The sequence below is a fragment of the Mesocricetus auratus genome, unplaced genomic scaffold (assembly GCF_017639785.1).
Source record: "Mesocricetus auratus isolate SY011 unplaced genomic scaffold, BCM_Maur_2.0 Super-Scaffold_100011, whole genome shotgun sequence".
NCBI classification, from domain to species: domain Eukaryota; kingdom Metazoa; phylum Chordata; class Mammalia; order Rodentia; family Cricetidae; genus Mesocricetus; species Mesocricetus auratus.
The window spans coordinates 1,214,498-1,502,855 of NW_024429195.1; the positions used below are offsets into that span (position 1 = coordinate 1,214,498).

At 42.4% G+C, this 288,358-nt stretch overlaps 2 protein-coding genes and 2 long non-coding RNA genes across 5 annotated transcripts; 1 reads left to right on the forward strand and 3 right to left on the reverse strand.

Annotated features, from left to right (window-relative positions):
• The first annotated feature begins 22,938 nt into the window (after nt 1-22,938).
• On the forward strand, nt 22,939-221,888 carry Veph1 (ventricular zone expressed PH domain containing 1). 2 transcript variants are annotated; one of them, XM_040754329.1, is made up of 14 exons: nt 22,939-23,219; nt 32,828-33,117; nt 44,661-44,876; nt 53,234-53,408; nt 75,866-76,032; nt 85,695-85,904; nt 117,023-117,243; nt 133,421-133,630; nt 134,457-134,851; nt 145,123-145,262; nt 150,321-150,455; nt 183,850-183,967; nt 213,488-213,624; nt 216,487-221,888. In XM_040754329.1, exons 2-14 carry the CDS (start codon nt 32,980-32,982, stop codon nt 216,721-216,723), a joined length of 2,499 nt encoding a protein of 832 aa, XP_040610263.1. In that variant the 5' UTR covers nt 22,939-23,219; nt 32,828-32,979; the 3' UTR covers nt 216,724-221,888. The 2 variants fall into 2 exon arrangements, with proteins under 2 accessions (XP_040610263.1, XP_040610264.1); XM_040754330.1 differs by lacking the exons at nt 183,850-183,967; nt 213,488-213,624; nt 216,487-221,888 and adding an exon at nt 171,917-172,521.
• Nucleotides 64,026-70,126, reverse strand: Ptx3 (pentraxin 3). Its single transcript, XM_005077938.4, has 3 exons — nt 69,847-70,126; nt 68,990-69,391; nt 64,026-65,240 (listed from the first exon to the last, which is right to left on the reverse strand). Exons 1-3 carry the CDS (start codon nt 69,974-69,976, stop codon nt 64,627-64,629), a joined length of 1,146 nt encoding a protein of 381 aa, XP_005077995.1. The 5' UTR covers nt 69,977-70,126; the 3' UTR covers nt 64,026-64,626.
• Nucleotides 81,256-86,253, reverse strand: LOC121143142. Its single transcript, XR_005880242.1, has 2 exons — nt 86,148-86,253; nt 81,256-81,660 (listed from the first exon to the last, which is right to left on the reverse strand). It is a non-coding gene; the product is annotated as an uncharacterized LOC121143142 (long non-coding RNA).
• A 45,711-nt stretch (nt 221,889-267,599) lies between the features above and the next one.
• LOC110342398 lies at nt 267,600-280,021 on the reverse strand. Its single transcript, XR_005880243.1, has 3 exons — nt 279,906-280,021; nt 276,768-276,908; nt 267,600-267,850 (listed from the first exon to the last, which is right to left on the reverse strand). It is a non-coding gene; the product is annotated as an uncharacterized LOC110342398 (long non-coding RNA).
• Between the last annotated feature and the right edge of the window lie 8,337 nt (nt 280,022-288,358).

The window sequence follows — 288,358 nt, forward strand, 5'->3', positions numbered from 1 at the left end:
CTCAAAATACTGGGCAGCAAAAGAGAAAGACATACAGTGTTAACCTGTACACACACACACACACACACACACACACACACACACACACACACACACAATGGGGGTGGGGGAAACAGGGAGAGGAAAAAGGAAAGATATCAGAGGAGGGAGAGGGAGAGAGAATTTCACACTCAGTGGACTGGCAAAAACTAAAAGATCAAATAATATTAACTGCTGTTGATGAAGTAGGGTGATGAACTGCTAACCAATGCGAGAGAAAATATAAACCAGGCCAGTTACTTTGGAAGATAAGTACCTGTCACTAATGTGTGGCACCTACATCTATTGTGACCTTAACAATCCCAGTACCAAGTATAGATCCATGTCAAACTTATGAACATGTGGCCCGCAAAGCGGTGAATGAGGATGCCCAAAGCAACCTCTCTGTAATAGAAAAACGGCAGCGTGTCAGGTTGCTGTTGACGGACTAGTAACTAAAGCAGAGTGGAAACGCAGCAGACACTGAACAGCTGTAGCAAGAAAATCAGCTAAGGGTCCTTGAATGAACCCAAAAAATAAAATGTTGAGAACAAGTCAGGGAGCCACAGAATAAATTATCTTATTACATTAACACTGGGAACACCTGAACTAATCAGATGAATACAGAGATTATAAAACCATAAAGGAAATAAAGAGAATAAACATATGCAATCCAAATAGTGCACTCTATCCACGCAAGAGAGACACACATCCCAACTGTGGCTAATGTCTGTTTCCTGGACGGAGTGGTAACCATTATGACGGTTATTTTACATGTACTCAGTATGAATAAATGCATGTAATATAGGACTCACAGCTTTAAAGAAAAAAGGAAATTCTACAAGGCAAAGTGGAAAATGTTTAAAAAGGTCATTTGATTGACCAAACTAAGGGTCGCTGTGGACCATAACTAAAGGGAAACTTCAGGTGCAGTGCTGAAAGTCCTGTTCATTGTTTTGGAACACCAGTGTGTATGTGAATAGCTGTCACCTGGGACATAATACTTAATAAATCTGGTGAAAAAGAGGAAGGGAGAAAGTCTTCTAAAGGGCTGGTTGGGGCTAGCTGCTTCACACTTGTGAATAATTGAATCTGGGCAATAAACAGACTCCTTGTTGTTTGGAAGGAGTTCATGGCTGTCTTGACTAAGGAAGAGAGCCATTCTCCTGTAGAAGACTATAGCCCATCCTGTCTTCACATTACTAATGCCTGCACTGACAACTATAGCACAACACTGAGAACTACTAGTCAAATACCAACTAAGTTGTGTTAGTATAGAGTTTTTTCCCCCGATAGAGCAATCACTGCTACTTATGGGCAACGACAGGGTCTGCCTGATAGTGTTTAACCTAATCCAAAAGTATGAAAACTTGCCCAGCTACATGAGACTTAGGGAGACCTCAAAGGGATGGGAAGGCAGGTTCTAAGCACATGGCTGAGCTCTCATGGGTGATGGCAAGTTGGCTTTGCACTGGAATTGATATTGTAGGTGAATAATCCTGTATGCTGACTGCATGCCTCAGTCTGTCTTTCTCATTAATTGTAAGTTGAATAAATACGAAATTATAACATTTCATCTTTATGACTTCTTTTACTTTTTGAGATCATGGCATAATTACATCATTTCCCCCTTCTTTTCTAACCTCCAGACCCTCCCATAAACCCCTCTTTGCTCTCTTTCAAACTGTTGCAACTTTTTTCATGAATTATTGATACTTGCTTATTAAAGTACAAAATGATGATTTAAAACCTTGTACATATCACACAGCTTAAAAACAACAAAGTCTAGTGCAATCCTAGAAGCTCCTTCTGAAAATTCCCTTTCCGTGTGTGTGTGTGTGTGTGTGTGTGTGTGTGTGTGTGTGTGTGTGTGTGTGTGTGTGCCTCTGTGGGTGATTGTGTACACATGTGGAGGCCAAAATACAACTTTGGGTGTTTTTGCTCAAGTACTATCTCCCCATTTTGAGACAAAATTTCTCTCTTATCTGGAACTCGCTAAGTAGTCTGGGCTGTCTGGCTAGTCCCAGAGATCCATCTGTCTCCACCTCCCCAGTATTATGATTAAAAATGCCACTGTGCCTGGCAGCTTTTCTTTTCCAGTATGGGGTCTGAGGACTGACCACAGGTCATGGTGTTTGCAAAGCAAGTGCTTAACCGACTGAGCTCTGTCGCAGGCCTCCATCTTCCCTTTCTCTGCTCAGGGAAAGGTAATTTAATCTATATCATCCCACTGTCTTTGTTTTGTTCGGTTACCTATTTGTACACAAATTTAAACACTAAATACTTTGGGAAACGCTCTTTGTTCATGTAAATACAACCAAGCTGCCTTATTCTGTTACCATATGGTTTTTCCTTTTTATTCAACTATCTTTTGAGATGAGATAGAACCACATTGTAGATAAAGTGGCCTTTATTTATTCGTGTTCGTTGGTCACTTGTACAATGTGTGAATAGCACATTACATGAGTCCCTTACTGACAAATGGGTACTTAGATTCTTTCTAGCTGATTCTCATTACAACATTGAATTCTCTCTCTCTCTCTCTCTCTCTCTCTCTGTTTCTCTCTCTCTCTCTCTCTCTCTCTCTCTCTCTCTGTGTGTGTGTGTGTGTGTGTGTGTGTGTGTGTGTGTGTGTGTGCTCCTCCAGGACTTCAATCAGGCATGGGGCTGTTGGCTTACCTGACAGCTGCAACTTCCCTGGCCACTCTGAAGTAGTTGCTGAATCACTCCATTCCTTCCCACCCCCACCAGTATTTAACTGGAAGTTCCTGTGCTCCATACCTTCACCCTTCTTTTTAACCCTCTCATGGGTTAGCAGGCATCACACACACCCTTTGATGTGTCTGATATAAATCACACTTTCAAGTAACTGTAACTACGATTTTGTCCTTCTACAATCCAGGTACTTAGAACTACACCCAGAATTAGAGGTTAGTGGCCATGTTGAGTCAGGGCATGCATGGTCTTACTTATCAAAGAACAGAGCTTACAAAGGCAGATGTCTGCTCCCCAATAAGCTGATGATGGATGACTATGAAGGGAAAATCATGATGTTAGTATAGTAGTAGAGGTGAAATATTACATTTGGCACTATTGGGAAATCACCCAAGTTTTGTGGGTTTCTGACTTTATAACTACAAGATATTTGGATAAAAGCACACTCACTTAAGGTGATATACGAATTCTCAATCCAAGGGGAAAGCCTCATAAAAGTAGTATGACATTAAATACATCTTACAAGCAAAGCATTTAACTTGGCAAGATTAACAAAATAAAACACATGGGTTAGATTTCCCTTAAAATACACAGTGGAATAAAATGTGCTCAGCAAAATATTCTTCAGTGCTTGCCAAACGAGAAACATCTGAAAATAACCTAAGAGCTTTCCTTAAACCACAGTCTGTTTCTGGCTCTGTCTGCCACTTAATTAAGTGTTGTTTTAATAATGAAGTGCATCAGGGTTGGGGGCTGCATCCAGCTTACAAACCACTCATTTTGAGTTAGTTAGAATAAAGATAATAGTATTCACATGAAAAAAATATGCTTGATTTCATGGTCTTACCATCATAGCATTCATTTCATATCAGCCTTAATAGCTGATATTGAATAATTAGCTGCAGTGCTTTGAATAGGAATGCCCCCATAGGCTCTTATATTTCAATACTTGATCACTAAGGAGTAGCACTATTAGGAGGTGTGGCCTTGTTGGAATAGTTATGGCATTGTTGGCGGAAGTGTGTCACTGGAGGTGGGCTTTGGGGTTTCAAAAGCTCAAGCCAGACCCAGTGTCTCTCTCTTTCCTGCTGCCTGTGGATCCAGATGTAGAACTCTCAACCTCTCCAGTGCCATGATGTTTACCTGTGTGCTCTTATGCTCCCCCACCACAATGACAATGAATTAAACCACTGAAACTGTAAACAAGCCCCAATTAAACGTTTTCCTTTCTAAGAGCTTCATGTTATGGTGTCTCTCCACAACAATAGAACACCGAGACACTAGCTGTTTTCTGAAATCTCAGTTGGTTAACAAAATTTATTCATTGTTTTCAGCTGAAATTTTATGTAGAAATTTTTGTGGTGGCTCACAGTTAAAACAACTAGTTCTAAGGTTCCCTGGCAACTACAACACCCCTGCTCAAATGTGGGAGCCTATAGAAATGGCTCTACGTCATGCACTTCAAAAAGTTTTGACTGCCCTTGCTCTTCCAAGGAAAATCAATAGGATTTTCTAGCCTAAGATATGAATGCAAAAGGATGCTTGGCATAGGACGTGGTCACTGCATGTCCTGCCTGAACAATACAATACTTAACTCAGGAGAGAGTTACTTGGTGTTTTGGGTATTAAGAAGGTAATTATGCTTGCTTGTTTTTTGTGTCTTCATAAGGAATTTTTTTGCTTTCTCCCCCTCTTTTGATGGGGATATAAAAAGACTGTGCTCAATAAACTGGGTAATTCAGTATTCACTTGATGTCCTCTCGACTCTACTCTGTGTCTCTATCTCCTCCTTAGTATCTTCACCCGCCTCTTCCTTTCCTCAGTTCGCACTCTCCCTCTGAGGTACAAACACAGGTCAAAACAGATACCCCTCAATGTGGGGCAATGACACATGGGGGAAAGTGTTTCTTTATTCAGTGTCTTCACAATGTGAGGTCTTGAACTTTTGTTGTGTGATGTGTATGTGTATGTGTATGTGTATGTGTATGTGTGTGTGCTCTCCCACACATGTGGATGCACACATGGAGGCATGCACCATGGGCACACGTGGAGATCAGAGGACAATGTTTAGGAATGAGCTCTCCCCTTCCACTGTAGGTTCCAGGGATAAACTCAGATAATAAGACTTGTACCACAAGTGCTCTCATCCACTGAGCTATGCCAATGACCTTTTAAAACCAACCTTTAAGAGCTGATACAAAAATACTTACAAACGCTAATTAAGTACATGCACGATAAAATTCAGTATATTCCTAGAACATATGTACTTTTCCAAGTATATGAAAATGCACTTTTGAAATAGAAACTTAAAATTCTATTTTTAATAGATGTCGTCTAAGTAAATCTGATTGTTTTGTGAAGGATAAACGAAATATGGAAAAATAAGTTCTAACTGCTTCAAGGCTTTGAAGATTTTATGGATAGAAAGTAAGTGTACAAATGGATATTCAACATGATAAGCAACTAGGCTCAAAACAAAACAACAACAAACCAAGAAAAAAATCCGAGAAGCAAAACTGAAATTAGCTGTGATTGTACATACACATTAAAGCATCTAAAGTTAATAATACATCAAGTAAGCAAAACTGGCCAGACAAACTATTGGTGAAGATGTAGGAACTAGAACTTTCAAGTGATGGTAGGGAAGTCTAATAAAACAAGTCCTTTGGACAAACCACTGGCAATTTGTTTTTGTTTTGTTTTTTGTTTGTTTGGTTGGTTTTTCAAGACAGGGCTTCTCTGTGGCTTTGGAGGCTGTCCTGGAACTAACTCTTGTAGACCAGGTTGGTCTCGAACTCACAAATATCCTCTTGCCTCTGCCTTAGGAGTGCTGGGATTAAAGGTGTGCCCCACCACCACCCAGCTGGTAATTTCTTAAAAGAGCCACATATATAGACCCAGCCTTTCTACACCTAAGTTTTTATACAAGAGAAATGAAAACACACATATACACTAACTTATGGGAATGTTGTAGCAGCTCTGTTTGTAATATTCTAAGTTAGGTAAGACCCAAATCCAAGTGGGTAAATTGCAATGTATCCACACAATGGTATAATTTTCAGTCAGGTAAAGATCCAACCACTTAGATGAATCTCAAAGTAATTATATACTATGAAAGAAGCCATTAAAATAGTTCTACTGCATAGCTCCATGTAAATAAATCCAAAAAAAATCAACCTATCTTCAGTGACAGACAAATCTGTAGGGGGTTAGCTGTGACGGGGAGGGTGTCAAACATGTGAAGGTATAAAAGTCAGGAGGAAACTTTGGCAAATGGTAACTAGTATCTTCATAGAGATGATTTCCCAAGTATAAACTATATTAAAACGTACCAAAGAGCACACTCAAAATACGCGTGTGTCAGTTATACACAAAGAAAGCAGTTTCAAAATTATACCTAGTACTTGAAAAATGGAGAAAAGACACACACGTGTCTACACTGTTGACATAAATGTAAACACTAGATCCTCTGAAGGGCACAGCTTCTTTGTCAGATCATTGGAGAGGCGTACTCTTTGATCCAGATATTCAATGGATAGGACTTCGTTGTAAGGATATTGATTATAGTGTTATGAGTCTCAGTACTGACTCAGAAAAAGGGGGGCGCTGAGTGTCCGGCCCTACTTACCATGACTTGAGGTGACATGGCCCTTAGCCTCTTCCACTAGCTCTGTTTTCCGCATGAGATTGGAGATGTGACCACTCAGTTTCCTGCTCTGGCTGCCTCCTGCCATGCCCCCACCACCATTATGGGCTCTTCCTCTGGAACCATATCCAAAAGGAACTCACTCTTCCGTACACTGCTTTTGGCCATGGTGTTTCATCACAGCAAATAAATAAATAAATAATAGCCTGAGCCGTAGTGTGGAGTTGGACAGGAAGAGCAGACTTTGGTTAGGCTGTCAGGGTTCGCGTCCTAATATTTACTAGCCATGTGACTTTGAACAGTGTTCTTAATTTCGTATTTTTTAAAAAATATTTGATATTTTTAGCAGGGTGAAGAATTTAATGGGTCCCGCTTCATGGGGATCCTATGTGGTTAATATTTATGTGTTTCTTGGAATTATGACTGGAATGCAGTAAGTGCTACATGATTATTTGTTTAACACACATCAAAAAGAAAATCTCTGTAAGTGGTTCCAGGTACACAGTAGCAGGAAATTGTGGTAGGAGGAAACATTCTGGGTAGTCAGATATGAAAAACTTTAATTTTATATTTTAAAAAACACTGGGAAATTTCACTTCAAAATAATAGTACCAATTGATAGAATCACAAGAAGGACATTTTTCCCTTTTGTCCCACATCTCACTACATTTTTTTTAAATACCCTGATTTCATTTATTAGTAGATGAGTGTGGTACCTTCTGTGTTAATGAGCCTCTAGTGGTAAGTGACAAGACTAAATGTGCTTTAGATTATTCTGAATATACTTATCAATTATCTTAAATGTCAACTCAAATTTGCAATCTTGGGGGCATTAATGAGATGGCTCAGCAGTTAAGCAACACTTGTTGCTCTCAAAGAGAATCAGGGTTTGAGTCCCAGCACTCACACAGGTGGCTCAAAAACTATCCTAATGACAGTTCTGGGGGAGTACAGGCATACATGCAGGCAAAGCACTCATACACATAACATAAAACAAATAAATCAATTTTTTAAAACTTGCGGTCTTTTCACACACACAAAATTCTTCATTTCTTCCTGATTTGAGATGGTGTTTTCACACATTTTAGATCCTAAGGATTTTGTCAGTAAGCTATGTTTTAATAATATTTAGATTGTATGTAAGTCTTAGCTATTTAAAGTTATCTTTTGATTTAAAAAAACTGGAATAATGCAATCACAGTTTAAAAAATGTAAATATGTATGTTAGCAGATACAAAAAGTACAAAGAGTTACCTAGTCGTGACCATACCCATCCCCCATCCACTTTGTTTCTGCTTGACCCTCTGGCCTTAAGAAGCAACACACACCACTTAAAAACTTCTTAACCCTCTTGAATCCCAGACTGATGCCTGGGAATCCAGCATGGGACTGATCAATACCCCCTTGAATGTGGGTGTCAGTGAGGAGGCCTAGGTAATCTATTGAGCCTTGGGTAGTAGATCAGTATTTATCCTGGGTGTACAAACGGACTTTGGGTGCCTATCCTACAATGAGAGTTGCACTCTCACCCTGAACTCTTGGGGGAGGGTCTAGGCCCATGCCTGGATGAAATGACAGACTATGGACACCTCCATGGAGGGCTTCACCCTCCCTGGGGAAATGAGGGGATATTGGGGGGGGGGTTGGTGAGAGGGCACGGGAGGAGGGTAGGGAAATGGAGAGGGACCTGGAATTGACATGTGAAGCAACCTTGTTTCTAATTTAAATTTAAATTTAAAAATTAAAAAATAAATAAAAACGTATTAACCCAAACATAAATAAAACACAAGCACACATATTTTATTCCTCCCGTTTATGTTTATAGACAGGCGGAAGAATGTTTATGTGCCACAAGAAGATATTTCAGCCATGGTATTGAGATGTCAGGAGGGGTGGCTTCTTTTTATGGATTCTGCTTAGCAATCGGTAGTATAGTCAGGTTTTCATTGCTGTAGCAAATACCTGAATGTAATGATTTAAAAGGAGGAAAGATCCGTTTCAGCTCATCATTTCAGAGCTTTCAGTCCGTGGTCACTTGTCCATACCTGTGTAAGCTGGAACAGCATGAGAAGGACACAAGAGAGGGGTGGAGACACACCCCCAGTAGCACAGCAGGGACACACCCCGGAAGCCTGCTTCCCACAGTGACTCACCTCCTAAATGTCCCTTGTCTACTCTCAGGCTCCCTTTGAGTCGTCGGCACTCACTACCAGCTTCACTTCCCTGAGCATCTGTTTTCTTCCACATCTTTACCTTAAAGTCGTCTTTGGTGAAATTCATTCATGTTGAGTTTTTATGAATCGTGCTTCCGGTACTAATTCTAAGAAAAATTCAGTTCACCCTGGGCTAAAAAATATCACTGTCTTAATGATTCTCTTAGAAATTTTAGTTAGTCTTCAGTATTGGTTCAAAACTATGTTGTTCCATCTTCACAGGTCTGTATAAATGGAATTTCTGAAGTTTTTTCCCCTGTTGGTTTTCAGTTTCAGTGCATTGAGATCATATGATAGATAGGATGTGGTTTCAAGTTCCTTTAACTTGCTTACTTGATTTGTGGCAATGTACGATCTATTTTAGAGGGAGATTCATGTGCTGATGAATGAGTATATGTCCCGTGGGTGTTGAATGGAGTATTATATACATTTCTAAGTCCATTTGATATGAATGTATACAAATGAATAAGTATCCATTTATGTAATACATATGCAGTTTAACTGTGTTTCTTTGCTGATTCCTTTTTAAACTAAATGATCTATTTATGAGAGTAGGAGGATTAAAATCCCTCACTATTTATTGGAGCCCATCTCTTCTTTTAGTACTGTTTGTTTTATAATATGAAATGCTCCACATTTTCTACAGATTAGAGATTGTTATGTCTTCTTCATTAATTAATCCCAAGATCATAATTCAGTTGCCTTCTTTAGTTCTTACTAGTTTTGTCTAAAAGTCCAATTTGTTTAATGTAAGTATGAAAATTTAGTTTGCTTGGAATATCATCTTTCCATCCTTTCACTTACAATGTAGGCGGGCTTTTTATGAGTTTCTTATAAACATCATAATGTTGATTCTTTTTTCTTTAAAACTGTTTTTTCTTTAAAACTGCTTTTAATTGAATAGCTAAGACTACTTACAGAGTTACTGTTGAAAGTTACAAACTTATTGCCCTTTTGTTGATTTTTTTGAGTGCCTTTTGTCCAGTTCTTTGTCTTTTATTCATCTTTGTAGTTTGATAATATTCTATCCATTTCTATTTATCATCTGTGTATCTACTCTTTCAGTGGCTTTTATACTTCTGCATGCAACCATGATGGGAGTCATCTTTCTTCCTCTTCTGGATAGAGAACTCTCTTAATTATCCTCTAAAAGGCTTATCTAGTGGTTTTGAATTCCCTTAGTTTTTGTTTGTGTGGGGGTGTTTATTTCCTTTTCCTTTATTAATTAAAACTTTCTGGTACAGTAATTTTCAAGACTTGAGATTTTATCATACAAGGTCTTCCTAGTCTACTAACAGAGACATCACTGCTAGTCTAATGTGCTTGCCCTGGACTGTGATTTGCTGATTTCCTCTTAGGAGTTTTAATTATTCCTTGGATGTGACTGTTGGGAATTGTTTGTAGAGTTGATTCTTGTCTATTGATCTCATGTCTTTGTCAAAATTATGCAAGTGTTCTGCTGTATGTTTTCAATGTCCTTAGCCTTCAATTCCCTCCGCTTTGGGTGTACTAATGATATAGAGACTTGTTGATTTAATGATATCCTAAAGATCTAAAGTCTGACTGAATGTGATATTTTTGAAAGTTCTGTCTTCAAGCTCTAATAGTGTTTTTTCTTTCTTTCTTTTTGCTTGATCTAGTCTATTCTTGAGCTTTCAACTGGATTTTTTATTTCACTTATTACCCCTTTTTAATTTCCAGGTTTCCTCTTTGGCCCTTTTTCAAAGTCTCTCTGTTGGACTTCTACTCATACCTGTAGTCAGACTTTCCTTAGGGCCTCCAGTTCACAAATAACAACACAGAGACTTGTTATTAATTTAAAAAGCTCAGCATTAGCTTAGGCTTGACTCACTAGCTCTTATAACTTAAATTAACCTGCTCTTATTAATCTACATTTTGCCATGCAGCTTTTTATCTTTCTTTCATTGTATATGTACAACTTTCTCCATATCTTCTTGGCATCTCCTCTGCTCTTCAATTATCTCCTCCTGCTTCCTCTCTCTTTTATGTGAAAGCTTTGACAGTGAGCGGCTTCCAGTTGAAAACGTACCTTAAGGTTATCACTCTATTATACAGCATTAAGTTGGTTTCTGTCGCACCTGCTGAGCAGCCTGCATCCAAGAATGTAGCGAGGTGGTCGGGATAGATGACACAGAGACCGGTCGGTTGTGTTAAGAAAACTTTATGCTCCCCAAGTCGGCTTAGGAAAACTCCCCAAGTCGGCTTAGGAGAGAGCTCCCCAAGAAAAAACGCTTCCCTTTTTAAGGACTTCTGCCATCCATCTACATACAATTCTCCAACCGAGCTCTCACACACCTCTCACAACTCAGACTTCTCACCCTCTTGGCTGGTGGTTTAATCTCTGGCCCCAGAATCGGGGAGAAACCCCAGGGAGCAGGAAGAAGCATCTAGCCTTAGGGGGGATCAAAGTCATGGTGTTTCAGTGAGCGAGCCCTTATCTGAGCCCTATCAAGAGCTTTATAGCACTGAATTGTTTTCAGTAAACATTATCTCACAGCTGCCTGCTCCCAGGCCAAAGGGGAAGTGGGTCTCTGCTCAAGGTCTGGTGTCCCTACAGTTTCCAGTTGGACTCAGTGATGTTTGCTTTCTTATTGTGATTTGTAAGTTTGAGCCCAGTTCATATTGGAATATCCATGTTTTGTTTCTAGAGGTCTCACAAGAGTGGAAACCCTACAGCAATAGAGGCAGGCATGGTTTAGACAGGCATGGTTGAGGTGCACCCTATGTGCTTACTTCTACAATGGAAATGATGGCTCCTAATGGTTGCTGGTTTCCTCAGTTACCGCTGATGCTGATGTGCTTGGAAGGCTTTCTAGTGCTGGCTCCACCAACAGTGGTGAAAGACCTGAAGCCTGTGTCTCCAACTAGACCCCGGAGAGATGAAGGAGAAGCACGTTATCCAGGGGAATCACAGCTCCTTCTCTGTAACTTCTGATTAGTCTGAGTTCATTTTGCCCCATTCTTATCCATCTATGCCGTTTGATGGTTTACTGCATATATTAATAAGAGCTTACTGTATTGATAGGCTATCTTCACATCCATTCTTGTCAACGGCCTGTGAACAAAAGGGTATGCAGGCAAAGTGTGCTGTAGATTTTCATGAGCGTGGTAGCTGAAGGAGTCATATGGTTCTCCCTGCTGTTATCTTGAGCATCTCTATGCACGCACAGGGTCTCAGGCCTCCTCAGCCATGTGCACTTGATGGACCTGTCTCTCACCAATTATTTCAGCCACAGTGTCCACCACAGCACGGAGCAGGAATGAATTGTAGTCAGAAAGAATAATCCTTCTCAGTTGCAGTGTTCCTGGGAGTGAGCCAGAGTGGAACATAGCAGGCACCAGACAAAGTTTCCTTCCAGATCTTCTTTAGATTTTGCACCCCAGGAACAGGGAAGACCTCAGAGCCGTATGTTACATGGGTGACAATGTTCAATACTAGCTCTCACATGAAACCACACATGATGGGTTTTGATCCTCGTCTCAAAGGCAGAGTATCTACCCCCTTCCCCCCAGTTCTCAAAGATTGTAGCCTCCATTCATCTTTGTGTTACAATGTCTGTCCTCCATAGTAATAAACCATTCCCTTTCTTGCCCGGGCAATGCTATCTTTGGGTTTAATTCTAAATATTATGTTGACCTCTTTAAAAGTAATTTTACTACCTGTGGGGGTTTCCTCAAGATAATGTTGTCTAATATATTCTAATGACCTCCGCATATATTAAAGGAGCTGATCTAAATGGATTTTTCGTGGCTTGCCCTTTTCACTCGATATTATGATTTTAATATTAACATAAGTTAATGTGCATTCTCAGCCAGTTTGTGTCAGAGTCACTGTACCCAGCTGCATCTGGTTCTTTAGATATCCAGCTGCTAATTTGGTGCCCCTGGAATGTGGTAGGAGTCTCCTAAAGATGGTATTATGTAGGGTTCCCTGAGCCCTAGAAGAAAGAGTCCAAATTCAGACAGTAGATCCGTCCTTTACTCAAGATGTCTCCTGGCTACAGCACCATGGGTGCTGGCTGGAAATTGTTGTAAATTCCATTTTAAAAACTAGGTTCCATGCAGATATTAGGCTCCTTATATAATAGGCTGTGAGGCTGGAAGAGCTACGAAAAACCTTTCCATCGCCTTGATTGGCAGGCAGTATCCATGCTGACACAGTGTACTCTTTTCCAACTTTACTCCTTTGGGTGTGGAGCCAGGGTGGCAGGTGCTAGGATATTTTGTTTCCCTTGCGACCCTATTGTTTCCATCTCCGGATCTTACAAGGCCTCCATTTTTCTCCTGTTGATTTCCTGCTTTCTCCAGGATCATGCATCCTAATACTCAGCTGTACAAGTGTTGCTGTGGGTCTTTTTGCAGCAACAGGTGAATGTGGCTGCCTCTATTTAGCCTCTTGAGGGGCTCTTTTATTGTAGCTTTCTTTTCATATTGACACAATGAGAGAGATGTCCACTCTCTTATCCCTGGTATTGGTAATTGGTGGCTTGTCTCTGTTTTTCCAGTTGTCTGGCTAGAAACGTTTTCCTCAAAAAAGTAAATTCTATTCTTTTGATTCTGCTGCTACCAAGATAACTAGAAATTTATTTACTTTTTTGTAACCAATTGAAAAGAAAAATCATTGCGTCTCGCTCCAGGGATTTCTTTGCTATATTCCTTTCTGCATAAGCATTGTTTTAAGCCACAGAAGTTAAATTTCATTTTTTTGAGCAAGCCAATCATAACCCAAACCTTTTATGGAAGGCCAAACCTTTTATGAAAAAAAGCACTAATAAGAATTTTAACTCATAATAATGTATGTAGTTAACACTTCGGTTTACAAGAGAATGGCTATATAAACAAAGCCATGTATTCCTCTCCATTCCAAATCACCAGTCTGCTCTCCCAAAGTAATCAGTTCAATTATGTATATAGCCTTTTCTGTGCTTTTAAAATACAAATATGTAAAAGCATAAAGCTCTAATTTCAAACCTTGCTTTAAATTTTGCCCTTCTAGTAACACTTTCTCTGGGTCGTATGGAAAAAAAAAAGAATTGTTTTTAGCATTATTTTTTCCTTTTATTTGGAAACAACCATTTTACATATCAATCCCCCATCCCCTCTCCCTCCCATCCTCCCATGCTTTCTACCAAACCCCCCAACCCACCCCCTGCCAGCCCCCCATGGATGGTAAGGCCTTCCATGGGGGATCATCAAAGTCTGTTCCATCATCTGGGGTAGGGCCTAGGCCCTCCTCCATGTATCTGGGCTGAAATAGTATCCTTCCATAGGGAATGGGCTTCCAAAGTCCATTTGTGCACTAGGGATAAACACTGGTTTCACTCTTAGAGGCCTCATAGACTGCGCAGGCCTCCTAACTGGCACCCACATTCAGAGGGTTTGGTTCAGTTCAGTGCTGGTTCCCCAGCTTTATGACTGAGGTTCCTGTGCTCTCACTAGGTCAGATCAGCTGGTTCTATAGGTTTTTCCAGCACGGTCTTGACTGCTTTGCTCATCACTCCTCCCTCTCTACAATTGAATTCCAGGAGTATGGCTCAGTGTTTAGCTGTGGGTGCCTGCTTCTGCTTCCATCAGCTACTGGATGAAGACTTGTTCAGGAGGCCTGGTTTGGTCCTATGTTGGTTCCCCAGCTATCAGACTGGGGTCCATGAGTTCCCATTTTCTCAGGTCAGCTATTTCTTCAGGTTTTTGCAGCATGGTCTCGACCCCTTTGTTGGTCACTCCTCCCTCTCTGAAACTGGATTCCAGGAGTTAGGCTCAGTGCTTAGCTGTGGATCTCTACTTCTGCTTCCATCAGCTACTTGATGAAGGCTCTAGAACGTCACTTAATGTAGTCACATTCTCATTATAAGGGAAAGGCATTTAAGGTAGCCTCTCCACTACTGCTTAGGTTCCTAGTTGTGGTCATCCTTGTGGATCTCATGGGTAGGTACATTTATATAGAAATCCCTTATGAATTTTTTAATTGGATTCTTCCTTTGTCCTAATAGTAAAGCAGAGCTAGAGACACACAGATGAACTAAATCCTGGCCCTTCTTGAGGACTGACCAGACAATGGGAGAGAATAAGATGGCTCAGATGAGCAGTGATCTTGTACAGACAAAGGAAAAAAAAATGACCAACCTTACCTGACATGGGTTTTTCTCCAGAAGGAAGAAAGCAGGGTTTCTGGTTATGGGGTAGTGGCATAGTTGGGGTATTTCTTGTTGAGGGGCCAGCAAGAGAAAGAAAACACGGGTGACGAAGAGAAGATGATGACTATATCACCAGCATGTGTCGCTTAGTTACAAGTGACAGAAGCAGCTCTTGTCTAACTAAACTTCAACGACTCTTATTAAAGGATAACAGGAGCTTGCATAATGGTTAGGAGGACTAGACATCAACATTTGATGAGGAAGCCGCTGCCCCTGGTTCTGAGGAACACCACCACTGCTGCCTTGGCCCAGTGAGTGCCAGTTCAGAGTCTGCGACTTGACTCAGCGACCGTGCTTGATCATAAACCTTGGAAGTTTCTCTCCCAGACTCAATGACAACCTAGTTTCTAAACAACTGCCCATTTTCAGGCTGTTCACTTCTAATCGCACAGTCTTTCCTGGAGAGCCCTCCTGAGCGTAAGTTGACTTCCACTTAGTCAAAGTTGATTCGACAGCTTAGATTCATTCCATGTGTGAGGCACCATCCCAAACTCCAGGAAGCAACCAAAGATAACAGTCTCTGCCTCCTAATGTTTGTGTTTGTGTGTGCACATGTGTGTGTGTAGGCAAGAGGCCAACCTCAGGTGTTGCCCACTTTTGTTTTTGAAATGAAAAAAAAAAATCCCATGGCAGGGGGAGTCAGTTACGACTTATAATTTAATAGGACCATTAGGAAGCACCCAGGCATGTCAACCCATTGACATTGCAACACAACTTTTCACCTAAAATTCATGCATGGGAATCATGTCATTGAGTTAGGAAAAATAAAAAATTGCGGGGATGGAGAAGTGGCTCAGCAGAACACTTACCGCTCCTGCAAAAGACCTAGGTTTGGTTCCCAGAACCTGCAATGGGCAGCTTATAATCACCTGGAACTCCAGCTCATAGGAGCCTAAAACCCTCTTATGACTTCCTCAGATGTGTGCACATACACTTACAGAAATATATACATATTCACAACTTTTGAATTCAAAATAAACCTTTTGGAGATCACAAAACAAAACACTTTGAGAAGGTTTACTCTTGTGCTACAATATGAATATTCAATATGATTATCGAATATGAATATAAATATCCTTGGCAGAATGCGGCTGCTAAGGGTCTTGCAAGAGACTAATCAAGTGTGTTGGCTGACCTGAGTTCACACCTAGAAGCATTGCTGGAGAATTCTTTCCAGGTTCTTCCTAGTTTGGGAAGAATTCTTTTCTGTGTGTCTATAAGAATGAGTCCCTGATTTCTTCTTAGCTTTTGATGAAACTACTCTTAGCTCCCAGAGACCATCCCTAGTTGCTTGTATTACATGCTTTTCCTCATGGACAATTACTTCACTGAACCAGAAAGGAGTCACTTAGACTGAGTCTGGCAGCACGAATGGTGTCTTAGCTAACAAGGGACCCACAGGGATAACATTCTAACCTCCCGATAATGCCCTGTGTGTTAGAAGCAAGTCACAAACCCTGCCATGGTCAAGGAGGGAAAACTACTACTCTAGAGCATACAGATTAGCCAACGCATCATAGAGGACCACTTTGGGAGCCATCAGTCCCAGATCATAAGAAATATTAAACATCTAAAATAGAGAGACCTTGTGAAAAACCTTGTCTCAAAATGCCAGTGGGGCAAGGACAGAGAAGAATGAAGGATGGCCCTCTGTTTTCCCATCTGATTGCCTGGTAAGTAGGACAGAATTTTAACATGGAGGAAAATTTCTCCAATTGGGTGGTAAATGGTATTGCATTCATCATCATTTTTATTAATTAATTTTTTTCATTTATTTTACATACTGACCACAGTTTCCCCTCTCTCCTCTCCTCCCACTCCCTTCTCCTCACCTCCTATCTAACCCCCTCATCCACACCTCCGTCTCCATTCAGAAAGGGGCCTGCCTCCAATTAGCATGGATTCAAAGCATTAGCTATCATATAATTATGAAAGTAGGCCTTACTATAGTGAAACAAGTTAAGTAAGCCTTAGCCACACGGCCTTATTCCCCAATTCTTAAACAGCTTGGCTGCCACATGCAATTTTGTTGAGCTAAAATGGATTATCTGAATATTTTTGCATTTCTGTGACTACACTGTACTCTGCCTGTGCTGAGAGACTGAACACGGAAATCGTACACTTGACAAAATGTAAAAACAAACAACAAAAACCAAGCGTATTCAGACCAGGCAAGGTGGCACATATCTGTAATCCTATTACTCGTCCTGCTGAGGCAAGAGGATCTTCATGAGCTCAAGGCCAAGCTGAACAATATAGGGTTCTAGGCCAATTTAGACTTCACAGTGAGACACTATTTCTCTCCCATGCAAAGAGTAAAGTTATTCATAGACAATATTCACTCAGGAATTTTGGATGCTTATGTGTACTTCACCAACCTTAGCATTTGCCTGGTTTTGGTTGTTTTTGTTTGGCTGGTTGAAGGGTTTTTTGGGGTTTTTTGTTTGTTTGTTTGTTTTGTTTTGAGGGTTTTGGGGGAATTTGTAAAGGAACCATCTTCTTGTGTTATGGTTCAGAGATAATGTTTTTGTTTGTTATACAAGAGTAGAGGAAAAAGCAGAGACATAGCAAACTCTGTAAAACCAAGCCAATTGATAAAAACTGAACATACCGAAGACTCACGATTAGACTTAATAGGGGTCACACCAGGCACTGTCAGCCAAGTCTGGGAGGTTCAGTGGGAGTATCAGATAAGTAAAACAAGTTGAGAAAAACTAATTTTACAAACCTGATGTAAGGTACACTTGAATGACTGCTTTCCTTTCCAAGCCTTTCCTCTCCAACAGATTGTCTGTGGATGGCCATGGTTGCCATTCCAGGGGCATATTTCTCACACGTGTGTCCTGGTGAATCTACTGATGCTCAAAGTGTGCTCTCTTGAGAGTCTACCTGCATTAAACCTAGTCAGGCTGACTCTGTCAGGTAGGTTATTTCCCCAATGGAAACAGCAGAAAAGCTAAGCCCAAATCACCATGTGACAAGAGCAATATGACTTAGTATCTTCTTGTCATCAAAACCAGCAACAAAGGTAATTCCCGCTGAGATCAAACATTTCCCTTTGTTCTCTGATTGGCTCAGAAGAGTCTATATGTCTTCCCTAAATTAGTCACTGTGATCAGGGCAATGCAGTTGCCAAGATCAAAGGGCCCATCTTAAGCATGGGCATCAACTCTACCCAAAGACTATGGCTCCCCAAGGGAGGGCTGAGTGCATTTTTGACAAGGCTAATGGGGTGTTGGGTGGCAAACAGGAAAGAGGAATCCACAGTGAGTGTGGCTTTGGCATACACCGCAGGGTAACTGCCAGTGACAAAGACATACAATAGTTTTGGTTGTATACCTTATACCTCACTTTCCCCCTTTGCTCTGGCCCAAGGCACTCACACCTCATAGAAAGACCTAGAAATACTCTACGTAGGCAAAAACCTCAGATCAATAAAGGAAGAAAGCCCTTTTCATACCTGTTAGGAGGCAGAAGAGCCTCCGCATGCATCAGTCCTCTGGGTACCACCAATTAATTTATGCATTAGGGGTTTATGAAGTGCATTCTCCTTAACAGACAGAGGTCTGTGGAGACAAGGGGCAGCTTGTAAGGAATCCCCCTATGCATGAAGCCTCAGAGACAGTTCCATATTCAGAAGGAACAGAAAAGGAGTTAGCAAATTCAGTGGACACAAGAAACTCCCGCTGGCTGGCTTAGAAAAATCTGTAGGGCGAGTAGGGATGCTCCAGCCAGTTGCTGGGTGTTTCAACAGCAATGCTCACAGTGTAGTGGAATGGCTTCTCCTTCGGACACATTTTGCTTGCTATGCAGTATTTTTCCTCTCCTAGCATATTTGGCTTAAATACCATCTCATTCCATGACCCCCGTTTCTCCCCCACCCCGCTTCCCTCAGGTCATTCATTATAAAGGCCCCCACTAACCTAAAACTTCCCTTGATTCTTTAAAGTGGGTTATTCATTAACAGAACCTAAACTACTGGTTGCTAGCAAATCCAGTTCTCTCACACTGCAAATGGGCCCAGGGAAGCTGCTGCAAATCGACCGGAGAAAGAAGGGAAGCTTTGTGCCAATTGTCAGACCTAAACAGAAGTTCGGAAAAAGGAGAAAAGTTGCTCATTCGCCTGATCCCACTCGCTGAGTCCACGGGCAGTGCAGAGCCAGCTTGGCAAGCACACGGGGAAGCGACAACAGCCACCACCGCGGACAGGACAGGCAGGGCTGCAGGGCTGCCTCAGAGCATGGTCCCGGGTCCCAGCTGAAGTGTGCTCTAAGGATCGCACTTGCTTTCTGCTGCCTGCACCTGCCAGTGTCCTGTGTTAGGAGGTATGCCCCTTTTCTTTCCTGTCCTTTTGTTCAGCAGAAACAAAAGCTAACCAAAGTCATGGTCAGAAACTGCGGGGAGGCAGGGACTGGGGGAGCAGCACAGTGAAACTCCCAAGGGCTGGCTGATTATGCAGGCAAAGTGCAGTGAGGAGCTGTGTGTGTGTGTGTGTGTGTGTGTGTGACCACCTATGTGTACACTTCAGCTTTTAGGGTATGAGTATCTGCTTTTCTGTGGGTGACTCAAGCATGTCTCTAAGCTCAGAGGGCCAGGTAACTGTGTGCTAGATTCTTAGTGTGTGCATTATTGTTCTACCCCCTAACTGTGGTCTCCCATCCCACACACCCGTTCAAGCCTTTTGCGATGAGCAGAGAACCTGCCCCTGCTATTACCTTTGCAGAAAGCTAAGCAGCATCTTGGAGTCAGCGGGTTGGGTGCTCATTGGCGCTGGTCACCATTGCTGCAAGTGTGTGTCATCCAAGTCAGGATCTACTATAACCACTTTGTTCTCTCAAAGGACCATTTAAATAGGCATAATGATCAACAGTTGGGTCCCATGGAATCCATTTTTTTTAAAGATTGTAAAGACAGGAAATTATTCAGCAGTAATATTTGGGAATTTAAATGAAACAATCGGATGTTCAACACTGAGTGTTTCTCACAGTTAGAGAATTTGGGCATGTTTCCTGGCCGAGGGGGGGATGATAGGGGAGCCAAACAATTTGAATTCAGGTTCTTAAAAACAAGATATATGCTGTTCTAGAGGAAATATGACCTGCCAAATCAAAAGTTTCATGTGAAAATAGATACACTATGAAGTCATCTTGAAAGACCACGAAATTCTGAGCTTTATGGAGTTTGTTAGTGATAAGCTACCTCTCATTGTCCACAAAGGGAAACACTTCTCCTCCATTTGTGTTCAAAACTTGCAATTTGCACTTAAAAGGACATGTTCTGGGCTTTTGACTTAAATAGATGACAAAAACTTATATTTGTATGCTCTAGTAATAAGCTCACTACAAATTTGGACTTACGGATTCTTACGAAAACCCTGAGGTCTGAGCCTCTTAGAATTGTTTGGGATAATCTAGCATTGGAGGCTTCTGGCCCAAGCGAAGTGTAGCAACATGCCACAGCAAGGGGACCCAGGGCTGCCCAGGCAACAACAGCCATCTGTGGGAAGGGCTGAAATATATTCTGGTGATTCCCATGGGAACGCCTGTAGTCTTTTCACACTGTGTGAAAAAGATGCTCCTTCAAAAGAATCTTTAATCCTTTCTTTCAAGAGAAAAATCTATCTGGGAAATTTATTCAAAGTTTCTTAGCATCCAAATAGCCCTAAGTTAGTCAGTAGGCATTTTAAATTCAGGTAAATTAGATGAAAAATGTTTTGAGGCAGAGCCATGTTGCTCAAAATATAAACCTTGCTACTCTAGAATTTTCTGAAATAGGAAATCAGGCCTATTCTAACCTGAGTTGTAAGGTAGAGGCTTGAGTTCCTCGGAACAAATTGGTTTTCTGAGTTATTTTCATCAACACTGTCCCCTGTAGAGGTTTCTGTGTTCGTTCTGCAGGCACTATCCCAACGTTAGAGAGACTGACTAAGTCCGTGGTTGCTTCCATACAGCAGAATCTACGGACCCGTGATAGAGCAAATTATTAATGTATTTATAAGTAAACAATGAGTATAGGTCACCTTGAAAAGCCACCAAGAATGTACCACGTTCTCTGGAACGGCATTCCCTTCTGCCTGGTAAACAGCAGAGTAAATGTTATACTAATATGGAAAGCACAGGTATTTGGGTTACCCAGCCATGAAACGTCTAAAATACATTGCAGCCTAGTCCGTCTCTGATCTGTAAACAAAGCCACTGTTATTATTAAGTTGTAGTAGAGGTGAGAAGGACCATAGCAAGAAATAAGAGTTGCCCCCCAAATTCACAGGAACCCTGTCAAGTTAGTGAAATTGGTATGACACAAATGATCTATATCCAGACTTAAGACTGAGGAAAAGCACAGCTAAGATATATACATGGCACAAATAGAAAACAATAAATAACAGCCAAAACCCTAAGTATTTTTATGCTAAGAACTGAATTTAGTCAATAGTACCATAGAGCTTTTACTTTTAAAAGGTATGACACAATGAGGCGCTAACAGGAAATTATGTGTAAGAATAAAAATGCCCAAGGTCTGGAGGCATGAAGCTTTAATCCACATACTCAGGAGCTGAGGCAGGAGGATTGCAAGTTCAAGACCAGCCCGGCTACAGAGTAAGTTCAAGGCCAAGCTGGGCAATTTAGTGAGATACTATCTAAAAATTAAAAAGAAAAAAAAGTAAAAAGAAGGCTGGGAATATGCTGGACCGACCTGCGTGAGGCTTTAGGTTTCATTTCCTGGACCAGAGAAGCCTAAGGATGCTCAAGAGGAAAGCATTGATACGGCTTTTGCTTTATACAGCCGCCTAGAGGCTGATCCATTGTCCAAGTCTCCACTGCAGCCTAGCACAGCTGAGACCGAAGACGGGGTGACTCCAGGCTCCCACACTCTTACTACCGCCCCTCTTGCTGGTGTCTGCGGAATGCCACATTCCAAATCCTACATTCTTAAAGCGTTTAAGAACACTGAACAAAACGGAAGGATTTCGAAACCACCAACCAGAAGAGTAAAGTCTAAAGGACTCTATTCTAGTCCATCAAAGTGGGAGACTTCTGTAGTCATCTGGAAATTTACTAGGAAAAAGCACACTTTTTGGGGGGGCAGGCGGTGACTGGAGTCTCCATTTTATCAAGGAACTCTTCATGTGGGCAGTTCTGCCCCTGAGGACCCTGGCATTATTCTCTCAGAATGTCGTTTGTAGCCATGACCTACCTTTGTCATCCTGAAGATGGACTTACCTGTAGGAGAGCTGCCTTCATAATCCGACTGGAAGTGGACTAAAAGAATACAGTTCTTTAAAAACAAAACAAACAAACAACAACAACAACAACAACAACAAAACCATACTTTTAAATGCTCACCCAGCTGTTAAAGAAATTCAGAGGCTGGGTGTAGTGGCACCCACATTTAATCCCAGCACTCAGGAGGCAGAGGCAGACTCTGAGGACAAGGCCAGGTCCTTAAGAAGTCTGGTCTAGACCAGTCAAGGCTACATAAGGGAGCCCCTATATTAAGTGAGACCCCAGATTAAGTAAGATAATTTTTTTCTGACTCTTGCAGCAACACCTAAAAATACAATCCATAATATTTGATTCATGTAGATCCGTGGGTCTCAACCTGTGGGTCAATCCACCCTTTCATAAGGGTTGCATATCAAATATCCTGCATATAGGATATTTACATTACAACTCATAACATTAGAGATTACAGTTATGAAATAGCAACTAGAATAATTTCATGGTTGGGGGTCATCACAACAGGAGGAACTGTATTAAAGGGTCTCAGCGTTAGGAAGGTTGAAAACCACTGATGTAGATGATCACGAAGAACCTCCCTGGAAAGAATGGAATATTTAGTGAGTGGTTTCATGGAGCAGTTTTCTACTGTCCATTAGCAACTCCCCACATCCTTAAACTTGCACTGACATTAATCTAGAGGCAGGGCGGGAAAGTCAGTTCTTCCAGGCAGTGGCTTTTCCTAAATGCTCCTTGTTTTGAACTCCTGTGTCGCACTCTGAGTTTCCTGCTCCCGCTGAGGCGTGGCCGTCCCATCACCTGCTCCAACCTGGCCTACCTACCAGACCGGCTTCCTGCGTGACTTCCCCACCCCCACCCAATCTCGGAAGGGAAAGTGTAGACTTCCACGAACACAGGGCGTTCTGTCTCCGAGGTCAGCAACGGGCTCGCCCTTACTGGAGCTGCCTTTGTGCTCCGAGGTAGCTCGCCCTGCGAGCCAGTCACCTGACCCTCCCCGGGAGCAGCCGAGGGCTACCGCCGCATTCCTGGAATTCTTGCTCTCGGCACCAGCGGGTGGACAGCTGCGGGTTCTGTGAGCTGCAGTTGAGACTGGCTGTCCGCCTCCCGCCCCGGCTAGAAGCTTTCGGCCAGGCCAGTGACAGCAAGTGAGCCTTGGAGGAGTAGCTCGTCGCAGGTAAACTGAGTTTGCAGGGACAGCTGCGGCTCCCTGAAATGGGCCGCTCCACGCAGAATCATTCCGCTTCTGTCGCGCCTGTTTTTTTTTTTTTTGTTTTTTGTTTTTTTTTTTAGGAAAGTTAACTTGTCAACTGGTACCTCCTTAAAAGCAAACAAACAAATTTAAAACTAATAAGAGAGAACAGACCGCAAAGTTAGGTTCGCTTACACATCAAGGGGAGCAAATTATGAGAGAAATGAAAACCGCAGAGTAAAAGGACAGTTTATAAAACGGATTTCTTCTTGGTTTTGTGTAGCCTCAGGCACGGCGCATTTAAAGTAATGAATGGGTACTGTTCTATACCCACCTGCAAGGTTAGTGGTCATACTGGTAAGTGTCTAACCAAGAGCTTAGTGTCCAGAAAGGATATGAATATACATACATATGTGCATGCATGTTTTCATACGGTGCCTACTATGCGTGCACATATAAGCATATTATCTGGTCCACGGTACTACAATATCTAGAGAGGTAAGTAATACTTCGATTAGAAAGATTTGACCAGACTCTGGCCATGTTTTCAGCTTCAGTTACAAAATAAACAAGCAGGAGAAACCAGACATCTAAGCAAAACGTTGACCAGAAAATAAATAACTGCTTTGCTAGTCCTAATTCAGGGGAAAAAAAGCTGCTTGGTACAGCCAGAGTGGAACACTCCTACAGTAAGGGGATAGTGAGGCAGCTCAGTCATAATTATGCTTCGTGGAGGTCTTCATACCTGGAGACCTCCAGCTTTCTGTCCTAACTCTGCAATGATTCATTGGGCATTTGGGCGACTCCTTTATCCTTTCTCTTAGCATCAGGTTCTCATCGCTGGAAACTTGGGAGGCTCTCAGAATAACGCTGGGCTATGGCAAACACCAACTCTTTGGCTTGTGCAGTGGGAAAGACCAGTTATATCTCTTGCCTATCGGGTCTGTGCGGACAACCTTTGCCAAAAGACAGGCAAAAGGGAAATGCTAGATCACAATTCCTGTGTGATTCAAGAGCTTTAAAACTGAAGACGCATAAACTCAGAGTGAACTGTTTTGTCTTTTTTTAAGCTTAGGTTCGTTGCTGTGTAAGCAGCCATATAGAAATCTGACTGGATAGAAAGGGTCTAATGTAGCCGGGCATTGGTGGCACACGCCTTTAATCCCAGCACTTAGGAGGCAGAGGCAGGCGTATCTCTGTGAGTTCCAGACCAACCTGGTCTACAAGAGCTAGTTCCAGGGCAGCCTCCAAAGCCACAAGAGAAACCCTGTCTCGAAAAACCGAAAATAAATAAATAAATACAAACAAATGGGTCTGATATGATGCTAATAGACTGAATGGGGGAACCCAGCAAGGCCTGTCTCTTCGGAGCTCTCTTGGCCTCTCTGTGTGGCATTCCTTCTTCTTGGTCATGGGGTGCAGAAAGTCTTACCATCGGGGAAGCTGTGGTAGAGGATGTCAGAGCAGAGATGACAGTGTTCCTTGCCTTTGTGATTTTCTCTGTGGAAAGGGGCGCTAGTTTCCGTGGCCTGCCTTAGAGACAAGAGATTCTTAGTTGCTGTGCCTTACTTTTTGAGGGGAGGGGAAGATAAAAGGAATCAGGGGACAGGAGGACCCAAGGCCACAGTGAAACTTTACTCCCGGGCAGCTTTTAGCACCTTCTCTTTGGGGTATTGTTTTCTTTGTCCCAATAGTCTCCTTTAACAAGGGGATCTTTTACACATCACCAACTTTGGTCTTTCGTGTAGCCTGGTAGAAGAGTCCCCATTTCGCCATTGAGACAAGGAAAAGTATGCAACAATGATCCCATAGCTGCCAAGCCTAGAATCCATCCTCACCTTAAAAAGCATCCTTGCTCTGAGGCTAGCAAGTGTGCGTTGAGTGAAATGTGTAATATCTTGGTGTCCAAAGTGATGCTGCTCAAATGACCTTTCCTCCACTGAGCATTCAGGATCATCTTCTGCTAACGGCAGCCTGCCTCTGACTCCCTCACTCTCTTTTGTAACACCCAGGAGACTTTTCTCTAGGTCATCTCCACATTGCAGACTATTTAGTTCAATCGCCATTTTGAGGAAGAAAGCCCCCTTTCAGGCTCACAATTCCAGAGGATACAGTCGGCCTCGGTTGAGAAAGTACACAGCAGTAGGCACAGGAGGCAGCTGCTCCCATAGCATCCAAAGTCAGGAAGCAGAGAGCAAAGAATGCTTACACTCAGGTTACTTTCTCCATTTTTGTTGTTGTTCAGTCTGGAGCTCCAGGTCAGGGACTGGGGCCGCCCCGACTTAAAATGGGCCATCTCACCTCGATTGACCTAATCTGGATCATTCCTCAAAGCCATGTCCAGAGATTGTTTTTCATGGTGAGTTTAACTCCCATCAAGTTGGCAGTTAATACAAACATCATGGTGCCCAAGGAAATGTTTTCACATGAAGGGAACTTAATGGTAGATCAAGTTGGAAGCACGCCTGTGGTGCGCCACAGCAGGCATCACATAGGGCATGAAGGAGCTCAGGGGCCAACTGCCTGTGGGTGGGTGCTCCTCTCCATGGCATTTACTTCTCCCCCTTTCAGATACCATCTCTGATGTGTCTGGGGCAACTCGATTTCTCCGTGAAGTGTAGACATTGTCCAATGACCAAAGCAAAACTCATTTCTATCCCTGTCTATGTTTCTGGCTACCGTTTTACGGAGGTCAAAAAGTTTCTGTACCCCAATAAGCTTCTCCGCCAATGCAACAATCCGAATCAGACCAAATCAAAATTAATTAGAAAAAGCCCACATTTAATGGATACAAAACTCCCAGATGGCCTTCCAGCTCTCCAGAGAGGAGACAGGAAAGAAAGACTAGAAAACCACGAGTCTGTTTGCTGGGGACAGCTTTAATACCCTGTGGGAGTGGTTTTGAGCATCTCTGGGGGAGGGGGACATTATTTGTCTGGTTTTCTGAGATGGCAGCAGGATCTGGAGAGATAGAGGAGGGAACTTGGGATGAAATTTACACCAGAACATTCCAGATTCTTTGGGTATAAGGATGCCAGGGACTGGGGTGAAGCTTCCACCGGAACAGAGATCATCTCTTGACATATATCTGCAACTGGAGAAAGGATGTGTTAAAGGAGAACTAGCCTAACATCTTTTTAAGATACCACAATTCACCATTCCTCATTTTTCTAGGGGGCATACTATTTTGGAATATGTTCCCTCTGCCCCCTGCAAAATCTCCCTACCACTCCTCCTTTTAAATTCCAGAGCTCCCCTTTCTTCTGATTGTCCTGCTCTCTAGCTCTTCTAAACTTCAGGGTATAAATGAGCAAGGATGCAGGGGAGATGGTACAGTCATATTCCCGTTTCCTGACTCTCCCCACACCTTCATTCTTTAATGTTAGTATTACTCTAGGGCAATGGCTCTCCACCTTCCTAATGCTATGACCCTTTAACATGGTTCCTCACATTGTAGCGACCCCTAACCACCACAAAATTATTTTTGTTGTTAACTCATAACTGCAATTTTGCTACTGTTATGAACCATAATGCAAATATCTGTGTTTTCTGATGGTCTTAGGTGACCCCTGTGAATGGGTCGTTCATCCCCCAAAGGGGTTGTGACCCACAGGTTAGAACCACTGCTTTATGAGATTTGTTCTTAACAGTGGCTGCGCATTTACTTGGCACCAGCTCAACTTTTCCGTGTTCAACCAGTTGTGCAGGTGTTGTCTTCGGCAATGGGACCTTGCTGCCCCTTGTGGAGAGCAATCTATTGTCTCAGCAACAGACTGGGTTGTTTGGGGATTCCCATGAGACCACTTCTGCAAACAGCTTCATTAGATGTAACCCCATCTTGATCCCTCCTAGATCCCTTCTCCTCTTCTCCCCTCAATCCTCCTTTCCAGTCCCTTATCCATCTATAATTATCTATTCTATTTCTCATTCCTAACAGGATTTATCTGTGCCCTATAGTCCCTTACTCTGTACCTAGCCACTATAGTACTATGGATTGTAGCTTTTTTATCATTGATTTTTAAAAAAGATTTATTTATCATATATACACTGTTCTGTCTATGTATGCCTGCAGGTCAGAAGAGAACACCAGATCTCACTATAGATGATTGTGAGCCACCATGTGGTTGCTGGACATTGAACTCAGGACCTCTGGAAGAGCAGTCAGTGCTCTTAACGTTCAAGCCCTTTTCCGGCCCGCTATTTTGTTTTATGTTAAGGTCTTTGATCCATTTGGAGTTGAGTTTTGTACAGAGTAAAAAGATTGGTTGTATTTGGATTATTCTACATGAAGCCATCTAGTTTGACCAGCACCATTTATTGAAGATGCTGTCTTTTTCCCAGTGTGTATTTCTGGATTCTTTATTTAAAAAAAAAATCAGGTGTCCATAGTTGTGTGAATTTATGTCTGAGTCTTCAATTCTATTCCCTTGATCAATATGTCAGTTTTATGCCCATACCATGCTGTTTTCATTAATATGGCTTAAAATTAGGAATAGTGATACGAGTAGTTCTTTTATTATTCAGGATTGTTTTAGCACACACACACACACACACGTGAAGCTGAAAATTACACTTACAAGATCAGTGAAGAATTGTGTTGGAACTTTTTTTTTTTTTTTGGTTTTTCGAGACAGGGTTTCTCTGTGGCTTTGGAGGCTGTCCTGGAACTCACTTGGTAGTCCAGGCTGGTCTCGAACTCACAGGGATCCGCCTGCCTCTGCCTCCCGAGTGCTGGGATTAAAGGCGTGCGCCACCACCGCCTGGCTCAATTTATTTTTTTAAAGACTTTAAATGTTTATACAAGTCTTTCACTTTCTTGGTTAGGGTTACCACCAAAATAGTTTATATTATTTGAGGCCATTGTGAAAGATACTGTTTTCCTTATTTCTTTCTCAGTCCATTTGTCATTTGTATGGGGGAGGGTGGGATACTGGTTTTCAAGATTTAATTTTGTGTTTAGTTACTGTGCTGAAAGTGCTTGTCAGCTGTAGGAGTTCCCCGATAGAATTTTTAGGGTCACTTATATATGTTATCATGTCATCTGCACATAAAGGTACTGTGATGTCTTCCTTTACAATTTATAGCCCTTTGATATCCTTGTGTTGTCTTATTTTCCCCAGCTAAGACTTCAAATGCTGTACTAAATAGATACAGAGAGAGTGGACAAACATGTCTTGTTCCTGATTTTAGTGGAATTGCTTTTTCTCTCCATTTAATTTGATGTTGACTATGAGCTTACTGTAAACTGCCTTATTATGTTGAGGCATATCCCTTGTATCCCTGATCTCTCTAGGGCTTCTTTCATGAAAGGGCATTGGATTTTTGCCAAAGATCTTTTCTGCTTTAATTGAGATGATCATGTGTTTTTGACTTCCAGTTTGTTTATGTAGTGGGTTACACTTATCAATTTACATATATTGAACTATCCCTGCATCTCTTGGATGAAACCTGTTGATCATGGTGGATGCTCTTTTTGATGTGTTGTTGGGCTTAGGTTTAAAAACATTTTATTGAGTATTTTTGTGTCTATGTTCATAAAGGAAATAGGTCTATAATCCTCTTTCTTTGTTAGGTCTTTATGCAGTTTGGGTATCAGGGTAACTGTGACCTCATAAAATGAATTGGGCAATGCTCACTCTTCTTTGAAACTCTGGTGGAATTCTGCACTAAAACCATCCAGTCCTGGACTTTTTTTTTGGTTTGGTTTGGTTGGGAGATTTTAATGATTGCTTTTATTTTACTAGGGGGTCATAGGTTTGTTTAAATTGCTTAACTGATCTTGATTTAACTTTCGTGAGTGACAGGCATAAGAAAATAATCTATTTCTTTTAGATTTTCTAATTTGGTAGAGTATAGGGTTTTTTAAAGTATGTCCTTATGATTCTCTGGATTTCCTCAGTGTCTGTTGTTATGTCTCCTTTTCCATTTCTGGTTTTGTTAATTTGGGTAGTCTTGTTCTGCCTTTTAGTTAATCCGAATAAGGGTTTGTCAATCTTACTGAGTTTTCTCAACAACCAATTTATTGATTTTTTAATATTGTTTTTCTTTGTTGTTGTTCTTGTTTCTGTTTTATTGATTTCATCCCTGAATGCAATTATTTCTTACTGTTTTGGAGGTGATTTCTTTCTTTCTTTTCCTTCCTTCCTTCCTTCCTTCCTTCCTTTCTTTCCTTCCTTCCTTCCTTTCTTTCTTTTACTCTTTCTTTCTTCCTCTCTTCCTTCCTTTCTTTCTCCCTTTCTTTTTAAGAGTTTTCAGGTGTGTTATTAAGTTGCTACTATGAAATCTCCCCAATTGTTTTTATGTAGGCGCTTAGTACTGTGATATTTACTCTTAGCACTGCTTGCATTCCTATAAGTTTGGGTATGATGTGTATCCATTTTCATTCAATTCTAGAGAGTCTTTGATTTCTGTCTTGACCAATTTTTCATCCAGTAGAAAGTTGTTCAGTTTCATCAGTTTGTAAATTTTCTGCTGTTGATATTCAGCTTCAGTCCTTGGTGATCTGACAGGATGCAGGGAGTTATTCCAATTTTCTTGTATCTGTTGAGACTTGGTTTGTGTTGAGTATATGGTCAATTTTGGAGAAAATTCTATGAGGTGTTGAGAAGAAGGTATATTCTCTTGTGTTTGAGAGAAATGTTCTGTAAATGTCTGTTGGGTACATTCTCTTTATAAGTCATTTAGTTCCAACATTTTTCTGTTTAGTTTTTGTCTGGATGACCTGTCTATTGGCAAGGGTGGGTACCGAAGTCTACCACTATCAGTGTGGGAGGGTCAATACATGATTTAAGCTGTAGTAGTGTTTATTTTACAACTTGGGTGCCCTTGTGTTTGGGACATTGGTGTTTTAATTAGTCAGGGTCCTCTAGGGTAATAGAACTTATAGAATGAATCTAAACAGAGAAAGAGGAAGGAGGAAAGAGTGAGAAAGTAAGAGAGAGAGGGGAATTTGATAAAATGACTTACAGGTTGTGGTCCAGCTAATAGAGCAATAGCTGCCTATGAACAGAAGGTCCAAGAATCCAGTAATTGTTCAATCCACTAAACTGGATGTTTTCAAAGCTGGTCTTCAGTATATGCTTGAATACTGAAAAAGTAGACTGTAATGCCAGTAACATAATGGACTTGCTAGTGAGAGCAAGAACAAGCAGACTAAGAACTAGGCTTCCTTTTTCCGTGTCTTTATATAGGCTTCCAGCAGAAGGTGAAGATAAGACGATTAGAGGTGAGTCTTCCCACCTCAAAATATCTGGATTAGAGATGTGCCTTCCCACTTCAAAGATCCAGATTAGAAGTGGGTCTTCCCACTTCAAATGACTGGGAAGATTGTAATTCTAGGTGTTGATATCTGGTCTTGTTTTTATAGGCGGGATGTTTTGTTTCTTGGCTTCTGTTTCCTCTCTGGTTCTTAGGAGAGTGTGGAGGTTGTGTTGTGTCTGGTAGAAATTCTTCTGGGGTTATAAGTGTGGGTACTGGGGATTTCTGGGTATGGGAGCTGACACTTCAAAATGGGGTGGGTTGGAGTGGTCTGAGGATATTCACAGGAGAGATAAAAGCAGAGTGTTCCACCAGGATCTGTTTAGTTAGTCCCCTGGGAACGGAGCCAGAGATTGAAGAAGGGAACCCCAGAAGGTCTACTATAGAGCTGGGGGTGAGACTGGGGGATTGGACTTGGAGAAATGGAGGGATAGATGAAGATCTGTAGTTAGTCTACTTGTTTGCCTAGTCAGATTGTCCGTGGGTTCCCAGGAGTGTCTACTGCAGTAGGGGCTGGAGCAGGGGAGGGCTGGAACAAAGCAAATAGTTTGGGGAGGGAGGCTGGGGGAAAGATCTGTGGGATCCACTGGAGATGGGTGCAAAGGGGGCAGGGAGATTGAAGCAGGTATTCTGTTGCAGGGTTGGGGACGGGACAAGGCTGAGGAACTGGATTTGAAGAAACAGAAGGACAGGTGAAGATCTATGTTAGCCTACCTGCTTTCCCAGCTAGAGGAGTTGGGTCAGGAGAAAGCAAAGAGTTGGGGGAGGAAAGTTAGGAAAGCAACATCTGTGTAGTCTACCGGAGGTGAAGGCTCCTGAGGGAGGGGTGCTTAACAGGTGGTTTGCTGTATGCTGTAGAGCTCTGGATGAGATGGGGGATTGGATTTGGTGTAGCTGATGGAGAGGTGAAGATCTGGTGTGTTAGCCTACTTGTTTCCTTGGCCAGAGTGAGCTTTATTTGTCTAAAGCTGGAAGATAGTATAAAAATTATACATCAACAGATAATAATGCCATTGAAATACCTAAAAGTGGCCCATGGGTAATTGACCTGAATATCACATGAAGGATTTGTCTAGATACCACAGTCAACAGAGACTAAGTATCTTGAATTTAAGGCTGCAAACAGCATAGAGAGGTACTCCCACAGCAGTAGCTTCCAGGGGAGATCTGAGAGTATCCAAGAGACCACAGAGTCCTCTTTCTTCTCACTCTCCTTCACACTGAAATGATAGCCACTCTGGGCTCTTACTCTCTAAGAAGGTAGCTGCGTTTATAAATTGCTTGCATGAGTGAAGAGATAGATTATGCTTCACTATAAAGTGAGCTGGAAAGTCTGCTCACTCAAAAGCAGGAGATTAGCCCCACAACAGCTACTAAGGAACCTTGGGGAAGTCATCAAACATCCCTGGCCACCAAATGGCAACTGCAGTATCTACTAAGCAAACAATTTTTATCTTCATTATCTCCAGAAGGAAACTAAGGACTAAAGAGAATAACTGGTACCCAGCTTATCAGCTTGCTCTATTTTCTGTGGACTATTGCACAGTGGAGAAGTGAAATGAAATTGTATTATTCCAACTGAGTAATGGGGGGGAGATACCTGATCCCAAAGACTTTCCTGCTTAGTCTGTGCTGCAATACTATCATGTTCAGTGTCAGCGCTCAACTTCAGTTTCAGTAGAGATCTCCCTAACCCACATACTGAGCTGAAGCCCTTTATCTCGTTGCTGTGTGATTAGAGAGTGCACAGGATTAAAGTGAGGAGATAACTTTGTGGACAGAAGGAAAGAGGAATTTCTGTTGTCACGGCTGGAACATGAAACCAAGAGGGTAAACTAGTTTCTATGCCAGGTTCTGGAGGAGTGGGGACCAAGCAGTGGGTCTAAGCGGGGTTTCCTATGCTCTCCTTTCTCCTTCGTCCCCTGGGCTCTGCTTACAGAGATCTAGCAGGGTGAGAGGGGATGGGGTTGTAGAAAGTGTATGAGTCTTATGCTGCTCTTTCAAAGCTTCAAATTAAATTCTGGAGGAATCTGATATTTCCTGAAAGAGAGAATTTTCCAGGACAAAAACAAACAAGAAAGAGCTCGTTCAAATACCACCAAACAAGAGTTAATTACTCCGTGTAGGGATTTCCAATTCTCCTCCCCCTGCTTCCCTCTCCCACTTCCTGCCCCCTCTTCCTTGCTGTCTCCCCTCTCTTTGTCCCTGCACACACACACACACACACACACACACACACACTCACACACACACACAGCGCTATCAAGGTCACATTCTGAGCTCATGCCATCTGCCATTCTGCCACTGTCCCATTATGTCATTTGTTTCCGTTACAGGGACTGCCAAAGGAGACCCCTGAAGTCTGAAGAATAATGGCCCTTCCTGGAATGTGAAGTATACCTACTGCCGCATGATTTCCTCTCTCTAACCGTGGATAGTTGATCATGGCTGTGTGTCCACCACAGAAAGCCAACTGATCCAACCCACAATGCATCAACTTTTCAGACTGGTTTTGGGGCAAAAAGATCTTTCAAGAGCTGGGGATCTCTTCTCTTTAGACGACGCCGAGATTGAAGACAGCCTCACAGAAGCGTTGGAGCAGATTAAAGTCATTAGCTCATCTTTGGTAAGTAAATTGGTTTGTCGAATAGACCTCTCAAGTGGCCAATCTCAGAGCCAAAGACTACATACCTCTCAGCCAACAGAAAGGGGCAAGGCCTGTGATTTGCGTAACGTGTGGTTTAATTGGTTTCTTGGAAAAATAGCATTGTACAAACCATTATCTTAAGCCAGCTTTTGCCCACTCACAGGGACCTGAATGCTAGAAATCGCAAACTACGGTGGGATTCTTTAGGGGCTATTTTTACATCCTTGAAATGTCATGGAAAAGAGGGGTGTAACAAATTTAAGAAAAGCAGACCTGCCAAGCTGCACAACTACATCAGCAAACAAGGCAGGGTGGGTGTGTGGTGGCAGCTGAATAATGAAAGAAGGCAGGTGACACCTCTGGCACACTGGTAATGTGAGACACGGGACTGCCAGAGCGCTGCTGCCAGAAATGACAGTTGCCCAGGGCTTGACGACGCTGATTCTGTTTACTTATGCATTGCCTCGCTCTCTGTAAAAAAAAAAAATCCCTTTCTTTGCTTCACTTTCTACCCTCCAGTCTCCATTTAATTCAGCCCCAATGATTAGTCCCTAATATGAGCACATACCTTTAAGATCCCAAATCAAGCCTCCCCTTCCTTTGTTTTGCCCCTGTGTCAAAACGATATATTCTGAAAACACACCCCCAAAGCGGAGATAATGTGCAGTACCCAGTGTGGTGTGATGTTGACCTTCTTGGTTGGACTCGGACCTTCCTTGAGATTAGCCCTACTTCAAAGGCCGCAGGCGCTAAGCACCTGTCACACTCACATCCTCACAACTCCATAGTTCTCGTCCACGCTTAGCACGGACACCCAGTGGGAGGGAGAAGTTGTGTGGGGCTCTGGACATTGACGTGTAACAGCAGCCTCTTCCACAGGACTTTTAAAAGGAGCACTGGCAAGCCACGAGGTTGTCTCCACATACCCGTCATCGAGTCCATTTGCCCTTCACTCTTTTTTTAAAAAAGATTTATTTATTCATGGATTTTGTGTGTATAAGTGCTCTGTGCTCATGCACACCAGAAGAAGAAGTCTGATCCCATTACAGATGGTTGTGAGCCACCACCGTGTGGTTGCTAGGAATTGAACTCAGGACCTCTGGAAGAGGAAGGCAAGTGCTCTTAACCACTGAGCGGTCTCTCCAGCCCCTGTTCTTCTCACTCAGCGTACTAGTTCCCATACTGACCAATGAGATCAATGCCTTAACATTCTTGGTTTTTTTTCCAGACCACTAATCAACTATTCTGACTGAAAACATAAAGCTTATTTTCACTCTCTGGGTAGCATTTCTGTGCTGTTTCCATCAGGTTCCCTTGTCCCCTCCTCTAGAAATAAGCCGGCTGGAATATGCCATCGCCGTCTATCCTCTCTGGAAAAACAAACCTACTCAGACTGAGGTCCCGAAAAGCCTGTGCTGTTTCCACCAGAGGTCACTAGTGCCCCGTGCTTTCTTTTGATTCCTTCAACCTGCCTCCCAGATGTCAGGTGAAGGACTTTAGGACTGGCGCTGTTGTATCCACCCCCACTGGTGCAGGGAGGGTGCTGCACAGGAGGGCTGTTGGAACTAAGCCCTCCAGCCAGCATGACAGTTCACGACTCTTCTCTATTAACTTCCTTCTCGTTGACTTCGTCTGCCTATCCCCAGGGAGCGGAAGAAACGTGGCGACTTAACCACTTATGAGTGTCCAGCTTTGGGGGACGGATGCCATACACTCCTTTTTCCCTTTTCTGATTGGCTGGCCCATTAGCTGTGTTAAATTTACCCCTCAGTGATGTGGCCCAGGCCTCCCTTGGCAGTTTGATGACCCTTTCCTGACCACCCTGGATCATAGTAATTAATTCTTATTCCCAATCCTTTTCCAAAAGCGGAACTGGGAGTTTCCTTTTGAACTGCCTTTTCCAACGTGTTTCCAGCACCCATATTTTCCTTGGGACTCCGGACCAACGGACTCTTCTGATTGTTAAATAGTGAGGTTGGGAATGTTGTTTTGACGTTTCGTCCCCTCCCCTCTTAAATTTCTCTTTGTTAACTGTCCTCTCTGTATCACGAGGCTCTTTGATGGGGCCTAAGCAAGGCTCCTACTGTGAATGTTTCCTACTCTGCTACCAACAGAAGGCTGGAAAAGAGTGAGATCCCCCCATCTGACCTCAGCAATTGGAATTTAGTTTCCCAGTAATTCTGAGAAAGGAATGAGTGAGGAGTAATTTACCATGGTGCCAGTAGCCAAAGCTCTGTAAAACTGCGTCTGTCTTGCCCGCTCTTTCTTCTGAGATCAGGTACTTCCGCTTTGCCTTCAAGTCTGGGCACGGTCTATTACCACTAGCAGCAGCGGCAGCATTGCCGCCATCATCATCATCATCATCATCTTAAGCTTATCCAGACTTACACTGTTGCTGAAGATTCGAGAATCTTGACAAAGACACGGCTCTTCCAACAACCGTTGGAGGTTAAAAGTTACCATGTGTGATTATCATCTTGACAGGATCTGAAATCAGCTAGTAGCAAACTTCCTAGCACACTTGTGAGTCACTTAGATTCGACTCGTCTTTGGCATGTCTGTGAGGAATCGCCTTGACTAGATTCACTGATGCGGGAAAGACCCACCCTAAGAGTGACGTCCGTGGACTTGGATTCTAGACTTCCATGAAAAGGAGAAAGCTGGCAAGGCATGAGCATTCACTGATTTCCACTTCCTAATGTTGGACACGACTAAGTTCCTTCCACCAGAACTTCTCAGCCATGATAAACAGCACCCTGGAATAGTAAACCCAAGTAAACCTTTTCTCCCTTAGTTTGCTCTTGTCAGAGAATTAATCACAGCCATAGGAGAAGGAGCTAAGACATACCATGTTCCTCCTTTCACCCAGAAGAAATCTTGCTATTCAAACATTTTACTCCTTCTTTGTTCTAGTCTCTCTACTCAGCCGCTAAGATCCAGCCTCCTTTCCTACGAGAAAAGCTTCAAACTGTTGAACAATTGTCAGGTCTCGCCTTCTCTTCCAGGCTAAATATTTTTAATATCCGTGGGTTTTCCCATGATACGGAAAGGTGTCTATGTCAGGGAAAGGTTGTACCTCCTGGCATCCTACATAAAACCCTTGGTCAGCAAAATGCATTTTGTCAGTATGTGGGGAAAACTACACAAATTGTGCTATCTAAGCACAACAGTGATATCAATGACAGCAATAATGTATCTATTTATGATGAAATGGTAACATACGTATCAGAACTTTTGTGTCTTGAGTTGTTCTACCCAAGTCTCTGTTCTGAGTTTTAGAGAGGGAATATTATTAATGTCTATATTCCATCTTCCCCGATGGAATATTAGTCAAGCTTCACTTCCTGAAACACATCCAACTCACCTGTGTAATCTTTTACAGACTGTGTCTCTGTTGAGGCCCCTGAGATGGCTAATCCCATCCATACAAGTACACTTCACTGATTTCATTCTCTGTAGTTTTTTTTTTAACTTTTGGGGGGGCGTCTGTCATCCAGCTCCCAAATAAATACAGGGAGACTTATCTTTCTTATGAATGCCCAACCTTAGTTTGGCTTGTTTCTAGCCAGCTTTTCTAACTTAAATTATCTTGCTTCTTTTTTTGCCTCTGGGCTTTTTACTTTCCTTTATTCTGTATGTCTTTCTTTCCTTCTTACTCCGTGGCTGACTGTGTGGCTGTGTGGCTGGTGTTCTCTTCTCCCCCTTTTCTCTCTCCTCAATCCTCTCATTCCTCTTCCCAGATTTTTCCTTCTATTTAATTCTCTCTGCCTGGCAGCCCCACCTATCCCTTTCTCCTGCCCAGCTATTGGCCATTCAGCTCTTTATTAGAGCAATTAGGTGTTTTAGGCAGGCAAAGTAACACAGCTTCACAGAGTTAAACAAATGCAACATGGAAGAATGCCACACATCTTTGCATCATGAAACAAATATTCCACAGCATAGATGAATTTAACACATCTTAAACTAATATTCCCCAATCTCAAAAAAGAAATCTTGTATCCAAGGTCTCAGAGAATGCCTCACTGTAGCTCCAAGTACTACCCACCTTCTCAACATTCTGGATCCCCTTGCCAGGGGTCATCTTAAGTTGATATTGTAGTTCATCCTTGTTTTATACTTGGACCATTTGCTCAGAGCCATTACTAATGCTAATCAGATAAAGAGCTCTGCTTCTAAAATACAATTTTAGTAGCAATAGTACACATTTTCCACATTTATCCTGAGAAATTCTAGAACTTATAAAGGTGAATCAAAACTTATAGCCAGGTCATTTTTATGTAGATTATATTACATTTAAACACCATTATAAACCATTATAAACACATGCTTGCCTTTAGACCCTTATGCTAATGAATACTGTCCCTGCTTTGCTTTGAGCTCCTCACTGGAATGTCTCTAAGTTCCCAAGCATACATTTAATTTTTTAAATTCTAAATCATTTCTAGACTACCTTTATTATTAGTTTTCTTTCTTGTTAATTGAGTTTTCTTTCCACAGAATTTCAGGTGAGATCATCTCTTGCTTCTTTAAGGGTGTATAACCCTAACCCTAACCCTAACCCTAACCCTAACCCTTGTGGCCCTTGGTAGGCTGACCATACTCCATTGGAGGGTCCCACACCCCTGAATATATTGTGTATTGACAACACAAATTTGTCTCAGTGGCTTTCTTTTTTAACATTTATTTATTTTTTACTATTTATGTGTGTGAGTGCTTTGTCTGCATGTATGTATGTGTAACACATGCTTGTCTGGTGCCTTTAGAAGTGAGAAGAAAGAATTGGATCCCTGGAACTCAATCATACAGGGCTGTGAGCCACCTTATGAGGACAAGGAATTGAACCTGGGTGCTCTGCAAGAGAAACAAATGCTCTTAACTGCTGATCCATAGTTCCACTCCTCAATATGAGGTTATTTTAAAAACAAAGTAAGGAAAAGAAATAATAGTAAAACCAGAGAGAGAGAGAGAGAGAGAGAGAGAGAGAGAGAGAGAGAGAGAGAGAGAGAGAGAATGAAAGAGGAAGGAGGGAAATTTGGCACAATTGAAATGCTTGCATATTTCTTTCCAATACACAGTCCTCCTTTAAACCCTTAAGTTAACCTGTAGCAGGACTGTGGTACTCAGTCATGTGTTGTTCAACTTCTACATTAGAAATGCATGACTTAAAATTATTAGTAGAAAATTTTAAACTTTTGTATAAATTTTAAAAACTAGAAAAAATTTAGTTATTTGTTGTACATCATAATATCTGAAACACATAGATTTTAAAAACCAGTTGTTTTTCTTTACACTGAGAATCTTAGAAGTATATAAAAACTAGGAAAAAATTTAAACTTCATATAAATACTTTCGTAGTTTTGGTACTTTCATTCATGTAGTGGATGCAATATTCTATTCTATTATATTATATTATATGCCACTATTTATTTGTCCATTCTTCTTTTTGACTGACCTTCATTACTTAAACAGTGCTACAGTAAGCATTCTTGTAGTTGGCCATTGTGGCAAATAATGCGCTTCTCGGGTTCTCAGTATAAAGTAAAACACCTGGATTTGGAGATCTTTGCGCTTGCAATCTTAGGATATGCGCCAAATTGTGTTCTAATATGGAGGGTATATGAAGGCTCTGGTTTCTGTCATCATCAGCTCCTGCATCTATCTAAATTTTTTTTATCCAAATAAGTTTAGTGAAGCAATACGCAAGTGCTAATCCAATCGGTAACCCCTCGTTACCAGTGAGGGCAACTGTTCTTCGTGTGTTCGTGTGCCGTTTTACCAATTGGGTTTGTTTAAAGTGCTGATTCTAGTCTTTCTTGTTTGTTGTAGGGAAGGGTATGGAGACTGCATGGCCCTTTGCAGAATAAGGCTGGCCTAGAACTGTCTGTGTAGTCCAAGTAGCCTTGAACTCGATCTTGTTGTCACAGTCTGTCTCAGGGTCTAGGATTACAGGTGTGGGGCACCACACTTGGCCTGCTTTCTCTTTTCTCTCAAAGGGCTTTGATGTTCTTTTTAGTTCTTATACTGGTTCTTTGTCACTTGTGCATGCCACTTATGCTTGCCCCTTACTATATACACCTGGTAAGACAAGTGTACCCAAAATCTGCTCTGGTTCATTCTATTCTCTAAGAGTATTGTTTTTAGATACTCAGAGTCTGTGAGTGATTCTGAGAATATGCTGATTGGAAATCCTTCTTATCTACAAACTAATTTGGAAAAAAAATAGCACCACATTGACAGTGCTTTCTTTTCTGGAGACATTACATTACGTTACCATTCACTTATTTCCGGCTTCTTTAATATCTTTTAAACAAAATTGTGTGGCTTTCTTTTCCCAGATTTTTCTCCTCCATGTGTGTCTGTGAAACACTTCCATGCCTTGTGCTCATGGAGGAGAGAGGAGAGCACTGAATTCTCTGTAACCGGAGCTATGGATGGTTGTGGACTATCACCATGAGGGTGATAGGAACCGAAACTCCTCAAGAACTATTTAAGTAATGTGCATCTTTCTGTAAATGTGTAAGCATCATATATTCTTAGGTAGGGCTAACGATGACATTTTTTTTATTTATTTATTTTTTTACTTTTTTCAGGTGACTGTAAAACAGTTTATTTGTTATTGCTGTATGTATGACAGGTATGGTAGGAGTGTGCATGTCATAGCATGTGTGTGACAGTCAGAGGACAGCTTTTTGTAATCTATTCTCTCCTTCCACTTTACACAGGTTCCAGGGATGAACTCGGGTCATTAGTTCAGAAGTGCTTCACCACTTAGCCTTCTCTAGAGTGCCAAATACATTTTTTAGTGATTTTATACCCAGCAAACTTAATCAGCTATCCTATAATTCTGACAATCTGTCTGTGTACATTTTGTCATTTGTGGGTGATGGGACTAAGAACACAGGCTGCTTTTCATGAAGACCCAGGTTCAATTCCCAGCCTTGTTTTCTGCATCATTTGTACCTTATCTTTCAACTTAGTAAAACTTTGGAGCTGGGTGGCTCAGTGGTTACAAGAGCACTGGTTGTTCTTCCAAAGGACTGAAGTCAGGATTCCAGCACCCACGTGGCAGATCATAACCATCTGTAACCCCAGTCCTAGGGTATCTGATACCCTCTCTGTCCTCTTCAGGCACTCAGGGGTTGCACGGATGAACATGCGTGGGAACCACCCATGCACATAAAATAGAAATAAAACTGTTCAAAGATTTACAAAAAAAAAACCACACACACAAATGATTTGAGTTTCTAATTTTAGAAGGAAAATGTAGGTGGACTTTTCTGTCCTACCGGCCAGCTCCCAAATCACACAGGGACTTATTATAAATTACGAAAGCTTGGCCAATTAGCTTAGGCTGCTTTCTAACTAGCTCTTGTAACTTAATTTAGCCCGTGCGTATTACAGATCCTGTCATGTGACTCGTGGCTGTTAGCTCTCCTCCTGTATGTCCTACTTTCTCTGTATCTGGCTGGTGACACAGCCGCCTTCCTCCCAGCATTCTCTCTGACCTGAGAATCCTGCCTAGCTATTGGCCATTCAGCCTTTTTATCAAACCAACCAGAGTGGCACATCTTCATAGTGTACAAAAAATATTTCACAACATTTCCTCCTTTTTTGTCTAATAAAAGGGAAAACTTTTAACCCTAACATAGTGAAATCATATACAATAAGAACAATTGTCAGAGCTGGGTGGTGGTGGCGCATGTGTTTAATCCCAGAAGAGGTAGGCAGATCTCTGTGAGTTCAAGACCAGCCTGGTCTACAAGAGCTAGTTCCAGGACAGCCTCCAAAGCCACAGAGAAACCCTGTCTCGAAAAACAAAAACAAAACAAAACAAAGAACAATTGTCAGGTAAGAATTACATTTCCAATGTCCAGTCCACTTATATTTGGCAAATTTGGAGAAAGTTCTGTATTATCTATCCTATCTTAGTCCAAAGTTTTATACCAAAACCATTTTTTGTCATAACTTGTATTACCATCATAAAAACTGGCCATTCAGGGTTTTTATTAAACCAACCACAGTGATTATTCCACAACAGGAAAAAAAAATACAAAACTCAAAGGCTGAATTGATTTAACTGTCCAAACATATTTTCTTTCTTTTTCTCCTCTCTTTATTTTTATTTAAATTAGAAACAATCTTGTTTTGCATGTCAATCCCAGTTCCCTCTCCCTCCCCTCCTGCTCTGCCCCCACTGACCCCTTATCCCATCCCCTTTCTGCTTCCCAGGGAGGATGAGGCCTTCCATGGGGCAATCTTCAAAATCTGTCACATCATTTGGGGCAGGGCCCAGGTCCTCCCCCATGTGTTTAGGCTGAGAAAGTATCCCTCTATGGGGAATGGTCTCCCAAAGTTCATTTGTATACTAGGGATAAATACTGATCCACTACCATTGGCCCCATAGACTACACAGTCCTCCTAACTGACACACACATTTAGGAGGTCCAGTTTGGTCCTGTGCTGGTTTCCCAGCTATCAGTGTGGGGTCCATGAATTTCCCCTTGTTCAGGTTAGCTGTTTCTCTTGGTTTCTCCAGCCTGGTCTTGACCCCTTTGCTCATCACTCTTCTCTCTACGACTGAATTCCAGGAGTTCAGCTCAGTGTTTACCTGTGGGTGTCTGCTTCTGCTTCCATCAGCTACTGGATGAAGGTTCTAGGATGGCATATAAGGTAGTCATCAATCTCATTATAGGGAAAGGGCCTTTCAGATAGCCTCTCCACTATTGCTTAGATTGTTAGTTGCTGTCATCCTTGTAGATCTCTGGACATTTCCCTAGTGCCAGATTTCTCTTTAAACCTATAATGGCTTCCTCTATTATGGTATCTCTTTTCTTGCTCTCCTCTGTTCTTCCCTGACTCAATCTTTCTGCTACCTCATGTCTTCCTCTCCCCTCCTCTTCTCTCCTACTCTTTCTCCTAATTCCCCCCTCCCTTCCCCCGTGCTCCCAATTTACTCAGGAGACCTTGTCCCTTTCCCCTTCTCCAGGGGACCATGTATGTCTCCCTTAGGGTCCTCCTTGCTTCCTAGTTCTCTGGAGGTGTGGATTGTAGGCTGGTAATCCTTTGCTCTATGTCTAATATACATATATGAGTGAGTACATACCATGTTTGTCTTTTTGTGACTGGGTTACCTCACTCAGGATGGTTTCTTCTAGTTCTATCCATTTGCCTGCAAATTTCAAGATTCCATTGTTTTTCTGCTGAGTAGTACTCCATTGTGTCAATATACCACGTTTTTTGTATCCACTCTTCAGTTGAGTGGCATCTAGGTTGTTTTCAGGTTCTGTCTATTACAAATAGTGCTGCTATGAACATAGATGAACAGATATCCTTGTTGTATGAATGTGCATCCTTTGGGTTTATGCCTAAGAGTGGAATTGCTGGATCTTGTGATAGACTAATTCCCATTTTCCTGAGGAACCGCTGTACTGATTTTCAAAGTGGCTGTATGAGTTTGCACTCCAACTAGTTGTGGAGGAGTGTTTCCCTTTCTCCATATCCTCTCCAGCATAAACTGTCCTTGGTGTTTTTGATTTTAGCTATTCTGACAGGAGCAAGATGGTATCTCAGAATTGTTTTTATTTGCCTTTCCCTGATGGCTAAGGATGTTGAGCACTTTCTTAAGTGTCTTTCAGCCATTTTTGATTCCTTTATTGAGAATTTTCTATGTAGTTCTGTACCCCACTTTGTAATTAGATTATTTGGTGTTTTTGTGACTAGCTTCTTGAGTTCTTTGTATATTTTGGAAATCAGCCCTCTGTCAATTGTGGGTTTGGTGAATATCATTTCCCATTCTGTGGGCTGACATTTTGTCTTGTTGACTGTGTCCTTTGCTTAACAGAAGATTCTTAGTTTCAGGAGGTTCCATTTATTAATCTCAGTGTCTGTACTATTGGTGTTACATTCAGGAAACAGTTTCCTGTACCAATTTGTTCAAGGGTACTTCCCACTTTCTCTTCTAAGAGGTTCAGTGTGGCTGGATTTATGTTGAAGTCTTTAACCCATTTGGACTTAAGTTTTGCACATGGCGATAGACATGGATCTATCTGCAGTCTTCTACATGCCAGCATCCAGTTATGCCAGCACCATTTGTTGAAGATGCTTTCTTTTTTCCATTGTATAATTTAACTTCTTTGTCAAAAATCAGGTGTTAATATCAGGGTTTTCAATTCAATTCCATTGGTCTACCTGTCTAGTTTTGTGCCAATACCAAGCTGTTTTCAGGAATGGTCCAAACTCTTAATCTGTTAGTAAATAGCCATTTTGAAAAGGAATGATGAAGCATGTGCAGACTTCTAACTCAAATGTTGCCTTAATATCCTTAGTAGGAAAAAACATCATTACAAAGGAGGATCAAAAATAAAATGAAGTCAGCTAAGGAAAAATAGACTTAACACTCATTGCCCAATTCCCAATGGAGGAAATAAAAATGGCCAATAAACACATGAAGATACGCATGCTCAGTTTGACTCAAGAAAGTGCCTACGCCAAACAGGAATGAGATGCTATTTTCCACTGATTAAATCAGCAAACACTGAAAATGCTTTGTTCCTGCAAAAGCACAAAGAAGATATTATATTTCTACCCAGACAACAGGAGTTTAAATTCATGAGATCTTCCTGTAAGTTAGCTTAGTAATACGTAGTAGGGACCTCCAAATTATCTCTGTCCTTTGCCTCAGAGAATTACTCTTCTGGAGAAAGAAATCTGGGGTACATGTAGTCACAGTGAGATGTCTATTGCCCCCATTTACAACAGTAAAAAATAATGTTGGGTGTGAGAACTCCCAGTTGGCCAACCGAGCGAGATGGCCCAGGCATCTGAATGCTTGCCTGCGTTTCCTATCCAGGAGCCCCCCATTGTGGTGTTCAGTCAGACCCATTTTCCAACTCAAAGCAATAAGCATTTTTGTTATATGTGTTTGTTTTTTTACATCTAAAACATTTTTAAGGGATCGTATTTTTTTTTTCTTAGTAAAGATGGTGACGTATTTGGGGGGGTAATTAAGACAGGGAGACAGAAGAGAATTTGGGTGGGGAAAGCTAACCTGGGTTTGTTAACTTATTTGAGTTGAAGAGGAAGAAATGAGACACTGAGTTCTTTTGGATTCTGAGAAAGGGGCTGATGAGGGAAACTTACAAAGTAATGTGAATTTTTTTTCAAATATATGACTAAAAAAAAGAAAATCAGTGTAAAAATGTAACTTCTATCTTGTAGGGACCTTGAAACTGAAATGACCTGGGGAGTCACCTGCTTGCACCCTAATGACCCAGCTCCTCTGGCCAGCTGTCACCCTCCCTTTTATTAGTGACAGCAGGTGCTTGGATCTATATTCTGCCTCTTCTGTAAGAGGAAGGCCAACGGTAAAGGGCTTAACAGCCTCACTCCTTAGCGCACAGTGACACACACACACACACACACACACACACACACAGCATTTTCAAAATGACTCATTACTGCGTCTCTTTTTAAGAACGACTTTGTAGAGTGCTTACTAACTTGAAGGTTTTCTTCCTAAATAGGATTACCAAACTAATAATAACGACCAGGCGGTGGTTGAGATCTGTATCACAAGGATCACAGCGGCCATCAGAGAGACGGAATCCATTGAAAAGCATGCCAGGGCCCTGGTGGGACTGTGGGATTCCTGCTTGGAACACAACCTGAGGCCTGCAGGGAAAGACGAAGATACTCCGCATGCAAAAATCGCATCTGATATCACGAGTTGCATCTTGCAGGTAATGTCGCTGCACAGCAGCAGGCAATTCGATACTGAGTTAGCAGCTAATGCGAACGCATGACATCTCTGTACTGAGAGGCAATTGTGTGTGTGTGTGTGTGTGTGTGTGTGTGCGCGCGCCTCTTAGATACTGTAAAAAAGACACCATAAGCCACTGATAGATTAAACCAGCAGGTTGCCAGCTAATAGACTGAGAAAACCTACCGAGTCCTTGCTGTGTCCCTGTGAGCTATACTGTAAAGAATTAAAAAATAATACCTCCTCAGTCATGAAAGCATGGGGAGGCTACAGGAGGGTGGCAGGTGCCCTGCTCCATCTCTCCCCACTTTCTCCTGAGACGGGCTCTCTCACTGAACCTGAAGACCAGCATTGCAGGCACATTCAGCCACGCTCAGCTTTGTATGTGGATGCTAGAGGTTTGAACGCTGGCCCTCACGCTTGTTTAGCAAATGCTTCTGTCTACCGAGATGTCTCCCCAGCCTGACTGACTCTTTTTTTTTTTTTTATGTGTAGCCCAGGCTGACCTTGAACTCGTGATCCTCCTGCCTCTGCCTCCTTCAGCAAATCCTACTGGCCTGTGCCTCCACAACCAGCTGACTGACTCCTTCTAAGTCTCTTTTTCTATGCACTGTGAATACCTACCTATTCATGCATGAGAAATGGGCAAATCCGTGTCTTCAGGTCTCTGCTTTGCCCTTTCTAAATTAGGGATAACAATGCCCACTGTCTGGAAGACATGGCGACCTCTAGCTAGCGCGTAGGTCCACAGAAACACGGAGATGTTAAAATCGTGTGCTGCAGACTTGTGATGGCAGACAAACATGGAGAAGGACTTTCATTGCAATAGTTTTCTCTATGTGGCGCCGACATGACAAGGGGCACCCGGTTCAAGCCGCAGCTTACCCGAGGCTAGGAGCTCCTCTGACCAAGTTACTCTATGGACTCAGCCATTGCCCATCTCCTGGAGAACCCCTGAAAAGAATGATTCACAAGACATTCTGTCTTCTAAAACAAATGCAAACTTGGAGAGGACGGATGAAGACAGACATGGGGAGCAGGGGTATTAAAAGTGTTGGCATAGCCGTGCATTGGTGGTGCACGCCTTTAATCCCAGCACTCAGGAGGCAGAGGCAGGTGGATCTCTGTGAGTTCGAGACCAGCCTGGTCTACCGATCGAGTTCCAGGACAGGCTCCAAAACAATACAGAGAAACTCTGTCTCGAAAAAAAAAAAAGAAGTGTTGGCATAGTTGGTGCACTAGAATGAAATTCCAGAGAACCAAGACTCCATACCTGATTTTAACCTTGTCGGATGAGTCGTGGCACTCTCTATTCTTCAACGACCTTACTTAGTAGACCATGTGTCATATGTTAGTCAGCACGGCATTATCTGTTGTCTCATCTCAGCTACCTACCGTGGGAGGGTCTACGAAGAGGGAAATCATCCAAATGGCTGACAAGGGATACAAAAGGAGCTAGAAGTAATCCACAAATCAGGAAGGATATAATTTTCTGCATTGTAAAAGGACCTAATGTCTAGCCTCCTTGATTGTGCACACACACTGCTCATGGCAGAACTCCCCAGTCAATACTGCGTGGATTCTTATGGGGAAAAATCGGTTGTATAAGGTTAAAAGCTTACTCAACAAGCAATCCCCTCTCTGTTTTTTACCTGTAGGTGATCTTGGATGAATTAACACTTAGTGCCTTCATTGCCCCATCTATAAAGTACAGAATACAAGGGTAATTGCCTTGTGGTTTTGTTGCAATGAAGAAATGATCAGACAGAAAATAAAGAAAAAAATATTCAGGATGTAGGAAATACCATATGATTATTTACTCCAGTTGACTCATCATCTGCAGGAGACTGTATGACACCACACAACATTCTCTTTTTATTGTTATTTTGCCTGTGTGTGTGTTTGGTGTTTATGCGAAGGCTAGTGGCTGACATTGGGTATCTTCCTCCATTGCTCTTCACTCTATTTACTGAGGCAGGAGCTCTGGATGAAACCAGAGCTAACCAGCTTGCCCCCATCTCTACTTCCAAGTGCTAGGATCATAGGCAGGCCACCACACCTACCCAGCTTTCATGTGTGATTGGGGAGCCCTAACTAAGGTCCTCACGCTTATGTGGCAAGTGCTATATCCACTAAGCCACTGCCCAACCCAGCATTCAAGTCTTTACAACAAGCTGTTCATTCAATAATTACAGCCACTGGTGGTTGTTTGTCTATCTCTATTCTCCCAAATTATGTTCTCCCCCCCACATTGAGGTATTCCAACCACCTAAAATAGCACTTGGCAAACAGTAATATCTACTGAATGAAGTAATGTATGGACTTGGGAGCAATAAAGACCCTGTGGTTTCCTTAGCAACTAGACTTCCCTCCAGTGGGCTTCTGGACATGGTCCTTGGACAGGAGGATGAAATGTGAAGGATGGGATCAATCAACAGACCTGCTCCCTTCCCACCTTTCAAGAACCCCACTGGGACAACCAGATGACTGTGTCTATTAGATTTCTAGATAGCTACACTGGCAGGAGTCAAGCATTCTGTCTGTCTGCTCATTGAGGCTGGGTGAATGCCCAAGGAGCCCTATTCTAATAGATGAACTTGAACATCTCTTGAGATTTTTGCTTTTCTACAGCTCCAGTTGAATTCAATACCTGGAGGCAGAGGGGCCTCTCTGTTGCTGCCACCCGAGATCTGTATCTCATCTCTTTTGCTTTATGCCTTCCAGTTTTAAAACACTCGATCAGAAAGGTTCCCAGAGTGCATTTTCAAAAGGAAAAATCTCTTACCAAGAGCTCAAATGGTGCAATCAAGTTGAGAAATGCAACCCCTGGCATCGTGGAACAAGGCCCCCTTGTTTCACATCTCCACCGAGGTGTGGCAGTCAGTTCTGAGGATTTCAAGTTTATTTCCATACCACAGTGCCCTCCGTTCATTCCCTGAGCTCTGAACTTGTAAGATAATATTCACACCAGCAGGCTCACATCTATGCTCCACCATAGGCTGTGACATTATCAGCTGCTGCTAAAGTGGTTTATTTGTTGTAGAATGGTGACCACAGGACTTTTCTCTGCCTGTATGCCATTAGCAACCCTGCGATCCAAATAACTCTAAAGATAAAACGACTTGTTGTGCCCAGATCTACCGCATTAGATGCCTTTGAAATGAAGCTCAGCCGATGACACTAAGCTGTTTGTTATCTGTTAGGTCCATGGGATTCTTCTTTGTCAATGTCACCCTGGCCTCTATCCCCTTACTCCCACCCTGTTTTCGTCAGCGGTGCTTGTGGCTTTTGATACGGTCGGGGCTGTCTAGACAACCGTTTTTGAGATGGAATGCTTTCGGTGGTGGCGCTTAGAATTTAGATCAGCTTGTTTGCTCTTTGCTTAATGTTTTACTTTTTGTTTCATTTTAGAGGTTTCCAAATTATAGGTGTGGGGGAGAAGATAGAAAAGTTGAGTGTGCTGAAGTTTATCGTGATGGCATTATGTATGCACTTGAGGGGGGGTTGCGGTCTTGCATCGGATCCACACTTCACAGGTGTCCAGAACTGTTCTAAACAGAGGTGGTTCTGGTTGGTGCAGGAGGCCTGGAGCCCTCACTCCAGAGGTTAAAACAGAAAATAGTGATTTCCATCCATCGGATCCCTTCCCTGTGTTTGTCTGTGCTCAGTTAGCAAGGGCCACTTTGTGTTGCCACCACTTTTGGTTTTTTTTTTAATTACACATAAATATGCTTGAGACCACAGTGCACACCCTTAATCCCAGTGCTAGGGAGGCAGAGGCAGGCACATCTATGTGAGCTCGAGGTCAACCTGGTCTATATAGTGAGTTCAAGGCCAGCCAGAGCTACATAGTAAAACTCCATCTTAAAAATAAATAATAAAAAATTTAAAAGTGCCTAAAGAGATTCCTCTAATAAAAAACGTGTACTCTTCTACTTTCAAGTTATTCTTGGCCAAAAGAACCACTCAGTGTGGAAAAAGTCCCTTTGACATGGAGTCCTTTTTGGAAAGTTCCCAAGGTTAGGGTTTTGACCAGTCAGTATAGGGACAGGTTTAACTGTTGAAAGTTTAGCGGTCAGAAGCCTCCATGTAATATACATGTATCTGAATGTAATTGGATGGCTATAAACAGAACTGATGACAAGACTTGGGGTTGGGGTAGCATCCAATGCTATGGAAGAAGTAACTTGAATGTGAATCCAAAGAAGCAGCAATATACCATAATTGAGAAAAGTGAAAAAAAATTAGTTAACCTTGCTGCACATCACAGTCTGAAGAGTGTATTAGCAAATAGAAGATGGATCACTGTGTACACGTACTCAAGTGTTACTCAGAGCAGGTATTAGAGACTGAATTTGGTGGATGGAATGTTCTGGTCATCACAGATGGCTGTAGAATAAGTGCATTATTTTAACTAGGTTCTACCATGATCTTGATGGAATACATCTCAGTATCTTTTTGAGCTCACCTGATCTTCTGCTGTTGACTGAAGACTCTGGTTTCTGGCATGGCTTCTTGGTAACTTGATAATGTGAGAGGGATGTTCTGATATGACCAAAGAAAAGTCTCTCACTATCAATAAGTCCCTTGGATTCACTATTTTGTGTCAGCCTTCTAGAAATCCCTTAGTGTGAGTTGGCCTCAGTAGATCCAAGCAATTCTATATGAGTGAGTGCCAGGCTTGGGAGAGAGGATACCTGTCTACCAGGGAGGCCTCATAACCTATCACACCAGCAATAGCCAGTCCAATCAGGCCCACATATATTTGCTAAAAGGTGAGGAAGGCAGGCCAAGATAACCAGATAAGCCATCAGAGATGTCTCAAGGCAGACCATGGTCCTGACTCTGTATCTGGAAAATTGATGGAATATAGGAATGAGTTAAAAATGTATCAGGCATTTTGTTTGCTTGTTTGTTCCTGGTGACTAGAATACTAGGAATGCTTAAGCAAAGGATATTTAATTGGCTTTTTAAGAAAGATCTAGGAATGGAGGTGGGCTAGGCACACTCTGTATCATGGAACTCAAATATTAAAAGGATCCAATTTCTCCCAGCTTGCCTCTCTGACCCCGTGTTTCCTCAAGTTTCATTCAGGTTCTCTCTTGCCTACTGAGGTTGCATGATAGTGACACCTATAAACTCTTAGTGCCTTGAATGCAGCAGGAAAATCTCAAACACGGAGCCCTTTGAAGAATCCTTAACTGAATCTGGTGAGATACTTATTCCTGAGCCATCATTTGCTCCAGGGAAATGTGATGGCTCTTTCTTAGACTGAGTCACTTAATCACTCTTCAGACCAAGGTTAGAAATGCCATAAGCAGAAGAACTGGAAAACTCCCCAAGAAGGAATTAATGTAGAATCTCCAAAGGAAGGAAAGGAGGATAGTAAGTAGGTTTTAGTGAGGCTGAAATCTGGAGGTGGAAGGTAAGCTGTAGCAGTAACATCTTCTGTCATTTTCGCGAGTATCATGGACTCAGTACCAAGTTACGAGTGTTCCAAAGTTATTGCTCCCAACTCACTTGAGTGTCTCAGCTACCCATGTTTCTTTTACTTGACCTGCATACTCAGCATGAACAGGCAACTCCTCCTTCTGGCACTGGCACTGCGGTTATTGTACTATTGACTGTATTAGACTCAAGTCATGGTCAGTCACAAAATCCTAACACAAGTGGTGCATAGAGTGTTTGGTAATGTGCTTAAACGAAGTTTTAGTCCACTTAAAAAGTAACTGAAAACCGAATGAGAGAGCCGTGCCTTTCTCAGAGAAGAGTTCATACCTTGGTGACACCTTGTAGATAGTCCCAGTCCAAAATTAATTTTAATGAAAGTGAGCAAATTTTCATGTGTTCAGTCATTTTCTGCATCCTTACTGATAAGGCATCTGTTCAAACCCTTTATCTGTTTTCTCCTTTGGCTGCATGCCTTATTCATGCTGATCCCAAGTTTGTTTGTATGCATATATTCTGGTAATGGCTAGATCTTCGTTGAATAAATGGATCGCACATACCTGTCCTTTGGATAATCTTTTCATTCTCTTATAATATCACTGGCTAGAACTCCTTATGCATTTTACATTCTCCCTTTTTATGGTGATATTTAATTAGATTTGAGAAACTGCTCATAGACCCAAAGCCACTGGGGATATTGAATATACTCCTTTTTCCACCTTTACTTTGTTTTTTATTACTAGATACACAATTTACCTGGAATTTATTTTTGTTTTGGTCGGCATAAGGGTCAAGACACATTTTTCTCCCATCAAGTATCCTTTTTGACCTAACCACCCCACATCTAAGATGGCGTGATGCTTCTCTGAGACCCTGTTTATCAGTGACAATCTTAGCCTCATGTTCCTTCTTTAGTCTTTATTGTAGAGTTTGTTATAGTCCACACCGTCCAAGGATATAACTTTCCCTTTAAGCTACCGAGGATGCTACAAAAAATTGAAAGGCTTAGCACTGTTCTAGTCAGGATGCAGGCTCAGCTGTCATAGCAGAGGCCTAAATAGAAAGTCAGTTAAACTACACAGATAATTTTTTTTAAATCTCTCGTTGGACAATTCAGAAGTGTCAGTCCAGAGCTGATACGGAGGCTCCTCTTTTCTCTGTACTACACACAGTTTCTAATTCATGATACTAGACAGCTGCTTCAGTCCTTGTTACCAAGTCCTTGTTCCAGATAGATTTAAAGGGAAAAATTAATTAAAAGAGTCAAGTCACATCATGCTAATAGTACCCTAAAGGTTGGACACAGTATGCCTTCTTTATCTCACTGTTTAAAGCTTTGCTCGTGGCCATATCTACTTGCAAAAAAAAAGTGGATAGTGTTGTCTGCAGTCATGTAGCTATCCCCAGCAGAAACCCAGAAACCAATTACTAAAGAAAAAGGAAACACACATTTACTGTTGGAGAGGTAGAAGTTTCTGTCCCATTACCCTTGACCACCAGTCCAGGCTTCCCTTCAATGACCACAATCTGATCAGACTGAGCCTAGACAGTTACTCAGTGTACATCCTATTTGAGGGATAGTCATTACTTGACCTTCTCGCCAAGGTCATTGGTCCTTTAGCAGCCTGGAAAGTCCTATTGTACCAGTCAGTTGATATTGTGTCTGCCCTGAGACATACTTATCAGAGACTGCTCAATGGGAAAGTATGATGACAGTCACTGTTACAAATGTGGATAATTGGATGACATAGCTCTGATCAGCCAGCAAGAGGGTGACAAAGCCCAGAGTGGAATCCAGAGTCTGTTTTCTGTCACATGCCCTTCCAAACACATTGTGTTTGCAGTGACATCCATCACCATGTGTCTACATTATCTTCTTTCTTCCTACCTACTCCCTGCTTGTGTGTATGTGCTACATGTGCATGTGTACATGTGTATGTGTGTGCGCACGCCTGTGTGTCTGTATGTCTCTGTGTGTGCCTGTACGTGGAGGCCAGAGGTTGATGCTGGGTGTCTTCCTCTTTTGCTATGTTCTTATTTTTTGAGACATGAAACTCATTGACCATGAACTCACCAACTATTTGACAAGACTAACAGGCAACAAGACCTGGGAATTCTCCTGTGTCTGCCTTGGAGACACAGGTGCATGCCACCATGTTCAGATTTTTATGTGGTTGATAGGCAGTGGTCACCTCTCAGCCTAATTACATCTTATTCACTTATTTTTCATTCTCTCATGTTTACTGAGGACCTGCCATAAGCCTAGAATTGTTGGGAGTAGTAGAAAGCAAAACCTATAGATGGCATGACAAGAGCCTTTCATACAAAGAAAAGAAGCCCCTTTTATTTATAGTATAATGATGTAGCAAAATGAAGACAGCTCCAGAACACACTGTATATGAAACAGCTCTGCCCATAGTCAATCTAAGTGGTAGGGTTGGTGGTAATGAACATATACAATCATATAATATCTATAATTATTTCCTAATTATCTAAGTACCGATGTCAGCGTTTATGAGACCCTTAAGGTGAGTCACAGATTAAATTATTTTAGAATCTAGAATGCCTTCAGGTTTTAGTCTTATACCTATTTTTTTCTTTTGAACATCATTGGCTAAAATTTTAGCATTCATTGACACATAGTAGCTGCCCATATACCTGAGTGCACTGTGTTTCAGTCAATACTTGTATTGACCTCACAGGTCATGCCTCCAGCGAATGCTATCAACCGTCCCTGAGTCTGCCTGTAAGACAAGGTGGGGGGGGCATGCTGTGTAGATAGGTCAGGACCCTGGTTTTCACAGGTGTGCTCTAGGTGCCCAGCAAGTAGTGAATGAATAACTAATGAACACTAAGTCACTTATCTGTTGCCTTCTTATGTTTCCTCAGAATTACAACCGGACCCCTGTGATGGTCTTAGCTGTCCCCATTGCAGTGAAGTTCCTCCACAGAGGTAACAAGGAGCTGTGTAGGAACATGTCCAACTACCTGTCCCTGGCTGCCATCACCAAGGCAGATCTCCTGGCTGATCACACCGAGGGGATAATAAAGAGCATACTCCAAGGTACAGTCCAAGAACTGAGCTGGGGGTGTGGTTAACAGAAACTCAATGAATTGCTCATGGCGCCTGTGAGTGAGGTCCAGCACACAAACTGGAGAGTTAGGGTTTCATTGCTTTTTTGTTGTTGTTGTTTTGTTTTTGGTTTTTTTCTCTGATGATGGTTTACTCACACACAAAATAATGTCTCCTGGGCTAGGTGGGTATGTTTCTTCACCTGCTGAATGAAGTACTTAGATTCACTGAAAAAGTTTGAACTTCTCAATCCAGAGAGCTATGTAACCCATGATTCCTATCAAGGTATCCAATTCCTGTCTGTGGAGAGCTCATTCTGTGACAGATCTCTCCGTGGTTGATGTAAATCCACTTTTTTTTTCATTTCCAAAAGTAAGAATTATCTTTGGTTATATAAAATACACAAGAGCCAGGAATGGTGGCATACACCTTCAATCCCAGCACTTGGGAGGCAGAGGCCTGCTTGGTCTACATATTGAGTTTCAGGACAACTGGAACTACATAGTGAGATCTTGTCTCAAAAAGTCAAAACAAAAGATAAAATACATGGGAAGATGTGTGATGACTTCTGTAACACAAATATGACTTGAAACTAATTTACAAGTACATTAAGTACCACCAAAATAAATGAATAAATAAGGATAATTTTGTTACTACATCATTTGAATCAAAGAGTTCAAACATAATATATCCTTTGAGGATGGGGGATTCTTATCTATCTGAAACCTTGGTTTTGGGGTTTTTGTTGTTGTTGTTTTTGGAAAGGTATTTCAAGTCAGAGGACAGTATATCAAACGACTTATATGCATCGAGATATTTCCAGTCCTCACTGATAAAAATTCTTGAGGTCCACAGGCATCGCTACCCATAAACTGTTTATTAAGACCCAACTTCTTGCAGAGTGCTCTTAGGCTCTTAGTCCCAGGATTTCTTGAAGTCTCCAAGGATGTCATGTATGTGCCCTATGCCCAGTGAACCCAGGCCAGGCCACAGTCTATGACCTTTTGACCAGGCCTCTCAGCTTAGTACACTGTGGTCGAGTTCTCATCATGACTCTGTTCCCAACAGGGTCCATATGGAGCCTCCATGTACCCTGCCAGAATGGTGGCCTCTGCCCTGAGTCCTCTGACCCAGAGTTCCACATCTCGGCCTCTGACAGTAGAACAACAATCTTTCTCCCTGGTGTTAGGCCTTGGTGGACAGATCCAAAGTAGGCTGCTTGCTTCAGGTACCACACTGCTTTGCTGTGTTCCCAATAAGATAGGGAGTATACTCTTTCCAGTGGTAGACCTCTCACCCAGATGAGCAAGGCAAGAGGTTTAATCCCCATCGCTGAAAAATAATCAAAAAACCAAAGCACTCTCTTTCCTTTCCTGAAATCTGAAATTAACTGTCCACCATATGCATAACCCCACCCCAAACCATCTTCTCACACACTCCACCTCACGCCACCTGCTTCTAGCACCCCATTCTTAGAATGCTTACTGCCTGCCAAGGATGAAGGTTTTGTCCCCACCTCAAGTGCAAGTATCAGACACTCCTAAGGAGGCCCCTCAGTGTCAGTCACTCCAGACTCCTGGCCAGTCTAGCCGACTGTCTGACAGACACCCAGATGTGTCTGACCACCCAGGATGGTGAGGTGTGTCGCTCAGCCTGTGCTTCTCTGTAAAGGTTTGCCATTTGTAATATTAATCAGTGGTTTGTTCCTAATTTCCTTTGGCCTCGGCCTCAAATTGCTAATTGTACTTCACATTTGAATTGGATGCAAGTCCAGAAAAGCAATTATGCTTTTATTTTTACCACCTTGAAAACATTTTCTGAAAAAAAATTCGTAGAAATTACAAACACACCAGGCAATTTAAAATGATTGGAAGTAGACTCTCAAGCAACAGATTTATATAAAAATGAATTCCCTCTCTCAGACTGCCAGGAGCTTAGCTCATACTTGGGAGGTTCTTTAAATGTTATTTCAATGACAAAGAGATCTTTGAAACACAAAATCAACTCTAAATTCACTGCAAGCATTTGAAATAAACAAGTGATTTGGTTTATTTGATCTGGCACTCTGAAAAACTTGTTGTAGAATCAATAGTAATTTGACCTATGAATGGCTGGGTCTGCATATTCCAGGGTTTTGATTGTGAGGACTGTCATGACTATAAAGCCCCATCCACAGCTCATGTGAGTTTCAGAACAGAAAGGATTTTGAGTAGTGAGTCCTTTGCTCTGCGTCTTCATTTGATGCTCCCTGTGAGCAGCTTTAGTGAGCTCCTTGGGGGTCTTTCTTCATTACTGTAGTTTCTTCTCACCGGTAGACTGTTGTCTTTGATCTGTGACTGTCCTCTTTGATCTGTAGTATCCTAATCTTTAGACTGTTGTCTTTGATCTGTGACTGTCCTCTTTGATCTGTAGTATCCTAGTCTTTAGACTGTTGTCTTTGATCTGTGACTGTCCTCTTTAATCTGTGGCATCCTAATCTTCATTCTCCTGTACTTCTACTCTTGAAAAAAAAAGGTTAGTGGTCATCTCTTCAATGACAATACTTACAATGCATTATAAGAATAATGTCAGGCAATTTTCATGTCCAACGTTTGAATTAATTTAATCCATTTGTAAGAACTAAATCAGAGTTACTCCCGAGAACTGAAAAACAGAAATCCTATTATCCATTTACTGGGCAGTAACACTTTAAGTAACAACAACAACAACAACAAAGAAAAATCCTTGGTATAAATGACTTCATGGAGAAGATAAAGAAAAAGAGGGAGAGAAAGAAGAAGAGAGGAAGAGGAGGAGAATGAGGAGGACAAGGAAGGAGAAGGAGGGAGAGAAAGGAAAAGGAGAAGAAGAGGGGAGGAGAAACACGGAGGGGGAGGAAGAGGAAGACAGGGGAGAAAGAGCAAGAGGGAGAAGAGCAGCTCCTCGTTGGAACATCAAAGGCCCATGGGTGACCAGACTTCACATTGACTTGACTTGGACATCAGTAGTGGCCCAGAAAAGCTGTGGCTAAGCATCCTTGAGCTGCATTGCTTTGCTTTTATGCCCCCACAGCATGTGCCTTCACACTGTCCTCTTCATATCACTATGAATAGCAACCACACAAAGTCCATATCCAATCTGATTTTCTGTTTTTAATCCAACCCCGGCCATCTCTTTCTGAACAGACATGCCGTCATTGCAGGTAGACACCATGTAACAGTTGTCTGCTTTAGACCATGAGAAAAGGGGATGGCAACGGGCTGCGGCAGAACCACATGAGTGGGGAGTTAGGAAGGACTGGGTCCCAGAGAATGTGCAGGCTGCTGCTGTGTGAATGAACGGGGATGGGGGGGGGACCTACGTGAAAGCCACAAACGCCCGCCGTGTAGTTCTGTACACGAGCTGCTGACTAGAATTAAGACCCCAGCCATTTCACCCCAAAGCCACCTCTGCTGTTGAATCTCAACTCCACTGAATATTGGTCGCACTTGTGTTTTCCTGATTGCTGGCTTCTTCTTGTGTAAATCGAGATGTCCAGGCCACAGTCTAGTGTGCTCTCGATAAGCATTAGCTAAGATGGTGGTGGTAATGATTATGACAGCCTGCCTATATTTGAGTACTTCAGTGCCAGGAGTGTCTTATGAAAACCCACATCTTGCTGGAGTAGTTGAATGAGTATTACGATGAATTAGATGTTCTTTCCCTGTGTCCTTTCCCTTTGGCTAAAGCCCTCCTCTTGTGCCTCTTGGTGTGAGGAGATCTCAAAGATCATTTCTGATGGCTCCTCATGACTGTTCCCTTGTTTACTTCTCCAGTCATAACAAACAGGCTCCCGTCTGGTTCACTGACTCAGCCAAAGATGACTTAATTCTGAGTCACTTTGCAAGATGCACTCTGGTCCCTTCCATGGGGCCTGCCCTCTTGAATTTTCCCTGGTTTTCTTGTCAGCACTACAAAGTATATGGCTCATGGCTGATCATAATGGCCTAAGCTGTCCCCGTAAGGACTAAATGGATGTCTCTCCCTGTTTAAAAGCTTAATGCCACCTTAAAATGAAGTTGTTTCTTTTAGTCAGCCAGCCTCACAGTCACATCTTTATTTCTACTGACCTCATCTTCTGCTACATCTCCAAAAGAGTTTTCTTTGTTAAACACACACACACACACACACACACACACACACACGTATAGTGCTTACATTCTTAACTATTTACTACCCCCCCACACACATGGGATTCAGCTCAATGCTTTTCCAGACCAAGACTTATAAAACATGTTTCTTGTATCCAAATGTGTTTGCAGTTTTTTCCAAGGTCTTTCTCAACTATAAATTTCTTGGACAGTGCCACTCTTTCTTCAAAACACCAATTCAAAAGTTGACCCTATGAGATCCAGGGCCTTGGTGTACCGGTACTGTCTACCCTTAGATTTGGCTCTTAACAGTCCATTGATTATATTTTTCAAAATTGTATTATATATTAAAATTCGGATTCCTCATTTATGTTTATAATTCAACTATGAGAAATTATATGAAATGGGGTTGTATATTTACTCCTAAAGGAAAATGTTTGAATAATTCTAAGCCAAGTTATCCAATTTTTCCTTATTACTGGGCAGATATGTAATGTTTAATTAAATTTAAGTACAAAATGCATTTTATTCAGGTTATTTACATCCCAGTTACCTGTTTTGTATCCTATGGATTTTCAAAATGAGAAGGAAATTGTAAAAAGGTCCTCTTTTGGGAAGAAGTAAAAGTACGCAGAGTTCGCTGATTGGGCATAGGACAAGCAAAGTTGAATACGGACAAACCAGTCAGTCACACTAGTGCCTTTAAGTAAGCCACCAGAAAAATCTGTGTCCCATTTAGCTCTGATGGAAAATTTTAACAAATAATACAGTGGATAGATTATTCGAATCTTATCTTCATTTTACAGAAAATTGAAAAAGAAGTGTATGTTCTATCTAATGCTACCAGTCTGGTATATCCACAAACCAACACCAGACAAAGGCATTATCAGAACGGAAAAAAACACATTCATTTTAGTCATGGACATAGATGCATACATCATGAATAAACGCATTAGGGAAACAATTCTAGCAATGGTCAAGGGAAATTACATAACATTTATTGAGTGTAGACTTGATCTCAAGTACTTACCTGTTCTCCTTGTATTTTAAGAGGGAGTTACTGTTACCATCCCATTTTATAAAATGCACAATGATTTGTTTCAGGTTGGATTTATTCCAGGAATACAAAATAGTTTCCCATTTGAATAACTCCATTGTAAAAACTGAGTGGGGAGAGTATCATGCTATCAGTATAAGCATCTCATAAGATTAAAAACAAATCAAACTGGAAAATTTTGAGAACTCCCTTAACTTGATGAGGAGGATACTTATATATTTGATGGTGAATGGGTAGAAGCATGCCCTTAAGCCCAGGGAAAGAGACAAAGATGCTTCTATATCATTTCTATTTACCATGGTACTGGAAAGCATAGCCTAGACTCCCTAATAAATTATAATATTCATTGTATTGTCATAAGTGAATGAAAAATATTTTGTATACCATGATTTATACACAACAGCTATGAAATTGTATTTATGACTTTTGAGAATAAAATTACAAATCACTTTGAAGGTAGTCAGATAAAGCATAGATATGTGGGGTAGTATACTGTCTTCATGGTTGGGAGACACTGGTGTAGCAAAGATGTACTCTTCAATAAATTCAATGAAATTTTAATAAAATACCAATGGAAAACTTGGTGAAAGATGATTTTAAATTTTGCAAATCAGATAAAGTGAGTCAGAAAGCCCCAGCAGTTCTTCAGAAGGAGAAAATGACTATGAAGTCATAATAATTACTACTACATGTAGTGCTGCAAAAAGATAAAAACAGTCCTGCAATGGAATAGAAAGAATAAAAAGAAACCCAGGCAACAAACCTAGGGAATCAAGGATGTGGTGGGAAGTCCCTGCCATAGAGAAGAGTGGACTATTTAGTGCATGTTGCTAAAATAATTGCCCATATCAAAACACATGTAAATTGATTTCAGTTGAAACAAAGGCCTAAATGTAGTGAAAGTCTCTCTCTCTCTCTTTCTCTGTCTCTCTCTCCCTTTCCCTCTCTCTCTCTCTCTCTCTCTCATCTAATTAATGAGTTATGCTCTTATGCTAATAATGGATATCTACAAAAGTGAACCTAGACTAAATTACAATAAAGAAAAATAATACAAGGCCCTTGGATTAAAAGCTACAACAAGTGTGCCACAGGATGATCATGATAAATTTATTTTCTGCCTCTGCTACAACATGTGTAATTGTTTACTATGCAAAGTCAGAATCTTGTCAGAGGAATAGTTCTCCAGACTCCGTCTGTGCCATGTGAAGACAGACCATGCTGCTTGCCCAGTATCAGAAAACGGAAGCACCCCCAGTACTCAGTGCAGTGTGAGCTACCGTATCTTTCACCCATGAAGATGACAATATGTTCTAGAAGACCTATAAAATGGGAGTGTCTTCAGCTTCATGTGGTTATTTGTAGGTCCCTAGGGAAAGCCCTATGCAAACATTGACTTGTCACTCTATGACACTGTGCCTGTCCTTGCCATTCAATCTGCATGTGATGCTGTCTTCCCTCCCTCTCTGAACCAGAGATAAGGACAGAAATACCCGTCTCTGTCCACAGACCTTTTAAACCGTCTTCTTGCAACTTAAGTTGCAAGACGACCTCAAGTGATTTGCAACTTAAGTAGAAAAATCTTTGAGAAAATAAAATGATGTCTCAGCAAGAGTTCAGATTCTTTTCTGACTTGCTGGCAGCAGCCTGGAAAAGACTGTCCAGTTAATTATGATAAATTTACCTCATGTCTTTCTCTATGGGAGACAAAAACCCAAACCGCTAAATGCTGAGCTGTCTCAGAAAAAAAAAAATGGAGAGAGAATTTTGACTCCCCACGAATTGTCGAGGTGATTTTATGTGCCACACATGGCCGATGAAGCTTGACTAGATAAAGTGCCTACACTCCACACAGCACTCAGCACACTGGTCACTGTGATTCTTCTTCCTGTCACCAGGGTCACATCATTCCCATCTTTAAATAAGTATCTGCAATGCACCAGGGTCATATTAAAATGTTGGAGGCAGAATCATATCCATTCACAGAGGTCCATGATCCCTAGGGAGATGCTCAGTCATCAAAAGTTCATGACAGGAGCTGGAGAGATGGCTCAGTGGTTAAGAGTGTTTGCTGTGGCTGGGCAGTGGTGGTACACACCTTTAATCCCAGCCCTTGGGAGGCAGAGGCAGGAGGATCTCTGTGAGTTTGAGGCCAGAGTGGTCTTCAGAGTGAGTTCCAGAACATCCAAGGCTACACAAAGAAACCTTGTCATGATGAGAGGAGAGAGAGACAGAGAGAGAGAGAGAGAGAGAGAGAGAGAGAGAGAGAGAGAGAGAGAGAGAGAGAGAGAGAGAGAGAGGGGGAGGGGAGGGGAGGGGAGGGGAGGGGAGAGGAGAGGAGAGGAGAGGAGAGGAGAGGAGAGGAGAGGAGAGGAGAGGAGAGGAGAGGAGAGGAGAGGAGAGGAGAGGAGAGAGAGAGTTTGCTGCTGTATAACCACAAGGACCTGATTTTGGATCCCAACATTCCGTATAACAAGTCAACCACAGTCTTTGCACACTTGTAACCTCAGAGATGGGAGAGCGAATCTCTGAGGCTCGATGGCTGCCAGCCCAGCAGGATAAATTATTAAATGTGAGTTTCAGGTTTACACAGAGATAACCCTTATCAAAGGAGAAAAGCAGAGGATGATAAAAGAGAATAGCCAATGCCTCTAGCCTATATGCATGCACATGGGTTCATGCATCAACGCACGCATACACATGCCACTCACACATGCAAAACCCATGACATAATTATTGCTAAATAAAAGTTCTTAGTTCACTATATCACACACTGTTAGGGGAAAATTGCTAGCTCTACTTCTCACAAATGGTAACATTAACCACACAGATAGTACTGTATGCTCATTGCATATACATTTTCATCCGAGTGACTCAAGTCATCTTGTACAGTTATTCTTGTCCTAGGTTTTTTTTTTTTTTTTTTTTTTTTTTACCTGAAGGAGGCTAGTCTGTCCTTCTTCATTATTATAATTTTTGTGGACTTCCTTTGTCTGAGTAAGGCATTGCTAATTTTACATTACCTTAAGCAGACTGGCTTTCACTATGGAAAGATCAAAGTTTGTCCTTTAAATTGATGTCCTATTACAAATACCCAACCTGAATGTTGACAGGAGTAGGAAAAGACCAAACACAGTAAAGAGCGGGAGAGGTGGCTGTCGGAGCTGGCTCCAGATCGCCTGCACTTTCATTGTTTGACCAGCAGGTGTTGCTGTGAGGTAAAGAAAACCTGCACAACCTGCCTGTCTGCGTGCTGATTCTTAAAATACAAACTACAATGTGGGAGAATCCTAAGACCTGTCTCTTTGTTATAGCTTTGTTCCATTGCTTATTTATGTTTTAGCACATGGGAATAGTGTGGGGGGAAATATTTTAAAAGACATATCTCATTTCAAAGGTGATTTGATGAGCCAGAAAACACTTTCATGTGTGACGTCTGCTTAGGGATTTTGTTTTGCTACGTGATTTAAGACGTGTGAAGATTAGTTTGAATGTGTCTGCTAATTAGTAGTAAGCTCGTACTTGGTGGTGCCAGGATTTAAACACTTGTTTTCCGGCCTGAAGACTTTCACCTGTATTTCAGATTGATCAAGTTGCAAGGATCAATAATCTGATACCTTCATATTCTTAGAACCCAAAGCATACCGTAAATCAATATGCACCTTGTTTAACTAAGGTGTTTAGGTTTAGGAATGCCGCTTCTTACCTTGGCTAGGAGACAGTTCTGGACATTTGTGGTCCTGGTGTATTTGTCAAATAGAGAGCTCCCTAATAAGCGAATAGAGAAGAGACTGAATGAAAATCAGTAATAAGATCTTATTATTTGTCAGTCTAGTTCCCATTAATGTGAAGTCAGTTAAGCGCCAAACTCTAAACCCAAGCTCTGACATCCTATGATACATACTTAAAAATTAAGTATTCTAAGCTGAAAGTAATTAATGCTTATTAAGGTCAACTGTTACTGTAATAGCCAAGGGAAATATCAACTGTGCTTCTCTCATGTACACAAAATGTCACTTGCTAATCATATATAGATGCATACTAGAATGAGCAATATAGCGTACAATTAATATTATCAGAATATAGGTCTAGCCGGGCGGTGGTGTTGCACGCCTTTAATCCCAGCACTCGGGAGGCAGAGGCAGGTGGATCTCTGAGTTCGAGGCCAGGCTGGACCGACAGCCTCCAAAACAATACAGAGAAACCCTGTCTCGTAAAACCAATATATATATATATATATATATATATCTGTACTTACCTTGGCCCGTATCTTCTGAGGTTGGGTCTAGTATTTCTTCAAGATGAGAATTCAGTCATATAGAGAATAGCTTAAGATAGGAACTTAGCATGGGGCCAATGCATCAGAAATGTTGAGTTGTATAATTCTCAAGGGTGGAAGACTGACCTATGTATCAGCTCATAACTGCAAGTAATTTTGTTACAGGCTCATAGACCCAACTTTATAGATTTCAAGACTGGAATGAAACACGATTCCATGAGCATCCTCCGAACCTTTTAGATTCACGGAGCTTTGTTTCTGAAAGACACAGGGTCCTAGTTCCTTTCTCTTAATGAGAAGATCTAAGGAAGCTCAGCTAGACAGCTACAGATTTATCACTGATGGTACTTGCCACAGCTCATGAGCAGGAATGTCCCATGGTTCTTCAACTGTGTCTTTACGATACATGCTTACTGTGGTTCCATGGTATTTCTGGAGCAGCTTTATGAGGTTCTAGCAGTACTTGTGTAGAATCCTCAAGACGAGATATCTTGGTAGGGGTCTTACCGGGATTCATGAATCTGAAGGGTTTTCTGGCCTTTCCCTTGCAAGGAAGAGAATGAACAGATCTCATTTTTTTTCCAGGTTCGTGGTTCACTCCTCTGATAGTCCTACCAAGTGTGTCCAACAGATAACCTATAGAACATATACACCCCAGATCTATGAATGCACAAAATCCCAACTTACTGAAAACATTATGAACGCTATCATTTCTGCATTTTTTCGATAACTTGATTGCTCAACTCTTCAGTGTGAATTTTGTAGATGACAGCTTCATGAGGCAATGTCAGGAGTTGATACATGCATGTAGCCATCGCTTATATGTGTCATGTCTACCTGGAGAAGCCAGGTATTACATGTTTGTATGCTTGTGTTACAACAGGATAGGAAATTGTACAAACCCATAGGTTCATCAAATCATTTCTTCCTCTGTTTCGTAGTTGAAAAAAACTAAAAGCCAGAGAGAAGAATGCATTTAGCATTTCTTACAATCTGTGGGACACCAAAGCTTGCAGCAGCAGCAGAGTTTGCTTCTAACAATATTAACTACTGCTGTTTTCATGGCAGCCTCTGAAAACAACTTCCCTACTCTAGATGAAGAACAGAAAAAAAATGTGGATTAGATTCAAAACAGCTCTTAAATTTCAATTAGAGAACACAAGCTATCTTTTATAAAACATTTTATTTACAGTAGACTTTTACAAAAATAAAATTAATACAAACCCATTTCACAATATAAGTTACACAACTGTCTCTCCCAAATGGAACATTGGATTATAACACATAAGCTACATTTATGTTTGTTAATAAGTCACTTTGTGGTATAAATATGTTTTTCTCATCATCCCTTTTGTCACAAGGTACACCATGAAAAATGAACAATGGGCAACAGAGCTTGTTTTGCTATTCTTCCAGTATAAAAATGTCTCTGGCCAAAACAAAATTAGCCAAAGAAAAGTAACACAATTGTCCTTCTGTTCTGAATCCAGTCCTGTTCAGTTATCTGAGGGTTTATCTGACAGAGGCAGACATTAATCTAAAAGCACCACAAGCAGAAGGCTTAGCAAAAATGTCCCCAAGCCTGGTCCTAGGCCTTTCCTTCAACTGTTTATTCAGTATTTTGCCAAGATAAATAAAGATGATCTCAAGCCTTTCCTTCATTAGTCTCGAGTGTTCTTATTACCCACCGAAGTTTTTTAGACTTTGCCAACAGGCATATATTTGAAGTGTGAGTCTCCTTTGACTTCAAGTAGAGTTTCACAACACTTAAGAAACATACTGCGCTCCTCCGTGTGGCTGAATTTCTGTAACTCCCCACCCGACGACGTTTCCCCTGATGTGGCAAGACTCAGCTCCTCCACTCTCCCTTATCTCCTCCTCGCTGAGAACGCGATCCCAGATATTGAAGCCCGTGATTCTTCCAGAAAATGCTAATGTTTCGTCAAAGCCCCCACCTACACAGCAACCATTCTTTTCTTGACCAATCTGTAGGAGTCCACCCTCAGGAACAGAGTGACGTGTGGCCATCTCCACAGTGGTAGCCACCAGCTCCCCGTTTACCCACAAGGACATGCTCCCCTGCTCTGAACTCCAAGTGCCACAGAGGTGGGTCCACCTCCCCAGGGGAACCACCGTGTCTGCAACCAGCTTATTCTCCTTTCCACCCACCACAAACACTAGGGACTGGGAGCTTAGGTACAACTGGATCTCATAGGGGTTCCACTTTGTGCCATAAGAAAACAGGATGGTTTTGTTTAAGACGTCTGTGGCTTTGACCCAAATGCAAGTACTGAAAGACTCAAGCTTCATTGGTCTCACAGGGTGCACGCTTCCAAAAATCTTCTTGGACCGCATCGGGAATAAAATCGCTGTTTCACAACCTAGAGTAGCAAAAAAGAATACGAGAAAAACGTTCTGATTCATTCTGAGTTATTTTGGTATTCGGTTATGTTAACATAAGCATGTTGACTATACTAGATAACTATATACAGTAGTGTGTTATGACTCACGGGGGCCTCCAGTTGGATCTCTACAGAACAAGGAGAATTAAAGTGAGGAAGAGTTACTTGGCTTATTCAGTGAAGCAACGGTGTATGCAAACAGAAGTAAAAGTGCCAACTCAACCCATGAACACCAAAAGCCATGTTGAATAACCGTCTCCCTTTCAATCCCCTTTTCAGATTTACTGTTTTGTTTTTTTATTTAAAATGTTGAATCACAATGAGTTAACTTCAGAGGACTCTATTGTTTCCAAGGATTTAAAATCCACCCCATTTCCTTCTTACCTTTGCCATGATCCTAAAACAATAAACCTGTGAGACTCGATGGACCTAGCTAAATTCTAGGTAGTCATGGTTTTTAGAGTGGTGATGTCACCAGGGAATGCATTTGCATGTACCACATGAATTTGGATATCGGTAACTTTGCAGAGTTTATAGGAAACTACTCTGTTCTTTTACTATAATTATTATTGGCTTTTTGAAGTAAGCCTTTATGTAGCCTAAGATGACCTCACATTGGGCATATAGCTAGCAGTAACTTTGAACTTCTAATTCCCCTGTCCCACCTCCAAGGGACTGAACTTATTGGCGCACACCACCAGGGCCAGCTTGCAAACCACCCTTTGGTAGGAAGCAAAGTATACGAATGATGACTAATGCTTATCAAGAACATATCATGTGTTGATTAGATGGTGTTATAATCAATCTGCACATCATCTTAACGCTTCCTCCTACTTGCTTTTTTTTTTAAGTCCCCCTATTCCCACTTTCTAGGTGAGAAAACTGAGTGAGAAACAACTTACCTATGTTTCTACAGTTGATAAATTTTAAACTCAGGTTTTAGTTTGGGGGTGATCTTTTTGCAGATGGCCCACACTTTATATTGTCCGCTAATAGAAGCCCTGGATTCAGAGTAATTTACTGCTATCCAGTACTATTCAGCTTTTGATGAAGCGTATAATCTCACCAGCTTTTTAGTGTTGTCTGTATTTAAAGTGTGTGTGTGTGTGTGTGTGTGTGTGTGTGTGTGTGTGTGTGTGTGTAGCTGGGGCTCTTCTTTAAGTCTGCAAGTCACAAGTATACAGCACTCAAATCTGGACCGGCCAAGGACATGCTTTAAAATTTAGTTACACCAAACCAAGCCGGGCCTTTAATCCCAGCACTCGGAAGGCAGAGGCAGAGGCAGGTGGATCTCTGTGAGTTTGAGTCCAGCCTGGTCTACAGAGTGAGTTCTAGGACAAACTCCAAAACAATACAGAGAAAACAAAACAAAACAAACAAAAAACTTAGTTACACCACTATAGAAAACCCTTTCAAAGGAGGGGATTCTTCTGAAGGATTTTCTGAGAGATTGTGTTTCTGTTGAGAACATTCAGAAGAAGGAGACTTTTGAGCAAGGGGATGAGGTCACATCTACTCCCACCTCTGCTGGTCTCAAGACTGCATCAGCAGCTAAGATGCCAAAGTGCAGACCTGTGAGATGCTAAAGCCTTGACCAGATGGACTCTGCCGTATCTGAAAACACTAACATAGGCTGGATTTTCACTTCATAATAACCCAAGTAGATGCTGTGAGATGCCTAGTCAACCCCCCCATCACTAAGCATTTAAAGGCTAACTGGTGAATCAATAGAACTTGTGGGCACCAAATGTCCTGTAAAGTGTAGGAAATTCCTGCGAGTGGCTCTGAGCTAGGCTCTGTCCAGAAAACATCAAACAAACATACACAGCATCTTTTTTTATAATAGTTAAAGAAAATATTGAAATATAAGAAAACTCCAAAGAGCAACCACAGTAGCAGTGTCCCCAAATAATAGCATCACTTGAAAATTCTTATCACCCATGAAAAAAATTAATGAGGCATTTTCAAGGTGGTGGAATTTATTTTCTAGACACAACAATTAAATCAAACAATGATTATGGGGGGGGGAAAGATTACTATTTGTGTGCATCCAAAATCTCCTGGCCTGTGTAAGTTTCAATAAAATACTGTTCAAGAGGGCATCCACTACAATCTAATTATCGGCCTTCCTGTTTAAATACAGCCAGGAAGTGAGGATTGCATTCTACAGCTACCCATGACTATGTCTGGGAGACTCACCATCCCTGTAGGATGCAGCAGCTACTTGAGTTCATGCTGTAAGGTAATATGTAGGCAGATTTTGTGGAATTCTTTTACAGAACAGTGATTGAGTCTCTTGGGACCTCTTTGAAATGTCAGAAACTCTCCCATGAAATGACTTTTCACTAATAAGTCTTCCTAATTACATTATCAAAGACCAGGCAAAATAAAAACCAGGTTCTTAGGAGGCAGACCACAGCATGATTAGGAATCCCCTGGGAGCCAAGTTGGCAGGACAGAAAGAGAGGACAAATCAAAGCCTTTAGGGGAAAGTGTTATTGGGTATATAGTAAGCATCAACGGTTTAGAATTGGGAAATGTATACATCCCTCTTCTATCATAGGCGAGGGTACAAATTAGAATAATTCTTCCTTGTGGGGGAGTACTTTTATGTACATGACCTTTACCCAGTTTGCAAAACAAAACATCCATGCATTTATAATTGTCACATTGAGGGTTTTCTTTAGATTTGACTTAGTGCTTTTCTCTGAAGGCTTGCTTGGGTTTGAGGCCACAGCCACCATACTGACAAACAGTCCTCAAATTTTTAGGAAGAGCTGATTGTTAGCATGGGTTCTGTAAAGGAATGGACCGTGCACTGGAGAGCCCTTCCTCCTACCTCATTCGTTGGAAATACAGGATAGGGTGGCATTGTTTGGCATTGTTTCTGAGACTCATGAGATGCAAGGGAGATGGATGTTTTTCTACATAGGACACTCATTTCCTGGAATAACCAACAACAATACGCCGCTGCTTTCTCAAAAATTTGACATAAGAGGCATATTCCTGGGCGGTAATGTCCTGTTTCTTTAACTCTAAAAGTGTACCATTGGGGGCCCTCATGAGTTGGAAATCCTATGGAGTGTGGGCTTTAACAAGTCGCATAGTTTCTACAGTCCAGTTCTTGTGTGACCCTGTGGTCTAGATGGAGTGGTCATCTACACCCCAGACTCCTGTTCCTGACTTCACAGAGTTTACTCCAAACCTCCCACCCCTTGACCTTCACTGTGCAATTAACTGGACTGAGGAAACCCTGGCAGAATTCTGCTGACTCTGCAGGAGATCCAATTAGCCTCAAGTCAGCTCAGAAGAAGCAGAGGGGGAGGAGTCGGAGAGACTGGCAAAGTTGGTGAAGTAAGCCCCGGCCCTGAAATAGTGTGGGAAACCAGAGCTCTCCTAAAGAGAGGATGGGATAAAATTAGAAGAACGGAGGGACTCGGGGCAGCAAAGAGAGTCACAGTTAAACACCTGCCAATGGAGCTTCCGTAATATCTGGTCGGATCCGGTATCAGGGACCTCTGAAGTCTACTTCCAGATTGATGGTTAAACTCCCGCTTTCCTAGGGCTAGGAAATACTTTTTTAAAGGCAGCGTGTCTGCGTTGTGTGGTGTGTCTGAGCTCTGTGGGCATGCATATGAAAAATTCCCGGGGCTAGTGTGCCTGGTGTGATTAAGTGCGGGTGGGCTCCAGGGACAAAGCCGACGGTGGACTCTGCACCCGGTGCTTACCTGCGGGCAGCCAGCGGCGGGCGACCCAGCTCTGCACGGTGCTCAGATCGGCACGCGTCCGCTGCAGTTCCTCCAGCACTGCGTCCAGCCCGGGGACTGTCGCCTCGGGCCGCAGCGCCTCCGCGTCCTCCAGGCGGGCCAGCCTGCGGCTCACGTCACGGCTCTCCTGCAGCAGGGGCTCCAGGATCCGCGCCAGCCTGGCGTCCGTAGGGCCCCCGGCAGCACATGGCCTTGCCATGCCGCCCGCCAGCCGGCCCAGCTCGGCCCGCAGCCGCTGCAACTCGCCGCGGAGAACGTCGTCGGTGGCCTGCAGCAGCATGCCCTCCCGCATTTGTGAGTTCTCCAGCATGATGAACAGCTTGTCCCACTCCGAGTGCTCCGGGCGGCAGTCGCATGGTGTGGCTAGAGAGCGGGACACACACACACACACAACGTTACCAGCCTGCCTGGCCGGTGGGTTGCATTCTCAGGGACCCCAAGTTTCAGCCTGTCCCCAGCAACCCTCCTCCTTTTAAGGATAGCGCTGAAAACAGCGTGCGTGCAAACTTCTCAAAAAAAAAAAAAACTGACACAGTAAACATTCGTTATGGGACAAGTTTAACCTAACTGGGGAATTGCCATCGATGTAGCTGAAAACAGTTCAAAAGCAGCGATTTCATATAGTCTAAACTCATTATGTACGTTGCAAAAATAACTCAGTATTTCTGGCTTTTCTCGGGTGGTCCTCACCTTTTACAAAACGAGATACGGTTTTAGCATGCTTCTTCGGCTAAGTATACGTATGCTATTTGCACCCCTCCCCCAAAAGAGTGGGTTATATGTAGTTGGGGTGACTGAGAGAGTTAAAATAAACTTACGGTCCTCGGTGGGATGGAGTCCGTTGTCTATTTCGTTGTCCAAATGCACATACATGAGCTCATAGTCGTCCGAGGTCTGAGCCAACACTGCACACCAGAACGCACAAAGCAGAATCGCAGGGAGCTGCATTGCTGGAGAGATGAAGCTTGCTCCTGTAGCTGCAGTAGAGGAGGAAGCAAGGATCTCCAGTGATTCGAATTTGAGCCCAGGAGAGATAGAGAGAGGCAGGAGCGCTTGCCCTTAATAAAGGCTCCGAAGCCTGAACTGGGATGAATGAGTAATGCCGGTGGTGGCACAGCGCGGGGGAGTTCCCCTGGATTTGGGGGAGGGGGTTGGGTGGGAGGGCAAGGGAGCCGAAGAGGTTGCACAATGTTAAACCTCAAAAGTCCACACTGTAGGCAGAATAATTGGAAGGCGCGGGGGGAGGGGGGGAGGGAGGGGGAGGGGGAGGGGAGCAGGACTTTGCTGGTCCCTATGAAGATCATTAGCTGCTGTTATCTGAATTGGTAGCACTTTTGCGGGGTGTAGGGAACAACAGAGGTGCGGGGCAAGTGATCATGCTGGCTCTTTGGGTGAGCTTTCACTAGTCCACAAACCCCTCAGTGAGAGAAAACTTTTTTTCCCCACTTTCCTTTGGGACACTTTCCCAAGTCCAAGCTATAGGAAGTGATTCTGTGACTTCAAGATAACCTGACACATTAAGAGCTTCTGTGCTTTTAGAAGTCAAACCCATTCTTCCTTCCTTGCCTTTACCCCTCTGGGGAGTTGCAGCTAACAAACAGGGTACAACCAAGTAAACCTCTAATGAGAGGGGAAACTGGGAGGGATTGGGGGATATATTGGCTTCAAGAGCTTGGGTATCCCATAAGACTCTGAGGCAAAGATCCTGTTTTAAATTTAAATTAGTGACTCCTGGTATGTGTGTGTGTGTGTGTGTGTGTGTGTGTGTGTGTGTGTGTGTGTGAGTGTGTGAGAGAGAGAGAGAGAGAGAGAGAGAGAGCTGAAGACCCCACCTGCTTGAAACACCTAGATAGGTGTTGATATCATCATAGTAGGGATTTAAAAAAACTTAAAATATTCAGATGAACTCTAAATAAAGCAACAAGAGTTCTGTGGGAACAAAGCCCAGAGGGTCAGCTTCCCAGAGGAGATGACTTTCCCTGAATGAATGCCACAGGACCCTCTAAGAGTTTGTAAGTAGGCGCTTGCCCTCACGCATCTGGAGTGCACATCCATATACCAACCACCTCAGTAAAAATGAATTCACAGTTAAACATATCTCGACAGCTGAGGGAATAGTACAACGTACCGTGAGAATCAACAGAAAGTCAAAAGGCATTAAGCCCCTGCTCAAGTGTCACTTATTAAAAACAAAAAACAAACAAAAAACACCTAAAAGCAAGTATGTTTGAACCATTTTTAAGGCCTACAAGAAAGACATGACACTATGATATGGTAAGATATATTTTAAAGGAAAGCTCAGTCAGTAAAGTGTTTCCCTCTGAAGAATGGGGACCCAAGTTTGGTTTCCAGAATCTACATTTAAGAGCCTGGTGTGGTGATGCAGCCTCTTAATGTCAGTGCTGGGGGGAGGGCTCCTGGAGCTCCCTGGTCAGACAGCTAAGCCTACTGGGCAAGTTCAGGCCAATGAGAGACCCTGTCTCAAAAATTAATGTGGACGAGCTAGATAAAAATGCTTATGGCTCTTTCAAAGGACCCGGATTAGTCCCCAGGACCCACATCAGTCACCTCTCACCGCCCTCCTACTCTAGTTCCAGGAGATCCAATGTCCTTTGACCTCCTCAAGTACATGTGGTACACATAAGCTTATGCTGGCACACACAGAGACATAAAAATAAGTACATCTTTAAAAAAATGTGTAAGATGACTGTTGACTTCAGAGGCTTCCCCATGTACATATGCCTACGTAAACATGCGTCTACAGGAACACACACACACCCTCCAAGGGCTGTTGAGGGGAAAGGCTGAATATTTTGAAGAACCGTTAGTGATTCCCATAATTCTTGCAAAGTGAGTTAAAGTTCATTAAAAAAAAGATCAGGAATGGATAGCATGGCAATTCCGGCAAAAGCAAAGAAAGTGCTAATGCATTCAGAAGACAGATAACCGTGTCAACAGAAAATGTGAACGTCTATGAATGGTCAAATCGCAATAGAGGAGATGATTTGCCACAAAAGTGTGTGTATGGGCGTCCCAATAAAAAAAAGAAAGAAAACAAAAACTGAGATACACTCTTACACTCCATCAAATTAGCAAAAGGCAAGGAGAGACAACGTGTGAAGGCCCAGCATAGCAAGGATATGAGCGGCAGACACCCCTCTCACTGATGGGAATGTAAGCTCCCACAAGCTTGATGCCAGGTACAATAACAGACCCCAAAAGACATCCGTGTGCCAGTCCCTTGTAACCTGTGAACATTATTCTATATTGCTGCATTTCAGATAGGATTAAGGTTAGTACACAAAATAAGGAAACAATCCTTGATTATTTAGGGCTTCCTAAAAGTCAAAGAGGGTACGCAAGTGAAGTGGGTCGTTGGATAAAAGCTCCTGCCACGAAAGCCTGGTGACTTGAGTTCAGTCCTTGGAGCGCATGCTGGAGGGAGAGAATCAACTCCTGAAAGGTGTCCTCTAGCATCTGCACACGTGTCACGGTCCACGCATTCATGTCACAGGTACACATACACAATGTTTTAAGAGAAAGCGAAAGAGGGAGGAAGAATTAGACAAAGAATGGTGGTGACAGAAAGAAGCAAGATAATAGAGTCACCGAGTTTCTAGTTTTGAAGACGATGGAAAGGTCCTCCAACCAGCAAATACACACCAGACTCTAGAGCAATGGTTCTCAACCTTCGGGTTGTGACTCCTTTGGGGGGCGGGGTCGAAGGACCCCTTCACACAAGTTGCCCAAGACCATTCGAAAACACATGCTTATGTTACAATTCATACCAGTAGCAAAATCACAGTAATGAAGTAGCAGTGAAATAATTTTATGGTTAGGGTGGGTCACCACCACATGAGGAACTATATTTAAAGGGCCACGGCCTTAGGAAGGTTGAGAACTACTGTTCTAGAAGCTAGAAGAGCCCAAGAAATGGTTCTGGAGGCTCTGAATGGACTGCCGTGGCCCTGCCTATACCTTTAGTATTGTGGCATTCATGTCAGACTTCTGAAAGCCTTAAGACGGCAATTCCGAGTGATCCTGGGCCTTTTCCTGATGTTTTCTTCTGGGATCTAGAGAAAAAAAGATGCCTTTCAGCCACAGAGGACATTAACAAATGGGTGTCCCCTGGGTAGAAGAGCGAGCAGAGAGAATAAAAAAGACATGAGGTCAGTTTGAATGAAAACCAGCATGAAGTTGAATGGGACAAAATAGTTTTGCCCTGGGTTCTGTATGTAACGAACCTATTCATGTAAAATTACAAGACGGGCAAACAACTGTAAGATGTCTATTGATGCACGCATGTCAGTAAAGTATAAAGACATTCACAACAACGAGAAATACTAACTTCAGGGTGATGATTGCCTCTGAGGAGAAAAAGCAATTTTTTTTTTCAGAAAGCACTTGTGGCACAAGGTGGGGCTTTGATGAAGCTGGGTGATGGGCACACCATTGCTCCTTTTAACCATTACTTATGCTTACCCGTGGGCTTGAAACATTTAGTATTAAAAGGAATATATAAATTCATGAATGGTTTTTTTTACAGGGTTTCTACACCCAGATTTCTTCATGTTTCTAACTTTGAAAAATAAGTTATCTTGCACTTATTTTTGTGTTTCTTTTATCGAAATTGAAGTCAGTTGAAGAATGACTCATCTAGGGATTTCCCTTCCAAAGCACGCAGGGCCTTTGTTGGAGATGACACTAGAAAGTCATACAGCAGTTTCTGCCCCAGATTCTAGCTACAGTCCCATTCAGTGTGACTCTTCCCATCAGCTGCCAGTGCGCATGCACAGCTAAGTGCTATGACCTAATGTGTTCTGCGTCAATTATGTATTGAATTAGAAATCCCTAGATTTAAGGAGAAACTCTTATAAATATTAATAAACAGAAACCAAACAACATTGTTTGGTATTAAATTATTGAATATAGTTATGGGAGCGATTTCTTTTTTAAAATGTATACACACACACATACACACACACACACCTTCATGGGACCATCCTATTCCCCCACCTCTGTGTGTGTGTGTGTGTGTGTGTGTGTGTGTGTGTGTGTGTGCGTGTTGTCTGAAAGCACATGCCAGGGGCCTGTGGAAGCCAGGACAGGATGTTGGGTCCACTGTTACTGGAGTTATGGATGGTTGTGAGCTACCATGTGGGAGCTGGGATTCAAACCTCAGTTCTCCGGAAGAGTAACCAATGCTCATAAATGCTGAGCCATCTCTCTATCCCAGGAAAAACTTCCTTATGTTTTAGTTTTTAGCTTCAGTTTGAGACAAGATCCTACTATGTAGCCCAAACTTGTCTTGAATTCATTATATAGGCCAAATGGGCTCAAACCTGTGGTCATCCTCCTGTCTCAATCTCCAAAGAACAAATTATTTTTTTAATTAAAATTATTTCCAAAATCTTTCATTTTGCTAAGATATGTTGGAAACTAATTCTACGAAAAAGCAATTCTCCATTTTTTTCTTACCCAAGTACACTGTTTGTCCATTTTAACTGAATATAAATACTAATATTCTAGAAACCCAAGCTTTCTCTTTTTTTTTAAACACTTTTAGATTTATTTACTTATTTAGTATACAGCATCTGTCTATATGCCAGAAAGCCAGAAGAGGGCACCAGATCTCATTACAGATGGTTGTGAGGCAACATGTGGTTGCTGGGAATTGAACCCAGGTCCTCTGGAAGAATAGCCAACGCCCTTAACCTCTGAGCCATCTCCCCAGCCGGAAACCCAAGCTTTCTTTCCTTAATGCTCATAACTAAATGTCTTCTGTGTTAGCATGTCCCCACCACTTAAATGAAGGCTTACATATGTGTAGTTTCTGCCTGCTTGATTCTTTCTGTGCGTGTTTTCTGTGAATAAAGCTAACTTTGCTGCATAAGTAAACCACGCCCAGGCTTGTGGTCAGTGTGGCCATTTGAAGAGCGCTTGCCTGCCTGGCATGTGTCAGGTTCAATCGCAGCACCACTGCCACGACAAAAATTATAAATAGGATCAAGAAAATGTTTTTCACGTGACCTCTAGAAACCAGATTCTCTGAGACACTTAAATAAGTGCGTGACAGGGTTTTGGGGGGGGGGGGGGCTCCATAACATAAAGTGATAAGCAGCTGTTTCCCACGTGTGGTTGCAGTTAAGTCCCTACGGCTTGTGAAATGGTTTTTCTTCAGCTTTTACCATTTTTTTTAAATCCAGTTGTCACATATGTCTTTGAGGCAAATCGCATGTGACAAACAAGCTGAGTGCAAATTCCCCCTTGAAATAGTGAAGAAATTGGGGATCTACATTTGCATTGCTACCTTCTAAGCTATTCACAGAAGTATGAAGCACAGTTTCCACATGTCCATTGTCCAAGCGGTGCCTCCCACCCCTCAGGAATGTGAGCACATTCCTCTGCACATTTTTTTTCCCTCTGGTTCAGTTTTCGTTTAGGTTCATGCTTATAACACTGCTCACTTTTCATTTCAATAGCATCCAAGTGTTGCTCCTCATCAGGAATTCTTTATCGGAACCATCTCCTTGAGGTGCGGTCTGGTTACTATCAAGTATGCCTCTAACCCCCATGGAGCATTACTCAGGAAAAAAAACCTGTTAGATAATAATGCTGGTTATATCAAACAAAAAAATGCCCTCCTTGTGAAACCAGTTGAAATTGTGCTTTAATGACTAATTTCTTTTTTTCAGAATGAGCTATTCTGTTTATTTTACCAGAACCATGTGGCTGTTTACTGTACTGCCTAAGTGCAAAGATTATTACCCTAACAGTGATGTTATTTCTATTGCTTTGAGGCTGATCAAGCTGTTGCCTTTATTGTTCCCCCAATAGGAAATGCCATGCTGTTGAGGGTGTTACCTGCTGTGTATGAAAAGCAGTCTCAGCCAATCAACAGACACCTGGCAGAACTCCTGGCCTTGATGTCTCAATTGGAACAGACAGAACAGTACCATCTCCTACGGCTTTTGCATGTAGCAGCAAAGAGAAGAGATGTGGAGGTAATACACTGTATAGTATGGTGCACTCACTGTGATGGCCCACACAGCCAGATCTATTTCTGGATAATTTGAGCAGGATTAATGTGCTTAGGGCTTCCTTGCGCACGCGCACGCACACACACACACACACACACACACACATATATATATATATACAATCAAAAGCATCTATCTGTTTATAATACACTTGTACAAGAGGTGTGTGTGTGTGTGTGTGTGAGAGAGAGAGAGAGAGAGAGAGAGAGAGAGAGAGAGAGAGAGATTAATGTGCTTAGGGCTTCCTTGCACACACACACATACACACACACATATATACAATCAAAAGCATCTATCTGTTTATGATACACTTGTACAAGATGTGTGTGTGTGTGAGAGAGAGACAGACAGAGAGAGAGAGAGAGAGTTGGTTCATGCCACTATGAAGATTGTCTGTCCTAGAGACTCAGGAAAGCCAGGGGCACAGTTCTAATTCATATTGTTAAAAAATACTGGAAACTGGAGGGTAGACAGTTTCTATACAAGCAAATACCAATACTCTAGCACAAGACATCACATACCCTGTGAATTCTCTCTTCCTTTCCCTTTTCCCTTTGTTTAAGTCCCCAACAGATTAGCTGGTGCCTGTCCATAGTGACATAGTCCTTTACCCAGTTTACCTATTTAAATGTTATTCTCACCCATTTTCACAGACACCCTGAAATGTTTAACAAGCGTCTGGGCACCCTGTGATCCAATCAAATGGACACAAAATTAACCATCACAGTCACACTGATAAAAAGCAACAAGCGTGACTCTGCATACATTGCAGGGTAGTGTCAGTGCAATTTAATGTGCACACGCAGTTCTAAGAATCTATATTCTTACAAGCAGAGCCAAGAGAAAGATTTACACATAAGCTGACTCATGAGTAAATGTGCCCAGAGTGGGAGCAAAAGTTCACTCTCTAGATAGAAAATAGTTGTCATCCTTTATATCCAAGTAGCGTACTGACAATAGGGATGCTTGTAATTAGCAAACCACAGTGGTTTCAACGGTCAAAGGAGCTTAAAGGTAACATGATAGTAAATAAACAAACGGCAAACTTATATGAGGCTTCATCTAAGAGATCACACAATGAGAATGAAATAATATCTCTCTCACTCTCTCCATTTCTCAGATAGAAATCAGATACTGTGAGGACTAGGTAGTTGATGTAGATTTCAGAGGGTTATTGATTCTGCCTTAGGAGAAGATGGCACAGCGAAGTTCTCTCATGGGAGCAGCATCCAGACTAGAGCTTTTAAATATACAGTCTGTGCAGGGTGGTGGGTATGGGGGCAGAGGGACAGTGGGCCTCCAGGAAAAGGAGCAGGAGTTACTAAACACTAAGTGTACCCTTCACATAATGCCCCAGGATGGAGACCAGGAAGTTGACCCTTACCTCAGCTGCACCCTCAGAGATCTGTGTTTAGTAGATCAGGCATGGGCCATAGGATGTTACTACAGGGATCACAAAGTAAAGAAGGATGTCAGAGGCTTGGCAGAGGACTGGGAGCTGTCTGCTGCCCGTGTGAATCTTCACTTTTGTCCTTGGGATAATACAATAGTATGTTATTATCAATAACTCATTGTTATAACTTATTCATTATCATCATCATCATCATCATTATTCCTTGTCTGCCTCTTCCAGTTTGCTATAAACTCCTTAACAACCATAGGATATGTCTACATATTCACAATGAGTCTCTTAACTTCATGCTGGGCAGATAGTAGGGGTTCAATAGGGACTAAAGAGATAGCTCAGCAGGTAAAGTGCTTGTTGAAGAAGCGTGAGGACCTGAGTTCGATCCCCAGAGTCCATATAAAAAGTCAGGTGTAGCTTGGCGTTGGTGGTGCATGCCTTTAATCCCAGCACTCGGGAGGCAGAGGCAGACGGATCTCTGTGAGTTCGAGGCCAGCCTGGTCTCCAGAGCGAGTTCCAGGACACCCTCCAAAACAATACAGAGAAACCCTGTCTCGAAACAAACAAGCAAACAAAAAAGTCAGGTGTATATGCTTGAAAACCAACACTGAGAAGGCAGAGACCAAAAAGCAGACACAAAATCCAGATCTCTCTTGCCTCTCCTTTTCTCCCCGTATCTTCTAAGACACTGGTCCACCCCCAGTGTCTTCTACAGACCTTTAAAATTCCATTGTGACTACCCACATAACCCAAGGGAATCTCTTCCCCTCTGGATCACATCTGCACAGTGAGTCCCATCTGGCTCTCTTTGCCATATAAGGTAGTATACTCACAGGCTACCGTAAGAAAGGGTTATGAGTCCTCTACAGGAAGCCGTTGTCATGAGTCCTCTGTAGGAAACCATTACAAAGATTACCAGGGAATCTTTGTTAGAATACAGGAAACCCCGTGAGACTGAAAGGCTAAACACAGTGTTCATTTTATCTGTGGGCTGGGAACTGAAACAAAACAAATGTGATTTTTTAGATGATGGCTCCAGAGACACTAACTTGATCTACATCAGCTCGTCCCCCACGGGGTGAGGACTGACCACGAAGAAGAACAAAGCCAGTGCAGGCTCAGTTATAGGATGAGGGAAGATAAAATGCCCTGAAGTCATCCACCCCCAACCAATGCAAAGAGTCCCAAGAGTGAGGATGGCTCCACGTGTGGCGTTCACAGAGGTTCTGTCTGCACAGTGCAGCCAAGAGGCTCAGGAAGGGGCTTGTGAACCCAGTTAGTTAGTTCTCATCACCTCTTATCCTCAAAACTTCAAAACGGTAGTCTGTGTGACCCACTGGCGGGTATCATCTTGTGGGCAGTGGGCATTTCACACATATGCTGTGTTTTCCTTCCGAAAGGTTCTTAACTGACAACTCTGACCCTTCTTGGCTAACTATTTCTGTCTTTTAGATAACCACTAAAAATGTCAACGCTTTCTCAGAATCCCTTTCCCCCAGTTCCTGGTCCCTCTCTCCTCTAAAGCACCCTGAGGTAGGAGAATTATCTGGCTCTGGTACCACCACGCTTACTGTTGGTCACAGCCAACAGAGGATCCTATGGCTGATTTAGCACCTGGTACACAGTAGTCCTCCCATGGATATTTCTCACATGGAGAAGCTAAAATTAATGCCTAAATCTGCAGACACCTTGACCATTTACAAATGCTCCTTTTCACATCTAGTACCTCACTCAGCCCTACAACTTACTCTATAATGTATTGATTTTTCCTCCATCTTACTTTGACCAAAACAGATGCTTGGAGGAGTTAACTTGCCTGATATCACACACCTAGTGAAGAATAAGAAAGGCCCAAGGTTTTGAAGCCAGGTTGTCTGAGTTGTACCTTCTTCCCTCTCTTGGCCTAGGCAGCTTCCGCTGTAGAAGGGTACAAAGGAGGATAATTTTCTCACTGCTAGTCACAGTGATAGAGGATGCTGAGGGTGGATGAACTCATTTAAACGAGTAACAGACAATGGGTGGGTGGTTTGCACACCTCCTCCACTTTGTCCCACACAGCAAGATTTTTATAGTTTATAGATGGAAAAACCAAGATGTAGATCACTCGCAGCGACGTGGAGGGGCGTGGTGAGGTGACGTTTTACACTGGCATCATCCCGATCAGCCCCTCAAGATCCTATTTCCCTCTCTAAATCACAGTGAAACTGCCCATCCTAAAGTCACCACACACAGGTAGTCAGCATCGACACGTGCCGTGGTTCCAAAGCCTCACTGATAAGGCCAAGCTGTAACTCAAGTCTGATGTGATTCTTTTGACACCGAAAAGAAGAAAAAAGAAAGATTGAGTCTGGAGGCCCGTGGCTACTGAAGCAGATGGAGTTCCAAGGGATGCAGCAGAATGTGTGGGAAAGATGACAAGAGATATAAAGGAAGCGACTAAGAAACAGGCTCTGCATGAGGTCACTGGCTCTGAGTGTGGTCTTCAGAATGAAGATTCCTAGGCCTTGGAGACACTTAGAGTGACTGGGTGGACTTCACTGTACCCACATAGTAAGTGGTAGAAGAGGTTGTGAGAAGGAACCCAAGCCAAGCCCAGCTGCTCCCGTCCCTTCTTGTCATGTGAAAGAGTCCCCTCTACTTGCCCCTTCGTTTCTTCCTGTGATTCCCGTAGAACTGTCACTGTCATAGGCAGGGACAAACAGAATGCCCACTTTACCTCCTCTCCTACATTCCCTCATTAGACAGTATTCATGGGCATGATCACGGAGGGTGATCTTACGGGGATGTCTAGGAAGCACCGGCAACTAGGAATGCAGGCTTCAATTCAACTTAATTCTGATCCATTTGCTTCCAGATGAAATAGACGGATGGATGTGGAGGGGTGTGATTTTGCATTTTGGGTTTGTCTTGTGTTACATGGAGGATGTGATGGTTTGGGTTAGAAATGTCCCCCGCATGCTCATAATGCTGCAGGTATGGATCACTAAGGACAGACCTGTGGGGGTTACATCTGCCTCATGGTCTTCCATGATGTAAGAAATCCCCAACATGGGACAGAGCTTTCCCAAATGATGTTTTCCACACCATGATGCTCTGAGATCCTTGAAACCATGAGCTGAAACACTCTTCCTGGCTTAAGTTGCTTCTTTTGGGGTTTCTTGTTGAAGAAAGGTAACTGAAACAGAGATTATTAGTGATATCTATAATCAGTGCAGTCGCCTGTAATATTTCTTGGGTTTCTGCTTGATTGGTTGGGTTGGTCTTGTTAGTTTGGTCATTGAATGCTACAATTTTCACCACCTACCCTCAGCCACAAGTGAGAATGTGAATCTCAGGACTGGTCAGTAGTGGGCCTTGAAAAACTGTTCCTCAGATCACGGTATATCTCAGGGCTTAAGTGTTTGCCTAGTTAACTCTTCCCACCCTGTTAAAGCAGATCCCCCCACCCCAGACTCCCATTCAAGGCTCTGTAGAGATAGACATTTTCTCTACACATGGGTAGTAGTCCATGAAGTCTTAGGACCCACACATCTGTAAGCTCTAAGAGGCAGACGTGTGGCCAGGCACATCTATTCTTCATCATTGACATTGGGCATCTTTCTTTATAGGGCACTATTCTTCCAAGATAGAGAGGCAATTCCTGGCCAGTGACTCATGGTCAGCATCCCCAAGGGAACCTCAGGATCCATTTATAGGAAAAGTCTGTGTGGTCAGTTTTTCCAAGTTGCCTTTATAAGAATAAAGTCAGTGTTTCCTTGGCTGCCGTGGGACATCCTGCAGTCTAGCTGGCAAACAGAACATAATTTATTAATGTGTATGCATACATGTTATTAGCCCCAGGCATGGGCTTCTGGCCCCAGGCATGCAAAGATGAGTGACAGAGAGTGGCAAGTGGAACTCCCCCTCCTCAGTGTTCAGACCCAGAGGAATTGCTTTCTCGGCCTCATCCTGGAAGCAGAGTCATTTCCTGGGTTTCACAGAACAGAGTAGAACATTCCTCTTCTCCTGCCAAATCTTACAACACCTAACACATCATCCACCAGGCCAGTCGCCAGGCCCACAATGCTCAGGGGCCACTCTGCATAAATACTTGAAGTCATTTACAAAACATGAGAAGATGGAGCGATGGGATATGTAGACCATTCAGAGAAGACAGTCTGCAAAACAGAGCCTGTTTTCCAGAACATCTGTGTGGAGGAAAAAAGAAGCAGTAAACAAAAAAGAGTGGCAATCAGTTTTGTAGATTCATAAAAAATTAATGAAGTATCGATTCTAGCTAAGTTAACTAAAATAGAAATTTTGCCTGAGGACAAATTTAAGTGGTAGAACACAGAGAACACCACACACACACACACACACACACACACACACACACACACACCACAATTTGCCTTCTATTCCATACACAGGTCTTGAGATGTCATTTACTACCAATCAAACATGGCATAATATTCCGATGACCTATTTTTTTATTAGAAGCAATTTTTTTATTGAGCTATACATTTTTCCCCTTCCAACCTCCTCTCTACCCCTCAACCTCTCAGTTGACTGATGAGATCTTGTCTTTTCCCCTTTCCTAAGTGGATCCATGTATGTCTCTCTTAGGGTCCTCTTTGTTACCTAGGTTTTCTGGGGTTGTGGCCTATAGGCTGGTTGTCCTTTGCTTTTTTTCTAATATCCACTTATGAGTGAGTACTTATTAGTGTTTTTGGGTCTGGGTTACCTCACTCAGGATGGCTTTTTCTAGTTCTGTCCATTTGTCTGCATATTTCAAGATGTAATTGCTTTTTACTGCTGAGTAGTACTCCATTGAGTAAATGTACCACATTTTCCTTATCCATTCATCAGTTGGGGGGCATCTATGTTATTTCCAGTTTCTGGCTATTATGAATAATACTGCTATTAACACAGTTGAACAAATGTCCTTGTGGTGTGAGTTTGCATCCTTTGGGTATGTTCCCAAAGGTGGTATTACCAAGTCTTGAGGTAGACTGATTCCCAGTTTTCTGAGAAACCACCAGACCGATTTCCAAAGTGGCTATTCAAGTTTGCACTCCCACCAGCATTGGAGGAGTGCTCCCTTTACTCCACATCCTCTTTAGCATAAGCAGTCATCAGAGTCTGACATGATCTTAGCCATTCTGATAGGTATAAGATCTTATCTCAGAGGTTTTTTTTTTTTGCAATTCTCTCGTGACTGGGGATGTTGAACATTTCCTTAAGTGCCTTTCATCCATTTGAGATTCCTCTGTTGAGGGTTCTCTGTTTAGATTTGTCTGATGACCCTATTCTTAAGGTGCCCTTGGCTTTGGGGAGAGTTACCCACAAAATTTCAACTCTGTGATGAGGCCAACATTATGAACTATGGGAGATATAAAGAGAAGAGCCTAGTGTCCAGGAAGAGACAGAGAACCCAAGACTGAGATTATCCCCCAGTCATTTACTTTAGAGAGTTCTGTTCAAGTCCCCTCTCCCATGCTGCCCTTGCAATGTGGTTTAAGCCCATTCTCCCACTAATCACAGCACAGGGCCCTAGGGCCTTGGAATTTTTCTAAACACCTTGAGCCTTCCTCTGTATTTCTGCAGGATAGGCTCATGTCATCTCAAACTATAGCCCTTCTGTGTCCCTTGCTTCCTTATCTTACAAAAAAAATCAGGATTCAGGAGTTGATAAAGATAAACGGGTTTGTTTACAGTTTTGGGACAGAATGAAATAGGAAAAATTCTTTGTTTTCTCCAGTGTTCCTATTTCAATGGTACAATTTATAGGGGGCAAAAGGAGAAAGAAAGCCAGAAAGCGCACGTAAGTAGATTTAGCTGTGAGCTAAGCTGTCAGAGCTGTGAGAAATTTTCCTGAGGGGAATCCCCTCCTGGAAACAGGGCTTCAAGCTACTCTTACCCTTAACATATTTTCTGGAGAAATTTTAATTTTTTAGCATCCATGTCACACTGTTAGGTGACCTCATATTCCTGAGAAGTGACTCAAATGACCCAGAGAGACAGCCACAGGCAGAACAAGGCAAAGGCAGAGAGAAAAGAGAGGGGTTGGGGGCCACATCTCTCCATACTTCCTCTACACAGGCCAGAGATTGCAAGTCGAGATGAATGAAGCATCACAGGTTGCTACAAGGCTTCTTTATCAGGTAGGAGGATGACAAAGCGCTGCTGAATATCTGGATATGTGATGTGCAGGACTCTCCTCTCTGTACTCTAACCCCAGGTCCTCTGACCATAGGGTGGGCACAGGGGAAAGTCAAATGTAAAAGCAGATGCTTCCTCTGTCAAGCCACTGAAGCAGTCGGTACCAAGACACTCAACCATGGGCAAGAGGCTGCAGAAACTCCCCTAAGTGAAGACCGTGTGGGGACACAGCTTCTAAGGGAAGCTTTGATGTCTTCAGACTGGGGTCTTAGGATAAGGTACACTGGAGGCAGCCAAGAGACTTAGCCAAAGGGACAAAGACGTGGAGGAGAGAGGATTCTTTCCCCAATGGGGACGAGAGGGTGACAGCCAAGCCAGCTTCCTCTCTGCCTGCCATCTGCCCTGTCTCTGACTGCCCTGCTCTCCGCAGAGATAGGACCTGCTCCCAGACATGAAGCCATCCCAACAAGGAGGCACTGGAGACACAGGCCCTGTGCATGGAAAATAAAATTCCTCCTGCAGGGGATCGCTTTGCTTTCAGTGTATGGGACGAACTCCGAAATATCGTTCTTTTCCATCACCGTCATAATAAACTTGGTACAATAGGAATTCACAACACAATATTCAGCTTTTATCTCATGTGTTTACAGTATTCAAAATGGCTCTACTTTCTGGGCTTTCTATGGAGTCATCTGCATCTGTCCCCCTCCGGGAATCAGGGAATTCATTTGCTTGGTGCCTGCCTACCTGCTTTCTTTCTTTCTTTCTTTCTTTCTTTCTTTCTCTTTCTTTTTGCTTTTGTTTTTGTTCTTTTTCTTCTTTTCTCCTTGTGTCCTTCCTCATTTCTTTCTTTCCCCCTCTTTCCTTTTGTTCATAGGAGAATGGACAGATACTGCACAGCCTTGTCAGACTTGGGCTATGTGGCTGGGATTTAAATTATAACTCTAAACTGGCATGTGAAGAACCACGTGTCAACAAAGACGTCTTGTTCCAGGAACAGGACCTGAAGGGCAAGGGCTTGGAAATGGAGTTTTCTGAAAGGTGCAGGAAATGTGTGAGCATTTTCCATTTCCAAATGCCTCAGGTCAGGTATGTTGCCCTGACCCGGTGCAGTTGGCTGACATTTTTGCCGTATGTGCCAGGGACTTCTCATGGTGTCTTCCTGAAGGATATGTAATCCCTCCCCCAATGCATAGGCAGCGTTTATAGAACCATAGATGTGTGAACTTGTCAGGGACTAGACATGCTCTCTCCTCCCACAGTTCTTAAAGGACTATGAAGTTTAAATCTGTATATGTAGGGTGATTCTAGTTATCTCAAGACGACACTTGGTTTGTCCCTGTTTGAATTCCATGTATGGCTCCCTTCCCACGTCTGTGAGTATTAGTGACTTTATTTCACAGAAAGCCACACTTTCTAATAAGATTTATTTAATTCTTGTAGCCACAAAGCAACGATAATACGGTGGAAGTCATTTTGCTTTAGTACTCACACCTTATCGCTACATGCTCTGGTAGAATTGGAGCTTAAGAACAAGTGAGAAAGTCTTCCTGCTTTCTTTTCTCCACTGTGAAGCATTGCTAACTGGAATTCTCCCAAACCAGAGGCTTAGTAAACAACAAGGGTCTCTTACGCATTGGCTGTCCTTCTGCTGCAACTCTGGTGGCTTGTGAAGAATGCAGTATTCCGGTAGCCCATCAAAGTTTGGTCTGGGCATCAGCAACATGAGAACTTTGTGGACTTCACTTTTCAATAGGAGAGGGTGACTTAAAGGAAAGCAGACTCAGCTGCAGATGGTTTTGTTGTAAATTTTAGATTCCGAAGTGTGGAGATTTTACCATGGGATTAGTAATCCCAGGATGTGTTGCCTGCTGGTCTAATATTTAATATGTTGCCATCCATAGGTCTGTAATCCCAGAATTTAGGAGGCTCAGGAAGGAGGGATGTTTTAAATTGAGCCCAGCCTATGCTACCTATGAGACTGTCACAACAAAGTTTTCTTTTGAAAGTGATTCCGATTTGACTAATGTTTCTCTTTGTCTTTTCTTTCTCCTTTCCTCCTCTCCCCTCCCCCTCGAAGGTGGTTCAGAAATGTGTTCCTTTCCTCGTCAGGCATCTGAAGGATTCAACCTATAATGACTTCATCCTAAACATCCTCATAGAAATAGCTGGCTATGAGCCACTGGCTTTGAGCGGTTTTCTACCAATGCTGAAGGAGACTGGGGAGAGATTCCCCTACCTCACTGGACAAATAGCTAGGATCTTTGGCGCCGTTGGACATGCAGATGAAGTAAGTCTGGCCTCTCTCTCCCTTTCCTTTTTTCTTTTCTCCTTCCTCCCTTCCTTTCTCTCTATTTCTTCCTCCTTCCCTCCCTTCCTCCTTCCTCTCTCCCTTCCCTCCTTCCTTCCCTTCCTCTCTCCCTCCCTCCTCCCTTCTTCCCTCCCTCCCTCTCTTCTTCCCTCCTCCCTTCCTTTCTTTTTTCCTTCCTTCCTTCCTTCCCATCTCCCTGAGTTATTTAGAAACTCCTCTCACCTCCAAAGTTGTCCAGGACTTCTGAGGGTTTCCCTTTCTCTTTTGAAACTCTTGTGTCACCATGGCTTCTGGATCAAGGTAGCAAGGGTCTGTGGAAAGTTCCAGAATTGATCATTTCATTACTAGCATGTCCCTTGAGGTAGAAGGAGGGTTAAAATGGAAGAATTTTTTTGACATATTCAAGACCACTGTGTAATGCCTACAGGCCCGGGGCGGGGGTGGGGGGGTGGGGGGGCTCACATTCTCTATTGCAGCTTTGCTAGCCCTGGAGCCTGTGAGCAGAGTTAGGTCTCGGAGACACCCGTCCCTAGAACCCATAGTTACCACGTCACCCACGTCACAGAGTGTCCTGAGCACTCTGCGTGATGCTGTTTGGGAAAGATAAATATTTGTAGATGTTTAAAAGTTCTGGCATAAATATTTGCATAAGGGAGTCTTGCAAGAGCAGTGGGACACCATCAGGGATGTGGGCATTAAACAGGGAAAAGTGCGTCTAGCAGTTCAGATTTTAAAGGCTGTGCGTGTGAAAGCACACACACACATTGTGTATCTTTCATGGGCTTTACATAGGGATTCAGAATTCTTATTTATCTATTAAAACAGAAGTAAATGTATAATGGAGAAAGTTTTCACCTAGCCAACTTATATACAACTATCAATTAAATGTAAAATGTCCCACTTTTTTTTTCTTTTGGTTTTTCGAGACAGGGTTTCTGTCTTGTTTTGGAGGCTTGTATTGTTTTGGAGGCTGTCCTGGAACTCACTCTGTAGACCAGGTTGGCCTTGAACTCACAGAGATCCACCTTCCTCTGCCTCTCAAGTGCTGGGATTAAAGGCGTGCGCCACCAACGCCCAGCCTAAATTGCCCCCCCCTTTTTTTTTTAAGAAATCCCATAGTTCATCTAAATTTAGTGCCTTGATTCTGTATAAGATAAACTTAGAAGTCAGAGTGGGCCAGAAGAGATGACTTAGTGACTGAGAACACGGGCTGTTCTTCCAGAAGTCCCAGGTCACATTCCCAGCACCCACAGGACAGCTCATTAGCCATCCATTACTCCAGATCCAGGGGATCTGACGCCTGCTTCTGTCTGAATCTGCAGAACTCGTAGTTCATTGCAAGGGCCGGAAAGCTATTAAAATTATTTAAAAATCTTGCAATTCAGAAGTCTTTCCTGAGCTTTAAAGTTGGGGTTTTAAAACTCCTTCTAAAGTTCATGTGCTCAGGAATAAGCAGCAGGTTAGTGCTGAGTCTGAGTGAATTTGCTCTTCCCCCATAAGGAAACACTGTCAAAGGCCAGAGCCAAGCAGCTGGATGGACCTGCCTGTGCATTTGTATCCAAATGCTTTCCAAAAAGAAGCGAGGCATTTCACGGAGGCACAAGGAAAGTTAGCTTGAGGGCTGACATCCGGTACAGCATGGGCACCTATGGGAGTGTAATTTATAGAGAGAAGCAAAGACTTCGCTCTGAGCAAAGCTCTGCTTACTGCCCTCTGTGTGGAGGCCATGGGAGATTAGTGGACTGTGGTAACAAATGAGACCTGAGATGACTGTTGGTGTTCATTATGGGGCAGCCGTGTGACCTCTGCAAGCCCTGGCCCTTTGAGCCTCTCCTTTATCCTATATTTGGTCTCATTTAAAAATTAACTTAATTAGAATTTTCCTCCTTGACACTCAAGTAAGCATTTCTGTTAGGTCCAGGGGTTTGGCATACCAGGGATTCAGAAGATTATTGGAACACAGAAATGTCAAACCAAATTCTGGGTCTTGTCCCAAATTTTGAGATGAGCAAACTGGAGCTGAGTGGAGGGAGCCTCCTGTTAACTGTCTGAATTCCGGCAACAGCTTCTTGGATGCAGTCATCAGCCAGAGAGAGCCGTGGGGTAGAGTGGAGCGCTATTAATTGGCTCGTGTCTCACCTTCTGTGTCTGCACGAAGCCAGGCATGGGATAGTAGATGGCTGCTGGGAACCAGGCCGGATGTGATTGTCTGTTAAATCAGGGCCCATCTGGGCAGGCAAACTATTTCAACAGCTTGGTAGCAGCATCACAATTTTGCCATCTGTATTGACCAGCATGGGAAAAGCTGTATGCATACATCAAAACACAAAATCCTACCATGCCTGTTTCCTCTATCCCCACAAATTTAACTTTAATTAAATTTTGTCCAAATTAAAAAGGAGCCACACTAAATTGCTGTGTCATGCTCTGGTCATTGTGGAATGCCGTGTAATGGCTGGTAGACCATTTTCACGCGTGTGCTTGCATCTGAAGCACAATTATTACACAGAGAGTTCAAACGGAGGGGGCCAAAGGACAGAGAAATATGCTTCTGGGCCAGCCCTGTTCCATCCAGTAAAGGTCACATCAGTTCTCCATCACTTGGGGATTTACCCTCCTCTGTAGGGATGCTCAGCTGAAGTAAATGCACACATAGGAAATAGAACTTTAATAGACTCATCCTAACCATAGCAAAAAAAAAAGATATAAGGATCCCCCTTTCCCCCTTTCTCAGTGAGGAGACTGACATGGAGTGCCCTTAACACTGGAGATAGTTTCTTAATGACTTTCCAGCGTCCATCCCCTGGTGAGTTTCATCAGCTACAACAAAGCCGCAGCACCGGGAGCATAGAAGCCCCGCCTACGTGGGGAAGGCCAGTGACGGGGTTTCCTCCCACTCTAAGGCATCTCTCGTGGGATTACCTGCTTTATTCCCAGAGATATTGCGGCCCCCTTCTCTTCTCTATGCTCACCCACTATTGTAGGAAACTATCGAAATATTTGTCTTGGCTCAGCCCACCTCAGCTTCCACTCCTGCTTGGCTCTCTTCTCCCGACTTTCCGTCTACTTGGAATTTTAATTCTTCCCTGAACACGCCTTACTCCAGCATACATCATGATCCTCGCAACCCATTCTGACCCAGAAGTCTTACTTTCCTTGCGTACCCTAGATTAAATGCTGTCCCTGTGTGAATTCTTGCAAGTTTCCCTTAGGAAAATGAGTCATGACGGTCTATGTCCCACAAGACCCGGGCTGTACCTCACACCCGCTACCCTGTGCCAGGTCAGTTTCTCCACTAGGGTCTGATGTTCCAGGGAATATGAGTCGCCTCCTATCTGTCTGTCACTGTGACAAAGCACTCTGACAAAAAAAAAAAAAAAAAGAGCAGCTTGGGGTAGTAAAGGTTTTAAGTCTTACTCTTCCAGGCCACAGTTCATCATTAAGGGAAGTCAGGGCAGGAATCCAGGCAGAAACAGGAGTAAAGTAATAGTGCTGTTTGATGACTCTCTTTCTGGATGGCTTTCTGGTTTGCAGGTTCATGCCCAGCTAGCTTCTTGTATAGCCAAGTCCAACTTTCATAAGTATGGTGCCACCCACAGTGGGCTGGGCTCTCCTGCATCAATTAATAATCAAAACAACCCCAACCTGACAGGGACAGTTACTCAGTAGAGCACTTTTTATAAAATATTTTAGGGTGTGTCAAGGTGACAGTGAAAACTGATTAGAACACCACCTGAATTCACGGTGTGGTCAAAAAAAAACACTCAGGAGCACTACTAATTAATAATTTGAATGATGGATTCTTATTTGACACTTTTGCTTGATCACATATTTCTCTGATTCTTCTAGGGAACATGGTTTATAACAAGGGAGAAGAATAATCAAATCACATTGTATCATACATATATATATACAAATATATCAATTAAAAATAAGGTGATGGATGGGGCTAATAGCACAATGTTTAGCATGCATGTCATGTACCTGACCCTAGGTTCAATCTCTGTACTATAGTGATTAAATGAATGAATCAATTAAATGAATGAATCAATTAAAAATGGAGGAGGATAAGATATTAATATGGAGATGTGGAAACTTTAGAACCTACACAATTTATCCCTGGTATCTAACAAGTGAAAAATGACAAAGAGAAGGCAGGGGACCCATATCCAAAAAGAATGTGATAGAGACATGAGCATCTATGATACCAAAGGACCCTGACTCCATGAGAGGTGGCCTAAATGAAAGATAATTCTCTGAGTGGATCATGAAAATGAGTGGTCAAGACCCCAGGCTGAAGATCCCCAGAAGTGCGGTTGCAAGAGGGTCCATTCTTCTCTGTAGACAACGGGATGATCCCAGCAAAGACGTCTCGTGACTGAGACTGCTTACTATGGAGCCATCTGCGTGGTATCACAAGGTGACCAAGAGCCTGGGATCTCATGCCACCCAGTCTCGGTTTCAATCCTAACTCAGTCACTTACCGGCCATGTGGCCTTGGGTAAGTTAATACGACATTTCTTGACTCCCTTTTCTCATCTGCAAGTTGGGAATTAGCGTTATCAGTCACCTCACACACTTGCTGTGAGTTTAATGAGTTAAACTGTAAATCAGTGTCCAGAAAATAATAAGTAACCAAGAGGTGCCAGCACTTTTTGACTTTCCTTGTTGTCGTTCAATCCTTTTTCATTGAAAACTTTGGGCCCAAGACTTGAAATGAGGGAAGACAGTAACCATATAAATGGCTGGCTTTGACATAGGGTCTGGAACTCTGAATGTATGGGACAAGTCAAATTATGGAAGAAGAGAATTAGAACAAATCACCAGAGACATCTGCTTTCTATCAATGGCAGGCAGTTCTAAACACACACACACACACACACACACACACACACACACACACGACACTATGCACATAGCGATTTCTGTCTTTAAACTCCCATTAATAAGATGTCAAGGGGGTTAAACTGAATCCAAAATTGGGTGGCATTCTTGTCCATGGAGGATAAAAACTGAATGTTGTTCCAATTTCAGAGGGTTTTTTATTCATTTCTTTCTTGATTGGAGTCTTGTCTGTGCAAAGGGTCTCAGCACATTTTTAGGGTGTCAAGGTCACCACAGCTCTCCTTCCTGACTAGTAACTGTTGTAATTTTTAAAAAGTGACTCGAAAGAGAAAGACACCATGCTACAGAGCTCAAGTGAAGGGTTTATTATTATTATTAGTAGTAGTAGTAGTATCATCATCATCATCATCATCATCAAGGGAAAAGGATTGCAAAAAGGGGAAAGAGGAGGAGGAGAGCCTGGGAGGAGGGGAGGTTGGGAGGAGGGGAGCCTGGGAGGAGGGGAGACTGGGAGCAGGGGAGACTGGCCTCCAGGGACAGGAGCAGTGGAGAGAAGGAAGAACGGTGGGTGGGAGGAGAAAGAAGGGGGATGGAAGGTGGGAAGGGCCCTTTTAAAAGAGAACATAGTGGACAGGCACAGGTGGTGCTCTTACTGGCAGCAGCTGAGGGTGTATCCTATCAGAACTCCAAAGGCAGGCCAGCAGAAATGATTAAATACCAACAGCAACCATGGAAAGGACTCCTTCAGGAAGCACTTTTTTTTGAGACTCCAGCTTCAATCTGTGGGTTCTTTCCACCTAAGTCTCAGATCAATGGACTAAAGCTGTTTTTCTTTACCAGACACACTGTCATTAAGGCCTGATCTCCCTTGAATGCTGATTCAACATGTGGCATGTGCCCTTGCCACCATATTTTGAGTCTATCCGAGACCTAGGAAGCAGCTGGCTTATGCATAAAAACAAAGGTGAAGTGAGCACGTAGTCAGAGGAAGGATGCTATGACCATTTGTATTTCCTTAGCTGCCTCCCACCAGGCTGCAGCTGTGAAGAGTCAAGTGGCATGCAGTCATTGCCATTATAGATGTTAAGTCCTGTGCCATCATCTTGTTTTTCTAACTGGCTTGATTATGCTGGCCAAGCACCAGGGTATGTTTGTTACATCCTCTCTGGGATTAGAGTCATGGACACTTTTCAAATAGAGAGATGATACACATTTTGCCCTGGTTGCATTTCTGTGACATCCGGCTGCCCTACATAAAGAGTTTCAGGAGGGAAGGAGAAGAATGACAGAGGCAACTGAGAGCCAGATGACTGTCCTCACCCTGGCTGGCATAAAACATACTGCAGAGCAGAGTGGCTGGTCAATGTACACCTCCAATATACAGATCAAGACTGAAGAATCCGAGGGGGATGATTGTTCAACCATAGGAAAGACCTGCAGCCAGGAACCTCGGTTTCCCCAGGGAAAATGAACTTAATTAAAAGAATTAGGCTTTTTAAATTTAGAAGTTAATTATTGATTGGTGCCAGCTACCTGCTATCCAAGTCTACAAAACTATCATCAGTTGAAGAAGATATTTGTTGTTCTAAAATGGAAATAGTTTTTTTCTTCCTTCCTTCCTTCCTTCCTTCCTTCCTTCCTTCATTTTATTTCTCCTGGGAATTTAACCTAACTCTCTGCATGCTAGGTGTTAAGTCAGGGTTCCCCTAGAGAAACAGGACTGATAGAATATGTGTATGTGTTCTACAAATCATATATATATATATACATATACATATATATATATATATATATATATATATATATATATATAACCAGGTTATGGTCCAACTGTTTCAATAATGGCTGTCTCCTGATAGAAAGTCCAAGAATCCAGTAGTTGTCCAGTCCTCAAGGCTGGACATCTCAGCTGGTCTTCAGCATATGCTAGAATTCCAAAGAAGTAGGCTGTAATGTTAGTGAAGGAATGGACTTGGCCAGTGGGAGTGAGGACAGGCAGGCCAAGAGCAATCACTCCCCTCTACCATGACTTTCATAGAGGCTGCCACAGAAGGTGTCAGAAGGTGTGGCTCAGATACATTCACTTCCCTCTACCATGACCTTCATAGAGGCTGCCACCAGAAGGTGTGACTCAGATTTGAGGTGCATTATTTTACCACAGAAGATTTTGATTTTGGGTGGGCCTTCCCACTTAAAACAATTCAGTCAAGCAATCCGTTGGAGGTGTGCCTAGCCACTTGGGTTTAGTTAATTCCTGATGTAGTCAAGTTGACAACCAAGGATAGCAACCACACTAGGCAAACATTCAACAGCATCCCTAGTCTCTGAACGTTAACTATTATACTTATATTATGAAAAGAACCATAATAATACTAAGAGTAAACCTCTAGCAGAATGCTAAAAAGCGATATATATATACATACATATATATATATATATATGTATATATTATACTTTCAAATAAAAGTGCTGATATTCATTACTCCCCATCCAGAGGGGTGGAGGCTAAGTTACTGGTGCAGGCGATGGAAACACAGAAAGAGGAGATATACAGTCCCTGCCCTAGGAGAGTTCATAGAGAAGAGGGCTAGAGAGGTGTAGACAGAAATCTGGAATTTAGCTTCGTACTTTCTGTCCTGAGATTTGAACTAGACAAGGAAAGGCAGAAGTAACCCCACATGGAGGTTTGGGGAATGTTACCAATTTGACTTGTCGGATGACAAGGTTATGGAGGAGGGGAAGAAAACATCCACTGGGAAGCATACAGTGTTCAACAGCACCGGCTGCTGAAAGCCCCTGCTTGTTCTGGAACCCTGAAGAGTTTCACTGGCCTGAGGGATGGGATGAATAATGGGCAGGAGGGAGACAGTGGGACTGGGCAGTGGATGGAAGCCAGCTTATGAAAACCCTCATTAATCAATCAGCAGACGGTTCCTGTGTTCTCTCCACTCTGCCCAGGTGGTTTGGAACCATATGCTGTATCTGTCCATACTATAAACAAATAAGCCTGCATTCTTCCCAGCTCTCAAGGAACTGGAGAGCAAGTAAAAGGGCAAACGGTCCCCAGAAATCGTTACAAATATGAATAGAAAGTAATGTTTCCAAAGTATCCACTCCCAGTTTGTTTTAGTGTAACTAATCAATACCTTTAAAAAAAAGTTATTGTGTTGGGACACATTAGAATGCATAGGAACCTTCGGGGAGAGGGGAACCAGGTGTTACTTACAAAGAACTTTTTGAACACTATATATCACTGGCCTGCTCTGAACAAAGCACTGGACAGTACCAAGTTAAAGAAGATGCTGTCCTGTGCTTTGAGAGGGTGTGGCTTTCTCAATTCACTTAAGTGTCACTCACATGGTGAAACGATGATGAGCTGACCACTCGTGGATAATGTTTTTACAGTTCTTTAGTCTGTCTGCCTTCCTGCCTTTATTAATTAATCCCCTCATGGAATATAAATGAGATTTCCCTAGTACTGGAGTTTTAATTTTGATTTTTAAAATTGCATTTGGTAAATTATATTTCAAACAAGATATGGAAACATTTGCAAACCTCCAAGCACCTTTTCTGTTTTTAATACAAATTGTGCTGTGTAGTAAAAAGTGTTATTAGATTTGTACTCTTAGAATATATGAGGGCACCTGAAAATAGATTCATTCTGCTGAAAATCTATGGCTACACTGTTCTGAACTGACATTTACATCTCATCCATCCTTATTTCTCAGAAAATTTGAGCCTGAATTCATTTTCTTGTGTGTCAAGGAATTGGTATTCGTTCACCAGGTCTGAACAAAAGCCCTGTATGGAAAGACATACCTGGCAGTTAGCTGTCACATGAAATGTTCATAAGCCGTATAACCCATTATATGGTCCAGGATGATCGAGTAGACATAGATAAGATGCAAGAAATCACAGAGAAGATACAAGAAATCCAGGGGGAAAGGCTCATATCTTCACATTAGTTTATTTCTTGTTAAAAAAATAGATAAATGGGGGCTGGAGAGATGGCTCAGAGGTTAAGAGCACTGACTGTTGTTCCAGAAGTCCTGAGTTCAATTCCCAGCACCCACATAATGACTCACAACCAATTGTAATGAGATCCAGTGCCCTATTTTGACCTGCAAGTATTCATGCAGGCAGAACACTGTGCAATAAATCAATAAATAGATAAATGATGCAATAAATCAATAAATAGATAAACGGTGAAGCAATTATCCTTAATTTTTTTTAGATGAATGAGAAGTCAGTATTTCCCAGTAATTGGAAGCAGACTAGGGAAATTTCCCCAAGTTTAGTGTTATGCAGATCTCACAGGTTAAATAGCAGTTTATTCACACAAGTGAAGGGAATAATTCTCTATCTCCCATCACTGCAAAGTTTGTTCACTGTGATCAACTTGAAGGATTCTGAACCATCATAGAAACAAATCCTGGGCCTGTCTGGTGTTATCCAGATTAGTTTAGGTAGGGGAGACCCATCTTAAATGTGGTGGGTGTATTTCCAGAGACTGGAGCCTCAGGCTGAGTAAGGGAGAAAGCAGGTTGAGTGCCAAGTGTTAGAGGCAAGCCCAACTCTGCTTCCTGACTCTAGACACAATGTGACAAGCTGCCTCCTGTTCTTGCCTCTAATAGCTTCCCTGCTCAGAGGGGACATATTCTCGGGAACTGCAAGCCCCAATAAGCTCTTCTTTAAATTGGCTTTGTTGGGTGTTTTGCAACAGCAAGAAGGCAAGTAACTAAAGACGCCCCATAGGACTGACATGGCAACTCTTCAGATTAGGCTGTACTCCTGTATCTCTCTATTCCCAGATTTCCTTCTACTATTTTTGTTTCAGAGTGCAAGCACTCTTCACGGGAAGGCAGTACTATGTGCTTCTTTCTCATTCAGCCCCCCCCCCCCCCTTCCTCATTCGAAACACTTCCCAGACCTTCTTTTGCTATGGCGACTACCTTTTCCTGTCAATTGCCCTATGACTCTATACAGCCCTGGTGCTGTAACAGAATGTCATAGAGGCCAGGAAGCCCAAGAGCAAGGGCACTGCATATAACAAGCAATTGCTTACTACAACATTCTAAAGAGGAAGGACAAACAGATGGACAAAGAGACAAATGGATGCCAAAATGTGTCCTTTTGAAAGGAACCTTTTCCCAAACAATAGCATCACCGTTCTCTTGATGGGAGCAGAACCTAACCTCACAGCCTCATCACCTTCTACAAATCTCATGCCTTCAAACTTTAAAAAAAAAAACAACAACTATTAAACTGTTAAATGGCAATTACATTTCAACACGCTTTTAGGAGATAGACGTTCAAAACTTAGGAGCCACCCACTCCTCTCCTTCATGACTGGGAAATACAGATTACGCTGAAGGGGTGGAGGGATGATGGAGGGAAGCAGTAACAGTGCAACAGATGTTTCCTGGAGGCAGTAGTTTACCTCCCTCATCCTAGGAGGTGAGAGTGAGCACAGAGATGAGACACGTGGATTTTAGTATCCCATACGGTAAACACAGTGGGAACCACGGGTGCAGAGAGGTGACTCTGCTCTTCCTCGGAGAAACGATGAGATTAAACATTGCATCCATTCAAGATCTCGGTGCAGCCCAGCACAGCTTTACTCCACGGCCAACACTTAACAAAGGTGACACATGGAAAGCAACCAGGAAAGTAGTTGTTGGCTTTGAAGAACAGCTCTTTGAACATTTTTTTCCCTCATAGAGATATTATAGCCCCCTTCACGGCTGTATCCTATTAGCTGCAGTTTTCTTTCATCTATCTATCCATCCATCTATTCATTCCTTGGCTAATTCAGTAAAGGCATCTCACAGGGTAAACACAGTTGATATGGGGAGGGGGGCAAGACAAAATTCATAAACTCAAGCAGACATAGCTGCATGGATGATGGGCAAGATACCAGGGTTACAATTTGAAAAACAAAGGTGGCTTTTCCATCTCATTTTTCTCTGTGAGTAATAAAATAGTATTCACCCAAATCTTTTTGGCTTGAACCTGGGACGCTACATCCCAACTACCACTGGAAAGATAGTCTGGCTGTTTGTTTTGGAGTAAGTACAAAGAAAAATAGGTACCTTGTATCTAATTATACAATGAGAACAACGGGTCCTGTGCTGAGTGAATTGTGGAAAGTTTTGTTGTAACTGGCAAGGTTTAACTAAGTTAAATTTTTACTATGTTGCTACTTTCCTTGATAAACAAACAAACAAAAAAACCCATATATTTATTTGGCTTAAGAAAACTTACAAGTGCAATTATTTTTTCTCTCCTTTCCTCTTCTTTTCTCCCTCCCCCTTACTCCTTTCTTTCCTCTGTTCTTTTCTTTTTCTTTTTGGACCTGCAACAACATCTTTCCCTCAAATGGTTTCCATGATTACTTAGTTTCTATCCGGCTTGTTTTGCACCTCATTGGCCCACCAGATCCTTGAGTGATTAAGGATGGTCTGCAGCTTTGATTTCACCAGACGTTTTTCAGTGCTGTGTCCCCAGTGGTCTTTCAAAAGGTGTTTAATTAAAGCAAAAGAAATAGTGGACCCATTGTCCAGGATAATCAATGAGAAGTCATTTACATGAGGGGACCCTGTGCTGTGGGAGAAGAAATGCTGGCCTGGTAGAATATATTCTGGGTTTGCACAAAGGGTCTGCCTTTCAGAGGCTACATTCCCAAGCCCCCAGTTTTTAGAGAGTAAATCTCAACTGTAGAATGCTTAAATCTTTTATCAATCAAAACACTATGTTTGAAGCTCAAATTAGATGTCCTTCTCTAAGGCTTAAGATCTGTAGGCATTTAGAGGGGTCAACAAAATGAAAAGATGCTTGCAAAGACTCCCACCCAGAACGAGTAGGAGGGGTTTTTAAAAACAGAAACATGGCCATATTGAGTTCTAGTTGAGGAAAAATAATCATAAATCAGAAAAAGTTACTAGATGGCAGACTATGTCCTTGTTTCTCCTTACAAATCAATCAAAATAAAGACTTAATTTGCACAATTACATTATTCTTTCAAATCCCACAGGCATGTAGTTAAGCTACCTTTCATTCTCTGGTTACTATTTTAAATCCTAAATCATTTTGTTCAAACAGTGTCTTCAAAAAGACTTAGTAAGTTCCAGGTTTAAATATGTCTAGCCATAATTGCTTCATAAATGAAAAACTTAGACTTGGTTGTTCTTTTTTTTCCTGCAAGGTTGGAATTCAGTTTAGTATTCTATGCCAAATGCATAGAGTTGAATATGGTCCAATTTATCCTTCATTTTAACCATGTGACAAAATTTGAGGTTCAAGCAAAACAAAGGATACATCTGTTTTCATCAGCTATTTCTTAGCTTTTGTTACTGAAATTTATTTTTAAAATCATTTTGTTCAGACAGCATTTTTGCTAGGCATGATTTATTACTCTCCATGTGCTCCAGAAATCCTGTACCTACAGTCATGCAAAAACTGACTCACAAATGGTAAATAGGAATGTCTTTCTTTTACATTACTGTGTAATTTTTGAAATCATTAAAATGCTTGTAATTTGTAATGTAATTTTATTTATCAATGAGTAGAAAGCCATTTTTAACTACCTCAAGAGGATATATAAGGAAATCAAGACATGAACAAGAGATAAAAGAGTAGAACATTTTAATCATAAAAAATAAAAGTTTATGATGATTCAGCTTAGAGTTAAGGGATCTGAATTAGATCCCCAAGACCCACGTGGTGGAAGGAGAGAGCCAACTCTCACGAGTTGGCCTCTCACCTCCACACATATGACGTGGCATGCACACAGCCATAAATAAAAAAATTTAATTTATTTGTCTCAAAATCAGAAGACTAGAGACCCAAAAGAGATAACTCAGATTTATGTTCGTTCTTTACATTATTTTACCGAGAAAAAAACTTGTGAGAGGTATATGGGACACTTGCCTTCTCGATATTCTGCTAAAATATTGTCTCCTAGTTTTTTAATATGATAACTGTTTGACATCTACTTTCTTTATCAGTATTGTACATGTATTCTACTTATTGTATGTGTGCATATGAATATGTGATGTGTATGTCTGTGTGGCATAGGTGCATGAGTGCGTGCAGATGTGTTTGCAAGTCAAAAAAGATCTCTTTTTTTAAAAGATTTATTTATTTATTATGAATACAACATCCTGCCTCCATGTATGTCTGCATGCCAGAAGAGGGCACCAGATCTCATTATGAGATGGTTGTGATGGTTGCTGGGAATTGAACTCAGGACCTCTGGAAGAGCAGTCAGTGCTCTTAACCTCTGAGCCACCAGCCCAAAAATGATCTCTTACTGGCTACCTGGTTATTTCTTATTCCAATCAAACTAATACATAAAATTGACCATGCCAGGCATGTATGAGGAAGGGAAGATGAGGAAAGATCCCTAGTAACCAAGGTTTGCCCTAAAGGAAAACATCTTTTTCTAATGGACATTGAGTTGTTCGTGGATCTAGGGAAAGAGGACAAAAAAAAACTTTAAATAAATGACCACAAGGGCCAGCAAGATGGCCTTGATGGACAAGCCTGGCAATCTGAGGTCAGTTCCCATGGTGGAAAGAGAGTTTCAACTTCTGAAATTTATCTTCTGACCTCCAAATGTACAGTGTAGCACACACATGCCCCACATATCTGTCTCACACACATAATTTAAAAAAAATAGTCATAAATAACCAAGACAAAGCCATCTCCAAAAGTAAAATCTCCAACTGATACTTCACAATTTATCTTATGGAGCAATGTCAAAACCTATAGAAAACAATTGGATAAAATTCCCCTTTGATGGGGTCAAGACCAGGCTGGAGAAACCCACAGAAACAGCTGACCTGAACAAGGGGGTCTCCAGACGGATAGCTGCGAAGCCAGCATAGGACTGAACCAGGTCCCCTTAACGTGGGTGTCAGTTAGGAGGACTGGGCAGTCTATGGGGCCTCTGGAAGCAGATCAGTATTTATCCATAGCGTACAAATGGACTTTGGGAGCCCATTCCCCATGGAGGGATGCTCTGTCAGCCTAGACACACAGAGGAGGACGTAGGCCCTGCCCCAAATGATGTGACAGACTTTGAAGATCCCCCATTGGAAGGCCTCACTCTCCATGGGGAGCAGAAAGGGGATAGGATAGGAGGTTGGTGGGAGGCAGGGGAGGAGGGACGGGAGAGAGAACTGGGATTGACATGTTAAACAAGCTTGTTTCTAGTTTAAATTTAAAAAATTAAATTAAAAAATCCCCCTTTGACTCACTCGTAATCAAACTTCTCATCCAGGCATGAGTTCTTCTGTAACCCCTTTTAGGTTGTTAGCAAAATAGCTGAGGCCAATGATCTTAGATTAAGCATCCACACATCTCCTGGGGCTCATGATGCATCACAGGGTGGAGGATACCATAACCGGCCAGGCGCAGGCACAAAGCAATGATGCTGATACGGAGCTGCGGAGGCTTTCTCTCTCATCTCAGATGAGCATAACTGGGGGTGTCAGGGTGCCAGACAATTCAACAGCTGCCAAAACAACCCTAGCCTAGTGGCTTCTTGCCGTTTGGGTCAACTTTTTAAAAAATGAAGTTCATGAACCATGGGAGGATGAGTTTAGAAAGGGCTTTTTATGACAGGAGCGAGGTCTTTGTTTCTTGTTCTGTCTTCCCCCAAACGAGTATGTCTGCCTGGAGACAATGTGTAAGGACATGACCAAATTGAGAGGCCCCTGGACACTTTGTGGATTGATCAGCTGGAATGCAGTCCATTTCCCCAAGTCCCATCTCTATTTCTGTTATATATCTTTTCAATATCTCTGGACTCCTAGTTTCCATATCCTACTAGGAACTCTACCTTCCTTCTTTCTCCTAAGCACCATTTATAACCCTATAATAAAACACACAGGATGACCTTGCCTTCAATCCACACTGTGCCTATGAGACCTACTTCACTCTCAAGATGGGTATTAGTCACTTCAGAGGGAGGTGCACCACACGACCAACCTGTTAAAGGTTCCATTACCTCTATGTACCGTGCCTTTGGGGACTGAGTCCCAGCTTGTGCACCTTTGTAGAAAAAAAAACATAGTTAAATTCAAGATGTTCTCAGACCTTCTGTCCTAATACAAATGACTGATTTCTTTTTTTAAAAAAATAACTTTATTCAGACCATGCAAGCATGGGCTCTGGAAACAGAGCATCTCTGTCTAGGGCAGACACTGGATGCTAAGTCTGAGCTCATCAGCCAGGTGAGTGGTGGCTCCCCGCCCAACACACACACACACACACACACACACACACACACACACGCACACACACACACACACACACACACGCAGCTGAGGAGCCATGGGAAGTGAGACCATTCTGTCCTCCTGCATCTACATCCCAGCCAGATGCTTCTGTCTGCCTTGGTTACTTTCCCCCTTCGTGCTTGAAGTAACAGCCTGCACAGAGAGTGCTGATCAAGTATTGTTCTGCCTTAATTAAGCAACATTCATTCAAAATCTGTACGTGTTCAGTAGAAACCGGGCATGCCTGTGAGCTCAGACAGCTGTAGGCCTCTTATGTATCCCTGTGTGACAGCGATGCTTAATTAAAAGTGGCTGTGCTTTGGCCAAGTAAAGACCCAATCCTCTGAAGTAACTCACAGTTTCAGGGTTTCTAGAGACAGTTCAAGAAAACTGCTGCTGTAAGTTTTTCGTTTACGTATGTGGTGGTTTGATCAGGAACGGCCCCCATAGACTCAATGTGTTTGAATGCTTGGCCCATAGTGAGTGGCCCTCATAGGAAGCGTGGCCTTGTTGGAGGAAATGTGTCACTGTGGAGGCGGGCTTTGAGGTCTCATATACGCTCCAGCCATGCCCAGTGGGACAGTTCATTTCCTACTGCCTGTTGATGAACAAGATGTAGAACTCTTGGCTCCTCCTGCAGCACCTCGCCTGCCTGCCTGCATGCCGCCAAGTCCCACCATGATGATGATGGACTAAACTTCTGAACTGTAAGCCAGCCCCAATTCAATATTTTCTTTTATAAGAGTTACCATGGTGGTGGTGTCTCTCCACAGCAATAGAAAAACCTAACTAAGACACTATGTGAAAAACCGATTATTCGGCTGGTGAATTGCTAGCATAATTCTAAAGTAATAGGTAATAGATACCACTCTCTGACAAAAAGAACTGCGCAAGGACCAAATGATATTTATTGGATGCGAACTGCACTCCCTTTTTTCCATTATTTAAAATAATTTTAAAAGTCGGATAGACAGGCATTAGTAAGTAAGGCATCAGCTTTGTCAATGAGCTAACATTGACTGTGGTGGACACTAACTACTGTACAGTACATGTGAAATTGATTTTTAAAAAATCAAAAATGAAAAATAGCATTACTTAAGCATCTTTTTAATTATCTTTTGTTTGTAGAATCTAGAGAGAAAACTAAAGACTTTCAGCATATGTCAGTGCTGCCCACTATTGCTCATTTTTCTGGAAGCAGCTTGAGCTATAACAGAAAAGCAAATGGCTGAAGAATGACATTTTGAGGAAAACATCTCCATCTCACATAAATTCTAATACGCAGTCATTTGCTAATGAGAGAAAAGTCCAGTTAGTGTGAAGGAAGTAGGAAAACCCGCCTATGATGGAAAGCACTAGGACAAATTGAAGATATATGCAAGAGACTCACACAAAATGCTCAGCTGCAGGGTGTGGCTCACCAGCTGTAGGGCATGGTTCATCAGCTGCAGGGCGTGGTTCACCAGCTGTAGGGCATGGTTCACCAGCTGTAGGGCATGGTTCACCAGCTGTAGGGCATGGTTCATCAGCTGTAGGGCATGGCTCACTAGAGTGCCTGTCTAGCATGTGGAGAGCCTGGGTTCAGTCTCCAGGACCATAAGAAAACCTACCAGACCCCCATAAGGCTGTATTTGCATTCCTCTGGCTATGATTGAGGTGGTTTCCTAGGACATCATGTCCTAGCATTCTGGAGTGTCTTTTTCTAGGAGAAGCACAAAGATATATACCCATAAATCAATTTGTCTTCTTATGTACCTTCCATATCATTTGACTATCAGCCTGTACATCTACCTACCTTCAATCTCTGTCTCCCTCAGTGATTTCATGTTAGTAAATCCACCCGTTCAGTAAAATGCTTTGTAAGCCTAAACAAATGCACATGCTGTTTCCCAGTCACTCATAGACATGCTCAGAGTAGCCAAAATATTTTCTCAGGTAAGGTCAAGAAACATGACACTCTGTCTTCATATTATAATTATCCCATTATTTGATATTTTAAATTATGCATATGCATGTGTATCTGTGTGTGGATATGTGCATATGAGTTCAGGTGCCCATAGAACTCCGCGGCTCCCAACTGTAACATGTCATGGTTATTGGGAACCTAAATCAGTGTTCTCCAAGAGCAGTCAGAACTTTTAACCACTGAGCCAGCTCTCTAGTCCTCAAAGATATTTTCTTTTTATGGCCTAGTGCCACATTTCTTTCATCTTTGTGTGTGTGTGTGTGTGTGTGTGTGTGTGTGTGTCTTTTCTGTATCACCCTAGTATATTTCTAAGTATTCTCCAGTGTTCCTAAATACAAAAGAGCTGTGATAGACCTTATAGAGGAAACCCAGATGTTAGATATAAATAAATCATTCTGTCCTAAGTTACACAGCTGTTGGCAATGAGTTCAATTTTAAGAAACAACATTATGTATAAGTAAGATGTTTTTGCAAAAACATACACCAGTAAAAAGACATTTTTGCCTTTAGGTAAAACACACACACACACACACACAATAAACTTATATATTGTTCAGTTGACAAAGATTCTGTTAATCAGAAGCTTGTAGGTTCCTAGACCTCTGCTTTATACAAGAAATACTTTGTTGTTCTCCAATTCATCGTTTATGACTTCATAGAACTTAGCTATCACGAGTGAGAAAGAATTCTGTGTGATACATACATACACTTCTGTGGCACACATACTATATAAATATATGATTTAGATATACCACGTATATCTGGAGAGAAAGGGGTATATACCATGATACATCATCATTGTACTTGTGATGACTTCTGTTAAGCAGGAACCCACTGAGCTCACAAACCCCCATTCCAAGTTGAGATGCTTTTAACAACTGATGCTTTGGGGAGAGAGAGGACCAGTTTCTCTAAGGATGAAACTGATAGGCTACCCTGCTCCAGTGGATGCCTGCCCTCCCAAAAGAGTATTTGCACTGCAAAATTATTCTCTGTATGTTATTTTTTAAATGAAGACATGAAATTGGCATGGAGAAATCGGGGTAGGAAGTAGACCTGGGTTAACTTAGAGGTAGAAATGGGGAATGGATATGGTCATAATACATCACATAGATGTATGAAATTCTCAATGAGTCAATAAAATATACCACTTTTAAAAAATCTAATGAAGTACTTTGATATTTCCCCAGACTTAAGAATTGGATAATAGTTATGGTTGGTGAATTTGAAATATCCTCCATGGGCTTGTTTCCAGTGCCTGATCCAGCTCGTGGCACTATTTTGGAACTAGTGGAGCCTTAGGAGGTAAGGGACTAGGCTTGCTGGGGAAGGAGAGTAGTGTAGGCCTTCAACATTTGTGCCTTATCCTGGATTTTGCCTGTGTTCATTGCTTCCTGCCTGCAACTGTGATTTTAGGGTCCCTAGCTGCTTGTCTCTCAAATAAACTCCATCATGTTTTCCCTTCTTGGATGAACTAAAACTTCTGAAACTGAGTCAAAATAAACCTTTCCTTGGCCCACATCTTTTATTATCCCAACACTTGGCAGGAGAGGTACATGGATCTCTGCAAGTTCAATGCCAGTCTGGTCTACATAGTGAGTTCCAGGTCAGCCAGGGATACATAGTGAGACTCTGCCAAAAAAAAAGACAATTGAATAAATAATAAATAGTTGTTTCTATTAGACAGTCATAAAGGTAACAAAATTATCAAGTGTCCTGATTTGCTCATAGCCAGAGCTAGCTTTCCATCACTAAGACAAACCACTTAAAACAGCTCACAAGGAGAAAGATTTAATTTTGCTCATAATGTGGAAGCTCTATCATTATCAATCATCTCTACTGCTTTTATGTAATAAGCCAAGGAGAACAGAGAAAGATATATGGACCAGAATCTCTTTTCCCCTTAGCAGGTAAGGTGTCTGGTAAGTCCCACTTCCTAAAGGTTCCACTCTTCACACTGGTGCCACTCTTGGAGGCTTGGGGCAATGTTCAGCATCTGAATTGAGAAACAAATCCCCCAGAGCAAGAACATTTTAGTGTTAAAGCCTGAAAATTTTGGTGGGGCTAACAGAATGAGTTGGACTCTTAGAGCCAAAGAATTGGGATAGAAAGAGGGGCCAACACAAACTCTTACAGCTCTAGGTCTGGAGTTCAATGTCTCAACTTCTTAAGGGTGTCATTATATGACATTGCTAAAGACACTGTCATGTAATGGCATGCTTAAGAAGCTAAGTACGGGGCTCACCCTTGAGACTCTTAAGCATTCCTAAGAAGCATTTGAGATCAGTGGGCAAAGTTCCATTGAGAAAGCACTGACTACACTCTCCTTTCACCGCAGTCCAGTGGACTTTGCTGGGGTTCCCTTAGTGTATGAGAAACCTCAAAGAATCTATGAAAACAGGTAGTGTTTAGATAAGTAATAGCAGACAGCAGGCATGTGGTGAATAAAATGCTTATTCAACCAAACAAGTTTTATTACTCCTTTAGAAATTGATAAAAGTTGTAGAAAAAAAGAAAAAGTGGATTTTCAAGCCAAATCCACAAATTTCTAAATCAACAAATTCTCAAAATTTCAGCGCTGCAGAACCCTACACAAACCCGTGGTTTTCAATCCTGGCCTCCCAGTAGAATCATGTGGAACATTTAAAAAGGGACCCCACCCATTCCAATGAAATTAGCTAGGAATTGGGAAATGGGAGCCTTTTGGACATTAGATTTGCCCTGATGGCATCTCAGAAGATTCCATTATACAAGAGGACAGTGTTGAGAAAGGGTCTCAGGAAGCTTGTAGGCTCAATGAGGAAGGACATTGTGATCCCTGGCAATGCTTGTTGCGAACACAGGAAAGAAATATAGTAGTGAGGAAGACTGCATTGATTTGGCCTTCATCAGCCAAACTGGAAGCATCCTAAGTCTAGAATCAGGCAGCTCTCAATTCAGTATCAGCTCTGCCCCATGTGTGCCTCTTACCCTGTAGACTGTCTTTATTGTCCTTTTGGCACTGGTACACTCATTTGACAACCCATTTTATAAACTTATGAAGATGGGGGGAGAGTAAACGTGTCCATTGACTGGCACATACTGAGTGGTCAGTCAAGGGAAACTATCCAAATAACAGCTACCCAGGCCACCACTTCTCTTTTTTGTTACTTTCCCATTTAAATTCCGTTATCTTGATAAAGAATAATAGAAAGGACTTATGAGATAAGAGTTGACACACACACACACACCATTTAAAACTAAATGGTAACACTGATTACAGATAAAACAATATTGCCAGTACAATTTTGCCACACAATCTAGTTCAGAGGTCAGCAAATTGCTGCCTATGGCCAAATCCAGTCCTACTCAGTCAGGTAGTACTGTCATCAACTGTTTTCAAAAACAAGAGTCCACATGACTCACTAGGTTAAAAATATTTCCTATCTGTTCCTTACAAGAAATATTGCCAAGTATGACTCTAGTTCGTCAATTCTCGGTGTGACCTATGACTCCTTAGGTCCTTTCAAGGGACCTGTGATGGCCGAGTTATTTTTCACAATAATGTATCATTTGTAGGACATTGTTTATTGTGTCTACTGGGTTGACATCTGCACTGATAGCACAAAGCAATAGTTTGAAAAAAAAAAAAACCTCTGGTGATTACCACAAATCAGGACAGTGGCACCAGATTGTACTGACAGTTATGGGACCAGGGGAAGAGTCAGTTTTCACTTAACTAGAAATTTCTCAGCCTGATGCCATTGATGCTTTGGGCTAGATGACCCTTAGCTAGGGGCTATCCTGTGTGTTACATGATGTTTGACAGCATCTCTGACCTTTTCCCACTGGATTCTGCCATTCTACCCTCCTATCTCCTCAATTACGACAACCAAAAAATATCTATGGACATCCTCCAAACATTCCTCTGCTGACTTTCTAGACCCCACCTCCCCACCCACACAAGGGCTCACTTAGCTTGATGAAATAGTAGAAATACTGGTTTTTATTGTACCTCAACCTTGAATATTTTTTTTTGGTTTTTCGAGACAGGGTTTCTCTGTGGCTTTGGAGCCTGTCCTGGAACTAGCTCTTGTAGACCAGGCTGGTCTTGAACTCACAAAGATCTGCCTGCCTCTGCCTCCTGAGTGCTGGGATTAAAGGCGTGCGCCACCAACAACTGGCTGACCTGGAATATTTTCATGATGCCCATTTCAATACGAAAATATAGACGTTGACTTAGGAAAGCGTCTTAGGCCTTTGTCTTTACCAGACCTCCTGAATAACTCTTTCAAAGAGTTTTTTTTGTTGTTGTTTTTTTTTTTTACTTAAGATAACAACTGACAAGGATCCCATGGTTATTGTGTTTGAATGAAATTGTTATCTGGAGAGAGGAATGAAGTGAGCTTTTCACTTTCAGCACAACTATGGATGTTGCCATAGTTCTCCTGGAGACCTGTGAGAGACTGGCTCTAAATGCCCCCATGCATTGTGCATCAGATGTGAAGTGACCCCCATAGCCTCTTGTGTCTGAACATTTGGTCCTTGCAATGGCTGTTCTTGATTGTCAGCTTGACTACGTCTGGAATTGACTAAAACTCAACATGACTGGGCATGCCTGTGAGGAGTTGTTTTTATTATTATTATTATTATTATTATTATTATTATTATTATTATATCATTTGAAATACACAGACCCACTTCTAATCCAGATATTTGAGGTGGGAAGATAAACCCTTCATCTGGACCACACCTTCTGCTGACAGCCTATATAAAGGACATAGAATACAGAGGCTCCTTCTCTCCCTGCCTGCTTGCTCTCAATCCCTCTAGCAAGTCCGTTCCTTCACTGGCAGCAGAGTCTGCTTCTTCGGAATTCTGTCATGTACTGAAAAGTGGCTGAGACATCCAACCTGAATGTCTGCATTGTGGATGAGTTTCTGTCCCACCAATCCCACAGCAGTTTAGTCCCAAATAAACACACAGAGGCTTATATTAATTAGAAACTGTTTGACCATTAGCTTAGGCTTCTTACTGCCTAGCTCTCTCTTAAATATTAACCCATTTGTATTAATCTATGTATCTACACGTGGTCTTGGCTTACCAGAGAATGCCTGGCATCCTATCTTCCTGGTAGGATGGTGTCTCCTGACGACTGTCTTTCTGCCATTCCTCTTCCCAAAATTCTTCTAGTCTGTAGCTCCACCTATGCTTCCTGCCAGGCTACTGGCCAATCAGCATTTATTCATCAACTGATAAGAGAAACATATATTCACAGCAAACAAAAAGACATCCCCCATCACTGAACAACTACTGGATTCTTGGACCTTCTGTTTATAGGCAGCCATGATTGAGATGATAGATTAGATTAGATTAGATTAGATAGGTATCCATTCTATAAGTTTGTTCCTCTAGACAACCCTGACTAGTACACATTTGATACAAAAAGTGTTTCCAGAGCAAGAGGTATAAGGACAAATAAAATTTTAAGTATTTGGAATAAACTTTCCATTTGCCAGCAGCTACAGTTACTGAAGCCTCTTCTGGGAGCTCAGAGTATACTAAAAGCCCATGGTGTGAACTACTTCACAAACTTAAGGAGTCAAATACATTTGATTATTGTGATTCACCAATTGTGAGAAGAAACTGAATTGATGACTCTGTATTTAAAATTTTGACAGTTTGTGGAAAAATAAGGAAAATGATGGTGCTATACTTGTCAGTTGTTTCTAGAATCTCTGGATAAACTGACAAAGGAAAAGAATGAACTCCATGATAAAATTAACCAACTCCTAGCATCTCAGTATATGGTTGAGGACAACGACTCAATGATAAAACTGACCAGCTCCAGAAGCTCACAAACGGTCTAAAGGTTTCTAAGCGTGTCCTGGAAGAGAATTGCTCTCCAGCAACCACAGAACTCTTAAGTTTTGGAAAATCAAACTGAAACCCTCATTATACAGTTGGCTGGATTGCAGTGAGAATTCAAGTCCCAGCCTTGGAGGGTGTCCGTAGTTGAGTAAGAGCATTAACTGGTAAAGAATGGGATCCTATATCTTGGGATGCATATATGTGGGAGGACCCTATTGAGACTGAGAACTTTCAACCCGCAGATTCTCAAGGATTTATCTCACCTGAAGAAGTTACTCCATCCCTAGCATAAGATGTACTCCCATCCCTACCCCAGTGAAATAGTGCCTTTTTTCTCATTTGTCTGAAGAAATCAATCCTTCAGTGCGTTAAACCAACAGTGACTGTCTCTGAAGGATATCCCAGGCAAGACAACACTGATGTCCCTCAGGGCCTACCAATACTTGCTTCTAGACCTATAACCATAATTAAGGCTAAGCAGACTCCTAAAGGGGAAGAAGAAAGTGCAGCTATGAGGAAATACACTACACTGCTAAAGAACTTAATGACTTGGCTAATTCATTTAAGCAGGAATCTGGGAACTATGTGTGGGAATGGATTTTAAAGGTGTGGGACAATGGTGGAAACAGCATAAAACTGGATCATGCTGATCTTATTGATATGGGCCTGTTGAGTGAAGATCCTAGGTTTAATATGGAAGCGTCCACAGTTAAAGAAGGTGTCAAAAGCTTGCTTGAATTCTTGTCTGAAGCACTTGTCAAGAGATGGCCTACTGAAAAGAGGTCAGGGATGCCTGATTTTCCTTGGCTTAATGTTGATGAAGGGATTTTAAGGCTCAGGAAAACTGAAATGCTAGAATGGGGATGCTGTGGAAATCCTCCGCAATGGGAAGACCAAGAAGACACACCCTTCACTGATTCTTTAAGATGAAAAATGTTGATAGAGGAGCCAGCACAGTTGAAGAGCTTTGTCACCCTTTTTCTTGTACCGGGACCTTAGGTTTGGTGGTGACACTGCAGCTCAGATGCATGAATTAAATGCAGTGGTTTAACTAGGCCCCAAAGTAGCAGGGGACAGCGGGCAGCACTGAATCAACAAAGGAAAGGTGATTGTAGTTATCGTAACGGGCAGAATAGACAAAGCAATATTCATAATGTCCTGACCCATAAAAGGTCAGCACAGGCAAAGTGAATTTTATGGGGGCACGATTCATATGGACCTTTGGTACTGGCTGATCAACCACAGTGTATCCAGACATGAAGCAGACAAGAAGCCTACTGAATGTTTGTTTGATCTCTATACATGGGGAAATTCTCAAACAAAGGGCTGCATTAGGTCTTGGCAAAAGAGAATCCTGGGCCACAAAGCAACTCTAGACTTGGAACAGTTCACAGATCCAGAACCCCTTGAACGAAGGGTCAGCCAGGTTCCCTTGAGGGAAGACCTTGATAAAATGCCTAAAAATTTTACTGTTGGCTTTTGCCCAGTCCTCCTCCAGAGGAACCTACAGCCTTTTACAAGAGTAATATACACTAAGGGAAATGAAAACTTAGTCCGTTGGATACTGATTTAAAAGACACTGATTCCAGGAGATACCAAGAAATATTGTGGCCCTCCAGTTAAAGTAGGGTCTTATGGAGGTCAGGTGAGCAATTGAGCTTTTGTTGACCTCCACCTCACAGCAGGTCCATTAGGTACCTGAACTCATCCCGTGGTTATTTCTCCAGTTCCAGACTATATAATTGGGATAGATATGCTCTGAAGTTATCAGAATTCTCACATTGGTTCCCTGACCCGTGACATGGGTTCCATTATGTTTGGAAAGGCTAAACAAGGACCTTTATAGTTGCCTCTGCCGGGGAAAACAATGAATCAAAAACAGCATCACAACCCTAGAGGAGCTGCAGAAATCAGTGCCACCCTCAAGGAATTAAGACAGTCAGGTGTGAATCTTTAACATTTTCTATCTGGCTAGTGCAGAAGCAGATGGATAGTATAGAATGACAGTTGACTATGGAAAACTCAGTCAAGTAGTGACTCCTATTGCAGCTGCTGTACCAGATGTGGCATGCTTAGTTGAACAGATTAACAGATTAACACATCCTGGTGCATGACATGCAGCTATTGGTTTAGCAAATGCCTGTTTCTCAGTACCTGTACATAAGGACAACCAGAAGCAATTTGCTTTCAGTTAGCAAGGCCAACAGTATACCTTTACATTTTTACCCCAAGGATATATTTACTCCCCTGCCCTGTGTCATAACTTAGAAGGAATCTTGATCAATGATTATACAAAATATCACATTGGTGCATTACCTTGATGGCATCATGCTGATTGGACCAACTGAGCAGGAGGCAGAAACAGCTTTGGACTTGCTGGTAAGTAACACATCTGTACATCAAAGGATAGAAAATAAATCCAACCAAAATGTAAGGGCCTTCTACCTCAGTAATATTCTTTTGAGTCCGGTGATATGGAGCACGCAGAGATAATCCTTCTAAGGCGAAGGATAAGTTATTGTACCCGGCTCCTCCCACTACTAAGAAAGAAGCATGGCATTTAGTGGGCCTATTTGGATTCCAGAGACGACACATCCTTCACTTGGGTATAACCTCTTACCCAAAGTAACCTATATTTTGAAGTCAAGGCATTTTTAAAATATATAGGTTAGTTTAATCCAGTTTTTAATAACCCAGTGCGTCTTAGCAGTGTCATTCCTTCATTAGCCATCAGAAAATATAAAGGCAACACAGTAACATATAGATTCCAGACTCTCTGTGTATTCCCATCTTTTATGTGGTTTATGGTTTTTTAAATTCTATTTCTTCTTAAGGACCTTTTATTATTTTTAAACTATTTTTTTAAATCTATGACCATTTCTACCCGTCCTCTCCTAAGCCTATGTATATTTTAAAACATATGCTAACCCATTTAAATGTTTTTTCCCTGCCTGGATCTGTCTTTATTGAACATCTGTATTGTTTTTTGATTGCATGAAGTGAATTGTCAACTGTTAGGTCAACTGCTGCTGGGGTAGCTTTAGCTTAGTGCATGGCGGCAGTGTGTGGTGGCTGGCAACTGACTCCTCCCACAGGCAGGTGCTGAGAGACACATCTCACTCAGTACTGTGAGTCAAGAGACCAGAAAGCTGCATTTGGCTCTGTTTTTGTGTGTTTAGAAACTTTTTAAAGCTTTTTAAGGCTTTATGTGGATGTAGGTGCCCAATGTTTGGGCAACAGGTACAGAGGAAGGTGGTTATCAATGCCAGCTAAGGCCGTGTGGCCAGTCGCAGAAACGAGGATTATAACTGACGTGTTTCTGTCACATTAGTTAACACTGTGTTTGCACAAGTATTTGTGTTTTCTTTCCTCTATTTCTCTACCTTGTAGTGTAAAATCAATTAAGAGAACATCAGTGGTTGTCACATTTTAGTTTGAGATACCGAATGAACGTCCCTCAGGGGACACTGCTGCCTGCATCTGCAGTTGTATGAGGGGGAGTTATATCATGTTAGCCATAATTACAACTCAGTTATTGTTTTCATTTGGAAATTAGCCACGACATAAAGAGATGCAGTTGTGTGTCAAACTGATAAGGAGCATACTGTGGTGAATATTCTTGCTTGTCAGCTTGACTCCATCTGGAATTAACTAAAGCTCAAACGACTGGGCACATCTGTGAGGGATGTTTCTCTTAGTTCAGTCATTTGAAGCCAGAAGACCCATTTCTAACCCAAATCTTTTGAGTGGGAAGACACACCTTAATCCAGATTTTTTTTGAGGTCGGAAAATCCCACCTTTAATCTGGACCACACCTTCTTTTGTCAGCCTATATAAAGGACATGGAAGAAGGAAGACCCCACCCCACCCCACACCCTGCCCCGCCCTGCCCCGCCCCGCCCCACCCCACCCCACCCCATTTGCTCTTGCTCTCACTAGGAAGTCCATTCCTTCTCTGACATTGCAGCCTACTTCTTTGGGATTTCAGAGTATACTGAACACCAGCTAAGACATGCAGCCTTGTGCACTAACCATCTACTGGATTCTTGGACATTCTGTTCATGGGCAGCTATTATTAGATTAGCTGGGCCCCCTTTATATATACACATATACATGCATATACACAGACACACACACACACATACAGATAGATCCATTCTTTAAGTTTTTTTTTTTTCCTCTAGAGAACCCTACCTAATAAAGTCCTCTACTCGGTATATGTAGAAGGGGGGTTTAAGTGGAGCTTAGCTGGAGGAGGTCGGTGCCTGCCCCCCCAATTCCTGTCATTTTCCTATGTCCAGACTAATAATACAATGTGTCAGACTATATTCATGTGTATGGACTATATCCCCTTAAGCTGTAAGTTCTAATGAACCCTTCCCTTAAGTTGCTTCTTGTCCAGCATTTTGTTACAACAACAAAAACAAATATATGTGTGGCAGGGATTAATAGACTGTGGATATCAAGATGCAAGAGTATTTAATTCCTTTACAGAAAACAGCACTTAATGTGCTCATCCTCTCACATGTGTTATATCATCTATAAATGACTTAGAAGGCCTAACACAGTGTAAGTCCTGTGCTGGCCATTTCATGCTCAATTGTTTAGAGAACAATGACAATAACGGTCTGCACATGTGCAGTACAGATGCCCATTGCCCCCTTGAGTATTGCAATATTTCAGTTAGTTGAATCCACAGATACTGAACTCGTGGACACAGACTGCCAACTCTATCAGTTGCCGGTAATAAAACCTGAGGTTGGAGTGGAAATTAGAATTTTGAAAATCTATACCCGCCACTCTAAACACGGTGGTTTCCCTAGTGCCAGGACTTTCCTGATTTAAAAAAAAATGATGGTTATATGAACAGTTGAGATTTGCATGGTTTGTTGCTGATATTGTTATTGATTTCTCCTTTTAAAACATAATATTTTTATTGATAATTCTTGCATGCCATTCAATGATTTTTTTCCCAATTTCCCCCTACTCCTCTCTGTTTGGAAGATATGCCTAATGTAGTGAACCAATGTTTTGCCAAATAATCAATACTTAACATTATAATATCATGCATGGGTAAATGACCCATTTAAACTACAAGACAGATTTTAATGTGACAGAGTACAAAATATTAATATTGCATATTGGTACATCACTTACTGTGTTTCATGTACTATCCATGAAGAAGGTGCATAATTATCAAGCTATTTTGAAAATAATCCCAATTTTTTCAACTATATTATCTATATGGGGTCAGATATAATGCATCAGGTGAAGAACAGATATGAGAATACTGGGGTTTTTTCCGTATGAGCAAACACTACACTACAGAGATTCACAAAAGTTCTGTTTTGAAAATTGAGATTTTTTTTCACAAACACATGTACCTAACATTGAAAATGAACACAAGTATGAAGTCTAAAGTCTATACCAAATTGTTTACATGAATAAGGAGGGGTTTCTCTTCCATGACTTCTTCCCCATTACCTGATACAAAGATGCTACAAAAAGGGTTTAAAACATGAACAGGGTTAGAGATATGGATGAGCAAAATAATGACAAGTTCATTGACAGGAGCTATGTCAGGTTTTTTGAGAACTTTATGTTGTTTCTGCTGCCGAAAAACTTAAGGGTCTAACCTTCTTGGAAACATGCATGAACAGTCACAAACCCATACGCTGACAACACATTATTAAAATTCAATAAAATCTCTAACCAAACAGATTTTCATACTTGAATTTTATCTTGTAAGCACTCATTACTGCAACCCAAGTGTTGAGGCACTAAAGTATTAGTAACAGTTTCCCTTAATCATGAATTGGTTCATGTAACAGAATGCAACAATTTAGGATTGAATTTAGATAACTCGAGTGATCTGAATGAGGTTTTTTATGCAATTAAAGAAAAGTGTGGCCAGGCGGTGGTGGCGCATGCCTTTAATCCCAGCACATGGGAGGCAGAGGCAGGGGGATCTCTGTGAGTTCGAGGCCAGGCTGGACCGACAGCCTCCAAAACAATACAGAGAAACCCTGTCTCATAAAAACCAAAAAAGAAAAGAAAAGAAAAGTGTGAAAACAAAAAGGGTTACCTTACCAATGAAATTGTAGGACTTTTGTACATATGCGTTTGCAAGTGCAAACATATAGAGACATCATAATGCTTGAACAGATTGTTGACACTTGTCAGATTGTTTTTTTCTCTCCAGAATCTTGTGTAACTTAATGTGTGTTGGAAAAGATCTTACCAAATCCTTTATAATAAGATTCCCTTCCGCATGAACTTTCTCAGGTCCTCAAAGATTATTGTGATGTGCAAAGTTCACAGTTTTACCACACCAATTACATCTTTAGGGTTTCTCTGCAGTATGATGTTTTTCACGTTTTTAAAGACGGATGGTAAATACACGGGCTTTACCATGTATTTGCACAGTATTTATGGCGCTTACCGGGTAAATCAAATGCAATTAAGCAAAAGGAACTGCATAATTGTGATGACAAATGAGAGACCACAAAGGGAAGGGTTGGTGCCAAGGCCAGTGAGGACACAATAATCAGAGACAGGGGGGCTGTGTGGCTTGGAGCATGTTAGTCTCTCCTTAGTTTCTTCCCCATAAAATGATAGCCATCACATCACTTACCTCACAGTATCGTTCAAAGGATCCCCTGAGTACTGAAGAGCATGTGGGATAGCCTTGGCACTTAGACTAATTGGCTTGTGTACTGAAGAGCAGGGGGGATAGCCTTGACACTTAGACTAACTGCTCTTGTGAACTGAAGAGCATGGGGGATAGCCTTGGCACTTAGACTAACTGCTCTTGTCAATTCATGCCTGAGTCGACAGCAACCAGCCCACATTACGACACACAAGTGCCGCTGACCTTGCCCCACTGAGGCAAGACTGAGACGGCCAGATGCAGTCACTAAGCCTCAGAGACAAAACGCTGTGGAGCTGAGAAAGACGTCAGAGTCCCGTAACCCCATTCTTGCCCTAACATCATACTTTCACGTCCAGGATCACATCTGTTACCCCTGTGAGGAACCTGGATGCGCTCCAAGGTTTCAGAACAAATGATGTGAAGCTGGCGTGGATTCACATGCCGGGTCCCAAGCAGCTAAGATTTTTCTTGTTCCTGGAATGTGATTAATTTTCACTTCAGCTCGGTTTAGCTGCCAGAGGATCATTCAGAAAGAGGCTCGCTTCAGCAAGCATCCACACGGGCATCTTCACCGTCAGGAAGACGAATGCTTCTAAGAAAAAGAATGTTCTAGTGGGGTTTTGTGTGTGTGTGTGTGTGTGTGTGTGTGTGTGTGTGTGTGTGTGTGTGTGTGTGTGTGATGAGAAAGCATTTGGAGTGGGGGGGGGAGGGTGGAGAGAGAATCCCTGGGTCAATCCAGGGCCTCACGTGTGCTATGAAGTTGCTATAGCAAGGGATCTACATCTGCAGCCCAGGACGCCCCCTCCACAGAGCCACAGGCATACTTAAATATTTGTGGAATGGCTTTTTAGAATCCTAAAGCAGAATCTGACCCTGAAGCTGAGGAGTGTACGTGGAGTTTGGAAGTTGCGCTTTCAGTGAGACAAACAATAGATACAATATCACATCCCATTTGGCCCGGCTCCGCCCACCCTGTATCAAGCAGGGTGAACTTAACTCTAATTGTTACTAAGGTTTATGAGCTTGCTGGGCTTCAATTATTTAAAAAAATATATAATGTTACCTTCTCTCTGGGATGTGCCTAGTGCACTGCTTAAAGTTAATTTCCCAGGGTCTCTTCTTCCTGCTTCGTGTTTTATTTTGCGGCACATTTCTCCACCCGGCACACACTGTGTGTGTGCTTTACGTGGGTGTTTTGTTCACTCTGCCTGCTAAGTCATGACAACAGGTTTCCGCCCTTTTCCTTTTGTGATGTGTTCCCAACTTCTACGATGTGCCTGACGCGTGATGAAGATCCCCCCCACTTCTGTGTTCTTATCTAACGGGAATAGACAATGCCTCTGTGACGCGTTGCGTATCATGAACCCACGCAAAACGCGATGTCTTCAAAAGTGCTCGCATTGCTAGCGCCACCCACATTTCTTTGAAGGGATCTGGTTCGTGAAATTTTGACCGTTACATTATCATGAAGACTTCTGTCGTTGTTCGTTGTTGTTGGCAGGAAAGAGCCAGGAGCTGCCTGAGATACCTGGTAAGCCAGCTGGCTAACATGGAGCATTCGTTTCACCATATTCTGCTGCTGGAAATTAAGAGCATCACTGATGCCTTCTCTTCCATCCTGGGCCCTCACAGCAGGGACATCTTCCGAATGAGCAACAGCTTCACCAACATTGCCAAGCTGCTTTCACGACAACTGGAAAACGGCAGGGCTGGGAATGGCAGGTATCTATAGAAACCAAATAGAGCAAATATCTAAAAGAAGTGAAAAAAATATGATAAAGAAATAGAGTGAAGTACAAATGACAATGCCAAGTAGCGTTCATTTGTTTATTCAATAAGCTCTTGATAGTTGTTTATTCTGTACTGGGAATCTAAGCAGGGGGATGGAGGTCACTGTCCGGTAGACTAAATATTTAAATAATTAGAGAACAAAATTAGACGCTAGAGGAAGAGTATACTGATAAAGATGGGTTCAAAGAACTTGGAGAACAGTGAGATGTTGGGTTCTACCTGTGTATGGAAGAAGGAGGGGGCGGTAAAATGGGTACCAAGAAGCATCTAGAATAAGAGGCATTTTGGAGCAAGTCCTGGGAAATAACTAGATAGCACCAGGCTGTATTTTTGGTGGCATGCATGCCTTTTTTTGAAATGGGCGTCCTATTGTTTAAATGAAGTGTATGTTACAAGAAAAGCAACATTTGAGATGATGATGGAGTAGAGGCCAGGATAAGACATGGTGGACTTGGCATACCTTCCTAAGAATTTTTCTATTTTGTCCTGCAGGAATCACTGTGGGATTTAGTTCATGGTGGGGTAAAGTCCAAACCCATTTCAAGGCCACTCTGGTCTCAGTACAGAGATTGTCCTGGCAAGAAGATGACAAGAGCCACATCAAGCAAGGGAAAGACATTACATGGCAATGGGTACTGGCCATGAGGAAATTATTGGTGCTGGTTGTGAATGAGCTGGCAAAAGTTGGCTTAGTTGGAAAGAGTGACTATAACTGAAGAATAAGAGTGAATTCAGTGCACACATCTAGTCCTTTCTATTCTTGTGGGGTTATCTTGTACATTACAGAGTATTTATCAGAAACCCAAGTCTTTACTTATTAGACGATAGCACCAGTATCTTCTCTCAGTTGTGACAATGAACTTAGCTGTGACATTTCTAAATGTACTCTAGGAGACAAAAAGTGCCCTAGTTGAGAACCACTGCTATATACATACAGTATTTAAAAATAGCACACCCCTGACTTACCTAGCAATATCTTTATCATAGTAGCATCCAATAATGTTTATGAATCCCCAAACAGATAAGTTTCAGAAACGTGGTTTAGTGTGGTGATATTTTGTTTGTGCTTTAACAAATAAAGCTTGCCTGAAGATCAGAGCGCAGAGCTAGCCACTAGTTAGCTATAGAGGCCAGGCAGTGGTGGTACACACCCTTAATTCCAGCACTAGGGAGGTGGAGACAGGAGTGATGGCTGGGCAGAGAGGGGAATATAAGGCTGGAAGAGACAGGAGCTCATTGCATTCAGTCTGAGGATTCATAAGGACAGGATTGCCTCTTTGGTTTGAGCAAAGTGGTGGCTGGCTTTCCTGCTTCTCTGACACTTCTGCATTAACCCTGATATCTGACTCTGGGTTTTTATTGTTAAGACCAACTAGAATTCAAGCCACAGTTTAGAGTCTCTGCTGCTGGCACTGAGGAAAATTTTATACTGTGTGCACAGCCAACCTGCTTGTGACCTCTTCCAGCCATGATGAACACACTTGCCAGAAGAAAAGCTCAAGGGCATGCCCTAGCTAGGGGACATGTTGCTGACAAACATCTTTGAGCTTGTGTGTGTGTGTGTGTGTGTGTGTGTGAGAGAGAGAGAGAGAGAGAGAGAGAGAGAGAGAGAGAGAGAGAGAGAGAGAGCTTTTTATAAAGTGGAAAAAAGTTACAAGGCTGTGGCACTCAATAATTTAACAGTGAAATTAATCTTTGACAGATGATCCCAGTCCTATTAGCAATAATATTCCCTTTACTGTTTTTCTGAGGTAAAAAGAAAGAGAAGGAATTAAAGGAAGAGAAGGGGGAGGGAGGGAAGGAAGGAAGAAAGGAAGGAAGAAGAGACAGTAGGAAGGGAGGGAGGCATGGGGATGATCTCCAGCACTGAAAAAATAAATAAATAAAAATAAATGAATGAATAGCATTCAGCCCACATATGTCCACCCCTCAGCCTTTTTAAATTCAAAACATTTCTCCCAGTTCAACCTCACTGTCAATCTCCTTCTCACAGATTGTAATTATTCAGTGGGAACCTCAGAAGTGTGGTGTGGACAGCTAGCCTTTTGTGTCCAGAGCTCATCTTCTCTGTCATGGTTGCTAAGGGCTTCTCTCCCAGCATCTTTTCCTTGAATAGTCTACCCTGGGACCATGTGATTCCACTCATTTGAGTCCATGCCCCCAAAGCAGAAAGGTCTATACTTTTTGTGTAAAGCCAAGACAAAAACAAAAAAACCTGATTCTTACAATTAAAGAGAAAATGAATAAGTGAAGCGATCCTGAAAGAAAATTAAAGATGATAAAACTCAAAGCAGATGTCAGCTAATTTACAAATGTGACACACAGCTCAGCAGGCCAGATTGTAGACTTCAGGCCAAAACAAGAAGACTATCAAAAGAAAAACAATTAGCATCCCAGAGAGAATGAAAACCCGGAGCAGATGAGCCTTCCTCTTGCCAAAAAGATTCTGAATAAATTGGGTGAGCTTTGTAAAGGGCAGCAGGTGAGCCTATTTGCATTTTCCCTGTTCCGCTGTCTCTAAAATGTGTTTGCATTTAAGTAAAAGTCAACAAAGTCTAAATGACAGGAGCAAGCAGAGCCTTTAAAATTGGAAATCAATTCTGGGGAAACACAAAGGCAGGCACAATGGCAACTCTCCATTGACTAGGTGGCTAAGGAGTTAGGAAAAGAGACCTATAACTTTCAACCCTTAACCACAGGGCTGCTTGCCTATCAGACGCAGTCAAAACAGGGGAAGGGGAGAGCATGCTCTTGGTGACTGGCTACGGAGCAGCTCCCCGGCAGTCTTGAGTTCAATGACCGATACAGCAGACCACAGCTTCTCAAACTTTTCTACTTGGAACTTCTTGATAGCCAAGCGGTTTTTGTGACCCTGTGTGTGTGTGTGTGTGTGTGTGTGTGTGTGTGTGTGTGTGTGTGTGTGTATGTGTATGTATGTATACATGCATGCATAAAATGAATATACAACCAACACTGATGATAAATCACAAAGAAATCTTTGTTATATATATATATTTATGTTTTGTTGGCAATTAAAACAGATTTGCATACTAATGAGAGAGGTGGTTTTGTTTAGTTTTACAGAAAGGATTAGGTTTTGGCTGGATGTTTAGTACTGCAGAAAGAGACTATCTCTAATGTTTTCTGGAGTTGATCATTATTTTCAGTTTATAATCATCACTGTTGAGATGTCGCTTCACTTGAACACATAGTACAGAAAAGAGAGAAGTGCATATAGGGCCGTTTCAGATACTGTTGGAAATTCTTTCCCAGTACCAAATCAGAATGTGTTTTTTTTTTTTTTTATGAAACATGTTGGGCTTTCAGATAGCAATTTCTAAAACTAAACATCCCAACATACTGCAATCCAAAGACAGTAATTTGGCAGTTGTATGCTGAGAGATGACGGCAGGAAGATACTGAAAGTCTCTGTTTCCAAAATTAAGCCATTGCTTGTATAAGAACAGAAAACTTTTTTTAAAAATTGTTAATTTATTTTTTACATTCTAATCCCAGTTCCCCTTCTCTCCTCTCCTCCCACTCCACCCACCCCCAACTCTACCTCTCATCTGCTCCTCAGGGAAGGTAAACCCTCCCCTAAAGAAGTCTACTGAGTCTGTCCCATCATCTCCTTGAGCCAGGACCAAGGCACCTCCCCTACCCCCACACCCCTGCGTCTAGGCTGGGCAAGGTACCTCTCCTAATAGAATGGGCTCCACTAAGTCAGTTTGTACATTAGTGTTAGATCTTGGACCCACTGCCAGGGACCTCATGTATTGTCCCAGTTACACCATTGTCACCTGTTTTAAGGGAGTCTAGTTCGGCCTTATGCAGGCTCCCCATTTGTCAGACCTGAGTCTGTTATCTCTCACTGGCTCGGATCAGCTGATTCTGTGGGGTTCCCCATCACAGTAAGAACAGAAAACTTTTGCACACAGGAGGAAAACATACCAGAGTCTTGAACCTGAGTTGAGGCATTTCAGCAGCATTTGCTGGTGGCGTGTGGTGTGTTGAATGCGCGGTGCAGGTGCGCCTGTTGTATGTTCAAAACCAAGGCTGCTGTGAAGCCGTGCGTGCGACCTCAGCAAGTGCTGCCAGAGAGTACCTCAGAGTTGTGACATGCTTGATTTTGAATTCATACTTTGCCGTTGCACCTTCACAAGCCTTTTGCTGCTGCCAATTTTTTTTCTCCCAACCCTCACATTCAATTTAAGACATCAGGCGCTAGCAGACACCTTCACCAAGCATGTGTGGCACCAGAAAGGCATCTCTGAGTCAGTGTCAGCAGAAAGGGACCGTTTGCTACAGGTGTCCTTAGCGGGAGATCAGACTCAGACCCCTGTTGGACACGGGAACCTTGGGAAATGAAAGTTGTGGAAAGAGGAACAGGTAGGGAAGTAGGGGAAGAGATGAAAGGGGGGTGAGGATGGCAGGAGCAGAAGGAGAAATGACGGGAACACAGTCTCCAGCCCAGGATTCTTGGTGGTGGACTATCTGCCCCCTTGGGCATGGCTTTTGGAACCTACGACTCCACTGGAGTCGTAGAGGGAGAAAAAAAATGTTTGTACGAAAAGTTCATGACAAAAAGATTCCCTACACCTCTTGCTTAATTAAACAGGTACTTGTTCTCCTGTTGCTGTAGTGGTGATGGTTGGCAGTTGTGTCTCTCTCTTGCCTTAAAGAAGCATGCCTTAAAGTTTAAACTGAGAATGAACAGAAAGCTATCATCAAATCCAGTTGGGTAGGTATAAAACTAATGTAGGGCAGATGGCATGATGGTTAATCTTTTGGGTCATCTTGACTGGGTTTTAAATAACCATGCAACCATGCTTCTGGGTAAGTCTATGAGGTTGTTTTTCAGAAAGAGAAAAAAGGGGGGTGGTTAACCAAGAGAAGACACTCCTTGAACAATGGACACACCATCCTCAGAGCTGGAGTTCTGGACTGAAAAGGAGAGACTGAGCTGAGACCCGGCATACAAGGCATTCATCTGTGTAACTACAGCTGTGCTCCTCTGCTGTGGCAATTCCACCACAAAGGACTGTTTCTGAGCCAAAGCAAACCCTTTCTGCCATCAGCTGTTCTTGTTACTTATTTTTGCCACATCAATGAGATAAGTAGCTAATACCAAAAGTTGGTACCCGTGAAGCTGTTGCTGTGGTTAACCTTACTGCAGTTCACAGGCTTTTGGAACTGGTTTGTAGAAGGGATGTAGAAGAGTTTAAAGCTATGGACCCAGAAAAACCCAGGAATTCTGAAGGCAGCGCTTAGTGGGGCATCCAGTGGGAGTTTGGAAGGTTAGGATACCCTGAGGAGTGCAGGTAATGGAGGCCGGGCTCATGAGGTTTCAGAGGTTACAGGGCTCTGCTGCGAACTGAGCTAGAGGCCATTTGTGTCATATCTCTGCCAATATTCTGTTTCTTCTGCTCACATCATGACAACATAACTGGAACTAAATGCAAAAGTAATGAATGATTCTTTTTTTTCTTTATTCATTTTCTTTTCTTTTTTTTTTTTTTTTGGTGAAGAAAATTTCAAGACAGGAAAGCATTCAGGCTTTTTTTTAAAATCCTGACTACTGCTCACTACTCTTGTCTACAGAGAGAGGAAACAGCAAGTGAGGGAGGAAAAAAACTGGGAAAATATACAGTTTGGCAAGAAGAGACGCATGAAAGAATTTTAATGTTGCAAATAAGGAGGGTACAAAGAATGTAGTTATACTTGCTAAAGAGTTTAGCATGGTGAGAGAAGCCCTGAGCTTTGTGCTGGAAAACAGAAAAGAAGCCCTCACTCACCGAAGGATTTTGAGTGTGAAGGATAAATACATTTGAAAGGGAGGAGCCTGAATTTGGATCTCCAGATGGTCACCTAAGGACATACTTTCCTAGGGTCAGCTTTATTAGACCAGGCTGGCCCCAAACTGAGAGATATGCCTGCCTCTGCCTCCCGAGTGCTGGGATTAAAGGTGTGTGCCACCGCCGCCCACAGCCACCCACCTTAGAGTCATCGTTGAGGACACACAAAGGCTACTGTAGCTCTTATCTAAGAGAGCCAGGCTATATCTCCAACTGGCAACATAACCTGGCAGCACTGGCCATGTGGTATTAGCTTTGCAGGCATGAAGATTACAAGAGAGAGAAAGTGGGTCATGATGGCATCTTTCAAATTTTCAGAAAGTGGCTGAAGCCAGGCAGCGTGTGCGCATCAGGGCTCTGTTCTCTGCAAGGAAACCCTGAGAATGAAACTGGGGAAAGTGAGATCTAAGTTGCCATGGAGACCACAGGATGCTGAGATGCCATAATGGTGAAACACCTATTAAGGAAAGCTGCAAATGGGAAATAGAGCTAGCCCCAGAGAGAGGTTGCATGGTCCACACGAAGGAACTGATGAGATGTGGCTACCCAGACAATTCCATCATAAGCCACAAGTGCTTGATGTTTGCCGTTCTGAGTTCTGGTCTTACTGTAGTCTGACAAATCATCGCTGCCCTCCTGGGGAATGGAAATATTGTCTCATTATACACTGGAAGTATGTCACTTTTTTATTTTGTTTTGCTTTTTGAGACAGGGTTTCTCTGTATTGTTTTGGAGGCTGTCCTGCAACTCGCTCTGTAGACCAGGCTGGCCTCGAACTCGCAGAGATCCACCTGCCTCTGCCTCCCGAGTGCTGGGATTAAAGGCATGCACCACCAACGCCTGGTTAACTTTTTTATTTTTTAAGAGATCAAGTTAAAACATTGCCTTGAACCTTAAAATAAACTTCAAACTTTGGGTTCTTGCCTATGTTAAAACTGTTAAAGTTCCAGAGAGTTTTAAAAATAGACTAAATACCTTTTGAACATGAGATTTTAAGAGGGATGTTATGATTTAAAGTGACAAGGGGTAGAGCTGGGATAGTTAATCTTCAAGGTCCTCTTGACTGGGTGTAGAATCTCTGTGGAAATATACTTATCAGTTTGTCTATTGGGGTATTTCCAGAAAGATTTAACAGAGGGGTGAAGATGTACGCTGAATGTAGGCATTAACATTCCATGACTAGACTGAGTTAGAAAAAGGAGAAAAATGAGCTGAGACCACCATTGATCTCTTGGCTTTCCGATTGTGAAGAGGATGTGACAAAGGTCTCATGTGCCTGCTTCTATGATTCTTCCACTATAGTAGACTATGGATGGGGGAAGTCCTTCTGTATATATGTTTGCCTTATTGGTTGGTAAGTAAAGCACATAATTAAAACTATGTGACATTCTGGACAGTATTGACCCTGCTAAGGAAAAAGTGTTGAAGGTGCTTCCACCCCACTAAGGTAAACACCTAAAAGATGGAACTGGAGTTTCAATGAGGAAAGGGTGTGTCGTTTCCATCTAGAGGTGCCCTGTATCCAAAGAAAATCCTAACAGCCTTTTGTGGGAGCTGTGTGGCTGCGCTGACCCCTCCATAACTATGAAGTAATCACTTTAGGTTTTGCCCTGCTTCTTCCCTAAGAGGTGGAAGCTAACATATGGTACCATTTATGTCCCATCTGTTGCTCATTTACTTCATTGGTCGTCCTTCCTTATCCAGTACTTAGGGCTAAAGGAAGGTCTGTAAAGGTATTTCAGGAATTCGTTTATTAGCAAGAAACATAGGCAGGAGACACCATTATCAGCTCCGGAGACAATGGAGCTAGGCCAACAGGGCTAGCTCTGCACGGTGTGCACAGGGTGGGGGGGGGAGGGAGGATGGGAATGGTGGTGGTCCTGCCTGAAATGTGAGTAACACAGCTGCAGCTTTGCCAGAAGACCCAGGACAACAACATTCAAGTCACAGGACACACAAAAGCGTAGGCTTTTGTTGAGTGCCTATGGCCTAGTATTCTGTTTCAAACAAGGCAGAGAACACCCAGGTTCTAGCCTGGAGAAGGGAAAGGGAGGGCACTTGTGGGAGATGTAATGGAGACTTGACCTTCTCCTACCCATCTGAGGTGCTGGCAGTTCTGCAGGGTCTCAGCAGACCCTCAATACCTAGCTGCTTGATATTTGGCTTCAGGAAATGGTCCTGGTTCCTCTGCTCCATCCATCATGTTTGAATTTTAAAGCTATCTCTTGTGTGGTGTTTTCTGACTCTTGAACGTCATTTCAGTTGGGGCTAAAAGGAAAGCAAATGCTTATCTTCCCAATCAGTGTGATGGTTTCTCAGGGACTACATAGCATTCTGTTCTGGTATCTGGCTCCTGGAGCGTATGGCTTGGAGATACTAGAATTTGATCATTCTTAGTTACCATGACATCGCCAGTCTCATAATGCATATCACTTATTCCTGAGATAGAGTAAAATGTGGCCTAAACCAAACATCTTCTGAAAGGCGGTGTGTTTGGAAGGCAGGGGAAAATTAAGTGAGTTAGTTTTGGAAGCACACACTTCTATCAGTTTTGAGTTGGCTAAGTAGCCTTCAGGAAGTATCTTCGTATCTCTGAACTGCTTCCTCCTGAATGGAACCACTGATAGACTCTCCCTCACTCACTTGTGTAAGAAGAAATTCCCATACAGAGGATTTCCCCTGCTATTGGTGCTGGGTGTGTTCTAAGACCCTCACCCCCAGCCTAAAATCCAAGATAGTACCAACTCCTATATGTACTATGAGTTTCCTAATGCGTGTATAGTTATAATGAAATTTATTTTAGTTATTAGCCACAGTCAGCAATTAATAATGCTAAATAACTATTAATAAAATAGAACAATTATGTCAATATAGTATTTTAGGGGTTTTTTTCACCCTCTCACAACATCTTATTGTACTTTCTTTGCCTTCTCAATAAAGTGACCACAAACCACTAACACATCTCTGGCTAATTCAAACCGATGAAATAATTATTCTTGTGCTTTAGAGCCACTATTAAGAAAAAAGAGAGTTACTCAAATACAAACATTTTAATAGCACACAAATTGATATGATAATTAATGGGGCAATATAGTGTATACTGTGTAGTCATGGATATTCTAGACAAAAGACGATGCTTGTTCTGGCTGAAACAGAACGAGGTGGTATAAAAATTCATCACAATACTCAGAATGATACCCACTTTAACATTCATTGATTTGTTTGTTTCTGGAATTTTCCATTTGATGTAACAGGTAGCTGAACCCTTGTAAAGCAAAACTGAAGATAAAAGGTCACAGATATCCTGCATTTAGAACATCAATTGCCTACGGATAAAAAGCCCATGTTAACTAGTAGTGCTCACATTCTGCGCCAGGTGAGGGTTAGCGTGGGTGATTTTAAAAATACTCAGAACCGCTGGGAGGATGGCTCGCAGGGAAGTGCTCACTTGCAAACTCTTTCTCGTCAGACCACAGCAAAGTTATTACGGAAACTGCCAGCAGAACTGGGAGCATTCGGATGACTGTAACAGCCAAGCTCATGGCCAATAGACACTGCATACTCTGCTTATCCGTTTATGCTTCTCTGGTACCTTATTGTACTGACTTACAGAAACGTCGGTCCTGGATTTGTGAAAATAAAAACAGTAAGCAGTTGTTTGCCACAAGAAGGAGTTTGGAAAGTGCTTCGATACAGTAGCAGTGAGGTTACCTACACCAATGTGAGGGTGCTCCTTAGTATCCAACAATTTACTCTCTAGACTTCCCTCTGGGACCCAGAGGAAAAAAATAACTTAGTGGTAGAAGGTCACACACACACACACACATACACACACACACACACACTTTCAGCCATGGGAGATAGGTTACAGCTGTGACAAAACTGTTAATAATACTCCTATTTATCATAAGGTGAAAGTAGACTTTTTTTTCTTTTAAGTTGGAAAACATGTATTAGCTAGATTTTTCCATAGGTAAGTGCTGAACTCTAACTGAGCTAAAACTTGAGCCTGAGATTGTGTGGGGTTCTCACCCCAGCCCAGTCAATGGCGTGTTTTCAACTAATGACACTCGGCCAGTGCTGGGTAAATACATTTATTGTGCTTTAAATCCCTACCACCTCGTCCAGCTGGTGGCGCTATTCTTCAGGAGGTGGAGCCTCCCTGGAGGAAGTGTTGCCCTGCAGGCATGTCCCAAGGCTCTCTCTCTAGCCAGACCCCAATCACTAGTCACTCTTGGCTTCCTGAGTATACAAGGTGTCCAGCTGCCCTCAGCTCCTGCCAACATACCTTCACAGCCTTGGTGGAGAACTCTGCTCATGAACTTCTAGCTGAAATAAACTTTCTTCCTTCGGTTGCCTCTTGTCCGACCACCCCAGTAGTAGTCAACATTGTGCTTCTCCCTGTTCAAAATGGGCCACGTGTGATGATTAGGGCATATCACGAAGGAAGCACTGAACATTTTTTTTTCTTGGACACTGATGATGTCTTCACAGTTGCAGCATCACTGCCAGCCCAGGCATAACAGTCTAGAAGATGGGTACCCTTCCTCCACAATTCCATCCTGACTCAGAGCACTGCCGTGACGTCGCTGCTCTGCATTCCTTTGCAGTTTCGCAACGTGTGCCAAATCCAGACAGCCACGCGACAGACTGGGGCCACCTTCTGCTCTGGCGGCCACGACTCACTCTCAACTCCCGAGTCTTGACTGCAGATTCAGGGTGCGTGTTCACCAGTGCCTGTTGCTAGTGAAAACTGAAAAGGTAGCTTCGCCCTGGAATTTACAGAGACCCCCAAATGGACTGCATAGTAAAGCCTATCGGCTCCAAATGATGTGCAGATTGTCTTTACATCAGGCCTGAACGAGAACTCACTGCTCCTGCCTGCCCGGGGCCACTTCCAATTCTGTTCTTTCTGTGACGGAGCCGTGCTGCTCCAATCTGAACGCGTGGCTGACAACATAGGGTTGGTTGGTGGAAATGTGTGATTGGATTGGGCCATGCTCCTTCTGAATTTGTGGGTCTCGGGGGGTTGCCCTGATTCCCATCGACGCCAAGGACTTGGAGTTGCTGGTTTGTGGCTCACTTGAAGAGCATGCGCAAGGGTCTTGCCCTTCCTTCTTCCGGATCCCTTACTTTCCTATTTCTCCCTGATTGACCAAAGGGCTTGAGAATGTATAAACGACCGAGCGTCTCTGTTAAGGAGAACATTTCTTTGTATGGGAGCTTAACATTTTTCTTCTGATTGCAAGGAATTTTCAATGGCTACAATTGTCCCGAATTAATACTCTCCCTCCACCCCCAAGCTCTAGGCCGGGTTGGCCTGGAACCTGCTAGTCTTGGAGACTGACGTCTAACTCCTGCCTCAGCCTCCTTAGTGCTGGGATTACAGGTGTGTGCTGCCGGCCAGGCCTTCGGAACTCCTTGAAGTTCAGGGATTTACAAATCCACTATTTCTTTATGCCAGTTCTTGCATTCTCACACCCCATGAGTCTTGCTCTCCTCCCATGTAGATGCTTTAGGATGCTGCAGCAAAAGAGGGATTCCACCGTCTTCCCTGCCTTTGAGAAGACATTGCCTTCAAAGTGTAGCACCACTGGCTCAGGCCACCTCTCAGCGTCAAAGTTCAAAATGCAGAGGAGCACCTAGGGTTTTAACCGCTAGAATTTTTCAGGCCAATACTATATGGGACTACACTGTTCAATCCACCATCTTATATAACGCTTTTAGCTGCCTAGTGACACAAAGTCATTAAACCCTTTTTTATCTAATAAAGTGTGCCTTGGAGTCAGAAAGAGACTTAGCAGATGATTAATTAGGAGGCGGGAAATTGGAGGCGCACCCCTAGGCCGTTCCCGCATGAGGCTGTGATCATTCTGTGTTTCTGTCTTCTCCTGAAATTCCTTTTAAAGATCTAATAATGGAGATTAGCTGTGGCGGCACTTCTTTTTGGCGTAACTATACAGTGGACTTGACCGCATTCTTATCCTCACATAAGTGGACCTTTGCATGGCTTTCCTTCTGCCCACGGAATAGCTCAAAAGCAGAGGCTCCCAGGACCCAGCTGTACCTCTGGGCTTTCATACTCTGGCGGCCTTAATCACTGAAGTCCCTAAACAGACAATGGGATGATGGACCAGGGGATCATTTCTGTCATCCTTTGATGACTGATGATGACCCAAGGAATTGCTGAAGAGTTAAAAATAATAATAATAATAACATCCCCAGAATTTAAGATTCTGGTGTGTGTAGAGAGATCTACGTGCCAATAGCACACAGAAATATTAAGCTACACAAAATAGGGATGTCTTATGATATTTTATTGAGAGAGAAATCACTTATGTGAGAAGCCAAGAAAGTCGAGAACCAAAGGTCTGAACATTGCTCTCCAGGAGAGAGAGTCTCCTCCCCCTAGCTCTTTTATCCACCCCAGAACATTCTATGTACCTGTGACCACACCCAAATAGGTGTGGTCAGCACTATGGGTATGTAGATCTTTCCCTACAGGTGTGGATTTAACACTTAGGGTTCTCCTTCCTCTCTTACAAGCTTAACTCTGCAGTAGGGTATATCCTGGCCATGGGATCAAAAGCCAAGATCATCAAACATGAACTAATATTATTTTTCTTTGATTTAAGGGGCCAGAAACAGAGCTCACCAATCTCTCTACCCCTATCAGCTTATGGTCTCATCACCCAGCAAGAGGGAGCCCAGCAAGCTGTCCAAGGACCAATTTGTTTCTTAGAAGAGTCCCAGTGCACACAAGAAGGAGGCAATTAGGCCTCCCCTGGGCATCCCTAGACAAACTTCTAAAGACTTTACTTTGGCAGCAGAGACCAGAAACCTTTCAAACAGAATCATCCGAGCCTCTGTAATGTGGCTTGTTGAGTTAAGGCCAAGTTAATATTTAAGGGACTACAGAACGCTGTCAGAGCAGCCTCTAAATTACATCTGGAGTTAAAAGTGACAAATGGAAACGAAATAGTGACCCTCCCCCTGCAAGAGACCAGCCCATTTGTCTCCCATCCCAGAAAAACACCCACAGGATGAGTGGCCTGCAAGCTCCTTGCTCATGTTCATGCTTATGTATTTCCTGCTTTTGAAGGAAGGTGGTGGTGTTGTGGGGGCTTTCTGTCTGGGAAGGGGCTTTCTTTTTGAAAACGAACATTTTTCTCTCCCTCTTTTTATATTTTAAAAGAAAGAGGAAGTTAAAGAGTGAGGAATGATATTTTAAGCTCAGTCCTTTCAGCTACTCTTTCCTGGCCTTCTAACTTGTTAGAATCAAAACCTGCCTAGCTCCCTGGTGAAATTGGGCATGTCCAGGAAGAATGGTGGCCAGTAACAAAAAAAAGTTTCCTTTAACCATCTTAAGGCATTGGTAGAGTCATGGCCAGTCATTACCCTCCGACCACTACCCCTTAACTCCTGTGCACTCCAAGCCTGAAAATCCCCAAACCAGGGAAATCGTGTGTAGTGAAAAGCCTGTGTGGCCCCAACTCAACCCGTTGACAGTATGCATCAGCCACATGTCTGGAGACCATTTCTTCAGTCAGAGATTTTATCATTGATTCCTGACTCTCACTCAGTCCCTTCTACAGTCTTTGCTGCACCCCCCCCCCAGCTAGGCGACAAGATATACAATTGCAGAAGTAGGGGGCTTTTGCTCCCACTATTACATTCTGTCACTCTTTGCACTTCACATTGAGCAGATAACACTATGCTTCTCTCCACTGGGATGAGTCAGTAGAAGCTGCCCGTGCCTCCGGGATATCTGGTCGACCTGAGGTGATGTGGGCAGCCTGACTTCAGACCCCAGGCATCTCCAGTTCTCTTACTCCACAAGCCTTCTAGGTTGCTATGTGTGCCCTCCCTGCATGCTAAGACATGAGGAAGCAAAGCAATGTTGCCAAGTGGCCAGGTAGCCAGGTATAATTTTTTAAATGTACAGAATATGGAGTTGAATTTCAGATTTAAAAAATAGGGGTTTTTACTATAATAATTTTAATATAATGAAACACATCTTAGTAATAATGGACTAAAACATAGATGAGTACTACTACTAATAAAATACATGCATGTATAGATAAATGTCATAAAACATTAAAAATAATACTTTCTTTTATAATAAATATGAATATTTAATGTGCTCAATATTTTAATAATAAATACACTTAAAATATTTGGTGTTTATTTGAAATTTTTATTTGAAATGATGTTTTGTGTTTTACTGGCAACCCTGCCCCAGAGGTATATGATATGTGCCTCTTGGGGTTAGCGGGCATCTAAGGATAATTTGTAGTTAGAAGTCTTAGCCTTTTAGACTCTCCAGCCTAAAGTCTCCTTTGGTGATTATTGAACCTTGGGAAGAGGTGTGTGTGTGTGTGTGTGTGTGTGTGTGTGTGTGTGTGTAAACCCTCTGACTTTGTTCTCAACTTATCCATTACTATTGTCCTGGGACTGTATGCTGGAAACCGACAATGAAGCATGGAGAGCTGTGCAGACTGATGCTGACTCCAGGCAGTTAGTACTGGAAGTGTATAGAACCGTAGGAAACCCAGTTGGTGATGGAGAATTAGTTTGTATGAGAAAAGGATACATAGTTTATATCAGAAGTGTGGAAACCAAAAACAGCTTGTTTTACCCTGGTGAGTGTATAAATTAATAGAAACGTATTTTAGCCGATAATTATTGTTAAGTAATGCAAACTAAAGTAATTCAAGATGGAGAGATGGCTCAGTAGTTAAAGGAATGGGCTGTTCTTGCAGAGGACCAAGACTCAAACCCCAGCACCTACATAGTGGCTCACAACTGCCTGTAACTCCAGTTCCAGGGGATCCAGTACCCTCTTCTGACTGTTCTGGGCTCCTGCACATGTGTGGTACAAATACATACACTGGGGCACAAACACACACACATGAAATAAGTAAATGTTTTAAAAGATTAAAGTAACCATATGTCATCTGAATAGTAGAGTGCAGATAAGAGATGGAAATGCATTCTGTCTTCCGGCTGTCATCACCTTCCAGCTTGGTGAGAGTCACAGAGAAGTTCTCTTCTATGGCTTGTCTGCCGCTCTCTGCCTCTCTAAATCCTATCTTGTAGGGAGATACCAGGCACCTGCAGCTGACCACGCCCCCTCGGGCGTGGTCACGGGTATGTGGGAAGATTGAGGGGATAAGAGATGGTAGAGGAGGGGCACTCTCTCTCTTGTATTCCGGTAGTGGTCGGAGACCATAGAGCACTGACCCGGCTTGTGATATAAGTGACTGCTCTCTCCAAATAAATATCATAGACTCCCCTTTCCCAACATTCGTTGTGCGGGTCTGTTCCATCTTCACCGTCTAGGGAACTGTTGGCTCTCAGAGGGCCTCAAATAATACCACATTTTGACTTCTGCCTCAAAAGAAAAAGTTTAATATCCACAAAGTATCTCATAAACTCCTATAAAAATATATTTAGAAAAATGGCTCAGCAATGAACATCCCTTGATGCTTTCCTAGAGGACCTAAGTTAGGTTCCCACAAACCTCCTATACTTCCTTCTGGCCTCCACAGGCACTCATACATACATACATGCACATATCCATATAAATAAAATGCAAATAAATCTTTCTCCCATATCTTAAAAGTGAGAAGACAGGACTGGGGAGATGGCTTGGTGTTTAAGAGCTTTTGTTGCTCTTCCAGGGGGGGGATCCTGAGCACATTTCCTAGCAACCCTCTATAATGGGCCCGATGCCCTATTCTGGCATGCAGACATACATGAAGACAGAATACACATGTGTGTAAAATACATAAATAAATTTGAGAAGACACACTTTACTCTGAAAGGGAAGGACTTACAGTGACTTCCCTAAAATGAGCAAAGCCATGAGTTTGCAGAAACTGATGACTTCTGTTAGCGAATATATCAGCAGCTGTAAATGTTCTACCAAGTGTGTGTGCTTTTTTGGTCACACTTTTAGAGTTTCTAAAGAAGAACATGATAAGTGCAAGCACAAACTGCTTTGTTCTCCAAGCTCCTGAAAAGCATTTCTTATACAGAGTTGGCATGACCACCAGTGTTCCTAATTTCTGGCAAAATGACCCGTAGAGAAGAAATATCAAAGCTCTGTGTCTAAATAGTCAAAAAAGGTTTTCTACACAACTAGTCAGAAAATTATACAGCAGAGTTTTCATTTCCACATGAAGGGTGGTGGAATAAAGTCTCTCCAAAGGTATGGGTGACAAGCAGCTCATGGTCTCTGTTCTTTTCAGGAGAAAAACTAGCACTGAAGTTGGTGTTCCTGAGAAAGTGGAAGGAGCCAAGACCAGGGAACCTGAAAGTGAAGACCATGAAAAACTCCAAGTTAAAATCCAAGCCTTTGAAGACAAAATAAATTCTGAGAGCAATACCCCTGCTTCTGTCCTGAGATACAGCTTAAACCATGTCTCTAAGGAAGAACAAAGAAACATTAGATTTAGCAGGTATAATTTTTTCAGAAATCATTTTGAAGTATGAATTTATATTTGCTATTGCTCCTCTTGTCATGGTGCTTTGGGGTGTTTTGTGTTTCACTGTCTCCTTTTTAACCCATGGCTTCCCAGAGTTCTATCCTATAATGATTTAAATTTTACCCATCATGCTCTCATTATTCAAGCAACCTTACTTAGGTTACTTAGGGCAGTGGTTCTCAGCCTTCCTAATGCTGTGACCCTTTAGTATAGCTCCTCATGTTGTGGTAACCCCCAATCACAAATCATTTTCGTTGTTACTTCATAACTAATTTTGCTACTGTTGTGAATTTTAATGTAAATATCTTATATGTGACCCCAAAGGGTTGAGAATATAAATAGAAGGCAAACATCTGATTCTATTTTTTAGAATACTTTTTGAAAATAAGCATGCTAATTTTGAGAATGGCTACCAGTTGCATCCCTTACTCTAGTGAATAATAAGAGGCAAAACCAAGAAAATAAAATTTCTATGTCCACCATTTTACAACCTCCTTTGTTATGAAACTGACTTAAATCTTCTTTTGGAGGTACTTAAGCATTCTCTTCTTTCTTCTTGGTGGGGCTGAGGATAAAACGCAGAGCCTTATGCATGTCAAGCATGTACTATGCCACTGAACAGCAACACCTGCCCTATATTTTCAAAGTGTTAATTCATCACACAGCTTGGTGATCCTCATGTTATCTGGTCTATTAACAGTGTCTCACCCTACAGGGAAGTAAAGTTTTGTTCCAGTGTGACTGTTTTTTCCTTGCCAGGGATCAAGAGCATCCTCAATTCTTCTAACTTTCATTATAGGTCAAGGAGTCTGGCTTTGAATGCTGTGCTCACATCTGGTGTGAGAGAAGATGGGGAGGCTGAAGAAAGGGCAGGAATGCATGCCAGCATCTCTCTTTCAGAAATAGACCCACTTATCCATGGAATTGGCAAGTTGCCTCTCAAGATAGATGCCCATGGACCACAGCTGAGAAATTCCTCAGCCTCACACCCAAGTGTTATACATATAGAACCAGAGAATATGCCTGAAACTGTTAAAGAAAGCATCCGGGAAGAAATTCCAGAGACAGCCGCAAGTCCTGTTGAATACCAAGATAAGCTCTACTTGCATTTAAAGGAAAACTTCAGTAAAGTGAAGGCTTATGCCATGGAAATCACAAAGAAGATCCCAGTCCCAGACCAGTGCACCATTGAAGGTAAGTTCTTTGAACTTCCTACACTCAAAATTTCAGATGTTAGTGACAAAGACAAAACTCAAAACACCTAAATATGCCTATCCTTTTATGGGCCTTTTGCAAAATAGATCATTTGAAAATAATCTTCTAGTATCCTTGTTTCTTCTCTTTCAGCAAAGTTGACCCATCTGTTGACTTCTATCTTTTTGAGTCTACTTAGATGCTTCTGAGTCTCCTGAGTTTTGCAAACCTTTGTATTGTTTTGTTTCTCCTTCCCAGTGTACCAAAAGGGAAATACAGTGGCCTTGAAGCAGGCTCCAGGGTCAGGGCATCCAGACAATGCTTCCAGCCATGTAATCAAACAGAGAAGCCATGCATCTCACTTGTTAGGGTTACAAAAACATCACTTTTGTGTGCTTCAACCTGACACTTCAATAATAGATCATGATAAAAGAATAGGAGGATCATTGAAACTGCAGAAATCAGTATGAGATGACTCAAGGTCGCAAGTAGCATTTTTAACCCTGACCTTGGTCACACTGGGGTCCAACTACAATGGGCAAGCGAATCTATATAAATCTAACATCGTCTCTGAAAAGAAACATGCCAAAGCCCAGGTTACTGTGACTGGATCATTTTTGAGTCACAACATTCTTGTTATTGGATGAACCAGTCTCTGATGATTCTTCATGGCCTTATTTCTGCTTACCGGTCACTGAAAGTTGTGCATCTGTAGGCAAAGGTAACCTAATGTCACTGGTTGATTATGTTTTCATAAAAGAACAGAAAAACTGGATTCGTTCAGCTAAGGATATTTTACAAGTTTGAATCATTGTTATTCATTAATGTGAGCAAAATAATTGGAGGCCAAAAGCGTATACAGAGATAATACTAACTAAATCTTCATTCTGAAGGTGACTGGTCTGCTGCTCACCATTGTTTGGGGTACCCTATGTAGTGTTCGGGGTATGTAGGGTGATTTCAGTCTCTTGCAGTAAAGATGTCTATTAATCTGACCTGTTACCTATGGTATCCAAGGAAGCTACAGGTGTGGATGCCATTGGGGGTCAAAAAATAAATAAATAAAGACACTGTAGACAGTGGCATTTGAGAAAATGAAGGTCATGGGTACAAAGGAAGGCAGAGATCAGAGGTATCTGGCTTTCATACTGCTTTTAGTTACTTTGTGGGCTCCAGTACCTAGTATAATAACCTTAATGAAGGTGATTGGGTGAGGAGACTGCTTACTGGTTTTGCAGTGTGTGTGTGTGTGTGTGTGTGTGTGTGTGTGTGTGTGCACACACATAAGTGCAGGTATCCATGGAAGACTGTAATGTGTATTCTTCCCACCAGCTGCCTGGGTCCTGCCGCTGTCTCAGCCCCCAAATAACACACGAGATGCTATATTAATTACGAAGCTGTTGGTCGTTTGCTATGTTTTCTTAACAGCTAGCTCTGACTTAATTATTAACCCATAATTACTAATATATATTTTTATAAGGTCTTACCGAGAACACCAGGTTTGCGCTCTCTCCTGTGGGGATCACATGGTGACTCTCCACTCTTGACTACATTTCCCAGAATCCTCCTGGATACCTAGTCCCACCTATCTTGCTTCCCTATTGGCCAACAGTGCTTTATTCATCAACCAGTAAGACAACATACACACAGAAGGACATTCCCCCATCAGAAGACAGAGACATCAGATTCCCCCCTGGAGCTAGAGTTACAGACAGTTGGTGCTGGGAATCAAATGTGGATCCACTGTAAGAGTGGTGCATGCCCTTATAACTATGGAGCCGTGTCTCAAGCCCTATGATTTCAGTTTTCACAGAACACCAAATCAGATCAAACTCAGCAATCCCTGTTCCCCCAAATAGACTAGAGAAGGCAGGAAATAAAAGAAGCCGTGACTCTCCTGAATGGAAAGCTTGTGGTGTCAAAATGTTCCTGTCGGTGATGGCAGCTCAGGCTCCAGCAGATCATGAAGGTACCAGAATACCCTGGACCCTCTTTTAAGGCAATCCACAGCCAGCCTTTGCTGTGGACCCTTGGATTTATACTACATGATCCTTAAGTTGGGGGAAACATCAACTCATCAAGCCAGAGAGGAATGAGGTAGTGGACATTCTCCATGTGAGAACTGCAGAGAGCTCTCACAGCCTCACTCACAATAAGGGCCCCTGGTTCATGTAGACAAATAAAAACCTTAAAACAGAAATAAAGTTAAAAATAGAACTGCCCATGTGACCCCCGTTATATCACTCCTGGGTTTCTACTCAAAGGACTTCATATCAAACCACAGAGATACCTACACATCCATATTCATTGCTGCTCTATTCACAGCAGTGAGGGAGAGCAGCCAGCCCAGATGTCCATCCACAGATGAATGGATAATGAAAATGTGGCACACCTGTGTGCATAATTCAATTTTATTTAGTCGTAAAGGAAAAACAGAAATCATAAAATATGCAGGGAAATGAGCAGAACTGGGAAGAATTATATTGTGAGGTAACTCTGACTTGAAAGTGTAGAATCATATATCCCTTGTCCTATGTGGACCCTAGTTTATGTTTTTATGTATGTGTACAAATGAAAATCAATGCAGTGTAGGATTATGATACCAGAAAGGAGACCACCATGGGGGTGACAGGACATGTAAGACGTGAAAGTGAGGAAAAGAACATTATGGGGTGTGGAGAGACACAGGGGACTCAGAGAGCAGGAGGGGGATAATAGAGAAAGAGAACAATGTCAATTTTTATTTGCAATGAAACCTAATGCTGTGTGTATGCTAATTAAAAATAAGATGTATTTTAGCTGGGCAGTGGTAGTGCACAACTTTAATCCAGCACTCAGGAAGCAGATCTCTGTGAGTTCGAGGCCAGCCTGGTCTACAGAGCAAGTTGTAGGACAGCCAGAGCTACAAAAGGAAACTCTGTCTTGGGTGGGTGGGGTTGCTTTATAAAAGAAATAAAACTAAGTCTATCAGCTTCTGCTCCCCTCCTTGCTGCCATTCTGTCCTTAGCCTGTAGCATAGACCTGTGATTACTGGATCTGTCTGGTTTCAGCTGCTTTCTGCCACTGTGGCATCTGAAAGCTGGGGAGTCTTTTGCATGAAGGCTAGAACACAGCCTATGCTGTCACCAGAGACAGTTTTCAGTGTTCTACTCTGCAAGATGCCAAAAGACATTAGCAGTCACCTGGCCTGACTTGACTTGGAGTCATCCAGCAGAGACATGGGTTACATGAATTTAAAAATAAAGGGTGGGGGGTGCTAAGGAAGAGGAGAGTGAATAAGAAAGAGATCCAGGCCAGCAGGTCTGAAGCACTCATTAAGGGCTGCATGACTAGGACCCAGACCCTCTTTCCCCTCACATGGTCCATTGTAAGTCATTTTCCAGGGTCCATCTCGGGGCCCTGATCCAGAGCCCCTTGTGCCCATGTGTTGTAGGCTTATTAGTAGCAAAACCATTATCGGTTGATGGTACATGGTGAATAGTAATTAAATAAAATAATAAATTAAATAACTTTTTTCCTATTTTTTTCTTCTTTCCTTGTGTAGCTCTGTCTGTCTTGGAACTCATTCTATAGGTCAGGCTGGTCTTGAACTCACAGAGATGTACCTGACTCTGCTTCCCAGGGTGCTGGGATTAAAGGTGTGTGCCACAACATCCTGGCTGGAACGACTTTTTGTTTACTACTGATGGCAAGTCTTTAGTGTTGCTGTTGCTGTCCTAGTTTTTACTTGACAAAAGAGACTCAGAAAGTCAATCTACCCACCCCCAAGATCATGTAACCTGTAGGTGGCACAGTTAGGACGTGATCCTGACTCATAGCTATGCCCCTGCCTCTTGCTCCCACACTTTTTCTCAGACATGTGTTCTCACCCCTGCCCTGATGTCTGTGTCCAGGCTGTTGATCCTTGAGAGTCCTTAGTTCTAACACCCCTGCCTTCAGTGATGCCCACATGTGTATTTTGATCCCTGTCCCAATGCCGGTGTCCAGGATGTGGCACCTTTAGGGCCCTCAGCTTCAATCATCAAGGCTAACTCCTCTGCTGTTGGTGATTCCTAGGACTCTTGATTTCATGTTTCATGTTAAAGTTTACATTGTTCATTTTTTATATCCCTATGCTTCAAATATACACATTTTTGCATTTTTATTTAAATTAGCAACAAGCTTGCTTCACATGTCAATCCCAGCTCCTTCTCCCTCTCCTCTTCCCCCACCACCCACCAAACCTCCAACCCCCACCCAATGCCCACTCAGCTCCCCAGGGAGGGAGGCCCTTCATGGGGGATCCCCAAAGTCTGTCATATCATCTAGGGCAGGGCTTAGGCCCTCCCCCATGTGTCCTGGCTGAGAGACAATCCTTCCATGTGGAATGTGCTCCCAAAATCCACCCACATGTCCAGGATAAATACTGATCTACTACCCAAGACCCCATAGATTTCCAAGGCCTCTTCACTGACACCCAAATTTAGGGATTCTGGATAAGTCCTATGCTTGCCTCTCAGCAATCAGTCTGAAGTCCATGAGCTCCCCCTTGTTCAGGTCAGCTGTTTCTGTGGGTTTCACCAGCCTGGTCTTGACTCCTTTATTTATCATCCCTCCTTCTCTGCAATTGGGTTCCAGGAGTTCAGTTCAGTGTTTAGCTGTGGGTATCTGCCTCTGCCTCCATCAGCCACTGGATGAAGGCTCATGTTTGTCTTTTTGTGACTGAGTTACCTCACTCTGAATGGTCTAGTGCCATCCATTTGCCTGCAAATTTCAAGATTCCTTTGCTTTTTTTCCCCGCTGAGTAGTACTCCATTGTATAAATGTACCACATTTTCTCTATCCACTCTTCAGTTGAGGGGCATCTAGGTTGCTTCCAGGTTCTGGATATTACAAATAATGCTGCTATGAACATAGTGGAACAAACATCCTTGTTGTATGAATGTGCATCTTTTGGGTATATGTCTAAGAGTGGAATTGCTGGATCTTGTGGTAGACTGAGTCCCATTTTCCTGAGGAATCTCCATACTGACTTCCAAAGTGACTTTATGAGTTGGCACTCCCACTAGCAGTAGAGAAGTGTTCCCCTTTCTCCACATCCCCTCCAGCATAAGCTGTCATTGGTGTTTTTTATTTTAGCCATTCTGATGGGAAGAAGTTGATATCTCAGAGTTGTTTTGATTTGCATTTCCCTGATGGCTAAGGATGTTGATCCCTTTCTTAATTATCTATCAGCCATTTTAGACTCCTCTATTGAGAATTCTCTATTTAGTTCTGTATCCCATTTTTTAATTGGACCCTTTGGTGTTTGGGAAACTTGCTTCTTGAGTTCTTTGTAAATTTTGGAGCTCAGCCCTCTGTCAGATGTGGGTTTTTATAGTATGAACTTTTGTTTTGAGACAGGGGTTCTAAATTTGGTATCCAAACTGACAATATGTCTCCTCAATTGGCTGCACAGATTAGTTTCTTTCAATCCAGTGAACCTTAGTTAGCAGCATTTTCTGAACAAGATGCCTCCTGACTTTCTCATGACAGCCACATAATTATTAAGTCAACACAGAAGTGGTGGATGTCTTAGGAAAGCCAGGCTCATTAGGACTCAACGGGCAAGCAATAACAAGAGTTTCAGAGCTTGATATGCACTTTGTGGAGGTGTGACAGACTTACCAACATTGTCAGTCCCTTGGCTAACACACCACTGTGCATCAGTCGGGACATGAGTTCTTAACTCTGAATGTCCAGCTGGAGACAGAGGAGGCAAATGAATTGCATCCAGTCTATCTTACGCTTGCCCTGTCCTCTTCAGCAAAGGGGGAAACAATGCCAAGAGGCTCATTTTGGTGGAATTTAATCATAAAATGTTCTAAATTGTTCTCTTCCTCAAATCTGGTTGCTGTTATGTATTATTCGGAGTTGTGAAGTAATTGGTAGCACGTGGGACGGTACCTGCAGGGGATCCCAACTTGCCAGCCTCATTTGCCTCTGCACAACTTTTGATACGTCTCTGCTTGATAGAGCCAAATCTTTATTTATAACATATGGCCTCCCACTGACTCAGCGTAGCAACAGAGTGACTCTGTATCATTGCCAGAAATCAACTATACTAGCATTATATGCGAAAAAGGCATGCATTTGATTTAAAGTTCATATAAATTCCAGAAGTACTTTCATGTCTACAAACTCTGAGAGCTCCTATGAAAATATCCTAAATTTATCTCTGATTTTTTGTTTGATGTTGACTTTTCTCTTGCATCTTTATGCTTGGAGATCTAACTCATATTTGGCAAACATTGGGAGGGTCTGGCAGAGCAATATTGCATTCTTTCAAATGCTCTGCCCTGAGGGGTTCTATGAATGGGCAGGAACTACTCCAGGTTCTCCACAGTGGTAGGTGGGGCTGAGGTTAGAAGATGCACGTGTGTTTTTCTCTAGTGCATATTAAAAGCAAGCGTAATGCAGTCATTTTTAACAGTTTCCATTGGAAATAAATGTTACTGCTTATAGTTTGATTAATCATATTTGGGAGATTATTAGCAATGTTCCTGAAATTGGTCTAAAAATGTAAATAATGTTGCCACAATAACCCTTTTCTGAGAGAGTTAGTGGTTAAATCATCTGGTTAGAAAGACCCTGATTTGAAAGCCATTTGCCTAAGACTGTTCACCATCTGTTCAATCTGGAAACCAGGAAAAGTACAGCAGGTTTTGCTCTTTAAACACATCTTCCTTCATACTAGGACAGCCTTACTTTCAAAGGTGGACATTATAAGAATAAGGAAATCACTATTTGATATTATGAGTGTCTCTCAGCATAAAATTACCATATGTTCCAGAAATTGCATAACCATGTATGTGTGTATATATACAAATGTAGATACATATACACACTGTAGAATAACTTATAGAGTGGTCTGGCTAGCCCTTCTACACTAAAAGTAGCTGTAGGTGGCATTTGCTAGACAGAATACATTTTTCGAAGATGTTATCAAAGTAAGATGAAGATTTTATTATTGGTACTATATATACATATGAATGTATATATGTTCAAAGAACTAAAAACAAACAAAAGTGCTGTGCATTTTCATAGAAGTACTACTGTTTATCATAACCAACAGGTAGAAACAACCAGATTCCCAACAATAGATAAATTGACATCACAATGTATTTATATACACAGTGTAGTACATCCACACAATGGTATGTTATTTACCCTTAAAAAGAAAGAAATGTTGACCTGTGCTAGCATATGACTGACTTTGAAGATATATGTTAAATGAAAAACAATACCTAAAAGGCCAGCTAGTACAGATTCCATTTATATGAGATATACAGAATAGCCAAATCTATAGAGAAAGAAAAAAATCAGACTTTTGGTTGCCAAGAACTAGAGGGAAGTTTGAGAACAAGTAATAATTATTTAATGGATATAAGGTTTCCATTTGGAATAATGAAAACTTCTGGAACTAGACATCAGTCATAGTTACACAAAATAAACACACCCAATACTACTCAATTTTATACTTTTAAATAGTTAAAATAGCAATTTTGTTATTATATTTTTACCATAATAAAATACCTAAATATATGACCATACATTCTGCAACAAAATCTGTATTTAGTAAGCAGAAAATGTTGCACAAATAAGCACTCTAAAATAATGTATAGAGTATCCTGGATAACCCTTCTACACTAAGAGTAGCAGTAGGTGCTATGTGCTAGGAGGCACAATTCCTTTTTTGAAGGTGTTATCCAAAGTAAGATATTCTATTATTAGAATATATTAACTATATAAAATGATGGGCTTTATTATGACAAACTTTTTTTACAAAAATATATCAAAAGTCTTATTGTGAAACCAGAAACTTTGAAACTCTTATTCTGGAGAAAAAAACACTTCAAGATATATACACATAGTGGTTCAGTAGATGGCACAATGGTTAAGAGCACTGGCTGCTCTTCCAGAGGACCAAGGTTTGATTCTCAGGCCCTCCATAGTGGCTCACAGCCACCCGTAACTCCAGTTCCAGGGAGATCCAACACCCTTTTTTAACATCTGTAGGTATCAGGCCTGCACACATATGCATGCATGCAGGCAAAACACTCATAGATATAAACATTTTAAAAATCAACCTAAAATGTTTTTCAAAGATGTATAGGCACAGACAAAAGTTTTCTGAAAAAGATTAATAGCCTAGGAAATAATAGCAATCACTGACAAATAGTGCTGCATTAATTAAAAGGCTTCTGTGCATGCAAAGGGAGCAATTAACAGAGGAAAACACAGCTTACAGAAAGGGAGAGAATCTCTGCCAGCCATACATCTGCCAAGAGATTCATTATGGTTTGAATGTGAAGTGCTTCCCATAGGTACAGACTTCTGCTTTGAAACCTTGTTCCTTACCTGGTAGCTCAGTTTCAGAGGGCTGTGGGGCCTTCTGGAGATGGATCTGAGACACCAAGGGGAGACTCGCAGGCTATTTTTCTTGTTGTGGTGACAAAATACTTGACAAAAGGAACTTAAGGAAGGAGGGATCTACCTGGGGTTATACTTGGCCGGTACAGTCCCTCATGGAATGGGGATGCGGCAGCAGGGCTCAGAGCATCCAGTCATGAAGCATGGAGATAAATGTTGGTGCGCGCACACACACACACACACACACACACACACACACACACACACTTACTGAAAACCTTTATAAGAAGTGACCCTGAGGAACACCTCCACTGAGTGTGGGATTGAAAACTTGTATAGCCACTTTAGAAATCATCATGGCAGTTTCTCAGAAAATTGGGAATTAATCTACCTGGAGACCTCACTATGCCAATCTTGGGCATATGCTCAATCATATCACAAGGACACTTGCTCAACTATGTTCATAGCAGCATTATTCCTAATATCCAGACCCTGAAAACAACCTAGATGCCCCTCAACAAAAGAATGGATAAAGAAAAAATGTGGTACATTTACACAGTGGAGTATTACTCAGCTTGTAAAAAAAAAAAAAAAAACAATGACATCATGAAATTTGCAGGCAAGTGGATGGAACTAGGAAAAAGTCATCCTGAGTGAGGTAACCCAGACCCAGAAATACAAATATTGTATGTACTCATTTATAAGTGGCTTTTAGGTGTAAAAGTGGCTTTTAGGCTACAATCCACAGCCCCAGAGAGGCTTGGTAACAAGGAGGATCCTAAGAGAGATACACGAATTTCCTGGGAAGGGAAAATAGAAGAACTCTCCTGGGTAAACTGGGGTCGGGGCAGGGAGAAGGGATTCGGGATGGGAAGTTGAGGGATTGTGTTGGGTGGGTTGGGGTTGGGACTGAGTGGGAAGAGTAATGAAAGAGAGGTCTTGATATAAGGAGCTATTTTGGGGTTAGGGAGAAACCTGGTCCCAGGGAAACTCCCAGGAATCCCAGCTAAAGATCACCCCAGCTAAGACTCCTAGCAACGGTGGAGACCATGCCTGAACTGGCCTTCCCCTGTAATCAGACAGGTGACTACCTTAATTGTCATCAGAGAGCCTTCATCCAGTAACTGATGGAAGCAGATGCAGAGATCCACAGCCAAGCACTAGGCAGAGCTCTGGAGTTTGTTGAAGAAAAGGAAGAGAGATTGTAAGAGCCAGGTGGACAAAGGTCATGATGGGGGAACCCACAGAGACAGCTGGCCTGAGCTCCTGAATTCTTGTCCTTAAGGAATGATCGCATTGAATCTACAGGTTATTGGTTTCCACATTGAGACTTCCTCTCGAACAAGACCAGGAAAGAGCACAAGAGCCTACATTTCTGGCAGGGGTCTATTGGACGTTATTGTTATAGCTCACACACAGCCAAAAGAGCAGCATCAACAGTTGGCGGCACAATACCCACTGCCATTAGATTCTGCATTTCCTCTGTGATTTTTCCCCTCTGATGCATTACAGAGCATTAAATAGCCACTACAGCATGTCCATTCAGATGACTATGGCATGGTGACATGCAGACCTTTGTGTTAGTTCAATGGCTTTCCTTTCTCTGGGAGTCGCTTGGTCTTTCCATCATTGTATGGTACTTAAAAGAAGATAAAAGTTGACGGAATGCTACCTGTCTAAACTGTATTCATTTAAACATATTTACATTTACATACATTTACAATGTGTACCTTCCATATGAAATGGATCCACTCTCACTCAAATACAGAGTTGTTTGGAGTCATTAGCACACTGCCTGAAAACTCAAGAACTGTTCCTAAAGGTGCTTTATGTGTTGGATCATAAGGCGTAACTAATGTTTAATGCTGTATTATTTCTAGAAACCATAGGAAGCTGTGAGGCAAAGCTGTTGTTTACCTGTTCCTTAAAGGGTCATTACTGCCTGTACAGCAAGTCCAGCTTCACCCTCATCAGCCAAGCACCCCAGCCATGGATCCAGATCATGTTTCTCTTCCAACAGGTGTGTGTAATTCATGCTCATTGGGCTCCTGAATAAGTCACTAGGATGTGTGATTATTGAGTTATTAATCCTTTGGCCAGAAATGGTGTGTACATGACAGCACATTTACATTCATTCTTAGAACATGTTTTCTCAAAAAAAAAAAGATATTGGTTCCTTAATCAGCAAGTCAAACCTGTTCTCATCTTGCTTTAAAGGAAAAGTGGGAGGGATGGGGGAAAGAGAAAAAGGGCTGGGCACCACATTTGCCTGCATCGAGTGAGCCCTAGGTTCAACCCTCAGAACTGAAGTTTTAAGAACTTTTGTGTTCCATTTGTTTAACTCTGTGGAGCTGTGTTACTTTGCCTGTCTAAAACACCTAATTGGTCTAATAAAGCGCTAAACGGCCAATATCGAGACAGGAGAAAGGATAGGTAAGGGTGGCAGGAAGAGAGAATAAATAGAGGAGAAATCTGGGGAGAGGGAATGATCTAGGAGCAAGAGTAGGAGGAGGACTCCAGAGACAAGAAACCCAACTACACAGCAATCCATGGAGTAAGAAGTAAGGAAAATAGAACAGAGAAGGATTAAAAAAAACCCAGAGGCAAAAGGTAGATAGGCTCATGTAAGTTTTTTTTAAAGTTGGTTAGAATTAAGACAAGCTAAGGTCAGGTGTTTATAAGTAAGAATAAGCCTCCGTGTATTTATTTGTGAGCTGGGTGGTAGGTCCCCCAAAAGAGTTAGAGTAAAAACAACAACAACAACAACAACACCTGTGTTTTGAAAACAAAATAGGAAGCATTTGCAGTTAAGAAAAATGTGGGCAGAAGTTGAAAATGCAGGATCTGAGTGTTGTAACGTGATTGAATATTAAGCCAAGTGATCCAACCATATTGTTACTTCAGTTAATAAAATACTTCTGTAATAACACCTACAAAAATCACCTGGGGTGGTGAGGTGGTAGTGATGACCTGAGTTTAATTCATTGGATCCACATGGAAAGAGACTTCTGCAAGTTGTCTTTTAACATGCACATCTGTATAACGTAGCATGCACATGCCCATAAACACACACACACACAATTAACTAATAAGTAAATAATAAATAAATAACATTTTTCAATTTAATAAAATACTTAAAAATTACAGTTGGACAATGCTTTTCCTAGCTATCATAGGTTATCAGCTAAAAAGCCCAGTGCCTTATACAGGTTGCCTTTTTATAAATTGTTGGCCAGTTAGGTCTCAAAGACTCCCAAACATTGCAAGCTATTGCTATTAGTAGTTTCCAACTTTCCTCATGCTGTGGTGACCTCCAAGCACAAAATTATTTTTGTTGCCATGTCACAGCCGTAATTCCGCTACCGTTATGCATCATCATGTAAATGCTTTTGAAGACAGAGGTTTGTCAAAGGGACTGCAACCCTCATGTTAAGAACAGCACGCTCTGAACCATCAATGACTGCATTGCTAAAGACATCATACAGTTGAAGCAAAGAATATAGAGAAATCAAGCTGGTTATCAACTTGGAAGCTTTGTCCCTACTGCCTAGTTTCTACAATGCTGAAAGACCGTATACACGGGACTGGGGAAGAAGAATAATTGTCAACCTTATCCAACTGTTAAGTCCTGCAAGCTACAGTAACTGGCCTGAAAAGATTACACATGGATGCAACACTGGCAAAAATATAGGAGCAACCAAACACCTTCTGATTGGTTTTAAGGCGTACTCCACAAGAAGGAACTCATGCCTGTCATCATTCACGGGATCAAGAACCCATGGTTAGGCAGAGCACAGGCTCTCAGGGAGAAAAGCACTGCCATTTTTTCCACTAAATGGCATAGCATCTTAAACTGTCTCTTAATGGCTTCTCGTTATACCAATGGAGTAGTGGGCCACCCATCCCTTTTCAAAGAAGCTTCTTTTTACAGTAGATGGCAACTAAATATCTAACACAGAGACCCACAATTGAACAACATGTAAAGCATAAAAGCTTGGAGTGCTCAGCCATAAATGGGATGTTTATATCTGTACTGGGGGCTTTGTGTGTCCACTTGACACAAGCTATAGAATCATCAGAGAGGAAGGAGCCTCAGCTGAGGAGATGCCTCCTGAGATCCAGCTGTCGGACATGTTCTCATTTAGTGATCAATGGGGGAGGCCCAGTCCGTGGTGGGTGGGGCCATCCCTGGGCTCTTGATCCTGGGTTCTATAAGAAGAAGGTTGAGCAAGGCATGGGAAGCAAGCCAATAAGCAGCACCCCACACCTCCCCCCGCATGTCCTCTGCACCAGCTCCTATCTCCAGGATCCTGCCCTGTCTGAGTTCCTGTCCCGACTTTCTTCAATGATGGACAACAATGCTGAAGTGTAAGCCAAATAAACCCTTTCCTCCCCAACTTGCATTTCGTCATGGTGTTTGGTCACAGCAATAGAAACCCTAATGAAGACAATATCACATTTTCTCCCAAGGCAGGGATCACCATAAAACAGAGGGTATAATAATGTTAACAGCCAGAGGTACTAGATGACCTAGAAAACAAAGTAGTGTTTTCCAGACACAGCATAGCAGCTGCACATCAACTCGTGGTGGTTGCAACAGTTTGAGCAAGATCAGGCCAGACAAAAACCACAGCCCAGAGGATGGAGATGTCACGAAGCCCCACTCCTAGCTGAGACACTGTTAGCAATTGATGATTGCTTCAAGAGGATTAGTTAAGATTTTTATTTTAGGATTCAGTCCCTGAGAGGCTATTGATGCCCCAGTGGATGATAAAATACCCATGCATATACTGGTATCTCTTAGTAGGGTTACTAGGTTTGAAAAGGAAAGTCAGGACATGTGAAACTGGGAAGGAATCATAGTGGGAGACTAGAGAAGGAATTGGAGAGGAGGGAATAGAGGAATGGACTTGGTCACAACACCTTATACACATATATGAAATTTTCAAACCAAAAAAAATTCCAAGAAAAGGAAAAAAATCAAAATTAAATAAAATTTAAGAGTCACAAGCCAAAGTAGCCTAACATTGCTTTATGAAGTCAGGCTTATTGAGGAAGCAATGAAATGCAGCGCTTACCACTTTGTCATCATAAAATGTAACTACAGTAAGAGAAGGTGTAGAATCTGCCAGTTTTTTTTTACTGTGTATGTCTTCTTAAGAATATTTAATAACGTCTTGCAAAGAACAGTGCAGACACTGATGTGAGCCAAGTTGCACATAAACTTAAAACATAGCATTTTTTCTTAGAATAATAATATTCATTTTCCTCCACTCATTTTTTCAAATAGTTTTCATCAGTGATTTTGTATCTGACTCCATGTTTGACTTTGTTCTTAACCACACCAAGAAAACTTTTTTTCATTCTTTCACTCTTGTTTTATTGATAATCTGATTCTTTCTCCTCCTTTTTTAAGGAAATTCACCAGAAAGTGTCTCTTTGTTATGTTGAGTTTATTTTATTGTAGTGCTTTCTCTCTTTGTTCATACCCATGACTTATGCAATCTGGGTAAATCCTGACTTGGGTCAAAGCCACAACAAGCTTTCGTTATCTAGTAACTACAACCCCATCACTGGTCTTGTATACTTGGCCACCTCTTACCATCATGTCAACTCCCCAGATTCATGGAGTTCCCAGACTTAGATCCTGTCCCTCTTTGGATAATGAGTCATTAAATCAAGCCTTGCTCTTCTTGAAACAAAACAACATGTACTGTATGACTCTGACAATAATCAAAAAAATTCCAGGGTATGTGCACAAAGTAAGTTTCAATCAGTGTCCTGCCTCGTAAACTTAAAATCTGTCATTTGGGCTGGAGACATGGCTCAGTGGTTAAGAGCACTGGCTTCTCTTCCAGAGAACCCAGGTTCAATTCCCAGTGCCCACATGACAGCTCACAACTATCTGTAGCTCCAGTTCTAGGGAATCCAAAACTCCCACACAGACATACATGTAGACAAAACACATATGCACATAAAATAAAAGTAAATAAATCATTCCCCCCAAAAGTTAATACATTTCAAAATAAAGCTAAAAAAATTTGTCAGTCACTAACTTGGGGTCCACAATTCTCTACTTTTCTCAGTCAGCACAAGAGGCCACTCACTCTTTTGATGACAATCAGGAGATTTTCCTATAGAAATATTTAGTATTTCTTGCTCAATAAGTAGAAAGTTGCACACATAGATAGTCTACAAAGTCTCAGTCATTGTCATGAGAATATGATTTATAAGCCAATCTCATTATTGTATCCTACCTAGGGTATCGTATGTGAATAAATGGTATTTATGTCACTTAATGGTGTTCTCTTACGTTTTTAAAAAATTCTTCTCTTAAATTAATTTGGTTTCTCACATCCATAAATGGAACATTCCAATGTGTCAAGGAATACTGGTCACATCCTAGTTTAGTAAATATGCAAACATATGCCTAACATGCCTATTGAAAAGCTGATTCTCACTGGCTGTACTGAATTCTACTTATTTGTGTGTGTATTTGTGTGTGTGTGTGTGTGTGTGTGTGTGTGTGTGTAATGTTTCATTGACAACACAAAGAAGCCAAAGCTTTAAGAATATTCACCCATGTCACATTTTAGGATGAAGAATATTTTATTTGTCCCAAACTCATTCAGAATATTCATGTTACATAATTATATAATGAACTTTAATAATTATTTGATCTCTATCATAATCCACTCTGTATATAAATAAACTCTTATGAATTCTGGTTTTAATTTTATGCCTTCATTTCTCAGATCTTTGGTAAATTCAATATGAATATTCCTAGTTACCACTTTCCAACTAAGTAATGTTATTGGGAAATCATTAAGATAGCATTATATTACAAGATTTAGGCACATATATAAACAAGAATATGCAACCTTATTAATTTAAAATTTCTTTTAGAAACTCAGAAATGTGAGTTTCTAAATCATAAATTTACTCTTCAGTACAGACTTCTGGTACATCATTTAAAGTTACATCATGTTAACATTGAATGTAGGCCTACATAATACCTTGGTGTCTATCAGATTGGGCCAAGAGGTAATGTGATTTCTCCATCCTTATGCCTATGTAGAGCCTGTTTCCTGAGCCCCTGTCCATTCAGAGTGGGTCTATACAGTTCCTCAAAGGCCTATGGGAGAAGACACAGGCCAGTGGAACCCACAGCTTTGAAGACGCTATGACAGAATCCACATTTCTACAGCAAAAGGTAAGTGCTTTTCTCCTCACACAAGTTATTTTAAACCAAGATTCAGCACTGTGTTTTGTAACATGTATTCTTCCTGCCAGCCTGGTCCCAGAGCCGTGTCAGTCCCAAATGAACACATAGGACGCTATATTAAGTTGTTGGCTGTTTGCTATGGTTTCTTAATAGCTATCTCTGACTTAATTATTAACCCATAATTGCTAATCTGAGTCCACGTGGTCTTCCCTTACTGGAGAGAGAGTCTGGACCTCTTACTTCTCTCACATCCTACATAGTGATTGACTGTCTTCATTTCCCAGAATCCTCCACCTCTCCTAGTCCCACCTATCTTGCTTCCCTATTAACCAGCAGTGTTTTATTTATCAACCAATCAGACAAACATATACACAGAAGGACTCCCCCATCAGTGTTTAAATGGTTTGCATTTTTCTTCAAAGTTCAATTTTCCCTTCTTTGTTTCTCTTCTCTTACTATTGGAAAATTCTTATGAAGAAATTACTTTTGGAATTTGATCTTATTGTGCATACCTGTAATCCTAGCACTCAGGAAGCCAAAGCAGAAGAATTACAAGTTCAAAGCCAAGCTGGGCCATATAGTGTTCCCTTGTGTCAATAACAATAATCACCCTTGTGGTGGCAATGGTATTATTGCCCCCATGGTAGCCTAAAACCTCCTTAGCAGGCAGCTGTACCAGAAAAAGATCGCAGGGCAGGATAGCCTGGATTTGGATAGAGGGAAAATGTGATACAGGGACTTTGGTGAGCTTAGTTCCCTGTGTGAAAATCCATGGGGCTGTGTAGAGCAATGACCTGACCCAAGACAGGAACTGTACTTGGAAGGCTGAAGACAGACTGACCAAAGACAGGCTGGGTTACTTTGGGGTTAATGAAGTTGCCATGGCTTGGGGTAGTATGGACACTTTCAAATCTCCAAATGTCATTAAGCCTATTTAATGTGATATGGTGGGGCATCGAGGAATTGATTAACTCATGGGGTAAGATTATTATAAAGGCCGTCAATGGCTTTCTAGAAGGGATAGGAAGAGACATCTAAACCCATCTCTTCTTCTGCCATCCACAGAGGTTTGGGAGCCGTGCCCAAGTTCTTACCACATATCACAGCTTCCAGGGCCTTGGTCTTAGATGTCCTGGCTCCTGGGACTGTAAGAAATAAATTATGCAAGTGTCTCATCCTCAGGCATTTTGTTAATGCAGCAGATTAAGATAGCGTGGGTGCCATGTTTGTGAATTTTTGTGGCTGAAATGCTAGTGTTGTCATCACAAAGGGAGGTATAATGGGAGCTATGGATTTTGTAGTCACAAGACATCACTTGATATCATTGCAGTAGATTGGCTCATTCAAGAGACATGCATGGGTAAATACAGATGGCTTCTGAGAACTTCTCTGACCATGGTCAGATTTCCACAATAATCCCTATGTAGGTCCAAGCACTCTTATTAATGTTTCTACTTTTAAGAATTCCCAGTGATAAGTATTGGATGCCAAGTGGGAAATCCAGACTTTCTGATTATATTTGATCAATGTCTCTGGCCTCGTTTTTCTGATTTTTCTTTTAAAAGTTGCACATTTTTGTGGAATATTATGGGGTATTTGGATCAGGATAAATCTCTCAGTTTCAAACATTTAGCATTTTGTGGAAAAAAGCAAACTCTCTTATTATATATAATGAAATATATACATCGTCATTATCTATAGTCACTTTACTACACAATCGAATACCATGTCTGCCTCTTGTCTCTTCTGTCGGGTACCAAATGGCCAACCTTTCCCCTCCTCTCCCTCCACTCGTTTTTTGTATTTGAGAAAGCAAATAAGCATGTCAATGTCAAACAAAGTCAAACAAAAGCTCAAAAGATACCTTGTTAGGTAAGGGCTCTTGCTCTGCAAGTAAGAAGGCCTGAGTTCAAGTCCCCAGCACCCACATTTTTTTAAAGGCATGGCTGCATGTGCAGCCAGACTAGCAGGAATTTCTGCTTCAGTGAGGGACCCTGTGTCAGGAATGAGACAGAAAGCAAGAGAGAAAGACACCAGTGTCCTCCTCTGTCCTCTGCATCTGTGTGCACTGGCATGTGCACACATGCAACACATGTACACAATAAGGAAGTGCAAACAAATGGCAAATTGATCCAAACCTGTTACATTGTGGAAATATCTCTTATATGAAGGATAGCAACAGGATGAGAATTGTAGCTAACAGAACTTTTGTTTATAAGGCTATAGAAAACAGAGGAATATTCAGCTTCTGTTTCCCCAGCTTTGGTTTAAGAATGTGACGATGGGTATTGAAAGGAAAGGGAAATCCCCAATCACACCGCAGAAAGCAAATGGAATTCTTTGCATATTTCTCTGAAATTTTCAACTGTTATATCACAATTAAAGACATTGCATCAAATTCTTGTAAGTTTCCTAAGCGTTAACTATTTTTAACTGGATACAACAAGAAAAGTAAAACTTGGCACCTACTTAAGGTTCTTAGAGATTAAAAAAAAATAACTTGGCAATCAGTTTTGTACTCGCTATTACTGTTATCCATGTTCCTACTTCAGGCCAATAAATATCCCTCAAGGGAAAAGGTAACTGTAAAGCCAATTTTTGGAAATGTTCTAAGTTTCATAATTTGGTTTATTCATGAGAATGGAAAAATGTTGGTATCTGGGATGTACATGGTGTGGCAAAATTTCTGTCCCCAGATTTCTCAATCATACTTCCTAGCTGCCATCTTTTATAAAGAGTTCTCCATATTAAGTTCAAAACAGCTGAGACTCCTTACAGGGGCTTCTTTATTTCCACGGTATGTTCCAGGGTACACAAACACACATGTGTATTCACACACATACATACACATGTGTACCCACGAATCATGTGCATGCATACACACCATATGCATACACATACACACATGTGTGTACACACATGCCTAGCACATGAATACACACACAACACATGCACACACACATGCACACACGTGTATACACACACACAGGCACAGTGTGGAAGTGATGGCATTTGCCTCTCTGCTTCTGAACTTTCACTTCAGTCTAGAGAATCCGGGCTCTTGAGAGCAGCAGATGCTCAAGAGAAGACACATCTGAGATAATCTAGAATGTGACTCTGTGGTATTTTTAAATAGAAACTCGGAATATTAGAACTGAAGTCTGTCACTAAGATTCATTAAACTAAGACCGTGTATGATGGAATGCACATGTTATCCTGTCACTTACCCAGAGCCTGAGACAATAGCAAACATCCGAGGGCAGAGATTTCCTCAGATCTACCATTTTATTTCCAATATCGTACAGTATTTGGCCCAGGCATTAGATGTCCATGGAGTAAACAAATACGGCCATGTCCAAATGTTAAAATTAAAAACAAGGGGACCTGTTGAAAGTCAGTGGCCGAACTAGAGCTGGACTGCATGCCATGGTGAGATCAGGGTTGTCGCCAATCCATCTGGTTCTTCTCTCATCTGAACACAGGGGAGCATCGAGTTCTTGAAGCAGCAGAGCTTTAGTCTTGAGACTTGCCTCAGGCCAGGAAGCAAGACGGGAGTTCTGTGTTGCTCCAGTCCTAGGCTTTTGAAAGTCAATGTGCAAATGTCTGTGTTTTCTCTCTTCTCCTACCGTGGTGACTAGAAGCAACTACTGATACTGGGTTGACAGAAGGTGGAAACAGCCTGGAATTCTGAGCCCCCACATGGGGGTCTGCAGCTCTGAGATGATAGCTGATCCCATCACTTGTGTTGCATGAGAAAGGACTAACATTTTGCTCTGTCAAAAACTGAAATTTCATATTGGATAGAGCAGCATTCCTTGTCCTTCTTCCTCTATACACATACTGGAATAGCATGACCTGGGATTAAATCCTGCCACTCACTGGGGACTTTGTCTCTGTGCCTCAGTTTCCTTGTGTCTCCCCCTCACCCTCCATCACTGCCTCTCTCTCCCTACCTTCCTCCTCCCTCCTCTGTCCTCCTGCATTCCTCATCCCTCTTATTCTATCCCTATCCCGGTCCCTATCACTCTCCCTATGTAACACAATTAAAATCTGCCTTAGATGCACTGAGAAAAATTCAGAGTTGAGAAACAAAGATGAATTTCAAGGATAATCTCTTATAGTTTTATAATTTAATCAGGCCAACATTATCATAGAGCATTCTCCAGATTTCCATGAATTTTCAACATAAAATTCAACGCATTTATCATTTGCAAATTCTTACCAACCTCACAGCAGAATTGAAGTGTGACACATTCATATAATACTATACTTCAAAATTACAAAATTGTGAGAGAAAGTTAGTGTTATATGTATAATGCATATGTTCACTGGTCCAAATGAAAAAAAATAATTTCTATATGTTCATGGCATTAAAAATTTGGATGAGATCCAAACTTTTATTAATCACAAATTTTGTATCAAATGATATTGTCTGTGTCTTAGTTATTCTAAACCGTAACCAAGGCAAGTTACAGAAGAGAGAATTTATGAGGGCTTACAGTTATGAAGGTTAGAGTCCCTGTCCGTCATGGCAGAGAGCACACCATCAGGCAGGAAGACAGGCATGGTGCTGGAGCAGTAGCTGAGAGTGTCCATCCTTATCCACAAGTAGGAGGTGAAGATAGAGACACTGGGAGTGGTGTGGGCTTTTGAAACCTCAAAGTCCATCCCTAGTGACACACCTCCTCCAGCAAAGCCACACCTCCTAATCCTTCCCAAACAGTTCCACCAACTGGGGATCCAAGCATTCAAGCATGCCCGTGGGGCCTATTGTCATTCAAACCACCACAGTCTGTCTCCCTAATGAGATTTGTCTGATACAAGAAGTACACTTTGCACTCAAAGAATCACAAGCTTAATGATACTCAATGATATTTTCTGACTCAATAAAATGAATGAGTAGTCTTATTAACTAGAAACAGAATTATTTTTAGAATTATGCATCTTTATCTAAGAAAAGAAAATTATGCTTAGTGATGAAATATTCAAGATGTTTTACTTAATTTTAAAAATAAAACCAGACTCTACACTGTCATTTATTATTTCATGTTGTTTGGAAGCCTGAGGCAGTATGAGAGTAGGGATTTTGTGTGTCGGTTTACATGATCTGAGTATCTCAGGTGCATGCCTGGCTCACGATAGCCATGGAAGTAACAAGGACCTATTGAGCAGGTAGAACACAGGATAGAAATAACAAGTAGACTCTTGCAAATCAGGAATTGCAATCAGCATTTCACGGATAGAATGCAGAAATAAAGAACCCTTTCGAAGCCAGCTGACAGCAGATGCTAGTGATCCCAGCACTCAGGAGGCTGAGGAACCACATTCAAGTTCAACATCAACCCATGCTCCTTCGTTCTGTCTTAAAAAACAAAAGGCAAAATAGTGAAAAGACTTAAAGGAAAGAATGAGCAAAAAGAATCCCATTGAAGTAAATGATAGTAGTAACAATAATAGCTCTACATACCTTTCTTTACTTCTCACTCAGTGGCTTGATGTGTAGTTGGGGGGGCTGGCTCCTGGAGTCCTCTTCCTTCTCTTGTGTCTAGATTTCTCCTCCTATTTATTCTTTCTGCCTGACAGCTCCAACTATCCTTTCTCCTGTCTTGCTATTGGCCCCTTAGCTCTTTATTAGCCAAATCAGGTGTTTCAACAGGCAAAGTAACACAGTTGTTGTTCTTACTGCTTCAGAAGTAAATCAGCAATAAAGAGCAGAGTCTGAAGCCTGGCGTGGTGGCACAGGCCTTTGGCTCCAGCACTTAGAAAGCAGAGGCAGGCAGATCTCTGTAAGTTCAAAGTCAGCCTGTTCTACAGAGTGAGTTCCAGGACAGCCAGGACTACATAGAGAAACCCTGTCTCAATCCCCTACCACCACCAAAATCAAGAATAGAGTATGAGCCAGACAGAGTAGTACACATTAAAATCCCTATCTCAAAGCAAAAAGAAATAAAAGAACAGAGTCCATAGCCAGTCTTGAATTCATATGGAATTTAATCAGTAACAGAAGGAAGATTTCAGGTCATCTAGGGCAAAGTTAAACATTTATAAAATGGTGTAAGGATATATGATTTTACAGACTTAAAAGGTAGAATTGAGTCTCCAACACCTTGGAGACAAATTAAATACTTAAATATAACTAGAAAAATGTTACACCAATTAGAAAAAATACCAAAAGTCATCTGATAACTTAAGGACAAGAAAAAGTTTACACCATGAATGAGCAAAAATAAAGAAAATATGAATCATTTTAACTACCTAAAAAGTTTAATTTCTCTCTGGTTAAATACAATGTAACACAGCTAAAGACACACACAAGTTGGGAGAAAGTATTTGAAATACTCACAATGAACCTCAAATGACCAAATCAGGTCGGACAAAATATTCAGACACAATGTCACTGAAGTGACTGATTTAAATGGCTTTAATGTTATGCATTTATAATGGCCAGACTGACAAAAATAAAATCTTGTGATAATACCAAGATGTCCAAACTGACAATAATACACTTAATAGTTTATGAAAAAAGAGATTTCATACACTATTAATATCAAAGTGGGTAGACCCAATTAATTAAAAATGCTTAAGAAAAAAATCTATATAATCATTAGTTGGACAGTCAGAGTGAATGAGGAACTCTCTTTCCAAGTCTTAATTATAGTTAGGTTTATCAGAAAAATAACACTGAGGCACACAGAGGTTTTGTATTATAATATGAAAATACTCTGTCTTAAACAGAGCTTAGGGCCATTTTCTCTGTTTCAGCCTTCTTTAAAAGGCAACTCGAGCCAGATCTGGTGGGTCTGGCCTATCACAGCTTCTGGGAGGCCAAAGCAGGAAGATCACCAGTTCAAGGCCAGCATGGACCACAGAATATCTTGACTAATTAAAACGCAAACCAAGGAGCTACATCTCAGTGGCAGGACACCTACCTGGCACACACAAGGCCCCCTGTCCAGCCCAGAACAGCTCAGGTACCCCACCTCCAACAGTGATCTGGCAACAGATGGTTATCTGTTATTGCTCTGTGTTATTATCATGCAACTCCACTTCTAGACAAACAGGGAACACACGCAGAGATATGAACTTGAGTGTTGTTTGCACAAACCTCCAGCAAAAAGCAAAGAAAAGCCTGGTTACAAAGCTAAGCTTAACAACCAAATGAGCTAATTAGACTCATATGAAGTAACAGGACCAATTTTTGAAATATAAGATCTCAATAAGCAAATTGCAAAACGTAATGTAAGCACTACGATAGGGTGCATACATCTTTTAAAATACACCAAGCAGTCTTGGCTTGCTATAAAAATACACTTCATTCAGAATCGGGCTACAGTTTTGACATGGCTGCTTTTGGATAATCAAGACTTGCAAAAGTGGAAAGAGTATTGCTGGTGGGAGAAACTGAGGAGATCTCGGTTTCACCTGTGATTATATCTTATTTTGCTTACATATTGTTATTTTTGAGGCGGGGTCTCTCTAATGTCACTATGTAGTCTACCCTGGCCCCAATCTCTGTACCTCTTTGCCTCTGCTAGGATCACAGGCATGGGACACAACAAAAACTCTACTTTTTTGTTTAAATAATTGGGAAAAATACCACTTTTACCATTTAGCTGACAAGCTCGTGGTCATTACCTACATTATTCTTTATACATGGTTTTCTGTCTTCTTTTAATTTAATTAAACCTGTAAGTTTAATCTGGGAGTAGAGAACTACACAAAAATTAAATTTTATCTTAAAAAAGATAAAAAATCTATCATAAGTGAACTCCGACAGATGAAAAACACCTTCAGCAAAGTGGCAGGATACAAGATTAACTCAAAAACAAAATCAGTAGCCCTACTATGTACAGATGATAAATGGGATGAGAAAGAAATCAGAGAAACATCACCCTTTACAATAGCCACAAACAACATAAAATACCTTGGGGTAACTCTAACCAAGCAAGTGAAAGACCTGTATAACAAGAACTTTGAGTCTTTAAAGAAAGAAATTAAAGAAGACACCACAAAATGGAAAGATCTCCCATGCTCTTGGATAGGTAGGATCAACATAGTAAAAATAGCAATCTTGCCAAAAACAATCTACAGATTCAATGCAATCCCCATCAATATAACAGCATAATTCTTCACAGACCTTGAAACAATAATACTCAACTTTATATGGAAAAACAAAAGACCCAGGATAGCCAAGACAACTCTGTACAATAAAGGACCTTCGGGAGGCATCACCATCCCTGACTTCAAGCTCTATTATACAACTATAGTCCAGGAAACAGCTTGGTATTGGCACAAAAATAGACAGGTAGACCAACAGAATCGAATTGAAAACACAGATATTAACCCATACACACTACGAACACCTGATTTTAGACAAAGAAGCTAAAATTATACAATGGAAAAAAGAAAGCAACTTCAACAAATTATGCTGGCATAACTGGATGCTGGCATGTAAAAGACTGCAGATAGATCCATGTCTATCACCATGCACAAAACTTAAGTCCAAATGGATCAAAGTCCTCAAATAAATCCAGCCACACTGAACCTCTTAAAAGAGAAAGTGGGAGGTACCCTTGAATGAATTGGTACAGGAGACTGCTTCCTGAACATAACACCAGTAGCACAGACAGTGAGGTCAATAATTAATACATGGGACCTCCTGAAACTGAGGACATAGTCAACAAGACAAAAGGCAGCCCCCAGAATGGGAAAAGATAATCACTAACCCCACATCTGACAGAGGGCTGATCTCCAAAATCTACAAAGAACTCAAGAAGCAAGTCTCCCAAACACCAAAGGATCCAATTAAAAAGTGGGCTACAGAACTAAATAGATAATTCTCAATAGAGGAGTCAAAAAATGGCTGAGAGGCACTTAAGAAGGTGCTCAATATCCCTACCCATCAGGGAAATACAAATCAAAACAACTCTGAGATACCATCATATTCCTGTCTAAAATAAAAAACACCAATGGCAGGTTATGCTAGAGGGGATATAGAGATAGGGGAATACTCCTCCACTGCTGGTGGGAGTGCCAACTAATACAGCCACTTTGGAAATCAGTATGGAGATTCTTCAGAAAAATGGGAATCAGCCTACCACAAGACCTAGCAATTCCACTCTTAGGCATATATCCAAAAGATGCACATTCATACAACAAGGACATCTGTTCCACTATGTTCATAGCTGCATTATTTGTAATAGCCAGAACCTGGAAGAAACCTAGATGTGTGATACATTTACACAATGGAGTACTAATCAGTGGGAAAAAAAAACAATGGAATCTTGAAATTTGCAGTCAAATGGATTGAAGTAGAAGAAACCATCCTGAGTGAGGTAACCCAGTCACAGAAAGACAAACATGGTATGTCCTCACTCATCTATGGATATTAAACATAGAGCAAAGGATTACTAGCCTACAGAGAAGCTCCAGAGAAGCTAGGAAACAATGAGGACCCTAAGAGAGACATAGATGGTCCCCTGGAGAAGGAGAAAGGGAGAAGATCTCCTGAGTAAATTGAGAACATGGGGGGGGGCGGGGAGAGGGAGCTAGGACAAAGAGAAGGGAAGACGGGGAGAGGAGAAGAGGTCATAAGGGAGCAGGAAGGTTGAGTCAGGGGAAGAATAGAGGAAAGCAAGAAGAGATACGATAATAGAGGGAGCCATTATAGGTTTAAAGAGAAATCTGGTACTAGGGAAATGTCCAGAGATCTACTAACCACTTGGAAATCAGTATGGAGATTGACCCCAACAATCTGAGCAATAATGGACAGGCTACCTTAAATGCCCTTCCCCAATAATGAGATTGATGACTACCTTATTTGCCATCCTAAAGCCTTCATCCAGTAGTTGATGGAAGCAGAAGCAGACACTCACAGCTAAACACTGAACTGAACTCCTAGAATCCAGTTACAGAGAAGGAAGACTGATGAGCAAAGTGGTCAAGACCAGGCTGGAAAAACTCACAGAAAGAGCTGACCTGAACAAGGGGGAGCTCATGAACCCCAGACTGATGGCTGGGACAGCAGCATAGGACTGATCCAGAACCCCTGAATGTGGGTGTCAGTGAGGAGGCATCGGCAATCTATGGGGCCTCTGGTGTTAGATCAGTATGTATCCCTAGTATACAAATGGACTTTGGGAGCCCCTTCCAGATAGAGGGATGCTCTCTCAGCCTGGGCACATGGGGGAGGGCCTAGACTCTGCTCCAAATGATATGATAGACTTTGAAGATCCCCCATGGAAGGCCTCACCTCCCTGGGGAGCAGAAAGGGAATGGAATAGGGGGTTAGTGGGGGGCAGGAGAGGAGGGGAGGGAGAGGGAACTGGTAGTGACATGTTAAACAAGCTTGTTTCTACTTTAAATTTAAAAAAATAGAAAAAACTCTAAGGCCTGGTGTTGGTGTCTCATGCCTTTAATCCCAGCACTTGGGAGGCAGAGGTAGGCAGATCTCTGTGAGTTCAAGGTCAGCCTGGTCTACAGAGTGAGTTCCAGGACAGCCTCCAAAGCAATACAGAGTAACCCTGTCTTAAAAAAACGAAAGAAAAGAAAAAAATCTATCATACATAGTAATGTAAAATATAACATTTGTACCAAACATGAAGGAAGTTTAATATCCTTAAGTGAAAAATCCATCCTAAAGAAATAAATATAAACATAAGATATACATTCAAAAAATGTGAAATGATTTGTAACTAGTTTTAATTGTTGAAGAGAAGGTACTAAAATTATTATCCACATAAAAGTATTTTAAGAAAGCACAATTATTATAAAATATTTTAATGGTATAACACAATATCAGTAAGTGCCATAATTCCTAACAAGATTGCCTTATAGGAAAAGTACTAATAGAGGATTTCCTGTTTAGAAAAAGAAGAACAGGGAGACCTAGGCAAGTACCTGACTGTAAAGCACTTGCCACACAAGTGAGGACCTGAGTTTAGATTCCAAGAATCTGCATAACTGTTGGGCAAAATGGCACATTAATTGCAATCCCAGGGATGGAAAACTGGGAGACAAGACTGATGGGTGCCTGGAGCTTCCTGGCCAGCCAGCCTAGCCTCCTTGGTGATCTTCCAGGCCAATGAGGAGGCCCTGTCTCAAAGAAAAGGTGGGAGGTCTCCGTCCTAGTTTGCTTTCTCTTATTGTGATAAAGAACAAGGCCAAAAGCACCTTGGGTAGGAAATGGTTTGTTGGGTTTGCATGTCCCTGTCACAGCGCAACCACTGAAGGAAACGGGAACTCAGAGCAGAAACCTGAAAGCAGAAAGGGAAGCAGAGGCTGTGGATGAAAGTCGCTGCCTCTGCTGTTACTGCCTTGCTCACTATGGTTTTCTTAGACTCCTTCCTTCCTCCCTCCCTCCCTTCTTTCCTTCCTTCCTTCCTTCCTCCCTCCCTCCCTCCCTTTCTCTCTCCTTCCCTCCCTTCTGTAACATGTAGTCTTCCCACCAGCCACCTGAGTCCCCAGCTGTCTCAGCCCCCAAATAACACACGAGACACTGTATTAATCATGAAACTGTTGACTGTTGGCTTGGTTTCTTATTGGCTAAGCTCTGACTTAATTATTAGCCCATAACTGCTAATCTGAGTATTTCCACGTGGTCTTCTCTTTCGGGAGAAAAGGGTCTGGACCTCTTCTCTCGCATCCTACTGGCTGTGCCTCTCTTTCCCAGAATCCTCCCTATCTTGCTTCCCTGTTGGCCAACAGTGCTTTATTTATACCAACCAGACAAACATACTTCTGACACCAGATTGTTGCTGTAAAATGAATCGCACGCTTGATGAGGGTATAGGTAACTATATATTGTGGAAGGTACTTAAAAGAGAAACTGGCAACCCAGGTGAGTCAGCAGCATTCTGAGACTGGACCAGAATCCCCAAAAGACAGCGTAAGTCTCTCCTGCACAGCCTTTTATCCCCACATCCGTATGCTCCTCTAGCCACGCCCAAAGTGGGCGTGGTCAGCGTCACAGGTATCCAAGATCTCTCTCTATACCCTTCCTTCCTTTACTTATTTGTCTTTTAAAAATGTTTTTACGTTTTGGAAATTTCATATACTACATTGTGATTGTATTCTTTCCCCTCCCCAACACCTGTAGAGTCCCCCACCCACGCACCAAACTTCATCTTTCTCTCTCTTAAAAAAAATAAAAATAAAAACAAAAACAACCCAGGACCTGCTGCCCAGGGAAGGCACCACCCTCAATGAGCTCCCACATTAAATGCCACCAAGAAGATGCCCCACAGACTTGCATACAGGCTGATTTGACGGAGGCTTTTCCTCAGTTGAGATTTCCTCTTCCAGATAACTCTAACTTGTGTTGCATTGATAAAATCTAACCATTGCTGTGCCTGAGGAATAACACCTGAGGTTGTCTTCTAACTGCTATACTTATGCATGTATATGCATGCACTTGTATGCATATGTGTACATATATGCATGCTCACAGACACATACAAGGAAATATACACAAGTGTTAACCCTGGTTAATGGAGAAGCCTTCTCTGATCGCTCAAAATGTGCTCATTTTGTTCAACATTGCATTACTTTTTAACTTTTATTCATGTGTATAGGTAGATCAATACGATAGATAGATAGATAGATAGATAGATAGATAGATAGATAGATAGATATACAGATACACACATATATTCACACACACAGTTGGTATACAGTAGATACAACAAAACCAGTTTTATCTGACCCTATGAACTTAAAGACATTCTTATTACCACTACATTCTTCCTAAATAGAACCATTTCCTTCTTCCCTTCATCTGGTTAAACCCTAACTTTATTTGTTTAGAATTTATTTTTATTATTATGTGTCTGTCTGTATGTATGCTACATGAGTGAGGCTTTCAATAGAGGCCAGAAGAGGGCATTGAACCCACTGGAGCTGGAGTTACAGGCTGACATGGGTACTGAAAATCCAATCCTGGTTCTTTGGAAACGCAGAGAGTTCTCTTATCCACCAAACCATTTCCCCAGCCTCCTACCTCTGCATTTTAGCCCATTGTCCTTCCTGACCATGGTGTGTCAAATATTTGCACCCAAATAAGCTTTTGAACCCTGTTCTCTCCAACAACCCCCAACCCGTTCCTGGTCGAATGATGAACACATTTCGTGGCTTCTCTGAGTGAACTCCTAGTTACATCTTTTTTTTTTTTAATCTCTTTAGCATTACTTCTGCTGTCTTGATACTGCCCTACTGTTTGATCTGGTTCTGCACTCATGGATTTGTGTCCCTTCTCTGCATCTGGGTTTCTCAGATCTCAAACCCCACGGGTTGTTCAGAAAGGGAGGTTTGGCACCGTAGCCTGCTTCTCACACTGGCTCATACCACCTTCCCTGGAGGCCAGCTTTCTACAAACCTCACTAATTTGCCTTTACCAAAACGCACTTAAATTTCACAGAAGGCTCTGAACGTTGCATCCTGTGCGTAAGCTCACCACTTACATAGCTGGGTATTTGTCTGCTCAAGCACATTAGCACCATCATTTGAAACACTACATCTTAAGCCTTCCGGGAGCATCCGAAGCTCTTATTTTGTTCCACCCAGAATTGAAGCTTTGTTTTTATTTACGCTTCAACTCTCTGACCAGTTACCCTGGGAACTGTCAGGTTTGTTTGGATGCAATGTGGACTGAAAACAAATCTCCAAAGACAGATTTAAAAAAAAAATTACTTCAGCAGCAAATGCCATTTAACATTTTTTTTCCATAATGGGCATAGTTTTGGAGACCTCATTTCCATGGCATATGGGATTTGTCCCATGCCTTGGGAACTGTGTCACATGTATCAATAAAGACGCCATCTCTCTCCGTTTCTGGCCTGTTAGCAATCCCCCAGCTGTCTGGTCCTCTGATAATCAGAGCTCTGCTCCCCCACAAAGGGATGGATAACACGAGCATGGGTGGAATTGTTAACAGCACTCTTTATGTGCCCCACGGAGGCCACCATTTCTTCAATGGATCTATTGCTCTTCCTTCCTCTGTGAAACTATTTTAAATAGACTTCAACTATGTTAGTAGATTTTCTCTAAGTAAATTTCAATGTTTGCCTGTATAAAGCAATAGAGCTGAGGTTTTTATATACTTTTGGTTGTTGTTGTTGTTTTCTTTGAGACAGGATTTCATGTAGCTCTGGCTAGCTTCAAATTTGCCAAGCTGCAGCTGTCCCTGAGTTTCTGATGCTCCTGCCTCCATATCCCACATGCTGAGATTACAGGTGCGTGACGACGTGCCTTAGTACTTTTCTTTGACCACAAGAGAAACTCACCTCTAGATAAAATACACAAACTACTAACCGCTAAGCAGATTTCAGGTAAGCTTTCCTGACTAAAAGAATGATTTGCAAAAGCCCTGAAATGAAAAACCAAAACAATGAGGTGAGGAGGAGGAAAAGAGGGACAGGGAAGAGGAAAAAGGGGAAGAAAAGGGAGAGAAGGGAAGCCCTTGGTGTATTAGAGCATTCGCCTCCAAATTTGTCAAATGTCCCATTTGAAGCAATCACAAAAACAGAGCTGTGAGCACACTTTCAGTGAGCTACTCTGTGCATGTGTGCATGTCTGTTTTTTTACAGTGTTCTTTTGTTATAAAACATACTCAAAATAATTTTCAAAGATCTATTTGTTAGCCGGGCGTTGGTGGCCCACTCCTTTAATCCCAGCACTCGGGAGGCAGAGGCAGGAGGATCTCTGTGAGTTTAAGGCCAGCCTGGTCTATAGAGCTAGTTCCAGGACAGCCTCCAAAACAATACAGAGAAACCCTGTCTCGAAAAAACAAAAATAAAAAATAAAAATAATCTATTTGTTATATATACAGTGTTCTGTCTGCATTTATCCCTGCAGACCAGAGGAGGGCACCAGATCTCATTATAGATGGTCATGAGCCACCACGTAGTTGCTGGCAATTGAACTCAGGGCCTCTGGAAGACCAGCTACCACTGAGCCATCTCTCCAACCCCAATTTTTAAAATTTTTATCACATTCTTTTGGAGGGGAGAGCATGTGTCATAGGGCACATGGGAAGTCAGAGGACAGTTTTCAAAAGTTAGTTTTTCTCTTCTGCCATGTGGGTCCCAAGGATTGAACTCAGTTTATAAGACTGGGCAGGAAGTTCCTTTACCAGCCCTGAAAAGAAAAGTGTAAAGATCAGATTAAGAATTTTCAAAAGGAAAAATGCTCAGTGTCTTTAACTGCCAGGAACATGAAAATCAAAACTAAAAGGGGTTATCTTCTCACCCGGGTTCAAAGGTGAAAGTTAACAAATTCTGGATAGGATATGGAGAAGTGGAACTCCTAGAGACTGTTGTGGGGAGAAGTATGAAAGAAAGCTGCTTTAGAAACTAAAACTAGATTTTCCAGAAGATTCCACTATCCTAAGTCTGGGTATCTAACCAGAGGAAGTGGTGTCTGCCTACCTAGAGGTGTCTGTCCTATGCTAGTTGCTGCACTATTCACACTGTCCAGCTGGTAGAATCACAAAATGGGTGTGAATAAGTGTGTGAAGAAGCTAGGCCAGGGAACTCACCCAGTGATTAAGGAATAAGAAAAATGAGGGCCACAACTAGGAACTGCTAATGCCAAAGACGGGAGGAGAAAGACCGCCAGCCCAAATCATCACGGCCAAAGTAATCAAAGCAAGCAGTTAATCGAAGCAAGCTTTTTTATCCATGGGATCCCTCCCCCTAAGTTGGGGTTTGAGAGATCCCAGCATTGGATATGAGGAAGACAGGGTTTTTATAGCTGGGGGGGTAGGGGCATTTCAAATGGAGATTTTGGCAGGCAAAGCAGGCTTACAGGAGCAGGACAACGTAAGCAGAACAAGTTAGTCATAACGACCTCCTGAAACAAAGACATGATTGCAAGGTAGTCACAACGGCAAGGTATTCATAAAACCCTTTTGAAAAACAAAAATGGCCGGGTTACAAGACGGCTGTTTGAGACAAAGGCATGGTTGTTGTTTCCTAGAACCGGAAGTACAGAATCATTTGTAGTTAAGGTTACAGGTGAGCTATAGCCCAATCCTTGAGAAACAGATTTAATCACGTAAACAGGAAGGAGCCTATTTTTTTCTTTACTATAATATGGCTTTTAAGTCATGAAGGCAAGCCGGCTCGTCAAGACTAGAAGAGAAAATGTGTGTGTGTGTGTGTGTGTGTGTGTGTGTGTGTGTGTGTGTGTGTGTGTGTGTGCAGGCACATGTACGCACATGTGTGCACATCACTCAGCCACAAAAGAAAATCCCAGAAGCATGCAGTGGGGCTTCCGGGCACTGAAGAGCAACTATTTGAATCTAAGGTAGCAGTTTGTCCAGCTGTGACCAGACAGTTGGGTGCTGAGGTACAGTTCATCTCAAGCTAAGAGAGATGTATTTTCGAGATGATCAAGGGTAAAGATACAGCCCACAATTGAAAGTTCGAGCTACTAAAAAGGAAGTATTGTCTTACCCGCACGCCAGTTCGGGAAATGCATATAGGGTCTTGAGATCCATGGCGGGGGTTTCATTATTTTCTGAGTGAGACTATATATCAGATGCGTGCTATGTTCCTCTTCACAAGAGTCCTTCACGTCTCCTCCAAGGCTCAGCAGATACTCTGCAACTGGCTTTGGAAGCCACCACACAAGCATTTGTAAAACTGGGGGAAGCAAGATATATTATAATAGTATTCGATGCTATATATGGAAAACAATATATTTATTTACCAGAGAGAGAGTCGCACAGACCAGGAGTTAGAAGCGTGGCTGGCTTCCATGAGAAAAAAAGGGAGTTTCCTTTTTCTTTCACTTCCTTTTAAATCTACCTGTGTCAGTTTACATGTCTCTGCCCTCATGGGCAGATAGCTTTGTGGGGTTCACTCCTACAGTATATGGAGCTAACGTACCACAATGTGTTTTCACCACACCCTATGAAGTGGGCTCACATTGCAAAGTCATAGTGAAAGAGCCGTAGCTTAACACAAGATAGGTTTTACCATGGCGTACATATAGCATCAATAACTCTCCACCACCACAGCCAAATGCCTATTCGTCTGCAATTAACATGACTGACATGGGAAGAGAGGTCTGAGGTTGAGGGGCCCTTGAAAGAAATAGTGCGGCCCTCAGATGCTTCTACATGCATGCCTGTTATGGATGCCTTGGGACCACTGAGTTTGGAGCCCCAGCCAGATTCTAGTCTTGCCTCCCTAAACACGATCCCTACCTTCAGCTAGATGCATTCTTTTCCTTTAACAGCTGTCTTTTGAGGGCCCCTATCTAAACAATCCTGTCCCGATGACCCACTATGCTAAGTGATTACGTATGATTTTTGTAGCCACAGCGAGCCTGACTAAATGACGATCTACTCACCATCAAAAAAACAGATTTCTTTCATTGTTAGACACTGATCTGTTGTTTTACCGTCCTTGTTTTTGAATACTGGATTCCCTTAGAAAGCCATTATCCTCACACTAGTCTAATAAAATGTACTATCACTTCTTTCTACCCACTGTCCACATATACCACTGTCCACATATACTTTATTTATCCTGGGCATTTGCTTTAAATTATTTTTAAGTTAGCATAGAAGTGTCCTCCCTGCTAGCTGATATTTGGGTCTATCATCGTATCGTGTTTCCTCCGTGTTTCTCAAGCCAGACTGATAATGAAGCATGTCGGTTTTACTACTGTCGTGAACATTCCTTCACAGGCGCCCAGATGTTCTGCATCAATCAAGGGATTTTTTTTTAACCTTCACAAACTCGTAACAAAATAACTCTATTCCTGGGAGAACTGAGGTATGCAGTCCCTCCGAAACGTCTGTTCTAATCCAACGGAGGTTTGCGCTGTTTTCTAAGTGACCAGCGCAAGCATAAAGTTTCTCTATGAGGGAAGAGGGGATCTCCCCACTGCTCTCATGGGTAGCATTATCAGTTCCCGCAAACACTAGCACGAACCCGTTTTCATGCAGCATCATGGTGTGGTGACTAAAAATACAGCACCAGGGCTTGTCCCTACCATTTTCTTATCTGCTCGTTTATTGCCCTGTGCCTTGGCTTCTCCACACGCACAGTGCGGGGGGGGAGGACCACAGGGGCATTATAGATCTAGGAGAGAATGTGTACAAAATCCTTTAGAAATGAGTGGCAGAAAGTCAAGAGCTCAGTAAATGGTAGGGAGTGCTGTGTTATTGCAATTCCCCTGTAAGTCTCCTCCAAACAAAATGATCCCCTCAGCCATGTCCCCATAACTTTATACATGTCAGTAAAGCACTCAACATACTGCAGAATCACTTCATTTTCGTGTCTCTGTGCCTCCCATTCATGTCTGCATTCCCCAACACCCACTATGGCTATACGTTCTTAATCATAAAAAGTTTCACCATTTGGAAATGAGTTTTATTTTCACAAATAACCCGAAATTAGTCCATGCCCAGATGCATTATAAAAGGAAACTGCCCGGTTTGAGTATGTCTCAAAAACTAAACCCCAGTCTTGGGAAAGTGCTCGAGCCTGAGTTCAATTCCCAGAGCCCACTTTTTTTTTTAAATGAGCATGATAGCATAGACTTGTGATTGCAGCATTGGGAAGGTGGAGGCAGATGGATCCTTGAGGCTCCCTGGCCAACCAGCCTCATCTACTTAGCGAATTCTGGGTCAGTGAGAGAGATCTTCCCTCCAGGGAAAGGTAGATAACACCTGAGAAACACCCCCCCCCAGATTGTCCTCTGAACTCTACCTGCTCCTACGGGCACATGTACCCACACATAAAAACATGCACACACACTTGTGCACGCACACACACAAAGAAAACAAGACTCAATGGAAGCAATGAAATGCGTTTCTTATATTCTCTTATCCTATGACTTAAGAGAAAAATACTCCAAGACACACCTGAAAAGATTTTGAGGTTGGAAGAATTTGATGTGTCCTTTTTAGACCCTGTGCTCCTAGATATTAATTAGTCATTCAGGTTTAACATTCATTTCAGCATATAAATTCTAGTTTGTCCCTGAAAGGTCAGACCAGTCTACAGCTCTGGATAACAGAAGCATGTGGAAAAAGAAGAGTCAGTCAGTGGCATTTGTTTTTAATGTTAGGATCCTGAGTCACCTGTGAGTTGGCAAACGTATGGATCTAAGAATATATCACCCCTTCCTCTTGGCAACCATATGAACACAGAGCAATCTCTGTTTTATTTGAATTCGGAAAATACTTTTCAGAATCTAATTATTTTCAGTATGTTTTGATTTTTACATTCAATATAATCTAGTGTTTTTAATTGAGTATCAGTCTAAAAGGAAGGGGAACCTGTTTTAAAGGAGAAAAAAAGCTTGCATGCTGAATGATGGTCCGTGGAATCACTTGATGCCTCATAGAGTTAGAATCTGGTGACCCCTGTCTAAAACAGCGCTCATTGAGTGAACCCAAGGCCTCATGCTCACATAGCTGCCTCCTCCTCCCTGGAACCAAGGACAGCTTTAGGTCGACACGAAAACCAGCACTGATGTCCCTGAGTACTTCCCGTGCTTAGGGAGCTACTTCAAATGCGAGGTAAAGGTTCGACAGAGCTGGAGCTCAGTTGGTAGAGAGCCTGCCTGGCATGCAGGAGACCCTACTTCAGTCCCCAGTACCACATAAATCAGCAGGCATGGTGATGTTCTCCTGTAACTCCAGCACTCTGGAGATGGCAACAGGAGGATCAGAAGTTCAAGGTAGTCATCCTTGGCTGCCTAAGACGTTCAAGAGCAGCCTGGAGACTCTAGCTCCAAAAAAAAAAGAAGAAAAAAAAACAGCTATACCAGTTCCTGGAGCTTCTGCAAATTTTGCAAATGGCAATAGTTGTGTCACTGCATCTCTTTCAAGGTATGGTGGCTTGGATGAGATCATAGGCTCATATGTCCCCAGTGGATGGAACTGTTTGGGAAGGATTAGAGGGTGTGGTCTTGTTGAAGGAGGTTTGTCTCTGGGGATGGGCTTTGAGGTTTCCAAAGCCCAGGCTATTTCCAGTTAGCTCTCTGCCTCTTACTTTCGGATTCGGATGTAAGTTCTCAGATACCCCACAGTGCCCTGCCTGCCTGCTGCCATGCTCTCTACCATGATGGTCATGGACTCTTACCCTCTGCAGTATTTGAAATGTTTTCTTTTATAACTTGTCTAGGTTGTGATGTCTTATCACAGATATAGAAAAGCAACCAAGATACCAGGTGATTCTGATAATGACAGGTCAGAGATCTTCCAAAACACCAACATGGAGGCAAAGACTGTAGTAAGCCATGTGTTAATGTGCGGGGCAGATGGTTTCCCCAAACTGCAGTTCATTTTATTCAATCTAGAAGTGGGCCTTTCCCTCACAGGCTTCTTAGGATGGTACGTGCATTAAACCCATGGAGTCTCTTAAAAACTGAGTGGAGTCCCTGGCACGGAGTAGGACTCTGTACACAGCAGGGTCTTCACATCACAGACCTTGCTTTGTCATCTCTTTTCTGATTTAAATACCGTTTGTGGCCTCTTCTAGATTTTTTTTTCCAGTTTTCACTGCCTTAGTAAGAGCTGAATTCTCTGATCTGCATCCCACCAGAACCTGATCCTTCACTGCTATCCTATGTGGGTTTCTAATTATTCCCTAAATGGACACACCTCACTGCACACTTTCATGTCGGTATCTCATTAGAGTGCTAATTGGCTCATCTTGTTATTTCCATCCCTTCGCCGGATTCGCTTTTCTCGGCACCTCGTTTCAGTCCTCACATCTCTCTATGCCCATTTCTTTCTTCTTGGTATTAAGCCCTTCCTTTTTATGCCTGTTGTCATTCCTCCCTTTCCACACAGCTCATTACACCCCTCCATCTGTGAACTTCATTATCCCGTCCCATTTTTATCTCATTACCTTCTTCGTCTCACGCACGCGCGCACACACGATTAGGTCCCTCCATTCACACACAACGCGGCATTCTTTCCCTCTGCTTCTCGTCGCGGGTTGCCATCCCCACCCTCCCCATTTAAAGCTCCCATTTGCAAATCACATCGTGCCCCCATGCCTTTATCATCACGCTCATCCATTTATGCATCTCATTCCATCACTGCCGATGTGTGTCTCCGTGCGCGCCCTCTCTATTTCTCCGCCTCATTATGGCCCCGTCAAGCACGTGCACGTCGTTACTGCCCCTGGAAACATTCCTGTTGCCTCCACATCCTTCTATGATGGCGTCCCATTACATCCGCCGCTCCCAGATTTGACAACCAGCTAACAAAAACAGGCAGATAAGTGTGTCCTGTTTTCAGAAAATTAAATATGTTCCTCAGGCACCTAACAATCCGTGTTTCTGATGCAAAGCCGTTCATTTCAGGAAAATTTGCATATACTTACTTAGTTCAGAGATCCGAAGCATTATGTTTTATATATGTGAGGAGAGGCTTGGCTTCGTTTTTAAATGCCCTTTTTACTGCTTTTATTATCTCTCTGCAGTTTTCGAAGTCGTGTAATTACCCATGAAGGCTGTGACAGCTCCTCCCCTGAAGTTCAGGGGTCACAGTATTTTGCAATTGGAGCAGCACATTGGAAACCTAGAGGAAGTGAGCATGTTTTCCCCCGGAATGCTAGTGAATGGCAGGAGCGTGAACTCTGGCCTTCTTGTTCCAAATCTGTCCTTTATACTGCACGCAACATGTCATGTGCATCTCCCCAAAAGCCCTATGTGAAGTAATCCCTGTGTCATTCAATAAATATGCACACACATCATGCACACATAATAATAATAGCCATGGTTCGGGTATATTTATGAATGTCGATCACCTCATTTTAGCCTCCATATGAGCTCCCATTGTGTAAATAGTCCAGTTTGCTGTATCCCCACGCACTGAGTAATTGTCCTGCTGATGGCATCTACCTCAACCGCCGTTACTTCGGCAATGCTTAACTCTGAGCTGCGTCCGTTGAATGACTAGATGAAGACATTTAAAATTCCAGCGGCACGGATACAAGACCTTCTGTCCAAGGAACATGGGGGCCCTTTCTCTTCTTATTACCTCCCAGTTCACAATGCTCCTGCCTCTGCATAGCCAGTGTCCTCTTCGATCTGCACGTGAGCTCCACACACAAGGCTCCACACACGGCTCTGTGACTTCCCTCTTCCCGTGGACGTGGACTCAGCCTGCCCACTGAGGCCACTCTGCTTCCGTCGTAATTCGGCTTTCCTTGGACATGCAGAGACACTTGTGGGTTGTGTTTGGAACATTTCTTGCAGAAAGCCAGGAAGGTCTTCGGAGTGTTCCCCCGTGTTTGTAGGGGTGCTATCAGCACTGAAAGCAAGTTGGGTTTCATCTTGTTTTTAAGGTCTCTCTGTCTGTCTCTTCCTCGTTGTGGTCATGTGTGTGTGTGTGTGTGTGTGTGTGTGTGTGTGTGTGTTCATAAAAGCATACCACATGTGTACAGGTGCCAGTGGAGGCCAGAAGAGAGTGACCAATGTGAGTGCTGGGAACCAGCCTCTGGTCCTCTGGAAGAGCAAGCAGCAATTTACGGCTGACCCATCTCTCCCACACACTAGAATCAGTTTTATCTTCTTTTTTACTACTTCAAGTAGTTAACACAGCAACAAAATAATTTTTTTTAATTTTGTCTTGTTTTGGTTTTTGAGACAGGATTTCTCTATGTAGACCTGGCTGTTCTGGAACTTGCTTTGTAGACCAGATTGGCCTCGAACTCAGAGATCCATCTACCTCTGCCTCCCAACTGCTGGCATTAAAGGTGTGTGTCATCACTGCGCAGCAACAAAGCAATTCTTAAAGTTAGATGTTACTCAGACATTGACATACGTTGGCATATTTAAATAAATGACTCCCAAAAATGGTTGCTCTGATTCCCAGAACCCGGAACACGTCTCCATCAAGAGGCAGTCAGGAGGGAGAACAAAACATTCTCTGTAGAAGTGTGACTGGCTTTTAAGAAACAACCACCTAAGAAGTCATTGCAAACTGTTGCAAGCACCTGATACAATCAGGACCTTGGTAGTCCCCCAAAGCCTATTCAGACACAAGAAAAAACCCCCACTCTAATTTTCCCAGAGAACTCTGAGCCTAGAAAGGTTTTCCCACTGAGAAGTGGAAAAAGAAACCCTGCTGTTCAGCTTGTGGAAATGTGAACTTGAAGGTCATTCAGGAAAGCACACCGGCCGAACTCAACGACATTGAGGATATGCGCGATACAAAATGTTTAATATCTCATGAAAGCAAGTTTCTGGGGTTGAGCAGATTATTATTTTCTGAGAGCAAATAGCCTTGCCAGTTCCCTTTGGCTTCTGTTGTTAGCTCTGAAGCAACACAATGAGAACCAGATGTCATCTAACACATTATTGGGTCTATACCTCAGGCAAAGAGCCCTGCAAAGATGAGTCTGGTCATTTATGTAGGGGAGGGGTAGCATCCTCCTCCTCACCTTCTGAAAAGAGGGAAGAAATAAGCTATGCTCCTTGTAGAGAGGCCTGGGCTTTAATTTTGCCCTTTGGAATATTTCTACTTTTGCCCTTTGGAAAGATGAGACCAAAGTCTCCACTGGATACCCACACAGACATGGACTTCCCCAGAATCTTTGATCTCATCCCCACACTGAATCATAAACACTTCTAAGAAAATAAATCACACTGGATAGTATCTCACTTTCTAGTCAGCCATGAATTAGGTCCCACCATTCACTAAAAATTTCTCAGAAAGCCCTAACTCTGCATACACACAAAACGCACGTGCATGGGTACACACACACACACACACACACACACACGCGCGCGCACACACACACACACACACACACACACACACACAAATCTCGACAGTGCAACATGAGCACCGTATGACTCAGGAATTTCTTTCTGGGGAAATTGTTCCCCAGGAAATTTCTTTCTGGGGAAAATGTCCCTGCTCATACCACAAAGAGACAGGTGAGGATATTTTTTGTTTTGTGTTTCATGTGAGCACAAAGGCTATATATCCCTTGGTACCCGTTACCAAGGAAAGTGTTTGAAATGTGGCTAATGGACATGGCACTATGGAGAGGGTTACTTGTGTGTGTGTGTGTGTGTGTGTGTGTGTGTGTGTATACACGCATGTTCATGCATGTAAAGGGTACAGTCACCCATGCTTACACATATGGACAAGCCACTGTCCTCCATCACTCTCCGCATTATTATTATCACCACATCACCATCACTATTATTATTTGTATACAAGATGTCTCACTGATCCTAGTTTCACTGTTTCAGCTAGAAAGGTTTGCCAGAGATCATCCTAGGTCATCTACTTGTTCCAACCCTTCAGCTCCGGGTAAACAGACATGCAGCATTTTGCTTGCTTTTATATGAGTTCCTTAGGATCCACACTCAGCTCCTCATACTCTACCCACCAAGCCGTATCCCTAGAACGAAGTCTACAGTATAACACCAGTGGTAAAACCAAAAGTACTACTAAGCATTGACACATATTTTCTTCAAGAATATTGGTCTCTGTTAAGGGCAGCTTTTTCTTTTGATAGGGGCCTTCCCGCCAGCCTGGTTCTAGAGCCGCATCAGTCCCAAATAAACACACAAGACGCTGTATTAATTATGAAGCTGTTGGCCTTGCTTGTCTCTTACTGGCTAGCTCTGCTTTAAGTAATTACCCCATAATTGTTAATCTAAGTATGTCTCTTACCGGAGAATAGTTCCTGGCTCCTACCTCCATGGCGTTACATGTTGACTCTCTTGTGTTTCTCCTTCCAAGAGTCCTTCTGGACTCCTAGTCCCTCCTATCTAGATTCCCTATTTGCCAGACAGTGCTTTATTCTTTATTGACAAATGCACAGTACTTCCCCAACAGGTCTCAAGATAGAAATCAAAGGGGAAATATCTTATATAAATAAACCTCGTTTTACAAAACCAAATTGACTTCAAATCACTCAAACTTTTGGTGATGTGAGAGTTTAACCAAATGCACTGAGTGCACAAGTATTCTTAGGAAAGCACATTGCGGGTGTGCATGTTCCTGAGCATGCTCAGTTTAAAGGCACAGTTAAAGGGCAGGCGGCAAACACATTTTTGAGCATGCTTAGCTCAAGGTCATGCACGCATGGTCAAAGGTTAAAAAGCTGCTCGGGAACACTTGGACCATGCTCAACTGCGTCAGGAAGATGGAGGATATGAATGTCTCTGAGCATGCAGAGTTTCCTCCCAAATTTTGGCTGAAATAAAAAAAAAAGACACAGGAATATTTTAAAGGTGTGTTCAGTATGTGTCCCTGACCTGCCTTGCTTGGCATCATAAAAACTAACAGGCCTTGAAGAGAAACTGTAATTCAAATTCTGAATTTAAGGTGATCTATGGAAAGACACTCTCTTGTGCTGCTCAGCAACTGGCAGTCAGCCAGAAGACATCAGGATAGACAGCAGCCAGCTGTGCACAGCTGTCCTGGGGAGAGGTGAACAAACTTCCACACACCCCGGGTACAACACCAATACACTAAAGAACTCCATCCAAGTGCAGCAAGTGGAACCAGTAAGCATAATGGGTTTACATATAAGAGCACAGGTCTGAGGTTACTTACAAGAGCATGTGTGACCAGAAAGACCTACCCATCGCACTGGCGATGACCTCCACTAAGTCCTACCCACTGCACTGGCTGGCGATGGCCTCCATAAAGCTTCGTAGAGCCCCCTTTCAGTTACTCATCCATCTCTCTATACTTCAGTACCTCCTGAGAGTCATAGCTGGGGCAGGATTATATGCAGTTGGGGGAATGAGGAAGGCCACCAGAGTGAGGGAATGAGTGGCTAGAGTCTCAGGTGAAGATTTTGTGCAGGTACTCACACCTGCTCTGATTTCAGGATGGTAACGGCTGCGCCATGGTCTAGAGAATGGAAAATTCCACAGCACCAAAACTATGTTGTTCAGCAGGTGTCCTTAATGCATGGAAGAGTCACCTAGGAAGAGGGAGTCTCAGTGGAGGAATTGCTCAGGTCGTGGTTGTGTTGGCCTGTGACCCATATCATGAAAAACTGTCTTAAGTGTTGACTGATGGTAGGAAAGCCTATCCTACTGTGAGTGGTGCCACCCCTGGCCAGGTGGTCCAAGTTTGCATAAGAAATCTGGCTTAGCCGGGCAGTGGTGGCGCATGCCTTTAATCCCAGCGCTCGGGAGGCAGAGGCAGGCGGATCTCTGTGAGTTTGAGGCCGGGCTGGACTGACAGCCTCCAAAACAATACAGAGAAACCCTGTCTCGTAAAAAAAAAAAAAAAAAAAAAAAATGAAATCTGGCTTAGCATGAGCCAGGGTGAACAAGGCAGCATGGCTTCTACTTCATTTCCTTCCTTCAGGTTCCTGCCCTGACTTCCCTTGTGATGGAAGATCACAAGAGAAACCCTGTATCGTAAAACCAAAAAAAAAAAAAAAAAGGCCTGTCTTGTGCCTCACAGTTGATGCTCAATGCATACCTGGTAAGTGCTAGTGACAGCTATCAATTAGAAGAATAGAATAGAAATTCTTTGTTTTTCAACACAAAAAGAGAACGTAAGTGCTGGATATAATTCCTAAAAATATAATATTTTACTGCGTGGCACTACAATAACCATGTCAAAGCTTTCTTGGTGTTTTTCTGGTTTTAACCATACAGAATTTAAAATACTTTTGATCTATGAAGAAGTGATGCATGGAGCTGGGGAGGTATCTCCATTGGCAGAGGACTCCCTTAGCATGCACAAAAGTTCTGGGTTCCACTCGCAGCACCATATAAAACCTAGACATAATGGCACACATCTGTCACGCCAGCACCTGGAAGACAGGGACATGAGTATCAGAGGTCCCAGATGCTCCTCAGCAACATATCAAGTTCAAGGTCAGCCTAGGACACATAAGAAAAAAAAAGAAACATGTTTATCAAGTACGGATGAAGCCTGTGTAGTATGACCCAAATTGCTACCTTCATTTTCCCCTTGGTCCCACACTCTTCTGTGACCTTTTCCATAAACTTTTTTATTGTTTCAAACCGTATGTTATTAACCTTTTTGGACGTATCTTTAGGTGAATGTGCAGGTTTGTCTTCTGAATAAAACCAAATATTATACCATCATTTTTAATTTCAAATTTTTTATTTATTTCGCATATCAGCCACAGTTTCCCCTCCCTCCTCCCCTTCTGTTCCCTACTCATCCTTCTTTCTATGCGCCCCCTGCACCCCACACCCCCATCCACGCCTCAGAAACAGGCCAGCCTCCCATGGGGAGTCAACAAAACCTAGCATGTCAAATTGAGACAGTCTCCTCCCCCTGCATCATATTATACCATCTTTATTGGTTCTTGCATAAAGATGTCCTCCAAAACCCCCTCTACCATGAACCAAATGTGGGAATCCTGATCCGGCCACAACTGCCCTCATCTGCCAGACACAGAATCCTGAAGGGCACAAAGACCTTGAGTCTTGTCTGGGGTCTCTATTGACAGTGAGAAGCTGCCACGAGGACCTCATTAGTTATGCGCGCCTAGACTTCCCTCATTAATTTAGGCTACAAAAATGGGAGCCAGTGGGACCTGACTCACATGTGGCACCCATGTTGAAGACTGAAATACCGAATCCTACCTGCATGTCCAGACTGACTCCATGCTGCCAGTGCTAAGCTTCTGTCTCCTACCTGGTGTTCTCCTTCTTCCCCAAGCACTGAAACATTTACCAAAGCCGGAACGAGGCCCAATGATTTGTGCAGCTCATCTCCCTCCCATATTGAAAGATTGGGAATAATGACATGTTCTGGTTTTTAAATATGAAAATTGCGCTTTTGTGAACGGACTACATACTTTGTCACATGAAACCAGATACTGCGGGGAAGAAGTATGAGCAGATGTACCAGGAAATTGACAAATTCTTCAAATACCAATTTACAGACACAGGTCAGCCATCTCCATATGTGTTCCCAAAGGTGTAGAGTTTTCCAGGGAGTATACATCGGAATAACTTGGAAAGCTTGTTGAAAAGCACAGTGTTCCCAGACCTGACCACAGACTTATGTCAGGCTGTCACAGATGAGAGCTGCAGAATACAATGCTTATAACAGGTCTCCTGAGATTCCTGATGTTGAATCCAGCTGAGTACTAGTGATTTGGGGAAATAGCCAGCATGCCACACCAACGAATTCAGACTCCTACATGTCTTCACTTACTGATTTTATTCTAAATACTTGTTAAGTAAAAGCAGTTCCTATGATACTCATAGAGATGTGGGTGTATTGTACTGTAGTGTTTGCACGCTATTGTATTTGCATTGCTGGAGATTAAGCTCAAAGCATTGCACATGATAGGCAAGTACTCGGCCAATGAGCTAATCCTCACCTCCCAGGTTAGAAATTCAAAGAGATGTTCTCTAGATGAATAAAGTATCTTGCACCTGAAGTCCTAGCTAAGAAGGCGGAATTTCTAGAGCGCAGGAGTTTGAGGTCAGCCTGGGTAGCATTACAAGACCCACTTCTTGGAAAACAGGAAAAAGTACTTTGTACATCTTTAATGAGTATACTCAAGCAAACATGAAAATAGGAAGTCCAAATGTTGCCATTGATATACCTTAGAAATAAGATCTATGTACCTCAAGTAGTAAAACAACAATTCATTGAAGTATTCTACAGACAAATCACTATTCATCGTATTTCCAAAAATGACAAAAGAGCATTCAAGCCTGTCTTCCTGTGAAGGAGGTTTTGTTTGGTGGAGGGTTCAAAGCCACACAGTTAAGTAGCTCATGTAGTAAGCTGCTTACCACAAGCAGTGGGGAGACATCTTCCAGGATCCTCTCCCACTTCTAGGGACTGCAGAGCTACGCCGCCTCCATGCCTTCATCCATAGTCTCCGGCACACCAGCTGCTCTGACACTGTGTCTTATTAATTGAATTCAGCAGCGGTGTTTCTCAGTAGCTAAAAGAATGGAAAGATTAAGTTGGGGAGGGGGGCACATTCTTTAAAGTCTCTTGTTAATCTGTGCACTCAACATAGTGTTCCTTCCCATCGTGCCTGACCAATGACAGATGAATTGCTGATTATATTCCCTCAGTAAATTCATTTCACAACTGGGACTGCATATAATTAGGGTGTGCACTCAGGAAATAATTAAGGCATGGAGTCCTTATTAATGTGCAAGAACAATAGCGACTTCTTGAAATTTTTCATTTCTATTTATTATAAGATACTTGGGCTTTTGGGCTAGAAGTCCTGGAGCCAGAAACACACACAACACACAAGGCAAGCCCATGTTTTCTTTCTGTGCACGGAGAGCTTTGGAACAGAATTTAAATGTGCCAGAAGCCGAAGCTCTTCCAGATGTATGCTTTGGCTGATTTCTAGAAGACTCTTCACAGTTCCCTCTCAGCACACAGACCATGGTTTGAGTTCCAGAGCCCACTGCACACTTTAAAACAAATACCACATTCATTTATGTACTTAGAGGAGGGCATGACATGAACGTCATGAGCACACGTGGAAGTCAGGGAACAATTTGAGGCGTTGGTTATCTTTTTCCACCATGGATTCCAGGAGTTAAATCCGGGTCATCAAGCTTGGTGGAAAGCCTCTTTACTCAAGTGTCTGCCTGCTGAGCTACCTGTTGCCCCCATTTACACACCACACACACACACACACACACACACACACACAGAGTTTTGCAGAATATAATGAAATAATGTTGTAAATGTCTGCTCATCTTTCCCTGCTGCCTGGTTTATTTTTCCCTACGTGAATTTACAAGAGACTTCCTTATGGTTTTCCAGATTCTTCATTTCATTAATTACTTTTTTCTAAACTTGGTGACAAACATCTAAACAACTGTTTTACAAGACCATCTTTCCTCGAGTGATTTCTTAGCCTTTTTAATTGGGTGCTACTTGCTAGAGAAATCCTTCTTAGAACATGTTTACTGGTATTATTATGTAACTCTTTCCTAAGTCTGCATAAGCAATGTGAGCTCATTGTTGCTTAGGTTTTACTGAGACCTAATTTGAAGGGTACCTGGGAGACTGACTTTTCTGAGTAGGACCATCTTTCTTTGAAAATAGTCAAAAGACCAGAGTGTTGGCAAAAAACACTTATTGTTGATGGACAAGCCCAGTTCTTGATCTCTTGCTACCTACTAGAAGCTACTCATTCTTTCCTCAAGTTTCTTGCTTTTTCAAAGCCAGTAGGAAAGCCTTTCATTGTAGGTATCTGCTAGCAAGACGGATCTTATGTATGTAAGGTGTGTGTGTGTGTGTGTGTGTGTGTGTGTGTTATGAAACTGATATTCTGTCATCTTTGCCCCCATCTAAAAAGACCTAGAAACCTCCAATACTCAAGGGCAAAGGAGTATACAAGCAGCTAAACACTGAGAAATGAAAATTGTTGGTAGGTCATCTGAGGGCCCATCTGCCACAATCCCATCAGAACTGAAATACCCAGAGAGGGATGGAGAATTAGATATGGACTATTTTATAATTCTTCTGTAGTTTAGATATATGAAAGGAAGTTTGTAATTTTCTAAACTAATTTTCAAAACAAGTTCTCTTGTTTTGAAGAAAATGAAAGCAGGGAAGAAAGGGGAAGGAGGTATGGCCATGTGTCATTTCTAGGGCAAAATTGAGGACTCACAAGGGTAAAGATAAGTTAAAAAAATGACCCAAAGCACATTTAAGAAATACAAATCCCAAAAGTTATCACTGGTAGACTACACTTGCTTGTTTGGTGGCTTACTTTGGTTTTCCACAGATATTTGAAATTACATGTGCTTCGTCTGTCTATTTAAAACTACCATCTATCTCCCCCACTCCAATCCCTTTGCATAACACCTCAATCCTCCGAAGGGCTAAACCTGCTCTTGGCTTCAGAACTCAAGCACTGGGATGCAGCCCACCATCTGTCTTAAACTTCTCAAGTAACTTTTTGCCAAGGCAAGTGTGGATTATAGGCAACAACCTGGGACATCTGGTCTCAGAACAGGAAAAATAAAGGAAGCTCTACGTGTTATTTAAGCACTTTGTTTGCTAGTAGTGTTTGCTGGGGGATGAAGAACTGATCTCTAATTGTGTGAGAGACAAAGACTGATCTGCATGCCGATGGCCACGGACAGACTTCAGAGACCTTGCAGTTTTGAAACAGATATTTATGAACATCTGCTTTCTCCCCATAAATTTTAATATGGATTTTATCCTTTGAAACATACAAAGCTCCCAGGTGCTTCTTTGGTCTTTATCTTGAGGAACATTCTTTTTTTTAAAAAACAATCTTTTTTCTAATAAACACATTCTAAATCATTTTGTTAAAACAACATCCATTCATGAGTATGTGTGTGCGCACACACACATATGCAGGAACTATTGGAATGCCTCTAACGTTAAAGATACAAAATACTGTATCCAGCATAGTAAACCTCAAAAATGTCTAATCCAAGACTGTAAAGCACAGTTGTCTTAATAAAGACGCTGAAAGGCCTGATCTATGGTTTTCATTAGAAGGGTTTCTATAATGCTCATTTTGTGGCAAGCACTTTCAGAGGCTGAGGTTTCAAACATCCAATGCAACAGACAAACATTCCTGTCCTCACTATGCTTATCTTCTGGAGAGCATGAATATTCTCTAAAAAGAATTCTTAATTGCCTTTACGCTTTGCATATAGTTCTTTGGCAAACGGGTTTGTACTGGGTCTACAAACCAATGATGCTACTCCATTCCCAGGGCTATACTAGGCACTCGGGATGCAGCTGTTATCAAAGCAGATTGAGTTCAGGTCTCAAAAGGCTCAGAGTCTAGCATGCTGCTCATCTGTGTTTACAAATGGAGAACCAGTTGCCCTGGGGTAGGATCTGCATTAACCCATTGCCCTTTCTCTACTCTGGTCCATCAGAAGCCATACAAACACCCCAAGCCTCACTTGGCCTTTCCAGATGCTAAGAGTTATTACTGCATGTAGGAAAGACGAAAGCTCAGACCCAAAGGCAAGCAAGTGAAGCCACAGCACACCAGTGCTCACACACAGAGTACGCTGAAGGGGTGCATACAAGCTAGGCTAGCAAGAACACAAGTCCTTCTTGTGCTCTCAAGAGTGCAGTCCTGATGCCTGATAATACTGGATACAAGTTAGTTACATAACCAGACAGCCTCTGCATGACAGTAAAGAAATTTCTTTTCATTAAGCTAATGGTTTTCCATCTACTTACAGTCTAAAGAACCATTTATCATCTCTGCCTCCTAAAGAAGTGTGCACGGGCAGGGTGTCACAGGCCATCTAAAAGTGAGTCATCTTAGTGTGTCAAAGTCCACTCATCTACTCAAAAAAATGGTTAGTTTACTAATAAACAATTTCAGAGATGATTTCCCACTAAAACCAACATTGCAGTATTGTGGGATAGAAGACAATGTCTGCATACAGATCTAAGATAAATCATAAGGCTAAACAGTACTGGAGGTGAGGACATATGAGCCCATCCCTGTATTTTCCATCACTCTCTAAAAAGGTGACCTTAGCCGGGCGGTGGTGGCACACACCTTTAATCCCAGCACTCAGGAGGCAGAATCAGGCGGATCTCTGTGAGTTCGAGGCCAGGCTGGACCAATAGCCTCCAAAACAATACAAAGAAACCCTGTCTCATAAACCAAAAAAAATAAAAAAATAAAAATAAAAAATAAAAAGGTGACCTTATTAAAATGGTATTTTAGGTATGAATAATTAGTTCTTGGTTTTAAATGCAATTTAAATATAAAGCTATTCAGCCAGGTAATGGTGGTGCACACGCCTTTAATCCCAGCATTTGGAGGCAGAGGCAGGTGGATCTCTGTGAGTTTGAGGCTACCCTGGTCTACAAAGTGAGTTCCAGGACAGCCAGGGCTACACAGAGAAACACTGTCTCAAAAAATAAAACAAACAAATTAGATAGATAATAGATAGATGTAGATAATAGATAAATAAATGATAGATAGATACAGACAATAGATACATATATACATGATAGATATAGATGATAGATAGATAGATAGATAGACAGACAGACATAGATAGAGCCATTCCTCCAGCAGCATCTCCTTCAACCACAGTGCCACTCAGCGCCTTTCTTTCTTTATGGAAACGTTGGAGATGCTTCACATGCAGTAAAATTTTGAGCCACCTCAAGTTCTGCTGTCTCTCCCTGCACCCCAAGCCTTGGGCCTGAGGCTATGTTCCCTCACTCTACAGTGAAGAGCCATCCCATGGAAGAGTGTGCGCTAAGCACTATTTTCCAAGGCTGGGCCAAGAAAAGCCTCTTTCAATGCCGTCTTGGTTCCGGCACTGCTAGTGAGCATCGGCCATTCCAACTCCACATCCCCTTCTCCTGGCGTCAGGAGCGCTGGAGCAGGCAGGCGTGCTCATTGCTTTGTGCTTCTTTGTGTTCCTGAAACAGGACCTGGACCAGGTTCAGCTCCATCTGGAAGAAGTGAGGTTCTTTGATGTGTTTGGATTCAGCGAAACAGCAGGGGCATGGCAATGCTTCATGTGCAACAACCCTGAAAAGGCAACCGGTGAGTAGCCCCGCCCCTTGTTATGAAGAAACAGCTGTGCACATTCAGATGCACAGGGGTCTGTGAGCCCAGGGGCTCTAATTGGCCTTCTTCTTGATAAATGCCCCCCACCCCGCCGCTGCACTGTTTCACAGAGCCATGCCTGATCTCTGCCTCATACTAAGAAAGGCTTCTCACTGGGATGGTTGTGCAAAACAGATGCTGGAAGGGGAGAGATACAGAAAGGAGAGAGAAGAGCCTTTAACCTGTTTGTGGTTATCGAGAGAGAGCAAGATCGGGATGGATTTGTGTTAGAGTGCTTGCAGAGCAAGTATGAAGTCCTAAGTTCAATCTCCGGTATTTAAGGAGGACTAGTGATGGGAGGGATGGAGGAAAGGAGGGAGGAACGGAAGAAGGGAGGGAGGGAGGGAGGGAGGGAGGGAGGGAGGGAGGGACAAAGAGACAATTTATTATGAAAGTAACCATTTCACCCAAATGACTCTGAAGGTTAGGGGAAGCATTCTGCCCAGCTGTGTTCCAGAGCCTCAAAGAGCTGAGGCCACACTAATTGAGGGACTGAACACCCAGTCCATATTGTCTTGTAGTTATTCCTTATGGTGCTTGCTTGATGAACAAGTCCTGTACACTGCTAATTGGCAGCAACCAGTTGCTAACCAAGTTCACCATTCACCATCCCTTGCCTTTTCTGCCGCCCAAGGAATTTCGTCTACCAACCTTGCTAAAAAGTAACTGTTAGTGAATCTGAGCACAGCTCCATGCTCAATGGGGCAGGTGCCTGCTTTCCTTCAGTCAATGCAACAATATTGAGGTGAACGCACTGTTTCCTGCACCTTCTGCTCCAATTTGAGGGTTCTTTATGATCTTAAAGATTGCCTTTTGTGGCGAGTCTATCCTCTTGTTAACTGTCAAGACCTTAGAGCTGAATCTTTAAAAAAAAATTATCTATTTGACCAGACGGAGATGTAAGGGCTCTCAGAGAGGTAGCAATTAAAACGCATTACCCCACGGATAAAGGTAGGAGCTGGCAGTGGGGGATGCCAGCCTTTGTGAGGCACAGACTGTGCGCTGACTACAGAGTCTGGAATAAGCCCATGCCACGGTGAACACCTCAGCTTGTAAAAAGTTCATTCAAGCAAATAAGAAATTGGGAGATTGTATGCCTCTGTCATAAAACTGTCCAATTAGAACTTTACCACACACATGCAAAAAGACAGAGCAGAAAAGAGATTTCCTTTGAGAGCATGGTGAAATAAGGTACTTATCTTAGGTGGCTCTGAGAGGGTCTTCAGAGTGTTCGCTCCCAGTAAGCTAGGTCCTTAATACGATAAATATGGGACCAAACTGACTGAGAGAGGCCTCTGGAAAAGGGCTAACATTACAAGATGCCCCTTTAATATGTGTTTTCCCAAATCCGCTGCCACACACTTGAAAAGAACATTTTGCACATTGCCAACTTATTTGTTTTTCTCACCATGAAGCACAGACTGGGAACACAAAGGAGCAGGAAACGCTCCAACAAGGCCAAATACTTCATAGCAGAACATACTGAATCAGAATGTTCAGCCCTAAAACCTTCTATGTGTTTGGATTTCTTTCCTCGTTTCCTTGGGCTGCCTGAAAGAGGATCTGAGACAGAGAGGAGTCCTCTTTTAAATTGCTATTTTCACACTCAGAAACTGGCGAGTCCCTGCAGAGTTTCTGTTTGTTGATTTCATCTTCTTTTTATATAGGCATATGAATTATATATTTAATCTAAGCAAAAGGTCTAGCATCATCCTGCAGTCAAACGTATTCTTCAGGGAGAAGGCATTTGCATTCTCGTTGTGCTTAAATTCTAACATGAAAGTTGACTAAGACCTACAAATGAATATCTGGGCCACAGGCATAAACAGTTGACCTGGTTACAGCCTGTTTTTCACACGTGCGGTGGGTGTGTGCCTTTTGCATGGGCTGGGTGCCTTCTATAGGATGCCTGGAGACAGAAAGATGAAGAAGATGTAGTCCTGCTTTAGAAGGGATTCACAGTCCAATTAGTAACAGAGATGTCTATGAAAAAAGTCTTGCATTGGTCTTCAGACATTCTTTAGCATACAATAAGTACTTATTGAATGAGTGAATGTGTATATGATATCCAAAAATGGCCAAATTACCAGGCCTGTTGGCACACAGCTTTAACGCTAGCACTCAGGAGTCAGAGGCAGGTAGGTCTCTGTGAGTTGGAGGTCAACCTGGTCTACAAAGGGAGTTCCAGGACAGCCAGGGCTACACAAAGAAACCCTGTCTGAAAAAAAACAATAACAAAAAAATGGCCAAATCAAGTATTCCTTAATATTAAAATGTTATGGGGCTGGAGAGATGGCTCAGAGGTTAAGGACAATGGCAGCTCTTCCAGAGGTCTTCAGTTCAATTCCTAGCAACCACATGGTGGCTCACAACCATCTATAATGAGATCTGGTGCCTTCTTCTGACATGCAGGCATATATGCAGGCAGAACACTGTATACAAAATGAATAAATCTTTTTTAAAAAAAAACATTAAAATGTGATGCTCCAAGCCCATGACAATGTGTTAACCATATCAAATACACATCACTATACCATTGTTAGGGCATTATGAACCTAGTAAAAGATGTTTGGGCCTGTTTCCTCCATAAGAGAACTCATCACATAGCAACCAAACAGCCAGCCTCACACTGGGCTGTATTTTGCCCAGCTGTGTACTGTGCACAACCCTGATCTCTACCTGTGCTTGAATTGGGTCAGATGGCCTGCCATCTGTGAGAGGATGACTCGAAAGTAGTGTGGATCTCTAACAGGAAGGACAGAATGGACTGATACCCCCAACCACAGGGACTAACCAATGATGTAATAGCTGTTCTCATATAGTCTGTGTTCAGATTTTTTTTAACTACTATCCATGGGTAACAAATCACAAGGCAATTACACGTCAGGAAAGAAATTCAGAAATATAGAATATTTCTTAGGATGTTCAGACTAGGCTCGGAGCCTCCTGAGGTCTGGGAACTGTGCATGGGAAACCCATCCCAGCAGACCAGACCATCCAGAGACTGCCAATGTCCTGTTGCTAGTCCAACCTCTATCCACAAGAGGAGGTAAACATGGACCTGTTTCCAGCCCACCTTCCAGAGCCCTACTCAGAGCCTCCTGAGGCCTGGGGACTGTGCACAGGGGAACCTGTCAGTGGACCAGGCCATCCAGAGTCTGCAGTCATGGTGCTATTACAGCCTCCACCCATGGGAAGAGGAGAGCCATCAGAGTATTGGACCTGCTTGCACCCACTGGAAGAAAACCTTGGAACCCTACCCACCAAAAAAGGGAGAGACTCCATTGGCACCCACTGGAAGAAGGGATGGGAAGAAGACAATATAAGAACACATTCAACAACAGAAGAACAATATGAAGCCACCAGAGCCTAGGGACGCCACACCAGCAAGACCTTAACATCCCAACACTGATGAAGCAGAAGAGAATGATCCTAAAAAGAACTTTATGAAGATGATAGAGACACTCAAAGAGAAAATGAGAAAACCCATTAAAGAAATGGAAGAAAAGACAAAAAATTCAAGAAATGGAGGAAAATGCAAACCAAAAATTGCAAGAAAGAAACAAATCTCTTAAAGAAAATAAGGAAAGCCAAGAAAACACAACCAAACAAATAAAGGAAATAATTCAAACAGTGCAAGGCTTGAAAGCTGAAATACAGACAATAAAAAAACAGTCTGAAGGAATGCTGGAAATAGAAGATGGGTAAACAATCAGGAACTACAGATGCAACCATTACCAACAGAATACAAGAGATGGAAAAGAAAATCTCAAGTGTTGAAGATACACTGGGAGAAATAGATTCATTGACCAAAAAAAAAAATCTTAAGTCCAACAAATCGCTAACACAAAATATCCAGGAAATATGGGACACAGTGAAAGGACCAAACCTAAGAATAATAAGTATAGAAGAAGGTGAAGAAACCCAACTCAAAGGTGCAGAAAACATATTCAACAAAATCATAGAAGAAAACTTTCCCAACCTAAAGAAAGACATGCCAATAAAATTAAAAGAAGTTTACAGAACATCAAATAGACTGGACCACAAAAAAGGCCCCTTGCCACATAATAATCAAAACAGCAAACATATAGAATAAAGAAAGACTATTAAGAGGAGCAAAGGAAAAAGGCCAAGTAACATATAAAGGCTAACCTATCAGAATTACACCAGAATTCTCCATGGAAATTCTGAAACTCAGAAGGTCCTGCATAGATATTCCACCAACACTAAGAGACTGCAGATGCCAGCCCAGACTACTATACCCAGCAAAGCTTTCAATCACTATAGATGGAGAAAACAAGATAAACCATGACAAAACCAGATTTAAACAATACATATCCACAAATCCAGCCTACAGAAAGTACTGGAAGGAAAACTCCAACCCAAGGAAGTTAACTACACTCACACAAAAAAAAAGAGGCAATAGATAACCCCACTTTACCAACAGCCAAAAGAAAAAGGGGAGGGGGGAATCCACACACAATACCATCACCAACAACAAATCCAAAACAAACAGGAATTAACAATCAATGGTCATTAATGTCCATCAATATTAATGTCTTAACTCACCTATAAAAAGACACAGGCTAACAGAAAGGATACAACAACAGAATAAATCCTGATGCATGCAAGAAACACACCTCAATTTCAAGGACAGGTATTACCTCAGATTTAAGGGTTTGGAAAAGATTTTCCAATCAAATGGATCCAAGAAACAAGCTGGTATAGCAATCATAATATCTAACAAATTAGACTTCAAACTAAAGTCAATCAAAATAGATGAAGAAGGTCATTTCATATGCATCACAGGAAAGATCCATCAGAATGAAGGCTCAATTCTGATCACCTTTGCCCCAAATACAAAGGCATCCACATTCGTAGAAGAAACATTACTCAGCCAGGTGTTGGTGACGCACGCCTTTAATCCCAGCACTCGGGAGGCAGAGGCAGGCGGATCTCTGTGAGTTCAAGGCTGGGCTGGACTGACAGCCTCCAAAACAATACAGAGAAATCCTGTCTCGTAAAACCAAAAAAAAAAAGAAGAAGAAGAAATATTACTAAAACTCAAATCACACATAAAACCTCAAACAGTTATAGTGGGAGACTTTATAACACCTCACTCTCACCACTAGACAAGACCACCCACCAGACACAAACTTAACAAAGAAACAAAGGAACTAACAGAAGTTATGACCCAATTGAGTTTAACAGACATCTATAGAACATTCTATCCAAACACAAAAGAGTATACCTTCCTCTCAGTGCCACATGGAACTTTCTCTAAAGTCGACCACATACTCAGCAACATATCAAACCTCAACAGGTACAAAAAAAAATTGAAATAACCCTGTGTCTTATCAGACCACCATGCTTCAAAATTAGAATTCAACAACAACACAAACTGCCAAAACTCTACAAACTCATGGAAATTGAACAATGCACAATTGCACCATTCCTGAGGAAGAAATAAAAAAAAGAAATTAAAGCACTTGGGAGGCAGAGGCAGGCAGATCTCTGTGAGTTCGAGGCTGGGCTGGACCGACAGCCTCCAAAACAATACAGAGAACCCCTGTCTCATAAAAAAAAGAAATTAAAGAGTTCCTAGAATTCCATGAGAATGAAGACACAACATATCCAAACTTATGGGATACTTTGAAAGCAGTGCTATGAGGAAAGTTCATAGCACTAAGTGTCCACATGAAGAAACTGCAGAATAGTCACACTAGAGAATTAACAGCACAACTGAAAGCTCTACAACAAAAAGAAGAAAACTCACACCAGGACTAGATGCCAGGAAATGATCAAATTGAGGGCTGAAATCAATAAAGTAGAAACTAGGAAAACATGACAAAGAATCAATGAAATAAAGAGTTGGTTCTTCAAGAAAACCAACAAGATAAACAAACCTTTATCCAAACTAACCAAAGGCATGCTAATTAACAAAATCAGAAATGAAAGGGGGGACATAATAATGGACAATGAGGAAATTCAGAGAATCGTCAGGTCATACTTTGGAATCCTATACTCAACAAAATTCAAAAGCCTAAAGGAAATGGACAATTTTCTAGATAGATATCACTTACCAAAATTAAATCAAGAACAGGCAGCAATTTAAATAGATCTACAACCTCTAATGAAATAGAATCATTCATCAAAAGTCTCCCAACCAAAAAAAAAAAGCCCAAGGACAGATGGTTTCAGTGTAGAAGTCTACCAGAAATTCAAAGAAGAGCTAATACCAGTACTCCTCAAATTGTTCCACATAATAGAAGCAAAACGGACATTGCCAAACTCTTTTTACGAGGCTACAATTACCTTGGTAACCAAGCCACACAAAGACACAACTAAGAAAAAGAACTGAAGACCAATATCTCTCATGAACACTGATGCAAAAATAATAAAATACTGGCAAATTGAATCCAAGAACACATAAGAAAAATCATCCACCATGATCAAGTAGGCTTCATACCAGGGATGCAGGGATGGTTCAACATACAAAAATCCACCAATAAAAAACAAACTGACAAAGAAAAACCACATGATCATCTCACTAGATACTGAAAAAGCCTTTGACATAATCCAACACCCCTTCACAGTAAAGGTCTTGGGCAGATCAGGGATAACAGGAACATACCTAAACATAACGAAAGCAATATATAGCAAACCAACAGCCAACATCAAACTAAATGAAGAGAAACTCAACATAGTTCCTCTAAAATCAGGAACAAGACAAGGCTGTCCACCCTCTCCATATCTCCTCAATATTGTACTTCAAGTTTTAGCTAGAGCAATAAGACAACAAAAGGATGGGAGAACTGATGAGCAAAGGGGTTAAGACTGAGCTGGTTTAACCCACAGAAGCAGTTGACCTGAACAAGGGGGAGCTCTTGGACTCCCAGACTGATGGCTGGGTGAACAGACCCCCTGAATGTGGGTGTCAGTGAGGAGGCCTAGGTAATCAATGGGGCCTTGGGTAGTATTTATCCCTGGCATACAAATGGACTTTGGCTGCCCGTCTCACAATGAGGGATGCTCTCTCAGCCTGGACTCTTGGGGGAGGGCCTAGGTCCTGCCCTGGATGAAATGACAGACTCTGTAGATCCTCTGTGGAGGGCTTCACACTCCCTGGAGATCAGAGTGGAGTTGGGTGGGAGACTGGGGGAGCTGCTGGGGAGTGGGGGAGGAGAGGAGGGAGAGGGAGCTGGGATTGACATGTGAAGCAAGCTTGTTTCTAACTTAAATTAAAAAAGGAAGAAAGAAAAAATAACAAAAGGAGATCAAGAGGATACAAACTGGAAAGGAAGAAGTCAAACTTTCACGTTTTGCAGATGATATGATTACATAAGTGACCCAAAACCTCTACCAGGGAACTCCTACAGTTGACAAACACCTTTGGCAAAATGGCAGGATACAAGATTAACTCTAAAAAATCAATAGCCCTACTATATACAGAGGGCTGATATCCAAAATATACAAAGAATTCAAGAAGCTAGTCACCAAAACACCAAATAATCAGATTAAAAAGTGGGGTACAGAACTAAATAGAGAATTCTCAATAGAGGATGCCTGAAAGACACTTAAGAAAGTGCTCAACATCCTTAGTCATCAGGGAAATGCAAATCAAAACAACTATGGGATACCATCTTGCTCCTGTCAGATGACTAAAATAAAAAACACCAATGACAGTTTATGTTGGAGAGGATGTGGAGAAAGGGGAACACTACTCCACTGCTGGTGGGATACAAACTCATACAGCCAGTTTGGAAATCAGTATGGTGGTTCCTCAGGAAAATGGGAATCAGTCCCATATAAGATCCACTCTTATATCCCAAAGGACGCACATTAATTCAACAAGGACATTTGGTCAAAACCATGTTCATTGTAGCATTATTTGTAATAGTCAGAACCTGGAAGCAACCTAGATGTCCCTCAATTGAAGAACGGATAGAGAAAATGTGGTACTGAGTAGTAAAATGGAGTACTACTCAGTGGAAAAAAACAAATAGAGGGAAGTAGAAGAAACGATCCTGAGTGAGGTAACCCAGTTACAAAAAGACAAACATGGTATGTCCTCACTCATTTATGGATTTTAGACATAGAGCAAAGGATTACCAGCCTACAATCCACACCACCAGAGAAGCTAGGAAACAAGGAGGACCCTAAGAGAGACATACATGGTCTCCCAGAGAAGGGGAAAGGAAGAAGGTCTCCAGAGCAAATTGGGAGCATGGGGAGGAAGGGGAGAGGGAGTTAGGAGAAAGAGAAGGGGAGAAGAGGAAGAAAGAGGAGGACATGAGGGAGCAGGAAGATTGAGTCAGGGGAAGAATAGAGGAGAGCACGAAAAGAAATACCATAATAGAGGGAGCCATTATAGGTTTAAAGAGAAATCTGGCAGTAGGGAAATGTCCAGAGATCTACATGGTTGACCCCAACTAACAATCTAAGTAATAGTAGGGAGGCTACCTTAAATACCCTTTCCTGATAATGAGATTGATGACTACCTTATATTCCATCCTAGAGCCTCCATCCAGTAGCTGATGAAAGCAAAAGCAGACACCCACAGCTAAACATGGAGCAGAATTCCTGGAATCCAGTTGCAGAGAGGGAGGAGTGATGAACAAAGGGGTCAAGACCAGGCTGGAGAAACCCAAAGAAACAGCTGACCTGAACAAGGGGGAGCTCATGAATCCTAGATTGATAGCTGGGAAACCAGCATAGTACCTACCTAGACCCCATGAACATGGGTGTCAGTTAAGAGACCTGGACAGTCTATGGGGCCTCTGGTAGTGGATCAGTATTTATCCCTAATGTACAAATGGACTTTGGGAGTGCATTCCGCATAAAGGGATACTTTCTCAGCCTACACAAAGGGGGAGGGCCTAGGCACTTCTCCAAACGATGTGACAGACTTTGAGGATCCCCCATGGAAGGCCTCACCCTCCCTGAAGCAGAAAGGGGATGAAATAGGTGGGTTGATGGGGGCATGGGAGGATGCGGAAGAGGGAACTGGGTTTGACATATATGTAAAACAAGACTTTTTCTAATTTTAATTTTAAAAAAGAGGAGAAAAAATAAGAATGTTCAGACTAAGGCTCTAGGTGTCCTTCAGAAGTCAACAGTCCCAACTGGCTTGTGTCGTCCCTTCACATACTTCCCTACCCATGTAAAATTCTCATCACTCTCTTCCCATCTCTTTCATCATCACACAGCTCCTCACTGGAGTCTAATATCTAGTGCTCAAGACCATTAATTTAAAATGAATCAGAAAAAAAAACTAAATGCTAGAGTTGTAGAGAGGCCCTTAGATCATGACAATTTATCATGTGTTCCTGCATGCTGTGCGTGTGCTTTTCTTCTTTTATTGTCATTACTGACTCCATTTTACAAAAAAGAAAGAGAGAAAGAAGGGAAGAAAAAGAAAGTGCAGATTCAGCATTTTCCTCCAAGATTGTACAGGTATCCACTGGTGAGACTAGCACTCTCTTCAAGACAAGCTAATTTCATAAATTGAAATTTCAACCTCTGGGGCCAGTGCAAGTTAAAAACACGAAATTTTAGAAACTTCAACGAAAATCATTCCATAATGTTCAGTGTGTTGTAAAGATGAAAGGGAAGTTTAATTGTTTAGATGTGATCTGCCTCTTTGATTTATTTTACAAGAGCGGGAACTTTGATATGGTAATAAGTGGATGATCATTACACAGTATAGCCAGTGATTGCAATAGAAACTGTTTCCAGTCCAATTGCTGATTCAGTTCCAATAGTCATTTTGCAAAGGTACAAAGCAGATGATTTCAAAATCCCAGAAATAACTCAAAAAAACCCTCCAAGACCTATCTGGTGAAATTTAGTGCAGATCCCATTACTCCACGTGAATGAGAGAATAGAGATTGGGTAAGACAATTTAGCCGAACATAGCTAATTTCTGGAAACCCATGCATAGCCTCCCTATCAGCTGCCTGTGAGTCTTGGAACTGCAAGGCTTGTGACAGTAAAAAGAAGTCAGAGAGCTGCCCTGGGACTCATCGGGACTTCTAGCCTGCCACATTTTTTAAGGAGAAGTAGGTCATGACTTTCACTCTTGCTGACTGAAGCACATGTGGGGTGACCTCGTTCTTGTAACCTACAAAAGGGTGAGAGAATGAAGGAAGGAACGACTCTGGATTTTGGCAAGCGAGCCTTCTATAAATCTGAGTAATCCCCAATGTAGTCACTGCCTGAGTCATTTGATATTTAGAGTTTGAATGTGGTTGTCAGTAGGAGGTCTCCATGGATTCTAAAAGAAAGTGGAGGAATTCTTTTTGAATAGTGTTCTATCATGAGTCTTCTGTAGAACTGATTTTAAATATTTGCTGGATGACAGCATGCTGCCCTTTCTTCACACAAACAAATGGAAGGGAGTCTAAATAAAAATCAGTGTGTAAATGGCCTCCTTGATGATGGCATTATCTCCAGACACTAAAGGCAATGGGGACTATGGTGTGGCTCCCCTTCAGTACATACCATTCTTGTGGTCTAGATGCCCTTCTGTGCCAAATGCCAACACAAATATGGGCTAAAGGACCCTAGAGAACCCAACACATAGCCCACAAATAGCTTGTGAGTCCACTAATAGTGAACTTTTCCATTTAGTTTCCATGTCACTTTCATAGAACTTCAAACATAAAGAATCTGCCTTGGACATAAGCAATGGTTGGGGTTGTCTTAGATCTTTCCTCCTACCATACATGATTGAGTGTGGGCTTATATGAAAAATATTACTAGCATCCCCAAAACAGCACGACACTGTTGCACACAACTTCACAGCTCATATTTACCCTGTCGGTGACTATTGTCTGCGTGTTGATTACATAAAAATTGAAGCCAGCTTGTTGCTCGGGTACTCTGAATTATCAATGATGACGCAAACACGTAATCATAAGCCCAGATGATTTGTCATCTTGAAATTCTTTTCCTTTCCTCCTCACATGTGGACTTCTAGTTTCTATACTGCAGCAGCATCACCACCAACCCCACACATGCCCCTCTCTATTTTAAGGCAGAACAAATCCTCCTTCCCTGTGCTTTTTCTGTCTTCTACCTACTACATGTATGCATTGTAGGTGGCACATTGACGACATACAGTAAAGTGAAAGAGGAACCGTGTACTAATCCAGGCCTAGCACACGGTCATGCTCAATAATCACTGACAAACAGATGGGTGATAACAAGTGTGTGGACCCCGTCAGTGGCAGCATAGCCATCAAAGAAAGTTGATTTGTTTTTGAAATACGAAGGTAAAAAAGGTCCCAGCACTTGCAAGACTGAAGAAGGAGGACCATGCATTGGAGGCTAGCCTGGGTTACATAGCAAGACCGTCTGAAAAACACAATCTAATGTTTTATTTGGGTTTTTAATTAACTGTGTTTAGTTGGTATACAAAACAATGGGTCTTATCATGACATTTTCAGACATGCACATCATTGTAGTTTGCTCATGCTGACTCATCTTACCTCCCATCACCTCCTCTGGCTTTGTTGATCTTCCCCCTCCTGGTGCTAATAGTTCTCCTTTGCATGGGTATATGGGTGTGGGTGTTTGCACAGAGGTTTGTTAAAGCTAGACTCTGTATGTGACAGAAGATAAGCAATATACTATCCGTTTTCTCCCATTACCCTTCTCTCGTTCTCCCTTCTCCTTCTCTTTACATCTCTTCTTCCCCTTCTACCTGAATGTCAAATACATAATGCGTATTCACAAATTCATCATAATGTATGTAAGAGAGGAAACATTAAATGTTCATTTCCCTAAGTCTGACTTACTTCTCTCAGCATGACTCTCTTCAGCCCCACCTACTTTTCTGAGGATGGAATAACTCATTTATGCCTGAACAAAACTCCCCTGTGCACAGATAGCACATTTCTTCATCCATTCATTCAAGATTATCGAGGCGGGTTCCGCAGCTTGGTTGTTGGGAACAGTGCGGTAATGAGCATGGCTGTATAATATCTCTGAAGTATGCTGACTTAGCTTCCCCTGAGTGGGGTAACTGGATCACACAGCTTTATTTTAGGGGCCTTCTTAATGGTCAGTCTTCCTTTGAGGGCTCAGCCCTCGGTGCCAACTAGAGAAGATAGAAGAAACCACCACAACACCACACTGAGCAAGACAGAGGGATGCACTTAAAACCGGTATAAGCCCACTCATGGCCACAAGACGGAAAATAGCAAAAGCCATGCCAAGTGTGTTGTAAAGACAAAAGTTACACAGGGTGAGCGTAGACATAGCAAATTACTGAGATAAAAGAAAGGAGGCAGCAAGGCACATTTCACAAGGGTCAAATCAGTGAAGGGGGCGTGGAAGAGTGGAGAAGAATGCTGTCAGGGAGAAGAGTAGAAGATAATAGCAAGGAAAGATTTACCTATTATGGGAAAATGCAATAAATACGATGATATCATGATAAAAATCCATCATCTGCATGCTAACCTAAGATATTCATTTGAAACCTTTAGAAAATTGGATGCATAGAGGAAAGGGAACAAAAGCTAGGAACATAAAGCTCAAAAATCAAATAAAAACTCTACTAACAGTACAGTAAAGCAAAAGATGGAGGCACAAAGGAAAAGGGAAAATTCACCCAACACTTACGGGAAAAATGCATAACTGAATAAGTAAAAGGAGAACAAAAAAAACCAGAGTGTAAAACCTTAAAAAAAAAAAAAGATAAAGTAAGGCTGGGGACGTATCTCAGCTGGTAGAGTATTTGCCTAGCACGAATGACCCTGGGTTCCAGTACAGCACTGCATTAAAAGAAGGCATGGTAGCACATTCCTGTAATCCCACCATTTAGAAAGTGGAGGCAGGAAGATGAGAAGTTCAAAGTCATCTTCCAATACCTAATGAGTTCAAGGACAGAAAAAACTATTATTGAAAGTATAGTAAAATGGGAAGTGGGGGACACAAACACGAGGCAGAAGAGGAGAAGGGGTTGGGACGGCTTCTTCGTGGTTTCCTTTACTCCAAAACTGACGTCTTCCATGCACAATGGAGCCCATGGAGGATTCCCGTACTTTCCTATAGTTTACCAGACTTGTGTTCAGCTGATTTCCCTTCTCTGCGAACCTACGCCCTCTGCTGGCTATGCTTATCTTTGCAGTCTGCGGATGCAGTTCCTCAAACCCTCCTGAGACTCTGCAGTTTCACAAACTCCCTGGGGTGGCTAGTGCTTAACGGGAAGCGAGCTTGGGAGAAACGTGCACAGCACTGAGAAATACACAGGTAGACTTATCTCTGTACTTCTATCTCCTGTGTGTGTGTGTGTGTGTGTGTGTGTGTGTGTGTGAGAGAGAGAGAGAGAGAGAGAGAGAGAGAGAGAGAGAGAGAGAGAGAGAGAGAGAGAGAGAGAGAGAGAGAGAGAGATGCTCATACACAGGCTGCCACTGCCCTTTGTGAATTTTGAATACCCTGCCCCTCTCTTCCTCTCTTTTTGGATTTTTTTTCTTCTCCTGACCCTTTTTTTTCCTTCTCCTTACTCTTTTTTTTCTTCTTCTCCTGACTCTTCCTCAATGTGTTACTGAGAAGCAAATTCTCATTTGTCAATGTTTTCCAAAATTAAAATAGCCTGGCACTTTGCTTCTGTAATCAAGGCACTCCAGAGACTGACACATAGAGAAAGAGTACTTGAGGCCAGGTGTTCAAGATGAGCTGAGCAACCTAGCAAGGACTGTCACAAAAACATTGATCAGTGGACAAGACCCAAGGACCCAGTTATAAGTCCACACTCCTACAACCTCCTTACTTTTTGATAAGGATGTCAAAACCACACATCAGAGAAAAGCCAGCATGATGTGAAATCTGATCTTTCCTTTTTCACCCTGCACACAGATCAGTTCTAAAAATCTCAGTGTTACACCTGACACTGTGAAACTTCTAGAAGGAAGAATAGGGAGTACACTTTGGGATGCAGGCTCAGTTCTGAAATAGGACCCTGGTTGCCCAGGAACTAAAACCCACAATCAACACACAGAATGTCATGATGTCAAAAGAGTCTCTACTGTAAAGGAAACTGTTAATCTACTGAAAAGGCAGCCTACAAATTGTCTTTCCCAGCTTCAAATCGCATAAAGGATTTTTTACATAAAATATACAAAGGACTTGAAAAACAAAACACTAAGACAACAAGCAACCCAAATAAAAAGGAGCCTATGGAACGGTTTGGGCCTATAGAACTAAACAGGGTTCTCAAAAGAATAAACACAAATGACTACAAATATTTTTAAATTTTTACAAACTTACAGATGCATAGGCAGAAGGTTGCTTGTAACATGGAGCGTGGATGGCACAAAGACAGTTGCAACACTAAAAGCCCACACAGGTCAAGTAAGGACTCATGAAGGCTGCATCTCAGAGCTCTCTGCTTGATTTGCAGGCAGCTGCACAGATCAGAGTATCCTCCCAAGCAGTTCACAGGAGTCTCTGTCATGTGTTTAGTGCTTGCATAACCTTGGGAAAGGAATCTTGTGAATCTTGTTAGTTTTAGGAACTTCTTGAGATTTGTAAGTTGTTTACTTCCTGTATCTCCAAACCTCCACCATCCTTCCTGGAGGTAATGTTTCAACTTGAAGATGATTGTTACATGACTACCAAAGCTTGCATCTTACAGCAATTTCAGTAGTAAAAATTTTCCTCATTCAGTAGTAACAACACACAAATATTTATTTTAGAAGGGAAAAAATGTAGAAATTCATCTGCTGGCACTCGCAGTGTCACATAAACTTTATATACACCATTTTTCATAGACAAGTTCTTTTTAGCACGATTATAAATATGTTGTTTTATTTAACAGGATACATGAGGGTTTTATGTGTGTGTGTGTTCAAAACATGTGTGCTCATATATACCTAAATATGTATACACATATGCTTGTATGTGTGTATATTATATCTATTATATATAGCACATGATGGTGTGTATGTTACAACTAATGCTTCTAACATAGACATATTAAACTTTGGCTTATTGTTCAAAAGTTTGAGGCCAAACGTTGAACTACAGAAGATGGAAATTGTTAGGATCTTTTTAAAAATCACATGAAAGCGTTATGGGCAATGCCTTAAGATCCAGAACGCCATACAGGACACACTCCCTTTCTATCACCAACTTTGCACAAGTATTACATGCCAATATATCCCAACACTGGGCAAGCTCTACCATATCCTGAGAGTATGAGAAAGTATTCAACGTTTAAAACTACCTAACAGCCTATGGCCCATTTGTTTCTGAATATTCAGGGCCACAACCTACCAGCTGTTCCAAAAGAAGTTGTGAAACAGAAAGTGAGAAAGGAAAGTGACTTGACTTAAAGTTTAGCAGAACTAGAGACAGAGCTTAAAAAATCCATAGGCACACATGAGACAAAAGCCAGGGGGATCTACTCAGGCTTTGTTGCGAGACCGTGTAACTCTGCCAGGTTGGCTCCATTCTCAGCAGATTACGCCTGTCTTTAGCTCGCTGCCAGTTGTTACCCAGCTCTGAGCATGAAGGGTCTGTTGTATTTTTTTTAATTTCTCCTGTCACAGCCTTCTCTTCTCCTTTGACATTCCTAGATCTTGGGCGATTAGGGGATGCTATACCACATGCTGTGGAGCTTACGTGGAATTTTCTGAAATATATCCACTGAAGGAAATATCAGAAGCCATGTATGTAGGCGTCAGGGTAGAATCAGGGAGTGTTGCCTCAGACCCTGCTTGCCCGCTTGGCTTTAGTGCTGGCACAGTGACTGGTCTTTGTTGATGTCTCTGTAGTTCAGACTGGCTTTGCCTCTCTGTCCTTACATCGTTTCAATTCTCTTCCCTTCCTTTTATCTGTACACTTTTAAGACACGGCTGCTTACTTGTCTGTCATTGCCAGGATAAAATTATTTCCCGTATTATCTAACCTGATCCCACACCAGACATAAGGAGGCAGGCAGAGGTCAGAGTCAAAGGTCAAATTAAAGCCACAGACATCTAAGGGCTCTTAGGCTGATTTTACCTCAAATCTACTCTTATGTTTTTAAGTGTTTTGCATCTCAGATGGAAAGACGCCATTGTTACCACACCTTTTGGAGTTCTTTGTCTTCTTGTCTGTTTTGTTGGGCCTTTCTCGTCCACAGCTATTGGATAGGAGCTTCCCCTTGCCCTTCTGTCTGAGGACAGCTTCAGCCTCAGCCTCCTGAAATGCCTGTTAAACATACTAGCTTTGTAATTGAAACCCACGAGCGTTTTGTCCTTTCTTTTGTAACAGAAAATATGAGCTATAAAGCTTGAAAATAAAGCTATAAAAACAAACCCCAAGAGGGTCTAGGGATGCATAAACTGTCTCATTATCCCACTGTGTACAGCATTATGTCAAGAGACTGCAGAGTGTTTAAGCCAGTCAGCTATTAAATTGGTTCTGCCTAGAATGGGAAGTGCTTGAGTGTATTTAATTGTTTGTGCCTCAAAATAATGGCCATAGTATAATTAGGAACATACATATTAAAAATTATTATTGATGATTATCATGTTTGGGTGTTTGTTTGTTTTTATTGTTCTTTCAAGACAGGGTTTTTTTCTGTGTAGCCCTGGCTTGTTAGAACTCACTCTGTAGACCGAGCTGACCTCAAACTCAGAGATCCACCTGCCTCTGCCTCCGGAGTGCTGGGATTAGAGGCGTGCACCACTATTGACTGGCAATAATTTTCATTTTGATGATAGCAGATTGGTAAGCATTGGTACACTTTACATTCTAAGAGAGTTTCATCCCAGGGGATCATAGACACAGACCAAGAAAACATCATCATAGTTATCATAGTTACACAGGCACTTTTATTTTAAGATTTTTCCCAATGTATTTGGAAACAGTATCAAGATCAGAGTGGTCTGGTACAAAGTGCAATGACATACCTATTTCACTAGAACTATAACATGGCCATTGGGATGATTTCAGCTCATAGAGAAATTTAAATGAGCCCAACTCTGTTTTAAAAAAACTAATAAAATTAAGTACTAAATATATGATTTTGGGTTTTTTTTAGTTAGTACCTTTATAAAACCATATTAAAACAGCTTCAGTATTCTAAGAAAGTCTGGTTGCTTTGAATACAAAGAACTAGGAAGCTGTTTAAAGAACTCTGTGGTTATGGCCACAGAAACGCTGGAAAAATCAGAAATTTCCTGTGAAACAGCTGAGCAACCCATCAGCAAATGGTTCAGATGTGCCTTCAGCATGGTGATACCAAATGTGCCCAGTTTTTTTTCCTTACAAGTTGTCCAAGAGCACAAAACAAAGACCCAAACAACCCAAGAAAGATCTTCAAAAATAAGACCAGACCAAAAACACAAGCTTTTTCTGTTACCAATTCACCAGTAGGTATTTACATGTGGCCAGTATCTATGGTGGGTAAAGGGGGCATTGGCAGAGAGTTCCAGGCACCTCAGCTTTCTCTCCCCTGTGGTTCAAATTTAGGACTTGGATGGATGACCACATTTTTTTTTTTGCCTGAGACAAAATGATTAACAGATATACAGGGCCATGGCCTGCCATCTTTGTTTTCCTGTATTCTCAAATAAATTAGGAAACAGAAATTGGTAAAGAAAAATGGTTTTATTTACAGTTTGACCAAGCTAGGGAGAGAAACAAAAATCAAATTTATTTACACCAGGCCTGTGCGGCCTTACAGTTTGTAAATAAATTAATTAATTAATCAAGATAAAAGCTAGAAAATATGTAGATTTTGCTGTCATACAGTTGGATCAGTTCTTTCCTGGGAGAATGTAAATCAGCCCCAGGTCAGCTTGCTTCTCTGCAGGTAGTCTCCATGCTCAGTTCTCAGCATGTAGAGTCTGCAATAGTTCACAAATTATAGTTACAAGATGTTGCCAATAGTATCTTATCATAAGATCTCATTCTCATTAATGAGACCACGTGGGACCTACATGGGATATGTGTATGAAACCCTTGTTAAAAGTTTAATCCTAAGATTGAACAATTACCTCCACTTCTTTCTACTTCCTGATCCCTATCAGTCATGATTCAAGTCCAAGCCAATATCTGTTATGAGGCTCTCAGAAGAGCACACAGGTAGCCTCAAATACCACACAGAATTACTAAAAGGGCTCTATTCTTGGAAAGTGCCCTTAGATGTAGTTTGTTTCACCAGATTGGGATGATAACTCAATAAGTAAAGCACTTGCCTTACAAGTGTGAGGCGCTGAGTTCAGAACCCCAGAATGCTCATACAAAACTAGGCCAATCAATCAATGGCATGCATCGATTATCTCAGCAATGCATGCAAAGATAGAGACAGGGCAGACAGGAGCCTCACTGACCAACTGGTCTACCTCCCACAAAAAGTTCTATGCCAGTAAGGCAGAGGAGACCCTGTGACATGAAACCCAAGTGTGTTGATACATTATTTATGATTTATTAAAGCTTGTGTGAGGGTACAGAAAGCAAAGCCAGTCACACTAATTAGCTATAGAAGCCAGGTAATGGGGGGTGGGGGGCACACACCTTTAATCCTAGGAGAAAGGCAAATGGATCTCTGAGTGTAATCCTGGGATTAAAGGCCTGGGCTACTGGAGAGTGAATCAGAGCTCATGCCTTTAATTCCAGGGTTTGAGAGGTATAAAAGTAGAGGCATTCAGTCTGAGAATTGGACTCTAGCCACACTGAGGAGAGCATAGCAGTTTGAGTGAATCTGAGGAGCAGTGAAGTCAGGTGCAGTCTGAGGATCACCCCTTTGGTCTGAGCTGAGGTAGAGGTAAGAGCTAATGACTGGCTTCTTTGCTTTTTCTGATCTATAGCATGAAACATGAACCCCAATATCAGACTCTGGGTCTTTTATTTTTCCTGCTACCCCAAAGGTTGTCCTCTGACCTACAAGCACAGGTACATACATGTGCACCCACACATATGCGTGTTAGACACACACACACAACACATAAAAAAGATCCCGCTTCTTTAATAACATAATGATAATTCAAATTCCACAAAACATTGATTCTAAGCAATTTCTCTATAACTTTAATGAATAAAGCCAACAACATCTATATGATCATACTGTCATTCTATTCTTTTATTCTATAGAAAAGTCATAATTGTTTTCCTCCAGCTATTTTTGGCTTTGCCTTTATTGTGTATTGTTTGACAAATTACTTTCATCCACCATAACAAAACTCAAAACTTCCCAGGCGTTCTTGAGCAACAGAGAACATATAGACTATTGCTCTCCATAGTCTGGAGACCCTCGCTAAAATTCCTGAGTCCTTCACCATCCCAAAAGCCAGTGGATTTGCAACAGTGCTTTGGAAAGTGCATTTTCACAAACTAGCAACTGATTCTGAAGAAGGTGGCCCCAGTGCAGTCTGGGAAATATACTCTAAAAGCTTTATAATGTATAACTCTGACAACCTGGCAGGTTGATTCTCAGTGGCTTGTCAGATATTTATATACCTAAGTTATCTTTTTTAAAAAGTGACCTATATCTTATTGAATATGAAACTATGGAACAATAAGGCCATTCAGTCATGTGTTAGTACATTCACAAGGCTACTATCTCACTTTCCTGTTTTGGTTCCCATAGCATCTTGGAGGGGTGGGTAATTGTTTTGTGTTTGTATTTATTTATTCACACCAATAAGAAAATATGGACTCTAAAGCACATAAGGAATATGGCATCTGTTAGAATCCTTAGTGATTTCAAAAACCACACTCAGTCTATGTGGCTCCTAAGACCCCACAATCAATGCTTCCATTCCTCTGTAATCACATCCTCTGTGATCACTTCTGGCATTATTAGAACTGTCGTGCACACTACCAAAAAAAGCAAAATTGAGACTCTCAACACATACAAAGAAATTCCCTAGAGACAGCAGAGAAACCACAGCCCCGATCAGCATTCATCTCAAGGGTGACTGTACACTTTTTCTCAGCTCTTGTTTTAAAACTTTTATTTTGAAACTCTGAATTTAGGGATTACATATTTCTCCCAGAACATCCTTCTTTTAAAGCCATTTACTTCTAAAAAATCTGAAGAGAATATATAAAAATTCAAATATCACACACAAAATTCATGGTAGCCTCAAATACAGGTTGTTTATATGCAGTGAGATATGATTGTCTATATGAAGGTAGATGATGGTTATCTATATGCAGGGAGGTATGGTTGTCCATATGCAGTGAGGTATGGTTGTTTATATGCAGTGAGGTGTAGTTGTTTATATGCAGTGAAATACTTCTTTTGTTGTTGTTGTTGTTGTTTTTGTTTTTTCAAGACAGGGTTTCTCTGTATTGCTTTGGAGGCTGTCCTGGAACTTGCTCTGTAGACCAGCCTGGCCTTGAACTCATGGAGATCCACCTGCCTTTGCCTCCGGAGTGCTGGGATTAAAGGCGTGCGCCATCAATGCCCGGCTACAGTGAGGTCTTTCAAGATGAGAAAAGCATACAAACCAAGGAGCTCCTAAATCTGAAGGGAAGTCAGTGTGCCTAGGGATTAGCAGCTGTGGATATACTGCTGTCTACTCATTCTTTCCAATATATTGCAAAGGCAAGGGTGCAGTCTAGAAACAAAAGAGAACAACCACGGATGTCATGGGAGATGCTTCCAATGCATCCCAAGCCACTGGTGACAATGTAAATGACAATCAGTTATTTTAAAAGTGCAGAGAAGCCCTGTCTCCCTGTCTCAAAAACAAACAAAACGTGCACCCTTTCTTTGCAGACTGAATGACTTCTCACACATATCATGTTGACCTTGAAAGGATTTCTTGTCTCACCTGAAATTCTCGGTATTTTTAACACTTATACAAAAATTACTATTTAAAACATAATTAAAGGTCAGAGAGATGATTCATCAGATAATGGCTCCAAGCCTGACTATCTGAGCGCCATCCCTGAATATCTACAAGGTGGAAGGAGAGAACACAAGATGTCCTCTGATTTACACTTGTGTGTTCTGTCATGTGAGCATGCATTATACTTCCCAAGACACACACATATACAGGGAGAGAGAATAAATGTCTTTGAACCCTTTTCATGTTTCATTACTTTGTTAATAAATGGAGAGAGACACTCCTTTCCTGAAGCCATTGGGATGTAACACTTCTAAAACATACTTCTTCATTATGATGAAAGGGTAGTGACAGTTGTGTCATGTTCAGGATTATGATGGTCCTGATAATGGTTACTGATGGTCACGGCTTGGTTAGCAAGGCCACTGCTAACCTTTATGGTACATTCGTATTTGTGGTGGATGTAATTAATGTTTTCAGGATGTTTGGCCCAAATAGTAAAATTCGGGCCAACTGGCCACCTTGACCAAGTGTTCTTGTCCTGAGAACCATCTGCCGTCTTTCGTGTTGACTCTATTGTGAACTACAATTCTAGAGTGGGGGAATCTACCACTCAGTGTGGTTAAACAGCTTGCTGAAGATCAGCCATCTAGAAAGGGACATATTCTGAAGAACGTACTCTGAAATTCAGCTCATGCCTGGCTCCAAAGTCCTTATAAACTATAGGCCTACATCAGAGACTGGTTTTTATGCAGCCTTGTATGATCTACTCTATCAAGGAGTAAGATGGCATACTATGTTTAAATACATTTGAATTGGCTTTGAACATTTTCAGAATTAAGCCAAGAGAGGGTTCAGCGGACAAAGCACAAGCCTCGAAAGCAGGAGGACCTGAATTCAATCCTGACCTGGTGCAGTAGCAGACATTTATAATCCCAGCCCTCCAATGGCAAGATGGCAGACAGGTAGCAGAATCCAGGGAAGCTCACTGGTCAGGACCAAGGTTGAAGTCAAGGACCAGTACCAGTATACACACAAAGATTAGATATAGATAGATGGATAGATAGATAAATAGATGGTAGATAGATAGCCACTCAAAATTATAACATGTATTTAAACAAGGGGTAGACTGAGTTGTTAAATTCTTGTCTTCTTGAGAGAAAAAAAGATAGTGTTAACCAGACATGGTGGTGTACACCTTTAAAGCCAGCATCTGAGAGGTTGGGACAGGTGGGTCTCTGAGTTTGAGTAAGTTCCAGACCAGCCAGAGCTACATAGTGAGACCCTCAAATAAACTGAGAACCTGGCAGCTATATGGCTAAAAAAAAAAGTGTGTTCCCATGTATTACAAAGTGTTATGGTTCTACCTTGCATGGTGCTAAAGGCACTGAAGGTTTGGCCCCTCTGTGACTCCAATACCTTATCTCTCACCGTTTAGCTTAGTGAGAAGCATTATTAGAAAGGGGAGGGAAGAGGGAAGGAAAGAGAAATGAGATAAAGAGACACAGAGACAGAAAGAGAGAGGACAGAAGAGAAGAGGGAGACAGGAAAAGTCCTGTCTGTCCCAGGGGAACAGCAGGAAAGAGAAGAGCAGAAAGAAAACAAGTAGGCAGAGGTCTTCCTTTTAACGTGGTCCTTTGTACCTGGGCTGACCAGGGTAGTGCCCCAGTGCATTCTGCCAGGTGACAGGGACAGGCCAGCATAATGCCTGAATCCTTACACCCATGGTTCTCTTCACCTCTGGCCCTCAGTTAAATTCATCACAGGAGGGGAAACTCATTGACACAGACTCCCCCACCTCCAGCAGATTAGCAGAAGGGAAGAGAACGAGGTGGGATTATTTATCCACAAACTTTCTCTCCCTTCTTGGCAAATGGGAGTTGACTGTGTCCTCCTGCCAGGAACCGACTGTTAGACAGGTCTCCCCCAGGGCCCAACTGCTCTATCCCCTGCCCTCTTCAGGGTTAAGGTTAGGGCTCTGCCTCTATGGCCACCGGCATCAGAGTGCTATAGTTCCTTGTACTTGTCCACACCTGTGTCAACAGTGCTTTATGAACTCCCCTGATTACTCAGCTTCCTGCATATGCAATCTGCTTCCTGCTGGGTCCCTGCAGGATATACAACAGAGGCCTGTGAGACTTCCTGCTGTGCTGACACCCTCCCCCCCATACCCTCAGGCCCCTTGCCAGTCTTTTGATGGAACCTTGCTCAGAGCTCCCAAAAAGTCCAGTGTGGCCTCCCATGACTGATAACCAATCTCTTCCCTGCATTTGATACCCTTAAAGTCTTGAACTGGTTTGCTTCCTCAGCCCTCATCCCGGGACTTTCTCCCCAAGCAAAGGTTTTGGAAGTTGCTTCTGAGTCACTGTCTCCCAGCCTTAGGTTCTTGTGTAGGGTTTCCCACACACCTTTCTGAGCTTTCTGGAGAGTTCTTTCCCCCCCTTCCTCATCAAGGCCCAACTCCCCTGTCATCTCTTCTCAACTAAGAGCAGTATTTACTCTTGAGTGCTGGAACTCTTGGCTATCCTTCTCTGATGCCACTCACCAACCACTGTGTTGAGCAGTGTGGGTTTTTAAGTGTATGTCTGTCGTATACCATGGCTTCAGCTCCCTGGAAGACAGGTTCTGCAGCCCCTCAAACCAAACGCAGTGCCTCTCATACTGGGCTCAGAAGCCTTGTGACGTGGACAGACAGATGATGGACAGATGAACCTTCCTTGTGGCTTCGTTCATTCTTCCTGCCGGAGAGCTTCTCAGCCTGAGGTCTGCTACCGTGTCCTTCATTCTCATTCGCCAGCCTTATTAGAACAAAACACCTTCAGTATTTGTTTCTTATCAAGGGGTTTCAACTCTTGGAACAGAAAAGGCGGCAAGTGATAACAGCTAACAATAACATACAGGTATTTGAATTAACATTCTGAAAAGCATTTTAGTTGGTAGATGTGGTAGTACTTGGGATTACAAGTATACCAAAAAAAATTTCAGTGTAATTGCTCCATCCTTTCGGCCTGTTGATATTTAAAGGAAAAGAGCAGATCCGGGTTGGTAGAGAATGCCCTAGCCAGATGTGTTAATTAGAAGTGGGAAAGTCTGTCAATATCCTCTGTGTATTGCAAACACTGTCTGTCCATCCTGTTATTCAATGTCATAGTGTTCAGTAAAATGTGATAATCTTTAGGAAAAATTAGTTCAGCATTTTGGCTATCAAGGCACTGCACTATCACATTCTACTTGTTTATAAGGAAATTCTGTGGGTGAAAAGCTTATTAAAATGACACATGTCCCATGACACATAAGCTACAAACAACTGTAAACAAAAAATGTCTACAAGAGTTAGCAATGGTGAAAAAAAGAGTTAGCAACTGGAAAAAAATTAAATCTCTCTCTCGCTCTCTCTTTCTCACTCTTTCTCACTCTCTCTCCAACTTTCCTTCTCCCCCTCTTCTCATCCCTAGGTTTCTTTTCCACCTTCTGTCTCTTGATTACTAGGCCCTTACTAATTTCTCCGACATGGATTTTGATGCCTAGATTTGGTTTCTAACATTCAGCTATTTTAAGGTTATACTAGCATTTCCTTCCTAAAATTCCTTCCGTGGACTTTGTCTCTGGGAGAGAGACCTTGTGGTAGCAGCAGATTTCTGAAGCCCTTCACTCTTGGTTCCTGATAGACCTATGGTTTTATGTTGCCCCCCCCCTTGGGTTTTCGCCGCATCGTACCTTGTTCGCTATGTCTTTAGTGGCAATTCTCTTGTCAAGTAGACCCTTCAAGTGTGAACCATCTGGTTCTACCTCAAGAAGAAATACAGTAACAAATTCTGTTGATCCATGTGCTTGACTATTACTTGGAAGACACAGAGAAGAAAAGTGCACTGTCGTTAAAAGGCTTTGCATTAGATCCTTTTCACTTGGGAGGGGAGTTGCGGGATTTGTTTCATTGACTTTTTTTCTTCTTGGATCTTCTGTTCCTCACCTGGGACTGTGTGGCCCAGGGTATAGGTTTGTGCTGCTCAGGGGTGGAGCAGCACAAAAGAAGCAACCACTGTGTTTATGGAGGATTCAAAATTATGGAGAGCATTATCACAGGAATCCTCCAATCCAGATGGTTTCTAGTAAAAAGGACAACAGAATACTCCAATACCTTCCTTAGTATCAATTGTCAATTAATGTGACTTGAGCTCTCCTGCTTCTTCTGTCTTCTGTCATTAGTGTCAGGCAGCAGGAAGTCTCTGAGGAGACAGGACAGCCTCTTAGCACTGAGGTCTCAAATCAACCATCCCTCAAATGGCCAAACGTTTCCCTGACTACTTATTATATGCATACCAACCCCAAATCACTCCTTACTATTTTAAGTTGATAGAAGAGTCAACTGAATAATCATTAGACCGAAAGGACACTGAAAGTCAAACTAGTCTTAATAGAACTTTGTTAATGAAAGCTACACATTTTATTATCTCATGTTGGTTATGCTTTGTTAAGATAGCAAAAGACATGTCCTCCTCTCCCCTCCTCTTCTCCCCTTCTCTTTCTCCTAACTCCCTCTCCCCTCCCCCATGCTCCCAATTAACTCAGGAGATCTTGTCCCTTTCCCCTTCTCCGGGGGACCATGTATGTTTCTCTTAGGGTCCTCCTTGTTTCCTAACTTCTCTGGAGAACATGAGGGAGCAGGAAGATTGGGTCAGGGGAAGACTAGAGGAAAATAAGAAAAGAGATACCATAATAGAGGGAGCCATTATAGGTTTAAAGAGAAATCTGGCACTAGGGAAATGTCCAGAGATCTACAATGATGACCCCAACTAACAATCTAGGCAATAGTGGAGAGGCTTCCTTAAATGCCCTTTCCCAATAATGAGATTGATGACTACCTTGTATGCCATCTTAGAGCCTTCATCCAGTAGCTGATGGAAGCAGAAACAGACACCCACAACTAAACACTGAACTGAACTCCTGGAATCCAGTTACAGAAAGGGAGGAGTGATGAGCAAAGGGGTCAAGACCAGGCTGGAGAAACCCACTGAAACAGTTGACCTTAACAAGGGGGGAGCTCATGGACTCCAGTCAGACAGCTGGAGAGCCAGCATAAGACCGACCCAGACCCCATTACCATGGGTGTCAGTTGGGGGGCCTAGGCAAACTATGGAGCCTCTGGTAGTGGATCAGTATTTATCCCTAGTACACGAATGGACTTTGTGAGCCCACTCCACATAGAGGGATACTCTCTCAGCCTAGACACATGGGGGAGGGCCTAGGCCCTGCTCCAAATGATATGACAGACTTTGAAAATCCCCCCATGGAAGGCCTCACTCTCCCTGGGGAACAGAAAGGGGATGGGATAGGGGGAATGGTGGGGGGCAGGGGAGGAGGGGAGGGAGAGGGAACTGGGATTGACATGTAAAACAAGCTTGTTTCTAACTTAAATTTAAAAAAAAAAGATAACAAAAGACAGATTGTGTTTATATAACCAAGGAGTCGCTGTCGATTTTTTTACATTCTAAAGCAATGGAAAAAACAAATTTTATTGTTTATAAAGTGCTATGAAAACTGAGTGCAGTTGAATACTAGTAAATATTGCCCTACTCTCAGCGTTGTTTTCCATTGTGCCTCCCCATTTAAAACAAATGCTTTCACAGAAATCTGAAAGTGAGCCTTAACAAAGTTGGTAAGGGAAGTGAAATTCTCCAGTTCAGCTTCTCACTCATTAACACCCTAACAGAACTTCCAGTTCCATAACTATGTAGTCGTTATGAATTCTGCTTCAGTATATAAATTAATCTATTCATTTAACAGATGTATAGGTTCCTTTACTTCTTTCCAGGCACTGTGTTAGATATCGGGCATTTTAGCGGTAAACACAGCAGACCATCCCTCGCCTCATAAGGCTTTCAGATGAATGAGGAATAAGCAGATGAAATAGAAGCATCAGTAACCATGCATGAGTGGTGATGACAGATATAAAAGAAACAGTGTGAGCTCTGAGGACAGACAGATGAAGGCTATTCTGTCTTGGGTTTGGGGAAAGCCTCAAGAGAAGTATTTTTTTCTTCCTTTTTTTTTAAGTTAAAAACATGCTTGCTTCACATGTCAATCCTAGCTCCTTCTCCCTCTCCCTCTCCCTTCCCCCTCCTCCACCACCACTCCCACCAAACCCCCCCAGTCCCCCACCCAATCTCCACTTCAATCCCCAGGGAGGGTGAGACCCTCCATGGAGTACCACCAGAGTCTGTCATTTCATCCAGGGCAGGGCCTAGGCCCTCCCCCAAGAGTCCAGGCTGAGAGAGCATCCCTCATTGCAGGATGGGCGGCCAAAGTCTATGTGTATGCCAGGAATAAATACTACCTAGGCCTCCTCACTGACACCCACATTCAGGGGGTCTGGATCAGTCCCATGCTGTGCATCCAGCCATCAGTCTGGGGTCCAAGAGCTCCCCCTTGTTCAGGTCAACTGTTTCTGTGGGTTAAACCAGCCCAGTCTTAACTACTTTGCTCATCAGTTCTCCCTTTCTGTCACTGGATTCCAGGAGTTCAGTTCAGGGTTTAGCTGTGGGTGTCTGCCTCTACTTCCATCAGTCGCAGGATGAAGGTTCTGTTTCCTAGACTCTCTGGCAATGGGATTGTAGGCTGGCACTCCCCTGATTCATGTCTAAAACCCATATATGAGTGAGTACATGCCATGTTTGTTTGTTTTTTTGTGTGTGTGACTGGGTTACCTCACTCAGGATGGTTTCTTCTAGTTCCATCCATTTGCCTGCAGATTTCAAGATTCCATTGTTGTTTTTTTCCCGCTGAGCAGTACTCCACTGTGCAAATGTACCACATTTTCAAGAGAAGTATTTTGAATTAAAATTTAAAAATTGCACAATTAATCACTGAACTGAACCCAAGGAACCCAGTGACAGAGAGAGAGGAGTGATGAACAAATTGGCAAAGAATGGGCTGGCAAAACCAGCAGAGACAACTGATCTGAACAGGAGAGAGCTCTTGGACCCCAGACCGACAGTGGGGAGGCCAACATGGGACTGATCTGGACCCCCGAATGTGAGTGTCAGTGAGAAGGCCTGGGCAACCTATGGGGCCCTGAGCTGTGGATCAGTGTCTATCCCTGGTATACAAACAGTCTTCGTGTGCCTATAGCACAAAGAGGGATGCTCTCTCAGCCTGGACTCTTAGGGGAGTGCCTGGACCCTACCCAGAGTGAAATGACAGACTCTAGATATCCCCTATGTGGAAGGATTTGGCAATAGGGTGGGAGGGTGGGGGGGAAGGGGAGTGCGGGAGGAGGGGAGGGAGAGGGAACTGGGATTGACATGTAAAACAAGCTATTTAAAATTAAAATAAAAAATGATAAAAAAATAAAATAAAAAAATTGCCGAGTGTTGGCTAGGGGGTAGTGGCTATCTCTATTGTGAGCTTGACACACATGAAATCAGGGGACTCTACTGACAAACTGCTTCCATTAGAATGACCTGTAGGCATATCTATGGGTATTTTCTTGCTTGCTACTTGATTTGGGAGGACCCAGGCCACTGTGGACTGTGTAATCCCTAGGCAGGTGAACCTGGCCTATAGAAGAAAGGCAGCTGAGAAAATGGTAATCGGAGGTCCTCTGTAGTTTCTGCTTCAAGCTCTGGCTTGAGTTCCTGCCCTGGTTTCCTGTGATGATGGACTGTAACCCATAAGACAAAATAAACCCCTTCCTCCCCAAATTGCCTTCAGTCAGAGTGTTTCTCACAATGGGAAAGCAAACTAAAACACAAGAGGATAGCCAAGAGGAAAAAGTGAGGATGTGTGACAGAAAACAGAAGATCAGCTTAGCATAGCAGCCCTGCAGAAATGCCCTTCAGACCACGAAGGTGATTTCTGCTTTAGAAAAAGATAAGGAAATAGAAAGACTTAAATATACTTGGTTTGTGGTTAGTTATAAGTAGTTTGTGTACATGAAGCATGAAATTGTTTTACCTGGATACAGGCAAAATCAACAATAGAAAATAAGCCTATGGCATTATTAAATATTTTAGGCTAAAATTTCAAATTTGGTCTTACTGATCTAATCTAAGGACCTAAATACTATAAACAAAGCAGTCCAGAAGCATGAGAGCTAGGTATCAGAACTTAAACACCATGGACTAGATGCTCTTATTAGGACCTAATTACTTTAAAACATCTCATTGAAGGGAGCTGAAGAAATGACTCTGTAGCTAAGAGTACTACCCACTGCTCTCCCAGAGGACAGATTACCTGTCAGGCAGTTTTGCTGCCCTCCTCTGGCATCCGTGGAAAGTGCACTCATCTGCACAAACGTATGCACACCTACAATTAAAATTGAAAATAGAATCTTAAAAAAAACTCGCTGAGGGCTTTCATCACTTTCACATTATTGTCTTCTGAAATGATCTTTTTTTTTGGCACAAAGCTAAAAGTGTAACCAAACTGACAAGTCACTGGCACTTTTCTTTCCCAAAATGCTTTATCGTTTATTCATTTGTTGTTTGGGAGCCAAGACGCAGGTCCTCTTCTAGAGCCACAAGCGCACTTAGCCGCTGAGTGATATCTCCAGCCACACTGGCCTCTGTTCAAATGTGCTCACCAGGATGGTCCAGCTCTGACTGTTGATCGCTTGCCAGATCAATAATGGAAGATGCATGCTTAGTCACTCTGTCTCCACCCACAGTTGTCAATCAAGATGGCCAGCCTCTCATTGAAGGGAAGCTTAAAGAGAAACACGTGAGATGGAAGTTCATCAAGAGGTGGAAAACGCGTTATTTTACCTTGGCTGGGAACCAACTTCTGTTCCAAAAAGGGAAATCGGTGAGTTGGCTTGTTGCTGGGTTTGGTTTTTTTGTTTTGTTTTGCTTTGTTTTGTTTTGTTTTTGACACGTATTAAAAACTGAATTGTTTTTCTCTCCTTCAAAACCCACCAAAATCCTATAGCTGGTGTGTTAGTTAGTTAGTTAGTTAGTTAGTTAGTTAGTTAGTTAGTTTCTGTTGCTGTGAGGAGACACCGTGACCACAGCAACTCTTGTAAAGGAAACATTTAATTGGGGCCTGGCTAATAGTGCAGAGGTTGGCCCATTGTCAACATGGTGGGGAGCATGACGACGCTCAGGCAGACGTAGCGCTGGAGAAGTAGCTGAGAGCTGTACATCTGGATCAGCAGACCGACCGCAGGAAGAGCACTTTCCTCCAAGGCCACACCTACTCCCACAAGACCACACCTCCTGATACGGTCACTCCCTATGAGGGCCATCCGGAAACCTACACCTGCGATTTCAGGTGTCTTACTTTCTGAGTGCCTCATGCTTAAGCCTATCTTAAAAATCCTTATCCAACCGAACTCTACAGCAGGCTGACTAGTCCTGCAATTTCTTTGCTGTGTGGAAGCCGTGAATCCCAGTTTGGCCTGACTCGGGGTCTCTAAAAGATTAGGGAAATCCCTCGGGCTACTACTGAGCGTGACAATAAAGCTATGCTCTTTCCTGTGCTCTCCGAGATGCGGACGCTATGGGGGCAGGTGTTGAGACGGGTCGGATTATATAGCATTAGCTGGCGTTGAACTTAACGTGATCCATCTTGCCTCTGCCTCCAGAGTGCAGGATTAGGTTATGCCACCACACCAGGCACCAGTGTATGGTGGTGGTGGTAGTGGTGGTGATGCTTATAGTGGTGGTGGTAATGGAGGTGATGGTGGTGGTATTCTTGAGAGACAGTCTCACTGTGTAGTCCCGGCTGACCTCGAACTCAAGAGTTCCGGCTGTTTACATTGAATGTACCATTATACTTGCATTCTGAAAAGATGGTTGGGGCAACACAGATTGCCTTTTCTCTGTCTTTCTGTTCTATGGTGCATGAATGGAGTGATGTCACCCTCAGTGGTGGGGCAGATCTTTATCTACCACTGACTCAAATGTTGGTCTCTTCTGGAAACATACAGGGACACTCAGAAATCATGTTTTAACAGCTATGTGGAGACCCATTAGCTCAATCAGGTTGAGCTGTGTCTTTAACATTGTATAAAATTTTTTGAATTAAAAAAACAGCATTTTGTGATACTTTGAAGTTATGAAAGTTTCTCAGTCTGTGTCATACCTAGGTGGCTTTTCTCTGGCTAAAAAGCTTTTCAGAGTATAAATATGATGGCATATTCAATTTTAACAGTTGGATTAAAGAAATAGGGTTTTTTTAATAAGTTCACACTGAAGCATTTTTAAATGTTTAAAATGGCCATCTGAATTTCCTTCAATTTCTCAAGAACTTAGGAATGGACATGAAGATACACTATGAGGCTCTGTATGGTTGGTTTTATGTTGAGGTCTTTAATCCATTTGGACTTGAGTTTTGTAATGGGAATAGATATGGATCTTCTTGCGTTCTTCTACATGTCTACATTCAGTTATGCCAGCACCATTTATTGAATATGCTTTCTTTTTCCTATGTTAAATTTTGGCTTCTTTGTCAAAAATCAGGTGTTCATAGGTGTGTGGATTGATATCAGGGTCTTCAATATGATTCCATTGGTCCACCTGTCTGTTTTTATACCAGTACCAAGCTGTTTTCATCAATATAGCTTTATTGTAGAACTTGAAGTCAGGGTTGGTGATGCCTTCAGATGATCCTTTATTGTACAGGATTGTTTTCATTACTATAGCTTTATAGAAGAGTTTGAAGTCAGGTATGGTGATGCATCCAGAAGTTCCTTTATTGTACAGGATTGTTTTGGCTATCCTGGGTTTTTTGTTTTTGTGTTTTTCCATATGAAGTTGAGTATTGTCCTTTCAAGGTCTATAAAGTATTTTGCTGGTGTTTTGATGGGCATTGCATTGAGTCTGTAGATTGCTTTTGGTAAGATTGCCATTTTTACTATGTTGACCCTACCTATCGAAGAGCATGGGAGATCTTTCCATTTTCTGAAGTCGTCTTCAATTTCTTTCTTCAAAGACTTAAATTGTCATACATTTTTAACATTCTTATGGTCTTGATTTCCATGAGTCAGTCAGATAGCAATGTTCTCCCTCCATTCCTATGTTAATTGACCTCCTGTTCTCTTTACATTACTACAGGAACTCTCTATTTTCCCATCAGTTATGGCGTATCAATTTCTGTGCTATAGACTAACCTCAACACAATTTATTATCATCAGATACTTAATATAAACCACATGAGACTAATAAAGTGTATGGTGTAGATTTCTTAAAATTTTTATCCTGTGTAGTCCCTAAAAGAATTTTTCGGGGAAAAAATCTATGTAATACCTCGTAAACTTTAAATGCCATCAATACATTTATCATTAGTTTAAACAGTAATTTCTGTTGAGCTATAAGTATTGACATTTTAAAATAAAAAGAACCTATTTCCTCTTTAAATGTAATTATTAGGATAAAATAAAACACCATAACACATTAATTCACTGTCATCCATCTTTTATTTAAAATAACACATATATTAATCTCTTTAGTGCACATATTTGTATTACTTATGTTTCCCTTGAACTCATATTTCTATTCTGTTTGGCTCTTGTTGTCCTACTGACTCTTCGACACCTTAGCACCCAAAACAGAAAAGTCTTGAGCTGTAGGATGTAAAAGGACCTGGCCCTCTTGGAAAATTCGAAGAGCCAGTGACCCAGGCAGCAGCAGGAACCATCTCACGATCTTTCCTTCCGATTTGTTTCAGAAAGACGATCCCGATGATTCCCCAATAGAACTCAGCAAAGTACAGAGTGTGAAGGCTGTGGCTAGGAAACGCCGGGATCGCTCCCTCCCTCGGGCTTTTGAAATCTTCACGGATAATAAGACCTACGTTTTCAAAGCCAAGGACGAGAAGAGTGCCGAAGAATGGCTGCAGTGCATCAACGTAGCGCTTGCCCAAGCAAAAGAGAGGGAAAGCAGAGAAGTGACCACGTATCTATAAAGACATTGACCATGCATTGACCATGCAAGGATGTGGCATCATCCTTTGTTTCACTAAATGCCAGTGAAACCATTACCCCTGAGAAGGAGGGCCTAAAGGGACGGAGTTCTCAGTAGATCTCACACCCTCACAACTCTTATATTAACTCCCAGACATCTTCCTGAAGTGCACGAGAAAGAGGAGCCATAGAGTTCCTACTGGAGCATGTAGGGGGCCAAGAAGGGAAAGTTACAAATGAAGGAACTTCTGTGGCTATGTGATGTATGACTGTAAGAAAACATTATGTGGGGCCGGTGAGAAGACTCAGAAGGTAAAATGCACTTGCTGATGGCCTGAATTCTAGCCCCATAATTGACCTGGTGGAAGGAGAGAACCAACTCCTAGGAATTATCCTCTGTTCTCTGCATACCATGGCACATTCATACCCCCAGCAGATAGATGGATAGATGGATGGATGGATGGATGGATGGATGGATGGATGGTATTGTAAAAACAGACGTCTGGAAGATCTGCCTTGAAGAAAAACTACTACATTTAGAACATATTTTTTTAAACTGTTAGGAGAAGTTGAACCAACATGTGCTGAAAAAAACCAACAATTTTAGGCTGAGCAGTGGCAGCACACGCCTTTAATCCCAGCACTCAGAAGGTGAGGTAGGCCAGTCTCTGTGAACTTGAAACCAGCCTGGTCTACAGAATGAGTCCCAGGACAACCAGGGCACTACAGAAAAATGCTGTCATGAAAAACAAGCAAACAAACAAAACAACAAAAAAAAAAACATTAACTTTAATATATTAGTCACCTTTCTGTTGCTGTTATATAATACTCTGACAAAAGCAACTTAGGGGAGAAGGGGTTTGTTTTGGTTTACACAAAACCCACCTCCACCGGTGCACTGCCCCTAGCAGGGATCCACCTCCTAAGGGCTCCAGAACCTCCCGAAACACCACTACCAACTACGGACCCAGCATTCAAATACGTGAGCCTATGAGGGTTATTCGCTATGTAAACTTTCACATTTTATTTCTCTTCTCGATACAGAAGATGCTAACACATAATGCAGTGGTCCTTGTTACATAATTAAATTTAGGCTCTAAGTAGAGTGTAATTGATCGTCACTTCTTAAGCACACGGTTATCTCTACTGTCCAAGGCAGTAAGTATAGATAGAATAAGGATGGAAAGAATAAGCATAGCCTCCCTTAAGCTGAAAGGTTTTTAATAAGAATCCTGTTTTACATCTCTGTAGTAAGCCTTGTATTGTCCAAATTATAAACATGTATTTGTTGGGTTTTTTTGCCACTACCCATATATAATCTTGAATTAAGCCACCATAGACAGATCAGGTGACTTCCAGGGACCCATGCTCTGTAAAAATGTTCTACCCCTTGAGTGGTAGAGTGTGGGACCTGAAGCTTGCTTCTAACTTACATAATAGAACAAAAGTGATAGGATAGCCTAGCCTCTCCTATAATTGTGTTACATTACAAGGGACATCTGACCTGACACAATAGAGAGCCTCCCAGGATCTAGCCCAGCCACCACTGTGGTGGCAGTCATGACATACTCTGATCTGAGGGACCAGGCAAGATGGATTCTTGCCCCACAAGAACTGTGCAAATAATAACTATACTCTGCTTTAAATGCAAGCCATGCAGTGATTTTTTTATGCGCTGATTAATTCATATAAAACCCTCCTGGTAATATATCAAAGATAACTTTTTTCTGTAAAGATGATTTATTATGTATTTGAGTATAGAAGCCTGGGAAAAGACTTAACTTGTCACTACAATGACACTACTGTTAACTCACTGGTGTGGGAAATATTAAAAGGGTCATACCTGAGCAAAGAAACTTAATTCAATTTTAACATGTAAAGTTTGAGAAGATTATGAGCCACAGGAGTTATTACACATTGGAAATGGAGTTCAAGAGGTCAAAATTTGGGTCCATTGCATATGTAGGTAATTGTGAAAGATATGAAATTGGTTGGAAATTACTGCAGAAAAATAAGAAATGGAAGAATTGATATGGGCCCCTTGGGATACCAATGCTTGGGCAAAGTCAGGTTAAGCTGATCAGTATTCAGAGATGATGTAGTCCAGGAGACCTGATATTATAAGAGATAAATTAAGAAAGATTTTCAAGGTGTCAACAATTTGAAGTCCTAAAGATAAAGCTTGACTTTCATAATTAGGAGGCAATTGATGCCACTGGTAAGAACGAATTCCTTGGAATGATGGAGAAAACGTTAACTTTCCATGTGTTATGGTAATTGACTGCCGCATTTTAATTTTTTTTAAAGGTGAGGTTAGGGTGAGAGAGCAAGGATGGATAAGTGATTCCTTATTTTGTTTTCAGGTGAAGTCATCTTAAGAAGGAAAACAACTTAACAAATGCAGACAAGGAAAGACAAGGGTAAAGTTGCTAGATGGATGAGTTAGAGAATCTTTTTTTTTTTTTCAAGTTCTGTGTCAAGGAGCCAGGGAAATGTCTTAGCCATAAGATAGAGTGCCTACAGGTATAAGCTGCCGAGGTCAAATCCCCAGTACATACGTGCAAAGCCCATCATGACTTTGGGGGCCTGTAATCCCACACTGAGAGTTGGAGACAGATGACTCCCAAGAGCTCCTTGGTCCAGCCAGTCCAGCTGAAATGGAGAGCATCTGCCTCAGAAAGAAACCCTGTATGGTGGTTTGGATGAAAATGTCCTCCATAGGCTTACATAATTGGCTACTTGATCCCCAGATGGTGGAACTATTTGTGAAGGGTTAGGAGGTGTGGACTTGTTGGAGGAGGTGTGCCGCTGAGGGTGGGCTTTGAGGCTTCAAATGAAAGGCCCATGCCATTTCAAGTTAGTTCCCCCTCCCCAACCCTGCCACATGGTTGTTGTCACAAGATGTGGGTTCTCAACTCCTGCTCCAACACCATGCCTGCCTGCCTGCCTGCCTGCCTGCCTGCCTGCCTGCCGTGCTCCTTGCCATGATGGAAATGGGCTTACCCTCTGAAACTGTAAGTCTCCAGTAGACTCTTCTATAGTTGCCTTGGCCTTGGGTGTTTGGTCACAGCAATGGAGACATAACTAAGACCTTGTTTCAAGGCAAAAAGGCAAATACCTGGTATTCTATTCTAACATCCACACTCATGAGCAGTCAAATACTCACATGCATGTACTATACACTTGAAACACACACATACACACAAACACACAGTAAAGCGCCTGAAGAGACTGATTTCCCCTTTGGAGGAATTCATAGGTTTTTTTCCTGGTATATTTAAAGTCAATTACAGTGGGGCAGGGACTATTTCTTTCCCCCAAGAAGTTTACTGTATAGTGAAGGAGACAGACAATTACAACAAAAGTTCCCGTGCTCTATGTCCAGTGCCTTGATGAAGTTATACACCTAGTCCTATGGAAATCGAGGAGATGGTGTCATTTTAATGCACTCCCACACTGTTTCCCCAAGCTTATTGAACAAATATTAACCATATGGATAAACAAAGAGCAAAATAGCAGGATAGAAGACGGCCCTGCAAATGTAAAGGAACACACAGTCCATTCCTGAAATGGAGTTTTTGGTTTTTCTTAAGATGGTATAGCATCATTACAAGGTGTCAGGCAGATCCACATTTAGGAAAATAACCTTTATGGTAGTACAGTTCATGGAATACCGATCAGAAATTGGAGCAAAGTCCATAGGACATGGTATAGCCTTGTGGCAGATTGCATTCCTAGTATGCATGAAGTCCTGGGTCAAACCACCAAGCTGCACAGAAAAAAAAAAGTGTACCAAAACAGTTGGAAGGCTCTTCTAAGGTGTTGAGGGCCGGGATCGATGCAGTAACTGATAGAGAAATGATGCAGCTGTTTGGATATGGTTTGTGCATTTCCCCCAAGGGTTCACATAGGAGTCTTGTTCTCAGACGGAGATGTTGGGAGTTGGGTGAGACCTAATGAGGAGAAATTAGGTCATGGAGGAAACTCCCTCTGGAAGGGATTGATATAGAGGAAACTCCAGTTGACTGTTTTTTGGGGGTTGTTTTTGTTTTTGTTTTTTAAAGCAACACCTGGCCCTTCCCCAACCACACTGGCTTCCCCTTTTTGCCAGATGATTCCCTCTTCTTGCACATGCTGTTACCATTCAGATTTCATCTGCCACAATGTCTCTTTAGAGTCAAGCCCAGGCAGGTGTCATGTCCTTGAGCAAAAAGAACTATGGTTTAAAGACATCTCTTTTCTTTACAAAGTTATCAAGATGCAGATACTTTGTTGCACTGATAGGGAAGAGACTGATGCAAATGGTCAGACGGGAGAATTAGTAAAATTGGGAATTATTAAAATGAATGAGGACTGGTGGCTGCTTGGAGCTGGAGGACAGGAACAGAAAAAAGATGAATATACCCGTTCCTAGGTGCTTGCCTGCGAAACTGTATGTGGGTGATGGCGATATTCCCTGAGATAAGAAACATGAAAACAACTTGGGAAGCAAGGCAAATGCTAAGTTTGATATTTTTTTGTCATCTATGAAGCTATATAATTTAAGTTTATTTTAACTAATATACAGAGATATTAAAATAATGCATATAAATCATGCATATTAACATAGTACAGTGTGATGCCTGAGTACATATATCACATTCTGTTGCCCTCAGAGGTCAGAAAGGGGGTGTCAGAACTCCTGGAATGGGAATTACAGACGAGCCACACAATGTGGGTGTTGAGAATCAAGGCCAGAGCCTCTGGAAGTGCATCAAGTGTTTTTAAACCAATGAGCTGCCCCCCACTTCCTCCAGTCCCCTACCAGCCCCTCCTTAAGATCCAGAGAAAAATTCCATCTGCTTTAATCAAACGGTCACCAAGTGCTAGGGAGCATGGTGACAGCTGTTATGGTGAAGGCCAACAATGCACTCACCTTTCACAGTGAGAGAGTCTAACAAAACAATGGTGGAGGCTGGAGAAATAAATGCATTAGGGGTCAAGAGACTTCCTGGTCTTTCAAAGTACTGAAGTTTGATTCTAAGTACCCACATAGATGGCCACCTGTAACTCCCCCTCGTGGGGGATCTAACGCCCTCTCTTGGCCTCCACGGGTACCACAAATGTGCACATACATGCGCATATACAAATAACAAAAAATAAAATAAATAAATCTTTTGAAATGCCATGCAATGCTTCTTCTCTGCACTGAATGTTTATCCTAAAAGGAACATGGACCCCCAGTTCTATGCGGGGTGGACAGCTACTTTTACTGCTTATCTGTGATTGAGCTGACTGGATGCCTCTATTTGGAATTTGGCCCTTGCTGCCTATGAACCAGATCCCACTCTAGCTTCATTTCAGGATGCACAGGCTCAGACCAGTAAACTCCCCTGGTTTCTGAGCGGTTGTGCTACAGAATCATTTCCCACCCAAGGAAGTTTCTGTCACTGCCACAGCTGTCGCCTCAGGCGCACTACAGACAGGCCTTCCCAAGACTGAAGAAGAAATCACTTTTCCAAACATGCTGAAAGCATTATTAAAATTTGCAATCGTAAACAGAAACTCAATTTGTTTTCAAAATTTTTACTTCATTTTGGCTCTTTTTTTTCTTGTAGAAAGCCTTAAAACATAAATATTTATATGTGAACGCTCCGTGTGGTTACTCTTGAGAACTTCTAATTTCGTAAAAAAAATAATAAATGCTCAATAACTTTCTAATACTAATCTTGGGTTGGTCATGTCAAAACACATGGGTAATTGGTTCATCTTCTATCTACCTACTTCCCATCAGAGCCAACGGCATATTTGCAACGTTGGCATAAACACAGGAGAAATGGAAGGAAATGCGAGAAGGAGAGATCTGGACAGAATCTAAGGGGCATTGCAGAGAAATAAATACCCTGACTTAAGAACCCTAAAGGATCCAGGCAGTGGTGGCACACACCTTTAATCCCAGCACTCGGGAGACAGAGGCAGGGGATCACTGTGAGTTAGAGGCCAGCCTGGTCTATGAATTCCAGGACAAGATCCAAAGCTACAGAAAAACCCTGTCTCGAAAAAACAAACAAACAAACAAACAAAAAACCTAAAAGGAATGTCTAGTTTTCTAAGTTTTTGTATGAAAACAAGAAACAGAAATAATTTAAGATTTCTTGTTCCATTAATCCTGAGAGATGCTGAAAGACAAAGGAGCTGGGAAACATCTTCTGTGGTAGAGTCTAGGAAAATGTCGTAACCCTCCAAGCACGGACTCATGAGAATTCAAAAGAGATTACTAACTAGAGCAGAACTTAGCCCTCTTCCATCTCTAGATGGGCAGAGCAGCACGGGAAAGATCAGATCTGACACGAGCCGTGTCCCCCATGAAAATATTCTGCAGAATCTTTACCTTAATAGAAAATTTTAAGCAAGTCGCTTTATTAATTTACCAGTAAGAGATTAAAAATCTTTCCAGTGAAACTGCAACACATTGTGTTGTTGACATTAGTTCTGAGCAATGGACTTACCAAAAGATGTTTTAAACTTATTCAGAGAGATTTAGCTGTGGCACGAATTTTCTTTGGTCTTAATAATAAAAGCCAGGAGTCAGATATGGGGGGGCAAGGTAAAGATTTATGGAAACAAGATGGATCATTTGGTCTGAGGCAGACTAGTTGTCTAGGCTGCATCCACATCTATGAATCCTCAGACTGCATCTCACTCTTGTCTCCTATCACCTTACATCCCTCTCTCTGCTCAGCCACACAACTCCTGTGTCCACCTCCCCAGTGCTGGGATTAAAGGCATGTGATCCCAAGTGCTGGGATCCCCTTTGTGTGAGCTGTTTCTCTTTTAGACAGATTCAATCTCATATAGCACAGGGTGGCCTTGAACTCACATAGATCTGTCTGCCTCTGTCTCCTGAGTGCTGGAATTAAAGGTGTGTGCCACCACTGCCTGGCCTTATGACTAACTAGTGTGTGGCTAGCTTTGCACTCTGATCTTCAGGAAAGTTTTGTCTGTTAGATCCTCATATCACCTCATTTAGCAGCTGGGTATATGGCTTGGTATGTAATTCCTTCCCATCTATTTCAATAAGAAAATAAAACATAATTGTATCTGTGGGTCAATGTCTTCGTTCCTTAGCAAACATTCAGAAATGGCTTTGCAAGACCCTATGGAACTGTGGTCACTCCTCCTGCGATGGCTCATTGGTTCCCATTATGGTTAAAATCTGACACGAGCCCTCACAGTCTCACAACCTTGGCCACTAACTTGTGGTATAATCTTGGGGAGTTGTATAGCCTTCCCACTTGAGAGAAGTATGTCTCAAGTGTGAGGGGAGGCAGGTCTTTGAAGGTTTTATTGCTACTGATTTCAGCTTTCTTTCTCTGACTCCTGGTCTGCCATGATATAGGAAAAGCATTTCCAGAATATTCATTCGAAATAAACATACGAAAGACGAAACAGAGAGGCAAAGTTGGCAACCAAGATGGACACTGGAGAACCAAAGGCATAGAGTAGCAAGGATGGGTGGGTGGTTGACTGTATGAACCTCAAAGATACTACACGGCTCCTGGGACTAGTTTTTACATGCACTTGTTGAGCTGTGACTTTACACTCAATGAGCTTTGATGACAGATTTCCATTGCCACATGAGCATTAGTCTATTGCCAGGTTTTGCAAGGCCTTATAGCCATGTGTTTGAATCACAGTGACGAGACCTGGCAGGAAACTTAACTCCCCAGTCCTACCATGAGAACCCCATCCTTGCCAAGCACATCTCAGATCAACAATCATTGTCTGCACAATCCCATTCACAACACAAACTGAATTTGTTTACTTCAGAGAATATTTTTCTGGGGGGCCTATGTGGGTAGGAAACCCTGGATTGCTGTGTATTTGTCTACAAAATGATCACCAAATACATTGTGTTCTTTATATAAACCTCCATGCTTTCATCAAGCAGAAAGAAAATGAATTCCATTGTTTTTCAATCAACATGACTAAATTTCACCTTGGTACTAAGAATCCGGAAGAGTCACAAGTAGTCAAATAATGTCAGAATACAAAGCACTTAGGTGGCAGGCTCGCTGACTCAGCAATGACAGAGCCCTCTGGTGTCCCATTAGAAGCCAAGAGTGACAGCTCCTAACAAGGGGAAAGCTGATTTTTTTTCTTATTTTGAGTTGTTTTAGAATTCTTCCTTCCCTTGCTTCATTCTCAGTTGTCCATCCGCTAATGTTAGTAGACTATTCACGGTGTAAATCTGTACACAAAATACGTTTCACACATGCGAGGACACAGTCACTGCTTTGTGCTTTGCAGAAACTGGCTTTATTTCATATTATCTTATATTAAATTTACATCTCTGACCTCTCCACCATCACCGCCATTACCACCAGACTGGGATCTCTTGTAGTCAGAAGGGAGCTCACATTTGTTCCCCTGTGCTCACCGGTCACTTCTGCACACACATTTCCCTGGGGAGTGTTCTGCTTCCTCTTAATTTAGATCTACTATCATATGGAAGGAATGACCTAAGTTTCTTATCCCATACAAAAGAAAAACAATGGCTTGATTTTTCTAGACTAGCTCATGCACTCCAAAATCAGAATAAGGCACTTTTTTCTAAATCTAGACACGTCCGTCTCAGAAAATTAACCATAGTATTGGGGATATATATGCATGAAGTGCTAAATTGGGGACAATTTAATTAAACACTTGTCGCTCAGATATCTCACAGGAGCATATCCCGTGCTTTTCTGTGAGCACACCTCTCACATGTTACATGTGACTTGAGCATCGCTAGAATGTCACCATCCCTTGAACCCGCTTCAGTTGGATAAATTAAATTCTATTGAAGCCGCGACTGCCAATATAATGAAGCCCACTAGCAGAATGTGAGCAGCCAAGTAAGCTAGACCGCACTCTTCCAAGGAAGAAACTCAGTGTTTACAATTCAGCAAACAGTGTCTCGGGCTATTAAAATTGAAGCAATTGGAGCTTACTGATCTACCATCCTCCTCCTATGCAGAAGGCCCTTACTTGTCATCATTGGCTGGTGTCATCTCTAGTGGCTCAGGGTCAGACACAGAGAGACTGTGACTTTCTCATCAGTCTGCGTCTCATTAAAATAATTTGCTCTGGTTATGTAATAACACATCTTGTAGAGCACTGTAAACACACAAAAAGTCTATTGAACTATAATAAAAAAAATTCTCTTAATTAGTAAATCATTCAGAACCCAAAATAGTCAATGGCATTCTCATTGGGTTACTCAGTGCAAAAGATTTTTTCTCTAGGAAACGATTAGCTTTACTTCTCTCTCTTGCAGCCAGGCATCATTTCTGTTCCCATTCCCAGGACATCCTTTAAAATAGTGTGATTCAGGCATTAACTTTAAGATTATTTATTTATTGTGAATACAGTGTTCTGCCTGCATGCATACCAGAAGAGGGCACCAGATCTCATTGCAGACGGTTGTGGGTCACCACCATGTGGTTGCTGGGAATTGCACTCAGGACCTCTGGAAGAGCAGCCGGTGACCTTAACTGCTGAGCCATCTTTCCAGCTCCAACTTTACCGATGCTTAGTGAATGTTCAACATGTGCCTGGCATGAGGCTGTGACACTAGGACTCAATGATGACTAATAAGTCACCTATGCCTTTAAGAAGCTTAGTAGGTCCCACTCTGTTTTCTAATTCCCTAGCTTCTGAAGTTACTTCAGGTTACATGCTCAAAACTAAGGACTTGTGACAAGGATTTAAAACTGAGAGCAAGTATGTGACATTTGTCTCTCTGGATTGAGTTACTTCATTCAGCATGTTTTCTGGTTCTCTCTCTTTACCTGCTGAGTTCATGGTTTCATTTTTCTTCGCAGCTGAGTAGAATTCCTGTGTCTATACACCACATTTCCATTATTCCTTTTATTGGTTAAAAGACATTTAAGCTGTTCTGTTTCCTAGCTATTATGAACAGAGTGGCCATGAACATTGCTGAACAGATATCCATGAAGTAGGATTTCAAGTCCTTTGGGCATATACCAAGGAACGGTATATCTGGTTTATATGGTCGATGTACTCACAGGTTTTTGAGAATTCTTCACACAGATTTACGTAGGGGCTGCCTCAGTTTGCAATCCCACCAGTGGTGAATGAAGTTTCCCAGGTCTCTTCACCCTCATCACCATTTCTTTAAGGCAAGATGAAGCCTCAAGGTGTTTTCACTGGAATTTTCCTAGCTGCTAAAGACAGCAAACATTTTTAAGATATCTGTCATTTCTAGTTCTGCTTTTGAGAACACCCCGTTCCAATCAGTAGCCTGTTTTTAAGTGGGCTGTGTTTGTTTTCTCCACCATTTGTTTGTAAATTCCAGTTGTTAATCCCCTGTCAGATGTACAGCCGGAGAAGACCCTGTCCCACCGCGGGCCTCCTCATCTTTGTACTGATGGCTTCCTTTGATGTACAGAGCATTTTAGTTCTGTGTGGGACCATTTGCCAGTGGTTGACCTTACTTCCTGAGTGGATGCAGTCCTATCCAGAAAGTCTCTTCCTGATCTATAGCATGCAGAATGATGCCTGTGTGTGTCTTCTAAGTGTTTCAGCATTTCAGGTTTCCTAATGAGCAGGGGGCAGCTAAATACAGGAGGAGGAAACAGAGAAAAATAACTCCGAGGATGTTTGAAAAAGTCGTAAGTAAACATTTTATCAGTCTAAACACCACACACACACATACACACACACACACACACACACACACACGCAGTTGGAATTGGAGGATGAGAAGGAGAGTAAGATTGCCCACCTGGTTCCCTGGTGATCGTGCTCAGCAGGTCTCCAGGGAGAGTGTCTCAGGTGTTGTTGGGTAAGACAAAGGGCACATGAGTATTTTTTTTTAATTTCTCAATTCCATTTTCCAGTGTAGTGTCATTAGCCACAAGTCACTTAAGCCAAATTTCCTTGACATTCACAGTTAGTTTTAAAACTTTTCAATCTAAGCAGTGAGATACCTTAGTGGGGAAAGTTTCCCGCTGCCAAGACTATACAACCTGAGTTCCGTCCCTGGGACCCACATGATAGGAGAGAGACAACTCCCCCAAATCAGTTGTCCTCTGACCTACACCCATGCACTGTGGTGCACTTATGAAAAAAAATATAATAAAATTCTTTTTGATATAAAGGTATCTTGAGGGCGGAGTGTAGGCGGAGATCTACGAACCGGTAGCGCTGACCACGCCCATTTGGGTGTGGCCACAGGTACGTAGACCCTAGTGGGGAGGACAAAAGAGCTAGGGAGAGGAGATGTTTTCTCTTTGGGTTCCAGTTGCAGCCTGGAGAGCAACGTGCGGACCTTTGGTTCTCGGCATTCTTGGCTTCTCACGTAAGTGATTTCTCCTTCAATTAAAATATCATAGGACATCCCTATTTTGTGTAGCTTAGTATTTCCGCATTAGCGGAGGATGCAGTTCAGCTGGTAGAGTGCTTGCTTACCTAACATGTACCAAGCCCTGGGTTTAAGCCCAGCACTGAATGATCCGACCGTGGTGACTCACGCTTGTAACCTCAGCGCTCAGGCAGTGACGACGGGAGAAAGCATTTGGGATATGAAAGTATAAGGATGTGTGACCTGAGGCACATCCAGGGACGAGTCGATGGGCTTCCTTCACTTTCTATTGCCGAATTACGCTTCTCCAGAATGAGCGTTCCAATCTCAACTTTCACTTGCAGTGTGTGGCAATGCCTGACATTCTCAAATCCTGTCAGCCTTTTAGAACCGTTTTCGGTTTAAATACTGCTTATGTGTGATAGGTGCCAGCATTGTGGTATTTGAATTTGCATGTCTCTGCTTACTAGTGAAACTGTGCGGTTTTTTTCCCCCATATGTTTGCTGGCTTACCAATTTACTTTTCCTTGAATTCCTATTTATATTTTACACATTTCTCTAATGAATTATTTGTCTTTTTACTTCGATTTTTTTAAAGGAATATATGCGTCTCTCTACTATTTTCATGTTTACCTATTGGGGAAGTATAATTTACCTGCAATAAAATAATAAAATGGACACAGCACACATGTTTGGTTATTGTAAGCGTTTCGGGATGGGTCGGGACAGGATGGAACAGGAGTGGGTCAGGTATTCTGGTACTCGGGAGTCACAGAATACTGAGTGTTACACAGCTCAGGTGGAAAGGTATCCTGGAGCTCGGGAGCCAAGGACCACCACAGGTTGCAGTAAGCTTGGCAGCTTACAGCCTTGCCTCAGAGAAAGGCTTCTCCGGTGTATCAGCTCCTCTCCGGCAGGACAGGGTCTTCCAGCTGGGGATGTTCGCCTAGTGTAGCAGTTTTGCTTGGCAGGAGGTTTCTCAGGCGAAGTTGCTACAATTCAGCTCTGCTCCTGGAGAGCGGAGAGAGGGGAGCCCCGAGCAGAGTGTAACAACTCCGCTCTTCCAAGGAAGGTTTCCTGGGCAAGTGTTACAGCCCCTTGCCCTGCTCGCTCTGCTCTACTCTGCTCTGCCCAGGGTCGCCTCTGCTTGCTCTGCTCTGCTCTGCTCTGCTCTGCCCAGGGTCGCCTCTGCTCTGTCACCGCCGCAAAAGATCTTCACCCAAAGATCATCCAAAGGGGTTTATTGAAAGGCAGCTGGACCAGCCAAGCTGAACATACACAGGGTTTATATAGGGATTCTTGGGGTTGGGGAAGTTTCTACAGAGTAGGGATTGGTCCTATTTCAATGCTGAGCTCAGATTGGGTAGAGCTCTACTCCGGGATTGGTTACTTTTTTACACAGAATTAGGGTCAGATTTGGCTCTGGTTTCAGGGCCAAAGTGTGTTTCTTTCTCTGGTCCTTTTTAGCCTTTTGGCTCCAATTTTAGGGCCAGGGTGCATTTCTTTCACTGACTCTGATTCCAGGGATAAAGTGTGTTCCTTTGGCACTGGTTTTAGGGTCAGGGTACATTTCTTTGTTTCTGATTGCAGGGCCAAAGTGTGTTTCTTTGGCTCTGCTCAGGGTGTGTTTCTTTGACTGGTCCCTTTTCCCTACAGTTATGAGATTTCTTTTTGGGGGGAGGTTCGAGACAGGGTTTCTCGGTGCCTTTGGAGGCTGTCCTGAAACTAGCTCTTGTAGGCCAAGCTGGTCTCGAACTCAGAGATCCGCCTGCCTCTGCCTCCCGAGTGCTGGGATTAAAAGTGTGTGCCATTACCGCCCAGCCACTTATGAGCTTTGACAGTTTCATAAACCCATATTATTAACAGACAGAGCAAAATATAGACTATCATTCCAGAAAGTTCCTCATGCCTTTCCCCCAGAGGCCTCCACCCTAGGTTAAACTGGGTCCAATAAATAGAATTATAGAGCATGTATTCCTTTATGTCTTTCACTCAATGTACCATCTCCACCTCTGTGATGGAGGGTAATTAACACTTTTTATATGACTAGAGCAGTGCAAATAATCTACTTGCTAGCAGGTAGTCATTTGTGATGTTCTAGTTTGGGCGACTGTGAGTAACAACCACCATGAACATCTTAAATGAAACTCTGTGATATGCTCTTGTTCCCTTTGAGTGAAAGGCCTAGGAATGGAATGAAACACCTTCCAAATGCATGTTTGGTCTCTATATCTTATCGTCATATGTTTGGGCCTCTATTGTATCTTTTCATCTCTTTGTGCCATGGTCTGTGTAATCCTTTCAGATGGGTCTCTTTTCTCCAGTTGTATCCCAACTTCCACAGACCAAGTTTTCATTTCAACTATCATATTTCCATTCCTGGGATTCCTATTCTTTTAACCTTCTAAGAACTCTAATAGTATATTTATTCCTTTGTCTCTGCTTGGCATACATTTTACTACTTTGAGTGTTAAAATCAACTATTTTATATCAGCGTTTTTGCTGTCTGCCAGCTGAGAAGCTCCGATCACATTGCCTCTTGTTGGTTTGTAGTAATTTTTTCCCCTCTGGTGTTTTTTATTTCATTGACAACTTCATGTTGGTGAAGTTTTATGCTGTGAAGGTTATTTAGGCTGGATCATAATATAATTATAATTTTTAAAATTAGCTTCCTAACTAGGTGTGGTATTGCACACCTTTAGTCCAACACTACAGAGACAGAGGCAGAGACAGAGAGGCAGAGACAGAGAGGCAGGTTGATCTCTGTGAGTTTGAGGCCAGCCTGATCTACATAATGAGTCCCAGAACAGCCAGAGATACATAGTGAGACCCTGTCCCAAAACAAAACAAAAAAATTTACTCCCTTATACCCCACTCAACATCTACGAGTGAAGCTTAAGATATCAGGACTTGTAGCATGAAGGACCTAGTTTGAACAAAAGTCATTAACTGTAGAAATGCCCTGAAACAATAATCCAAAAAGAAGCTCAGGCTAGACCTTTCTGCAAGTCTTGCCTCCACTGAGAAACTTCATGATTCTTTCTTCAGGGCCACCTACCCCCTGAACATGCTTCCTTTAGAGTTTTGTGCCTGCCTCACTCACTGTGTCTGGCTCTCCCACCCATCATGCGCCCTACCTCCCATACAGAAACACTATGTCTATTCTGTCTGACAGAGAGACTGGGTGATTTGAGGAGGAACACTTTGGGAAAAGCCAACGACCATAACAGAAGGCAAGTAGAAAACTACATCAAGAGGTTCCCGGAGCAGACAGGAGGCAGAAGCTTGAATTGTGGACAGCTCAACACTCAAAATGGCCTAGCTCACGGAGGTGACTTCTGAGACTTGGCTCCCTGGGAGGTTTCGAAGTGACAGAAGCCGTGCAAACCCTCGCTCAGAAAACAGTGGGCATAGGAGAAAAGGGACTCCTTTCATACTGCGGGCAGGGAACATAAATCAGCACGGCCATTATGGAAAACCGTATGGAAATTCCTCAAAAAAAAAAACTGAAAAGCAGAATTCTCTTACAAGACAGCCATCCCACTTCTGTGTGTTTACCCAAAAGATTTATGGTTGGCATGCTAAAGAGCTGTCTGCATTCTTGTGTTTATTGAAGCACTGTTCGTTAATTGTCAAGCCACGGAATCCACCTAAATGTCATTCAGTAGATGAATGAGTAAGGAAAAGTGGTGAGTACACACACACACCATACCATTCAGCTTTTTAAGACAGGGAAATTCCTTCATTAAAACAACATGTGCAGAACTGGAAAGCATCATAGTCACTGAGCTGTGCCAGGCCCAGAAAGACAAGCGCTGTGTGTTCTCGCTTGCTTATGGAATCTAAAACCACCGAGCTCAGTTGAGACAGAAAAGCACTGGTTACCAGAGGTTAAGGAATGCAGGAATGGGGAGTGGACTCTCAAAGTATACAAAACCCGAATTAGACAGGGGAAATAAGTTAGAGGGGCTTCCTTTTTCCAGATCCACTGCATAGCACGGCAAGTGTAGTTAATAGTACACTGTGTGTTCAAACTCACCAGGGGAGTAAATCTCAAGCGTTCTTGCCACAAAAATGATAGGTATTTGAATGATGGATATGTTAGTCAGTTTGATTGAATTATTCCATATTGTACCCATAAATCACCACCTTTTTTCTGCACCATAACTATATAAAACTATAATTTGCCAGTTTACAATTATAATTTTTTTAGACAGTAGGGACAAAGCAAAAGAGAAAGACCAAGAGCATCAGAGAGCTACTAGTCAACCAGAACATTAAGGCCAAAGGAACTGAGCCCAAGGTGGAGCCAGGAAACGATTACAGGTCATTTTTGAGATGTTGAAAAAGCCTCCTCTCAGGCATCCTTGACCCAAGGCTTCTCTGTGCCCAGTATGCTTTGGGGAAGCAAGGACAAAGTATTACACCCCTAGCCACAGAGCCAAAATACACTCCTAATCATCATAACCTGTCAAAGACTAAAATAACTATTTGTAAATGAAGGTTTTGAGAGGCAGATGGTAGTTTTGACTCCAGAAGTTCATCCACGAATACCGAGAACCGAAGGTCTGAACTGAATGTTTAGACCCCAGTCACAGTTGGTACTGTAAACAGTGGGCTGAAGAACACTCAGGCTTACAGAGGGGTCACCTTCTTCCACCTGCCACGCCCAGAGGAAAATCTCACTTGAGGGGACAGGAAATTCATGAAAGAAAAAACGTGAGTGGTTGGGCATAAGTCAAGGTATCACACTGAAGGTTGTAAATATGTGGCAATACTCACCGCTGACAAAAGTAAACTAAAATGAGTAATTGATGTGGATCACAGAGAAAGGAGCCTCCCAAACTCCCTGTATCAGGGTCCAAATCTTTGGAGTGAGGACTTCAGAAGAACATGTCTAATAGAGGACTGTCGTCCGAAATGTATGAAGAACTCAAGAAAGCAAATAACCCAATTAAAAATGGGGTACAGATATAGGCAGAGAATCTTTGCTGGAAGAAACGCAAATGACTGAGACACACGAATGTTCAACATCCTTCTCCATCAGAGAAATGCAAATCAAAACTGCTATGAGATTTCCCATCTTACACGTGTCAGAATGGCTAAGACCAACAAAGCAAGTGCATGCTGGCAAGGAGGTGGAGTAAGAGGAGCACTCATCCATTGCTGACGGAAGTACAAACTTGTATATCCACTATGGGCATCAGCGTGGTGGTTCCTCAGGAAGATGGGGATTGATCTACCTAAGGATCCAGCTATACCACTCTTGGGCCTATACCCAAAGGATGCTTCATCCCACCACAGAGACACTTGCTCAACCATGTTCATTGCTGCTCTATTCATAAATAGACAACAACTGGAAACAACCTAGATGCTACTCAATAGAAGAAGGAATAATGAAAAGGTGGTACATTTAGACAACAGGGCATTACTCAGCCACAAAAAGAAAATGACATCATGAAATTTGCGGGCAAATAGATGGAACTAGGGAAAAAAATCATCCTAAATGAGATATCCCAGACCCAGAAAAAAAGCATGGTATATATTTGCTTATATTTGGATATTAGCTGTGAAGACAATGATAGCCAAGCTACAATCTATAGAACCACAGAGGGTAGGTATAGAGAAAGGGACTATGGGAACAGATCGATCTCATTGGGAAAGAGAAACAGATAGTTATGGATGGATGGATTGGAGGGCTGGGAATTAGAAGATCAAGTTGGGAGGAAAGATGAATGCTGGAGGGAATACGGGGAAAGGTGGCTAAAATTAAGGGGCACTCAAGGGGTAGTATGGAAACCTAATACAGTAGAACTTCCTAAAATGTATACATATGTGAAAGCAATCTAAGTGATGTCGCCAAATAATGGCAAAGACAGAGCCCCAACTGGCTATCTCTTGTCACCAAGCAAAGCTTCCAGTGCTGGAAGTGGTTTACATCTGAATTGAATTGTTGGCCAAAGGTGCTCCATGGGGAATTCCAAAACAACCCAGGCTGCTGCCAAGACTGTGGGTTGCTCTCCACAAAATGACAGCAACACTCCGTTGCTGAAGATAACTCATTGGCAATGGAGATATAGAGCCAGTGCCTATATAGAGTCTTCACCACTCTGTTCCAATGTCTTTGATACAGGAAGATACTCTATACACTCTCAAAAGAAAAGTAAACATCAAGCCAGCCACAAAACCGTTTATCTACAATGGTTTACCTGCCTGCAAGACATGTTAGGGCAGCGGTGCCACAAATCTTGCAGAAGTAAGCAGACAATGACTGACTTGACTTACAATCCATTCCACAAGGTGAAACCCACACCTGATAGTGCTTGGGTGACCAAGAACCTACTATTTGATAGCCCAGGAACCTAGGGTGAAACCAAATAATAGTGGTGTAAAAAAAATTAGGGATAAAATGACCCTTAATGTTGTTCCACAATACTCGTAGACCAACGCCTTGTTCAGCACAGAAACTCCCTCTTACACCCAAAAGATATGCATATATGCATAGTACCCAAGAGAAGAGGATTGAGACAAGATCCTCTGAATGGATGGGGAACACGGAGAGGGGTGGGGGGGAGTGGGACCTGGGAAGAAGAGAGGGGGTGAAGAGGAAGAGAGTTGGTCATGGGGGAACAGGAAGTTGAGGGGGTGGAGGTAGAATAGGGGGAAGAGGGAATCATAGGATCGAATACAGATCAGGCACCAGAGTGACCTCGTGAGATCAAAAGGAATAACACCAATTGGCAAGCTAAGCAATAGTGGAGAGACTACCTCGAATGCCCATTCCTGATAATGAACTTGATGTCTATAACCAGCCTTCATCCAGTGACTGATGGAAGCAGAGGCAAACACACAATTAATCACTGAATGAACCCAAGGAACCCAGTGACAGAGAGAGAGGAGTGATGAGCAAATTGGCAAAGAATGGGCTGGCAAAACCAGCAGAGACAGCTGATCTGAACAGGAGAGAGCTCTTGGACCCCAGACTGACAGTGGGGAGGCCAGCATGGGACTGATCTGGACCCCCCAAATGTGAGTGTCAGCGAGAAGGCCTGGGCAACCTATGGGGCCCTGAGCTGTGGATCAGTGTCTATCCCTGGTATACAAACAGTCTTCGTGTTCCTATAGCACAAAGAGAGATGCTCTCTCAGCCTGGACTCTTAGGGGAGTGCCTGGACCCTACCCAGAGTAAAATGACAGACTCTAGATATCCCCTATGTGGAAGGATTTGGCAATAGGGTGGGAGGGTGGGGGGAAGAGGAGTGCGGGAGGAGGGGAGGGAGAGGGAACTGGGATTGACATGTAAAATAAGCTATTTAAAATTAAAATAAAAAATGATAAAAAAGAAAAAAAAAGAAACTCCCTCTTACAGCAGATGGAAATAAAGACACAGACCCATAAGCAGACATTACACAGAGAGTGAAGCACCTTGGAGCACTCAGCCTTAATTTCCCTCCCCTCAGAGCTCAGGGAAGGTGTGTAAGAGACAGAGGGGATGGAGGACACCAAGGAAACAGCACCCTCTAAACCCACATGAGCAAAGATCATGTAAACTCACAGAGACTGAAGCAGCATGCACAAGTCTGCACCAGATCCTCTGTGGATGTATCGTAGATTTCAGTGTAGTATTGTTTTTTTTTTTAATGGGTTCCCCGGGTGTGCAAACTAGTAGGTCTCTTATTCTCGTGCCTTCTCTTTGACTCTTTTCCTTCTCTTGGGTTGTCTGGTCCAACTTCAATGTGAGAGTTTTTGTTTGTCTTATTATATTTTATTTTTGTTAACTTTTGAATGAATGAATGAATGAATGAATGAATGAAAACCTAGCCACTAGAATAAGGGTAATCAACTGAATTATGACTCATGCCTGCTGGGAGAGGGAAAAATCAGTCTCCAGTGGAGTGACGCTGGATATATCAACCACTCCACAACAGGCCTCATGTTCAGGAGTAATTGCCCAATATATAATGGACTCCACAGGGGTGTGTGTGTGTGTGTGTGTGTGTGTGTGTGTGTGTGTGTGTGTGTGTGTGTGTGTGTGTTTATTTAATTACAGTTTGGGTGGACTATTTGTTTTGTTTTGTTTTGTTTTGTTTTTTTCATTCTTTTGGGGTATGATTTTATTTTGTTTTCTTGGTTGGGGGGGCCTGTTGTTGTATCTGGCTTTCATTTGTTTATTGCTAAAGAACCTAAAGTTGGGTGGAGGGGGAGAGAAGATCTGGAAGGACTTGGAGGATGAAAAGAATATGAGCAAAATAAATTCAAGTTTAAAAATCATTCTAAATAGCCGGGCGTTGGTGGTGCGCGCCTTTAATCTCAGCACTCGGGAGGCAGAGGCAGGCAGATCTCTGTGAGTTCGAGGCCAGCCCACTCTAGAGAGTGAGTTCCAGGACAGCCTCCAAAGCAATACAGAGAAACCCTGTCTCAAAAAACAAAAAACAACAAAAAAATTACTTTAAATAATGAAAAAATATTTTTTAAAATAACCTCTGGGAACTCCCAGCTAAGAGAGGGGCAGGGGTGTGGCACAGGGGCCCCAGAAAGCCATGTAGAAATGCCATCATTAGATCTGCACCTCCACAAGAGACCAAAGCACATGTGTAAAAATGCTCACCGAGTCCTTCAATAACTAAGGAAAAGGGGATGTTTGGGGTATACAATGGACCAAAAAAATCTAAGTTTGATGATACTCACTTTTGATAAGTACAGGAAACCTGAGCATCTTCAACGTCTTTGGGCTAGTTACTAAATTAGTTACTAAAATTTTCCGACATAAAGCAAATGGTTTAATCCATCTTTCTTTTTAATCCAGCAATTTCATTGCTAGGAACTTAAAGTTACAGAGGCACTTTTAAAAGTAAGTCCATAAAATGTGTTCATTGCAAAGTGACTTTTATAAGATATATTTTACAATGTGTTCTATAAGGACATATATACAGAAACTCTAAGTAGGGGGTGTAGAGAAGAATTATCCAAGGCCGGCCGACCATATCAATGGCAGGAGCTTAGTGACAAGGGTCAGGGAATGATGGGCAGTTGTGTGGTATGTTCTTGACTCCCAATGATACTTCTCAGCCAATAAAATAACCCCCCATACATTATGTGGACCGTTAAGCTTTTTAATTTTCACTTCAACTTAACCCAATCCGAAAATAATGCTGAGCCCTGTTCTGTTCTAAACATATTCTGTTACATGTTTCTAACGGATTGGATTTAGAGGTGCTGTTGTAATTTGACCATGCAGAATGGTATGACATGAAGTGCATGACGTTTCAGAAGAGCATGGCACGGCTCAGTTGGGCTGCAGTTCGATGACGGGGAGGGGATGCATTAGGAACAGAAAAATGATGCTGCCGCTAGATATGCCACAGAAGTCATAGATTTCCCAGCAAAACAACTCCAGCTGAAAGAGAAAAGGTAGAGGCCACTTAGCTAAGTAGGTGGTAAAAGCAGAACAATGGCAGAAAGAGATAAGAATAAAGGGGGTGTGGCTGAGAGCATTGTAGACAGAGTATAAACCTATTAGATGTGGGGAGAGAGGGAGGTGATGTCTTGTTAGGCAACCTTCATTAGACATTGGCCACATGGGGAAGATGAAGAAAGTAAAAACATTCCCAGGCTCATTAACTATGAGAAGATGCTGCTGTCATCTTAAATAGCAATCAAAGAGAGATTTTTCCCCCAAAGAATGATATTTACTTGGGAGTACAGAATGGTGAGATGGGAATACTTGGACCATTAAAAATGATGAGCACATTCAATGAAGTTGAGGCAAGGGTGAAAACGGTTACATAAGATACTTTGAAACAATAGTCCTTGGCTTCAAGAAAGTAACAAGAGCTGTTGCCAGTCTGCCAGGCATATGTCCTTGAGAAGTGGTTTTGGGGTGATACTGTGGTGGCCTTTGGGAAAAGTCGCAAAATCTGTGATGGTTATCAGGGAATTGTGTTTGAAAACCCTTCTTCCTTCACAACCCTCTGGCTTTATCTTTTGTTAGGGTTGTCTCAAGTCATCCTTTGTTCTGGAAAGTTTTCACAACATTGTTCATTAACAGAAAGGGGCTTGGGCTGGAGGCCTCGCTTCCTGCTGGAGACCTTAGGTTTAAAGTAGCTGGGATGTTCCAGTGCCCAGCACTGGAATCTGGGAATACAGAAACTTGGGAGGGGAAAAAGGCAGCTCTGGTACACAGCAGGTCGAGAAAAGAGGGAGCAGTAAGCTGGGGACTCAGAACTTCTCTCTGTACTTTGAAGTTTTGCCTGGCTTTCATTTAAAAGCTCACCAAACACAAGTGAGGTGTATAATCTTCATCCTAGGCATTTGGAAATATAGATATAAAAAAAGAGTCAAGCCCATTTCCTCCACTCCACTTGGCAAGTCAAGGTCAATGAAGCTCAGAGTTTTCTGGTACCAGTTCAAAAGCTCTACAGCCAAAACCCTCTAAGAAAATAAACAAGCAAAAGCAGCAAAATGAACCAGAGTTGACAAAAAGCCACATAAATTAAATTATATGGGTTTTGTTTTTCAGCTTCATGAGTAAACTTCCTCCTGACAAGAATATTGAGTTCATTTCTGCTGAGTAACGGGGTGTTCTTGATCCCACATCAATCTCCAAATAATTTCCCAACAACCGTCCTGTTCCTCAAACCCTGGCAAAGCTGAGGACAATCCCAAAGGCTGGATTCATTTAGGATCCTCATGTGACAACTTCTGCACATTTTATTACATTAGCGTTTAGGGGTACTCCTAAATATTTAAGCATGTAATTAATCAGAAAGCCCTTCAGACTTTGTTTGCCCAGAGAAGAAAACTGATTCTGATTGCAAAGACAAACAGACAATTGGACACAGCTTGGAAGTGACACAAAAATCAGTGAATTATCACAGAAATGACCCCAATGTGTATCCAGGGCTTCAAGGCTGCCAAAGCAAATAAATCAAAAGATACAAATTTTAATAACAAAAAAACCATAAACAAGCTGTAGAAGTTTTTTCTCCCAAATAAGGGTATTTTATTAAATAGCATTTTTTAATTCAAAATTCAAACCAGGCACTGGAATTGAATTCAGCATGTGAGTGGTGGATGCTCCCCAAAATAAAGTACTATGGACTCAGGAATGTAACTTGAAAGAATTATAGGATGTTTTTTCATAAATCCAATCTTATAATTCACACATTAAACTATCCTTGAATTTTCAAAAGCTCAGATTTTTTTTGCATGTAGTTCTCTCTCTCTGTGTGTGTGGGGGGGGGATTGGGGGCGGGAGAGAGAGAATTTGTGGGCATTGGTTCTCTCCTTTCACCAAGTGTACTTCAGGAATCAAACTCAGGTCACCAAGCTTGGCTACAAGGGACTTAATCCACTGAGCTATCTAACTGTTCCTCTGATATCTTAATAACTGAAAAACTTTAACTCTGAGCCCATGTCTTTATTTGGTATCACTGTGATAAGTGAGACTACTATAACCCTGGAAAGTTTGGTTGCTCCTAGAACACTCTAATTAAGAGTGCGATCTCAGCTGGCTGGCTCTGGTCTAGCCCCTTGTTGCAAGGACTCTTACTTCTCTGTGACTTCTGTGGATTGTTTATTTGCTTGACACTTTTCTTCAGGCACCTTCGTTCTCTGGATCCTGTATGTTGTCTGTGGGTGGTCTTTCCAGCTTGGAAATGGGTACACGTGTTATATTAGCCGTGACGCCACTCACAAATGCACGGCCTTTAATTCCAGCACTTGGGAGGCAGAGCCCAGAGGATCTCTGTGAGTTGAAGGCCAGCCTGGTCTACAGAGTTCCTGGTCTACAGCCAGTTCCAGGACAGGCTCCCAAAGCTACATAGAGAGGTCCTGTCTTGAAAAAAATAAGACAAAGAAAAAAATTGTAAATGTTGGCCTTTTGCTGCCTGATGCCACTGAAATCGAGTGCGTAAGGCCTATCTGGAGGAGTTCAACCAATATGTGCTATGTCGCCTCCTGTTTGTTTGTGGTCCTTGGAAGCAACTCCTACAACCAAACACAATTAGAAGACACTAGGCAGGGTCTGCAGCAAGGTCATCAGAGAGCTGAATGGAAAAAAACATTGATGATGTCCATCATCCAGAGTATTGGCAAACTTGCCAGTATGTGTGCTGGAGGGGGCTGGGGCTGTTTCTGCTACCCCCGGCTCTGCAGCTCTGCTGCTAGTTGTACCCCACCTCACCCCCACCCCTACCCCCACCCCTACCCCCACCCCTGTGCAGTGAAGAAGACGGAAAGGAGGAGTCTGAGGAATCAGATTTGGCTTGTTTGATTAAATCCCTCCCCCCTGCAAATAAAGCATTTTCAAGTGAAAAAAAAATGTAGATTTTGTTGTCCAACCAACTTGGCACCGCCATTTGGTATACGTTTAAACTGTAGAGAAAAATCTTAAACTTCTCTCCAAGGGAAGGCTATGAAGAATAGGTTAAAAAAAACTGTAAAATTTGTAATATAGCAAATGTGCAATAAAGCTCACCTATACTACCCAGCCCCCTTCTGACTACGTACCATGTCTCCTTTGCTAAACATGGATTTCTGGAAGCGTCCCATGTGCCTACCCACAGACTTCTGCCTACAGGTATTTTCCTCCATCACTATTAAGTCATCACTCTGCCAAAGCCTGCTGATTCTGGCTGCGACCTAGATGCCCCTCAACTGAAGAGTGGATAGAGAAAATGTGGTACATTTACACAATGGAGTACTATTCAGCAGAAAAAAACAACGGAATACGAAATTCGCAGGTAAATGGATAGCACTGGAAGAAACCATCCTGAGTGAGGTAACCCAGTCGCAAAAAGACAAACATGGTATGTACTCACTCATATATGGATTTTAGACATGGATCAGGATAGTGCCAGTCTGTACTTCCACTGATAGAGAGTCTGGGAAACAGGAAAGAACCTAAAAGATATGCATAGTACCCAAGAGAAGAGGATTGAGACAAGATCCTCTGAATGGATGGGGAACACGGCAAGGGGTGGGGGGAGTGGGATCTGGGAAGAAGAGAGGGGGAGAAGAGGAAGAGAGAGTAGGTCATGGGGGAACAGGAAATTTGAGTGGGGGGTAGAATAGGGGGAAGAGGGAATCATAGGTTAGAAGACAGATCAGGCACCATTGTGACCTCTAGTGATCTAAAGGAATGACACCAATTGGCAAGCTAAGCAATAGTGGAGAGACCACCTCGAATGCCCATTCCTGATAATGAACTTGATGTCTATAACCATCCAGGAGCCTTCATCCTGTGACTGATGGAAGCAGAGGCAAACACACACAATTAAACACTGAACTGAACCCAAGGAACCCAGTGACAGAGAGAGAAGAGTGATGAGCAAATTGGCAAAGAATGGGCTGGCAAAACCAGCAGAGACAGCTGTGCCTTTCCACCAAGCTCTATTCAATCCCACTTCACAATTACACTTAGGGACATTTTTTCATGAGTGACTTGCTATCACTCAAAGCCAACACATAGCAAAAAGAGCTCAGTCCTCCCAGCCTCCCACAATGGCACCATCATAGAGCCTCCTGGTGCCCTTTGGTTTTGGTATTCACACAGACCTGTGTCCAAATACTTTTAGCAGTTAACAGGGCCCTCCCATCCAGTCACTTGCTATAGATTAGTGTGTGGCTGAAGGAAAGGGAAGTTGACAGAACCAGCGGGAAGTTTTATAGGAAGTGATAGGGACATAAACACAGGTTGTCAGCAGCTCGGGAAGTGACTGTTCTGGGAGAATCACTATGCTGGCCAGATCCACTTGCACCATCTGGAAAAAATTTACTGTGATTTTTTTTTTTTGCAAATCCATAAAAGGACCACAGCCACTTCATGGCCAGTAAAAGAGACTCAACTAGACACTTGTGAACCCACACATTCATGGACCCACTTATTTTAAAATATGCACCCCTTAAAAGCAAGGTTTCATGGAAATGACTTAGCAAAGTACACAATGGCTGCACACATCACTGTCTGCCACTAATCTATGGACTAGACTCCTATGGCCATGTTGGACATTCTTTCTGGTCACCCCTAGTCTGTAAGACTCTCTGGTATCTGCCCGGAATCTCCAGATGTCTTGCCGTGTTTGCTTGCAGATTTTAGCACAGACTTGACTGTGGTAACAAGCCATGCATAATACAGTCACGGGGCAATGACTACCTTAGGTTTCTCCTATCATGAAGAAGCCAACTTCATGGTTGGCTGAATGGAAGGCTGAAGTCTTGCTTCCCTATGGGACAAAACACCAGACTCCAGAGTATCCAGTTCAGTCCTCCATAAATAAAAAGTCGTTGGGCTCAACTGGGCACCTGTACATTCAAACATCTATGGCTTATGCTTTCCAAAATCTTTGGTTGGGTGCATAACCAAGTATCAAATCATTATATCAGGTCCGCCAAATGTCTGAGGCACAACATAAAATTATATCTGCCAATCTTAACTTCACACAGGGACTATCCATCTGTACAATTCATGGTTAATTAGTAATGCTTGGGTTTTAGTAGTAAATCAGTCAGTTTCTACATTAGTTCAACATAAACATGAGGGTTTTTTCATTATTGTGATAGTTTTCTGTATTTATTTACCAACACTTAATTCCCTGTTTATTTTGTAGACTTGTTTTCCTGTTACTTGTTTTTTCCTTGCTCATGGGAATGCTTTTTCTGCTTTGTCATGAAAAGCTAGTAAAAGATTGTTAGCATGTGTCTTAGTCAGCATTCAATGGTTGTGAAGAGACATCACGCCCAAGGCCACTCTTACAGAATAAATTATCTAATTATCTAATTAGGGCTGGCGCATGCTTTATCATCATGGCAGGGAACATGGCAGCTTGCAAGCAGGCACTCGGAGCAGAAGCTGAGAGCTACTACACCCTGATCTGTAGGCAGAGAGGCTGGGCCTGGTGTGTGCTTTTGGAACCTGAAAACTCACCCCCAGTGACACACTTCCTCCAACAAGGCCGTACCTCCTAATCTTTCTAATCCTATCAAAGAGCACCACTCCCTGGTGACCAAGTACTCAACTGAAACCTGAGTCATCCTGAAACCCACCACAGTGTGTTCCAGTTTAGTTCTACAAGGTCAAGAAAAATCTCAGGCAAAGAAAAGAATTTCTAGAAATTAGATTGAAGCAAAAGGCGTGTATAAGCCAATCTACTTCTTATCTTAAACATTAGTTTTTCTCCAAGATCACAGGTATAGCTATACTCTTGTGTTCTCAAAATGGTGGTGAGAGATAAAAATCCACTCTCCTACTGCTAGTGGGAGAAAGGAAATGGATTTATTTCTTCCTGATTTTTTCAAAGACTAGTCATACAGTTTTCCAGTAGTCAGTAAGCCTCTCTAAAAAGTTCAAGAGGTTTCAGAAGGGAATATTAATACCTAGAGGTCATTCTTGTGAAATTTTGGTGAAAAAAAGTGGCTGCCTATCACCATTGTCCAAGGAGTCTGCCTGTCACTAAATGAAGCGTTTTTGGATTAATTCGGTTGGCAGAGAAAATCTCAAAGGAGCCTAGTACAGATTCTGTCGTGAAGCTATTAGTAGTGGCTCTATTGGAGAATTATAATGAAAAGGAGAAGGCTGAGCAGGGTAGATTAGGTAATGGAAAAAAATTTTTTTGGTTTTTCGAGACAGGGTTTCTCTGTGGCTTTGGAGGCTGTCCTGGAACTAACTCTTGTAGACCAGGCTGGCCTCGAACTCACAGAGATGCGCCTGCCTCTGCCTCCCAAGTGCTGGGATTAAAGGCGTGCACCACCAACGCCCGGCTGGTAATGCAAAATTTTAAGGAGAAAAAGAAACACCAAGAAATGGTGGAATGGAACTAGGTCGTGTATTCAAGGAGATAAGCAGATTAGGAAATGGAATGAAAGGAGTGGTGACCTCAGTGCTGAGGATTCCGCCCAGATATGTTTTCAATCTGTGAAACACTTAGAGCCAGGTGTGTTGTCGCATACCTTTAATCCCACCACTCAGAAGGCAGAGCTTTAAGGTAGTCCTGTCTACACCACGGATCCAGTTTCAGGACAGCCAAGCTTAGGAAACGAAGGTAGAAAACAGAAAGCTGGTGAAGATGCAATTGAACCGGGGGGTCCACGTTCCAGCACCAGCAAACAACAGAACCTGGCAGCGTCAGCCATGCGGTTCTGGCTTTAGAGTCAAGGACAGAAGAAAGGGGTTATGGAACTTGCCCCCACAACTAAGGAAAGCCACTGAGGCCAGGCATGTGTGTCAGGTGTGTCCCTGAATGGAGGCCTAGAGAGGCCATTTTGTAAAGCTCTGACTATGAAGCCTGGATTGCCTTGGAGACCCCAAGATGCTGGAGATGCCAGAGCCATGGGACACCTGCCAAGGACAGCTACCAACAGGGTATGGAACCAGCCCAAGAGAAAGAAGTGTGTTGCAGTCAACAAAGTTGAAAGGAGTTGGATATCTGAAGAGCTTTTTGACATCGGACTTGGAGATGCCGAGTTTGAAGTTTGCCCGGCTGGTTTTTTTCATCTTGCATTGGTCCAGTGTTTCCTCCCTATGTTCCCTTCCCTATGTATTACAATGGTAACGTATATCCTGTGTCATTATATGGTGAAAGTATGTGGTCTGGTATATATATATATGAGATTACATTGAAGAGACTACATGAATCTTAGAAGAGACTTTGAACTTTATGCTTCTAAATACATTTGTGATTGTATGGGGACCTTTGAAGCTGGACTGAATGCATTTTGCATTATGATATTATTGCAAACTTTATGGGGGGGCCAGGGAGTGGGATGTGGTAGCTTCAATGTAATTGGCCCCCATAACCTCATCATATGGAGTAGCACTATTAAAAGATGTGGCCTCGCTAAAGTGGGTGTGGCCTTGTGGAAAGAAGTACAGTTACTATGGGGACAGGTTATGAGATCTATGCTCAGGAAGCCACTCAGTGTCCCAGTCTGCTTCCTGTTGCCTGCATATCAACGTATAGCAGTTCCGTCTCCAGCACCATGTCTGCCTGCACACTGCCATGTTCCAAGCGTGATGACAACTTGGACCGAACCTCTGAAACTGTAAGTGAGCCACCACAATCAGATGGTGGTTTTTTTTTTTTCCTTTCTAAGAGGTGTCATGGTGTGGCATCTCTTCACAGCAACACAGGCCCTTGCTAAGACAGTCACCAGGGGGCGGCACTACTTGGGAAGGTGTGTAAAAGCCCTATTGATAAGAAATGTGTGGCTGATGGTGGGTTTTAAGGTTCCAAAAGCCCAAAGCCAGGCCCGGTGCCTGCCGCCCTTTCGGCTGCCCACAGATCCAGATGTAGAACTCTCAACTGCTTCTCTGGCACCTTGTCTGCCTGTGCGCCGAGCTCCCCACCGTGATACCATGGGTTAAACCTCTAAACCTAAGCAATTAAGTGCTTTCCTTTGTGAGAGTTGCCATGGCTACAGTGTCTCTTCACAGAAATGGAACCCTGGCAGGTCAGAAGGTGACTGTGCTGGTCAACTGTTGTGCATCATGGAGACAAAATACCCGAGAAAACCGTCCTGAGGGTGGGGTAGGGGAGGAGTTTGTTTTAGTTCAGAGTTTTACAGGTTCCAGACTATGGTCATTTCTTCTCGTTGCTTCTAGGCCTATCATGACGTGAAGAATCATGGCAGCCAGTGTGTAATGGAGGAAAACTGTTCATCCCATGGCGTCCAGGAAGCAGAGAGATAGAGGAGGAACCTGAGGGTCAAATATGTCCTTCAAAGGCACACATCTGGTGACCCGCCTTCCTCAAATTGGCCATACCTGCCAAAGCTTCCACCACCTGGCAATAGCCCGTTTAGCTATGCATCTGTAAATGGATTAATCTACCGATGAGATCAGAAACCTCATGGTCCCATTACTCTCCAAAGGCTTCCCTGTGAGAGGACATTTCAGAGCCAAACCATTGCAACGAAAGTTCCCCAGTCTCTGACAGGGCACAGTAGGAAAAGAACCATGTCACAGTCAAGCCTGGAGTTGGGTGAGGCCTCAGAAGTTATGGGGATGTAGCTGCTGCAGGCCTTAGTCAAAGAGGAAGCGGGGAAGGAAAAGCCCACTCTTTCTCTGTTCACATTTCTGCTGGTACCAACCACAGAAGAGTCCAAGAGAGGCCAGGGGACACTGGAGGAGACCAGATGGAAGCAGAGAAGCTATCATTCAGAGACAGAAGCCGTGGGTTTTGTTCTTTTTGATGAAGGGAACAAGAGCATCTGGAGGACACGTTAGGTTTTGGTCTGAGACACCTGGATAAGGAGGATTGCCATCACTAGCGTGCAGAAAGCTGGAGAATCAAGTATGGAAGTTAAGAGTTTGGCTCTGAATGTCTAAGATGCTTACTAGACAGGTAAATGTGGGTTTGAGATTGGAGTATAAGAGATATGAGTGGGTGGGTCATTTGCAAACTGACGAGCATGGGGCTGCCTAGAGTATTTTTTTGAAAGGTATTGAAGACGATCAAAAAGAGTTAAATATGCTGCATCTAGGGCAGTCCAACGTTTACAGCTTTAGGAGACCAGATGCGCAGATGACGGAGAAATAGGAAAATGGCAGGCCGGTGAACCAGAAGACAAGTCAGAGAGAATTTTACAAAAGACTGAGAAATCAGCAGTATTAAGTGACCCTGGGGAGAACTGCTCCTTTGGAGCAGCAGGATTGAAAACATGGTTGCAGTGAGCTAGAGAAAAAAATGAGAGGTGAAGAAATGGAGATTAAAAAAACAAACAAATGCTTTAGTGTTATTTAATGCAAAAAAGTTTTTATTGTACAGTTCATGTGATCCAGCGTAGTAGTTTGATGTGTGTGTGTGTACTGTGTGTGTGTTTGTGTGTTTGTATGATGTGAGTAACCCCATAAGAATATGAAAAGTTGATGGTACAATAAAAGAGGAAAAAAAGTCTTAGGGAGCTTCATACTGTTGTAGCAAAATGAGTAAGGCAGCTAACTTTAAAAAAGTTGAATCTTTTTTCTCATGATTCTAGAGTTTTAAATCACTTTTAACTATACTCAGTTGGCCAAAAGAGCTCATATGGCTAGTTCCAACATAAATAAGGCAAGCAAATAATCTTCCCACAGTTGGGAAGCATTTCAGATTTCCAGAGATGAGAATGGGTCCTTTTACTGTTGGATAGAGTGAAGACCTGGAAACAGTAATGCTGATCACCACAAACAGACTTCTAGCCAGACTGGAGGCCGAGTGGCTGTAATTCCAGCTGAAGGATCACAAATTTGAAGCCAGCCTGGGATACACAGTGAGACCTTTTCTCAAGAGATGAGGGAGTGGGAGTGGGAGCGTGTAAGCTTACTTACCTGGCCAAGGTCACCTGATGTGGCTGGGAGGAATTAAATCAGGCTGGCTGGAGGGGCCACAGCACAACTGGGGATGAGACAATTTTGTTGAGATCAATCAGACTTTTTTTTTAATACCTTCATCAAAAACAGAACGTAACAGCAATTGCCAGGATCAATACAGTTGTAGTTGCCAGGATACAGTGACATTTGCAAGCTGTACAAGGGGATACAAGATTAATGTCCAAGACCAATTGTTCTGCCAAGCTTCCATGCTTGCCTTGGCTTCCAAGGGAGCAGACTTACAGAGAAACACAAAGCAACCTAAGTTCTTCGCTGCCTGAGGGAGTGCGCCAGTCTCTCAGGAAGTGGAAGGAACGCGGGCACCCCAGGAGTCAAGGACTGCAACCTATGATGCCTTTCAAGGCAGCTAGGTCAGGCCAACTCCACGGTTCCCTACATGGGAGTGTCTGGATGGAATGCTACTCAGTAATAGAGTAGTTACTTAGCATGCACAAGGCCACGACTTTGGTTTCTAACACACACACACGCACACACACACAATTTGACATCATTAAGAATCATAGAGGTGCTGAGCGGTGGTGGCGCACGCCTTTAATCCCAGCACTCGGGAGGCAGAGGCAGGCGGATCTCTGTGAGTCCGAGGCCAGGCTGGACCGACAGCCTCCAAAACAATACAGAGAAACCCTGTCTCGTAAAACCAAAAAAAAAAAAAAAAAAAAAAAAGAAGAAGAATCATAGAGGTGTGGTGGTTTGAATGAGAATAACCTCCCTAGGATCATATACTTCAATATACTTGATGAAACTATTTGGGAAGGGTTAGGAAGTGTTGGCCTTATTGGAGGAGATATGTGGGGAAGAGGGTCTTAGAGATTTTAAAAGACTTCATGTGATTCCCAATTACCTCTCTCCCTCCTTCTCTCTCTCCCCCCTCCCCCTCCTCCTCCCCCTCCCTTTCTCCCCCTCTCCCTCCCTCTTTCATGGTTGTGGATCAACATGTCAGCTCTCAACTGTTCCTTCACTCCATCATCAACTTCAGCCACCTAAAACCATAAACCAAATAATTAAATGATTTCTTTCAACTTGTCATGGTCGTGGTGTTTTATCACAGCAATGGAAAGAGTAACTAAGACAGTAAATAGGTGACTTGGGTTTTTTGTGTGCATGAGAATTTTATATTTAATGCACTATTTGTGACCTCAGATGCTCTCTGGACTTCTGTGTTCAAAATGATTAGCGCAGGTGTGGTAGCACAGCCTTTAATCCCAGCACTTGGAAGGTGGCAGTGCATACGTGGATTCCTCTGTGTTCAAGGCAAGCCTGGTTTACACCGCAAGTTTCATAACTGGTAGGAACACACAGGAAGACACCCACCCACCCACCCCATCTAAAAGAAGAAAAATATAAAATGATTTGTCACTGGGCCTGGAGAACTGGTTCGGGAGTTAAGAGCCCTTGCTGCTCTTGCAAAGGACCTGTATTTGATTCCCGTCACCCACAGGCATCTTTAATTCCAGTCCCAGGGGGACCTGACATCCTTCCCTGACCTCCTCAAGCACCAGGCATGTGCAGATGATTCACAGACATACACAAAAACAAAACACTCACACATTTAAAATGAAATCAAACTCATCTTTTTTTTTTTTTAGAAGGGTCAATTGGTGGTGTGAACGCTCTGCCCATGCCTCTCCTAGCCTCTTAGACTATGCAGCACGTGTCAGAGGCAGTGCCCGGCAGATGTGTCCCGTGAACAGAGGCTCGCCCCTTGGAAAGGCAGCCACTCCTTGCCTCCTGAGCTACAGAATGTAGCGTTTGGGAAAGTTCCCTGTTTGAGACCGCTAAACTCTACACGTTTCAAGGAGCCCTACGTCCATAGGCACACTTCTCTTCTTTCAAATGTGGTTTCTACCGGACATGAGAAATGGTCTCTGGTGGGCCGGAAGATGGCGAGAGAGACGGGGACTCACCTGACCGGTTGCATCTGGCTGGCTTACAATACCAAGCATGAGGCAATGCTTCACAGAGTGCCTCACCAAGCAGTCATCCATGGCAACTCTGACACGCTCCTTAAAGGTGTGAGCAAAAGGAAATGAAAAGGGAAACAAGTTTTGTTTTTTAAGGTTGACTCTGAAGAGTCGGAGTTGTTTGAGGCTGGAAGCACAGGCATGACCCGGTCTCTCTTGCCCCTCAGCAAAGCACTTTCCTGTTGCCTGTTGGCTGATCTCCTTCCTCCTTTTTTTTTTTTTTTTTTGTTTTTTTTTGTTTTTGTTTTTGTTTTTCGAGACAGAGTTTCTCTGTATTGTTTTGGAGGCTGTCCTGGAACTCTCTCTGTAGACCAGGCTGGCCTCGAACTCAACAGAGATCCGCCTGCCTCTGCCTCCCGAGTGCTGGGATTAAAGGCGTGCACCACCAACGCCCGGCTCCTTCCTCCCTTTTTATCTTCTCGAGACTGTGCCAGGATCTCCATCAGTGGTCGGTGGTCCTGTTGTTGGCTGTTTCCAGCGCCTTGCTCTTTTCATCCTTGCTCATAGCTTCCTTCATTTTGCTTCCTCTGACTCCGTTATTTGATGGTCTTTGCTGTCTCTGAATCCTTGCAGCTTACATGTAGGTAAAAGGTGAAGTGCATTTTGAAGGCCATGATGATCCATATTGCTGGATATTTCCTTCATCGTTCCTCTTCGGTCAGAACTCTTAGCTCCCGGACCCTGAATATTCTGAAGAACCGATTAACCTACCTCTAATAAATGCTTCAAAACACTCTCACTGTGCTGTCAAGTGCAAAGCATCTCCCTTTTATTTTTCAGGGCTCCCTGTGCTATGCAAGTGTCCATCACTGAGCTCCACCTGCAGACCCCACCCGTTTGTCTGTGGGTTCAGGGAGCTCTTCCAGGGCAGTGACTTGCACTGAGGGCCCACAACTCTTCCACATTGTTGTTAGGAAGACCCCTAAGCTAGGATCATGGAGCAATACACAGGTCAGACCCAGAAGACTTGCATGCTCTGTGATTATGACTACTGGACCTCTTGGGTTTTAGGAGATAAAAAAAATGGCATGGGTCTGTTAGCGGTCTTAAGCCTTAAGTTGTTTACTTTGATTTAACCTGACCTTGTATATAAAAAGGATATGATTAACCATATAGAGTGATTTTTTGATGCAGCTTGATAATTAGATATAAAAATTCTCTGAGAAGCACTGGATTTTATAAATTTGTAGATTAATTTGGAAGGTTTGCCATGTTAAGAATTCGCACAGACACAATTCCCATTTTACTTCCCTAGGCCACGCCAGTTCTTAAATATTTGGGAAAATGTAATTTAATGAGCAATTATTAAGTGGTATTTTTTCCTAAATGGGAAAGCTTGTCCCGCTTTTGTTATAGCCCTCAGGGTATAACCTCTTGAAGGTAGATGTATTCAATTGATTTCTGGCATAATATCCTAGGACAGTTTTATTAACTCCATGTTTATTCAATTAATAATAATTAAATGCATTTTTCAGACTCAATCACTGATCGATTCATAGTAATTACCTCAATGGGACCACAAAATGGAGTCTGAAATAAGAGTTTGACTTTATCTGTGTTAAATTACTAGGGTAGGCTTTACAATGAAATTCGATGGGTAATGACAAAGATAAATGCCTAGGGGGTGGGAATTCCATGAAGTGATTAAAGAGAGCAACACTGACCTTTACTTTAAGCTATAATCACTTTGCAGCCTCATCTCTTCACCAATGATTATTAATTCCCAATATTTTCCAATCCTTCTGGGCATGATAAAAGAGAAAGGTTGCATAATAAAACAGACTTCTTTTCTGGCCCCAAATAGGAATAAATACCAAATCCGAGTCTAATTATCCAGCATCACATTAGTACCCTAAGAAAAAAAAAGTGAATGTAATGTTTAAAAAACATGGTTAATATTTTAGTCTGTTTAATATTAATAGAAAGCCTTATTTCTCATTAGTACAAGATGTAAATACCCAGTGTATATTGTTATTTCTTTTAATTCCCATAATGTAAACTAGATCTTCCTCCTCCTCCTCCTCTTTTTGCATTCTCTTCAAAACAAAGGAGCTTTAGACCCACCAACTCAAACACAGTAAGATGCACAACTGTCCCCAAATGGAAGTAGTTTCCTAGAGTCCAGCAAGGAAAGAAGACTGACTACCCATGCTGGATGATCCCCTGAAGCTGGTGCTACAGCATGATCTGGGGAGGAAGGGCGTCTATAAAGGGGTACAACCTGCTCAGAGCTCAAACAGAGTGAGTGGCTCCAGATGTGTAGTGCACATTTTTAATCCAAACACTCTGGGAGGCAGATGCAGATGAATCTCAGTGAACTCAAAGCCAGGCTGGTCTACATACAAGTTCCAGACTAGCAAGGGTGGCATGATAAAACCCTGTCTCAAACACACACACACACACACACACACACACACACACACACACGGTAAGGAGAGTGTAGAGCATGTAGTCATAGTGACCTCCTAGCATGGACTGTAATTACCAAGCCCGGTAAGAGGGTGTCCATTATAGCCCAGCAAAGATCATCTCATCCCAAATATAAAGAGAGCCCACATGAACAAGGAGGTGGCATCGACAACGGTATGCAAATAGGATTGACAGAATAAGTCGGTAAAGGTTGCTACCAGCTTCCATATGGTCACGGGAAATGATACAAACACAGAAAGGGATAAAACTAGGAAAACCCCTTCTTGTCAGATATGATATTGCTGTGTGTACTCACAGTCTCAACATAAAGACACAGAAAAATATAGTCAATTAAGTGTATCTTGACACAGGTCTATAAAGCCCCTATCTCTCTCCACAGGGAGTTCCTGGGAACACAGTCCCCCCCACAGCAGTAAATACATCTAACGCCCAGATCCTGGATCATTAGTACAATTCTCTAACAGGAAACACAGTTTCTTGGAGAATGGATGACTACAATCTGGAACAGGACGTGTAAGATGAGCCTACATGTGGCGATATATTATTTATGATTTAGTAAAAGCTTGCCTGAGGATTCAGAAAGTAAAGTCAGTCTCAAGCTATAGAGATCAGGCAGTGGTGATAACATATCTTTAATCCCAGGACAGATCTCTGTTAGTTCAAGGTCACCATGGCCTACACAAGAGTGAAGAGTACCAGAGCTCAAGCCTTTGATCCCATCATTAGGGAGGTATATAAGACAGGAGCAAGGTCTCCAAGCTGGCATTCATTCTCCAGCCACATTGAAGACAGGAAGACATTGAAGTCTCAGGGTTCTCCAACCACCCTGAGGAGAGGCAGAAGTCTGAGGTTTGGTGAAGCCAGGATCACCTTTCAGTCTGAGGTAGAGTGAGAGCTAGTGCCAGCTGCTTTGCTTTTCTGATCTTCAGCTTAAAGCGTGGACCCTAATATCTGTCTCTGGGTATTTTTTCCATGATACATATATGGCATCATCCTGTATCAAAAAGCAAGAAATTGCTCAGAGGATAGTGAAAAAAAATGCCCCTTGCAGGGGTTTCCCATAGGAAAACCAGGGTCAATTTCAGCATCAAGTTCCAAGGCCTCAGAACTAAGCCAGTAGTGTCCTTTCTAAGACCAAACACCTAAGATCCTGGGTCAAGGCGAGGGATGAGGATGAGTCCGAACACCACGGGAACTGATGTTCTGATGTCCAAGGGACAAAGAAGAGTGCCCCAGCTCCAGAAGAGACAATTCACCTTCTTTCTCCCTTTCTGTTCTATCTGAGCACCCACCTTCCCACTCAGTGAGTCAAATCACATACAAGTCTCCCCTGGGACGATCATCACATACACACAGGGAACAGACACTTAATACCAGAGACACATTCTGAGCAATATGTCCTAGAGTGTTTGGACACAATCTAAGATGGTATAGGCCAGTCACCCCATATGCCTCTTTGATGCACTCTACGATGCTAATAAATGCATCTTACAGTAAACTTGTTTATGTAAGTAGAGGAGTTTACTCAAAAATAGCTATGAATTAAGACATGGTAATGTGTGCCTGTAATCCTGGCACTCACGTTTCAGGGACAGGAAGACAGTAAATTTGAAGCCAGCCTTGGCTATCTAGATAAACTCCAATGCAGTATCACTGAGTATATCAAACACACTCCAAGGCAGGCCCTGTATTCAGATGTAGTTGTTTTTGTTGCTGCTGCTGCTCTGCTGCTGCTGTTTGTAAACTCTTTGTTTCATTTTGCTTTGCTTGGATTTTTTAAACATATTTTTAAAATAAATATCCAGAGGCAAGCATATCTCTGTGAGTTCAAGGCCAGCCTGGTCTACAGAGATATTTCCAGGATGTCCAGGGCTACACAGAAACCCTGTCTCAAAAAAACACAATAATAATAATGACAATTAACAAATAATATTCAGCTTGGAAGTCCTTGGGTAAAACTGTCAATCATCTTTGTTTATCTTCAGACTGCCAGATCACATGGGCACTCAATGGCACTGCTTGGATGAGCTAATACAAATGTGTTGGCCTCCTTACTTATATTCTCAATTGTTGCTTCTTCCAATCAGTGTTAAAGATGCTGTATTAGTTTGGTTTCTAGGATTGTAATAAGACACCATGACCAAGACTACTTTTATAAGAGAGAGTTATTTGGACTGACAGTTCCAGGGGACTATGGTCCATGATCGCAGAGTGAAGGCATTACAGAAGCAGCAGGAAGCTGAGAGCTCACGTCTTGAACTGCAAGTATGAAGGACAGAGTGTGAACATGAGTCTTCAAGCTCTCAGGGCCCACCGCCAGTGACTTCCTTCAACAAAGCCATATCTCCTGAGCCTCCTCCAACTGGGGACCAAGCTTTCAAATGTCCAAAATGGGAGACATTTTTTTATTCAAGCCAACACAAATGCCTACATAAAAACGGTAATGCCCCAGTAATATTTCTTACCCTTATACCTCAACTCAAATCTCACCTAAACCCAACTCCCCAAATTACATGAAATAATAGCAATACATATCCTCAACCATTTCTTGTTGTTTAGGTTTTGCTTATTTTTTTCTTCCCTGTCCATCATCTTATACACAGAGTCCTCTACTTACCTGAATTCATCTTCCATATAACTGTTTTCTATGCACATTGTATATTAGGCTACATTCTGCAATTTTTTCCCTTGGCACCCAGACAAACATCTTGAGTCGTGGTATGGGGAGTCGCCTGAGGTAAAGCAGCCTCTAGCTTTGCGTGCGGGCAGTGTTGTGGAAGGAACCGGACAGCTCCACTGTACTTGCCATTAATATTTTATATTTTTAAGTAGTGGAACATAAAAAGACGGAGTGGTTGGCACTGTGAAAAATATGGGTTCCACAAAAAAAATAACAATATCGAGAGGAACTGCCGTTGTCCGTTCTTTTTGGCTGTTCTTCGGGCTTCACCTGGGCAGATGGAGGGAGAGCCGCACAGCGAAAGAACATGAAGACCCAGGAGACGTATGCTCCGCCGGACCTATGCTTGCCAGTGTAATTGAGACCATCCCCATAAACAGCCTTGGTATTCGAGTTTCACATGCTTTGAGGAAGGCAAGTCGTGGATGGGCAAAATCCACAGACCGGAGCACACATGGAGACGTGAGCAGCCGCCAGCACTGGTGCTAAGAAGCATGCTCAGACTCAGGAGCAAGGGCAGGCACGGCGGCAGACCCAGGTACAGGCACAGGCATAGGTAAATAAATACACTTGAGCCCAGTCTGGGGCACACACCACACCTTCAGAGGCACACACACAGCAACACCATGGTCTACAAAGTACAGATTGCCCACAAGCTTCCTGAGAGGAGAAAGTTCACTTTTTGCTTAAAGTTCCAGGGTGATAATTTTCAGCAGCCATGGCCTGGGATGGGGAGGAGCTTTGAGAACTTGTACTTGTAAGACAAGTACCCTCTCCTCAGCAATGACATTAAATTATAGACTCCCGAAAGAGCCCCATAAATCTTATGTGTGAGGCCCAGGGAAAGGGACTCTCTTTTTTGGCTGTAGTTCTAATTAAAGCCAAGACTGTCATAAATTTGTTTGTTTTGTTTTTGTTTTGGGAAACATGGTTTCACTATGTAGCCCTGAATGTCCTGGAATGATTCTGTAGACTAGGCTAGCCTTAAACTCACAAAGGTCCACCCTGCCTAAAATCTAAAGACAGAAATTGTTGTCAGGCATAAGGGACATGCCTTTTTTTACAATTTATTCATTTTTATTTTATGTGCATTTTTTTGTTTTGCCCACATACATGCTTGTTTGAGGGTGTCAAATCCCACAGAACTGGAATTACAGACAGCTGCGAGCCGCCATGTGTGGGTGCTGGGAATTGAACCAGGGTCCTCTGAAAGAGCAGCCAGCCCTCTTAACCCCTGAGCCGTCTCTCCAGTCCCATAAATCATTACGTACGTGTCTTACTTAGGACCCACATTCAAACTCAATCCTAAACTTTGTGCCTTGCCTTTCCTTTTGCGTTTTAGCATGAAACATCTGGAATGCGGGTCAGCCAAAGACGGAGAACGTACAACCGAAGGAAGAAGTGAGAAAGGGCACTAAGACAATATTGAGGGATCAAAAGAAGAGACAAAGAAAGAGTAAAAGGAGATGATAACAGAGTCTGGACGTGACTGGGAGCAAGAGACAGGAGGGTTGCTGTGAGTTCTGGGCCAACATGGTCTGCACAGATTGCTCAGGGCCAGTCGGTGCTGCATGGGGAGACCTTGCCTAAAAAATAAAGTATAACAAAAAGCTGCCGCTCTCTGGGAAGAGCATACGTAGCTTGGCTTTGTGACCTATAGGGATGTCTGTCAGTTTGGAGTGTCCCTCCTCATTTCTCTTACAGCCACCTCTTTTTTGTCAATATTGAAAGCTCAAGAGCATATGGCCATGGCCATTGTCATTGGCTTCTAGTTTCTAAGCCGCCACTGTTAGTAATCAAGGACAATGCCGTCTGCATTTGTAGGGTGTGTCTCGGGTTCTGAAGTACCATCCCATCACCTGAAGAACATCGTGAGTGTATGTGTGTGTACATGTGCCTGTGTGTGTATGTGTGTATGTGTGTGCCTCTTGTGTATACCTATGTGTACATGTGCCTGTGTGTATATGTGTGTATGTGTGTGCCTCTGTGTGTGCGTGTGTGCCTGTGTGAGAGTGTGTGTGTTTGTGTACCTATATGTGTATGTGCCTGTGCCTATGCGTGTACCTCTGTGTATGTGTGCGTGTGTGTGTGTGTGTGTGTGCCTCTGTGTTTATGTGCCTCTGTGTATGAAAGTGTGTACATCTGTGTGTGTGCCTGTGTGTTTGTGTATGTGCTTGTGTGAGAGTATGTGAGTATATATGTGTGTGTTTGTGTACCTATGTGTGCATGTAACTGTATATGTGTGTATGTGTGTGCCTCTGTGTGTGTGCATGTGTGTGCATGTGCCTGTGTGTATATATGTGTATGTGTGTGCCTCTGTGTGAGTGTGTGTGTGTGTGTGTGTATGTGCGCGCATGAACAAGAGTGCGCACTCATGTATTCATGTAAATGGATAAACTGAGGTCTAACTGTATATAATCATGAAAAAAGAAAGGGAAAAAGAAAAAACAGGTTGCTACCAATCAACCCTTATCTCAAGTCTCTGTCCATATGTTCAAAGTCTAGGTCTTAGAGTTTTCTTCCCTTTTCAGGGTGTTTAAGATCTTTCTGTACATTCAGAGTAAATGCAAGATTGGAAATGTTACTTATTCATAAATAGAAACACTATATTGCTAGTGCTTGTGAGCCTGGTCAGGACATCCTCATTAAATAAAGCCACTGAACACATCATAGAAGACAGACTATATAACATCTATATAACTATGTAACAGTACTTGTGGATACTAGGGTTTTAAGCTGGTTTTTGTTTTTGTTTTTGTTTTTTGAGACAGGGTTTCTCTGTGGCTTTGGAGGCTGTCCTGGAACAAGCTCTTGTAGACCAGGCTGGCCTCGAACTCACAGACATCCACCTGCCTCTGCCTCCCGAGTGCCGGGATTAAAGGCATGCGCCACCACTGTCCGGGTTTTAAGTTTTGACCAACTGTATGCTTCTGTGCTTGCTAAACCTCTTAAAATGACCTCTAATATTTTTGCAAATAAATATTTTTGTAAATAAATGCACTTTTTAGTTTAAAACAACAAGAATACACAATTGATTGATGGGTTAAAGCACTTATTGGCAAGCCTGACAACCTGAGTTTGATTCCTAGGACCTATATGGTAGGAGGAGAGAACCCACCCCTGTAAGTTGGCTTCTGACCTCTACATGTGCTCCTAAGCATGCATGCGTGTGCACACACACACACACACACACACACAAATATAATGAAATATGTAGACAAATAAGGGAAGCATAAGAAAAATATAAAGCCTCTAACATCTGCCATGTCTCCTTTATACAAATACAAGAAATTATAGGAATCATATTCAAATAATGGTCACCAAAATGCAAAATTAATAATGGCATGGTAGTGCATGCCTATTGCAGCACTCTAGAGAAGGAGGCAGGAGTTCAAGGCCAATGTGCGCTAAATAATGATTCTAATCTTACTTGCACGATAAAAACAAATTAACAGTTTTTCAGATTATATATCAACTATCCTAGGCTGTCGTTGTGTCATTACTTCCTTTAATCTAGAAAAGTCAACACTGTTCTGCTGTCCTCCCCCTGGGAGATCTGCAAGGCTTGGTAAGCAGTCAGAAGCTCCACACACACGGTATGTCCTCTCTGGAAAGGGTTGGCAAGGTCCAGGTGCACAGGTGGGGACGGCAGCTAAGCAAACTTCAATCCTGTTTACCCAGGGGATGTCACTGAGGACTCTACAACACTCTCTCATGGAGAGTTTCCTTGCCGACCTTAGTATCAGGAATAGTCTTGAAGCTTATATCCCTCTAAACATCATGCTGGAGAGTTCAGAGCACTCTCTAGCCAATGTGAGCAAGTCAGCTAGCTCATCCTTACAGAGTATTTCATACAGCCACGCGACTCATATTTCATACCGCGGTGCTTGGCAGTGGCAACTTGAATAAAAATGGGCCCCATAGACTCGTATATTTGAATAGTTGGTCTACAGCTGGTGGAACTGTTTGGGAAGGATTAGGAGGTGTGGCCTTGTTGGAAGAGGTGTGTCACTAGGGGCCGACTTTGAGGTTTCAAAGGCCTACACCATTCCCAGTGAGTTCTCTCTGCTTCATGGTTGCTTCTAAACATGTGAGCGAGCTCTCAGGTACTGCTCTAGCCCTATGCCTGTCTGCCTGTTATTATGCTTCCAACCGTGAGGGCTATGGGTTCTAACTTTCTGAAACAAGCTCTTTCTTTTACAGGTTGCCTTAGTCATGGTGTCATATCATAGCCATAGAAAAGTGTCAGAGACATTTCCCTAAATCCTTCTCCCTTGTTTAAGGTTCTCATATGCTCATATGTTTCCAGCTGTGTTTATCTTTTCATATCATGTACAGTCTAGTAAATACCAAATCCTTTCCTAGAATAAGAAATACCATTAGCAAGTAAATGCATGTATACATCTGTACATAAATACACGTACATACACAAACAAAATATGCTCTACATATGAAAAACCTTAAGTAATGTGCTTAAGGTATATCAGTTACTATGCCCTTAATGTGCTATAAACAAATAGTGGAGAAGTTTACATCCAAAATATCTATTTCAGGATCTGAATTCAACCATATGATCCTTTTGGTCTCACTATGCTACACCACAACTCAGCATGTCAGCAGAATTTGCCACTGTACTCAGGAGGAAGCAGACCTGTTCCCTCCCTCTAACTGTAAAATCCCCGATAGTGTGATTCAGAGTTACAGGTAGGAGTAGACAGGAGTCAGACAGAGGGAAGAAAAGAAAAAAGGGAATCATTTAACATACTTCTGCCTGGTTGTACAAAGAGCGGTAACTACCTCCTGTTTTTAAAAATAAGATCGGCCGCAAGCTAGGCTGGTAGTAAATCTGTATCGCATTGTTTGCTGCATTCATGCATCACTAAATGCTGGCACGGACTCACGGACCACAGGGAGACCAAATTTGCTGAAGGCATTCCAAAGGAAAATAAACCAAGTGGGAATGTGAAATGAAGTAGAGACAGAAGAAATAAGGACCACAAGACAGTGCCAAAATGTGTTGTGATGCAAAGTCTTCCTTCTGACTACAAACAACATTAACACAGACTGTTTTTAATGTTATCAAGTCAGCTTAATAGACACACACAAAGATGTTTTCTGAGAAAACATGCTTTTGATTTCTAAGCTTTGATGACTATGTCTGCGTGAAGCTAACACTGGACACATGCATTTCTAACCATCACTGCTGTGACAGCATATTTTAGAAATGATTCTGTTCAAAGGGCATGCAAATTTTTTGATCCGTAGCATCTCTTAGAGATCTGAGATAGGAAGGACACTAAGGAGAGCCGCTGGTGTTGCTGGGAGTGGCATCTGCTTCCCTCAAAGCTTCAGAGCTGGCTTTGGGTGGAGCCTATTGCTCAAGTGGGGGCCCTAGAGGAGGTATCTTAGAGTAAAAAGCTCAGCTTGCCACAAAAACTGACAGATTTTTGCAAACCTTGACTAGGCACAACTAAACAGTCTTTCCTAGAATCACAAACAGCACAGAGCAGAGGGAGACTGGAATCCTAGGATTCCCATTGAGACACTCAAAAAAATCTATTGAAATGGCTTAGGGGTTCAGAGCCCAGACCATATACTGCTCAGGTCATGCCAACATGCAGCTATGTCTCTCTTCTTCCTTACAGCTTATTTGTACACAGGTGCAGGCTAACAAACTCTAAGTTATCAGAGGCTGCCTGTGACACACTAACATGACAGACACATGTTGGCTAAATAAGCTCCCACAACCTCAAGGTTATACATTCCTTCTTTGGAATACAAGACTCTCTTCCTTTTCCCTGCCACCCAGGGAGCAGAAGCAACCTGTACTTTGGACCTATCCTCTGCGCTCTGTTAGAAGAGTTCTCCTTTCTACCGTGTAGGCTGATCTCTCCTGTTGCTTGTCTTTCTATAGTTAATTGATTCTCAAAAATTTTTTTACCCAAAGGGACACACTGTCTCAGTGTCTTTTGAGACCCAAACTCAAAACCTTTCACAAGGAAACTGTGCAAAGTTATTTTTTCTTTTAAAATAAATTTTCACAACCTGTTCCACAGAACACATAATAAAATGAGCTTCAAATGCTTCTGCCAGCTCTGTGCATAAGGAATGTAACAAAGCCAGACTTGGAAGTATGTGGCTATACCTCAAGTATTTCAAGAGTTCAAAGCTAGTCTGGGCTACGTAGCAAGGCCCTGTAAAGGGAGGAGGAGGAGGAAGAGGGAAAGAAAGAAGGAAGGACAGAGCTACTGAACTACATAACCCAAGAATGTGGTCTTGTAACCTCCCTACTACCCTGTTGAGAAGACTACTTCAGTTCCGGGGGGATCCAGTGTTCCCTTCTGGCTTTTGTGGACTCCCAGAAAACACACATAGGGTACATAAATTCACTTGGGCCCACACGAATACTCATAAATAATAAGTAAATGAATCTTCTACAAACAAAATAACTTCAGCTTGTATGAGTCTTTTTCCTCTTTTCCTCTTTTCCTCTTTCAAAAGTCCTGGGGGGCTTTTGAAACTCCAAATCCCATCCCCATTGACACACTTCTTCTGACAAGGCCACACCTACCCCAACAAGGCCACACCTCTTAGTTAATCCTTCCTAAACAGTTCCACTAACTGGGCACCAAGCATATACACATGAGCTTCTAGGGGGCCATTCTCATTCAAACCACCGTAATCCTTGGGTGACTTAGTGCTTTAGAGGCTGACTATGTGCCAGTGTACATGCTGTGTGTGATCTGAGCTTGTTAACCTTGCTTGTTCAATCTGCTATAACCCCAGTGGCCCTGAACACTAGGTCTGCCCTAGTCTCCCATTATATCTTTTGGTGTCATTTTCATTGGCAATGCATGCATGTCTCAAGTCCTCTCACCACGAATTTCATTACGGTTAATGAGTCCACTGACAGAAAATAAATGGGCTAACTTGAGAACTAGAGTCATCTGGAAGTAACTCTCTTTTCACTCTGAGCAAGAGAAATAATGAAAACAAAAGAATTAGGCCGGGCAGTGGTGGCGCACGCCTTTAATCCCAGCACTTGGGAGGATCTCTGTGAGTTCGAGGCTGGCCTGGTCTACAAGAGCTAGGTCCAGGACAGCTTCCAAAGCCACAGAGAAACCCTGTCTCAAAACCTCCACACACACACACACACACACACACACACACACACACACACACACACACAAAGAATTACCCCACAAAAAAATAAAGCAAAAAAGAATTAATAGGGTTTTTTAGTTTTTAAAGCAATACAATTAACATTTTTGAAGACATTTTTATTATGTATGTGTGTTCCCTTCATGTATCTTGCATGTACCATATTGTGCAGTGCCCATACAGGCCCAAAGAGGGCACTGAATCCCTGCAACTGGAGTTACAAGTACTTGTGAGTCACCTCAACAGTGTCAGGAACCAAACCCACATCGTCTGTCAGAGCAGGAAGCATTCCCAGCTACTGAGCCGTCTCTCCGGCCCCCAACGTGGATATTTAGGGCAGGCTTTCTGTAATGGCCAGGTACTGAAAAGTGAGTACTAAATAATGAGCTACCAAAATAACACCCACAAGAAAATCATAAGACAAGTAGGTTCTTGTCCGACAAAGTGGTACACATCTGTAAAGCCAGTACTGGGGAAGCTGAGGGTTCAATTGACAGTTTGAGGCCAGTCACAGTAAGACTGTCTCAGAGACAGAATAAACTCTCCTTTAATTTCATCACTTTCCAATTTCAAGGTTAGTTCTTTTTTTCATTTTTTTCTTTTTATTAGAAATAATATTATTATACATACCAATGTCCCCATTCCCTCACCCTCCCATCCTCCCATGGCCCCCACTGGCCCCCCCAACCCGCCCCCCCACCCGCTCCCCAAGGATAGCGAGGCCTTCCATGGGGGATCATCAAAGTCTGTCGCATCATTTGTGGGAAGGCCTAGGCCATCTTTCACGTATCTGGGCTGCAATAGTATCCCTCCGTAAGGGATGGGCTCCCAAAGTCCATTTGTGCTCTAGGGATAAACACTGGCTCCACTGTTAGAGGTCCCATAGACTGCCCAGGCCTCCTAGCTGGCACCCACATTCAGAGGCTTTGGTTGGGTCCAATGCTGGTTCCCCAGCTTTACGGCTAGGGTCTCTGTGCTCTCTCTAGGTCAGGTCAACTGTTTCTGTGGGTTTCTCCAGCACGGTCTTGTCTCCTTTACTCATCCCTCCTCCCTCTCTGCAACTGGATTCCAGGAGTATAACTCAGTGTTTAGCTGTGGGTGACTGCCTCTGCTTCCATCAGCTACTGGATGAAGGCTCTAGGATGGCAACCAAGGTAGTCATCAACCTCATTATAGAGGCAGGGCATCGAAGGCAGCCTCTCCACTACTGCCTAGATTCTTAGTTGGGATCATTCCTGTGGATCCCTGAACATTTCCCTGGTGCCAGATTTCTCTTTAAACTTATACTGGCTCCCTCTATTAAGGTATCTCTTTTCTTGTCCTCCTCTATTCCTCCCCTGTCTCAGTCCTCCTGATCCCTCTTGTTCTCCTCCCCCCTCCTCTTCTCCCCTTCTCTTTTTCCTACCTCCCTCTTCCCCCCCCCCTTTTTGGCTCCTAATTTGCTCAGAGGTTCTTGTCCCTTTCCCCTTCTTTGGGAAATCGTGTGTTTTTCTCTTGGGGTCCTCCTTATTCCCTAGTTTCTCTGGTCGTGTGGATTGTAGGCTTGTAGTACTTTGCTCTATGTCTAATATCCATATATGAGTGAGTACATATCAAGGTTAATTCTTCATAAAGAGAACGAAGTCAACTTGCTAAAGATTTAACACAAAATATCTTTTAACTCTAAATGAATAAATATTTCATACATTTTTTTAAAGATTGTATTTATTATGTATACAGCACTTCATGTAGGCCAGAGGAGGGCACCAGATCTCGTTGTAGATGGTTGTGAGCCACAATATGGTTGCTGGGAATTGAACTCAGGACCTCTGGAAGAGCAGCCAGTGCTCTTAACCTCTGAGCCATCTCTCCAGCCCCTTTCATACATTTTTTAATTTCTAAGTAATTACTTCAAAATTTCCATTTCTTTGACCATAAAATATATTCTTAAGCATAAGTTTGCTTTCCTGTTAATTGAGTCGAAATCAAACTAAGGTACTTGAAGAGCCAGATCTATAAGGAGGGCAGGAGGCTTTTGAGTGCAAAGCCTGCTTTGGCTAGTGAGTATACTCAAAGCCAGCCCAATCAACTTAAGAAAACAAAATCAAAAGCAGAGTTAGGTATACAACTTGAGAATAGAGTATTTAACCAGCAGACCCTGGAAGATTCCCAGATCCACAAATACAATCACAATGTACTTTGATACTTCACTTGACCTTGCTCCAAAAAAAAATGTAAACATGGCCTCTAAAACTATATTTATAACTGTGTTTCTAAGATCATTAATGCTGAAGTATTTAACAGTATTTTTTAATTTCCATAGGACCTATCTCCAGGAACTTTGACTATGAAGGATGCCCTTTTAAATAAATGGGGGCTAGAGAGACAGCACGGCAGTGAAGGTCACTTTCTACACTTACAAAGGACCAGAGTTTTGTTCTTAGCACCCACACCCAGTGGCTTACAACTACTTGTAACTCCAGCTCCAGGGGACCCAGTGCCCTCTCCTGGCCTCTACAGGCTCTTGGAGGTGCACATACACTGACATAAACATACACATAAATAAAAATTAAATCTTTAGGGGAGAAAAAAAAAGGAAGAAAAAATGCCCTCAAGAGGTAACTCCCCCAGGGACTAGAAAGATGGCTCTGCAGGTAACAGCAGGTCTGCTCTCCCAGAGGACCTGAGTTCAGTTACCAGCACCCACTCGATGACTTAGAACTGCTTGCACCTCTACTCCCGGGGGGTCTGACCCCTCTTCTGGCATCTTCAGGCAACAGGAGTGCACATGGTGAATATACATACATGTAGGCAAAACACTCATACGCACAATAATAAAAATAAATAAACCCACCACTTGGAAAGTGGTGGAGGCTAGCAAGATGAATAGGTAGGTAAAGGCACTTGCAGCCATGCCTGATGACCCGAATTCTACATGGTAGAAGAAGAGAACCAACTCCCAAAGGTTGTTCTTTGACATCTGCTTCCACAGGCACTGTGGACGGACACACACACACACACACACACACACACACACACACACACACTCTCTTAAGAGAAAAAAAAAGAGTAAGAGAAAGAGACACCACTTCTAAGTCAGGCTTAGCAGGCATCATCCTTCACTTAGGAAGCTAAAGCAGGAATTTTGTCAAGTTGAGGCCAGCCTTGACTACATAGGGAATTCCAGATCGGCTTGACTACAAGGTGACATATTGTCTCAAAAAAAACAAAATAGACTCAAGTAGATTACAAAGAAACACTATTTTCAAATCTGTGAGTAAACTACAGAACTTGAATCAAGAGGCCATATATGTTAGAAATTCTGCAACTGTCTCCCCATCTCTTTTACACAGATAAAGAATTTTCCCAGAAAGTTATAAACTTACCATTTCCTACTTTCCATAATTATATGACATTTTTTCATTGCTTAGTTCTGAAATTCAACCCTTCAGAATTCCTAGTTTGTCCCACATGGTTGAATGGAATGTTCAGCATTTTTTTATATTATGCCTCATTAGGCAAGAAATCAACCAAAATAGACATTTATGATAGACTCAAAGTTCTCTCATTTTAAGTAAATACGCACACTAAACATTTTAATAAACCAAACTTCTAAACACAGCCATTCCAGTGTAACCACGGGGATTGGTTCCAGGACCCCTGTGGAGTCCAGAGACCACAGATTCTCAAGCTCTGGACATAAAATGCTGTAGTGTTTAAACAGAGGAGTTTACACACCTCCTGCCTTCTTTAAATCACCCTCAGATTCCTTCTAATACCTAATGCAATATAAGGCATTCATTATACCATATTCTTTAGAGAATAATGATGAAGAAAAGTCTACACATGTTCAGGGTAGGCACAACCATAACAGGGTGTAACTACACTGTACCCAAGGCACAGCTGATTGAATCTTTTGGAGTTTAAACAACCGTGGAACACTGGTGCTATCCCATCTAGAAAGAAAAAAAAACACAAAAACCCAAAACTCTAGAGGGTGATTCATAGTAAATTTCAATTTACAATAGCTGTTGAGTAGTCAGGGACAAACTGTTCTCCAGTGGGACCAGCAGGAAGGGATGGCAGGAGTTTCAACACAAGATACTAGACTCAAAACACAGACTTCAGAAATAATGGGGAATCTGCGAAAGTGTAGCCCGGGTGGCGGGAGCGTGGCAAGTGTGACTACTTGAAGCCAGCTCCAGGACAGAATGAAAATGAGAAAGTAATCCCGAAGGGGTGGCAGAGGAACGGACTCACTCCCTAGCAGAAGGGCTCCTGAGGACCTCAGGAGGGTGTCTCCTGGCACATCCCGGAGCAGGAGACTTTCTGGGATGTCTCCTAACTCCACTGGTGCTTCCAAAGACAAGGCTCCAAGCGAGCTGCTCCTCCCCAGTGGGTCCTCAGTCTTCTCCCTGCTTCCCTCTGCCCATTCAAGGCTCCAAGCGAGCTGCTCCTCCCCCGTGGGTCCTCAGTCTTCTCCCTGCTTCCCTCTGCCCATTCAAACACGCACTTGCAGCCTCCTTCTCTTCCCACACAGGCACTATCAGGAGACGGAGATGGGGGATAGTGTGATAAGATTTTATGATACGCTGTAACTCGGGTACACAAAAAGGATGGTAACTGTGCTGGAAGATCTGGCTATAGGCAGGCCTGTAGGGAATTTTCTTGATTAGTGATTGACAGGAGAAGGCCCAGCCTGTTGTGGATAATACCACCCCTGGGCCAGTGATCTCTAAGAAAGCCGGCTAGGCAAGCCATGAGGAGCAAGCCTTGTAAGCAGCACTCCTCCATGGCCTCTCCATCGGCTCCTGCCTCCTGCTTCCAGCCCCGTTTGAGTTCCTGTCCTTTCTTCAGTGATGTGGAAGCGTGAAGTCAAATAAACCCTTCCCTTCCCAAGCTGCTTTGGCAGTGGTGTTTTATCGCAGCCACGATAACCCCAGCCAAAACAGTAGCGGCATGCATTTCTATAAACGATACAAATTCCCATGCAACCTCCCGTTCCTGCCTTTGGAGGTGGCGGGACCCAATGGGTTAAGAGAAGAATAAACTCCCCAGTTAGGAGTCAATCAGCGCCAGGCAAGGTGGCGCACACATGAAAACCCAGCACCCGGGAGACTGGGGCAAGAAGATCTTAAGTTCTAGGCCAGCCTAGACTGTATAACAATACCTTGTCTCTTTAAAAAAAATGTTAATTCATTTTATTTAAACACCCACTTCCAGACATAAACACAGCCAAATCACAGTCGAAATTCCCTCTAAGGCTCTTCTCTTTTTCTTCAGAGATAAGGGCTGTTAGATATGGAAGGGGTTACATATCTCAGATGAGGTGACTAAGAGGGGAAGTAATTGATCCTAGCACTATTAGAGATGTCCCCTGTTCACTCGGTAGCACTCTGCTGGTGACATAGTGCTAAGTTCCTTTAGGAAAAAGCTGGGGGGGGATGGTCTCAGGGGTCTTTGTCTCACTTTAGCCCAGGCTGACCCTGACAGTCCTTGGCATCTGTCTCTTCTTCAGCTTCCAAAATGACCTGGCAGGTTGCAAATGTGGAAGGGAGACTTATCTCCCCCCAACCCCACCCCACCCCTGTGCCTCCCAAACCACAGGAAGACTCTGGTTTCAATCCTTGCCTTGATTCATGTAAGAGGTTACAGGTAGCTGAAGTGGTTAAGGGTACTTGCTGCTCCTGGACAGTCCAGGTTCAGTTCCCATAACCCACATAGGAGTGGATGACCATATGTTATGCCAGATCTAGGTCTCTGGGGGCACCAGGAGTGCGCATGGTATAGTTACACACATACGGGAGAAGAGAGCTGTATACAAATAATTTTATTAAGTGTAAATAAATCTTTAAAAAAGTAATTGTGAGCCAAAGGATTCTCAAAGCTGTGTTTTGAACCTCTCTCTCTCTCTCTCTCTCTCTCTCTCTCTCTCTCTCTCTCTCTCTCTCTCTCTCTCTCTCCCACCCCATGTTCTGCCTTCAGCCAGTTCTAGCTCACCCCCTGGAGTGTTGCATTTTGGGTAATTCTCATACTTGGAAGTGCTTTAACTTTTCCTAAACTGTATCGCAGAATACTAGAAACAGACCTTGTTGTCTGGGCAGGCAAGCCAACTGTCCCACAACAATCTTTCTCTCTGGTCCATCTCTCTTCAGCTTTCATCTTCTGTTTCTTACTAACTTGTAGGCCTTAAATAACCACACGCCTAAAATGAAAGAATAGGAAATTTGTGACTACAGTCCGCTGCCAAACAGGAGACAAGCAGAGCGGGTCCTCAGGGCTGTCACAGTGGGACCCACAAGATTGCAAGCAGCCCCATTCCAGGAGGGAAGAAACCTCCACCCCACCTTCCTCCAGACTCCTCCTACGGAGCATGTATCAACATTCAGTTACCATTTTTAGTACTAGTTTTGTGTCGAATGCAAGGTGACAGAAAATTTCTCTCGTGCCATCATCTTGCAATTGTGTGTGTGTGTGTGTTCCTATGTGTGGGGATGTGTGTGTGCAAGTATACATGTTTGCACATACATGTAACTGCTCAAAGGTAGATGTCTTCATGTCCCTCACTGCATCAGAGCTCACCATTTTAGCATGTCTGACTAGCCAATTGGTCTCTGCCTCCTGTGTGCTGCTGGGATTGCAGGGAGCCACACCCACCTAGATTTTCACATGGTTTCTGGGGATCCAGACCTCCAGTCCTCATGCTTCTGCAGCAGGAGCCTAATCCACTGAGCCCCTATCCCAGCCGCTTCATACAATTATACTTATGTCTCCTTCTTCTAAGTGTTTGAAAGCAGACAGGGCCAGGTGTGGTGGAGTACATCTGTAACCCCAGCACCTGGAAGGCCGAGGCAGAAGGACTCACACAAACTTAAAGACAGCTTGGTCTATATAGAGAGTGTCAGGGCAGCCAGGGTTACACACTAAGATCCCGCCTCAATTGGACTGGCATTTCCCTTAATGGATAAAATGATTTGACCGTTGGCCACTGACAAGCAGCACCATGTGTAGCTTCTAGGTTAACTCAAAAGAGTCTGTGAGTCTGTAAGAACAGGAAACAGGAAGTTGGATTTGCTGACCTACTAGTTAATATTCTTATTTCTTAGGGAATCGAATTAATGTTTCCCAAATGTTGCTCTCTTGTTGACCCAATGTATATTTACTACAAGTTAGTGATCAGTATCTCTGCCTCAAAGACAGTCAGGGGCAATAAATGCAGCTACCACACACACCATTCATAATGTCAGCTGCATTTAATCTGAGCAAGATTTGGATTTTGTTACTTTCTCAATACGCAAAGCTCTAATGGTGTCCTAAAATTTTGCCCCTGGAAGGTTTTTGGTCATATGTATTTAGCAGACTTTGTCTTTATTTACAAGGAAGGAAGGAAGAAAAAAAGAAAGTTTTTAAGAGAGAAAATAAGTATGAACCACTGCAAAAACATCAATTTAATAGTGAAATGCTGCCTCCTTCTGGATAAACTGAATTACACATGAGAAACCCATGAATCTGCCATTGACATATGTATTCTTAGGAAAAGGGGAGAGATGAGACATTTCTAAAAGAATTTTTTCCTTTTTTAATTTAAATTAGAAGTAAGCTTGTTTTACATGTCAATTCCAGGTCCCTCTCCCTCTCCTCTTCCCGTACTCCCCATCTGATCCCCTATCCCATCCCTTTCTGCTCCCCAGGGAGGGTGAGGCCTTCCATGGGAGATCTTCAAAGTCTGTCATATCATTTGGAGCAGAGCCTAGGCCCTCCCTGGTGTGTCTAGGCTGAGAGAGTATCCATCTATGTGGAGTGGGCTCACAAAATCCATTCGTATACTAGGATAAATAAATACTGATCCCCTACCAGAGGCTCCATAGATTGCCCAGGCCTCCCAACTGATACCCACGTTCAGGGGGTCTGGTTCGGTCCTATGCTGGTTCCCCAGCTGTCTGACTGGAGTCCATGAGCTCCCCTTGTTAAGGTCAACTGTTTCTGTGGGTTTCTCCAGCCTGATCTTAACCCCTTTGCCCATCACTCCTCCCTCTCTGCAACTGGGTTCCAGGAGTTCAGTTCAGTGTTAGCTGTGGGTGTCTTCCATCAGCTACTGGAGGAAGGCTCTAGGATGGCATACAAAATAGTTGTCAATCTCATTATCAGGGACCGGCATTTAAAGTAGCCTTTCCATTATTGCTTAGATTGTTAGTTGGGGTCAACCACGTAGATCTCTAGACATTTCCCTAGTGCCAGATTTCTCTTTAAACTTATAATGACTCCCTCTATTAAGTTTCTCTTTTCTTGCTCTCCTCTATTCTTCCCCCGACTCAATCTTCCTGCTCCCTCATGTTCTCCTCTCCCCTCCCCTCCCCGCCTCCCCTTCTCTTTCTCCAAACTCCCTTCCCCCCTTCAATTTGTTCAGGAGCTCTTGTCCCTTTCCCCTTCTCCAGGGAACCATGTATGACTCTCTTAGGGTCCTCCTTGTTTCCTAGCTTCTCTGGATTGTAGGCTGGTAATCCTTTAATCCTTTGCTCTATGTCTGAAATCCATATATGAGTGAGTACATGCCATGTTTGTCTTTTGTGACTGGGTTACCTCACTCAGGATGGTTTCTTCCACTTCCATTCATTTGCCTGCAAATTTAAAGATTCCATTGTTTTTCCCCCTGAGTAGTACTCCATTGTGTAAATGTACCACATTTTCTTTATCCATTCTTCAGTTGAGGGGCATCTAGGTTGCTTCCAGGTGCTGGCTATTCCAAATAATGCTGCAATGAACATGGTTGAACAGATGTCCTTGTTGTATGAATGTGCATCTTTTGGGTATATGCCTAAGAGTGGAATTTCTGGATCTTGTGGGAGATTTTCCTGAGGAACCACCATACTGATTTCCAAAGTGGCTGTATGAGTTTGCACTCCCACCAGCAATGGAGGAGTGCTCCCCTTTTTCCACATCCTCTCCAGCATAAACTGTCATTGGTGTTTTTTATTTTAGCCATTCTGACAGGAGCAAGTTAGCACCTCAGGGTTGTTTTGACTGCATTTCCCTGATGATTGAGGATGTTGAGCATTTCCTTAAGTGCTTTTGAGAGTGTTCTGTTGAGAATTCTCTCTTTAGATCTGTACCCTGTTTTTAATTGAATTATTTGGTAGTTTGATATCTAGCTTCTTGAGTTCTTTGTGTATGTTGGAAATCAGCCCTCTGTCAGATGTGGGGTTGGTAAATATCTTTTCCCATTCTGTGGGCTGCCATTTTGTCTTGTTGACTGTGTCTTTTGCCTTAGAGACGCTTCTCAGTTTCAGGAGGTCCCATTTATTAATTGTCAATCTCAGTGTCTGTGCTACTGATGTTATGTTCAGGAAGCAGTCTCCTGTACAAATTCACTCAGGAGTACTTCCTACTTTCTCTTCAAAGAGTTTCAGTGTGGCTGGATTTATGTTGAGGTCTTTGATCCATTTGGACTTAAGTTTTCTGCAAGGCGATAGACATGGATCTATCTGTAGTCTTCTACATGCCAGCATCCAGTTGTGCCAGCACCATTTGTTGAAGATGCTTTCTTTTTTTCCATTGTATATTTTTAGCTTGTCAAAAATCAGGTGTGTGGGTTAATATCAGGGTTTACAATTAATTCCATTGGTCTACCTGTCTATTTTTGTGCCAATGCCAAGCTGTTTTCAGACTATAGCTCTAACATAGAGCTTGAAGTCAGGGATGGGGATGCCTCCAGAAGTTCCATTATTGTACAGAGTTGTTTTTGCTATCCTGGGTCTTTTGTTTTTCCACATAAAGTTAAGTATTATTCTTTCAAGGTCTGTGAAGAATTGTGCCGGTATTTTGATGGGGATTGCATTGACTCTGTAGATTGCTTTTGGCAAGATTGCCATTTTTACTATGTTGATCCTACCTATCCAAGAGTATAGGGGATCTTTCCATTTTGTGGTATCTTCTTCAATTTCATTCTTTAAAGACTCAAAGTTGTTTGGTTAGCATTACTCCAGATATTTTATGTTGTTTGTGGCCATTGTAAAAGGCGATGTTTCGCTGATTTCTTTCTCAGCCCATTTATCATCTCTATATAGTAGGGCTACTGGTTTTCTTTTTAGTTAATCTTGTTATTCCTGATCTCTCCAAGACCTTTATCATGAAGGGGTGCTGGATTTTGTCAAAGTCTTTTTCAGCATGTAGGGAGATGATCATGTGGTCTTTCTTTTTCAGTTTGTTTATATGGTGATTTACATTGATAGATTTTCGTATGTTGAACCATCCCTGCATCCCTGGGATGAAGCCTACTTGATCATGGTGGATGATTTCTCTGATGTGTTTTTGGATTCAATTTGCCAGTATTTTATTGAGTATTTTTGCATCAGTGTTCATGAGGGAGATTGATCTGTAGTTCTCTTTCTTAATTGTGTCTTTGTGTGGCTTGGGTACCAAGGTAATTGTAGCCTCATAAAAAGAGGTTGGCAATGAACCTTCTGCTTCTATTGTGTGGAATACTTTGAGGAGTATTGACATTAGATCGTCTTTGAATTTCTGGTAGAATTCTGCACTGAAACCATCTGGTCCTGGGCTTTTTTGTTTTGATTTTTTGTGGTGTTTTTTTTGGGGGGATGGGAGACTTTTCATGATTGCTTCTATTTCATTGGGGGTTATAGGTATGTTTAAATTGCTTATCTTTTCTTGACTTAATTTTAGTAAGTGATATCTATCCAGAAATTTGTCCACTTCCTTTAAATTTTTTAATTTTCTGGAGTACAGGTTTTCAAAGTATGACCTGAAGAGTCTCTAGATTTCCTCAGTGTCTGCTGTTATGTCCCCCTTTTCATTTCTGATTTTATTAATTTGCATGTTCTCTCTCTGCCTTTTGGTTAGTTTGGGTAAAGGTCTATCTTGTTGATTTTCTCAAAGAACCAACTCTTTATTACATTGATTCTTTGTATTGTTTTCCTAGTTTGTACTTCATTGATTTCAGCCCTCAATGTCATTATTTCCTGGCATCTACTCCTCCGGGGTGAGTTTGTTTCTTTTTGTTCTAGAGCTTTCAGTTGTGCTGTTAATTCTCTAGTGTGACTATCCTCCAATTCTTCATGTGGGCACTTAGTGCTATGAACTTTCCTCTTAGCACTGCTTTCAAAGTGTCATCCTGTAAGTTTGAGTATGTTGTTGTGTCTTCATTTTCATTGAATTACAGGAAGTCTTCAATTTCTTTTTTTTTATTTCTTCTTTGACCCAGAAATGGTACAATTGCGCATTGTTCAATTTCCTTGAGTTTGTAGGTTTTCTGCAATTTGTGTTGTTGTTGAATTCTAACTTTAAAGTATGCTGGTTTGATAAGATACAGAGAGTTATTCCAATTTTTTTTACCTGTTGAAGTTTGTTATGTTCCCGAGTATGTGGTCAATTTTAGAGAAGGTTCCATATTTTTTTGTGTTTGGATACAATGTTGTATAGATGTCTGTTAAACCCAACTGGGTCATAACTTCTGTTAGTTCCTTTGTTTCTTTGTTAAGTTTCTATCTGGTGGTCTTGTCTGGTGGCGACAGTGAGGTGTTAAAGTCTCCCACTAGACTGTGAGGTTTTATGTGTGATTTTAGTTTTAGTAATGTTTCTTTCATGAACATGTGTGCCTTTGTATTTGAGGCATAGATGTTCAGAATTGAGACTTCATCCTGATGAATTTTTCCTGTAATGAATATGAAATGACTTTCATCTCTTTTGATTGATTTTAATTTGAAGTCTAATTTGTTAGATATTACGATAGTTACACCAGCTTGTTTCTTGGGTCCATTTGATTGCCAAGTTTTATCCCAATCCTTTACTCTGAAGTAATGTCTGTCTTGAAGTTGAGGTGTGTTTCTTGTATGCAGCAGAAGGATGGATTCTGTCTTCATATCCATTTGTTAGCCTGTGTCTTTTTATAGGCAAATTAAGACCATTAATATTGAGTGAAATTAAGGATCATTGAGTGTTAATTTTTGTTTGTTTTGGGTTTGGTGGTGGTGGTGGTATTGTGTGTAGATTTACCCTGCCTTTTTTTTTTTTTTTTTTTTTTTTTGGTTTTTGGTAAAGTGAGATTATCTATTACCTGTGTTTTTGTAAGTGTAGTTAACTTCCTTGAGTTGGAGTTTTCCTTCCAGTATTTTCTGTAGGGCTGAATTATTTAATATGTATTGTTTAAATCTGGTTTTGTTGTGGAATATCTTGTTTTCTCCATCTATAGTGAATGAAAGCTTTGCTGGATATAGTAGTCTTGGCTGGCATCTGTGGTCTCTTAGTGTTTGTAAAGTATCTATCCAGGACCTTCTGGTTTTCAGAGTTTCCACGGAGAAGTCAAGTGTTATTCTGATAGGTTTGCCTTTATGTTTTACTTGGCCTTTTTCCTTTCCTTTCTTTATTCTGTATGTTTGGTGTTTTGATTATTATGTGATGAGGGGACTTTTTTATGGTCCACTCTATTTGGTATTCTGTAAACTTCTTGTACTTTCATTGGCATGTCTTTCTTTATATTGGGAAATTTTTCTTCTATGTTTTTGTTGATATGTTTTCTGCACCTTTGAGTTGGGTTTGTTTGCCTTCTTCTACACCCATTATTCCTAGGTTTGGCCTCTTCACAGTGTCCCCTATTTCCTGGATATTTTGTGTTAGGGATTTGTTGGACTTCAGATTTTCTTTGGTCAATGAATCTTTTTCTCCTTGTGCATCTTCAGTGCCTGAGATTCTCTCTTCCATCTCTTGTATTCTGTTGGCTATGCTTGCATCTGGAGTTCTGATCATTTACCCATCTTTTCTAATTCCAGCATTCCCTCAGACTGTGTTATTTTTTATTGTCTCTATTTCAGCTTTCAAACCTTGCACTGTTTGAATTGTTTCTTGCAATTTTTGGTTTGTCTTTTCCTCCATGGTGGCAAAGTGAGGGGCCCAAGCTAATGTGTTTAAATTAAAGAACTTCAATAAAAAGACTCTTTGCTTTTGCATCGAAATGGACCTCTTGGTGATTTTGGGGGTTCAGAATTTGGGTACAACAGAAAGAAGGAAGGGAAAGCAGGCGGAGCAGAAGGAAAAGTGTCTCTCTCCTTGAGGGACCCTGCTTGCTAATAGAGCAGACAGTGGGGACACACCAGCAAATTCCCTGGAGTGGGGAGCTACTGACAGTGTGACCCTATCTCAAGGGGAGCTCTCCATGTGGTGCTGGGTTCCTGAGGGGTCTGCCCAGTGGATATCAAGAAGGGAGGGTTCTTCGAGGGGGGAAATTCCCAAAACTCATCCAAGTTTGAGTCAGGGGTGTAGGTGGAAGGAGAGAAGTGGAGAGATGGGCCCCGTCCGGGTGGGTGACTGGAGAGGGAAGAGGGGCTTGAGGAGTTGGATGTGAAAATGAGGGGAGAAATGAATGGAGGACCCCCCATTGCAGAGGCTGCACCCTGACTCCCTGAGAAGGTCGCCAAACAAAAGGTCAACCACAACAACAAAAAAGACAGAGGAAAAAAAATGAGTGTTTTCAACGAGACGTGTTCAATCCATTAAAAAAAAAAAATGCTGCAGCAGGGGCTCGCTCTAGACGTTGAAACCAAGAACTGGCTTTTCTACTTAACAGACCAAGGATACTTACAGGGGGAAAATGGAAGGGACCGAACGGGGCACTGGAAAGCTCCTTTTGTCTAGAAATGGGATGGCGCGCGTCAAGTAAAAGAACGTCAGATAACTGATAATTCTTGTGGCCAGCGGTAACTTGGGGGTCAGTAGGAGGGGGTCGGCAGTGGAAACAAAGAGGTGAACGCTTCACCTCCTCCATCCTGCCCTCTGACTGCCAAGTGTTAGCTGTGCGCGCAGCAAGGATGGACAGGCGAAAGGACTCCTGACTGCCCCAGGAAAACAAGTTCTGTCTAGGAAAACAAGCCGCTTTAGTTCTGGGCATGCTCCTCACTGTGTCTCAGGGAACTGTCAACATTTTAACCAGAATGGAGCTTTCCAAAATGGCCTGTCCCCGGTTAATGAGTTTGGGGATAGAAGGAGATACATTCCACAACTTGTGGGTGGGGGGTGGAGGGCAACTTTGGGGACTCGGTTCTCTCCTTCCGTTTGGGTTAGCGGTCCTTGTCTGTCCATCCTTGCTGCGTACAGCTGCACGCATTTGGCAGTTGGAGGGCAGGATGGTGGAGGCGGCGGTCATCACACTGTGAAGCCTTCACCTCTGTGGGATCTAGGTGACCTTATCCGGGTGGAGTAATCCTCTTGTACACTGTAAAGATTGGTCACTCAGCCGGGCGTTGGTGGTGCACCCCTTTAATCCCAGCACTCGGGAGGCACAGGCAGGTGGATCTCTGTGAGTTCGAGGCCAGCCTGGTCTACAGAGCGAGTTCCTGGACAGCCTCCAAAGCAATGCAAAGAAACTCTGCCTCGAAAAAAAAAAAGATTTGTCACTCGAATTGGTTTAATAAAAAGCTGACTGGCCAGTAGCCAAGCAGGAAGTACAGGCAGGGCGGGGCAGCCAAACTAAGGACTATGGGAAGAAGAGGGGCAAAGTCAGAGTAACGTCAGACAGAGAGTAAGCAAGTCATGCTGGAGAGGTAAATGCCATGAGCCTTGGAGCAGCACATAGATTAATTAATAGAAATGGGTTAATTTAAGTTGTGAGCACTAGTTAGTAATAAGCTTGAGCTTCTGGCCAGCTTGTGGCAATCCTGGTGTGTTTTCTGGGGGAGCTGCTGGTGGGACAGACACTTCCACCTACAAGTTATCCTTCCTTTCTCTGTGTATTGAGACTCACAGATTCTTGGGCTTGCTTTTCCTGATCCGACTTTAATGCTCCCATATGCCCCTATTGTCTCAAGAGATAAATTTACGGTGCAGTACTCCTTTCATGTAAGATTTACTTTATGTTTTATTTTTATGACGTTTTATTGGTCTGAGTGTATGTATGAGCGCCATGGACAGGCAGGCATCCCAGGAGGCCAGAGAGGGCACAGGATACCCTAGAACTACAGTTTTTCAAGCAGTTGCTGATCTACCTGATGCAGAGTGTTGGCAACCGAACCACCAGTGTCCTTTACAAGAGCAGCGACTGTCCCTAACCATTGAGCCATCTCCCCAGCCCCATAGTGTGACACTCTTTGTATCCCAGGAATGAGTCACTCACTCACCGTTCTGTGACCTGGGTGGGGCCACGTAGACAGTGTGGTTTACAAGTGTTCCTTGGGCTCCAGTCACCCTTCTCCCTCAAAATGGACTCATCAGCCTCATCAGCTGCCTGTAAAGTGGAGTCTCTCAAAGGTAGGCACAGTCTGGAGAAAAAAAAAACCTCTGCTTTATACAGTATGGAGCAGTTAGGAGTAGTTAGGGCAGTCACAGCCTGATGACAGCACAGGATCAGTGTCTCTCTAGTGGACATGCAATTTAACTCTGCGAGTTCAAGGCCAGCCTGGTTTACAGAGCAAGTTCCGGGACACCCTGTCTGGAAAACAACAAAACAAACAAACAAAAACGTAGTGTTTAGCCGGGCGTTGGTGGCGCACGCCTTTAATCCCAGCACTCGGGAGGCAGAGGCAGGTGGATCTCTGTGAGTTCGAGGCCAGCCTGGTCTACAGAGTGAGTTCCAGGACAGCTTCCAAAGCAACACAGAGAAACCCTGTCTCGAAAAAACAAACAAACAAACAAAAAACCTAGTGTTTTCACTAGGTTGTTGAAACAGCGAGATGAGTCAGAACAGTGTTCTGTGCATGCTGGCTGCTGCTCTTACAGCAACCATCGTTGCTGTCACGCTAACCTGATGTCCACGGTGTGCAGATGACTGCTGTACTCCTCGTGCACTTCAGTTTTCTGAGACGGAAGCTTGCTCCTTACAGCTTGTGACCACCAATGTGTAGAATTGTGTTCGTGAACTGGTTACAAGAATTTACTATACGCATGCCCTATTTATTTTTCAATTACAAAGTAGTAAAATGAAATAACTACTGGTGCTATTTGCTGTTTTATTAGTCACTTACATGAGCAGATGCCCCTGGAATAAAAAACTAAGAATTATGCACGTTTCAAGCTGTTTAGCACTATCTATGGAGAGGGAATATTCCAGTTCTACTTTACTCAAGAGCAGAGGCAACCATCTTACTCGTGACTCAGAACTGTCTGGTAAATCAGCCTTTAAACAAAAGAGAGAGGTGATAACAAAATCCCTTTGAGGACCACAGGCTGCTTACTAAATGGCACTTAGGTTATGGAGCATGCCTTAGCTCCCGTTTAACCTATCTGAAACCTTAATCAATTTGCACTTGGCCCAAGCACTGGTGGTTCACACATGGCCCAATAATTTGACACTGTGGGAACTCTCAGGAGTCCGCTGGATTGAGACTTAGCAGGCTCTGCAGCTACCAACAAAATCCTTTTGAAGTCTTTCGCAAAGAAAAGCATTTTAAATTTCTGAATGAAGTCTTTAGATTAATTTTTTTAAATTAAATGGGGCCAAGCAGTGGTGGCACATGCCTTTAATCTCAGCATTTGGGAGCAAAAGCAATTGGATCTCTGAGTCTGAGGCCAGCCTGGTCTGCATAGTGAATTCTAAGACAGCCAGGGATACTCACTAAATGGCTGGAGCTGGAGAGATGGCCCAGTGGTTAAGAGTGCTCATCGCTCCTTCAGAGAGCCAAGGTTTGATTTCCAGCATCCATGAGGTGGCTCACAACCATTTGTAACTCTTTGCCAAGGGGCATTTCCACACACTCTTCTGGCCTGTTCAGGCACCGGGCACACACATGACACACAGGCACACGTGGAGGCCAAGCACCTTACACATAAAACAAAGAAAAAGGATAAATGACTGGTACGAAGACTGAGAGAGGGGTAGCTCGTGTAACTCGGAGATAGTAACCCACACAGCAGAGTTCCTCGCTAGCAACTTGTCTTGGCCGCGGCTACTTGTCAGCCTCTTAGCATTTTACCAGACACAGCCACCTAATCATATCTGCTGTTTCCCTCGAAGTTCATCCCTGTGGCAGGCCAGCTGTGGGCTAGTAAGATGCCCCAGAGGAACCAGGAACACGCCACAATACAAGGCAGCTGTGGAGAAGCAAGGGACCCACTCTTCCCCATATACACTGATATATTAAGATATCTTGTTACGTCTCTACAGTAATACCTTCTGACACTCATAAGTTAGATGAGGCTAGAAACAGCGGTGCGTGCCTGCCACCCCAACACTCGAGAGGCAGGGCTTTAGGGGCACGTGGGTTGCAAGTTCCAGGCTAACCTGAGCTACACGTAGAGACGTTGCCTCAAAACGAAAGATAAAATTAGATAGGTGCTAAAATTAAACCACAAGATAAATGTAAGTGTAGGTGCCATGGAGCAGAGATGATTTATTCTTTTGATTATGGCTTTGGTTGGTTGACTGGTTGGTTTGGGGTTTCTGGACAGGGTCTCTGTCTACCGCCCACTTTGACCTGGGATCCTGCTAACTCCACTTCCCAGTTCTTGTATAGCAGGTGTGTGCCACCACGCTTAGTTCTCAAGGTATTCTTGTACTTGGGAAGTTTTTCACAGAGACACCAAGGATGTAACGAACGATGCCTGCTAGTTCTTGCAAGTTTCCCAAGACTTCCTGCCGGATTCAAAGGTAATGATGCTAAATTCAGAAAGTCCACAAGGTGGCGCTAGTAAGCTATGTGCTAATATCCTTAACCAGCAGACCATTTATTCCCGTAATAAAATAAAATAGGGCCTATTTAATATAAATAATATGGCTAGAGAAATGTTCCTTCTAAAGAAAAAAACTGACTAATCACTAAAAATGTTAGTGAAAAGAATCAATTACCTAACAAGATAAATAATTGAACACCAGCTTTAATTTCCACTCCACCCAACTTTTCCACCCAAGGAAAAGTTATAAGTCAGTCCTAGGTTCTACACAGCTCCAGTGATAGACCTAAAGAAAGACACACAGACACCCATACATGAAAGCTGTGGTCTCTGCAAGAAGCAATGAGAGGATGTTTTGTGTCCAAATTAGGAAATAAATCAAGATGGATGACCTGAGTTCCAGGACACGGGTCTCTAATGTAAGAAGGAAGAGATGAGTGAAAGGAACTCAGGAAGCTATTCAGTGAGTCACAGTACACACACGTGTGAGTGTGAATGGAGACTGTCAACAGAGCCATTGCCAGGGAGGAAAGGAAAAACAAAAAAGCAGAACTGCAGAGTCCCCTAGTTGGTACAGTTTTACTCACACACCAAGTACACCGGGAAGGAGAGTCATATGACACTTTATTAGAGAGACAGAAGTCACTTACATGACAGGCGGAGAACTGAGGTCAGCGCTCTGCTGGTCTCCGACCTTGACCGCAGCCGGGAGAGTGAGAGCCCTCCTTCCTCGACCTTTATCTCAGCCCTTCCCCCACGTACCTATGACCACGTCCAAACGGGCGTGGTCAGTGCTGCGGGGTACGTGAGATGTCTGCCTACTGACGCACGTGAGGCCATTAGAAGGGCTAAAGGACACCAGCCTACCCAGCCTGATCAGCCGGATCAACCCTGGTGTCGCAGTCAGATCACCCTCACATCCCTACCCCCAGTTATGAGTTTACTGATGACGCATAGTTTTATGGAAACTCGCACTAGGTCAAAGCTGGATGAGGAAAGAACTCTTACCAACAGCATCATCACCGGGAACACTGGTGTGAAGAAGCCCACCACTACTGAAGGACATCGGATGGACAGCTGTGGAAATCACACAGCACATGTGTGAGTAGCATTGGTCCCCCGTCATGAAGAGACTTCACACAAACCACTGCACAACAGGCGATTTTGGGCTTTGTTTTCCTGGCTGTTCCTGCTAGTGTAGGTGAATTTGAAACTGGAGTGGGTAGACTTGTGTCAACAGCCTCTTGGCTCATTATACACTGGGTATGAAGCAACTAGGTACCAAGGTAAACAAACAAGAATTAAATAGAGTCACCTTCCATCCAGAAGACAGATGAGGACACCATGCAGGAAGTCAGTGCCTACACAAGGAAGCTGGCTACAACCTTGACACAATAGCCTTTGTCAATTTCCCTTTTTCTTAATTAAAAAAATTTATTTTTTCGGGGCTGGAGAGATGTCTCAGAGGTTAAGAGCACTGACTGCTCTTCCAGAGGTCCTGAGTTCAATTCCCAGCAACCACATGGTGGCTCACAGCCATCTACAAGGAGATCCGGTGTCCCCTTCTGGCTTGCAGACAGACACATGGAGGCAGGATGTTGCATTCATAATAAATAAATAATAAATCTTTTAAAAATTTTATTTTTCATTTTACACATCAACCCCAGTTGCCCCTCCCTCTCCTTCTCCCATACCCCACCATCCCCCCACATCCACTCCTCAGGGGAGGTAAGGCCTTCCTTGGGGAAATCAATAAAGTCTGGCACACCAACTTGAGGCAGGACCAAGTCCCTCGCCCCTGTATCAAGGCTGAGCAAGGTCTCCCACCATAGGGAATGGGCTCCAAAAAGCCAGTACACGCACCCAGAACAGGTCCTGGTGCCCCCAACTAATCAACCCATATAACTGTCACCCACATTCATAGTGTCCAGTTCAGTCCCATGCAGGTCCCCTGGCTGTCAGTGTATAGTCCATGAGGCTCCCGGGCTTGGAACAGTGACAGCATGCTGAAGCCACCTGCCAATACGCCTTGAATCAAGAGCTAGTAGGTCACCCATAACACTGGCAATGCCAGTGGGCTCCCATTGCATGAAGCTGTCAGTTAAACATCGGCTCACCCCAACTTTTAAGCCTTTGAATCTGTCCCTCCACACTTTACAAACTGGTGCTGTCCTTCCAATCCCTACAGACCACACAGAGACCAACGACCCTCTCAAACTCAGCAGAGCTTTGCTACTTTGCTCCAAACAATGTCACGAGTGAAAGTCTGTTGAGATGCACCATGAAGCTTCAGGTGAAGATCTGCTTGAGAACAAATACGCTCCAGTGTCAAGAGCATGTCTGTCAAAGACGTTCATTGCGGCAATGTTATTGTTGGCAGCAGGAATAGAGGCCCACGGGTCCACACTGTCACCCGAGGAAGCCTGAAGAATTCCCTTAACTGTTTAAACCCTCTGTTCAAGTAAAACCAGATCCTAGGTTCCGGAAGGAAAAAGTAATTTCAGGACAAGCCAGTATGAAGCAGAGCTGGGTTTTATTAAAAAATAGAAAGTCATTGCAGGAAAGAAAAGGAAGCACACCTAAGAGTGTATATGTGGTCTTCTCACGGAAGAGTTCTAGTTTAATAAAAAGACTTAAAAAAAAATAGCTGGCAGTGGCAGTGTATGGCTTTAATCCCGGCACTTGGGAGGCAGAGACAGACAGATCTCTGTGAGTTGGAGACCAGCCTGGCTGGATGGCCAAGGCTACACAGAGAAACCCTGTCTTGAAAAAAGTAATTATAACATTTTTATTTATTTACTTTGCACATATAGGTGAACACCTACTAACCATGGTATGCATGTGAAGGTCTCTCCTTCTAACATGCAGGCCCCAGGTATCAAATTCAGGCCTCCAGACTTGGCAGTAGGGGACTTTATCCATTGAGGAATCTTTCCAGCCATTTTTTTTTTGAAACAGGTTTTTAGTATGTAGCCCTGGCTGGCTTGAAACTTGATACACAAACAAGCTTGGCCTCAATTCACAGAGATCTGCCTGCCTCGGCCTCCCAAGTGTTGGGAAAAGGAAAGCTCAGGGAAAGACTAAGATATTTATCCAAGGGTGGGTGTGGTTATCAAGGGGCAGTCATAGCTAAGTGTCTTGGCAAAGAGTTGCTAAGAAACTATTTTTTTCTTTTTTGATAAATAATGGTATAGGGTGGCTCTGGTAGTGACATAAATAGGATTATTATTTGATAAGAGAAAATCGGGGAGTCGCTGGGGGTTTCCATGCAAAATTTTGAACATCATCTAATGTAAACGACCTAACGAGGTCCCAAGAGAGTTGTATGCTTGTAGCTGAGGAAGGGGAAAGACCTTGAGCAAATGTTGTTAATTTTGTTGAAATTCTTGACTCTCAGCCAGTGGGAAGCTTCAACCAGACTCTGGAATGAGGGTCTCCTTTCCATGTCTCCGCAATTTCCCTCAGCTTCCCTCCTGTTTCAGTACCAGGAAAAGCGGCCCATCGGTGGAGGCAGATATGTTCGCCGCTTGACTGCCTGGATTCATCCAGGCATGAACCAGGCGAGTCGAGTGGATCTGACTAAAGCCCCAACAAGACAGCTTGCTACCGATTGGCACCGCAATGTGTGGCTACTACAGCTGTCTACTACGCTGGGGCTTGATTTGCAGGTGATTGTAAGCCACCCAGGGTGCACTTTTAACCACTGAGCCATCGTGTCGCCAGACCCTTAATAGTTCAATGAAAACAAGCTGGCCAAAAACCTGTCCCAGAACTATGATACCCATTAATACAAAGTTTAATGAGACAAAAATACTAGCGCGGGTGACAGAGAAGAAAGACCGCTGGGTTGGAGGAGATGAGTCTAGAGGAACGAGTACCCTTCCAGTGAGATTCCAGGCCAAAAGCAGTACAGCGGAGTGAAAAAAATGCAAAGGCTAAGACGCAAAGCCATTCTTCCAGTCGCTCGACAAACATTAGATCAGGGTAGGCAAATAAACAGAGGTCAATGTCCCTCGGGTTACATCCTTTACTTTCTGAGCTAAAGATGAGTGCAGAAATGACCTAAGGCAGCTCGGTGGTTTTGGTTGTGACTAACTCTGGGTTTAGTCCCCAGCACCCACTGAAAACCAGAGAGGGGTGCAAGGGAAAACTGTTTGGAGGCGAAGCGCATACAGGTGAAATGAACAGCACCTGGGAAGCCCGTGTGTCTGCGTGGCTCTGCCTTGAGAAATCAGCAGCAGTGAAGCCTCCAGGGCTCAACCTCTTCACGACACAGAATTCAGCTTTTCGCCAGGCGGTGGTGGCGCACCCCTTTAATCCCAGCACTCGGGAGGCAGAGGCAGGCGGATCTCTGTGAGTTCGAGACCAGCCTGATCTACAAGAGCTAGCTAGTTCCAGGGCAGCCTCCAAAGCCACAGAGAAACCCTGCCTCGGGGAGAAAAAAAAAAGAATTTCAGCTTTTATTTTGAATTTATTGAGTGGAGAATGAGATGCACTGGACCAGGTATTAAAGGATTGCTTTGGTGTGTGCTTAGAACAGTGGGAGAGATGCAAATGAAAAGCAGGTAAGCCAGTTAGGAGGTCGGTAGATCACAGCTGACATGTAAGGACTGACCTTGTCTGCATCAGGTCTGAGGCACTGAAAAGGTGAAACCTGGCTTGAGTGTGTCTAAAAAAACAACAAGAGTAACTGAGAAGACAAAGAAGTGTCTGGTTGTTGTGGGCAGAGTTTTTCTGTTGGGAACCGCTGGCCAGCTCCCAAATAACCACACAGAGGCTTCACATAAATTATAAATGCTCAGCCAATAGCTTAGGCTTGTTACTAACTAGATCTTACAACTTAAATCAACCCATATTTCCACTATCAGATGTGATTTACCTCTTGTTGACACTTTGCTTGGAGACATGGGGGGCCGTGACCACTCTGCTTGCACAGGCATAGCCTTGTGACTACGCCAACCAGCAGTTCTTGGACATGATGCTAAGAAGAGCAATAAGGCAGTACCGTGTCCACCTTATTCAACAGAACCCTCCTGTTTAGAGTCCTGAACTACTGCAAAATCATCTGGCTATCCTGACAATGTTCCTTGTAAGAAAACAAACAAACAAACAAAAACACACAGCAACAAAACCAAGCCCCCATAAAGCACAAGTCCCAATCTGTAGCCAATCCATTGTTGAGGGACAAGACCCATGACTTCAAAAATAGTCAGTCATCTCTGTGATATCTTGACTGAATTCCTGACCTATAGAAGCCATGAATAAAACAAAATAGTTGGCTTTTTGTTTTGGGTCTTTTGTTGTTGTTGTTGTTGTTTATTACTACTACTACTACTACTTCTATTATTATTATTATTATTATTATTAGAGACAGGTTTCTCTGTTATAGTTCTGGCTATCCTGGAACTCGATTTGTAGACCAGACTAACCTCAAACTCAGAGATCTGCCTGTCTCTGCCTCCCAAGTACTGGGATTAAAGGTGTGTGCCACCATCGCCTGGCTCAAAATCGTTGTTTTGATGCTTGATTTTAGCCAACAGGTCAAAAATCAACATAAATGGCTGCTTCAAAAGTAAAAATTTTGTTACACCAAAACAGTAAGTGTTGTAGTCACTTAATATCACTGTAAATGAATTCAACAATTTTCCAATTAACTAGAATAAAAGATGTTCCAAATACTGTGATCTTTCACATATACAGTATCCCACTTGATGTTTCCTATTACAGTGTCAGAGCAATGAAACTTAAGTCCAGACTTTTGGTTTGTTTTGTTTTGTTTTCCAATCATTTAGTTTTATTTTATGTGCACTGGTGTTTTGCCTGTGTATATGTCTGTGGGAAGGTGTCAGATCCCTGGAACTGGAGTTACAGACAGTTGTGAGCTGCTATGTGGGTGCTGGGAGTTGAACCCAGGTCCTTTGGAAGAGCAGCCAGTGCTCTTACACACAGAGTCCCGGATATTTGTTAAAACTGTCTATCTACTTCGCCTCTTAGTGCTAAGAGTGACTATTTATTTTTTTCATTGCTGGGGGTGGAGGCCAGCTTCATTCACATGCTAGACCAGACTTCTACCACTGAGCTATGCCTCCTGGTCTGAGAGCATCACCTTAGTTGTGGATCTGAAAGACAACCATTAAGGTTAATCCCTTTAAGCTCTCATTTCAAATTCCATGCGTGGATATGAAAATAAAACAAATACTCACACTTTCCATGCCGTTTTATGTATAAAGATTTTATTTCATGTCTGGTTTATATAGAGTTCTACCAGGGAACATGCCAGCAGTATTGTGACATTTAAAGATCACTTTCATACAATAATTACTTGTATTTGTATTTTAATGCTACAAAATTAACACCCAGTATTGCTCTTGCTTCCTTTACTGTCTTAAAATACAATATAGAGTATAGATAACAAAGTCCTATAAATTGACAAAATTCTCTCTGAATTAAGCAAACTTTCTGTTTTCTACCTTTCTGGAACACAGGTTCACCATTTTATGATTTACTTCTGAAAGAATCAAGTTAGAGAACCCCCACCCTAGAAGGCAAGATAGAAAAAAAAAGTGTAAGTAGTGACACACGCCTTTAATGCCAGCACTCGGGAGGCAGAGGCAGGCGGATCTCTGTGAGTTTCAGGCCCGCCTGGTCTTCACAGAGATTTCCAGGACAGCTTCCAAAAGCTAAACAAAAGAAAAAAACAAAAACAAACAAAAAAACAAAAAACAAAAAACAGAGCTTCTATGGTTTACAGACTTCAAGGTGGGCATATAGAAATAGCCAGACCTAGGAATCATTTATCTTAATAAAAATGTATGACTATTAATGATCATCCCTCCACTCTCCCTCCCCCCCCACATACACCTTATTTTTCCTGTTTTCACTATCTAGCTAGGGGCTCTCATTAAAACCAACATTTAAAAAGGAGACAGTGTGGATGTGTATGTTTGCATGTACATGCACATGCAAGCAGGATCCCTCAAAGGTCAGAACAAGGAGTGGAATTCCCTGGAGTAGGAGATACAGTTGATTGTGAGACCCAACAATTATTTTTAAGTTACACAATATACACAATACAGTATGCTTTATTTAAATATAGACAACTGAAAAATGAACATGACTTCAAAAGTCTCTACATATACTTTAATGAAATTGAGGAATTTCTTTCCAACCCATTTTTGCAAATTACAAACAAAAGAATGAGAAACACTAAAGAGTTCAGTGCTGTATACATACATGGGTGTCATGTCCTTTCTCTGGCCAGAAATGTTTCACATTCTGTCCATCATTGCTTAGAGCCGTTGAACATCCCGAACCCCCAAATCCAGAATACTCCAGAATTTGAAACATTTTGAAAAAAAAATACTTTGGAATATATATATATATATATATATATATATATATATATATATATGTATGTAATGTAAGACAGGTATAGTGAGTCACGCCTTTAATCCCAGAAATTTAGATACAGAGAAGAAGACAGATCTCTGGGAGTTTGAGGCCATCCTGGTTTACATAGTTCGCTCATCACAACCAGAACTATGCAGTAAGACCCTGTCTCCAAAGAAAGTGGGGGAGGGCAGGGTGTGTGTGATGCTTTACATAGTTAGGATGTTGAACCAGGATCAAAGTCAGGTTGTCAGGCTTGGCAGCAAGTACCTTTACCTCCTGAGCCTTCTCAACAGCCTTTATTACACACCCGGGAGGTCTGTAATCATTGGCAAGTGGCTGTGTGGATAAAAGATGACAATTTCCTCTTGCTGTTTTAAGAGCACCACACAGGGGGAGCCTTCAGAGTGGGATTAGTCTGGATAACCAGACAAACCAGACTGCTTCATAGATGTCAGTTTACAGTAGTACTCTGTCACATGAACCCTGTTATTACTCTGAGGCAGGTAAAGCTACAGCTTTATTTAAATCACTGGAGGAAACAGATCACAGACATATGTGTGTTCATCACAATGTCTTTTTTTTTATTTTATAGCACCCCCACCAAAATATGGAAATCAGTTTTCTAACCTTTCAAGCAATTGTTTCTATAACTGGGTTTTGTCCTGTTTGTAAGTAACTCACATGTTCCCCACATTCCATTCCAGCCTAGCTCACTGATCCCTCTTCTCTCCACTCATACTCTCTCTCCTACTTTCACTGAAAAAATAGCTACAGAGGAAAACACAAGGTATCTTTTGCCAAAGGCTTCACTCTTACTACGGAAGGCTTTAACTGAGCTACAAAATTGCCAGCCTCTACCTGCCTATCAACTTCTGTCCCTGCTCAAAACAAGAAAATAACTCATTAAAAACAAACAAACAAACAAAAAACAATGGTCTGAGCCAGTGGTGGTGGTGGCGGCTCAGGCCTTTAATCCCAGCACTTGGGAGGCAGAGGCAGGTGGATCTCTGTGTGTTCGAGTCCAGCCTGGTCTACAGAGTGAGTTCCAGGACAGCTTCCAAAAGCCACAGAAACCCTGCCTCGGAAAAAAACAAAAAAACAACAAAAATAAAACAAACAAACAAAAAACAAAACAATGGTGTGTATGAGGTCTGAGTACAGCATATTGAAGATAAAAGAGGAATCATTTATACTAATATTCCATATATCTGGTCCCACGTTAAGTTGTGGTTTACCTGCCCCCTGGAATCAGGAGCAAGCCCATAACTGTCCAGTTTCAGTAGATGTGAGAGTCAAGTTCTTTCTATCCTAGCCCTTACAAAAAAGCAACTTGAAGTAAAGTGATGTTAACCAATTAGGCTTTGGTTTTTTTGTCTGTTTTTGTCAATTGCTATAATCCCACTCCTGCCTTAAAAGTAGTCATGAAATGACCAATCTGCTTTTTGTTGTTTCACTGGTCTTCGACCCTTCTTTATTCATAAAGATAGTTCTGCCTCAGCCTATCAGAACACCCATTTTATGGATGAGGTGTTGACAATTCTAGAGTTTCACACAAAAACAATACATGAAAATTCTAATATGTTTACAATTCAGCTTGTGATGATTTACAGGACAGGATCAAAACGCTGGCTCAGCCGGTGGTGGCGGTGCGTGCCTTTTGTCCCAGCAGGTGATCTCTGTGAATTCTAGACACAGAAACCCTGTCTGGGAA

Bases quoted from the DNA above. Each gene is read 5' to 3' on its own strand.
- Veph1 (XM_040754329.1), top strand. From the start codon at position 32,980: ATGCATCAACTTTTCAGACTGGTTTTGGGGCAAAAAGATCTTTCAAGA. The intron at 44,877-53,233 runs GTAATGTCGCTG...ATGTTTCCTCAG, and splicing joins TCACGAGTTGCATCTTGCAG to AATTACAACCGGACCCCTGT. The intron at 134,852-145,122 runs GTAAGTTCTTTG...TATTATTTCTAG, and splicing joins AGACCAGTGCACCATTGAAG to AAACCATAGGAAGCTGTGAG.
- Ptx3 (XM_005077938.4), bottom strand. From the start codon at position 69,976: ATGCAGCTCCCTGCGATTCTGCTTTGTGCGTTCTGGTGTGCAGTGTTG. The intron at 69,392-69,846 runs GTAAGTTTATTT...CCCGCTCTCTAG, and splicing joins ACTCCATCCCACCGAGGACC to CCACACCATGCGACTGCCGC. The intron at 65,241-68,989 runs GTAAGCACCGGG...TTGCTACTCTAG, and splicing joins CCGCCGCTGGCTGCCCGCAG to GTTGTGAAACAGCGATTTTA.